The sequence below is a fragment of the Uloborus diversus genome, chromosome 5, assembly GCF_026930045.1.
Source record: "Uloborus diversus isolate 005 chromosome 5, Udiv.v.3.1, whole genome shotgun sequence".
NCBI lineage: Eukaryota > Metazoa > Arthropoda > Arachnida > Araneae > Uloboridae > Uloborus > Uloborus diversus.
The window spans coordinates 35,480,237-35,768,594 of record NC_072735.1 but is presented as its reverse complement, the minus strand read 5'-3'; the positions used below and the strand labels follow the sequence as shown (position 1 = coordinate 35,768,594).

General features: G+C 32.8%; 3 protein-coding genes across 3 annotated transcripts; 1 reads left to right on the top strand and 2 right to left on the bottom strand.

Annotated features, from left to right (window-relative positions):
* Positions 1-12,481: 12,481 nt before the first annotated feature.
* LOC129222568 (coiled-coil-helix-coiled-coil-helix domain-containing protein 5-like) lies at positions 12,482-35,740 on the bottom strand. Its single transcript, XM_054857082.1, has 3 exons — positions 35,606-35,740; positions 23,409-23,552; positions 12,482-12,920 (listed from the first exon to the last, which is right to left on the bottom strand). Coding segments are annotated over exons 1-3 (306 nt in total). The 5' UTR covers positions 35,608-35,740; the 3' UTR covers positions 12,482-12,760.
* A 37,832-nt stretch (positions 35,741-73,572) lies between these two features.
* Positions 73,573-227,409, top strand: LOC129222567 (repetitive organellar protein-like). The gene is made up of 26 exons (XM_054857081.1): positions 73,573-73,698; positions 154,083-154,138; positions 159,126-159,190; positions 161,497-161,622; positions 162,800-162,876; positions 165,293-165,350; positions 170,127-170,234; positions 171,133-171,363; positions 172,073-172,150; positions 175,096-175,188; positions 180,468-181,772; positions 183,560-183,814; positions 185,354-185,594; positions 190,875-190,950; positions 193,147-193,817; positions 195,405-195,553; positions 199,946-200,036; positions 202,734-206,973; positions 207,851-207,963; positions 209,745-209,900; positions 211,330-211,755; positions 215,949-216,115; positions 219,385-219,528; positions 223,503-223,592; positions 225,937-225,985; positions 226,958-227,409. The coding sequence occupies exons 1-26, from the start codon at positions 73,646-73,648 to the stop codon at positions 227,077-227,079; spliced, it is 9,240 nt and encodes a 3,079-aa protein (XP_054713056.1). The 5' UTR covers positions 73,573-73,645; the 3' UTR covers positions 227,080-227,409.
* A 13,520-nt stretch (positions 227,410-240,929) lies between these two features.
* Positions 240,930-242,279, bottom strand: LOC129222536 (transcription factor AP-4-like). Its single transcript, XM_054857049.1, has one exon. It carries the CDS (start codon positions 242,151-242,153, stop codon positions 240,930-240,932), a length of 1,224 nt encoding a protein of 407 aa, XP_054713024.1. The 5' UTR covers positions 242,154-242,279.
* Positions 242,280-288,358: the final 46,079 nt, after the last annotated feature.

Below are 288,358 nucleotides of genomic sequence, written 5' to 3'. Positions count from 1 at the left end.
CTGGGCGTCGTAATAATAGTACAATTTTTAAAAAAGGTCGACTTTGTGATTTGTTTATGGTTAAGGGCGGTGCATAACTGATGTCACACCTTTCAACATTTTCGAACCCCCCCCCCCCCCCCCCTTTGTCAGAATGTTTTGCACTTCACATTACAGTGAAATTTCTCTGGAGCGACCACTCTCGGTTCTTAAAAAAAGTGGTCGTTAATGGAGGTTGGTCGCTCTCAGAGATCATTTTCGAACATGCAAATACAGCACCAATAGCTGTTTCTTCTTCTTCCTGCGGTGTATCAATCAAGAACATTATGATAAGAATACATTTAAATTAAAAAAAAAAACTTTTTTTTTTAAATTTTTTTCAGAATAGGGAGGTATCAACCTATCAAATATTTCTATTTTAACTATTGCACATTGTTGACAGGCTTACAAAACACAAAAATTCACCATGGCCGGATTTTTAAAACCAACGATTGATTTTTTATGAATTTTTTAAAGAGCGATGCGCAAAAAAGAGGTGTGGCCTACAACGTCAGCAGCTGACGTCATTTCCATGTTCTTATCGGAGCTCCATTTCCATGCCGTGTTGCGCCTACCAGGAGGTGAATAGCACTGTCTTTTTCCGCTTTTTAAAAGCATTTAATCAGCATTTTTTTCATCATGGAGCTAGGATTCACGAAAGGTCAATCCAATAACCTTCCTCAAGTAACGTCATTCATGGTGTTTGACTTTTTTCGAAAGGACGAGAGATTTAATATCCTAGAAGTACGGGGAGTGAAACAACAAAGTTTCACCATTGTTATTCTATATTCTTTAAAATTGCACGTACATATCCGTCTATGTTTGCAGTTCATATTATTCGCATTAGTTTCCCTTATTAAGATTGACCATTTCCATTTGTGTGTCGATGGTTTTTTATCTGAATATATAAATTACAATGTAAGAGCGCTATTCCAGTTCTTACTTGGCGGCTTTTAATGAGGCGCGCATTTTGTAACAACCCTACTGCGAGTGATTCCAGTGGTAAGTTTTAGAGCAGTTTTCGCATGAAAGTTTTTCGCTTTGTTGGCGATAAAAGTTGATCTGGTTTTTTTTTTTTTTTTGTAGAAAATTGTTTTAATTCCATTAATACATGTTTATTATTCTTGAGTTTTTGTGCAACTTAGCAAAAAAAGGAAAAATATATTTTTTTTGCACTTTTGATAAAAATAATAAATTTGAAAATGGTGTTCATTTCATAAAATAAGTACCTTTTTGCATGTGAGAAATGTCTTGTAAATATAGAAGGGTAAAAGAATATAGAAGGGGGTAAATATAGAATCTAGGTGATAAACTGAAAATGTATTTTTAAATTATCAATTTGTATTAGTTAAAATTTGAAGATAGTTTGAATGTTAAAAAGAAAGTATTAACAGTTTTTGCATTGTTATTAAAATGCTAATAGTAATGCATCTATTACTTTCCATTTAAGTTTATTGTGCAGGGTTTAAATTCCTTTGTTTACTTGCATTTTATAAAAAATATCTCAAATGCTTATTAAACATTTATTTATGAACAGTTGTGAACTACAAACTGTATTTCTCACTTGACATAGTTTTCTAATTAAAATGCAGTGCAATATTTTCAGATTTTAATTAATAAACACACTTGAAAACACTTCTTTCGAAGATCCTGCTGGGATGGAGCAATAACAAATCGCTTGTGAGGAGTTTTTTTAGATGTAAATACGCATCCAGGAACGAAGCAATACTTGTAATTGATTCTACTAGCCATGACAAAGAAAATCAAATTATAAACAATCGCAGAATGCATTAAACCCTACAAACAGCAAAGGATTTTCACTACCCTTTTATGCGCGCTGTTAGAAGGCTGTTGTTTTCTCGCGCCTTCCCCAAAAGATCGCCAAGCACTTCTTTGTCCAATTTTAAAGAATAACAATGGTGAAACTTTGTTGTTTCACTCGCCGTACTTCTAGGACATTAAATCTCTCGTCCTTTCGAAAAAAGTCAAACCCATGAATGACGTTACTTGAGGAAGGTTATTGGATTGACCTTTCGTGAATCCTAGCTCCATGATGAAAAAAATGCTGATTAAATGCTTTTAAAAAGCGGAAAAAGGCAGTGCTATTCACCTCCTGGTAGGCGCAACACGGCATGGAAATGGAGCTCCGATAAGAACATGGAAATGACGTCAGCTGCTGACGTTTTAGGCCACACCTCTTTTTTACGCATCGCTCTTTAAAAAATTCATAAAAAATCAATCGTTGGTTTTAAAAATCCGGCCATGGTGAATTTTTGTGTTTTGTAAGCCTGTCAACAATGCGCAATAGTTAAAATAGGAATATTTGATAGGTTGATACTTCCCTATTCTTGAACTATTCAAATATGCTAAAAATAGGTTTTGTCCACTGTAATGAACTAGGAATGCTCGGTTCTACCCAATGGTTCAACCTCCCTTCTCCTGTAAGCAATCAAGAAATTCCAAGAAACAACCTTTTAAAGATGTTCTATTCTTATCAACCGCCCTCAATGACAGGCGCCCGCTTGACTTGCCTGGAGATGTGCGTGTACCACCTTAGCTTCACAAGGGTCCGAAAAACAACACACCCTTTTTATGAAGTTTTGGAGGTTCCAAACAGAGAGGGCAAGAAGGGAACATGTTTGAACCCATAGGAGAATAGGTTCTAATCCCTTATTCTGGTTTTCTTCCACCCTCGTTAACATGGCACCGCTCTTGGCTAACATTACACCGCTCTTCAAGAAAGGGTCTAAAGGGAGTGCGGGAAACTATAGACATATGAGTCTAACTTCGTCGGTTTGCAAAATTTTTGAAACATTGATAAAAATTAAGATAGTAAATTTTCTAGAGACTAATACAGTCGACGCTCGATATAACGACCATCTCCATCCCAGAGAAAAAGGTCTTTATAACTAGTGGTCGTTATAAGAGGTATAATTTAAAAAATATATACACAGTAATCATGCATGCCCCGTTGTTCCAAAAAAAATGGTACTTTTCAAGGTTGGCAAAAACCCGGGTTTTTTTTTAAAAAGCCCATGGGCCCAGGGTTTTTTTAAATAAAACCCAAAAAAACCCCAACTAAAGCTGGGTTTTTTAAAAAAGAAATTGGGTTTTTTCGTCCCATTTAGGCAAAATGTGGGGTACTTGTGGCATATTGTAGTGTAAGTATACAGACAAAGTGCAAAAATTGTCTTGGGGTAAAAAAAAGTTGGAAAACTAGTTAAAACTCAGCGTTTTCTGAAGAAAAGTATAAAGACGAAACCCAAGAATAGTGAAGTTTCAGAGTTTTTAGTTTCCATGATTACCAACAGTTAAGGCAAGTTACTTCTTGAGTGATAAAATCTATTGTTCGCTTTTAATTGCTACATTTTTTTTTGCATTTTACTTTATTGTATTTCATTTTGTTATGCAAAACTACTGTGGAACTTCAAGTAGTTTAAATCCCTTTTTACTGAATTCCAGCTTCATCAAGACATTTCTTTGAATTTTATGTTGCCCGTTTTTCTATTTCTGTACACAGAGTAAGAAATATTAAACTTTTTCGTAAAATAATATAAATACTGTACATCCTATTCTGTTTTCTGTCCGACCGTATGTAAAGCCTATTAATTTCTAAAAAATATACCTTGTTTATTCGAGATTTGTGACGTGTTGGTTTGCAGAAAATAATTCACATGAAAGCCTTTTAGCTAGAGTAGTTTCCTCTGTACAATCTACAAATATTGAGGAAATCAGACGTGACAGGACTTAGTCAAGAAAATTTGAGTTATTTATTGACCAGTTTAAGAAAAAGTTAAATATATTTATTTAAAATCTTTGAAGTATTTTTTTAATGCGTTAAGAGTTAAGAAATACCATTAAAGTTCGAAGATCATTTTTTTTACATTGTCTGTGATGAAGAACAAATAAAAAAGAAGTTTAAATTGTAAAAGTATTTAAATTAATTAATTTTTTTAAAAACTTCTCAAAATTTTAAAAAAAAACCCAAAGGTGGGCTAAATAATGGGTTTTTTTAAATGGGTTTTTTCAAAAAAACCCATTGGGTCCAATCCGGCCAACCCTGGTACTTTTTCAAACATTCCAGTTAAATGCCCAAATTATTTTTATCGTAGGAATTTTTAGAAAAAACGTGTACAAAATACTATGACAGAACATTAAAGACAGCTACCACTACTGCTACCACTACATTTTCTGAAGATAAAACCAGAAACAGATGTTTGCCTTTTTAGCAGACGTGATTTTTGCGAAACATTATTTTTCGTTTCAGATATAAGTGATAAATTTTTTTTTCCTTTTTTCTTTTCAAAAAAAAAAAAACATTTAAAAGTCCCTCGAAAACCGCAAATCTTAAAAACCGCTAGATTCAAACATCAAACTACCAACACATCTGTCAACTCCCTTTTGTTAGGAATCTGGAAATTTCTCCATCCCCCCCCCCCAGTATTTATTTGTGCTAGCTGCGGTGAATGGTAATCCCACACCCCGCACCCCCTCTCAAAGTTGGATTTGACATTGAAAACTTCAGGCAGATGCCTGTAAACCATAATCAAGGCCATTTCAAGCTACAAATTTGTTTTATTGGGAAGAGCACCACAAATAGCGTCCGCTGAATTCGGTTGTTGTATTGGATTAGACGATACAGAACGGTCGTTATAACGAAGGCAAATTAACGTAGTGTTCATAGAAACAAAGTTGGGACTTTTACCACTGGTCGTTATAATGGGACGATCTTTATAATGTGTGATCGTTATAATGAGCGTCGACTGTAATCTATTGACTAGTTTTCAGTACTGTTTCAGGAAAGGTAAATCTTGTGCAACTAATTTGTTACATTTCTATGATAAAGTTACCATGGCTTTGGACAATAAGAAGCCTGTAGATGTTGCTTACATTGATTTTCAAAAAGCTTTCGATAAGGTACCGCATGTTGCTCTACTTAGCAAATTAGCTGATATAGGAATAGGAGGGAAAACTTTCATTTGGGTAAAAAACTGGTTGACCGGAAAGAAACAAAGGGTAGTTGTAAGGGGAAATTATTGTAATTGGAGTGAGGTTTTAAGCGGGGTTCCTCAAGGATCAGTGTTAGGGCCTGTTTTGTTCATTGTTTTTATGAACGATATTCACAAAAATAATTCAGGGAACATGAATTGTTTTGCTGATGATATCAAAGTTATGGGGACTGTAGAAAATGAAGAACAAGCAAAACAGCTGCAAGAGGATCTAGATCATATTACGGAGTGGGCCGATAAATGGGATATGGCTGTTAATGTTGGGAAATGTCAAGTGCTACATTTAGGGCATGGAAATAAGTGTACAAGTTATTATTTGCAAGGTTCAGTCATTAGTCAGGCAGACAAAGTTACTGATCTGGGGGTCTTAATAAGTCAGGATTTAAAGTTTAGTCAACAGTGCAGCATTGTTAGTAACAAGGCCAATAAGATGCTTGGGTTTATCAAAAGATCTATTTCAAACAAATCTACAGAAGTTCTTCTGCCCTTATATAGAAGTTTGGTAAGACCTCATTTGGAGTATGCTGTTCAGTTTTGGTCTCCTTATCTTAAGAAAGACATTAACGTATTGGAAAGGGTTCAAAGACGGGCTACAAGGCTAATAAATGGACTTTTTCACTTAGACTATGATTCCAGGCTTAGAAGGCTAAAAATGTACAGTCTTGAGCAAAGAAGAGACCGAGGGGACATGATTCACTTGTTTAAATTTATTAAAATGAAAGATGTTACGGGGCTGAAGTTTAGCACTGAAAACAGGACAAGGGGTCATTGTTTTAAGCTATTTAAATCTCAGGCTAACATGGATGTTAGGAAAAATTATTATTTTAGCAGGGTAGTGGAACCTTGGAACAGCTTACCGGAAGAGGTGGTAATGAGTAAGGGAGCAGATAGTTTTAAGAGGGCCATTGATCTTCACTGGGGATTGTAAATTGACTAATACCAGTCTAGCTGGGCCCAGAGCCTGTTGCTGGTCGTCACTTTTGTATTTGTATTTATGAGAAAACCAGAAAACTGATCGGTTTACAAGTTAAATGTTCTATTGCTTTTCTTTGGTTGTCACTCTCTTTTTGAGTTTTCTCTAACAAACATTTCTATATTTGTTAATGCTGAGGTTCACAATTTTCCGATTGTTGTGAGAGGTTTCAATGGTCTTTCCCAGAGGTATTTTAACATTAGTCATATACGGGGAAAAAATGATGCCTCAGAAAAGTGGTCGTTAATAGAGGTGGTCGCTCATAGAAGTTTCACTGTACCCCCTTTTCCCTTTGTCACATATCACACTGTTTTTCATAAACGTTCCTATTAAAAAAAAGGCTTGTTCTCACGTTCTCCCCATTGTATGCTCCTCTTGTCATGTCTTTCCTCTCCCTTGTCACAAACTGTAACTATTTCGTGAACCCCACCTTAAAGCGGAACTTTATTTGTGGACAGCCCCTATTTTGTGGCAACCGTATGCAAATATATATTTCCCTACTCTTTGTTTTCGTACGCAAAGTAAAAACATTTCTCAAGCTGCAATTGGTGCCAAACATTTGACGCCAATAGATGAAGAGAGTCCGCCAATTTAACAATTATCGAAATCTTCCCGAATGAAATGATACTGCAAAAGTCAGATTATGCGTAATACTTCTGCATGAACAATGATTCTTTCAATAAGTTTAATATTATTGAGTAAGTTGCCTTCACCTCTGCCGTTAGAACTGTTAAATTCCAAACAGTCAAATGAACGAATCCTACTTGCTACATTAAAAATTTTCCATTCAAAAACACTGGACGCAGCAATAATAGTGTAATTTTTTAAAAAATCGTGTTTGTGATTTGTTTACGGTTTAGGGGAAAACTGACAAATGCACTTTTCAAACTTTTGTCCCAAAGTTTCCCACTTCACCATAACCCCTCTTCCCTTTGCCACATATCACACTGTTTGTCATAAACGTTCTTATCCAAAAAAAAAAAAAAGCTTGATGCCCCATTGTATCTCTTGTCAGTTATTTCCTGCACCTTGTCACGAACGGTTACAATTTAATGAACTCCACCTCAAAGAGGGACTTCATTCGTAGTCAGCTCCTTGCAAATATACATTTCTGTACTCTTTTTTTACGAATGCAAAAGAAAAATATTTCTCACCCTGGCATTGGTGCCAAAATGGATAAAGTTGTCCAAAACAGTTTTATAATGAACAATGTGAAGAAGTCATATTAGACTCAAAGCAAAGTTTCCAAGGTTTCCTGTTTTATGTAATCTGTGATAATTTGATTACAAAACTAAAATTCAGAATGTCAGCCTATGATGGCATATTAAGGAAATTTTCTTGCTTGTTTGAATACGACAAGCAAAATATTCGAGAAAGTGCAAAAGATCTCCAAAAATCTTACTCCTGTGATTTGGAGGAATCTTTTCCTGATGAATTTATTCATATCAGTTGAATCATCGGAAAAGAAAGTTCAATCACCAAAAGTAAAAAAAAAAACCCCATAAACTTGGTAAATGGATACTTTTGTCAATGTAGATACAGCCCTGAAATTGTTTTTGACTTTGCCAATCTCCAATTGTAGTGGAGAACGATCATTTTCGCTATTGAAGAAAACTAAGTGTCCTTTGCGTACTCTCATTTCTGATAGTAAATTATCTTCATTAGCTCTATTATCAACAGAAGGAAGTTTGACCGCAAAACTTGATTATAAGGACATTATACATGAATTAACTACAAGAAAACAAAGGAGAAAACAAAGGAACGCAGAAAGCACATTATGACTTACCTTAACAGTCATAGTTTCTCCATCTGCGACTGTAAAAAAATTCCTTACATAAAAATCAGGAATTTATTTTAGAATTTTCTTTCTATCAAAATAATGTCCAAAAACTATCTTCATTTTTTTTTTGTGTTGGCACCATATTTGTCAGTGCCCTGGGGCACCTAGGTGTGTAAATTGGTCCCTGGTCCCTGTAAGTGGTCTGTCCAACAAAGGAGCTAACTAAATGGTTACACTACCTGGGCATAGGCGGATTTACGGGGGTGCCCAGGGGGTGCGCCGCACCCCCAAAATTTTTGGTTGGATTTTGAAAAAAAAAATAGTTAAGTGTATTGCACTCAGAAACGCAGTTGGGGGAAAAAAATTCATAGCTGCTATACTAGTAAACTTACTTGAATCCAGTCTATCACTGCACGTCACTAGTGCAAGAAAAACATAACTGTGCTCATATTAAGAATTAAAGTAATTTTATCCATTTCGAAAAAAAAACTAATAAATAATTTCATGCAAATAAAGAAATTTCTCAAACAATTTATTGTTCAGTGCTGTGTTATTGTATAGAATAATTGCATGTTCTGTAATTGGGTATTTATTCGTATATCAATACAAATTCTTCTATTTTAAAAGAACAATGGCTAATAAAGTCCAAAAAAAAACATATCTATTGCAAGAAACTTGATCAATAAAATCTACACCGAAATCAACCGAAAACCAACAATTTTAAGGTAAATAATTTTTGGAGGAGGACTTCCTGACATTTTGCTGCAGTTGTGCATTCAGGGGGGGAAGGGGCACAAGACTGGTGACCCCTCCCCATAAAATGCTGAGTAGATGTTTTTGAAAAATATTCTTTATTATTGAAAAGAAGAAAAGATCTCATTTTGGGAAACGCAGTTATTTTACGAAAAAAAAAAGAATGTTGGGAAAAAAAATCTTAATTTCTCTTTCAAAAAGAAATATTGACACATAAATTTTTTCAACAGCTTCAGATTATTGGCAGCGAATTGTGTGCCTTCTCGCACAATCCTCTTTCTTTCATATCGTCCCCTCCCTTTTTTTTTTTTGATTTTTTTCTATTTCGTTTTCATTTTTTCTATTAGTCCTCAAAATGTTTCTTCTCCAAAGCCATTTTCTCCACTTAAAGTTATTACAGAGTACCTCAAATTTTTCGTTTCTTGGGCTTCACTTTCGCAAAATTTCCAAGGAAGATCTTCTAATCACCTAAATACATCGAAAATCGTTTAAAATTGAGTTTTTGGAGCTTCAGTTTTGAAAAAACTGCAGTGTCCCCTAACGTTATCAAATATGGTCTTACACTCATGTGTTTAAGACTCTAGTTTTGGAAAATATTCGAACAAGGGCCTCTGACCCCCCCCTCTCTATTATCATCAAAGAGTGTTAATATTTTGGTTTTGAAAACTACTATTTCGAAAAATTTAAGTGGGAGAACTTTTTTTTTTAATACCATGGATTATTGCAGAAGAACTTCATTTTTAGGACTTCAATTTCGAAAATTTTCCGAATTCGAAGTATTTTTGTAACTTTAATTATGAAAAGTTAAAGAGGTAGCGTGGGGGAGGGGAGGGGGGTTACGTATTTCTATCTGCTTTTTCAAAAAATTGATTGGAGACAGTCTATGAGTCTCATTCATAACCCAAACTATAAATATGGACTATAATCACATTTATAAGACTAAAATTTCTAAAAATAGCCTTGGAGCCACACGTACCTTTTCTTGCCTCTAAAAATATCACCAAGATCTGTAAAACTGCGTTTTCAAAACTACTATTTCAAATTTTTTCTGGGGCGTGAATCCCATTCCAAACCAGTAGCTAGATTCACCCACTGCTTCAAATATCGACTTTCGTTTAAGACTTTTTCTGCAGTTTGAAATGTTAAGAATTGCCCACCCCCTAATCTTACTAAATATGGTTTACATTGCGTTTTTTAGACTTGAAAGTGTGTTCCGCCCTAAAATTATTTTCTGATTTCGCCACTGCCTTGCTATTCCGGGACCCCCCCCCCCCTCCTCAGATCCCTGTTATTGTTGCACCCCCAAATATTTCGGCCTAAATCCGCCTATGTACCTGGGGAATTTTTTGGAGCTCGTAAGCTCAAAAAAGAAGTCACTAGTGAGCAAAATCATCACCAAGAGCCCATTGTTGCCCCCTTGGCACAAAGCTGTACCATTTTACGGTACTAGAGGACAGTCACTGAATCCATTCTTTCCCCTGACATTACCCTAGATGTCTACAATTGCGTCTTTAAGACAAATTTTGAAAAATGCCTCGGGGAAGGCTCCGAAACTTCTCCTAACATTGCCAAAGATCGTCTAAAATTTTGAAACTTCTATTCGAAAAGTTTCAGGAAAGGAAAGGAGATTCAAACCCCCAGGTGAAATTTCCTTTCTGGAAGGAAAATGCAGGTTCCCTCAAGGGAGGAGCGATCGCCCATCCCTTGTATCCATCCTTAGCCACACCCCAACATCTAGTCAGCAATCTTATATCTACAATTTTCACACAAGGTTTTAACCACTTTCTACACTCCTGTTTGTGAAAATTGCAACACCATGAAGGAAGCATCATAGTTGAATGAAATTTTATACACAGTTGAGTGGTAATGGTATAAATAAATGATTACATTTTCAAACCAAACAAACAAGGGGGGCGTAGTTCAATAGGGGGTGCAGTTTTTCACGTTAGCATGGAGCGGTTCTAAAGCTGAATCTGGCCCTGACGTCAAATAGCAATAAATCTGAATAGATAGAGATCAGTCATTTAGAGCTTTCTCAAAACTCCCGGCAAATAAGGACCACAAAAGCAAACAGGTAGGAAATCTTCTGTTTCTGTACGAGTGAAACACATGATAATAAGACAAGCATGCTCCAAAAAAAACAAACATCATGAGATATTTTTTCATGCATTTAGCATTGCTCATAGCATTTAGATGGGAATTCAAGTTACGATGCAGTTCTCAAACTATTCAACATTTTTTACAAAAAGAGAAAAGTTTCATTATGTGAAACTAATGTCATAACAAACTCTAAAAAGCTCATAACAGACCGAGGATTGAGCGTGCCAAAAATGCGTTGTTATGGTTAAAAAGTAGGATAATGTAATCGTTTCTGATGAGAAAAAGTTTTATTAAGATGCACAAGATGGTTTTCGCTACTTCTGATACTATCCCTGTGAAGGAAAAAAAGCATACGTTTGAGGCGGCTGAGTAATTGTTTGGGGAAGTTTCGCAACAGATAGAAACTATAACAATATATTTTGTGCAGGGCAGAATGAGTTCTGAGAGTAATATTGATGTACTGAGCAATATTTTTCAAACCAAAAACCCCGTCAATTAAGAGTTTAAACAATTTGTTCTAACAGAATAATGCCTAATGACTTCACAATGGTTTCTCAAACCTCAAAATCCTTGCTTGATGCTTATTTCCTGAAATTACTGTACTGGCCATACAAAAGGCTTAACCTAAATTTAATGGAAGCTTTTTGAGGCATTTGGCACCCGAAGTATGAAAAAATTGTATTCAATATTGAAACAAGCAAGAACTCCTTTTCTCCATCAAAAGAGCCAGGTTAAAAATTTCCAAGAACATTCTTCAACTTCCACGACATCAAGACTAATAAAAGTGGTTGAGAAATAAATGGATATTATAGATTACTAGGGGTTTTCAGGGAAAAACTCTTTATCCTTATAATTTTTTCCAGTTTTAAAAATGACATTTTTTAAAATTAATAACAGAAAAACATTTATATTCTGCATTCCTATAAGGATTTTGGAATAAAAAGGCATTTTGTGTATAGATTTCAACAAATTATTTCAGAAATAATTTATTTTCTGTGCATTTTTTTTTTTTTTTTTTTGTCCTTATAATTCTAACCACCACTGTACTTGCAGCTTTGATTAAGGGCTAAGAGAAGATGTAAAAAAAAAAAAAAAAAACATATTAGTCATCTTTAAAATCTTTAAACAAGATAAGTACTCCATCATTTGCTATTGCATCGCTAACATTTTGTAAAACAGAAAATTAATATATCAGCTAAAAGTTGATTTGCAAAAAAAGAATTTAAAATATTTTTCCAATAATCAAACACAGTTGAACTCTGTTAATAGGAAATGTCAAAAACCCACGAATTTGTTTGTATTAGTTGTCATTCGTAAAAACTATGAATAAGAAATATCGTAAGACATTAAAGAAATGCTAACCTATATTCAAAAAAAGAATTACTATTTATTATTGTTAAAAAACAAATTGTACTCTTAATTCAGAAAAAAATATTTCTAAATATTGAATGTTTGTGGGAAAAACTGGAAAAAGAAGATGACAATTAGCAATAGGCAAAAGACTAACATTTTCTTCTTTATGCGCAATGTCTCTTCCACAGCCTCACAACATGATAAAAAATACCCAACAAAAGGAAAACAGTATTCAATCACGTTCATATTTTTGTTGAAAAGGTCTGAAATTTTTGTTCATTTTAATGCACGCATTATGCATTACATTGTTATTGTAATGGAATAGTAAACCAAACTAAAAGAAACAAAATGTTTGCTTTAGCCGTGATTTTGTATTAAACGTGGTCATTTTAAAGTTCAGTTGTAATTTGAAATTACTTCATGCTGTATTACTATAAAGCAATAAAACAGAATGGGAAAAAAACTGAAACATTACACAAAAGATTTCATGAAAAAAAGGGTTTAATTATTTTTTATTAACAAAATAAATGTGTCCATATATACAAGTGAAATATACTTTCCATAAGCACTCCATAATAAATATGACTAATGTATACAATTCAAAACATTTTGTCCATATCACCAGCCTTCAATATTCCAACACTAAAGTTAACAATTTGTAAAATAAACAATTTGTCTAGGAAAGAGGGCAAAGCTACCCAAATGAAGGATATCTAAATGTTGAAATAAATTAAAACTGACCCATACAATTGTTAAATCCTAAGTCCACAGATCTCAAGAAGCAGATGCATCATTTGCTACATTTTCAACACAATTCAGGAAGGCATTAAAGCCTGAACTGCAGCGTGAGACATCTTCTGGGTAAGCTTTTTGACACCTTTCGTAGTTACGAAAAAGGGTGTTGCACCTCGTTTTTACCTTCAACATCACAGGACTGCAAAAGAAATAAATCAAAGTAAATATGAGAAATTACTTATGCTGCTGAGTTATAACAAAAACAAAGTTTTAGAACATTAGAAAACATTTGCACTGGCATATTTAATTAACTTAGAACATACAGCAAAACTCCATTACAACAAATACCAATACAACAAAATATCTGTTGCAATGAAATAAATTTTTAGTGTGACTTAATTTTCATTACATTACTTTAATTCTACTACAGTGAAATTCCCATTAAAACAAACTAAACTTACAATCCCTTGAATTTTATTGCAACAGTATTTTATTGTTAAAATAATAGATTTAGCATAAATACATCAAAAGAAAAAAATGAACGAATACAAGATTATTACCCAGAAATGTCTTTTGAGATGCAAACTATTTAATACAGGGCAAATATACAAAATATCTAAATTATCTAGTAAAACTTGGAAAAAAAAAATAGTTTTGTGTTTTTTGCATTGTAAACTGCTTAAGAAATTATAAGACAGATATTTAATTTTAACACAGGCAAAAGCATTGCTGTACTGAAATAAAATTAAGGATGAATCAGGGCCGTATGCAAGTTGGTGTTTTATAGGGTTCAAATCCCCTCCAAAATTTTTTATCCAAAGAAATGCTTTCCATTATTTATTTTGGTGAGAAAAAAAATATTTTCGTTATTATTATTATTTCAATTTCATTTGCAAAATGAAATTAGCATGACTGAAAAATTGTATAAAATCATTTTATGTTTTTTGATAGTTATTGAGAAATTCAATTTATTATGTATCAATATAGCGTTTTGTAAGAACATCCCCTCCCTCCATTTAGATAATCAATTGTGGCAAAAATCAATAGAATACACATGAAAGCAAATGTGGTAGACCATATAAATGTTTCAAAAAAAGTGTTTGCAGGGTGGCGACAGGAACTGTGAAAAAAAGTTCCCTGATTAAGTTCACCAAATTTCCCTGATTTACGTTACCAATGATAATGGTTTTCTTTCTTTGCTCTACTTGAAATCCATTGTATATCTGTATAAAATGCAGTATTTTTAACGTTTTAAGCTGTGTAAAGTTGTTGAACTAAAGATATATTTTCAAAAGATGTTACTTTTTTTTAAATAAAATGGTTAAAAAAATATATCAAGTCAATCTTTTTGGGTACCTACAAAACAGTACATTAAATTTTTCTACAATGGAACGATTATAGAAAATTTAAAAAAAAAAAAACTTCACTTCCAGAAACCACTTAGCATGAGAATTTTAAGAAACTATTAAAATTACTCTTAAAAACGTATGTGTATTTAAGATAGAACTAAAAAGTAATTAAAGTCATTTTGAACTAAGTTTTCAAACAGTATAATAATTGTTGCAAGAATAACAAGTAATAGTGCAAGAATAGAATATTTATGCAAATCAGATGAAACCATTTGACATCTATTCATAGGGAGCTTTTCTCTAATCAAGAACATAGGTTTTAATGAATGAATACAGCATTTTAACAATAAAAAAAAATTACTTAAGTACACAAGTTAACTCTATTTAAAATCATTTCAGTATGTAATGAAAAAAAAATCTTAGATTGCTTTCGTAACAAAAAACTTTGAAATGCAAGAAAAAAAAAAGAAAAAAAAGCAATTAGTTAATTTTAAAACATATAAAAGAATACAACTTGGTTATAAAATTAAAGAATCACTTAAGTCTGAAGAAAAGAAAACCTTTATAATCTGCGGTGGCAACAAATAGTATAACGGCAAAAAACAAAGTTTTTTTTATTGAAAGTTCAGTTTTAGCAATTAAATTGAAAATGCAAAGAAGTGATAATTTTTAAGCTTTTATAGTATTAATTCAAAAACCAAAGATTTCTTCTTGAGATCGTGATTACAGTACGCTAATCACTTCAAGACAACGGAATAAAGGCAAAGAAGCTAAGGCATTAATGAAGGCTTCCTCTTTGCCTGTATAGTTGTTTATTTTATGTAGCATTGAAAGCGTAAAAGGAAATTTCAAGCTAGGTAAAATAAACAACCTAACAGACACAGAAGCAATCTTAGGAAGTTCATCCTTTGGTTAATAAGTAAGATTCAATACTTTGACGTTGAGGAAAAAAGATGCACAAATATGCGGCAGTGTATAATCACACCTCATTAATTTTACTTTTTTTTTAACAGATCATTGGCAGAAAATGCGTAGGGAATTAGAGTACTTAATTTTGTAAAGCAAAAAAAAAAAAAAAAAAATTTCTTCATAAAATAAGTTTTCCCTGATTTTTTGTTACTTTTTCAAAATTCCCTGATATTTCCCTGATTAATAAAGTTCCCTGACTTTTCCCTGATCTCCCTGATTTGTCGCCACCCTGGTTTGGTAACCTCCCCCCCCCTCCGCAACAGAAGTCAGGTTATGGCTCTGAGACGACTATATCCACATGCAAGCAAAAGTAATACATAAAATGACTTATAATTTTTTTTCCAATCGTAGAAAATACAAATGTAGATGAATTTAGTTTTAAAAACATTGTTTTCTGCAGTAGAAATTCAAGGTAATATCCAGTTTTCAGGAAAAAATATTTAACCCCGCTATATCAATGGGTTAAACTTGGAAAAATTACATCTCACAAAAGACATCTAAAATGCAATGCCTAAAAAATTTATAACAAAATTTAAAAAAAAAATACTAAGCACTTTTCATAATGCACTCAAAGCAGGGTTGGATTCGTGACTGTTCAAAACTGGTTTAGGACAGGACATGTAGTTTTTACCGTCTAAAACTGTCCGAACTGTCAGAAACTGTCCAAAACTGTGCTAAAGCTAGAGGGGTGTAATCTAACTCGTATTTACTGCTATATTTGTAATGCACAAATATAGATATTAATGAGTATTTGAGAATATTTTTCTTCAAACTTAATTTAAAAGATATTTTACTTTAAAAAAATGCCAAAAACTATTACATAAAAACTTCCTTATGTAACAGTTGGTAGAGTTATGACAGGAAATTCACAATACTACCAACAGGGGTAGAAGTGATCGACTTGTCACATATAGGACATTTTCCACAAAAAATAAAGGACAAATATAGGACACATTATATGAATAGTTTCGCTATGAAAAAAGAAAAAAAGAAATACATACATATTATTTATTTATTCTTATCAATGATTTTGTTTAAAAAAACCTTCAAACAAAATTATAACTTACACCTGAAATGACTTTCCTGTAGTTGAAAGAATAATTTTTGAAAAAAGTGTACTTTTTAGACAAAAAAAAAAAAGAAAAAAAAGAACAAAGTGAAATTTATTGATAATTAACACAGCAACTCACAATTTTTGCAGGGATAGAAGTGTCACAAACATAGCTTATATAAATAAATATAAACCGTCTTTGTGTTGAGAACTAACAGGAGATAACCAATGCTTTGTAGCACAAATATACAGATATTTTGTTCTATAAAATTCCACAAAAAGAAAAGATTGCAAACAGACTATTATTCCGATCAGAAAATGCACTGAACACAAAAATATACCCGCAAAAACAAAACCAAAAAAAAAAAAAAAAAAAAAAAAACCACGAAAACAACGAAAACAAAACCAAAAAAAAAAAAAAAAAAAACCACACTGGAAAACAAAACAATGCTGTTGCCAAACGCAAAATTCTAAAACCAACTTCAGAATTCGTTCTCGAAACTCCACCCACTACAGTGATGTCATATTGCTGTAGTAGCCAATGAGAAAAGATGCCTGTTGCAGGATTAAGTAAGTTGGTGTTTTTTAATTTGAAATTCGTTTGCACACGTACTTTTGACGAAAAATCCGAAGTCAGATAGTTTATTTACTGTTGTTTTAAAGAAATAAATTGGATAAAAAACAGGAATATAGGAATTATAGGACATTTTCCAAAAATATAGGAAATATAGGATGATTTTCATACTTTTTTTGAAAATATAGGAAATATAGGATATATAGGACCACTTCGACCCCTGTACCAAGGACAACTAATTTCGAGGGGCATTCCAAGGTATTTGGCTGTTACGGACTCTACACTTCATAAGGATGTTTTAGCCTCCTACTCATGATTAGTGCAAATAGTAAAATTAAACTTTTTGTAAATGATTAGTCCTATGTGTAGTTATGTCATAACATTGAAAAAAGTTTAGATTTGTGTTGAATTTCTAAAGATATAGGAAGATATATAGCATGTTACGGACTCTACACTAAAAAGACATGGAAATTTTTGCTTAAACTATCTTCAAATTTTCTGTGAAAGTAATAACTACTCTTACCTAATGAAGGTTTTTCCACTAAGTCTCAGTTTATCTATAATACATTTAAGCACCAAAATATTTTTTAAAAAGGTAAAAAATATTTTTTACAGAATTATTTACTGAAGAACTGCACGATTATGAACATGTTACGGACTCTACATATTTGTCACGTTCGAGTATTGTTTGAATTATTGTTTATAGAGTGTAAACAACAACAATACTACCTCATTGTTCAATAGTTACAATGATAGAATCAACTGTTATGACTATTTCTTCATCATATAAGTGAAAGGTGCCCACCTGAGGGGGGGGGGGTATGCCGCAGACTGTGCCATTGAAGTTTTTTTTAGGGGGGTGTTTTGAGGGTTATTTTTCTCATTTTTGGGGAGAGATTTTTGATATTATGAGGGAGGGGGGTTTTGGGATATTTAGGGGAGGTGCACCCAAGCTCTAGGGGTGGGAGGGGGGGCAGATTGATGGTGGCCTCTTGTTGGAACAGACCAAGTGATATGTTGATTTCTTCAGTCTTGAATTTGATATTAGAAAAGATAGATTTTAATGCAAATTTCACTAACAATTCAACTTTTATAGTAGAACCTTGGTTATCTGAAGTGATCAATTCCCGACCATCTTCAGTAAGTCGAAATTTCTGGATAACTTTTTTTTTTTTTTGGGGGGGGGGGGGGGACATGTTAGGAAGAAGATGTTTTTATGCCAATACTTTTTAAATTGCTTTTTTAAAGTTAAGTTAAATTTTCTGTTAATTCAATTTAAAAAGGCAACATTTTTTGCTTCAGGAATCACATATATTTTTAAGCAACAAAATTTTGTTCATTTCCGGTTTAAATAATTGCATTTAATTAATTCAATGTATGATCAGTCTCAGTCATGTATGGCACGAAAGATCTTATATTTTTGTTTAATGGCCCTAATATTAATGTACTACATGGCATCTGACTTCCTTACTTTGTTCCTTTATTTTAAAGTGAAAGTGATTTTTTTCTAATTTTTTGTACAATATATACTCGTATTTTATACTGGAAATTTTTCAAATGTCACACTGGAAATATACTGAAATTCGGGATCACCAGATCAGTCAACATCCCATAAGATAATAGGATAAATTGGGGACTCGTTAGACCGGCCTTGATAATTTTAATATCTTTTTTTTTTTTTTTTTAATTTACGACCAACAAAAAGTAGCGCCTATAGCTCTACAATTCCTATAATGAAATCATATTGTACAGTTATTTTGAACAAATTTCAGAAACTGTTATTTTGGCAGTGCTACTTTTAATTGATTAACTCTCATAACTAAGCAACTTTATTTTTTTAAATGGTTTTCATGAAGAATGAAGCAATAAATTGAATTCCTCTCCTAAAATAAGTTTTTTTAGTTCTAAAGTATTAGCAGTTTATTTTTTGTTGTAGGGAAAAAATCAGGACAACTTTTTTTAGACCAAGTACCTGGGGTATGTTGCTTCACTTTTAGAAAACACACAAAAACTTTTAGAACAATTAAAAAAGCAATACTCCAGTATTAGCAATAGTGAAGTTGCTAAAAACACAAATTGTGCTGATTGTTGAAAAAGTAACAGATGTTGGTAAATTTTAATTATATTGATCTTTAAACTTTGGTTTTTGATTATAATCATAAAACATTTGTTTGGTACAAATGTTGGATAATATTTAACATTAAAATTGTAATAGAAGTTGGTTTTGTAATGTGGGGATCCCGGGACTGTGGCAGGTTGGTTCACTTCACAAAGTTCTCTTAAAGTATTAATGGGGAAAAAGGTAATGAATTGAAAATTTTCTGGGGTGGTGAGAAATATTTAACTCATGGTAGAAAATAAAACTACGAATTGAAATTTATGATGAGATAAAAAAAAAGAAGAAAAGTAGAGAGCCAGACCAATGTGCTCTGACTACCCCTATACACTTACTTGTTCAGTCAAAATTCTTCTGAAAGTCCAAGTTTTTTTTAATGTATAAGTTGTAATTTCCTTTAAAGGGCTACTTTTTTTTTTTTTTCTTGTGCAGGCTGTTCAAACATTTTGGTAAAGAAAGAGCTGTGTTGAAACGGTTGCCAAATGTAGAGTCCGTAACGTTTTGTAGAGTCCGTAACCAAATTTAGAAAATTAATTAAAAATACCGAATTTAAATAATCATGAAACTTATTTTAGAATATTGTAACACCATAGGTGAAATTAGAAAACATTCAGTTTAGTGATATAAAATGCATAAATGAAAATTTTAACAAAACTTTTCTTCTAATTATTGTTACGGACTCTACAATCACCATTTTCACAACTTATAATTTTTTAACGAATGCACTTTTTCATTAAAATTATTATATGTAGTAGAGATAATCCTTTACTTTATTTGTCCCAAGCACCAGTTTTGGCTTGAAATTCGGTTCAAGTCACTACTGAAGAAAAATTCAATGTAGAGTCCGTAACGTTAAAAGTTGTATTTTTGAGGTTTTGATTGCGGTTACATGATTAATATGAAGTAAATGAAGAAAAAAATATGACATGTGTGTCCTTTGGAATGTGCTTTTTTAATATATATAAAAATTTTAACCTTTTAACAAGTTTTGTTACAGACACCCCTATGTCACAAATACCTTGGAATGCCCCAGGAATGTTATTACAGTCGAACCCCGATTTAAGTAATTCATCGGACCAAAACTTTTATATGTTAAATCGAGGTCACTCGTAATATCGGGGTGTGAAAAAAAATTAAAAACTACACGCGTCTTAACTAAAACCTCTAATGGGAAATTGTGTAAAAATATCCATAGTTAGTAAGTGTTTATTTTTTATTCAGCACTTCACCACTTATTAGGTTATTTAAAATTTTAAACTTCTGAGTAATAGATGTTTGACAATTTCCTTGATACTTGACTTGAAATAGTTCTCTCTCAACTTTGTGGAAATAAGATACTGTGTCATTTGCAGCCTGCTACATGAGATATGTTTTTACAGTCCAAGCCATGTAAACTACATTTGAAACACTGAACATTTGAAAGAGCAACAGTTTGAATGGGAGTTTCATTATTGCTTTCTGCATCAGAATCAATATTTGTTGGTTGCCACCTCTCCCGTCAAAAATTGCTGATTAAAAGAAAAGTCTTTTTCTGCTTCTTTCCTAACTAAAAAAAAAAAAAAAAAAAAAACCCAGCTGTAAGAATGATTCGTTAATTCGGAGTTTATTATTCGGTAAATAGGGAGACTGCCATCATTTTAGTTGGGGGAAAAAGAAAAATTTGGTAAATCGCGAAACTCGTTAAATTGAGGTTTGATAAATCGGGGTCGGACTGTAAATGTGCAATATTTATGAGCAAAAAAAAAAAGCTTAAATTTTTTTAAAACTGTTTTTGCAAATAAGTTTTACACAATGTTTTAACCAAAATTATTTTTAAAATCATAATTAAAGAACAAGACATTGTTGATTAAACACTCTTTTTCTTGTTCATATTTTTAATATAATATATTCTGTAACTATAAAAAACTGATTTTTATTGCATTTAAGTCAATTAATGCACTATATGTTGAACTTTCTTCTGCACACATGCATAAATAACGAAAAATTTGGTTTACGGAAAAAAAACTTTCTGCATACAAATTGAATTTTTTAATTAAGAATTTTATTTCTGCGTAACTAGATTAAAATCGGCTGCATAAGTAAGTTACTTATATCGTCACCTCCTAGCAAACCAAGACATCTTATTCCAGGAATAACACTAAGATATCCTACTGTTGCTCTGAGGCGGCGATATATTTATACTTGAATGTTCACATTGAATAAATATATTAAATTGTCAAAAAAAAAAAAAAAAAAAAGGCACATTTTCTTCTGTTTTTGAAGTTTTCTCACAAAATATAGTTTCTCAAAAATAGTTTTGGACACTTTCGAGCACAAGGTTTTTGAAAAGGATGGTAAAAAACTTGCCGATGCGGCTTTCATTTGCACACATGCATAAACATAGAGAAATTTGGTTACTATATATTAACAAAAAAAAAAAAAAAAAAAACTCATGCATACAAATTGAAATTTTAATCAATAATTCAACTTCTATGTAACTTGATTAAAATCAGCTGCATAAATAAATTGAATGTTTTCATTGAATAAATGCTCAATATAAAACATTACTTTGATACATTTTATTCTGTTTTTGATGTTTTCTCACAGAATACAATTATTTCAAAAATATAGTTTTGGTGGACGCAAAGGGTTTTGGACAGGACGGTAAAACCAGGGTTTTTACCGTAGTGCAAGGTTGGTAAAAAAACCGTTGTTTTTTCAAAAAAAAAACGGGTTTTTTTGGTTTAAACCTCTGGTTTTCCTTGGTTTAAATACTACTAGCGAGAAAAACAATTAATTTTCGGAAGGTAATTAAGGTTCCATGTAATTAACAGTTATTCAATAGTCACATTATACCTAATTTCTTGATCAATTAAAGAGATAAAAACAAAATCTTGTAACTAAATTAAATAATTAAAATAGCTTTCTGCAGGGAAATATTGATTAACATATTAGTATGCATGTATATATAGACTCTTTATGATACGAAATACTTCAAGAAGTGGTTGTGATGCGGGTTAAGATAAAATATAATGAAGATATAAAAATAAAAAAAAAACCTTATAAAACCAACATAATATGAATTATCGAATAAAGGTAAAAGTTATATTTTTAACTTGCCCTTCCATCTCACGACCACAGTTTTTACGCTTAGCTCTTAATCCTTTTCTGGCTTTATTTTTGATTTCATCAAATGAAAGCCAGATTAGGTCTTTTACTCTACCAGAATTAGACATTCTTTTTAAAACAATATGAGTAAGTAACTTTTGTAAACTGCACAGGTTAACTAAGGCAAAGCAAATACCAAAATCCCAATTTCAATTAACAAAAGGGGGGAAAAACTAAGAATTAGCTGCACGCAATAGTCATAAAGCAGCATAGGTGTATAGCCAATCAAAATCTTTTGAGAACACAGAATCCAAAAAAAAAAAAAAAAACATAAATGGAGAGTGTAGTTCATATGTGAAGATTTATATATTTCTCATATCTTCCTACATTATAATATAAGGAACTATTATGTATCATAATACGAAGCATAAACTTTTTTTTTTAAATTTGATTCAAAAAATATTATTTGTGTTCACCTGCAGAACAAATCTTAATTTCTAGGTGCAAACAATTAAGTTAGACTGTTGATTACCTTACAAGCCAAAGTTAAAATTCCAGGAAAGTGCAAATAAATGGGCAAAAATGTCACACCCCTGCAACAGGAGTGAGCAATATAATGGATTGCATCTACAATAAAAGATTCAATACTTAGTAAATCTTAACTAATCATGCAAATTAAGCATAATGATAGAAGTTGACTGAAATCTGCTTTATGGCACATATATGAAATAAAAAATATATTAATATTTTTTTTCGATTAAAGCTTGTAATACATTTTGAAGAAGCAACTTTGCAATTTTAGTATTTATCTCTGCTAGGAACTTAGCATAAATGGAATTTTACATTTTTCAATATGTGTGGGAAAATCAAAGTAATGTATCAATGTGAGTACATCAATGTGGGGTAAAATGGATTTTTTTTTTAGCTTTAAAAAAAAAAAAAACATTTTTTAAAAAAACCGCATGGTTTTTTTAAAAAAACCAATTGGTTTAAACCATGGTTAAACAATTTAAAAATAGACTCTTATCCCATGATTAAATCCCAGTCGAATTATCAGCGGGTCTTTTTACATTTTTTTCTTAAAATGATTGTGTTATTGTTTACTTCTAGAGATTTTTTATATTCAATGTTAGCAAATGCAATGTTTTTTCTTACAATTTAAATGTATGTGTGAGTGTTACTTATATTTTTTAGCTATTGTATACGCTAAGTATCGTTTTTTCCTATTATCCCCGGTTACTGTGCCACCCTATTTCGCGGATAATCGGGAGTTTACTATAGCTAAAATGGTGTAATTGATGTAGCAGAGTTGCATTCCTTCACAACCAAATTGCAGAAAATTATGCAACATTCAAAAAAAAAAAAAAAAAAAATTGTTTTTACAAACAAAAAAGTTAATTAGGAATATTTTTAACTAAAATATGATATCACATTAGGTTTGTTAAAATCAAAAATTAGAAAGCTGAAAATAAAAGTAAAAAAAAGCAGCAACATGCTAAAAATCTAACAATAGAGATAGAGAGAGAAAATTATCAACTTACTGAGTTTCAGAACACCGAGCAAGCTCATGCCGCTGGTAGGAACAAGCCGTGTACCATTGATTTGGATACCTGTCCACACACTGAGTGTACCTTTCCATCAAACTACTGCAATGACTGTTTACAATTTTCATAGCTTTTCCTTCCCTGAAATTGAAAATTGAAGAATAAATGCAGAGCCAAAGTGAAAAAATAACAAAAAAATCAGTTTGTAATTAATCAACAAAATGAAAAACTTTTAAATCAGTGGTTGAAAGTAGTGCACTACAAGCTATTTTTTAGTAGTTTGTAGTGAGTAGTTCAATACAAAAATATAGTACTTTGTAGCGATTTCTGGAAGCTACTTTCAAATAAATTTTTTAAAAAATCAAGGTTCAAACAAATTTGACTGGTGCAAATTTTACACAAGCAAGGTTGCTAACCTTGGGGAAACAATTTGAGGAGCATCTGTGCTGATTTTGAGGAGCATTTTGAAATTTTGCAGAGCAGCTCAGTATTTTGTATAAAATTCGATAAAAAAAACTAAAACTACCAGGGGGTCTGGCCAGAGGATATTTGGGTCCGTTAACGGACCCTTCACAAAAATCCGATCAACCAAAACGGACCTTTCACAAAATCCCGATCAACCAAAACGGACCCTTCACAAAATTCTGAAAAAAAAAGATCGGATCTTTCAAATTGTTTTCGAAAGAGCAAATCTGAAAGCAAAATAACGCATATTTTCGTGTATAAAACAGATAATCATAATAATAAGTCAAATTAGAGGGATCAGCTTATACAAAATCTGCTAATTTTACAAAAAAAAAAAAAAAAAAAAAAAACAGCCCTCTTGGGATGCTCCTGCAAGCAATAAATAATAGCTACTGCCAAATAAATAAAATGCTTGTTATTTGTTTCTTTGAAAGAAATTAACAGCTGAAAATAAGTTTGGTCTTAAATAATTTTGTTTGTGTTTGTTTTATCACAGCTAACTAGCAGCAGTGTTGTTGTAAACTTTTCTGAAAAGGTGTTGGTAAGCACTTTTCTCCCCACTCATGATTTAATAAACAATAATAATAATAATATATATCTGTGAAATGAACTTACAACAGCAAAGGGATAGTAAGGGTAAGGAAAAAATATGATTGCTTCAGATAGGGTTACCAACTTCAAAATTATCACCACTTAGCATCTGGCGTTGAACCTTTATAATGACTTGATTAGAAAATATTCTCATCATTTTACCATCTTGTCAATATTTGCGTTTTTACGGTGGTGCGGTGCAATCTTTAACTGTTATTTTGGGAGAAAATTATATGGGTTTGATTTTTCGATTCTAACAAGGATGATTAACTTTAAATAAACTCTTTTAACTATCGTTTTTTCTTTAGATTAGAGACGTACCGAGTACTCGGTAACTACTCGGTACTCGGCATACTCGGCCAATTTGCCGAGTACTCGGTACTCGGCCAAATTTTGATCAGATACTCGGCCAATACCGAGTAGTTGCAAAAAATTGAATATTGTCCAAGACAGATATTAAAATTTATAAAAAAGCGCAAGCATATTTAATATTCTGCAATCATTTTACAAGTCAATTTTAAATTTTGAGAATAATGAAGTTTTTAATGCTTTAATGGAATAAATCTTTATTTTAATGTCCCCAAAGTTAATTAAACTTATTTATTAAAAATTGTGCAAAAAAGGTAAGTATAGAAAATATGAAATTTTTACATAAAAAATAGATTTTTGCTACAAACAAAAATTAGTTATAAGAAATATAAAAATTCCTTTGCTTAAAAAAAGGGAAATAAAACAACGTTAAAAGCATAGTGCAGGAACATTGCAGACACGTGTTTTGGCGTTACAAGAAATTCCTTTTTCAATGCACAAGATGTGAGCTTGTAGATTTAAAGGCATCCGACAAAAGTCGGACTTTTTTGTCGAATGTCTTAACATTCTTTAGCTCACATTTTATGCACTGATAAAGACGTTCCTTCTAACGCAGAAACACATGTGTGCAGTGTTCCTGCACATTTGCTTTATTTGCTTTCAGAAATTATTTATGTTTGGCGAACTAGAACTAAAATAGATTGGTATAGTTTGTCTTAATTCCAACTTGATCAATCATACCTTTTATTTATTTATTTTTAATTTTAAAAATATTTTTTTTTGTAAAATTTTTGACCTAAACAAAATTTTTTAAATAATACGAAATTAAATTTCAGCAGGAATTTAGTTTTAAAAACTTTTATATGGACAAAGAGGTCTATACTACTATTCCAATAAGTTCAAAATTGATCACGTGTGTGACAGTGGTTCCATAATTGGTACTTGTTAACTCGGCCGAGTAGTGAAATGCCGAGTACTCGGTACTCGGCCAAAGTGCTACTCGGTACGTCTCTACTTTAGATGTCTACATTTTGAAAAATGCAATCTTTTAACATCCGATATGAGAATCATATTTTGTTCTTTTTTCAAGCTAACTTCTCTTTATTAGGATGCAAATAGTTGAAAAGTCTCTTTATTTTTCTTAGAACTCTCATTTCAAGTTTTTAAAGCAAAGTTCCTTTTTTTTTTTGCTTCAACTGTGTCCACAGATATTAATGAAATGTTTATCATAGGACTCTAAAATGCAATTTTAAAATAATTTTATCAAACATATTTCTTTTACAAGCCGTTTTTATACTTTTGATGCCTTCAGATTGAGAATTGCGATCTCTTTGATTCCGCTATGGGAATCCGATTTTTCAAATTTTTGATGATTAGCACACTTTAAGAGGTAAACAAATAAAATCTCTTTTTATTTTTGTTAAAATCACGGAATTTTATAAGTTTTAAACGAAATTCTGCTTTTTAAGTTTTTCTGTGCTTTTTTTCCCAAAATTATTTGATTTTTCACAAAATTAATTCATTTTTCACAAAATTATTTGATTTTTCACAAAAAACGGACTTTGTGAAAAATCCTGGACAGACCTCTGACTACTTATCTAAAATTGTTTTAGAGCTTTGATAATCATTTGAAGCACTAAGAAGCGGAGCAAGATAACTTTTTTGTGGAGCTGGGGAGTTTCGATATTTTTGCGGAGCAACTCAGGAAGATAGGGAGCAGTTGGCAACCCTGCACAAGTACATCAGTCGATACAATGAGAAATAAGATTTGTAAAAATACCAGCTGACCTTGACGCCATACGTTTTATCTTTTTGACGCCATTGGTTTGTTTTGCCATTGTAATTTTCATATTTCACCAATATTTGTATTGAATAGAATTTGTTTTGACTTATAAAAAGCAAAGAATATGAATTAGCAATAACTCCTTTGTTTTTCTGGCTGCTGAGAATGTACCATGGAAGAAAGTTTTAGATTTAAAAGAGATTATAGTTGCAAAACTGTAAAAGCACTTATTTTCGCAAAAAATAAGATATCAATGATTTTGCTAGTTGAAAATTTTGTGAATTTCATATGAACAGACCGAAAGTTAAAATACAAAAAAATTTTGTGAAGTTTAAATTTTTGTGTTTATGGCGGGCATTCAAAAACCACAAAAATTAAAGTCTCGGGAAAACAAGGGCTTTTACAGTATTGGTCAAATAAAGTTACTGTAAATGTTATAGAAGAGAATGATATTGAGTTGCCCTCGCAGACCAACAATAAATGCGAGCATTACAGTGTTATATTAGTGTAATAACGAACATTTTTGAAAAAAGAAAGAAAAAAATAAATAATTCTTTGTAATATTACATGTTTCGATCAGTTAATGTATTAATCTAAACTTTTTTTCATTCAATCCTGTATGTGTATTAGGGTTGTAGGGTAGCTGTTGGCCCCGCTTAATCGAATATCATCATCATCGGTTAAGAAATATTTTTCCATTAAGCGGAGTTTTTAATAAAGCGGAGAAATCTTATCTTTCTAAATTGACAACATTTGTCTTAAAGGTGATAATTATAAATCAATACCTATTTAAAGAAAATAACTAATTGTATTTGTAAAAACTTTTAGAAATAAGCTACGTAAACAATAAAATAGTTTACTATTTTTTTCACATATTACAGCACGTATGAAAATTATAAAAAAAAAGGAACTTTTAACTTGAGTTGCAAAATGTTTGTCTCAACACCTTATTTCAGAACAATATTTTTTGAAAAAATTCTGTGAGTGTGGATTACTTGCTTCAAGGTCTTTTGAAAACACTTTTCCGAAGTCCTTTTCTCCCTTCTCATCTGCCATGTTTTAGCATTTAATGTTTTTCAATTTATTACCGTTGAAAATGTGTATCATTCTTTGTGTTTTTAAATTTAATTGCCGACTGCAATGATTGTTTTTTGTAATGGCAATGACAAAAGAAATTAGATAGAATGGAGAAAATATTTTTTATGAAAAATAGAAGTTTTTTCAAGCCTGTTGAAGGCAAAAAAATATTGTCTAAAATTTTTACCTCAACAATTGTTTTCACTTAACTTATTTCTAATTTATTCAAAAAATTTTGAACAAAAATATTTGCGAAAGCTGATAAATATTGTTCAATTATCCGGGGAAATTATTTGATTAAGCGGGGATCTTTAACATTGAAAATGGGGAAATATTCAGTTCCGGGAGGTTTTATTTGTATAAGCGAGGTATTCGTTTATCCGTTACACGATTAAGCAGGGCTGAAGGTACTCATTAATTGAAACCTATTAATATTTATATTTATGTTATAAATACCAATTGATTAAATTACATTTTTTTAGCTTTAGCATACTTTTAGACAGTTTAAGAAACTTTTGGATGTTAAAACCCACCTGTTCTGTCTTCAACTAGTTTCGAACTGTCTAAAATCCAACCCTTATACAAACTAAACCTTGGCCCTAGATTCCTCCTATCAGTGCGCACAACTATCAACTGGGTACACCACAGTAATGTTTAAAACAACTTTTATTTAATACAATTATGATATCATACCATTCAAGCCTTGGTATGGTAATTTTTTGCAGCAGTCTAATTTTAGTATGGTAATAACAGGTATGGTAATCTTTCTTTTTGATGATTCATGATTTCAAGACTTACTTTCTACCATGGTTACTATAGAAAAATTTCCCAATGATATTTACAAGTATATAGAAACCCTAATGTTGCCACCTACGAAAATTTTAGTTTGCAACACAGTCAAGTCCCGACTTATGTAAGGGATATGTTCCAAGACCCCTCGCGTAAGTCGAAATTTCGCGTTGTGGAAAAGGATATGTGTAAAAACTTTTATAAACATAACCAATCATTTTAAACACTTGTAAAAACCACCTTAAACAGCTTAAAACCTTTTCTTAACTATACATTACTGTTTCTCACATAAAGAACTTAATTTTTATTTGTATTAAAAAAAAAAAAAGTTTTATTCAACATAAAATACTGCTATGATACACAAAATCAATGATCAATGGGAAAGAAAGACATAAAATAAACCAGTATGGTACATACAGTATCCCAGTAGCAGAAACTTTCTGGTCAGTCTGCGACACTATTTTGGGCAGTTGAAAATAATCTGCAGCATTATAATTATTTTTAATTTAAGTTTTCATAAAATACACAAGTCCCTTGTAAAGCTCAAGATTCAGAAATTTTCCAACTGACCAGTGGCCACTAGACCCGAAAAACTTAGTGGACACCACTGTCGCAGCCTAGTTTTGAAGTATAAAAGAGAAGGGAGAGAGGCAGTCTTCACTACTTTCATAAAAATAAATAGAATTTTCACACTATGGAGGAAAACAACTATTCAACGCATATTTATTAAAATATGGAAAATTTAAGTTCAAATAAGTTTTTGAATTTTTTTTTTTTTCAAAAAAAGTATAAATAAATAGAGTAAATGAGAAGTTGGCTGGAAACTGCATTTTGGATAAAAGTTTTAGTCGATAGCAAAGCTCCAAAGAAATGATCAAATATAATTGTGTAGATAATAATTCACATTTGTCATGAAACTAATTTCAATAAGAACATGATTTATTGAACATTTTATGTTATTTTCAATAGTTTGCATTGAGGTAAACATCCAATTATTTTTTTGAAAACTTAGTAAGTAATAGTCTCGTCTATTTCCATCTTGCGAATGGCCAAACATGCCGTCTACGTGAACAATTCATGAGTATAAATAGATTTTTGAATTTGTTACATCATAAAAGTAGTAAATTCAAAATCCTTAAAAGCTACAATTTAGATGAAATAGTCAATTTTTAGCATATTCAAGATAATAATTCAGAATTATCCGAAAAAAACAGCACATTTTGCATAATTTTCAATAGTTTGCATTGCAATAAACATCTTATTCCGTTTATGAAAATGTGGGCACTTAGAGTCTTCCGTTCTTGCGTACCAACATCTTGGAAATGACCAAACATGGCGGCTACGCCAAAAATTAGGAGATAAAATTTGTTGCAAAAAAAAAAAAAAATTAAAAATAAAAATCCTCATAAGACAACATTTTAGTTGAAAAGTTTTTAGCACTTTTGCTTACAAAGCAATGAGAATAATGTAAAATTTTAAATATAAAATTTTTCATTTCTCCAGAAATTTTTTTTAAAAAATCCAAAAAAAAAAAAGGCCAGACGATTTACAGCACATTTTTCGTTATTTTCATTAGTATGCAGTTAAAACATCCAATTCTGCTTTGTTTTTAAAAACTTAGGCACTTAAGCATCTTGTCTACTTCGATCTTGTGAAGGACCAAATATGGCGACTATATTTCTAGTTGAAACTCGGAAAGCAGTGCCTTTCCGGCCAAAAAACAATCTCCAAACGATCTTTGTCAAGTTAAATTTAATTTTTTTTTGAGCAATCACGATTGCTTATTGCTTTCATTTGACTGTTTTGATGTCCTATCATTTTTCCCACCGCCACTCTCTGCACCATCACCGTGGACAGGCGGGCTCCTCACGCTGCTGCTCCTATAGCGAATGCCGTCTCCAGTTTGCATCCATGTCCTACACACACGCGCATACATACACAACTACACACACACACACACATACATACACCTACACATACACCCACAAACACATGCCTACACACACATACACATACCCACATACTCATGCCTGCACACAAACACATATGCCTACAAACAAACACACATACCCCCCCCCCCACACACACACCCCTACATACACGCACTCGTGATTGCGAAAAACATAATTTGAATTCAAAATGTCAAAATTCAAATTAATTTTTTTAATTTTTCTTTTATTTATTTTCTTTCTTTCTTTTTGTTCTTTTGTGAAATTATCTGCAGGCACCGAAAAATCTGCGACGCACGTCTCGCAATTTCTGCTACCGGGTACAGTATGCAGTATGAAAAACAAATGCCCAACAAACGATTAGTTGTACTGAACAGTAGATCCAGTAATGATATTTGAAACTTAAAAAAAAGTGAAAATGATGATGATTTATGCTAGGTGATCAAACCATTTTTCTAATACAGTCGACTCTCGATATCTCGACTTCGCTGAACTCGAATTTCCGCTTATGTCGAAGTTTTTGGATGGTCCCAAACTTCTGCTAATGTTCTTAATGGGTTTTTTTTCGTTAACTCGAAGTTCACTCCGCTTATCTCGAAGTTTGAGACAGACATCTCTTAACATTTATTGTCCTGATTATCAGTAGCGAAACCAACTTGACCGTAAAATGACGGAGAAAATTCTGCTATTTTCACCACCTGCTCCCTTTTGTTAGGGCTTTGAAGACGGGGGCGTAATTGACAGGTCGCCACCTCTTTTGACGAGAGAAAGAGCTAAAATGCACTCGTTCATGCGTTGCTTGTTCACGCTTCGATAAGTTCTTTTCAGTGGCTCTGTTAAAACGAAAGGGAGTAGTAGTTGTTAGTACAAAAGGGAGATAGACCAGACGTTGATAAGGGATTAGCAAGAAAGAGAGCACGTGTAATACCCCCTGGGTGAGGGCTAAACCAGTTAGTGACCCACCAATTGAACTTGGAACTGCTCACTTGAAGCTTCGCTGATCTCAGCTTTTTAGCACTCATAGCATTTAGTAAATGATTGCATGCTCAGCGTTTTGAAAAATGAGTAAGAGAAAGCTAAAAATTTTAACTATTGAAGAAAAGGTCGATTTAATTAAAGATGTAGAGAATAATCCTACCGTTAAGAAAAAGGACTTGGCCCTGAAATATGGCATACCGCCAAATACATTATCGACAATAATGTCGAACAAAGAAAAAATATTAGAACATTACGAAACAAAGGGCGGTTCTGCAAATCTTAATCGTAAAAAAATCAAGGAGTGCACATACACCGACATTGAAACGGCACTCTTGAAATGGTTTAAGAATTATGAGCATAAGCGGACTGAAATCCCTGTGAGTGGAATTCTCCTTCGTGAAAAAACACTTGATTTTGGCAAACTCCTTGGACACATGGACTTTGTAGCAAGCAGTGGATGGCTCGAGAGGTTTAAAGCTCGTCATAATATAGTTTTTCGGAATTTACATGGAGAAGCTAAAGACGTCCCGGAAAGTCTTTGTGAAGAATGGAGAATAAGACTTCCCACCCTACTGTTTGGTTACAAAGCATCAGACGTCTTTAATATTGATGAAACCGGATTATTCTACAAATGTGTTCCCCAAAAAACTTTAATGTTCAAAGGAGAGTCCTGAGCTGGAGGAAAAATGAGCAAAGATCGCTTAACTGTTCTTGTTGGTGCCAATGCTGATGGATCAGAAAAATTACCCCTCTTAGTTATTGGTAAATCGAAAAACCCACGTTGCTTTAAAAACGTCAAATCTTTGCCGGTAAATTACAAAAGCAATAAGAAATCCTGGATGACCAGCGAGCTGTTTGAAGAATACGTGAGAAAACTTGATTTGAGTTTTCATAAAAAATCTCGAGAAGTTTTGCTGTTTGTGGACAATTGTCCAGCACATCCAAAGTTAAAAAATTTAAAGTCAATTAAGCTTGAATTCTTCCCACCAAATACAACGGCAAAACTTCAGCCAGCTGATCAGGGAGTAATTCGTAATTTAAAAGTGCATTATAGGAAACAAGTAATTAGAAAGCTCATCAACGATATTGAAAATAATAAAGAGCATACAAGTTCCATATCGGTATTAGATGCTCTTCGAATGGTTTTTAGTGCCTGGCAAAATGATGTTTCCCAAGACACAATTGCTCATTGTTTTCAGAAATGCGGATTCTTTCCTTCAAGTGCTCCTAATATTGTTGATGAGGTTAACGAATGTTTGGACAACGAGTTCAGAGACGTGTTTCAAGAACAATCATTGGAACTTTCTGACTTCGTAAACGTTGACTCCGAGCTCATTACCTGCGATGAACTTTGCGATGAAGATATTATTGCAGAAGTAACAGCTAAAGAAGATGGTACGGACAATGAAGAGAAAATTGAAATTTCTGAACATAATGATTTGCCAACAAATGCAGATGTTAGTAATGCACTATCGATTATTCATCGTTCTATTGAAAGTCGGGAAAATGTTCCACAGGATATATTCAATGCCATGAGTAAAATTAATGATTTCATACATAGCAGAAATATTAATTCAAAAAAACAAGCAAGTATAAAGCAATATTTATTAAATGTGAAGTAAGAAATACATTTTTTTATTAGTAATATTATTTTTGCTTATGTTCTTCAAGTTTTACACACTTTTGTATTTTTTTTTTTTTTTTTGGGAAACTAATACAAGTTTTCTCTCCTATCTGAGCATTTATGTGTGGTTTTGTTTAATTACTTTTACAATTGTTTCAAAAGGGAAATAATAGTTAGTTTTCGGTATCTCGAACTTCGGCTATGTCGAATCTTTTTCTTGGTCCCTCGTACTTCGAGATATCGAGAGTCGACTGTATATATTTTTAAATACAGTTGCTTCATTGGTTCTCATATAGTTTCCATCTATGGCATTACCCCTCTTCCTGGTTTCTTTAATTTACCATAAAGAGCAGCTTCCATTTTCATAATTTTTGTATTTTGCTTAGATACTATTACTCGGTGAACTTTTATGGATTTCCTTTTCTTGACTATTAATTGTATGTAAGGAAGATTCACTCATACCATCACACCTAATTGTTGTGCTACCCTTCGAAGCATTTTTCCGTTCAGCTTCAGCTTTTCCAGAAACTTTAAATTTTTTTTTAATTGTCAGAAACTTTCTCTTTTTCTTTCTATCTTCACCAACTTTAGATGAAACAACGCTCTTAGGTGTCGTTATATTTCATTAACTTTCGCATTTAGAATAAAAAAAAATTAATGGAAAATGAGAAGTAGTTATTTGTATAAGCGATAAAAGACTAGTACTGTGTGGGTACTTCTGCTTTCAGTGATGCTAAAGGGATGAAGGTCCATTCACGAAAAAAACTTGCACACTGCGGTTCCCTTCCGAAAATTTTCATGTTGCGGGCGAGGAATTCGCGCTAGCTCAAAAATTCTTGACCGTTGACAAAATCGCGTTATAGCCATTTCGCGTAAGTCAGATTGCTTTGTAGCAGGAGTTGACTGTAGGGGCATTTCACGGTATTTTAGACATTTGTGTTGAGTCCGTAACGAGACCTTTTTCTGCCATACCATTTTTATTTACCGTTGATTTGCAAATCATTTTAATTTAAGGTGGTTTGTTGGTAGGAAAATCTCAAAATAAAATAATATGCAAATCATACAGTAAATAAAAAAGTTATAGCAAAAAAAGGTCACATTATGGACTCTACATAAATGTCAAAAATACCGTAAAATGACCCTGTATAGCAATAAAAAATTTTATTCACCAGAAATAAAAATACTGTGCCAAGTACCTTTAATAAAAAAGCACCTTCGGTATTTTCAGAAAATCATAGCCTTTCATAAACAGTATAAGATAGAAGATATACGCAAGGAAAAAAAACCTAAATTTGAAATTAACTACAGTAGAAACAAATTAAATAGTTACCCAATTCATTCTTCAGCTGCAAAACAATCCACTTCATTTAAAAATAATTAACTGAGTAAAAGGAACACTTATTATTTGGTGGTAATAACAAATGCATTTTAAGAAAAAATTAGCACATTCAGAATTTTTTAAGAATTAGATATACAAACCTAGGAACTCACGTTTTGAGTCCTTATTATTAATATCGGGCTGTTCATGCCCACTTGGAAGTGATAAGAATCACTGAAAATATACAATTATCTTAATTTAAAGCTAAAATTATTATGACAAGAATTACAATAATTTATCCTCAAACTTTTTTTAAGGTTTAACTTAAAAGTGCTAAAATGAAATTTTGATTAGAAAAGCATAAAAATGCATTTAGATTTTACTTCTTAAACCATATTAGTGTATGTTACAAATATAGAAAATAAAAAGCAACATGTTAAAGGCATGTTTTAAATTAAGTTACATAAATTTATTTTACAATGCAAAATACAGGTAAACAAATATTTTTAAAGTTTAAACTGACTTTCATAAAATAGCACTACAGAAAATTCAAATTCATAACCGCATGCAATTTTTTAAACGACACTTAAATGCAAGCAGTATCTTAAAGAAAAACTTAAGCAATAATGACTTAATGTAAAATAAATTAAAATAGCTGATAGGTGGTTTAAAAGGAAAATGAAGATAGCAAAATTAAAATACACAACCAACATCTGAAAGAAATGAGATTCAAAACATATATAAGTGCAAAGAAAAACTATATGTAGCATAAACATAATCAAGTTAAGGCAAAATATGAAATTGATCAAATCAATTTTTTTTGTGACTTTGAATAAAATTAAACACAATAGACAAAAACCGAAGTAAAAAGCACAAGGGGGGAAAAAAAAGTTTTGTACATATATATGGTAAGTAATTTAAAAAATTCAAAACGAAATTATTCGAACTACAGTTTACAAACATTTTCCAATTCAAAAGTACGGTTTTACAGATTTCACACAAACAGAAAAATCATTTGTTTACACAAGCATAATTTTTCAATACATGAAAAACTCCTGCAAAAAGTTTCAAAATAAGAGAAAGGCAGAGACAAACAAGATGATTAAGAAATAAGAATTTCATTAAAATTTTTTATTCATATGAGAAAAAAAAAACATACACGCACAGAACTTTTTCATTTGATCATAAGCATAAGAAAGGGGAATTGCAATTTTTAACATCTTCAATAAAATTAGATATTTTGTTTGAAACCCATTAGACTTCCCACATTAATATGATTTAATTTCAGAGTTACAATAACTTCAAACTCACATATTTCTCGGTTGACGGAAGGAAAATGATTTCCACAATCTGTCAAACGCAAAAAACGTCACGCAGGACCAGCAAGCAAAAAAGCTCCAGAAATGAGAACAGTTGTTTTTCGGTTTTTGTACGAAATGCGGAAAATCCGGAAAATAACCACGATGCCACCGCGTAAAAAAAAGGACATTAAAGTGTAAGTGTTAGTGTTGACGAAAATCAACAAAATCGTGAGCGAATATCTGCAGTTTATTCGAACCCTTGCACAAATATAATTTCTTTTCATAAAGACTTGAAGAATATAAAATTTACTCATGTTGAAGATGAAAATATTTCATTTATAGAGTTCTTAAAAATTGTTTATTGACATGTGTAACCGCCAGGTCAACCGTCAACCGTCAAGTTGTCAAAGCGGAAATTTTGAATTTTAATATTTTCGAGATAGTTTTTCTGTTTTCACCTCTTCAAGAACTACGTTCTCTTTAATGGTATTTACAGAAATAGAAGAGTAAAAGATTCTCCACTTTGTAAGTAAATCAGATTATTTCAATTCTAAGCATGTTCGTATAAATGACTACATTGAAATATTAGGAATGAAGTATGGGCGGTGCCAGCAGATAGCAGACTTATGTTTTCATAACTAATTTGAAATTTTCTTTTTAGCATTTGTTCCCCCCCCCCAAAATTGACTTTCTGTGTGCTTTGGAAAAAAGCATCAAAAGTAATTTACTTATGTATTTTTCATCAAGAGGAAAACTTGGTAGATCACTGATCCATGATGATCTAAATGTTCAGATTCGATACAAATAGAATAAAACTAAAGGTCTTCTCAGCTTTATAAGAAATAGAAACTAACACTTGTACGCTTTTAAAAATTATGTTACCTAAGAACAAATTTTATTGTAAAGCAATAAATGTTACGTTTTACAACCTCCCATTGTAAGTGACTTTAGGTCTCAATTTGAATACTGATTACGGGTACTCAACAACAGTGGAAACTTTTAATTATTCAGGCAGACCTTACAGCTCAAGAAAATTGAATATTGTAAAAAATTTATAACAAATTAACAAAAAGATCAGATTTAAATATAGGTGAATTCCAGCTAATATGAAACCAAGAGGTCAGAAAATCAATTTAAACAAATCCCTAAGAGTTATATATCATTGAAAAGCTTATAACCGCTAGAACAAGAATCTAGTGTTGCTTTTTTCTTATATTAGGTTTATTTAGTGGAGGAAGAGATGGTAAAATGTCTATTTTTTGTGTTTTTTAGCAAGTAAAATGATCATTTTTGTACCTTATTAGTAATGCAAATTATGATTCTAAATTTAAATGGAGTAAATTTAATATTGATATAAAAACTATAAAAGTAAAATAAAACCATGTTTGGGCTTGTTTTGAACATAAATAGTCTAATTAGGGGCATAATTATAACACCATGTATTAAATGTAACGTCCATTACAAAAAGGTAAATAAATTCTCCTCACATTGTGAAACATTTTTTAAAAAGTTTTGTTCTTAATTATTTTCTTTATTTTTAGGTTGAAGAAACTATAATTCCCAAAATTTATATGATTATAATAAAAACCATGCAGAAACAGGCATGTAACGGACGTTACATAAGTTTGTAACGGACGTTACAACTTGAATGTAACATCTGTTACACATTTTTAAATGCAATTATAAAAATGTATTCAACACATCAAACAATTCATAAAGTCCATTGTTGCCAACACGTAGCCAGGGTTGGACTGGGTCCTGAAAAAGGCACATGCCAATGGGGGGGGGGGGGTAATAGACAATCATTTTTGGAGAGCGAATGGCTAATGACAAATTAACATAAAACGAAATATATATATATATATCAGGGGTCTGTCCAGGATTTTTCACAGGGTCCGTTTTTTGTGAAAAATCAAATAATTTTGTGAAAAATGAATTAATTTTGTGAAAAATCAAATAAATTCGCAAAAAAAAAAAAAAAATTGTTAAAACGAAATTTTAGAATTTAGAGATGGCACAAACTGCATCAATTAAACTTAAAGTTGAGTGTTTTTCTCTTCTATGTTGAGAAAATCATTCTGAGGTGTTTCTCTGATATTTGGCGGGGGGGGGGGGCATCGCTCTCTTAAGTATCAATATTTATCTACCATTCTACATTATGTTAAATTATACTAAAAATATTTCTGTGCATTATTTAAAAAAATTGTAACAAAAAATAAATAAAATAAAATTTAAAATAGGGTTCAGTATTTAACTTTTTGACCCAAGACACTCTTAAAAAGCACAGAATTTCGTTTAACACTAGAAAGACGGAAGCGGTCATTTTGACCGCAAACGATTTTCAAATGCTCATATTTGCTGCGTTTAATTTTCAAACTCTTTTTCCTTCATTGACTTTTCCTAACTATTTATTAAGATTTTACAACAGTAACTTTTTTCCTTTTAGGATTATTATTATAGTCGCTATAAATGTTTATACCTAGAAAGACTGACTACGGTCATTTTGACCGCTAAGTGAACCTTTCTTAATGCATCCTTTTTCTTCTTTTTTCGCTTATCAGTTGTGTGTACTATGGACTATTGTTAATTGCCAGGGTGAGTAATGTTCTTTTGAGCTTGAGTGTACCTGTTGGTCAGGTTTAATTTCTTTGAACTGTTAGGAAAATGCGAAACACCTGCTGGTTGCATGGTTTCAGTTTTCTGCTATCTGCACAGGGGGCAAAGTTGGGAAAGGTAAATTTGAAAAGCATGTGACTGGACACGTGAAATTACTTTGGGTCTAAAAAGAAGTAAATATAAACAGGTAAATTACAAAAATGTTTGCTGGAATTGTTTTGTTCACCAAAACATGTGCTTTGCTTGAAGCATTGACGTTTATTTTCTACGGTGATAATGAAATGCTCAGTCACATAATTATCTTCATGATGTCAAGATGAACCGTTGACAGGAAAAACTTATAGGAACTCCTGAAACTGTTGCAGATTTATATCTAAAACAGATTATGGTTTGAATGAACAGTCTCACTTATCTGAAGAGAAATATATTTCTAGCGATGAGAATAGTTTGCTTTCATGAGATTATTGCGAATATTTTTCGGAGCCTAGATTTGCAGAAAAGGATTGTTCTTCTGAGTTAGAATGAGAAGAAACCTCGCTAATAAAAACTGATGCTCAAAATTTAAAAAGTAGTGAAAGAAAGAGTGAAAAGGGTCCGACGCCGAAAAAAAGGAGACAATTTTAAAAACAGAACTCCTATTTCTTCAGTTTCCGCCTAGTCATCCCCACTGATCAATTTTGCTGCATATAAAAAAGTAAGTACCTCAGGAAAAATATTAAAATAGTGTGAAATTAAATTATGCGGAACTAAAACTACGAGCATTTGTTCTAACTTCCAAACAAAAAACTGTTAATGACTAATATACAGGTGACGTGATAACATAAGTATTTCGAAATACTGTAAAAGATAGTAATGTACGGTATCTTGCGATATTAAGATATTTTTTAAATCAAACACATGCATGATTGATTATAGTACTTGTTAGTTATTACATGTTAAGAAAATTTGATCTTTTTTGTACAAATTTCCTCTTTCTCAATGCCAATTGTGTAAAGCATGTGTATTTCACTTGATCGAACGTAAAATAAAAAAAGCTATCTGAGACTTATTTGCAGACTATATTAGGATTAAATTGTAAAATTAAACTCTGATATTATGAAACAAATCCTTTCAATGGCTGAAAATCCCGAAAGGAGGAAATTTCTATTATTTTAAGTATGGCGGTCAAAGTGACCGCTGCTCGTCTTTCTAGGTATACGCAAAACGCCGTCTTTCTAGTGTTAAAACTTATAAATTCTGTGATTTTAACAAAAATAAAAAGATATTTTAATTGTTTACCTCTTAACAAAGCGTAATAATCATCAAAAATTCGAAAAATCGGATTCCCATAGCGGATGCAAAGAGTTCGCAATTCTCCAAGTGAAGGCACCAAAAGTATAAAAACGGCTTGTAAAAGAAATATTTTTGATAAAATTATTTTTAAATTGTATTTTAGAGTCCTATGATAAACATTTCATTAATATTTGTGGACACAGTTGAGGCAAAAAAAAAAAAAAAAAAAAAAAATTAAAAAAAAATAAAATAAAATAAACCATCTATTCAGCATTTTAATTTTTGACCCATAACAGAAAATGGAATTATGCTTTAAAAACTTGAAAAGAGAGTTCTAACAGAAATAAAGAGACTTTTCATTTATTTGCATCCTAATAAAACGAAGCTAGCTTGAAAAAAGAACAAAATATGATTTTCATATCGGATGTTAAAAGATTGCATTTTTCAAAATGTAGACATCTAAAGAAAAAAAACCGGTAATTAAAAGAGTTTATTTAAAGTTAATCATCCTTGTTGCATCAAAAAATCAAAACTCATATAATTTTCTCCCAAAATAACAATTGAACATCCACTGCACCACAAAACGCAAATATTGACAAGCTGGTAAAATGATGAGAATATTTTCTAATCAAGTCATTATAAAGGTTCAACGACAGACGCTAAGTGGTGATAATTTTGAAGTTGGTAACCCTTTCTGAAGCAATCATATTTTTCCCCCACCCATATCCTCCCTTTCCCCTATCCCTTTGCAGTTCTAAGTTCATTTCGCAGATATATATTATTATTGTTTATTAAATCATGAGGAGAGAAAAGTGCTTACCAATGCCTTTTCAGAAAAGTTTACAACAATATCGCTGCTAATTAGATGTGATAAAACAAACAACCATTATATTTATTAGGCAGTAGCAATTATTTATCCCTCGCAGGAGCATCCCAAGAGCGCCGATTTTTTTTTTTTTTTTCAAAATTAACCGATTTTGTATAAGCTGATCCCTCTAATTTGACTTACAAAAAGGTTCCAAAAGTTATTGGTTTATACACAGAAATACGCGTTATTTTGCTTTCAGATTTGCTCTTTCAATAAACAATTTGTGAAAGATCCGATCTTGTTTATCAGAATTTTGTGAAGGGTCCGTTTTGTTTGATCAGGATTTTGTGAAAGGTCCGTTTTGGTTGATCCGATTTTTGTGAAGGGTCCGTTAACGGACCCAAATATCCTCTGGCCAGACCCCTGTATATATATATATATATATATATATATATATATATATATATATATATATTTGAGGTACGCCTATTTTTTAAATCCAGGTTAAATGATGAATTAGACTATTTTTTTTAATATTGGTTGTCAATGCTTACAAACTCTGGTGACAAGGCTTGAAGAGTAATGAAACTTAGTACCATCCATGAATCTAATCACATTGACTCAAGTTTGAAGGTTAGGAGATTGTTCCGTCCCTTCAAAGATGGAGAAACTCAGAACTACTGACCAGCAGGGACAGATTAAGAGGGGGTCCATGTCCCCCTCCCTCCAAACCTTATGAGCTTTGGAATTTTTTTCGGATAGGAAAAAATATGTTTAAAAAAATGACGAAAACTTAAAAAAAATAGTGAATCTTATCAGATGTGTTTTACTTTAAATAAATTTTACTCCTAGTCAGGGCAGAATTATTTCCTTTCCCTTGAAACAGAAAAATTTATCTTCATTTTTAAAATGTTCAGACATTTTTTCATGATATCAATTTAGAGGCTCATTCAACTCAACTTCTGACCGGATGTAGTAACTTGGGCTATAAATGGGGAGGGGGGGGGGGGTAGATCAATGGTTCAGATTGTGCCATTGATTTTTTTTTGGGGGGGGGGAGGGTATTAGTTATCTATTTTCGGTTTGAGCTCTCTTGGGAGGAGGGACACCTGTGAGAATTGAGCTAATTTGAGAATGCCGCTCCTCCAAATGATCCGGCTAAATCCGCCAGTCTGCCAAACATCGGAAAAATTTACATTATAAGAATTATATTAATAACAGTTGTTTTGAATGGTAAGATATATCCTGTCCAAGTCCAAGAAATAATTGAGGGTACAGACCGGGAACTTTTCTGCATTGGTCTGAAAAGAGCTTCAAATGAGCAGAAAAAAAAAACAAGATGCAGAATGGTATAAGGTAAATCAAGTTTTCCGGAAAAATCAGCGCTCCAGTGAGGCTAGTTTCAGCTCAAGGCTTATTTTCATTTATTGTGAATAAAATACAAATATGTTTTTGAATTCATGAAGTGTAAACTCCTTTTTAGTGAAGTAAATGTCACAAAAATATTGTGCGCAAAAGTGTTTGTCGAAAGTATTTTTTTTAATATCATAATTAAGTTATAGATTTAACTTTTTACAATTATTGTATGAAATGATTGACTATGACTGTGTGATTTTATTATATGGTCTATAAGAAGTTAAGGTATCACCTTTCAACTATTAATTTATCATTCAGTACATGCATACAACATGTCCGTGTCATACAGTGTAACATCCGTTACAGCCCGTAACGTCCGTTACAGAGATTTTAAAAATTTTTATCACAAAAGAGAATAACTGAATTTTAATACCAAGGTTCTGATAAATTAGAGGCATGTTTTGTGATGTTAAATCAAAAAGGTTTGAACAAATTTACATAATAGATTCACAGACTTTTTAATCTGATCATGCCATAGCACAAATGATGTTCCACATTATGTAACGTCCGTTACAGTTAAATATTATTTATTTTTTGCAGCTTAAATACAAAAATAAATTTTGAAACCTGGTCAAAGTAATCTTCAGTCTTGGTTTTATCAAGAAAAAATAACTTGCTCCTATTTGGAAGCATTTATACGCACCTCATAATCTTTTTATAATTGATTTTGTGTGTGAATGTAACGTCTGTTACAACGGAATTCACCTATAGGCAAAAAATACAGTTCCTCAAACCTTCATCTATAAAAAGCTACAAGAGAAAACGCATAACTTTAAGCACAGAGACATAGCAAATTTAACTTTTTACCGTTTCATGTTATTGTTGTTCTTTTTCATACATATTCAGACACGTGATTGGGGGGGGGGGGAATCGACTCCCCCTGGCTTGGAAAATGACTATTTTTGCATAACTAGATTTAACTTTTGTTATTTTACTTTAAAACTGCATTTATTTTTGTTACATATAAAAATTAGTGTTGGTGAAAGGAACCCATACAAGGTTCTTTTCACAGGGGTAAGAGTTTCCTTAAAATTCCTAAAATTTTAAATTTTGTTCTAAAATTTTGAGGTTTTGTCCTAATATTCCTAAAATGTTCATTATTTTATTCCCTGTTTGCGCAGAAAAATAAAATTCAACCTAAAAATGGAACTTTGCATGATGATGTCGCCTATATTTAGGATAAAATAAACTTCGTAGATTAAAATTTTGACTCTTGAAGTCACTACTCTTCTGCAAAAAATATGTAAGAATACAAATACAAATACAAATGTGACGACCAGCAACAGGCTCTGGGCCCAGCTAGGCTAGTCCTAGTCAATTAATTAGTCCCCAATGAAGATCAATGGCCCTCTTAAAGCTATCCACTCCCTTGCTCATTACCGCCTCTTCCGGTAAGCTATTCCAAGTGCCCACGACCCTGCTAAAGTAGTAGTTTTTCCTGATTTCCAAGTTAGCCTGAGATTTAAATAGGTTAAAACAATGACCCCTTGTCCTGCTTTCCCCGCAAAAATTTAATCCATTTACATCTTTCATTTTGATAAATTTAAATAACTGAATCATGTCCCCTCTGACTCTCCTTTGCTCCAGGCTATACATGTTAAGCCTATTAAGTCTGGTATCATAATCTAAATCTGAGAGTCCCCTTACTAATTTAGTTATCCTTCTTTGAACCCTTTCCAATACAAAAATATCTTTCTTCAGATAAGGCGACCAAAACTGAACTGTACTCCAAATGAGGTCTTACTAAACTCCTATATAAAGGCAGAAGAACTTTCTTAGATTTGTTTGAAATAGATCTATTGATGAACCCAAGCATTTTGTTGGCTTTGTTACTAGCAATACTGCACTGTTGACTAAACTTGAAGTCCTGATTTATAAAGATACCCAGATCCATAACATTTTCTGCCTGATTTATGACTGAACCCTGTAAACGATATCTCATACGCTTATTTCCATGACCTAAGTGTAGCACTTGACATTTCCCTACATTAACTGCCATACACCATTTATCTGCCCACTTAGTAATATGATCTAAATCCTCTTGCAGCTGTTTTACTTGTTCTTCATTTTCGACAATCCCCATAACTTTTACATCGTCAGCAAAACAATTCATGCTTCCAGAAATATTTTCATTGATGTCATTCATAAATATAATAAACAAAAGAGGCCCTAAAACTGATCCCTGAGGAACCCCATTTAAAACATCACTCCAATTAGAATGATTTCCTCTCACAACTACTCTTTGCTTCCTACCAGTAAGCCAATTCCTAACTCAAAGTAAAGTTTTTCCTCCTATTCCAATGTCAGCTAACTTGCTGAGAAGAGCAACATGCGGTACCTTGTCAAAAGCTTTTTAAAAATCAATATAAACAACATCCACACATTTTTTGTTATCTAAAGCTGAGGTAACCTTGTCGTAGAAATGCAATAAATTAGTAGTACAGGATTTACCTTTCCTAAAACCATACTGCAAATTAGTCAACAGACTATTAGTCTCTAAGAACTTCATGATCTTAATTTTGATCAATGTTTCGAAAATCTTACAAATCACCGAAGTCAAACTTACAGGTCTATAATTCCCAGCAATACCTTTAGACCCCTTTTTGAAGAGTGGTGTTATGTTAGCCAGCTTCCAGTCCTCTGGCACCGTCCTCGAGTTATAAGAAGCATTGAAAATATTCAAAATAACATCCATTAATTCCTCTGCACATTCAACTAAAGTTTTTGGATAAATATTATCTGGTCCCGGAGCTTTAGTTGCTTTAATCTTTTTCAAATGAAATAAAACCTACTCCCTGGAAAATACAAAATCCTCAAGCTGTATAATAGCTTGTGTCTTGTTAGTGTCAACTGTTGAGATACAGTTGTCGTTAAACACACTGGAAAAAAAGTTATTTAGAACATTTGCAATATCCCTATCGTTTTGGATTAAATTTCCATACTCATCAACCAAAGGCCCAATTTGACTGTTTCGAGCTTTCCCAGAATTAGCGTAAGCAAAAAACCTCTTAGGGTTCCCATCAATGTCATCTGCCAGCCTTTGCTCCAATTCCCTTTTCTGAATCCATACCAAGTACTTAAAATTTCGCCTTGCCTTACCATACTGGAGCCTCTCCGCACTCTGACCAGTTTCTTTAAACTTACGAAAAGTGGCTTGCTTATAATTAAGAGCTTCCTTAGTCTCCCTGGAGAACCACATGGGCCAAATTTTGGTACTAACACCTTTTCTCCTAAATGGAACATAGTCCCCAACCGTTTTAGCAAGTTTATCCTTAAATTCCGTCCACTGCTGATCTACGTCGCTATTTTCCAATCCTGACGAAAATCTTCTTTCAATCTCTGCCTAAGTGCAACAAAATCAGTGTTTCTGAAATTGGGCACAAACCTAAAATTATCATCTTTGCACACTTCAAATTTAACCCGGAATCTAATGCTGTTATGATCACTATCTCCAATATGCTCCCCTACACACAACCCCTGAACAAAACTACCTATCTCACAAAAAACTAGATCCAAAATCGCCTCCTCTCGAGTTCCCTGCGTTACAACTTGATCTAAGAAACAGTCACCAATTACTTTTAAAAATTCCTCTTCTTTGCCATTACCAGGATAAAAATTATTCCAATTAATACCCGGAAAATTGAAATCCCCCATAATGATAACGGATCCCTTACTGGACATGTCACTAATAATACTGTACATCTGTTTATCTTGTAATAAAATTAAAAAAAAAAAAAAAATAGCTGTGCAGCAAATGTTGCAGAAAAAGAATTAGGGGAAAGGAGTAGGGTCTTATATTTTTGATTTTTTCCCCACTTTAAAAATAATGAAAAGTAGCTAATTGAAATAAAATAATTACAATGTGTTGAGTTGGAACACAAATATAAGCACTTGGTTTAAAAATATATTAATAGAAAAATTCAAATGGGCTGTCACCAGGTCGGAAGTAAAATTTGTTTTTATAGTTACCTTGTGTTGTGGCCAAAGCATTAACTTGTTCTAGTTAGAGTAGTAGTTTGCTTTGTGTTTCTGTTCAGTGAAGTTGGATTATTTCTTTTCTGACACACATATTTTTTAAAGTTAGTCACTAACTTTTTGTTTTAAATATGTAAATAGTAATTTGTTTTATTAAAATGCCATGGAAAACGTAATTCTCTTACTTGTGGTTAAAAAAAGCAGACAGAAATATATGCAAGATCAGCACAGGGTGCTGTGCAGAAAAGGATGACTTTTAACCATTTTGTTCTGTTTGTTCATTATCAAGGATTTTCACAGGTATTGTCTCATGCTGATGTGGCGAGACATAAAAGGTTCCCAAGTAGCTTGAAAAATCATAGAATATCAGTTTAATTAAAAGTGTCAACCTTCCTATTTATGCCAGAAAAAGTATATTGCTTTTATGGTTTTATCTATCTGAAAATTTTGTGTAGATATATTTTATGTGTTGATAGATTTGTAGTCAAGATTTGTTGTACACACATTTTTAATCATCATTCATGCATGAATACTTTTAATATTGGTAATTCACTATAATATGAACAAGATTTCAATCAAAATGCTGATTAAAAATGATAAGCATAAATACGTTTTTATAAAAATTTCAATGCATGGTATTAGAACACGTTTTTTGCATAGTAATTTGGTCAGGGCCAAATAGAAAACTATGTATTTGGCCAAAGCTGAATATTCGGCAGATGAGCCGAATATTGATTTTATCACTAATGCTAATTCTGGGACAGCTCCTGTCTGTCAAGTAGGCTCACTGGTAAAAGAAAATGGTACCATAATAGAAAAGGGTGGCAATAATGCTGATTTACTTGACTTTTTTTCAAGTGTTTTTAACTAAAACTATTTCTTCAGTTGATATAAGTCAGATGCAAGCTAGTTCACAGCTTAAGGATTTTGTTTTCTAGGGTATCACATTATTTGAAACAAATTAAAACATCTAAGACTCCAGGACACTGATAATTTTTATCCAAAAATCTTAGTTCAGTGTGCAGACGAATTAGTACTTAAAAAGTTTCAATGCTTCGTGTAACTCTGGGAAATTGCCAGAAGACTAGAAGCTGGCAAACATTATATCGCTCTTTACAAAATTGTCAAAAGGGAAGTCAGAAAACTATAGAGCCGTAAACTTAACTTGGTAGTTTGTAAAATTTTTGAAACTCTACCATTGAAATTTTAAGGGGGAGGGAGAGATGTTTTTTGTGGTATTTTTCTTGAAGTTTTCACTCTTGGAGGGAGTGGGGTACAGGGCTGCTATTTTGTTCACTTTTTTGTAAAAAGCCCGGAACGCAGGGTTCGCTGATATATATCACGATATATATATGATATTTATTTTGAAAATACAGTGAAACCTGTGTAAGTTGACCACTTGCGGTGCAGTACTTTGGTGGTCAACTTAGACAGGTGGTCAACTTATAGGGGGTAGTAATGAAAACTTTTTTTTTGTCATTTCTTGTCTCATGCATTCATTTTTTAAAGAGTTGGAATACTTTAAACTCACTTTCATTGTTTAACATTACTTTAAAACAATAAGAGAACATGTTAAAATATTTTTAGAGACTATTTACCAGAATGACGTGTAAAGTATCATACAAATTTAAAATTGTTCAAAATATGATTTTAAAAAAAAATCTCATTGCTTATGAAAAACTGCTTAATTGAAATTAACAATTCCAAAAAATTCATAAGTTAAAAGTGACTCAAATTCTTCATTTGATTTTTTCTTGTACATTTGTGTCCATGGTAATCTACTTATCAACATAATAACTCCTTATTAAAGTTATGCACATTTTCTGGGACTTAATATTAGCCCAACGTTTTTCGATGGAAACAAATATTCATTGATTTTTTTCTTAAATGTCTAGTTGCTTATTTGAGGCATAACTGATTCAATTTTTAGTACAATCTAATTCTTTTGCCAAGTGGTCAACTTACAAAGGGTTTTATACAATACTCCAAACCAAAGTGGGTGTATATTAGTGGTCAAGATAGACAGGTGGTCAAGATAGAGAGGTGGTCAAGTTACAGAGGCTTTCACTCATTATGTAAGATAGGACTAATTCCGTTCCTGACAAGAGTGGTCAACATAGACAGGTGGTCAACTTACAAAGGTGGTCAACTTTACAGGTTTTACTGTATCATGATATTTGGATATTTTCAATATTTATTTTTTCAACTACATTATTTTCAACTTAAAAATTAAATTACAATTATTCATTTAGTACTAAAAATAACCAAAAAGTTATGAACTATATTTTTATGATATACTAATACATCATCATTAATATAACAAAGTAATATAATATTCCTTTTTATTATTCATAAAATACAAATACAAATACAAAAGCGACGACCAGCAACAGGCTCTGGGCCCAGCTAGACTGGTCCTAGTCAATTTACAATCCCCAGTGAAGATCAATGGCCCTCTTAAAACTATCTACTCCCTTGCTCATTATCACCTCTCCCGGTAAACTGTTCCAAGGTTCCACTACCCTGCTATAATAATAATGTTTCCTAATATCCATGTTAGCCTGAGATTTAAATAGCTTAAAACAATGACCCCTTGTCCTGTTTTCAGTGCTTAACTTCAGCCCCGTAACATCTTTCATTTTAATAAATTTAAACAACTGAATCATGTCCCCTCGGTCTCTTCTTTGCTTAAGACTGTACATTTTTAACCTTCTAAGCCTGGAATCATAGTCTAAGTGAGAAAGTCCATTTATTAGCCTTGTAGCTCGCCTTTGAACCCTTTCCAATACATTAATGTCTTTCTTAAGATAAGGAGACCAAAACTTAACAGCATACTCCAAATGAGGTCTTACCAAACTTCTATATAAGGGCAGAAGAACTTCTTTAGATTTGTTTGAAATAGATCTATTGATAAACCCAAGCATCTTATTGGCCTTGTTACTAGCAATGCTGCACTGTTGGCTAAACTTTAAATCCTGACTTATTAAGACCCCCAGATCAGTAACTTTGTCTGCCTGACTAATGACTGAACCTTGCAAATAATAATTTGTACACTTATTTCCATGCCCTAAATGTAGCACTTGACATTTCCCAACATTAACAGCCATACCCCATTTATCAGCCCACTCCGTAATATGATCTAGATCCTCTTGCAGCTGTTTTGCTTGTTCTTCATTATCTACAGTCCCCATAACTTTGACATCATCAGCAAAACAATTCATGTTCTCAGAAATATTTTTGTGAATATCGTTCATAAAAACAATAAACAAAACAGGCCCTAACACTGATCCTTGAGGAACCCCGCTTAAAACCTCACTCTAATTAGAGTAATTTCCCCTTACATCTACCCTTTGTTTCCTTCCGGTCAGCCAGTTTTTTTACCCAAATGAAAGTTTTCCCTCCTATTCCTATATCAGCTAATTTGCTAAGTAGAGCAACATGCGGTACCTTATCGAAAGCTTTTTGAAAATCAATGTAAACAACATCTACAGGCTTCTTATTGTCCAAAGCCATGGTAACTTTGTCATAGAAATGTAATAAATTAGTTGCACAAGATTTGCCTTTCATGAAACCGTACTGAAAACTAGTCAATAAATAGATTATTAGTCTCTAGAAAATTTACTATTTCAATTTTTATCAATGTTTCAAAAGTTTTGCAAACCACCGAAGTTAGACTGACAGGTCTATAATTTCCCACACTCCCTTTAGACCCTTTCTTGAAGAGCGGCCCTTTCTTGAAGACCCTTTCTTGAATAATTTGTAATGTAACAGTTTTAATTCATATTAAAAGTGCCTCAATATTAAACGTTGGTCAGAAGAAAAAAAATGTCTTATGACTGTTTACCAGCTAATGCATATTTTGTATTTTTGAATCATATAACTGTAAAAGTAACTAACAGAAGGAAAATGAGTACAACAGCTAAAAGGCTAAATGAACTCCATTAAAACTGCTCTACTTAGCAAATTAGCTGATATAGGAATAGGAGGGAAAACTTTCATTTGGGTATAAAACTGGCTGACCGGAAGGAAACAAAGGGTAGTTGTAAGGGGAAATTACTATAATTGGAGTGAGGTTTTAAGCGGAGTTCCTCAAGGATCAGTGTTAGGGCCTGTTTTGTTCATTGTTTTTATGAACGATATTCACAAAAATATTTCTGGGAACATGAATTGTTTTGCTGATGATGTCAAAGTTATGGGGACTGTAGATAATGAAGAACAAGCAAAACAGCTGCAAGAGGATCTAGATCATATTACGGAGTGGGCTGATGAATGGGGTATGGCTGTTAATGTTGGGAAATGTCAAGTGCTACATTTAGGGCATGGAAATAAGTGTACAAGTTATTATTTGCAAGGTTCAGTCATTAGTCAGGCAGACAAAGTTACTGATCTGGGGGTCTTAATAAGTCAGGATTTAAAGTTTAGTCAACAGTGCAGCATTGCTAGTAACAAGGCCAATAAGATGCTTGGGTTTATCAATAGATCTATTTCAAACAAATCGAAAGAAGTTCTTCTGCCCTTATATAGAAGTTTGGTAAGACCTCATTTGGAGTATGCTGTTCAGTTTTGGTCTCCTTATCTTAAGAAAGACATTAATGTATTGGAAAGGGTTCAAAGGCGAGCTACAAGGCTAATAAATGGACTTTCTCACTTAGACTATGATTCCAGGCTTAGAAGGTTAAAAATGTACAGTCTTGAGCAAAGAAGAGACCGAGGGGACATGATTCAGTTGTTTAAATTTATTAAAAGGAAAGATGTTACGGGACTGAAGTTTAGCACTGAAAACAGGACAAGGGGTCATTGTTTTAAGCTATTTAAATCTCAGGCTAACATGGATATTAGGAAAAATTATTATTATAGCAGGGTAGTGGAACCTTGGAACAGTTTACCGGAAGAGGTGGTAATGAGCAAGGGAGTAGATAGTTTTAAGAGGGCCATTGATCTTCACTGGGGATTGTAAATTGACTAGGACCAGTCTAGCTGGGCCCAGAGCCTGTTGCTGGTCGTCGCTTTTGTATTTGTATTTGTAAAACTGATTAAAAATGTAAAAAGAAATAACAGATATAAATAATGAAAGAAACCTTAATTTTAAGTCTACATATTGCAATAATAACATGAGAAAATAAAGAATGATTTGAGGATGCATTTACTGTTTTGAATACTTGAGTTTGTGCTGATTGAAAATATCGGATATTTTCGAAAATATCATGATATTTTCAAACCCTGGGCGGAAGAAACTGGACAAAATGGACGAAATGAAAAGTAAACTGATTATACATACATAAACTTATTGTTTGGTGTAATAATATTAGTATTTTATTCTATTACATTTTCTATTATGAATTAATCACTTAATTAAAATAGAATCATTAGCTTTAGAATTTCATAAGTTTTTTAATTACATATTGGTGCAGCTAATTTTAGATCATAATTTACTTAAAAGTAATGAAATATAACAATGTGAGAATATGCTATTGGACATGATTACACTATTACGTATATACAATAGTAGAAAATAAACTCAATGGGAAAGTCAAATGAAATGCTTGGATACATACATACAAAACAATATACTAAAAAAAAATTAGATTTATTGACTAAAAAAAAAACTTATGTTTTTTGAGTTTTTATTGATGTCACCCCACAGTAAAATATTTGTACTCGCGTATTTTATGGATATGTTAATGTCATACAAATTAAGAAAAACTACTACTTTAGTAGGTTTGTGGGTACTCAGAACAGTGTACCGGAAGAAGCTATAAAATAGGCAGGGTAGATGGCTTTAAAAGGACCATTAATCTTCATTGGGGACTAATAAATTGACTAGGAACAGCCTAGTCAGAGCCTGTTGCTGATCATCACATTTGTATTTGTATTGCAAAAACAGGTTTCACTTCATGCCAACATTTCTTTTATTAATATCAAGTACTTTTTCTTCTTTTTTTTTAATATGAATTAATAATGTTTTGAAATTACAACCTTTAAAAACTTTTTATTTCTACTTTTTAATTTTATTATGCACTTATTATGGGCAATAAACCTCCACATCACAGATAAACATCATAAAATTTACAGCTGATTTGCTTGATTTATAAATGCTATTACATGCATTATAATTTATTCTGACACTCATTTGATTTATTAACACACTTACATAAACTTCAACTGATCTTACTTTTTTTAAATTTTCACTTTAAACATTTTACCGAGATTTATGTATGCTATTTTTATATTAAAATATTACTTGAATAAAAAAAAATCTATATGACTATTTATTATTTTAAAACTTCAAATTTTTAACTAAAAACTTTCATTTTACTGATGAAGTGGACAAAATGACGTTTTGTCTGGGACAGTTTTTTCCAAGTTTTTTCTGGGGCGGACAAAATAGGATAACCCTGGTGGGGTACCATCCATTGTGGGGGATGGCTCCCAAGCATTCATGTCTTTTTAAAAGCATTAATTTGCTCAGTTAAGTTAACATTAATAATCTGGTATTAGTTTAATTTGATGTTATGTCTTTGAAACATACTGCAGTCATGTTTCCCGTTTTTTTAAGTAAAATTGTTTATCTATTTTTTAAAAATTTCATTTAAAGTTGATTCAAATATAATGTTAAAATTATTTTTTGTTTTGATGTAATTGTAAAATGATAGCTCATTATTTATTTGAATACTTTTTAAGACTTAATGTTTCAATACAATATACGAGTAGCTTAAAATGTGATTAGTTTTAAAAATTGTTTTCAAATGAAAAATAGAACGTCGTTCATTTATGACTTCGTTTTAACATAATTGTAAAATACAAACGTGTTTACTTATTTAATTAATTTTCAAGACTTAAATGTTTTCATGTAAAATACTATGAATAAAACTCAGTGTATTTTTTAATGTATGATTATGGGTTCCTTTTTATGTTTTCAAAGGAAAAAGTAGAACTTTTAATGCTATTAGAATAATACAAAACAATAATAAATAAACCAAATAATTTAATTAAACCAAAATACTAATCGAAGCACCCACTTCCTAATATCAACGTGGATCAACGAACGATGATGTCATTTGCTATTCCAGTTATATAGAGGTTCTGGCTTTCCTATCTTGAAGGCCACGGATAAGACCGTATTTCTCGTTGCTTGATGTTTTCCGCCTGGGATGCTGGTCAGCATAGCCGCTTGCCAATATGAAGGTCTCGAGTTTGAACCTGCTGATCTCATTTTGCATTTTCAACTCTCATTTATTCTACCGTAAAATTTACAGTAAAATAGGGTTTTACGGTAAAAGTTACTGGCAACATGGATGCCAGTAACTTTTACTGTAAAATTTCAGGAGTTTTTTTTTTAACAGCTATTAATGCTATGTATCATATAAGTTTCCTTTTTAGCCTACTTTCCCAATAAAAATCAGAGAAAGAAGAAAAAAGCATGAAAGAAGGCTTAATGATCATTAAAAATATCGTACAAAATAATGTCAAACAAAACAAAAAATGTCAAAAAACAAAAAAATGTCAAAAATTAATAATTAAATAAAGATCAAAAAATCAAAAATCGGAAAGTAGGGTATTGAGATGGGGGAAAATGTCTGTCTGGCTGTCTGCCCCCTTAATAACTTTTGAGAGAATACTCTGATTTGAACAATTTTTTTTTTGTTCAAACGATCTCAGTGAGGACACCTCATTCCTACATTTCATTTTTTGATTTGATCATTTTTTCGTTTAATTTTGAATAGTTCAAAAAATCTTCACATTAGCCCCTACGGCTAATTCAAGGCAAATATAAATCCACGCTTTGAGACAAACTTGCTTCAAACAAACTTTGTAGGAAATAGCTTTTTACGAAGAACATGTATAGAAATTGTGTTTTTGATTTGAACAATTTTCCATTCATATTTGGACAGTTCAAATCCTTTAACATTAGCGCCTAAAGGGAAATTAAATTCAATATAGATCCTGCACTTAAAGGCGGATTTCCTTCAAACAAATTTTGTTAGAAATAGCTCTTGATGACTAACTCCCGACTCCTACTCCTAGAATTTTGGGGGAGGCGACTCCGTTCTTATCACCGGAAATTAATCGAACTTAGAATTCCTGACTTTGAATCTGACTCCGTAACTTCGGCAACAATTTAGACACGGAAAGGAAATGACTGACTCTGCGACTAATTTAATTAGGAAAATTTAAAGTCTTCTACTCCAACGCCGCAAATATTGACAGAGTGGCGGACTGTAAGGAAAAATGACCGATTTCAATTCTAAGTCTTTGAATTAAAAACCTTCAACTCCCGAATCTGACTCTTTTTCCTCAAAATGAGACTGATTCGAGACTCTGACTCCGCAGCCATGGTTTTTACTTTGAAATAATTGTTGTTTATATGATTTGTTTTTATTTTCACGCTAAAGTTTATGTATTTCATGTTTGACGGATGAATTCAGAGTCTTTTATTTTTCTACAAAGATCTGCGCAAACATTTTTTTTTTTTTTGATAATGAAAATTACTTTGTTAAGTTGACATTTTATTGTTTTTAGCTTGTTTTGAAAGTACATTTTCTCATTTTTTAAAATTATTTTTTGGCAACAAGGTAAAAACTAGCGATTTTTTTTTTTTTGTAATAGTGTATTTATTTTAATGAGATTATTATTTTTTTCTTTTTGAAATCGATTAATATTTTTTTTTAATGGATAAAAATGTATTAGCTGCTTTGTTTAAAATGTGCTACCACTTAATTTGTTCTTTTAGATATTGATTATTTTTTTTACGCATCTTTTCTTTAGATAAGCGAGACATATTTTATTTTTAGGAATTTGGTTGAGATTTTAAAAAGTCATCTGCAAAATAATTTGCAATTGTTGCTAATTTTTAAAATATTGATCAGATACTAGAAAGTCGATATTGGTTTGGGGAAAAGTAGGCTCGTTTAGTTCTGGACGGAACTTCTTGTTAGTCTTAGCTATATATCTGTGAATGTAACTTGAATTTATCTATATTTCTTAAGGAAGGTTCTTAACTAAAGATCTGTGATGCAACTCGTAAAAAATATTAGATGCTTACATTTTTTTTTTTTTAAATATACGACAGGAAAATTTTTCAAACGTGGGACTCATAGGGGTGAGGTCGAAACCAGGGGGAAAAAATCACTTTTGATGATTTTGTAACTATTTTATTTTCCATAACTATCCCAACTTGCTACAAATGTTCATGTTTTTAAACTTTTCAAACCTCAAAAGAATTTTAACGGTCAATACTTCTCATGGGCGGAAACCAGGGAGGGGGCCATGACCCACTCCGAGAAAATTTCAAGAATAGTTAAAATCCCCTTTTTTGAGCGAAAATGCAAAAAAAAAATTCCCTTATAATACATACTAAGTCTAACAATAAGGAAAACAATGAGAAGGGGTCCATGGCCACCCTGATAAAGTTTCAAAAATAGCTAAAAACCTTTTTTAGAGCTAAATATAAAAAAATCCTTTTATTCCTCGAATTCTATCAAGAATATAAAAACAACGCTGGGGAGCCATAAAACCACACTGAGGAAGTTTCAAGTATAGTTTTTTAAACCCTCTTTCCTTGCTTAAATTGAAAAAGAAAAAAAAAAAAAAAAAACTTCATTGTAATTCATGTGAAGTCTAACAAGAATGGAAACAATACCAGAGGTAGGGCATTACCACCCCACGGAAATTTCAAAAATATCAAGTGGTTGATAATATTTGGGTTCATTTAGCGTAATGGGCTCGTCTTGATAAATGTGTTTGCTTCCCCCATGGAAGAAAGAAAAGGGATACGTGTTAGTAAATGTCCGATAAAAAGTTATACATTTAATGATCGTGCATTAAGTTAAAGTTAGATTTAAGTTTTAACCAGATTTTATGCAGTGTTATGTAATTATTCTTCATTCCCTTTTCAATATGGGACCCTCCAAGCCACTCCTCTTGTTAATATTACCAAAGATCGTCTACAAACCACGTTTTAAAAAATAACTTATAAAAGTTTCCATGGGAGGGTCTCCCACCTCTCATTTTCGTCAACATCGTTCAAGATCGGCTACAATTTGTTTTAGCGCTTAAGTTTCTAAATGTTTCCGGGGGAGATTGAAAGTCTTCAAGAATTACGTTTCTGGAGCTTCAATTTCGAAAAATTGCTGGTCCTCAAAAAGTTACTCATGAATCATGGATTGCTTACATTTGCAATTTAAAAAATTCAATTTTGAAAAAAATTTGGGAGTGAACCTCAGAGTCTCTTCAACCCCTAACCTAGATAGTCTAGAATGCGTTTTTAAGTCTAGAAATCAGTAAAATTTCCTGGGATAGACCTTTTGATCTCTCCTTCCCTTAACACCACCAAAAATCGTCTAAAACAGCCTTTTTAGAGTTACAATTTCGGGGGGAACACTCCAAACCTCTTCTCTCCCCTACCATTACCAAAGATAATTAGAATGCATCTTTAAGACTGCAAATTAGAAAAACTTCTTGGTGTGGGACTTCGAATTCCTCCTCCACATATCATCACGAAAAGATCGTATTAAACTGCGTTTTTGTCTCTACAATGGCAAAAAAAAAAAAAAAAAAAAAACGCTGGAGAAATCCTGAACCTTTCTCTTAATATTATTGGAGATAATGTTTGCGTTTTTAAGGTTTCAATTTCGAATAATGGGTGGGGAGGGCGCACCCGAGCAGAGCCTGATTACCGCAGGGCATGGGGGGCACACGCCCCTCCTCTTAGATTTCTGGGGGGGGGGCGAAATCCCCTTAATTTATCATGCTGTTTAAAAATAATGATTTCACTCAGAATTTAGTCATTGATATTTTTGCAAATACTGAGACAAGAAAAAAATATCTTATTTGTTGATAAAAATTCCCCTTAAAAACTTGATCTCTTTGCAAATCCTAAAACCACTTCAAGTTTAGTCTGTATTTACTATTAAAAGCTATATCATAGATAACTTCGATATTTACGGTTTACTGCAACGGGCAAAGTTTAGCCACATGGAATATAATTATCGTATAAGAGAGTGTTGTACCTTGGGACACTTTTCATATTTTAATTTTTAATGTCAATTATTTGAATCAAATTTAAAATCTAAACGTCACATCAAAATACCTCAACATACTTCTATGCAATATATTTTTTAAAATTCAGACAGTTTGAAAATAAAATATTGCTAGCCATTTTTTTAAAGTAAAAGTTTCATGCTGCCCCGAGGCACAACATCCTATTGTACCTTGGAACACATCCTTTCGTACTATGGGAAAGTCTATATGATTCAGGAAACAGCCAAATACTTGAACCAATTTTGCACCAGAAAAAAAAAAAATCTTTTTCATGGTAGTGAATTAAGTCGTGAATTATTTTCTTACATTAAATTCGTTTCAAAGATTGCATAAGAATAGAACATTATTCCATGTTCATAAACGTATTTTAATTATTAAGAACCATGCATATATTGTACCTTGGAACGTGTCCTAAGGTACAAAATATTTGGTTGTGCCAAGGTACAACCACCATGTAGTTTAAGAAATCCAAAATGCTGGTCAATCTAGAAGCACTATCATTATTTTCTCATAAGCAAAATATTTAAAGTACTTCTCATTTATAACAAAATAAAATTCAGTTGATTAAATTTACAAATATAAAGACAGAAAATGAAATAAAAATGAAGAAAATATTTACTTAGGAATCATGAAATTTTCTTTCTCTCATCAAATGGTCAATTTACTCATTTGATGCTGATTTTTACTATGGCACCATTTAGTGGTGAAAGTTGCTATTAGAGATTACAAAAACCTGGCTGCTAAAAATAGATTCTTAGAAATTAGCAGTGTCCCAAGATACAAACGTCCCAAGGTACAACACTCTCCCCTATACTATATCTCTTCTACTCTTTAAATGTATATTACTATATTGTGATATGAGGTACTACCAAATTTAACATGGTTGGGTTAATACGCAAGTGTCGAAATATTTTAGAACTTCATTGTATAGAATAGGCGGGAATAGGGGGTGGCACAAAGTTAATTTCATGTCCACTGTCATCAAAAATCTTCGTCGGGACCTAGTGTGCCCTGAATTAGAACTGTGACCCATGCCGAATATCAGAATGATCGGGCTCTGCACCCGAGCCCTTAATATTGCGAAAGACAGTTAAAATGCATTTCTAAGATTACAAATCCGAAAAAATTCCTTAGATGGGCCCTCAAATCTTTTATCTCGTCATCAAAGATCGTTTAAAACTAGAGTTACTATTTCAAAAATTAAACAGAGGAGCGCCACCAATGCTCTTCTCCCCAAACATTACCAAATAGCGTCTAAAATGCGTTTTAAAGACTACAAATTAAAAAATTTTCCGGGGGAGAAACCCCCGGGCCCCCTTTACTTCGTAGTTAATCTTATACTTACGATAGGTTCATATCGGCTTCCTCTTAAATCAGAAGTCCTATACAGTCGCAGGGATCAAAGTCGTCCTATATTTCCTATAAATCCTATATTTTTCAAAAAAGGTCAAAAACCATCCTATATTTCCTATAAATCCTATATTTCCAATAAAAATCCTATTTTTTTGGTACCCCAGAGGAATTTTACACCTTATGCATAACGAGTTATATCACTTTTCATTGAAAGTTATGCCCTGCATCATCAAAAAAGAAGCTCTTAAAGGGAAAACTGGTGAAAATTTACTTGAGTTAGATCTAATAAAAGATTTGAAATTTCATGTTGATAAAACGTTGCCCTGATTGCCCCAAATGTACCACGAAAACATTTTTTCAAGTTAAAAAATATTGAAGTGTCCTGCACCAAGGTCGCCCATATGGGAGGGGGGGGGGGCAAGAGGGGTCTCAAGCCTCCCCGCCTTTGAAATTAGAGCTTCCTTGCTTTTAGTACTTTTTTCTTTGCAAAAATGTAAAAACATTTCTTCTCCAGCAATTAATGAATAATTTATTAAAAATGTCAAACTTTAAATGACTCTAAATCTGTACTGAAATCGATTTCTATGGGGAAAATATCCTGCTAAACTATGGAGAAAATATCTGAGCCCCCCCCCCCCCGCTTAAAATTTTGCATATGGGCGCCCTTGTCCTGCACTTAGCCTAAAACTTATAACTTTCTTCAAGAAACTTTTTTTTCTATATATTTTTTAAAAAACATAAAGTAAGATTTTAGAAATTGTAAAGCTGAAAAATATAAATAATAAAGTAGGTACTTAGCATTATAAGTAGGAGATTTTGCTCTCATGCAATATTTAATTCTCTCACATAGTACACTAAAATATGTTTTTTTTTTTTTTCATGTTTCAGTTAAATTTTTCATTTTAAATACATTATTTTTTTTATTATTCATTTGCAAATGTTGATTTAAACAAGTGTTCGCTAATAATTTTTGTAATTGATTTTTTATATAAATTTATAACTTTGTTAAAAAGATGGAAAAATTGAATTTTTTGAAAAAAAAGGGCTTTTGCTGTATACTTTAATATTTTAAAGTTTGGATAAATGTTTTTGTTACACATAGGGCTGTAGGGGCAACTTTTTACCAGCATGAAATTTCGAATTTCAAAAAAAAAAAAAAAAAAAAAAATTCTGGATTCAGCTTAGTACATAAGTGCTGGTTCACAATTTCAGACGCAAGTCGGCACGGTTGGCGTTGTTGAAATTATGTGATTTTTTTTAGTTTTGACATAGAAGGAAAAATATGAGGATGTGCCACTTAACAAAACAATTTTCCTTTTTTTTTTTTTTTTGATATACCCTAATGTACATCAATGACGAAGGTATTCCTAAGAATATAGCAGATAACCCCGTCAATAAGTATTGGAATGACATCTTTAACCTGAAGGATGAAAATCTGCACTATCCTTATTTCACCAAATTTGTTAAGGCTGTCCTGACCTTCTCTTATGGCCAAACTTCCAAGGAGAGAGGCTTAAACAAAGAATTTTGACTAGTCACTAGTAGTGACAAACCAAACATGAATTTAGACGCAATTGTTGCTCTCCGAGTGATAAGACGTAAATCTCCCTGTGGAAAATATTAATGTGAATTTAAAAAATGATCCAGCTATAGTGCCTCGAAAGAGTAGTGTGCCGATCGGCGGGGAAAAAGTGAGGTCAGATCTGAGGAAAATCCAGGTGGCGCTGCACTCGAGTAGTACGTTATGCTCCTCAATCAGACTCGTTTTAAATCAGCGATTGCATGCTGATTTCGCAGTTTAAAAACCCCGTTTTTCGGATTAAACTTATTTCTGCGCAAAAGACAAATTCTGTAATAAGTGCTAATTGTTAGATGGGTGTTCGTTTATTTTTTGAAGCATATAAAATTACCTTATTACCTTATTATAAAACTACCTTGCTTCAATGAAAATAGTAGACTATAAGGGCCCATTCATTAAATACGTAAGGGTCCCAAGGGGGAGGGGGGTTGGAAAAGCCTCTACGTACCCTTACTTGGGGGGAGGGTCAAACTCATTCTTACATGATATTTTCCAAGTCGATATTTCACATTAGACATTGCGCGGTCAAATGATTTGGCAGAGATTATGTTCCATTTGCGTCTGGAAGGTAAGAAACGTGTTAGGATAAGATGTTTTTTTATTTGTTTTACAAAGAATTTATAGTGTAAAATATAATAAAGGAGTCGCATTGCGTACGGCATGTTTATTTGTAATTAATATTACATCAAAAAAAAAAAAGTCGAAAAAACATTCAGTTTAGATTCTTTTCAGTAACTATTTCTTTACGCAAAAGGTTTAATTTAATAATGTAAATTTAATAACGATTCCAGTGATGTAACGATTCAAGATTTGTTATTTTATAATTTTGAAAAACGAAATGGAATCTTACATAAGAATGGGGGGGGGGGTGAAAATTCTTACGTACCCTTACATGGGGGAGGGAGGGTCGAAAATTGCCAAAATCATCCTTACGTAATTAATGAATGGCCCCTAAGTATTCAATAACAGCGCGTCTCTTATTTCTCTACTAATAATAAAGCTGAGTCTCTCTGTATGGATTTCTGTCCGGAATTCTGTCTGGATCCTTGTGACGCGCACAGCGCCTATACCGTTCGGCCGATTTTCATGAAATTTAGTACAAAGTTAGTTTGTAGCATGGGGGTGTGCACCTCGAAGCAAATTTTCGAAAATTCGATTCTGTTCTTTTTTTATTTTTAAATTTTAAAAACAGTTTCCGAAGCAGAATTATCATAAGATGGACGAGTAAATTACGAAATTATCCTGACGTGGAATCGTAACATGGGAAGAGCGAATGAACATAGCCAATTGGCGAGAAATTCATCATCCATTATTTGTAAATATACAGGCTAATCAAATGACCTTTTAATTTTCTCCTTCGGACAAAGTCGTGCGGGTACCGCTAGTTACAAAACAAAACTGCTTCTAAATTCTTGAAGCTAATTAAAATTATCAGGGATTCTCAGTCTGAGTCGAAGAACAGGATAATCTACTTTTACACCTTTGACCAAAATAGTAGCATTGATTTGTAAATTTTCTTCTTCTTCAATAATGATCTTTTTACCGTCAATATTATTTTCCACATAATTTTCATTATATACAAAAACTACAATATTTGGAGATTTTTTAAATTTCATTCAAGCCCAATATTCGTTAGGCAAATTAATATGAACAATTTCATCTATAATAGGTGGTTATTTCAGTTTCATCTGCGGAAAGATCAAGTTTTATTTTTTTCAAACAGGGAACATTTTTCTTAACTGCATAATTCCTGATGGACCTTTGCTTTGGTATTTTTTTAGTAAAGTATGTTGGCAGATTTGGGAAAATTGTCGTAATTGCCTCGTCTTTTAAATAATGTTTTCCCCGGGGAATCAAAACTTCCTCACCATTTATAATATGCTCATTATGCGTTTCAATAAAATGTTTTTCGAAATGCAGAGCACAAATTGAGCAATATTTATCAAAAACTTTATCTAACCTGGGAATTAAAGAATTCCACTTCTTTAGTTTTTCTTCATCTGCTGGAGCTTTAAAAAGCGAAACTTTTTCTTTGCGTGTTTTGTATCCACTTTTGCACCATGGTACGAAACAAGATAAAGCTTTACTTCTTTTAATATTAAACTTTGATGCCTCCATTAAAAGCCTTAAACGCTGTTTCATGAAATATTCACGAAATAAAGGTAAAAAAGAGAAACGCGGAACTAAATTGTAACAAAATCCCGCGTCTACTAATGTAAACACCGCGAAATTGAACGTACACCTCGACCGCACTGCCCTCTAGCGGTTTTCATACATTTTGTCTTCAAGAATCGAAGGGGAAAAAGCGCCGATCGGCACACTATTCTTTCTAGGCACTATAATCCAGCTGTGCAAAGCAGCACACTTGAAATATAAGGAACAGAAAGAAAAAAAACTGAAAGAAATAAGAAGGAAAATTATAAAACCTAAATTGAGTGATGTAACAAAAAAAATCTTCTTGAGATAAACTGAGAGGTTTAACTCAAGGTTGAGATAGAACTAGAGGTTGTAACGAAAGCATTAATTCAGCTCAGGCAATGATAGATGAGGGGAATTGGAAATTAAAAATTAAGACTTGACATTGAGGCGGGGCAAGCTGTAACAGACACTGGTAATAAAAAATTTAAAAGCTTCTCAGAGTCAGCAGTTCTATGTAATTTGTTGCTAAACTATTTTGATTTTGAATTGAAATAAATTGTTATTTCCCATAATATTATCATCGTTTTTACTTATTTATTTTTTGCGTATGAGAAATTTAAATTTTTATAGTACAGGAAAGAATAAATAAGGTATGTCTAACAATTTTTGTATACATTTTTTCATCAATGGCACTGAAAGGTAACTTCTTTATGATGTGTATGCAAAATTTAATCTTTTTTTGATGTCCTATAAATCCTATATTTTTTCAAAATGTGTCCTATATTTTTTTCAAAAAATGTCCTATATGTTGTCAGTTGGTCACTTTGATCCCTGCAGTCGCCTCAGAAAACACAGCACTGATTACAGGAATACCACTTCGAGGCGACGATATATGAACACGTTTGTTAAGAAAAGAGGAAAATTATTGGGAAGTATGTTAAAGTTGCGTCGCCTAGTGAAAATTCCTTAAAAAATGATCTAGTTAAAGATGGGCTATATTGATATTTGTAAAATTCAAATTTTTTTCAAAGCATTGTATTTTTCCAAATGGCCACCTCCGAGAATTCTGTCTGGATCCGTTTCCCTTCCAAATAAGAGTAAGGACTATAAAAACTAGAGTTGGTGCGATTTACATTCACTACGTGCTGCATTGTAAATTTTCAAATCTTATCCCAATTTCTTAAATTAGGAAAAGGGTGTCTGTATATGTATATTGCTAATTTACCTACCGTTTGTAAGACATAATGTCTAACAGCGAGTGCTAACCCTTAAAAATATTTAGACTTGCTCCGAAATCACAAATTAATTTAACCTGCTCCGAAACTGCTCCTGAAACAAATTTTTTGGTTTCTTCTCCTACGCTTAAAATTTTAAGTAACACTTTAGCATCGGTTGAATGGGGGGGAAAGCAATTGCAACTTTTAAAATGTTAGAATGTTTGTTATTTTTTTTAAATTCAAATCTGCCCGACTCTTTCGCTTTCATAGGTTTAAAAACAATTTTATTAGCTGTTGTGATACCATCATTACATTTAAATAATACAGTAAGATTATGATTGTTTATTCCTTCAAAGAGTTTTTTTTTTCTATCTGAAGTTGAAAGCATATATTTCATTACGTAACCGTCTGTCATCATTTAATACGCTCTGGGTATTGTTTAAAAACGGAACATCTTCGACGCGAGTTATAACTCTAAGCTTGTGATTCTTTGTTTGCTGAGCTGGTTGCTTCTCAATTTGGCAAATGTCCTTGTGGGGAAATGGCTTCCTCCCAAAATCTTGCTACTACTTACATCCTTCTGGTTCTCCCCTTCTTTTTTTGTTTTCACGTTTTACTCGGCTGTTTTTAAACTCCTTGAAGAGTTAGTATTATTATCACGTTTCCCCGTTTCCATCTCCCGTTGTTTTGGGGGAAGTTCACTTATAAATAAGTTACCGTACTTTTTAAGTTTCAGGGCAAATCAAAAAAGTTTTATCTCATTGCAACAGAATGATTAATTTTCTCCCGTTTCAATTTGTAAAATTGGTATTTTAAGACAAAAGTAGTGCTTACTTATTAATTAATTTTTAGTCGCGTAACGACCTAAAAAACTAAACGAGTCTTCACCGTGACGAACGTAACTTCAGAGTTGCGTTCCTCGCGGCTACGTTCGTCACACCATATTTTGAAGAAATATTCATTCTTCTGCCACTTCATGAGAAAAATCAGTATTATTCTGCACTAGAAGATCGCCCGTCATGGTATGACGGGTGAAAATTATTTCTACATTTGAACGAAGCAATTCGCAACTCCAATAAACTATAGGGGGGCGGTGCAAACACTGTATAATGACGGATGAAAAAGGTAAAACAAACAAACGCCGTAACTTATGACTTGTTTTAACGCTAAGTGAATGACAATAATTTTTCATCGTATTTGTGGGAAGCTTTCTTTTCTATTCTTCTGAAATTACATTACATCATAAACTGTCTGAAGTCTGTAATTTACCCAAAAGAAAAGACGTGGAGTGGAATGTTTTACCTTTTTCTTTAGTATTGTTAATCTCCGCAAGGTAGCGTATTCGAGCTCTGGAGCTGCGAATTGCCTGTTCGGTGATATTTTGATAGTTGAAATTTTAACCGTAAAATCGAGGAGATAGAGTTAATTGCTTTTGTTTTTTCATTTTCCTAAAATGAAAGCTTTACCAGTAAAACAGTTAAGTTTCCGGATCCAGTTCAGCCTTGTCAAAATAAAGCATGTCTCTGCAAGAAAAATATTATGAAATTATCATGCCGTGGCGCAAGTTTCATTAGAACCAGTAACAGCTCCTAGTTTTTTAAAAATACTTTACTATAGAAAGTACTTGAAGCAAAGCGTGAAATTTTTTGTTTTTCATTCCTCTAGCAATAGTTTTCAAATTAACTTTTTAACGGACTCCTCTAAAATATACTCTCGCCCCCAAGTTATTTGTTTAAATCAAGTTGGATATAAATAAAAGGTTTTATAAAAAATGATAGTAAGTTTTAATAACTTTTCATTTTTTCTCTGAACTGCACAATTCCTCTGTTTTTACATTTTAATATGAACGTATTATCTATTTTATTAGTTCTTTATTTTACTGTGAAATGGATGTAAGAGATGTTATACAAATATTTAAAAAATGTGAATTTTTTAGTATTAGAATGTTGTTAAAGCAAATTTAGTAACAATACCAATTATCCACATACATTAGTATGCGGATGAAAATTGTTATTAGACTGTGAAATTAAATTTGAAAATACTACTTTAGGACCGCTTAGAACCTCACGGAGCCGTACATGCCTTCGAACCAGAGGTTGAAAGTAGCGTGCTACAAGTAGCGACGCTACTGTAGTAGCTACATTTTTTAGTCGTTTGTACTGTAGCGCACAACTTTTTAAAAACAAGTAGTGTAGTGAGTTGTTCGATACAAAAAAAATAGTAGTTTGTAGCGATTTCTGGAAACTACTTTTCAATAAACTTTAAAAAAAAAAAAAAGATTCAAACGAATTTGACTCGCTCGAATTTTACACAAGTACATCAGCGAATGCAATGAGAAAACTCATAAAAATACGAGCTGCAGGGATATCATTTTGACGCCATACGTTCTATCTGTTTGAGCCATTAGTTTGTTTGCTTTCGTAATTTTCATATTTCGCCAACATTTGTATTGAATAGAGCTTGACTTAAAATGGAAAGTATATGAATTAGCGATAACCGCCAATTTAGTAATTCGATTGTTTTTTTTTTCTGTTCTGTGGATGAACGTTTTAAATTTCAAAAAGATGATTGTTCCAATAACTGTAAAAGCACTTATTTTCGCGAAAATGAAATCATCGGTGATTTCACGAGTGAAAATTTCCTGAATTTTATACTTAATTCTTATAGGCCGTGACAATCGCTGAAACGCATGGCAACAAAGGGGGTGCTACAAGAGAACCCCTGTTTCCATTACGTTGCCATTGATATTGGTGGTCGAAATAGTCGAGGTCTAATCAAAAAATAAACAAACGTTGACATTGATTGGTGGATGCTTGAGCTACATCGCTTTAACACAGATAAGTCATAACTTGTCAAGGCCAGTTAACGTCAGCGCCATCTAGTGGGGCTATGCTTTTATATGAAGGTCGAAAGTTAAAAAACAAAAATATTTCGCGAGGCTTACATTTTCGTCTTGAGAAAATAACTGCTTTTACAGTATTCACCAAATAAAGAAGCTACCAGGGCCGTTCCAGGGGGGGGGGACACAATTGTCCCGGGCGCCACGAAATGAGGGGGCGCCATAAGGCGCCCCCTGTTTTCACGAAACACGACGACATTCACACGAAATGAGGGGCGCCTCGCGGCGCCCTCATCGTATAAAGTGCCCCGATTGTATAAAATTAGGGGCGCCTTGCGGCTCCCTCTCATTTCAGGTATCATAGATACTAGAGACGTACCGAGTAGCACTTTGGCCGAGTAGCCGAGTACCAAGTACTCGGCCTTTCACTACTCGGCCGAGTACCGAGTTACCGAGTACTCGGCCTTTCACTACTCGGCTGAGTTACCAAGTACCAATTATGTTTTAAGAAGAACCACCGACACACATGTGATGAATTTTGAACTTATTGGAATAGTAGTATAAACCTCCTTGTCCATATAATAGTTTTTAAAACTAAATTCCTGCTGAAATTTAATTACGCATTATATGAACAATTTTGTTTGTGTCAAAAATTTACAAAAAAAATTATTTTTAAAATTCAAAATAAATAAATAAAAGGTATGATTAATCAAGTTGGAATTAAAACAAATTACAGTGAAATCCCTCTAATGCAGACACTAACAGGACAATTTTTTTTTGTCCACAATAGAGAGGTGTCCGCAGGACAGGGGTTTAATAATGTTATTTGCATTGGAACTGGGGAATTAAAAACTATCTGCATAAGAGGGGTGCCCGTCAGGAGGGGTTTCACTGTATACCAATCAATTATAGTTCTAGTCCGCCAAACATAAATAATTTTTAAAAGCAGATAAAACAAATGTGCAGGAACACTGCAGACACGTGTTTCTGACCCCCCCCCGTTACAAGGAACGTCTTTTTCAGTGCATAACATGTGAGCTAAAGAATGTTAAGACATACGACAAAAAAATCCGACTTTTGTCGGATGCCTTTAAATCCACGAGCTGCCATTTTGTGCACTGAAAAAGAAATTCCTTGTAATGCCAAAACACGTGTATGCAGTGTGCTTTTAACGTTGTTTTATTTCCTTTTATTTTTTAAGCAAAGGTAATTTATATTTTTATAACTAATTTTTGTTTGTAGCAAAAATTAATTTTTAATATAAAAATTCCATATTTTCTATACATACCTTTTTTGCATAATTTTTAATAAATAAGTTTTATTAACTTTGGGGACATTAAAATAAAGATTTATTCCACAAACTTCATTATTCTCAAAATTTAAATTTGACTTATAAATTTTAACTGTAAATGATTGCAGAATATAATGCTTGCTCTTTTTTTTTATATAAATTTTAGTATCTGTCTTGGACATTATTCAATTTTTTGCAACTACTCGGTATTGGCCGAGTATCTGATCAGAATTTGGCCGAGTACCGAGTACTCGGCAAATTGGCCGAGTAGGCCGAGTACCGAGTAGTTACCGAGTACTCGGTACGTCTCTAATAGATACACAGTCAAAAACACACAAAATATAGAATCATTGCAATGATTCTCTATTTTTTTTCCTAGGGCATGAAAATATTTCTCTCTCTGTCTCCAAAACATTAGTTTCTTTGTATCATTGAAGCAGATATAATTCCTGAGAATATAACTGTTTAAAGTCAAACAAAAAAGGCACTTCTCCTTTGTCTAGTTCTCACCAAATTGAATTCTGCCCTTGCGTGCAGCACATTGAAAAAAACAGAAAAAAAAAATTTTTTTGTTCAGATAGGAAAAAGTTAAAAGGTGTCCGGTCAAAACTTTGAAATTTTTTAAGTTTTAAAAACGCAATTTTAGCCTTAAAAACGCGATTAGGCATCATGTTTATTGACGTTATAGGGTAAGGGAGGGAGCTCATAGACTGTTTCCGATCGATTATTTTTTTTAAATAGATTAAAATCAATTCCTTCTCTCCCTGCATATTTTCGAAATTGAAGTTTCAAAAACGCAACTTTATACAAACTTTGAAGATTTTATGGAAGATTTACTGGAGCATTTCCCAGGAAAATTGTTCAAAATTATGGAAAAAAAAATTTAAGCTACAGTCTGAGTAAAAACTTTAAGGCCAGTATAATTGTCTTTGAAAAAAGGGAAATGAAATTAAAGGGCTTTTAATATTATTGTATTATTAATTATTAATGTTCATTGGTAAGAAATAACGCAACAGGCAGGATTTGTAAAGCATGCAATAACCAGAAAAGCAGTGGTTTATTCAAAGTTAGCATTTCAGCTTGAGTAAAAACTTTAAGGCCACTAGTATTTTTAAAAAACTGCAAGTACTTATACTGTAATAAATGTCACCTCAGTTAATAAGATTGTGGAAACCCTTCAACTTGCAGTTTTGTGATTAATTTCTTCAAAGTTTTTGTCCTACTTGTGACGATATCGTAAGGTAAAAAGTTAACTGTTCAAAAAAAAGGGCAGATTGAAGCTTTTTCTTCAACAAGGATAAGTAGGCGTATTATTGCGAAAAAATAGGAAGATCGAAGACTGAAGTCAACATTTTTGTTTGATTTAAACCCAATTAGGATAAAAAGAAACCCTGGGAAAACTTAAAGCTTTGTCCTCGCGTAATGGAAGAAAAGTTTGGAAATTATTACATTATACCAGAAAAGTACTCAACCAGGAAACTTATTCAGACGATAGGTTTAAATGTTTGTCAAAAACGATATAGAACACAATTAGAAGGTGTGGAATTTTTATTAATGCAGCAAAATTGCTTAAACCTCATTTACTGAAAATGTACAATACAGAGCGTTTCAACTTTAGCTAGGAAATCATGACCTGGGATAACCAATGAATACAAATAATTTTTTCTAACGAAAAGAAGTGGAGTTTGAATGGACCAAACGGACGGAAGTACTATTGGCATGATTTACGAAAAGAAAAACAAATATTCTAGTAGCGCCAATTAGATAGAAGCTCTGTCAGAACTTGAGAGTGCTTTGCTTACAATGGTGTGTGCTCAGTTGCGTTTGTTTCAGGTAAAATGAACTCACAATCATATCAAAATGTCCTCCCAAGTCATCTTTTACCAAATACTGAATTTATCGACGTAGAAAATTGAAAATATCAGCAAAACAATGCATCTATCCATCCGAATAACAGTGTAAAAAATAGGTTCCAAGTAAACAATGTTGAAACTTTGAAATGACCAACTAAGTCTCCAGATCTTAACCCAATAGAGAACTTATTGGGTGACTGAACAAGAAGAGTTTATGCAAAGGAGAGACATTTTACTTCATCAATAGAGCTGAAATCTACCATCGAAGATGAATGGTAAAAAAATACATCCCGAATTTTGTCAAAAACTAGTTTCATTCATGAAAACAAGAATATTTGAAGTAATTTGAAGGAATGGCTCCCACACAAGCTTATAAATATTTGAATTTTTGTCCTCATATGCTTTTTTTTCTATGTTGGCCTTAAAGATTTTACTCAGGTTCAAATATTGATCTGTAATATTTCCTGATAATGAAACACTTACAATTAAATTTTTTTGTCCTTTTTACTTGTATTTAAGGTTAATAATTATCACTCATATGACTTTTTGATTCTAAGATTAAGGTGTATCCAATTTCTCAAAATAGTGCAGTGGACTTAAAGTTTTTACTCAGACTGTATGTTTTAGATTCAGGGGCTATTCCACTTAGATTTTTTGCAAGTGTCATTGAAAAAACCCATTGCTTGTGATATTAAAGAACGGCGGCATGAGGACCCTTGCACGAATATTTTCTTAAACTCACGTCTTAAAACGCAATTTGTAAGGTCATATTTTAAAATATTAGGGCCAGTGAATTTTCAAATTAGAGCTTTAAAAACGCAATTCTGAGCGATTTTGGATGTTTTTAGTATTTGTGGGCTCCCCCCTAAAACTTACAAATATTTGATGCATAAGACATCTTAGTTTACAACATATATGAAAGCTGGTATTAAGTTGGTACAAGTAAAACTAAAAAACTCTTGAAAAGAATCATTGGATGAGTCCAGATCGAAATTAAATTTTGATGCAATTTACGTCGATAAATACATTTTCTATTTTATAATCAGCAAATTATTTATTCGTGTTCTTGGTTTGATCAATATGAATAACCAATTCAGTGGTAATTGTTTTTTATCTAGTGGGATAACATTTTACTAGATAAATATTTAGATTTTTAAGATTTCCATTTTTACTTCCTTTTACAAAAAAGGAAGTATTGTATTCGCGGAAAAATTTTCACTCAAAAATCGACCTTAATTTCCATTTTACTCACCCCCGAATGGATATTGAGTTTTTTTTTTTTTTTTCGACTCGACTACACGTGGATTAAGTGCCTAAGAACGTATAGACACGCGAAATATCCATAATGATGATTCCCGAATATTACAACGAATTTTCTCATGAAGTCTGTATGTACGTATGTATGTGCGTATGTATGTCGCATAACTCAAGAACGGTAAGTCCTAGAAAGTTGAAATTTGATACGTAGACTCCTAGTGGGGTCTAGTCGTGCACCTCCCCTTTTGGTTGCATTCGGTTGTTTCTGATGGGGTCTTTTGCCCCTTTTTAGGGGGAAATCATTGTTAATTTCGATGTAAACTCAAGTGGTGTTATAATTTGGTGGACACTTGGCGATATATCGCCAGTTTTTTGGTCGCCAACTTGTCGACAAATTTGGCGATTTTTTTTTTAAAAATCTGGTTTTAATTTGGCCACTGTTGGTGATCTTTAGAGAGTAAACTATTGAATCACATTAAAATTGCTAGTAATTAGGAAATGACATTAAATTGAAGTAAAAGGAAGTCATGTGATGCACTCATCAGCTCGTTTGAAAAGTTTTTGGTTCATATTAACCTTTCACAAATATTAGAAGCATCTTAATTGCTTGTGTTTTAATTAGTATTATGCATATCCCTCTGATTTTTCTGTTCATTAATATGTAAAAGAATCAATTATGTATTATGCACTGATGTTATAACTAACTTAATTTTTCTGTGTGTATAGGGGTGGGGAGCACCAGAAAACCTTGGCCCCAGGCGCCATCAGCTCTTCGGACGGCCCTGGAAGCTACTGTAAATGTTATAGAAGAGGAGAACATTGAACTACCCTAGCCGGCTTACAATTAATACTAGCATTACACTGTTATACAAAAGTGTGATAACGGACATTTAGAAAATGTTTTCGTGGTACGTGTGGGGTATAGGGGCAAAGTTTTATCAAATGAAATATCAAGTCCCCCCCCCCCCCAAAAAAAAAAGATTTTTTTTTTCGATTTGGCCTAGCATACAATTGCTAGTTCACACTTTGAAACGCAAGTCGGCACGGGTTGCTTTTGTTGAAGTTATATGAAACTTTTTTTCACAATTGTTTTGACATGACAGGAAGAATATAAAAGAGTATGCGACTTGAAAAATCGACTTTCATTTTTTGTGGGACATCCTAGTGTGTATGCTCTTTATTTACTTATATTTTTGGAAAGTAGCATAGTAGCGGCTACATTTCAAAAGTAGTTTGTAGTAGCTACATTTTGAAAAAAGTAGTTGTAGTTGTTAACTACATTCGTAAACAAAGTAGTTGTAGTTATAGTTCGCTACAAAAAAAAAAAAAAAAATGTAGTTTTTCGAACCATCTAATAAAACCACGATTCTATGTTTTATTGTGGAAAAAAAAAATGAAAGAAATGTCGGAGTTCGTTGATTTTGTATGGAACACCAGCGTCCAGCCCTTGGCATTCATTAGAATTTTGATGTCGTGAATTCAAATTATGTTTTTCTTAATCACGAATTGCGATAGGACACTACTCTAGAGTTTATTGTTTCTACAAATCGAATGGAATGGAGATAAAGAAGAAATTTGCACCTGACATATTATGACTGGTGACTTTCTAGATTAGGTGATGCGAGGGACATCCATAAAAAGAAATTGGTAATTACGATGCGGTCATTATGTCCAATTTGCACCCCGTACTCTTACATAAAGATTATATTTACAGCGAAAGTCGTAATGGTATTCTTTATTTCTTATCAATCCTAAATGTTGGGAATTAGTAATTTGAAAATTTTGTGCCCATTTAGTTTAAGATTTATTTTTTTAAGTTCTGTGTTGGCAGCATCTGTGTTGGTGCAGTTTAGAATTGAATGAACGTAGCATCGCAGGCGATTTGTAACCATGACGAGGAAAATTGGTCTCTTTAAATAAACATAAAAACAACGGGCTAGCCGTATTCTCGTCGTCTTGGTAACAGGGTAGGAAAAAAATCATCATTTAAAAAAAAAAAAAAATTTTTTTAATTTTTTTATTTAAATAAGATTTATTTGATTTTTTTCTATTATATTTACATAATTTTTGGAAAATGCGTGGAACAGTTTGTTATAAGAAATAAACTTTTTAAATATATGGAATATTCTGCTCAAACAGATAGAATCTACACAAAATATTCTATTTAAATTTGAATGTTATTTTCTTTAACCTAAAGGCATTCTATTTTTTTTTTTTTTTTCGTTTTTGTTATTGGATAATTCAGACTGAATAAAGAGAAATTTCAAAGAAAAAATAAAATATTTAATGCAAATTTTTTATTAAAGGAAAAAAAAAACACAACTCATGCAACATTTTTTATTAAAATGAATTCTGAGGGTTTAATTGTTTGCATAAAAACGTTAGTTTTCATGCTTTGTCCACTCCTAAATTGATACAAAGACTAGAATGAACAAAACATAAAGATGAAAACCGTCTTTCTATTCCAGCAGATGAAGCTACGGCTGTTGTTATTTGGGCATAAACTGGATTTTTGATTCTATGATGCTCTATAACCTCTTATTGCATAAAATCAACTCCACCAGTCATAATGGGTCATTGTATCTGTTACACTTTTATCAATTAATGCTGCTTTTTGAAATGGGCCCCTTCGTTTTTGGAAATAGGCTACAATGCTGACAAGGTTTGTACATATTTCTTTAATAAATTCTAAACCTTGATTATTTGCATCCACACTAATTAAAATTTCATTTCGATTTAAGGCAAAGGGGCTTAACAAAACTCCTGCACAATGGCATGCTTAAATTTCTTGTTCGTATCCTTTTACCTATTTGATTCTTATCCAACACTTTTTCTAAATGTTTACCCAAAATTTTCTATTGACACAGCAATAAATGGAGTAATGTTTTGATCTGATTTTTAGAAGTTAAGTCCAAGCTAAAAAATGATTTAAATCAATGACTTTTTCAAAAAAATCAACTGATTTAAATCCAACGATTTATAAATCAATGATTTTTTTAAAAAAATCAACTGATTTAAATCTGGATTTAAATTTTGATTTAAATCAATTGATTTAAATCATGCCAACCTTGCTTGGTAATCTGAAAAATCAATCAAGAAATATCAATCTCGTTCAATCCTAACCATTGAATTCTCATTTATCGCGCCAGGACAGCGCGAAATCATTCAGCAAACGACGACCCCCGTAGCTTCCCGCCGCTATTGGTCCAACTCTTCGTCTTCCTTCCGTCTAAAAAGGATGGTGACCCCGATGTCGCACGGGGGTTTTGTATGCCAGTTTCACCGCCGCACGCTGTAAACATGTGCGCTTGGGCCTCTATGTGAGCGTCTGCTTTCGGTAGTTATGTGTGCGTCCATTCTTCACTGTTTATATCCATTTCATACTAGATATCACCATGGGGCTAATGTTTCGTTTCAACAATTTCGTCAGTTCAAGAAAATACGCGAGGTAGTATTTTGTCTTTTGTAATTTGTGTAAAATTTCTCTCTTATGTTGCATGATGCGTTATGTATAATTTAGATGGAAAACTTGTTATTGTTGATGTTACTTGAAGAAAACGTGCGAGATTTATGGATACTTTTTCCACTTTAGCATCACGGAACCTATGTGTCTCCTAAATTCAAAATGTTTTTGATGAGTTATGGAATACAATTTATAAATTCTAGAGACGTACTGAGTACTGGATAATTACTTGGTACTCGGCCAATTTACCGAGTACTCGGTTCTCAGCCAAATTTTGATTAGATACTCGGCCAGTACCGAGTAGTTGTAAAAAATGGAATATTATTCAAGACAGATTTTACAATTAATAAAAAAGTGCAAGCATATAACATACTGCTATCGTTTACAAGTCAAATTTAAATTTTGAGAATGATGAAACTTGTTATGCATCAATGGAGTTAATCTTTATTTTAATGTCACCAAAGTTAATAAAACTTATTTATTAAAAATTGGACAAAAAAGGTAAGTATAGGAAATATGAATTTTTTATATTATTAAATGGATTTTTGCTACAAACAAAATGTATTTATAAGAAATATAAAAATACCTTTTCTTAAAAAATAAAACAACATTAAAAGCACAAATGTGCAGGAACACTGCAGACGCGTGTTTTAGGGTTGCAAGGAATGCTTTTTCCAATGTACAAAATGTGAGCTTATGGATTTAAAGACATCCGACAAAAGTAGGATATTTTTGTAGGATGTCTTTGCATTCATTAGCTCACACTTTATGCACTGAAAAAGCGTTCCTTGCAACGCAGAAACACGTGTCTGCAGTGTTCCTGCACATTTGTGCTTTTAACTTTTTATTTACTTTTAAAAATTATTTATGTTTGGCGAATTAGACCTATAATAGATTGGTATAATTTGTTTTAATCCAACTTGATTAATCATAACTTTTATTTATTTGCTTACTTTTAATTTTAAAAAGCAAAATCTTTTTAAATATTGCATAATTAAATTTCAGATGGAATTTTGTTTTAAAAACTATTGTATGGACATGAAGGTCTATATTACTATTCCAATGAGTTCAAAATTCATCACGCGTTTGTCGGTGGTTCTTCTTAAAATATAATTGCCACTCGGTAACTTGGTACCGGCCGAGGAGTGACAGGCCGAGTACACGGTACTCGGCTACACGTTCAAAGTGCTACTCGGTACGTCTCTAATAAATTCCATTTTCCCCATGTTCTTGAGATAAGATAATTTTAATATTAGTTTAAAAAAATAATGATATCGTTTAAAAAATGCATTCTTATTTTGAAAACATCGCAAATGTTTTCATCACATTTTCAATCTGCCATGCTTCTACTTTTATTTACTTTTTAATTGAATGTTAAATGTAGCTAATATCATTAATTACCCAAATACTTCGGGGTGGAATAATAAATTAATCAAATTTTGGAAAATACCCGTAGCTTTGCCTCTCTAATGTACCATTTAGAAATATGTCCTATCCATGTGCACAAAATCTACTTCATCATTTTTCACACAGTTGGCGTTTTTGTCATTTATTGCGTTTTATGTATTAAACAATTCCCTTTCTCTACTGCAAAGCTTACGGTCCTTAAAGGGTTAATTCTCGAACCTTAAAAGAATGGCAAAAACTTTTTTTTCCGATTTAATTTTTTAGTAAGAAATAAAAGAGGATATATATATATATATATATATATATATATATATATATATATATATATATATATATATATATATATATAATAATAGCAATATAAAATTTGAACAAGAAGAAATGTAAAATTGAATCAAAATCCCAATACACCCGGGGGCCTCATCAGGGGGCTACTCCCCGAGGGTAGGGAAAAACTTTGAGATGTTTCGTGAGTGCTGCAGACGAAATGCCTAAAAAACATATACTAAGAAACGAGACTTGATTCAATTTCATTTGAATTGTCCAGGCTTAGGATGCAGTTTATGTTAATGTTTCGTAGTATATGTGTGTGTGTGTTTGAAATATCAGAATAGAGTTTGTTTCGAGGAGAAGGATAGGCAAGTCATAAAATCAATCCACAGCGTCAACGCTAATAAAAATTACTTGAATTCAAGTACATTCATTAAAATATTTAATCTAAAAACTTGTTTAAAAGCCGTATTTCTTCTGCAAAGGTTTGGTGTTTTACGTCTCGAAAATGCAACATTTCTGGGTAACTATTAAACTGTTCTTATCATAATATTGCAGATTAACTACCACTTGAATGTTTAGTTGCCTCAATAATGTTTGTTTAGAAATGGAGTTAGTACTATAGTATGACTTTTCTTTCGTCTCAATTGGGCTTCCGCGCCTGACTTTAGTTGAATTTATTGATAAGAGCACCTACTGGGAAAGCTGCCTTCCTGGAAGATTTCCAAAGGGATCCCCACATTTGTATCTTGAGCATTGAGCCGGAAAAGCACTGTGCATTAATTTGCTATCGGCAGTTCGATTGAGGTTTAACAACGCCAATGTTGCTTAACCTCTTAACCATAACAGCTTTTTCTCGATAATACTAAATATAGTAACATTAATAAATTCATTTTTAAAAAATTAAAAAGTTGGTACTAAACAGGTAGGCTACACGTTTAGAATGATGTAGCAAGTTAGAATAAACAAGTTATATTTTTTTTCCGGAACATACTTCAACTTGAATTTATTTACCAATCATTTTGACGTCTAAAAATCAAATGATATCTAATAAACGCAATTGGTCGAATGAGGGCACATCATTTAGTTCAAGGGAAAGCAATTATTGTCTTAGCAGCATCACTTGCACTTAAATATTAATAGTAATCTTTGTCTCGCAATTCGGCCGTAAAATTTCACCTTGTCTAAAATCTAATTTTGATTAAATATATTTGCTATTTGAGATTTTTGTTTCTTTCCAATCGACAATCATTTATAAATTATTGAGAAGGCCGTGGTCAAAACTGCACATGTAGCTAAAAACAACCGCACAATGGCGTAGTTATGAAATGCAAGCGGTGTAACTGTACTTAATTATTCATTTCTTCTCACCAAAGGATGAGAACAATCAACTTCATTTGAAGCTCAAAAGGAAATGTACGTGTCAGCCTCTGATCTAGCATAAGAGGGAAAGAATGAGCCAGGAAAAAAAAAAGCCTGAGATCTTGAAGAAAATTTTTTTTTTCTCATTCCGTGATGTTTGAAAATAATATTTCGTGTATTTGGTCTCAAAACGCAGCCTTGCTGTTCTAGAATATGTTAAACGTAGTAATTCTTCGTGACAGTGACACTGGAATTAATGATCCCGTACAAAATGACATGCGTTGAAACCCTTTAAACGCCACTCTATGATCCAGACATACAAAATAAAGAAGTTACTACAAAATAATAAGATTAATATGCATTCCTACAAGCAATGGAGGAAGAAATTTTCGAAAAAAAATTTATATCTCATATTTCGGGCATGTTCCCGTTTGGGAACATAGGCGTATTGCATGAAGCTTTTTAACTAAGGGAACTAATAGATTATGCTTTACGGTTTTGGCTATAATTTTATATTCATGCAAAAGTAGTTGATAAATTTATGCTTTTGGTTAGATTTACATGAATTTCAAATAGTAAATAGTTAAAAAAAAGAAAATATTGAAAAGTTAAAATAATTATTTATTCAATAACAAACTATATGAAATCGCAAATAACAAAACGTAAAATAATCTTTTAAGTTAACAATTTGTCAGTAAAACCAATGGCTACATAAGACCATGTATAAGAATAAGAGTTCTATAAAAAGCAAATTACCGTACGAAAAATTTTCTTTGATTGCAACCCCACCTAGGCACTTGAGAAGAATCATAAATATCTCCATTTATAAGTACAAAGTTGGCTTTCCTTAATCACTTTAGTCCCAAAACTGAAGGTCGTGGGAGGGAGGGGGCAAGAAAACGGTACAGTTGAACAACTTGAAGATTGAAATTTTATCACCTTGTTTTTATATGCGTCAATAGTGGCTTATATCAGGTATGAGACTCTTACTTTTCATTTTACAAAACCAATAAAGCAGAAAAAAACGCCAGGTTTTGTTTTCTGAAACACGTCAATGTTCCCAATCGAGAACATAGAAGTTTGGCAGCTTACAGAAAGTACTTTTTTGGTGCATTTTTTTCTCTGTCATGTTCGTTCATCAACATGATCTTTATTTATTATTTCTCTGAAATTTCATAAATATTGTTAATCTCCATGAAAATAGACAAAAACAGACGTTTTTGTGAATTTTCATAGGCTACAATTATGATTAGGGGTAAATAATTTTCCTTTCAAAAAATCAAGCCTACTTTTAACAACAAATAGAATATTTTTCAAAGCGTCAAGAGCGAAACTATTTTGATAACATTTTTTAAAATTGATGTTCCAATTTGGGAACATTGGCACTTAAAGGTCTATAAAAACAAATGTTTTCAATGTTATTTGCAAAATTTATGAACTTGCGAAAATTTGGGGGAATTTCATTGTGTGCTAGAAGTAACGTAATAGGGTTGGTTGGTGTAAGTGGGACCCCTTTTGAAAAGTTCGTTTTTGAAACCTTATACAAAAGTTTTAGAACAAACAAATATAAACTTATTGTTTTATTTTATCTGGGACATAATTAATGAACTGAAGTTTATCATTGTTTTCTATAATAATGCTTTAAATATTCTTTACAATTATATTTAAAAAAAAAATCAGATGGGCACACCCCACTTACCCCGTAAAGAGGGGTAAGTGCCCCCCCCCCTTTTATTTAAATTTAAATGAAACATATCTAAAAAGGAGGTGTTACTTGATCAAGTATGTAAATTTTTAGTATGAATGACTTTTTTTGTAAACGTATCTATTCACGAGTTATTTACTTTCTTTTAAATCTGTACGACAGAAAATTTTTTGAACATAAAACTATATGTGAAAAATTAATTTATTCGGATGAATCTTCCTAATTGAGCAAATAATTCCTTCTAGAAAGAAAATCTCTTCGTAAGCAGCGTTCTTTTTTTCTTCCATCGTTTACGGGAATTCTTAAAATAAGATATGAAGCTGTTGAATCACAGTACAGTTATTCCCCTGGCAAAAAAAAAAAAAAAAAAAAAAAAAAATCTCTACACATTGGCATCTGTTTAGCTACAGTTTAATTCAAAAAGTACAGAAAAAAACTAAACTTCAAGTTATTTGCGTTTTTTTTTTTTTAGCTGACTAATGATTTTCAGTCGAAATATTTTAGTTATTTTCTACTTTATCATGGCAATTGTGTTTTTTGGCTGTTGTCTATTACATTCCGCTTTTCGTTTTTTTGAGCTATTGCCAAACTGTGATTGGTCCATTGAGCAGCTTCTTTTGACTGCAAAAATAAAAAATATTTTCTCTGTCGGTAAATCCAAGCATGCCAAATGCCTATTTCTGCAACAAGTTCAGATATATTACAAGTAATTGTGGAACGCTTTCGCGCGTCATTTAATCTATAGAAAGAAGATTGCGATAGAACTAGTCATTCAGTATTCACCTGATATGATTTCGTTTATTTATTTATGTTACGTATTTATTGTTATCATGCGTTTTGAATTGTTTCTCTGATTCAAAAGGCTTGCCGATGATCAAACCTGTCTTTTCATTCTTTAAAGATTCAAACATTAATCTTAAAACTTATGTATCAAAATTAATCAGAGTGACAAATTTCAACTAACATTAATCTGTATTATTTATTAAATTTTTATTATCTATTCATATTTCACTGACAGAAATGTTATTTAAAAGTGACAAACCTTCAATGTATAAGATAAATATATGAATATTATATGAATCGTGTTAGCATCTTGTAAATACGAACCCAAATACCCTAGAAACAGTGCGTTTAAATAAGCAAGCTAAACGCATTAAATCCAGCGTCCAACGCACCTATTGAACATGGCGCATTGTATTGCAAAAGGCGTATAAAAGAAAAGCATTGGGACCATTATAATACTTCCTATGTTATTTTCATATCAATATGAAGCAGTGAGAAGCAAAAGGATGTAAGTGACTAAATTTAAAAGAAAAAAAAATGGAGATAACCAGTGCAAACGGGTGCCTCTTCTCTGTCTTGGGACAAGAGATAGTATTAGCAAAGAATATCGTTGGTATTAGTATCTCCGGCAGTTGTTGTTACACAGCATGATTTAGAAAATCTTTTCAATGAAAGCCTTACTAGGACCTTATCTTTAAACGCGTTTTACTCAACACTTTAAACTGTCCCCTTACATCCATTTGCTTCTCACTGCCTCATATGTGGATAACATTTTATAAAATTTATGAAACTGAGAATTTTTGCAAATACTATTTCTGAGACACAATACAGTCAGACCCGACATAACGTATTCATCGGGACCGAAACTTTTATGCGTTGAATCGGGGTTATTCGTAACATCGGGGTAAGGAAAAAAATCACATACTTTATCCTTTATCCAAAAACCCAAATAAGTAACTGCACAAAAATATCCGTAATTAGAGAGTGTACACTTTTTATTCAGCATTCCGCGACTTATTACACACTATTTATGGTTAATTTGAAATTTTGAAGTACTGAGTAATACACTATATGACCAAAAGTATTGGGACACTTTCAAAAATTCACATTTTTACGGATTTCTCAAGAAATAAAAGACCAATTCGGCTGTTAAAATAATTCGTTAATTCGGGACTTATTTGGTAAACAGGGGTTTTTGCTTTCATTCTACTCGGAGGAAAAAGAAAAATTCGCGAAATTCGTTAAATAGAGGTTCGTTAAACCGGGGTCCGCTTTACTTCGAAGCTTACGTTTTAAAAATATTACTTTTTTTGAGACTATAATTTTGCAATCTATTCTTATTCTAGAATAACTTGTTTTTCTAGGAAAATAATTTTTGTGACTCTTCTTATTTTAAAATTTCAACTCTGAAATTGGTATTGAAACAAGTTTTACTATCCTTTTTATTGTCATTGAATTAATAAATATACAATCCAATTTTGAAAAAAAAAATTATAAACGTTTGAGTTGAAAAAAATTTTTGCTGAAAATGCATAAGCACTGGAAGAGCAAAAGTGAGTAATGATAAGCAGAATTTAGTTGAGAAACAAAAACGATATTCTTGATCTCAACTCGTGACATAGTTAAACAAACAAAAAAGCTAAAAATATCTCATGATATTTCTTCAGCTGCAATCTACGGCAGAGTACCTTTTTTTGTGAAACGTTGTAGCTTTACCTGGTATGTGATAGTTCTAACAGAGAAGAAAACTAACAAATGAAATTCTTATATTATCATTTACAAACAATTTATTAAAACTGTAGTTCCATATTTCTTAAACCGATGTTTAAAAAGTAATCTGACTATGAATTTTTTTTCTTTGATTGGGGGGGGGGGGGGGGGGGGGAGATCAGACAGAAAAAGCTACTGAATCGTCAAATCAACTGTTCTTCCTCCCAAGCCGCGTTTCAAAGGTGGCTGCCTTGGCCGTTCCATATCTTTCTTTTATCATATTTATTTCACTTACTGTATTTCAGGGCTGTGGAGTCGGAGTCGGACTGATTTTGGGGTAAAGGAGTCGGAGTCGTTAGAAAACATGCCGACTCCGACTCCGGGCTTTTTTTTTTACTTTCATTTTTACTGACTCCCCTTGCATTTTTTAAAAACTGACTACCAATTGGTTCGATTGCATGTATAAAAAGCTACTAACGAGAAAATAACTGCGATTATGGCAATCAGCTAGCTTGAGTGCTTACCGAACTTTCTGTAGCCGTCTCCTAGTTTGCTTGCTTTTTAACTTAACAAATAGCAACTGTCAGCAAACGGTTTTGTTGCCTAACATTTTCAAGTAATTACTTTCAAATAAAAGTAGAAACAGTGTTTTGTTCAATCTCAGTTATAAAATAGTTAAAGGAAAGTAAAAATTTAGTAAGTCGAGGCCCGTAGCTCGGGCGGAAACTTTTGAGAGTGTTCGGCAAATTCAAATAAGTTCTGGCGTGAAAGCACGAATCTAAAAGATCCGATGAAATAATCAAGTGTTTTATTATTATTAATTATTAAGACCATTGTTATATGCTTACTTCTCCCTAAAAATAAGGACAAATAAGTGTAAGTGATTTCTTGGTTACAACACTCAATAAATGCAGTTAATCTTAAAATCTTCATATTAATGTTAATTCTAAAGCAGATTATAAAATTTAAATTAAAAATTTAGCAAAGAAGAAATATAGGTATAGTAAAAGCTATTCGTACAAATTTGTATACCGCCGCATTTTCTGTAAAATTTGCTCCTGACGTGTATGTGCCTTACTTTCGTTGAAATTTTATTAGTGAACTATAATTTAAAATATGTTCGGGAAAATTTTCAGAATTAAAGTATTTATATGTTTTACAAACTCTGAAATTAACTTTGGGTGTACCAGATGGGTGTCACACGGGGCAAACCACCCCCGCTCAAGAACTTAGAGAAAAAGCTTTTTTTCTTTCAAAAATTGAAAGCACATGATTTTATCAATATGTATTTGTTAAACATTAAAAGGGGGCAAATTACAAGTAATCCTTTTAAATTATTGAAAAAAAAATGGTATTTTTAAGTCATCTCACTTTTAAACTTTTAACTATTGGAAAGTTTGATTTTTAAACTGAATTTCTAACGTTGTATGCATCTTGGGTTTAGAATAAAATACAAAATGCGAAATTTTCATGAAAAGGAATTAATATTTCAATCTCTGTTTGTGGTTTTTTTCCCCTTGCTGAATGGGGAGAGGGAATTTAAAAAATACAATACAATAAAATAAAATAAAAAAATCTGGAGTCGGCAATTTTCCTTCCGATTCCGCAGCCCTGCTGGATTTCATACTAAGCTAATACTTCTTGCATATTTCTGATTTTGTTCTAATTTATATAAAATTCTTTTTGAAGAAAAATAAAATTTTAGAGTTAACTAGAGGACCCGACAGACGTTGTTCTGTTCAAACTATGTAAATTGAAAAGTTAAAAAATTTCAATAAACTATCAAGTGTTTGAACCGTTTTGTTGAAAAAAATAAGTAAAAAAAAATGTTTTAAGCTGCTGTGGTGTCAGAATGCGTATATTTATTGCAACTTGATTTATCTCATGCCCACTGAGCAGTTGTTTTATTAACTGTTTTTTCTCCCGTACTTGATGGTTTGTTCCTTCAGCAGTACTCAAAGGATAAAAAGCTTCCTCAGAGATTAAATGTAAAAATCTAACTACCCATCTACAACAAACGGGAAATCCCGCAGCAACATCCCCCATATGAAAAAGAATAAATGAAAAAGAATAAAACAATCGAAAGGATATCGTTTAGAAAAATGATAAAGGTAAAAACAGTTCTCTGAACTACCGAAAATCTCTCATCCTTCCCCTCCCCCCTCCCGATGTAAAATAAACACATTCTTCAACTAAAATGACTAAAAACTCTTTAAAAACGAAAAACAATTCTTTGCAATTTGAAATATTTCGCCAAATAAACAAAAAATACAATAAATTACATTAACAGTAGCTTTAAAATGTAAACAAATGATCACGCAAATCTATTGTTTATAGCCAAAGTCGGCTAGCCACCACGTTACTGTAGCCCAGCCGATCAGTGAGCAAAGTCAACTCCGACTGATTAGCGGTCCGATCTTTTGAACGAAAACTTCTTAAACTTCATATATTGTCTAATATGTTCTTTCCACCAAAGATCTTCCGTTGCACTGATCCTTTCTGTTCAACAGAACTATCCTGTTGTAATTTATCTGGACGAAAATAAATCTTCCATTGCACTGATCCTTTGTGTTCAACAGAACTATCCTGTTGTAATTTATCTGGACGAAAATAAAATTTGTTTCGTCTTTAAATTTGCGTGAACCTTCCAGTACTTTACTTTAAAATATATCACGGGACCTAAAATCGTTACTTTTCAAGAAATGAAGGCTTTACCCTGTCTCTCTCTACGTTTTATCTATTCTCCATTGACATATCACAGTGGGAAATTTCATTAGAAAAAGCAGAACTGGCTTTCTTATTGTCCTATAAACTACTACCTAACGTAACTGATAACCCACGTGAGTTGAACACTAATTTAACTATACGCGAAATTGGTCTTTAAACCTACTCAGTTACGTTAGGAGGCCTCGACTTCAAAAGGTTATTTAAAAATTAAGAGATCGTATATAATTAGTTAGGTATTAAAATAACTCATCGTAAGGTAATAAAAATCAGTGTTTAATTTATATTTGGGTGTTTAGTTTAGTTGGTTTTTGTACAGGAATTGTAAAATAAATTTGATTTATACGTTTGGGTAAAAAATCGTATGTAAGTATGATCCATTATTTTTTACTTTTCAGTTCCTTTTTGTTTTTTGAAGTCGGTTCTTTTTTTTATTTGAAAATAATTTATTTTTTACTTTTTAGTGGTGTAAATATAAAATAAGTACGTAGGGTAGAGTATGTGGTTCACTCTTTACGTACATCTCGAGTGAGAAAGCACAGGAGTCTGAAAACAGCTAAGATGAACAAAATAGAGAAAGAAAAAGAGCACAGCGTCTCGGAGACTTCCGAAGACTGTGAAGAAATGCTTTTTCAAATGCGCAATTATTTACAAAGAAAATTGTCCTCATCATCAGTTTGACTTCATTAAAGTAAGCTTTCCGAAAACAATTCACGAGTCACTAAAAAAACAACCTAAATCGCTTTGACTTTGCCCATAGAATTTGAAGAGTTTTCTTGATTTTTCAAGGATTCCAGCTTCAGATACTGATTTGATGACCATGGGAAGTATATACCTTTTCAAACGAGAAAAAAAAAAAAAATCCAAATTGGTCAATGCGTGTTTGAGTTTACAGGGGACATACATAAAAATATTCTGACGAATTGAGAACGTCCTTTTTGAAGTCAGTTAAAAAAAGAAAAATTCTTAACATTTTATACGATTGGCACTAAAAACTGATCTTTGTTCCTCCACAGGATTTATTTGTGCTTTAATCTAGTTAGAGCCATTTAAATGTCAATGATTTTCCTAACTATCTTATATTTCACAATAATACGTGTCACGTAACTCGTGAAAAAAAATCACATTTCTCTTTACTAGGCCCCGTTATAGATCAATACCACACTAGAAACAGAATATCTACTGTGATGTTGTATATATGAAGATCAAAATACTACAAGAACAATGATACTAAATGAATTTCCTGTTTGCTTCAGAGGAATCTTTGTTCAGAAATTGCGATATTACTACGAATAATTAATGCAGGGGAAATAGTTAGGGAGGAGGGTGCACCTCCAAAGAAAGAGCCCCCCCCCCCCAGGAAGGAAAAATACCCCTCAAAACACCCTCCCTCGCCTATAAGGGGGCACGCCTGACTAATATTATTTTTTTATGGTACTTTCTTGAACACTAAGTAAAGAAAGTACCTTTGTTTTATGGGGGGGCACTTTCTCTAACAATGGATTTTGTATTTAATCGTTTGATATTGAAATTGAATGAAGTTTATTGCTTTTTGCCCATAACTTTTTTCTAAAGAACAAATATGGTGAAGCAAAGGTTTGGGTCTTAAGTTAGATCCCTTCTATGCATTAAACAAAAAAAAAAAAAAAAAAAAAACCATAAAAATCCTTTCTTTAAGTGAGACGCTATGAGTTTACAAACAACAAAGCGCGAGTATGAAATTTATTTTATAATTCCAGTACAAAAATTAACTAAACTAAACACCCAGTTATAAAATAAACACTGATTTTAATTACTATACGATGAGTTATTTTAATACCTAACTAATTATATACGATCCCTTAATTTTTTATAACCTTTTGAAGTCGAGGCCTTCTATGAACTACTACATAACGTAACTGACAACCCACCTGAGTTGAACACTAATTTAACTAAACGCGAAATTAGTCTTTATATCTATCTTCTCCCTCGATTTCTCCAGGATCCCTTATACCCGGACTTGAAGACCATTAGATGACAGGGAGAAGTATACCGTTTCAAATAGAAAAAGAATTTTCCTAATCTGTACAGGCATCCGTAATCGGGGAGCATAGTACATAAAAAAAATCCAACTGAGTCTGCAAATTTATATTATCCTAACTGTGAATTAAACTGACGGCGTCATGAATTATTAAATCTAGAATACTAGTCAAACTTCAGAAATCGGACGCCAGTTACGATATATTTATTAAGGAACATAAATTTAATCTTCGGAGGGAGCGGCGGGGGACATTTTGTCTTAAATTCCCCTTGAATTTAACACTAAATGTATTTCAAAACTGAAATATTAAAAAAAAAAAAACTTTGATGACTAAATTAAGTTATTTATTATCAAAAAAATATAATAAATTAATTAATTCAACTATTTTCGTAGCAAAATGCATTTAATTTACTGATTTGCTACATGAGTAAGAAATACATTAGTAAGACAAAATTAAAATTAGCAGGCGGCGCCGTGAAAATCAAACCCCGATGCGAGAGAATCATATACGTATTGTTATTCAAAACAAGATACCTCCGCCGAAAAAATGCACCGTTCATGCCAAAACCACGTGACCTCCTGTGACGTATCGCGCAGTGACGAAAGCTGGTCTACGTAGCCACAACGTGTGAAATTTAAAGTTTCTTAGATTTCTCCGAGACCCCTCAACAGATCTAGACAAAATTAACATGGGACCATTTGGGAAGCATACCCTTCCAAACAGAAAAAGAATTTTTCAAATCGGCCCAGTATTCTTGAAGTAATACGAAAACACACATAAAAAGCCGCAAGCCGAAATCATAACCTCCTTTTTTGAAGTCGGTTAATAAAGAGCTGAATTTGTACAGTATTTTTTAAAAAGTTGCATTATTCAACATAAAATACTGTTACGATGCACAAAATCAATGATCATTGGGAAAGAGAGACATAAAAATAAAACAGTACGGTACGTACTTACAGTATGTAATAATAACAAAGCACTGCACTGTAAGAGTACTATACAGTAGATACAATAAGTTACATTTACGAGTATAATTTAAAAATTGAAGATGATATTTTAACCTGCGCAATCTGATCGTCATTCTAATATATTTTTAATACAGTAACTTCGCATTTACTTTTATAACATTTACATCTATGGTAAAACCCTTCTGGGACCCCCCGGACTTATACGGATTGCCTTCTCTTGACTTTTCATTATACATATGCAAGATTCACCCATCCCTAATTGTCGTGCTACCTTCGACACACTTTCTAGTTGTTCAAGCGAATCAAGAATCTTTACCTTTTCTTAAATTATCACTAACTTTCGCTTTTTGTTTCCATATTTCATCACCTTTCATTGTTGAGAACGAGAAATTCGCTTTAGCTCTAAATTTCCTTGCTCTTGAAAAACTCACGTTATAGCCATTTCGCGTAAGTCGGATCGCGTTGTAGCGGGAGTAGACTGTGAACCTAAATTACGAGAAATCTTTTTTGAGACAAACTCAGAAAGTCACAGTCAAATGCTAAATGACAAATCAATTTCGTTAACCCGTGTATAATTTATTGCGCACTTTTATTTTGCGTATACAAATAGCACTTTTATGTCATGTCAAACTAAAACTCGTGCTTCTGATATTCTAATTATATTCTGTTTGTTTCTGAATTTTTTTAAAGCTAATTATATAACATTTCGCCCTCATTTAAAGCAAAATAAGGGAAATTACCTTTAGCTGATGACTTGTGTTTAATTTTCTTCTATGAGTTCAAATATTTTTTTCCGTGGATTCTCACCGTCTACGCTGAGGTGTAAGCATTCCTCAAGAATAATGGTTATTTTGAAATAAAGTAGTTTAAGTGCGTGAATTTTTACGATGTTGAATTTTTTACTTTCTTTAGAAGGAAAATTGGAACATTTATTTTTCCTTTATTTGTTCCTGTAATAATTTTGCATTCCCGTTAAAAAGAAATGAATTCTGTAAAAGATGTTTCTCTGCTGGCGTAGTGTGAATGCTGGAAAGACAACAAATGTTAAAAAGCCTCTTAAAGACAGCCAATAGTAGGTTTTTTCTACTAATAGCCGTTGCATAACAACAGAAATTTTAATTTAATTCGATTAGTTTTCAATCATACGTGTTTCAAGTTTATACGAGTTCAAGTAATTGAAAATTAAATGATCAAAAATATTTTAGTGGGAAATTACAGTGATCTCTCGCTTATACGCGACCTCTGTTATACGCGTTTTTCACTTATGCGCGTTTTTCTCACGGGCCCGGCCAGCGGTATAGGAAAACAATGTTAACTCTTGTTCATTTGTACGCGAAACTTAAAATGCCTTATTCACTTATGCGCGATAAAATTTTTTCAAGCTTTAGTTAAATCGCTTATTCACGCTTTGTTTATCGGAGAATTTGTACCCTTCTTGTTCTGTCTCTTGAAATACATTCACACACGCCTTCATTCCATTGTTGGATTCTTCCAAGAACGCGTTCTTTTTTGCACAAGTGTGTGATTGGGGATGGAATTAATCTTGTGATTGACATTGAGAGGGAAGAAGGAGGTACATACGAAAAGTACTAAAAGCCCTGTTCAAACGGTAAGCATTGAGGTAGCCTATCGAGGCTCTTTTGCATCCTCGTAGACTATAGCACTGTTCAGGCGACACTTTTTAGGTTTTGGGGAATTCGCTTTTCGCTTACGTACTGTACACTGTAGAAAAAATATAAAATACAACTCTAAATTTTACATTTTTGTTAAATTACAGTGCATAAACGGAAATTTTGTGCGCATTTATTCATTAGTATTAGTAGTGTGCTATTAGTATTGCTATAACTGATGTTAACTTATTGCGTTTAGGATTATTTTTGGGGTTTTCACTTATGCGCGAAAATTTCGTTGTCCCCTTTGCTCGCGTATAAGTGAGAGGTAACTGTACTTGCTTACTTGAAGTCATTGCTGTTTATCTTAATATATGAAAATCTTCTGTGCGGACCTTTGTCACCATAAGGCTTTTAAACGGCTGGACCGATTTTGTTCAAATTTTTTGTGTGTAATGAAGTTGTGGCAAGCATGGTTTCGAAGCGCGATAGATTGAATCGGAAACGTTTTTCTCAATTAATTAATTAATTTAAACATTGGATGGTTATATCTCCCAAATGATTAGTATTTATTTTAACCTATTGTTGAGCGAGAATTGAAATAAATATTTAACCCGTTGCCAAAGAACAATAAGAAAGCCAGCTCTGCTTTCGGTTCCCATGTCTATGGTTTGAGCGTTCAGTAAACCCAAAGTCAACCCACCTCAATCTTTTATTCCTCTTTCTTTGTGGCTAAATTCCGAAATTCTTCTGTTCATTGATAATAAGACGGCAATTGGAAATTATCGTAAGCCATTCCATTTATAGTGGCTATCTTAAAAGAAATGTAAAAAATAGAAAAATCCAAGATGAGAAATTTCGGTCAGCTGGAACAGTTTGCAAAAGGATTTTTATTGAGTAGGATTTTAGAAAAAGTTACTGGAATCGCGCAATCCCGCCGCACCCTAGCGCGAACCCTGCCTAAGAGTATATATATAGAAATTTCGATTGTCCTACTTTGCATTTAAACTACGCAATTAAAAAAAGTTGTTTTCCTGGCAAGCTTTTCTATTATTCTAACTTCTTTGTTTTAGTTTTTTCCTCTAACCTTGAACTGCATTCAGGTATTTTAACTTGTAATATGTCTCAACTACGAATAGCTTAACTTCTAGAAATACTTACCTGTTAATGTTAGCATTCTTCGAAACACATGAGTTCATTGGTATTCATCAAATATGCAGAATTTTGCATGACACACTAAATACCTTTCTTTCTTTTTTTTGCTTTCGCAGATGCTACTTTGTTCTTTTCTAGAAGAAAAAAATCAAGGTTAGTTTGATACTGGAACCATTTCATAAGTTTGATCTTTCCTTTTTAAATAATCCGCTAGTACAGGGGCAGTACGAACATTATTGATATGATCAGTCGCCATCTCATAGTGCAATTCTATTATTGGCTTCGAATGCTCAGTAAAATATAAGAATGATAACTTTTCATTTAATTAATTAAAAGCTCTCTTTCTTTAAAGATAATTTCTTTCTCCCATTTTCCACACACATACAGTAAGTAATTTAAATTGATTAATTATATAAAATCCAATTATTCGAATGTTGTCTTGCCCCAATTGATTTGGATCAGGGTTGGCAAGGTTTCTTTCGGACACTATAGTAAAAACCATAGATTTTACCGTCCTGTCCGAAACTGTTATTAACAAATTAGGTAAAAGTTCATCTCGGTTAAAGCAATGCCCCCCCCCCCGCTCCACAAATATTTCAAAAACAGTTTCCCCGTTGTAAAATTTTTCATTTAAAATCTTTAAGGGCTCCTTAATTAAATTTCAAATAAAATTTAATTTAAAAATGATTATCTTCCCAAGATCCATATTGATTTTCTAATAAATGCAAATACAGTTGGCTCTCTGTTTAACGACTTTAAAGGGACCACAAAAAATCGTCCTTAAATAGAATGCTTTTAAAACTAAAACGGACCATCTGAGACCGGGAAAAGCCGTCGTTAAACAGAGAGCCAACTGTATATTCACAAAAATATCAATGGTTCTATTTATTTACACGACTAGGTAACTACTCGGTAATTCTGTACTCGGACTTAGTAGTAAGTGGTCGAGTAGTCAGTGCTCGGTCAAAGTGCTACTCTTTACGACACTAATCCTGGCAACGGTAAATGCAAAAATCCACTAATACATACCAGTTTGGGTAAAGCTGTATGGAGCCTTGTATGAAAGGACATCGTGAACAGACGGTTTGCAGGTTCATTATTATTATTTTGCTATTCTCATTTGTTAAACATACTGCTTCTCACGCTGGAAAAAAATCAAAGACTTATGTGCCTAGAAAACATCATAGGTTTTAAAGGTGAAATCCTACTGATTGATCCACAAATCGTACTCTCCAAACACCAATTTTTTTTGCATTTTAAAATACAATTTAAGTTTTATATTATTTTTCTCCATCTAACATGATCTGTATTTTTCGTTTATTTCTATGATTGTATTTTACCGTAAAATTAAATCGAAATGTTTTTTTCTTTTCTTTAAACTAACTTTATTTCTGCTACTCTTGAACATACGAAATCCAAGCGTCGTACACTAGTCCCGTCCGAGTTCGGGGATGAAAAGGTCTGCATTTCAAAAGAAATATAATATGTTTCCACTTTACCGCCATCTGTTGTTTGAAATAAAACTTCTTCGAATGTGGCTTGGTGTACTCAAATGAATATGGCTAAAGAATGAGGATGAAATTATAGTTGTTGTATGATCAAGGTTTAGATTAAGCCAGTGGTGCCAAACCTTTTTCTGCCTGAGGCTGAGGGCTGCACTTCATATTAAAATCATTTTCGCTGGCCAGAACACAAATAAAATTTCAAAATATTTCATTATTTTATTATAATATGGAAAAACATGGAAAAAGAAAGAAAATTAAAATCAATTATTGTCGTTATCATTACTTGCGATTCTTATTTTATTAAAGCATCTGTATTTCAGAAACCGATTTCTGACTGTTTGGCACCAAATTTGTGACATTTTCACTGATTGTGCTTTTCGGTTTGTAACATGGAACAAAACAACTGGCCATATGGATCAGCTTCGCGGATCGAATGTGGGCAGCGGGCCGTAGGTTTGGCACCAGTGGGTTAAACTTATACCGAAAAAGAAAAAAATAATAATAATGAGAAATGTGTTCTTTATTTTTCCAAATAACGTTTGGAGAATTTATGTTAAAGTTATAAAAATATTGGCATTGATATTTTTTGAATGCGAGTTTATTTCATCCCCGATGTTATCAACAAGCTTTTTTTTTTTTAGATCTAGCTGGGTTTCCTCGAGTATAATCAGCAATTTATTTTTAACCCTCGACACACAAAGGAAGGGGATTATAAGTTTGACGTGTTTGTTATCTGTGTGTCTGTCTGTGGCACTCTAGCACCTAAACGGATGGACCAAGTTTGGAAGAAAAAAAATATTTGTTCGAAAGGTTGCATCTTTGGATGACATTAATTAACGAAGATATTAATTTCAAATCTCTAAAAGGTTTTTCGTGATTCTTGTACCGAAACATAGTTAAAAAAAATTTAATTTTATTACCAAAATAAAGAATTTTTTTTCCGCTTCTGATAAAATAACTTTGGAACTTCCATGTTTCATAGAATTCGAATTATAGCGTTTTTTAAAGCAGATTTTAATAACGGCTAGGCCTTTATTCACGTGATTGATAACCGAATGCATTGTGGGCCGACAAGGAAATAAAAACGCAATGATTTAAAATTTTTATCTGTTGCCAGTTTCTATTTAATAGCAAATAAAATACTTGACAAAGGCTTTTAAAATTATTTTAAATTTTCTCTCTTGTTTCTACAGTTGCGACTGAGTCGGTTTTTTTTTTTTAAATTTTTTATTAATTTTATCGTTGCTTGTTGTTCAGCATGGTCTGAAATAGAGGCGGACGAAAATCTTAAGCATTAGGCAACATAATCCGAGTAATGGGGTTTAGTGTTATAATTGGTCATGCTAAATAAAAGAGTTATCAACCCCCCCCCCCCACACACACACACATCCTGTTATCACGGAAAATAATTTTGAAATTCTTTAAAAAAAAAAAAGAATGCTAACCTCAATTTCAAGTACAAAATAGTAGTGTTAGGCCATAGATCTGTACAAGTAAAATTCCTATGCATTGACATGAAAGGGACAGTAGAACCTCGCTTATCCGGCTACCGTTTATCCGAATCTCTCTCTTAAATAATTATTCGCTTAGTTATAAAGTATGGCAACGAGAACGGAAAAAAATAACGAATATTCATTTTTCATTTTGATTAAATGTGCAATTTCTGCATAGGTCACTGCAAAATAAATTATAGTAATCTATCATACAACATGGCGTACTTGAGGCGTCAGTCCGACACCATTATGGCTGAAATAAAAATTATAAAACCAAGAAGCGACCCTATGTAATTTTGTTACAAAGCATCGTTTTTTGCTGTAATAAAAGATAAAACAATATCGTTGCCAATTCGTGTGAGTAAAGATGCGAATTAAATATTTTGCTCTCTGCAGGGCAACAGTGAATGGCATTTCATCATTTGTGATGTCATCGGCAGAAGCGTAAACCATAAAAGCGCACCGATTAAAGTATTTTTTTTTTAAATATTAAACTTAAACAAGTTATTTAAAAAATGGTCAGATCCTATGTTTTTAAGCATGCTCTTTCAGAAAAAAATACTCTTAAAATTTTGAAAACGACCCCATTCATTAATATCTACTTGACTCATTAAAGCATAAAGCGAAATTTTCTTAGTCGCCTGTTAAATTCTTTTATTCAGATTTAGTGAAGTAAAATTACGCTGCATTTAAAAGAATTAGTTTGCTTAGAAATGAAAGGATACTCACTTGACTAAAATTTAAGAGCATATTAATAACATGTTTCCTAAATTTTAGATATGTGTTAACAAATTTTCTCTAGATTTAAAGCATCTCTATCTCCAGTGCACCCGGATCCCAGCGGGTGCTATCTCCAGTGTTTCATCTACTCCTCGAAAATATAAGAGAGAGTAAGTTAATTATGCCCCTCATCCTTATCCCCAGTTTCGTCTAATTTTCAATGAGTTTGAAGGAAGGAAAATTTGAATTTTTTCTATTGTGAAAATTGTATAATTGAGTCTGTAACATCTTTGATGTTCAATAGATGGCGCTGCTTCTTTAGTTTTCTTCTCAATGTGGAACATATGTAATTGATGCTAACTAAAAACAGATGTGAGAAAACATAAGAAAAGATTTTGGCAGAGTTCCCTCTTGACGTTCAGCAGAGTATTTTATTTCATTTGGTATTTTTAGTTCGCTCACCGTGCAAAGGGGCCTCTAGCATTCTGCAATAACAATGAAACCGGGATTTCTTCTTGGAAGTTGATTATATACTTAGTGCGATATATTCAGTTTGTGCTTTTTTCAGAAAGATGATGCTCTGTATTGGGCCTCACGAGAACTACGGAGAAATGCATTCATATTTCAAAAAAATGTGGAAAATAATAATTAAAAATAATACAAAGTTTTCACGAATGGGGTCGTTTCCAAAATTTTAAAAGTATTTTTTTCTGAAAGAGCATGTTTAAAAACATAGAATCTGACCATTTTTCAAATAATTTTAAGTTTAATATTTTTAAAAAAATACTTAAATCGGTGCTCTTTCATCGTGTAACGCTTCTGCCGATGACATCACAAATGATGAAATGCCATTCAGTGTTGCCATTCACGATCCAAAATATTTAATTCGCATCTTTACTTACGTGTATTGGCAACGATATGGTTGATAGCAAGCGTAGAGCGCAATTGTAATTCGTTTCTTGATTATCATAACGTGGAGATGCGGTAGAAAGATGCGCCATAGTGCATCATTTGTGACGTCATAAAGACCACGCCTTGTTTGAAGAATCGGACATTTTAAAAAATTAATTAAAAAATAACTGTTGGGAAAATGAAAGTATTTTCCGAGTCCATATTATTATTATTATTATTATTATTATTTTGCTTATTCTATCAATTTCAGTGACAAAAAGTACTACTTTTGACTGAAGGAAACAACCCCATTTCGTCCCCCCAACCACACACACACACATTTTGTTGTAGTAAAAACACATAAGGTGAGGTGGGGTAAGTGCGTACCCGAATCTTCGAATATCACATCTTTAATAAGGATGGAGGTCTTGAAAAACCTTGAACATTTACTAAATTTTTAAGTTTCATTTTCAGGTCGTTTTTAAGGTTTTCAAGAAAATACTATGTCAAACAAAATGAGGCACTTCACAGGGTCACACTTGCCTCACTTGTCGGAGGTAGGTGCGACCCGTGAGCATTTTCCATCACTCCAACGCAGCCGTGGTTTTTATCAGGGCTGCGGAGTCGGAGAGAAAATGCCTGACTCTGACTATGGGAATTTTAAAACTTTTTACTTCGACTCCTTTACACTAAAATCTCCGACTTCGCAAGCACTAACAGAATTGCGGACATTGAGAGGGAAAATGTCCGATTCCGACTCTTGAAACTTATAACTTCGACTCAGAAGCACTGGTTTTTATTATGAAACAATGATTATTGATATGATTTGTTTTTATTTTCATTCAAACGTTTTTAATTTATTTATTCTATTTCTGGCAACGGGGGCATAAAAACGAATTTCCCCCCTTTATGTTTTAACAGAAAAGAACTGTGCAGAATGTTATTATGTACATTTTTGTATGATGAACATTATTTGTTTGAGTGGTCCTTTATTATTATCTTTTCCTGCAGGGAAAAATAAAATACGAGGCACTTTATTTTTACCAGGAAGAAAAAGCTTAACAAACGATTTTTTTTAATGTATTTTTTTGATGAGCTTTTTATTATTCTTTCTTTCTTTTTTTTTTTCGAAATCGATTATATATTAACTGCATTGTTTAAAAGGTATAACTACTTTATTTGTTCGTTTATTTATTTTCTCTGTATCTATTTCATCCAATGAGCCTAGGCATGTTCACATAATTTTCAGTCTTAGCTAATTTAGAGAATATTGATTAGATACTGGAAATTCGATGTTTGTGTAATAGGAAAGTAGGCTCGTTTTCGTCTGGACGGAACTTCTTGTTTAATTTAAAAACCTGCGAGTGTTGTTATTGCGAAGCATACCCTCTAATCTACGTCGGTATGTCAGTTGGATTATGTGTACCCATTATTTTCATTTGGAATTTATGGGCGGAATTCTTAGAGGGTTTTCATTGCAATGTGTTAGCCGAAATAATTCACAGCATGAGCAAAATAATTACTCCCATTTAGCTCGCCAGTTAATCAAATACCTTAAATACGCCAGGGAAACATATTTGAGCCACACTGTCACTTGTTTATTAACCACACACGCGCTATACATAATTCAAATCCAACTTCATGTCGTTCCAGATGGTTATATTTAAACCTTTATTCGCACCTGCAAAAAATATATAAATAATTGGTTCAAGCAGTATTTTGATTCCTCGACGTCTGGACTATTCCGCACCATCGGGATGACTCACTACTCTCAAATAAAGGATGCGAGACGGGGGTGCGGGGAGAGTCCACCCCATCAGCCTGGCACGGTCTGAATCACGATCCGTAATCCGTCATTCTGCTTTTACATCACCTGGTTTGTTTAAAAACAGAGATGTAAAGCAGCCAATGGTATATGTCATTGTGGTGTTGTTGGAAATGTGGCAGTTGGTCTGAGGTAGTAATGAGGATATTGAAATCGGATAGTCACCAATACGTGATTGATAACCTTCAGGCAAAGATTGTATATTGAATGTGCTCAATTCTTGATGTACCGAATATCGTTTGTAGCGATAATTGAGTTTGAAAAAAACTATTGGTACCCTTTGACCGAATCAACAAAGGTACTGCCTCAGGTGCATCAGTTTGAGAGCTGCAGCATCACTTGCGAAAATTATGATCATATTAACTTTATTAGTTTTAATTTGATGGATTAGTCTTTCAGCAGAGCCGCAGAGAGCCAAGGCGGGCCCCTTGTCAATTCTATCACCGGGCCCCTATCGCCCCCCAAAAAAGAATAAGAAAAGAAAAGGAGGAAAAGAAGAAAAAAGGGGGGAAAAGAAGAAAAATGGGGAAAAAAGAAAAAAATCAAAATTGCTTACTAGAAAACAATTAACTCTATTTTAAGTGCCATAAGAGAAAACATCAATAGAGTTGATTTCACTTAATATTTATGTTTTCTTTTATTCCAAGGAGTCCCCGCCCTACCTTTTTCTTCTTTTTTTTATTTCCTTCTTTTCTTCCCCCTTTTTTGCGTCAGTGTTGCCGACCCCCCCCCCCCAAGCCTGGCCCCTAGTTTTCGGCTTAGGCTGATATGGCCTCTCGTCGGGCTTGCTACTCAGTGGTGTTCAACCTTTTTTTATCTGCGAGCCACACCTCATGTTAAGAGCAAATATAAAATTGAATTATATTATTTTTACGTTTTCTAGATAGCATGAGAAAACAAGAAAAATGAAAGAAAATTACAAATCGAAATTTGTTGCCATCATTATTACATGCTTATTTTATTGATACGAACTTTCTTCTGTTTTTTTAGAATCCAATTAATAAGTGCTTGGCTTTCAGCAATTAATCATAACACCAAATGAAGATGACTAGTAGTTTTAGAAGGTTTCAGAATATACTTTTCGTTTCGTAACATTGAACGCAACGACGGGTCACATGTATCAGCTTTGGCGGGTCGTAGGCCGGGCACCATTGGTGTACTTAAATGATGCTCCATCGTTTGAACGATTTGTCAAAACTAGACAGTGCTGATGTTATTGAATTTAAAAAATGTAATGTACACAATGTTTGATGCGATAGGTTATTTTTTATTTTACTGCTCTTAAAAATCAGTAAAATGAAATACAAAATATCGAATTTATCAAAAAGCAAAGGTGTACTCTAATTTTCGGGGGGAAAAGAAACAGAAGCTACAATCCGTGTACCGCCGTATACCCTTTAATACAGTACTGATACCAACTAAAAACTTTTATCTTAAGCTCGATATAATAAGTAAATTTTTTAATTTGTTGCGAATTGTGAGAAATGAAGGATTTTCCCCTTGGAATGACTCACTTCCGTTTTTAGGAGAGAAGAAGAGCATTTCGTTTGCTTTGCGTAAAATGATCTCCGCCAACAGCTATAAGGATTCTTTTCTCTCTGTTTCGTTTCGCTTTTCAATGGAAACGATTTGGTTTCAGGTTTTATCTGAAAATATTAAAAAAGATGATGCAAACTTAAATTTGAAAATAAAAATTTAAAAGATTAACAGAGAGAAGGAATAATGAAAACCGAAAATAAAATTTAGCAATTACTTCAATGAAATGAATGAAAAATGCTCTCAGGGGCCGTTCACTAATTACGTAAGGGTCTCGAGGGGGAGGGAGATTGGAAAAATATCTACATACCCTTTCTTTGTGAGTGGGGGGGGGGGGGGTCTAACCCATTCTTGCGTAATATTTTCCATGTAGATATTTTATATTAGAAATCGCTCGGTCAAGTGGTTTGTCAGGGATCATATTTCATTTGCGTCTGGAAAGTAAAAAAGCGTATATTAGAAATGAAGTGTAAACATTAATAGAAGAATCACACTACATGTCTGTATGGCATGTTTTTAAAGCACTTTTACTATACTTGGCTTGATTGTCACGGAAAAATCTGAGGCCTACTTTTGCTTATATTTCAGCTTCTAGACCACTTAGAGACTTCGGGATACATTAAGGTACATATTATGGTACAACTTAACGCTGAAAGAGAAATTCTAAAATGAAATTACTATTTCGGTTAGGATGGAAAACAGCAAATTTCATGTAATTTTCTCATTAAATGATTAACTATAAAACCCATTGTCATAAATATTCGTTGCCTTACAACAGTAATACTAATAGTAATTAATCATTATGAAAATTTTGAATGATGGCTTCTTTGGAGCAAGCATTAATGTTTCACTTTAAAAATTCATTTGGCCAGTAAAAAAAAAAAAAAAAAATTTTTCACGTGAAATGTTTTTAATTTGATTATTACAAAGTTTTGATCAAATGAATGAGTGAATAAAAGAATGAATAAATTTATTAATTGAATGATATACGAAACTTAATAAATGAGTAAATAAAATAGTGATTTAATAGGAAAATAAATGAATTAATGAAGAAATAATTGTTATTAAATGAAGGAATGTAATGAATGAATTAATAAATGAATATGTAAGTGATTTAACAAATGATTGAATAAGTAAACGAAATGAGCTATTTGACTTTGTTCCGTCCAGTTTGCCCCACATGCACTTGACTAATTGCGCTAAACGTTTAAAATTAACTAAATATTAAAGAAATAAATACTGCTCCGAATATTAGTAAGTCCAAATAAGTTTAAATGTTAATAACACTTCGCTCCGCTATTTCTCATTGCCCCACATTCCCCTACTGAACAAACATTTAGAAGAGTCCTTCAAACGCAGGAAAAATTGTTGGGCCAAGTGTATAGATTGTTTAACAGGCATTTACTTGAAGGATATTCATGTTTTTAAGCTGTTATCTTAATTAATTTCTAAAGTTGAAATGAAAATCTCATTCGGTTTTGAGAGTGTACCTTCTCGTATACTGAGTCGTTTCTACATTAATTATAGAAGCTTTGTTTTGGTCAAAGAGCAATAGAAATCTCATTTTTATTAATTATTATTGCTTCATAAATGAGCCTGCTCTGGAAACTTGTCATATCAACAATAACATCGCACATTTAATTTTCTTCTACATTACCTTTACATTCATTTTTATCATTTTTCTCAGCCCTCCACCTTTACTACTTTCTTTCCGGTTCCTATGTAATAAGCAATCCAGAGCAATTCTAGATAGCACCTTATCTCCTGCTTTGACACACCGTATCACATCTAAGAAAACTTATCTTACTGTTATTCCCGGGATTAGATGTCTTACTGTTGCTCTGAGGCGACGATGTGTGATAAAGAAAAAGTAGTTTTTGAGTGGAAAAATAGAATTATTGGTTACATTACAACTTTTTCTTCTTTTTAACAGCTCTATCTCTTGCATTAATGTTGGCAAATTTCAAATAATAATACAGTTCACAATTTTTAATTGATAGATGTCCTTCATTCATCTTAACAAACTATGCAAAAGTGTCATCTAAAATTTATGGTTCAATTGAATTTGTAGATGAAAAATTCCTTTTCTATAGTATTGAAGTTTTAACAGTATGTTGTTGCCACATTTTATACAGTGGCTCCCAAAAGTGTTCGTACACTTTGAAATTTTTTAGTAAAACCAAAATAACTCGAAACTGAATTCGAATATTAAGTCCAATATTTTTTCACATCATTCCTATGTCATTCTAAATACAACCCATTGGTTTTTTCAAAATATTAACGGATCTACTTTTTGAAATGGGTCAGAAAACGAAGAGACAGAGAAATAACACGCCACAAAAGTCATCGTACACCCAAAATATTTTCGAATAAATTCATGATTAAAATTATCATATGCCGTTTTATTATTATTTTTGCATTGTGTTGACCCTTATAAGTCATTTGGCTTTAATTTTTTGTTTATTTATTTCTTAATATTGTGCTTATTGCTATAAAATCGCTGGTATTCGTAAAAAACCGCAAACACCATTCAAAATTCGAATTTGTTTCCCACAGTTGCGGTAAATTGGTTTGAAATTACTCTAAATTAGTTAATTTATTTGATTGTATAGTAGATTGCTTGATAAAATGCTTTAAACAAAGGAATCGGATCGAAAACAAGGTAAGAAAAGGTCAACCGGCAAAGTTGACAAAACGTGATCAGAGATTTAAAGTTGAAAAAATTATAAAAAATACACATTTGAGTGCTGTAAAAGTTTCTACAGAGTTAAAAGAAAAATTTTACGTTTAATTTTCACCTAAAATTTTTCGCCAAGTTCTCTGATTAGCTGGGTTAAATGGGGCCTCTTCCCGCAGAAATTTTCTTGTTCGCACTGAAAACACAAAGCTTACGCTTTTCGTCGCAAAATCAAGGATAAATAAGCTAAAAACGTTTTAGAATTACGTCTTGTTTACAGATAAAAATGAATTCAGCATTTTTGGTTAAATTGTTGCATAATTGTAAATAGAAGAAAAAATTAGGAACTTAATCTTAAGAACTTAGTTGGATCAGTTAATCACGACGGTGGGAGGTGTTCTAGTGTGAGGGTGCATATCAGCATCAGGACTTCGTAGTTTGGAATTTTTTGATGAAATAATGAATCATATTGTTCCTTTAAATATTTTTAAAAACCAATTTTTAACTCTTAACCAAAAATTTGGGTATTGGAAACAACTTTGTTTTTTTATCAAGATAACGATATGAAGCACTCGGTTTTCAACGTTTGCGTCTAGTGCCTCAAAAATCGTCCTAAAATTCAGAAAAAAAACCCCCTCAATCTATAGATTTGAACTTAATGTAACGTATTTAGAGATATCTATAGGCTAGATTACGAAAATACGGCTTTAAAACGAAAATAGAGCTAGAAACAGTAAGACTCGAAGTGTGGTTGAACACTTACTCAGAAATTACGCAAAAAAAAAAATAAAAGAAAAAAGAATGAAATCTATTCCCAGACGTTTCAAAGGTGTTATGAGTACTATATGATATTCTACTAATTAATAACTTAATAAAAAGTTAGATCATTCAATAATAAATAGACATTTTATAAAGTGTACGAAGACTTTTGTGACATAGAATTTCCGGCACTTTTTGGTTTTTGATTTTTTTAAAAATTAAGTTTTAATATTTTTAAAAAACTTTTCATGTAGTTTTGGTAAAAATTAATCATAGATCTTATAATTAAATACCGATTCCGAAATATTAATTCTAACCAATGGATTGGGGCTTATTTCGTTGAAAGTCGTAGGTGTACGAAGACTTTTGGGAGCCACTGTATATAAAAAAAAAGCATTTTGTCTCTTCTGTATAAGTATTTGTTCAAAAATAATAAGAAAAAAAAAAATCCATCAAACTCAGTGCATATTATCTTACTACTATTATATATGCAAATGTTTGTCTGTATGGATGGATGTTTGTTACTCTTTCATGCAAAAACTACGGAATGGATTTTAATGAGACTTTACAATATTATAGCTTACGCATCAGAATAACACTTAGGGTAGTTTTCGTCCCGTTATGGGGGCAAAAAAACCCCATAGGGGGTAATAGAACACGATTTTCATACAAATTCTATGATATGGGGGTGAAAAAATGCTTGCACATACTAACTTGATATGTCCATCGAAAGCTCTGATTTTTCTTCTGAAGATGGCACCTGTTTGAAATTTCTAAGTAGAATAAAAAACGAGTTATAAGCTTTTTAGTTCCATGTTCGAAGGCTTTCCTCAACTCAATATAGTATTTAGTGTATCATATCAACTCCCCGTCGATAGCGACAATAAATTGTTGTGTCGTTGAATATTTTTGCTTTTCGTCTGACTGTTCAAGGCTTTTCTCAAATTAAATCTTAAATAACATTTTCGCATAAGATTGGCAAACAATAAATTGATTTGGCTGATTATTTTCCATTTTAATGTAACTTTGATGCAATTAATGGGTTTATTTATTTATTTGTGTTGATTGGACAAAAATTCATCATCAAAGCGACTAGCAGGAATCTCGCCAAATCTTTTTGCGGACAGATTTCAAAAGCTAAAGCAGATTTTTTTCAACTATCGCTGTTTTTGAAGCTAAAGACTACGTAATTACTGTTTCTCGGTTTTCACCATGTAACCAAAATATCGCCATTAAAAGAATCTTTAAAACTTTTGTCAAAATGTAAATAATCCGCCAAATAAATTAAGCAAATCCATAAGCAGCACAAAAACTTCCATTAGTTTGTCTTTCCGCGCAATTTCAAACAATCGCCAAATTTTACTTCGTATTTTGGAAAATTTTCGGATGAAAATGTTTACTGTCCAGCTCCAGCTTAGACTACAATGTGTCAATTAAAAAAGTAATAACAATAATAGATTAAATCTTTTTCAACATGTGAAGTTTAATTTCATATTTTTTCCTTAAAATTTATGTATGCTCAAATGTCGTTTTTTCGTTTCTAAAAGAAAAGTATTTTGTTCTTCATACTTATTGCCATTTTACTTTAGTGTGTAAGAACAAGTTCGATTTTTAATCATGTCAAAGCGGTATGTTTTGAGTTCTTTCAGTTAAAGCAGAAAAACGAAGGAAAGTAGCGATTGTTTCTCATAATAATTACTGACCCATGCAGGCAACGCCGGGTATTTTTGCTAGTAATGTACAGTCGGACCTTGATATACGGTCACACCTCGGGACTTCACGAAATTGACCTTATAACCGATTCATATATATTCATTGATAAATAAACATTTAATTCACTAAATCACTTCAAAATTTAATACGTTCAAAACTATCAGTTAATTAGGTTATTATAGTTAAATTAATTTGAACCAATTTAAATTTTTGGAATCAGTAAGAAATTTTGAAATTATTTTTTAAAACTTTCATTTTGAGTAAAGTTGCATTCAAATATCCCCAAGCAAACAACTGATGTGCAACTTACCGATACTATACTACTACTATACACGATATAAATACAACTATACACGACTAATGTGTTTTTTCTTTAATTTATACAAAATAGTTTCTAATTATTTTCTGAAATTTTCTTCAGCTTCTCGTGACTGGTAAAAGAGTGCAATATGTACACGCTGAGTGCCCGCATTACTGCTTCATATTTTAGTATCACTGTGGTAATGCTCATTTGCTACTGCATTCTGTGCACTACCTGCTACGTTACTAGGAACGAGCTGATGTGTGCATCACATGACTTCCTTTTACTCCAATTTAATGTCATTTCCCCATTATTCGCTATTTTAATGTGATTCAATATTTATTCTCTAAATATCACCAACAATGGCCAAATTGAAACCAAAAAAAAAAAAAAAAAAACTCCGCCAAATTTGTCGCCAAGTTGGCGACAAAACTTGGCGACCAAAAGACTGGCGATATATCGCCAAGTGTCCGACAAATTATAACGCCACTTGAGTTTACATCGAAATTAACAATGATTTCCCCCCAAAAAGGTGCAAAAGACCCCCTTAGGAACATCCGAAAGCAACCAAAAGGGGAGGTGCACAACTAGACCCCACTACGAGTCTATGTACCAAATTTCAACTTTCTAGGACATACCATTTTTGAGTTATGCGAGATACATACGCACATACGCACATACGCACATACACACATACGCACATACATACAGACGTCACGAGAAAAGTCGTTGTAATTACCTCGGTGATGGTCAAAATGGATATTTCGCGTGTCTATACATTCTTAGGCACTTTTCCGCATGTGGTCGAATCGAAAAAAAAAACTCAACATTCATTTGGGGGTGAGCAAAATGGAAATTAAGGGCGATTTTTGAGTGAAAATTTTTTCGCGAATACAATACTTCCTTTTTTGTAAAAGGAAGTAAAAAAGACTTTTCACTTCTTAAAGATCGTATATCGCGGTAAATTCTTGGAAGGGAATCTGTTAGGCACTGAAATCATTCAAAGAAATCTGACAAAAGTGACCTTATAAGCAGTTAATGTATTATGACCTGACCATATATCCGATAATACATGACATAGAATTCCTATTCAGTGAACCGGGACTTTAGAAAATTGACCTTATAAGCGGGTGACCCTATATCGAGGTCTGACTGTATATAGGATTTAAGTTAAAATCAGAGCTCAGCACTAAAGATATTGTTAATAATATTCTACAATGTTCCTGGGTTAACAAGGCAATTATATAAACCAGTATTTCAACAAAATAGATGCATCTTCTATAATCATGAAATCTTATTTAAATAGCCATCAATTTCTTTGTTAAATAAAAAAAATGGAAAGGTAAGTAAGAAAGAAGTAAAACAATATAAATTAGTAAATAAAATGCCAAACAAAATACTAAACAAATAACAGCACCAATAATTTTGACAAGAAATAAATCGTGGAAGATGCTATAGCAATTATTAGCTTTGAAATTTATTGTTAGATAAAATTAATATTTTTAAATCTTAAACCCTTTTTGAGATTCATATTTTTCTGTAGTGTTTACATTGATGAATCAATAAAATTGCAAAATATTCAAATTAAATTTATTAATAACTAGTGGTACCCGCACGGCTTTGCCCGTAGTAGAAAAATTGAAAGGTCATTTGGTTCGCCTGTATATTTACAAACTAGAAAGTCGCCCGTCAAGGTATGACTGATGAAAATTGCTTCTACTCTTCTACATTTGAACGAAGCAGTTGCCTGTTTGATGATATTTTGATAGTTGAAATTTTAACCCTAACACCAGTGGATTAAACTCTTAAACTCCAGTAGATTAGCGTTAATTGTTTTCGTTTCTTCATTCCCCTAAAATGACACAGTCTTATCAGTAAAACTGTTAAGTTACCGGATCGAGTTCACCCTTGTCACAATAAAGCCTTTCCCTGCATGTTAAATATTACTAAAACATATTATCAAATTATCATGCCGTAGCGCGAGTTTTATTGTTGAAACGCGCGAGTTATTCAATCATCGGCTTTATTTATCTGAGGACAATGGATGATGAATTTCTCGCCAATTTGCTATGTTAATTTGCTCGTTCATGTTATGATAATTTACTCGTCCATGTTATGATAACTTGCTCGGTTAAATGTTCTTAAAAGTTTAATAGAAAAAGAACAAAATCGAATTTTGGAAAAATTGCTTGGTGGTGCACACTCCCATGCTACAAACTAATTTTGTGCCAAATTTCATGAAAAACGGCCAAACATGTAGGCGCTATGCGCTTCATAGAGGTCCAAACAGACTCTCAGCTTTATTATTAGTTAAGAAAGATGAATTGATAAAAATTTGCAATAAGCTGTGATGTACTTATCAGGATTGAAACTTTTTTCGAAAAGTAGCAATCCGCTTTCGGCAGGAAAATTTTGAAAGTTATTGGGGACATTATTTCGAATGTTCATTAAAATTTTATTTAGCAGAATGCATGCAAGTATTAAAGAATTGATTATATATTTTTGAGTAAACTAGTATGATATAATTGCAGAAAATGGATCCACGCACTCCTTTTTAACACGCTTTTATTAGCTTCACCTGTATGTATGTATGTATGTATGTATGTATGTATCTTGTAATGGAATCTTGCAACACAAATTTCGCCCACTTCCTGCGATCGGATTCTTTTGAAATTTGGCACGCGACATCAGACCCGATGACAATGCAATATTCTATAATCAAATTAATTAATTAACTCTTTTAATTGTGAGTTTCCTCCAATTTTAATCAATATTTTGGCATAAATCCAACAATGTGAAAAAGGAAAAATTAAAAAAAATACATTAAAAAATGCTTGCAAAAATTATTTAAAAATATCTATAAAAACCTTTAATTTTTCTGCATCAGATAAAATTTGTTCCAATGTTCCAAGGTGATTAGAACATGAAATATAATTGTTTTTAACTAATTTCATGCCAAAATTTAGGTGAGCCTTCAGTTGGAAATTCATTGCTGATCAGACCATTGTTGAACAAAACTTTTATTCAAATGCATCTCAAATTTTCAAAGTAATATAAATATGATTTCCGCAAACATACATCGATGACTCACAATAGCTTTCCATCGGCGTGCCCTTGTCTTAACTTTAAGATATTGCCTCGCACTCGTTTTATAAATAATTTCAATTCAACTTTTACGAAAAGAAGTAATTGCAATTTTGCCTGATAATTCTCCAACATAAGACTAAAAAACAGAAAAATAAAATAATAGTTAAAAAACTAAAAAAAAACACGCTTTCGTAGTAAAATGAACTAAAAAGTGAAAAATAATCTTTGGATGATAGTAGTTGACCAATTACTTAATTTTAATGTAATACAAAAAAGCGTGGGGTGCTTCTTATCAGTTGTCCTGAATTTCTGCCATTTGTTGTCCAAGCAAAAATGTGAATAGACAGCAAGCACCCCACGCTTTTTTGTATTACATTAAAATTAAGTAATTGGTCAAATACTATCATCAAAAGATTATTTTTCACTTTTTAGTTCATTTTACTACGAAAGCGTGTTTTTTTAGTTTTTTAAACTATTATTTTATTCTTTTCTTCCCAACTTTCATAACATCCTGTTTTGTGATTTTCATGAAAGAAAACAACCGAACATATTTGAAAAACTTATTATTTTTCAGTTTCATATTGCTAAAACTAGAACTGTATAGCTTTAGTTTTATTGTCAGATAGCCAGTCATTAATTTTGAGAAAATTTTGTTATTTCTGACACACTGCTTGATATCTAATAATTTGAAAAAAGCGTATCATTGACTGAGATTAAATCAGACTATAAGCTAGTGATCGAATAAATTATTAATGGTTAATGACCAGTGTTCGCCGATATATATCATGATATATATATATCACGATATATCACTCGTTTGGAAAAAGAGTGCCACAATACGAAATTTTTAATCTTTTTTTTTTCCTTGTCTTCAAATGACATTATCTTCTTTGGAAAATAACAACAGATTTTTTGTTTGAATATTAACCACTGGAGAGCACAGCAAACTTACTTTTCATTATGCAAACTGCCTGAAGAGCAACTTCAAACGCTATAAAATTGCATTTCTTCGTATTGTGGCAAATGTGTGTTGTTCCAAATGAGCGATATATCCTATATTTATTTTGAAATTATCATGATATTTTGATATTTTCGATATTAATTTTTTCGACTACCGTATTTTCAACATGAAAAATATATTAATCATGGTAATATTGTTCATTTATTGTTAAAAATAACTAAAAAGTTATGTACTATATTTTTATGATGTATAAATACATCATTAATACAGCAAAATAATATAATATTCCTTTTCTAATTGTATTTTATTTTCATAAAATTATAAGTAATGTAACAATTTTTATTCATATTAAAAGTGCCCAATTATTAAACATTGCTCAGAAAAAAAAGAAAATGACTTATGACTGCTCACCGACTAATACATATTATTTATTTCTGAATCATATAACTTCAAAAGTAGCTAACAAAAGAAATATGAGTATAACGACTAATGCTAAATTAACTCCATTAAAATTGATAGAAATGTAAAATGAAATATTAGATACAAATGAAAGAAACCGTAATTTTAAGTCTACATATTGTACTTATGAGAAAAGTAAGAGTGATTTGAGGATGCATTTACTATTTTGAAGACTTCAGTTTGTGCTAATTGAAAATACCGAATACGTATCAAAATATCCCATATAATATCAAAATATCAGATATTTTCGATGTTATCATGATATATACGAACAATGTTAATGACGCAAGTTAAAGAAAGCAGTGCTTTGCAAAAATGATGAACGCTCAGAATTTCTTTCAGAAAAGGTTCCTGAAGGCTTCTTTGACATGAAACTGCCGAATTTATCTTTCAAACTTGCGAAACTGGGGGTACATATTTTTAGAAAATCTAGCGTGTCGTGAAACTTAAACTGTTTCTTCCACATTAGTGTTAAAAAAAAAAGTGTGGGGCGATTTTTCTTTTTTCTTTTTTTTTTCCTGCCTGAAAATTTTCGGTTTCCCCCATTTCGTTTTAATTTTCTGCTTGTAATCAACATTACTGAGTGTTCCTCCGATGCGCTTGATGCCACCGAACAGAGAGAAATAGGTGCCTTTAAAAGCGTCGCCCGCATCCATCTGTTCTTCGGTATCCGCACGTGTGTCGAAAGAACTGTGTCTCTTTTATCCTCTTGGATGTGGGCTGCTCTCTGGATGCTGAAGCGAGATCAACCATCAGCATCTGCTCCTGACTCCCCTTCCTCCCACTCTTCTTTCTTCCAAAGGTTGGGAGGGGGGAGGACGTTGTGACGTCATTGTTCCGGAAACCAAGCTTTTGCCCGTATCGGGCGCTGAAACGGGATTGCCACATTTGGCGACGGTTTTTTTTTTTTCAACAACGTTACGCGTTTACGCACAGTGAAACGCAGGTATCGACTCGAAATGAAAATTGATAAAATAAGTTTCAAATTTGTGAAGTCGAAAAATGAAAACGCATATGAACTGTTGTATTATTTTATCAGCTTTTTCTATCTCTTCTATGATCTATTATTAATTTCAAGAGGCTATTAAAATAGCTCCAAATTTACGTCAAGAGTCCTAATAATCTCCTTTGGAATAAGGACAAGTTTCTAAAGCAAGACTTTAATCCCTAAAAATACCCTTTTAACTATTGTTAAAAATACTCATTCGTATAAAAAGTACAGTTCTTGAAAATCTCCATTATAATAAGGCTTCAACCCTAAAATAGAGCAAAGTTCCTGAAAAAGCAAAAGCAAAATAAGGACTACAGAATCCGCTGATCAAACTTGTTTTGACTACTTAACACCCTTTTGAGTAGAAGCTTTTTTAACAACTTTCACCTTGTGCAGAAAATACGGGCTTTTTCGATTGAAATGTGCAAGGTTTTCCCCCTCTCCTTCCCATTAAATTATTTTTCGAAAATTTGTCTCAAATTTTGAATAGAAAGAGTAAAATGAATTATAATAGCTTTGAGATGCACACCACCAACGTTTTAAAGTAATCGTGTGTCAGATTTTAAGTCCTTAATAATTGTCTTGAACTTGTCTGTCGCCAAATTGTCCTTAATGGAAGGGGATTTTAGAGACTTGTCTTGATCGTTTTAAGCTATTGGCATTTTTGTAATTTTAATTTTGACGCTTTTTAAGAATTATAGTTTCAATAAGGTCATCTGGATATCGCAAACACAGACGAACGTTCTTTTCTTTCTTTATAGTATTATAGATGGCAGTTTTGAAAGTACAAGTGCATTTTAGAAACGAAAATAGAAATTCTTACTTTTAATTATGAAGATTAAATAGTAAACATCAGAAACAAAAAGTGCTTGTTTAGTTTACATTTGTGGTAGTGAGAAGAAAAAGGGATGTAAGCGGCAAAATAAAAAATTTGGAGAAACCAGTTCAAATACACTGCTCAAAACAATTAGGGGAGCACATGGTTTTAACAGAATTGCGCAAAGATGTCTACCAATAAGTAACTTAAAATGAATCCTCCATAAATTACAGCCTGCCAATAAACGGAAGAAGAAAACTTTATATGCAAATCAAAGTTCATGACGTCACAAACCAGAAAAAGAAGATAAGGCCAGAAATCGGGATGTTGCAGACACGTCTGTTTTATTGCCGTAACTGTGAGATTTGATTGCGCAGTCTTTCTGTTTTTGAGGCAAGCTTAAGAGAATGTCTGAACAACGTGATTTACCTGAATCCATGGCATGGCGTGTCATAGGCCGACTGGAATCAGGCCAAACACAACGGAGTGTCGCGGACGCTGTTGGAGTCGCCAGAAGTGTTGTTGCAAGACTGTGGAATCGATTCCAAGAAACAGGAAATGTCAGACGTCGACCAGGGCAAGGTCGGCCACGCGCCACTACAGCAACTGATGACCGGTATATACGGTTAACAGCCCGTCGAAACAGAACAGAGAATGCTACTCAGCTGCAAAGACAGTTGTTCTTGGCAACAGGACGAAGGGTGTCCAGCCAAACAGTACGTAATAGGCTTCATGGGGGAGGGCTCTATGCACGTAGGCCAATGGTCTGCATTCCGTTGACCCCACGCCACCGTGCGGCCCGAAGAAGATGGGCTGCTGAACATCGATATTGGCAGCAACATGATTGGAGCCAAGTGCTGTTTACAGACGAGTCCCGATTCAGTCTGGAGTGTGACACTCGACGCGTTCTGGTATGGCGGGAGAGGGGCACCCGAAATAACCCCGCATTCGCTCGTGAAAGGTCACAATACAGACGAGCTGGTTGGATGGTATGGGGTGGAATCAGCATAGGCGGACGTACGGACCTGCATATCATTCGGAATGGCACTTTGACGGGCCGCAGGTATGCAGACGAGATACTGCGATCTCATGTCATCCCTTACGCTGGAGCCATTGGCGATTCCTTTATTTTCCAGGATGATAATGCCAGACCACATAGAGCTCGTCTGGTGGAGAACATGCTTGAAGCTGAAACAATACAACGTATGGAATGGCCAGCGTGCTCTCATGACCTGAATCCAATTGAGCATGTTTGGGACATGCTCGGACGACGCATTGCTGTGCGGCCAAGGCCGCCTGTGACTGTCCCAGACTTGGAGATTGCACTTCTTGAGGAATGGAACAATATTCCCCAAAGTCTGATCGGTAACCTCATCGCATCCATGGCAAACAGGTGTGCAGCAGTCTTAGCTGTTCGAGGAGACCACACGGCCTATTAAAACTCATGCATCATGTCAATTCAGAGCCTTTTTTTTATCGTTTACATGCAACCAAATTGTTGCCCTAAATCATCTTTTCATGTTTTTCCCATATTTTCAAATAATTAAAGCTTAATTTCACATTGTTTTATTTTTTTTCTCGGTATTACACATGGATACGCGTGTACTACCCATTTTATGCCAATACGCGGCTGTATCGCACGGTTTTCTTGATTTTTTTGCTTGCTCCCCTAATTGTTTTGAGCAGTGTAGTAGGGGAATTTTTCATCTGTCTTGAGGCAAGAGATAGTACTAGTAGTTCTGGTAGGTGCTCACTCTCCGAGGGCACTCTGTTCCTGTCATGCAGTGACTAAACCAGTAGGAACCCCCAACCCTGGTAGGTGCTGCTGTACAGCATGATTTTGAAAAAAAAAAAAAAAATCTATAAAAATAACACTCAAGGTAGGTAGGTTTTTCAAACTCATTTTACTCAAAACTTGAAAATGTCCACTTACATCCCTTTGCTTCTCACTGCCTCATTTGTTTTATCTAGTTTCTTTTGAATTTTTCTTAAGCCAAACATTTTGATTCGTATCGCTCGTAACTCAGGTTTTGTGGAGTTATTTTCAGCTCGTTGCCGCTGGTTATATTTAGCTCCAACTTTTATAATACTTTTCGGTGAAATGACATTTTGTAATCACTTTGTAATCTCACTATGTTTTCTGCGAAAGCATCTTCATTAAAACTCTTTGTTGCCCTAAAATAGTTAAAAATTGAGCTGGAGCTTATAGGCCAGTGCCAATAATGCTTGAGACCAAAAAAATTTAGAACAGGATAAAACCAGTTCGAAAGGTAAGAAAATCTAATAACATTAATAGGAAACATAAATTACGGGCGAGCTGAGTTCGGGAAGGGGGGTGTAGGGGGGTTTAAGGGGGGAAAACGGTTTATCACGATTTCCGGAAAAACTAAGAGTCCTATCGAAAAAAGCTAAATTGCAAAGTTGTTGGTAATAAAAAGATCTACAACTTTTGCATTTGCACTTTTTTTCTATAACCTCAAAATATATGCGAAAAATTCAAAAAACCGACTTTTTGGTTTTTTATTTTTATCTCCCACAAAAAAAAAATTTTTTTTTCACTAAATTTAATGAAAAGTTACCTTATTATGTCCCAAATACACTGTAATTTTTTGGATTTAAAATATTTATTTTTTCTCCTTATTTTGATTCAGTAGTAAAAAACCATCAGAATTTTCAATCAAAAATTCTCACGTCAAAATATCTGATTTTTTTAAAAAACCGGAGCAAGTTTTTTTCGTTGGAATCTCTACTTTTTGATGGTATAAAAAACAATACACAATACTATGGAAACTTTTCGCAAAAAATGAAGAAGATCAAAAAAACTCGAATTTGAAAAAAAAAATCATCACTATGTAAAATTTTAAGCTATTTATTAAATTAACAGCAAACACAATAATTAACAGCAAACACAATTGGAAAACTGATTATTTTTCATAATATTCAAGGTTACACAGTTCGAAATTGCGGAAATTACTCATTTATCCCATCCTACAGTGTAGCTTGCTATTCGTAACTCCAAAAAACTATAGGGGACACTGCAGTCACCGTCTAATGGTGGATGAGAAGGATATAAAACTAATGCATGCTGTAGCTTGATTTTTAATTATTTTAATATATTTTTATTTTCAGTTTGTGTCAATGTAACATGAAAAATTTCATTTTTCGAGTAATTAAAGTGTACATTTTAATAAGGAGCTTAAAATTTTTACATAGTTATGACTTTTTTTTTTTTTTTTTTTTTCAAATACGAGTTTTTTGATTTTCTTCATTTTTTACGAAAAATTTCTATAGTATGGTATATTGTTTTTTGTACCATCAAAAAGTAGAGATTCCAACGAAAAAAACTTGCTCCGATTTTTTAAAAAAATCAGATATTTTGACGTGAGATTTTTTGATTGAAAATTCTGACGGTTTTTTACTACTGAATCAAAATAAGGAGAAAAAATAAATATTTTAAATCCAAAAAATTACAGTGTATTTGGGACATAATAAGGTAACTTTTAATTAAATTTAGTGAAAAAAAATTTTTTTTTTGTGGGAGATAAAAATAAAAAACCAAAAAGTCGGTTTTTTGATTTTTTCGCATATATTTTGAGGTTACAGAAAAAAAGTGCAAATGCAAAAGTTGTAGATCTTTTTATTACCAACAACTTTGCAATTTAGTTTTTTTCGATAAGACTCTTAGTTTTTCTGGAAATCGTGATAAACCGTTTCCCCCCCTTAAACCCCCCTACACCCCCCTTCCCGAACTCAGCTCGCCCGTAATTTATTTTTCCTATTAATGTTATTAGATTTTCTTACCTTTCTAACTGGTTTTATCCTGTTCTAAATTTTTTCGACTTTTTACCATTTTCAAAGCTATTGGCACTGGTCTATTAGTCGAATACGCAGAAATTCGGAGAATTGGATATTTTAATATCGGATATTATATTGGATATTTTATTTAAAATAGTTTCTATTCGGAAATAATAGTTTTTTTGATCAAATAAATGAATAAATAAAAGAATGTATGAAAAATAAAAAGGAAATGAAATAAGAAACGCATAGATAAATAAATAATTTAGGTAATAAATGAGAAAAAATAAATCAGTAAATAAATAAATCATTGAGTAATTGAATGAATAAGAAAATAAGTGAAAGAATGAATAAATAAGAGAATTATTAAATGAAGTAATGTAAATAACATAATGAAAAATGAATACGTAAATGATTTGCTAAAAGATTGAATAAGTGACATGAACTAGTTCACTTTGCTCCGCATGCACTTAACACTTAACTAACTGTACAAAGCATTTAAAATACAAATGAGTTTAATATTAAACAAATAAATACTGCACTGAATATTATTAAGTCTCAATTAATATTTAAAATGTTCATTTTAAGAACTTTATCATTTAATTATAACAAAAATAATTTTTGACAAACAACAAATAATTTCAGTACGAGTATCAGAAATTGAGAATTGCTTGCATTATTATATTCTTTTGATTTTCAGAGGAAATTTTTTTCTTGACTTAAATAGACTACGTGTGTTACTACATAGTTAAAATGCTACCTGTTCTAGTATCCTTGTTTACTAGATAGGTGGCGCTAAAAGCAGAGTAAATATTTACCATTTCATTTTCCCCACATTCCCCTACTAATTGGAGTTACATGGAACGCGTTAGTAAAACTTCACGTAAACAATATATTAGACGTCAGAGGTATAGATAAATGGTACATAAATGTTACGTGCTTATTACGTAAAAAATGGAAGTGCACAAAATTTTGTTAACATTGTTGGAACTTGATGTAGAGTCACCGAAATTTTTTGTTGTAACTTTGAGTCTGTTGTTGTGTACAACGTTGGCCTTCGACGTTTAGAGTATTATTTCGGAAAAATGATTTTTGTCCTATTCCTTGTGATGGATAAAAAATAGGTGAAATTTAGAAACTATTATCAACACTCAATAAACTTTCAGTTTCGAAACTGCGTCTCAAGCAAATAATTTTGAATAAAGTTAACATGTTTTAAAATTCGAAAAAAAAAAGTTTTTAAAACTAATTACTAGACAAGGCTTGCCTAAGTACAGTCTCGTTAAATGATAAATATAACACTTCCGTTCTTTAATTTACCTGCATAAAAAATGAACTGCTGAAAAAACAAGGTTCTAAAAATGGATGATAAGAGAAAAAAGTTATCTTCGGAGAACATTTATTGCGTAAGAGTTGTTGGGGAAAAATTAACACTTTTGGCGAACATCTATCGGTTGGCGACCGCTTTGCAAAACACCCAGATTGCGAAGGGGCTCGAAACATCGGTAACCATGGTGAGGGTGCGCACTGGGCTTGAGAGCACAAACAACAGAGCATCCATTCGTGCTTAGTTATCCAGCAGGTGATCTGGAGAAATGAATTTAGATATTTTTTTTTCCTGCGCTCATATTTACCTCAAGTTCATGGCTTGATTTGTTATGTATATTTGATAGAAGTAGTTTTTTTCACCTTAGCTTTCTTTTTCATCAGAAGCACGTAAAAAGAGAGTAGGTACCTTGAAACAAATCAAGTACGACAATGAGTTATTTTTGAACTGTTTTGTAATTTCGACATTCGAAACGATCGAAGAATATTTTTGGTCCCATCGAACTTATTTGATCGATTGTGGAAGCAAAATGCAAAAGGTATAATGTGATCTTGACTTGCAAAATCATCCTTGAAAACAATGTGATGGCTTTCAAAGTTGCAAGAAATATGGCAGCATCGTTTGAAATTCTCCGCCAATGCAAAAATGCTGTCAGAAATAATTTTTTCATAATTTCGATGCTACTTGTTTGACCTCAAGTTCACCGAACGAGATGTTCGACCTCTAAAGTGTGGGATCGATCGGCAGCTATCTGATTTCACAGCCGTGGTGTCACCAATGGACTTCAAAATGAATTGCCGCCAGTTTTGTTTATTTTACTCAATATTATACGAGTTTTTAGTACATTTAAACTGATTTTCCACACACAATGACACATGTTGATGGCAAACATTGCTGTGATTCTCTTGGAAACGTTCGGACGTTCTTCTACCATATGTGTCCCTGAGGTGTGTAAAATGTATGATCCATAGTCCTGGCCCCACGTGCCCTTTTCTTAAATTCCGGTCAAACATCTGATCGCAGGAGGTCGACTCGTAGTCCCCCATGGCTGAATGCTACAGCCGATTTGGTAGCAAGGCTAGGGGGACAAGGGCGCAGTTTAGACTGAACACGCAAGGGCTGCTTCCTTTTAAAAGGTGAGCACATTTAATGCAAATCTTTTTCACCTAGATCAGGTTTTTATTTTATTTTTATGACCACAGAAGTTCTAAAAATTGTTTGTGATTTGTCCAAAAATGGGTGCACATAGAATTACTTTGCATATTTTTTTTCCCCCCATAATCATCGGAGTTACTCTTCTCAGCTAACATTTTTTTTTTCGAATTTATTCCGCGTGTAACATCATATTCTGTCTACTCATTATATTTAATATCCATGCATGCATGTATGTATGTATGTATGTGTATTTGTATAGACTAGCATTAGAAAATTTTAGAAAAATTACTGGTCTTACGACCTAATATGTATGAAGATATACTAGTCCACAGATTATGTGAATGGTTCACTTTTTTTTAGTTTAAGGCATCAAATTGCTTCATTGTAAACTTATTGGCACTTTTGCTTACATGTTTTAGAAAAATGTTTCATAATTTGGCTGTTTAATTTTAATTTAATGTTTAAAATATGAAAATTTGCTTCTAAAAAATTTACCGGAAAATTTGCCTAATGAACCAACTCAGTAATTTATTCAACATCATTAATGCCGTAGAATAAATGAGTTAACTAAAATAAATAATAATTAAAAGAAACTTTTTAAAACACTAAACAAATGACGAATTTTAAACGATTTTTATTTGAATTGGTTGAATTGCTGATGTGAATGAATGATGAATTAATTATTTAAAACACACTACTAGTGGCCACAGTCAAGTATATTTTTAAACTGTGTCTATATAATATTAATTGCCTCTCTTGAAACTCAACACTGAGCGCATTATAACCGAACTCTTCCAAAATCATCCCATTTTCTAAACATGCCAGAATTTCAATTTGTTCAATTTTTTATCCATTTTTTCCCAAACCTCAAATCTGATCCAGTTGTGAGCGCTCCAAAATATGAAAATTTCAGCAGTAGCCATCTGACATTCTCCCATCCGAAGAATTCGCATTACTTACTTAAATTCGAATCACTAATGAATAAAACTGATTTAATGTGATTGACATTAAGTACCAACAAAAAATCACATTATTATTGTTCATTTCTTTCTTTAAAGTATAATAGTAAACTTGAAGTGACCACTTCTGGTATTTTACCACAGTAGAAATAGTCACAGATGACAATAAAACGAAAAACAATTTTGAAGATGTAAAAACTGAAAGTAATGTCAAAAGATGAAGAAAGAAATTAATTAATAAATAAAATCGGAGAAAGAAAGAGAACTATTATGTAATCGTTCAAAAGAACATTTTTAACACGTCATTTTGAACCCTTCATTTTGAGGCGGCTCCTTAAAACGGGTCACTTAGACCCGTTCATTCCTGAACAACTCATCCCTACCTCTTGTACTCGTTCGTAGTCGAGCTCAGCGATCGACATCACTGTTAATGCTCAAATAAAGTAATTAATAAAGTTAGCCAGAATGATATGGTTCGATTGACCGTGACTGACCACTTCTCTCGTGAACAGAAGTGCCCCGATGGGAGGTCACTGACCTCCCAAAAATTTCCTTATTCGTCAAATTTTGCCTGTCGATTTGGCGAATTTGGAGATAATGTTGCTTTTTTTTAAATGCCTTATGTCTCTAATTATTATGTTTAAGTATGTGGTTATGCTCATATTTTATCATTCGGTGTTTAATTCGGAAAATTGAGAAATTCCACTCTCCCTTAAATTTGCGTTCGGAGCGCCCCTGCTCGTGAAATACCGAGTTTTATTTGGTGATCCGATTCGGCTTTTGTAGATCTCTCGACCTGTGGACTTCCAATGCTTTCGAACGCCGCATACATTCGATGTAATAATCCCAAATTGACAACATACATTGTGAAATAAAATTGCTGCAACTATGCATAATAAGACACTTATTTAATTTTTCTTATTTTATTAATTGGTTCTAACTTAATATCTATGTTCATTAATCTTGAAATGCTGTGTTTTGATGCCTACCGAATACGTTTTTATCGCTTAATAAAAAAGTTTTCTCTGGTATGTTTAAAATTAGTTTTTCTCCAAACTACTTACCGATGAAGGGTTATGTGTATCTCAAAGTCGTTGTACAAAACAGAAATACTTCCTTTAAGGAGAGTAACTTAGTAAATGTGTATCCCAATACCTTTATTAGTATGTTAAGTTTTTTTTTAATTATTTAACATTATTTTCATGCTGAAAAATAATTATGCATTTATTTATTTATTTATTTCAAATACAGTAAACCCTCATTAATCCAGACCCTATTAAACCAGTCTTCTCTTTAAGTACATATACTGTATAAATAAGAGGCGATTATCATAACAATGCATTATTTTTACAACTCGTATTTTGTATTTTTGTAATTTTCTCTAGTGCAGTTTTATATTTCATGCTTTTGAATGAAAAATAAAATTTTTACTCTGTAGAAGAGTTTGTTTTTGCCCCTCGGCTCAAATTTTGATTGTTTTGTTTTATCCGTACTTTTATTTACTCAGACGACCTGGATGTCCTATTAGTCGGATTAATGATGTTCTACTGTATATAGTGATTGCAATACCGGTATACCGAATACTGGTATTTAGAGCAATTTTGCAATTTTGTGATACCGGTATTTACTGAGGTAAAATACCAATATTTTCGGCATTAGCTGAAAATAATAAATAGTTTCAGTTAAAAAAATTTCTTATTAAATATCTACTTATATTTTAAATACTGTGCATTTCTTTTTCTATGATGCAGAAACAAAAACCAATCTAATAGGTGCAAAATATTGGCTTCAAAATCACAAGCTAACAGAATATCATTAAACAAAAATACCTGAAAGATTTCAAAATGATATTTTCATTCCTAGATATTAGGGGGGGGGGGGTGAGATGAATCGCATTTTTGTGCGTTTTTGGTCACCATGTTTTCGTTTTTTCTATTTCCTTGATCACTCACTTTTCCTTTTGTAAAAGTTAAATTCGAATGTAATTTCTAATGTATTTGTTCTATGAATAATTTATTCCAAACAATCAATTGCAGTAATACTTTATAATAATTTTGTTAAATATTTTTCTCCACTGTACTGAATTTTGGCAAAAAACTTTCACTTGTTAGTAAAACAAATGGGAATTTGTTATCACCGGTATTGGTTTGTTGTCCTGTCTCGCTTTATACTTGGCAACATAATATTTAGAAATTACACACACATATATATATAGCACCTTGACAATTTGCATGGAGGTTCAGCATAATCATTTGAAATATATTTTCAGATACTTAAATAATTATAGTTGTAAAGAATTTTGAAAAGAACACGAAAACGAATAAGGGAAAAACTAACAAGATCAAATGTAGTCAAGTTTATCGTAAATTTCAACAAACCCAAAGGGCTGAAAATAAAAATCAAACACAAACCTCTCCTGCTCAAGAGAAAATGATGTTAATATTGGAAAAGTATCGTCTCTCGGAAAGAAATTAAAACAAGCTACAAATGTTAAAAAATATATATAATAATAGTACACACAATACAAAAGAAATACACACACAAAAAGATTTTTCCATAAATAACAAGCAAGAGACCGAATTATTTGAAGATGAAGGACTTCTAGACAATATGAGGAGGTGTATCGCTAATTGTAAACAGTACTATCGACCTGCGAGAACTCAGAAAGTGTATTTTCAACTGTAGGAAAGTTGAGCTCTAAATAAGTTCCAGGCTTAGAGACAATTCGATAGATTCATTATGTTTTTTACTATTACTGATTTTTTATTAGGACATTTGTTCCTTCATTTTATATTTGTTCCCAATGCGTTTTCATCAATAATACAATTTTAACAAAATTATGACAACGACATGTGGCAACGAAACAATATGTTTTCAAGCATTTTTGAGAAATTTCAAAACCGGTATTAGTACAGCTATTCTGGTATGACGTTTTAAAAATATCGAATACCGGTATTGAATTTTTGGTCCGGTATTGCAATCCTTAACTGTATAGTATACGACAATTTTTGTAAAAATTCCTGTTACTCAAATTAACGCAGCATAGATCCTTGATCTGTAGCGACCGGTGAATGAACAGCTCTTTCTTTTTTCCTTTGTATTAAAAAAAAAGTTTCAAAGGAAAAAAAAAATCTCTTGGATAAATTGACTGTAAACTTCTTCCTATGAATTTTTCCAAAAAGCAAACGTCTAAAAAATATTGTGTTTGCCTACTATTTGGTACTTTTTTTTTCAATCCCCCTCACCCACCTCCCACAAAAAAAAAAAAAATGATGCAGAATCAAACTTGTTTTTATAGACTAAATAATTGTCATTTTTTGCACTTGAATTTCACTTATCAGACAGTTTTACTCTTTATTTTGTGTACAGTACGCTTTCATTATGTCAGTCTTGAAAAATGTATAACAGTTAACAATTTCATTCTCCTTTTATTTTGGCGGTTTCTTCCTTTGATTTTGGGGAGGGGGAAATTTAGTTTTTTTCAGTAACCCTATTTTTTTCTCAACTAGTTGGCCTCTTAAACATGAAAAACCTTACCAACTGAAGTTTTTACTTAATTTCCACTGAAGCAAATATTGATTTATAAATAATAATAATAATTAATAATAAATATTCAGAACTTGATTATATCTCAATCGTAATCTAAGCTCTTGTGTTTAAATAGTTCAAACTCTGAATTTTTAGTTTCAACTTCCCCTATATACCATATTGTTCTGCATTTTTATCCATTACACAAAGCTTCTTTCGCCATTAAATGATTTTTATTTTTCAAATATCAGGGGCCATCCTATATGCCATCCTCCTACATTGTTGGCGCACCCCCCCCCCCCTCAGTGCTACTAAGTACCCCCCAAAATGAGTCCCCCCCAAATTTGATCAAAACCCCTCCCAAATTACCCTTATTAAAAATTTTAATGGCACAGTCTGTGCCATAGACCCCTCCCCGTGTGGGCACCCATGCAAATATGAATTCTGTAGCATTTTGAAACTGATATAGAACAAAAGGAACTAATGGCTAATGGCGTAATTTTTTGTCTCGTGCGATTCACCTCTCTTGGTGCCCAACTTTTCCGCTGCATTCAATTATGTTGTGGATGTTTTTGAGGGCACATCTTTCTTGCGAAAAATACTTCAATTAGCGTCAGAAATTTGGCTGGCTGCCATTTTAAATTGCGCCAACAGTTTTGTAGCCGCTTTCAAAGTTGCGCAGTTGTGGATCTTGGGTATGTTAGTTAACAGAAAAGAGATCAAAACCAAACAACAACTTCGGAATGATATTTTTTTGTTGTATTATCCGGTACTTTTGTACATACTATTGTATGATATCACCTGGCAGAAATACATATCTATCGAAACCAATCACCACTGGAATGCCTTGAAGTCCTACCCTTTTTCAAGAAACCTGCAAAATGCTTCTTTCATTAATTTTGCGATTAGAAATACATTTCTCTCTTTGATGTCATGCAATTCAGTTGCTGAGGGAAAACGATTGCTTCTCTTGAGTTCTTGATCAAATGAAAACTCAATACAGTGTTTCATCTACTATGACATCTGTATTTCACGAACTTCACGCTTTCTTATGTCATGTCGTTTGTTATGTCTTCTGAATCACTTATCATGGCAATCGAACATCCTGTCAGTTATACTTCCATTTTTAGAATGCAGTTTAGCAGACGAAATTTTGCGGTTTCTTATTTTGGTTAGTTTTAAAAGATTTTATTTTGTTGCAGTTTATTTTTTGTTCAGTCCGAGTCCGAGGAAAATATTTTACATTCCTAGAATACCCACAGCTTGTTAGTTTGGAAAATGCGCTTTTGGTAGTTTTATTGAAGTAATTTTTCTTTTGCTACTCTAGTGGTTTGTGGAACATCATATTGATTTTTTCTTTAAGTCTTTTAATTTCCAATTTTGAAGAATAAACGAGACTAACTTTTCTGTTTAGAAGTGTCCGATCTAAAAACGATTTCACTGCATGAAACCTTTCGCAAGTGACCCCGAATGGGTCACTTTATGAAATAGAAGTTAATTCCTCCATATAACTACACATATGACCTCGAAAAAAATAGGAATTTAATCGGTAGTTCAATATATTTATTGTGCTAGAACCATAACTTTTAATTGCAAAATTGCTAATTAGTATTATGAGTAATAGCAGATTCAAAATCGTAATGCTATCCTATAAGCAAACAGTAGGAGAAAGTGGGGTAAAACCGGGACCCTAAGGTTTGCAGGCTACCAGAAATCACAGTTTTTACCATAAAGGAACAAAATTGTGCAGAAGTATGCACTACTTATCTGTTAATGCAACCACAGTTGCAAAATCATAAGTGCTTTTTTTTTAATTAATTTTTTGTAAAAAAAAGTCATTTTACCCTGTTTTGCCCCACTAGTGGGGTAAAACCGGGTAAAAATGTTATTGCTATGGAAACTTTTGAAAAATTTCAAAAGTTTCCACAAAATTCAAGTTTTATTTAGTGACATATGTTAGCTATTGTTATAACATACTAGAATAAGTATAAAAGGACACATGTTGATGAGTTGACAGTAAATTTAACTGTCTTTACCTTTAATATTTTGCTGTAATATAAGGCTTATTGACACCAGTCGCAAGTAAAATAGTTATCTTCTTCGGCCTCAGAGCAGCTTTCATGGGCTCAACGACGACATTGGATGCATTGGATCCATCCCTCACCACCCATGGAGTCCGAATAAAGCTCATTGCAGTAAATTCAGGCAATATTGTCATTCTCTTCATCTCTCATTTGCTCCTTTCGTTTTTCTTTTTTTGAACGCTTTTTATTTTCTGTCTATTCCTTTTTGGCATCTTTATAATGTTGTCTTTTCTTGAATTCGTTTACCTTACCTTCAGGTTTTTTTTGAGCAATCACATTGCTTATTGTTCTCATTTGACTGTTTTGAATTCCTATGATTTTATTTCCCCCCCGTCTTCCTCTGCAGCACCACCGTCGACCGGCCTCTCGATGCTGCTCCTCTAGCGAAAAGCGTCCATATCCTACACATACGCATACATACACACCTACAAACACATACACACACACTTACACACACACATCTACAGACATGCATACACACACACATATATACGCTCACACACGCCTATACACACACACACATACCCACACACTCGTGATTGCGAAAAACATAATTTGAATTCAAAAAGTCAACATTCAAATTTTTTTTTTTTTTTTCCCTTCTGTCCATTTTTGGTCTTATTTCCATCATTTTTCTTTTTCCTTTCTTCTAATGATGCCTGAAGATGAATCTTGTATGGGGAGCCCGTCAAAATGACAGTTTTTCCTTTTTCTCTTGTCCTCTTTCGGCTACGTCTTTCTCTCAGTGTTTGAGGGTTGTACCCGGTTTTGCCCCGCACGTACAGCTTTCGTACAAAATGCCGTCATATGACTATACAGAACGCTACAGACAATTACTTAGAATGATAATAAGGGTAATTAAATGTTGTGTACAAAGAGAGCTACATACCTTTGCTGTTGAAGAAACAGGAACGTAGTATAATCGGTCCAGTTTTGTTCACACATTTTAAGCAAAAACCACTCAAACAGAATTTTCTTCACAGAAACGAAAGAAGCGAGTCTATTGCGTTCTAATTTAATGGCCACTGCTTTTTCATCAAGTTGGAAGGTAATAGCTCTCTTTTCCATACGATTGCAGCGCTCACAAGGGCTAAAAGGTTGTACCCGATTTGCTTCCGACTTCCCGGTTTTACCCCACTTTCCCCTAGTTATGAAACTGAAAGTGAAATACTAATGGCGTTTTCTTATGCGTTTCTTAATTTCGCAAGCATCAATGTCATTGTAAACTGCGCGATTGAAATACTTTTTTTTTTTTTTTTTTTAAGCTGGTTACTTGATATTATCAATTTTCTGGTGTTATCTCTTCAAATCGCATCACTTATTCCTTCCGAATCTTCATAAACTCAACATTACAATGATACGTTTCAGAATAACGCATAATGGCTCGAAAAATTGTTCTCAACCCGTAGTACATTTCTGCGGACTAACCAGGGGAACATTAAAAAACTTGATGATTTTGAATTAAAGTAATTCCAATTATAATGAAAACAAAGTGCCAATTTCAGTTTCGTGCCTTTTTCGCTATAAAAGAAGCAAAAAATGTCTGTCTTCTCTTTCCTGTTTGTTCGGAATTCGCCAAAATAAAGAAATTTATTAGATAAACTAAAATATTAATAAAATGAAATCAAATCATTAAGTCTGAAATTTAAAACAGAAGCAAGTTTATTCTGTCAACAGTATAATAGTCTTTCAATGTAAAAGAATATTCTGACAATGATTTTATCTTTAGTTTTTCTTTCCTTAATAACTTTCTTTTTCGATGGATAAAATGTAATTGGTTTAAAATTTAGATGTTTTTGTACAAGCTAGCTCGTTTTAAGAGGCTTCACTTTTATTGAGTACTAGTGATACCCGTACGGCTTTGCCCGTAATAGAAAAATCAAAAGGTCTTTTGGTTCGCCTGTATATTTGCAAATAATGTATGGTGAATTTTCTTGCCAGTTGGCTTGTACCCATCTTACGGTTCCACGTTATGATAATTTCGTATCTCGTCAATTGGCTTGTGCCCATGTTACGGTTCTACGTTATGATAATTTCGTAATTTACTCGTCCATTTTATGATATTTTTTTTCTTAAAATTGGAATAGAAAAAGAACCACATCGAATTTTCTAAAAATCGCTTCGAGGTGCACACCCCCATGCTACATACTAACTTTGTGCCAAATTTCATGAAAATCGGCCCTAACGGTCTTAGGCGCTATGCGCGTCACAGACATCCTACAGACATCCTCCGGACAGAGAGACTTTCAGCTTTATTATTAGTAAAGAAAAGCAATACACGCAGTTCGAAACATTCCAAAGTGAGAGGAATGGAAAAGTTTTTGTATTAAGGGGGGGGGGGGGAATCTCTATCTATACAATTTTATCGGAGTGGTGAATTTTCAGAGACAGTAACTTCCTTTTCCCGACTTCAATTCGACTCATCTGGCCGAACCCATTTGCGATTAGTGTGTTTACCGAGATAGCTGAAAGAGTGGACTGACTCATAACAAAAGAGCTGTCTCTTTCTCGAGTTTCTGCCGTCCCTCATATCTATGTCAAAGCGAAGGTCTTGCATAAGTGTCTCATTGCAGGGTCGTGTGAGGGACAGGACGTGTCCTCTTCGGCTTTTTCCATTTATAAAACTGAAAAAAAAGAGCCATAACTGCAGTAATCTCGCACTTATAAGTCTCCTCTTTTATGCATTTCTCTCAGTTGTAAGAGGCTGTCCACAAATGACGTCACGCTTTGCGAGGGGGGGGGGGTGAAATTGCAACAGTTTGTGACAAAGGGGTGGGATGGAGGGAGGAGGTAACAAAAATGTTGATCGTTCTTGCATAAATAGCGTGAAATTAGAAGTTGGTCAAGGTGATAAATTGATCTGTATTTTTTTTTTTTTCATACTAAACGCAAAAGACCATTAGTTAGTGACAAAAATATTGACTAATATTTATCATTAGAATTGTTATAGAAGTTGTTTTCGTAATTCGGTCCGTTGCATGTTGGTCTACTTCACAAAGTTCTATTAAAAATTAATATAAAAAAAGTTAATGAATTGAACATTTCCAAAAATATCTGGAAAGATGAGAAGTGCTCATGGTTGAAAATCTAACTGCTCATTTAATTTTTTGATGAGATAAAAATGAAAAGTAGAGAAGCGGACCAACGTGCCCCCGACTCACCCTATTTTGAAATGCCCATCTTTGGCTTTATGAAAATAGATAGAGTTGAATACTCAATGAGGTGTTGGAGAATCAAAAGGGCTTGTTTAGCTTCTTGGTTCGGCGAACACCTTGTAAGTTGAACTGCTAACACTTATGTTTTCTGTCTCCCCCGCCCCCTTTTTTTTTTAACAATTCATTCCAGACAAAGTAAAATATTGTTACACGTTCGGTGCAGCTTCAAACTTTCTTCAAATGACGACACAGGTCTTGAGAAAAACACTGGAGATTTATTTACTATTTACAAGAAATATCGTTGACAACTTCTAAATTAACCATAGCAATTAGGCAAATATCGATTAACACCGTAAACTCAACGGTAACACACGTATTCACATAAAAATGCACAAAAACACAGCCCAAAAGGCTTCACAAAACAGAGCTAATACACTCTCAGCGCAACGGCTCAGTCGAGACTGACTTTTTATCACGCGTCACGGCTATTTATAAACATCGAAAGAGAGCTTCCCAAATATTCCAGAAAATCCTACATCGTTCTACCATTTTCTCATTTCTTTCCATTCACAAATTTTATCATTTAGAAATGAGGGGACCGTATACTTCAGCCGAATGTTAGGGGGTTGTTTATGCATTACATGAAACTATTTACAGGTTACGTTACTAAGACAATTTTAGATTAAAGATAACGCCAAATTTAGCTAGATTACAACAAATTAATCACAAAAATAACTACTATTTACAGAATTTGTAACAATATATTGATAGTAAAATTATCATATTCCGTGCTACTTAATAATCCAATTTTGGCATCTTATGAAGAACGCTTCGAAAAATATATGCAAACATTCAATGCCCCTCCAAAATGTTAGTGCCGTTCGGATTAATTCATTATGACTGCCCGCAATTAAGGAAATTACATTGTGCCGAGGTGCGCGTTATTATTTTTGGGTGTTGTGCTCTTTTGTTGGCACAATGTTTAATAATTTCTGCAGAAACGTTTTTGAATATTTAATGGTTATTTGTTTTTACATGTCTTTCTTTTTTCTTTTTTTTTTGCATTGTTTCATTCAGAAACATTACTTTGTTATTGGAGCTTTTCCTGCTACTTTTCTGTTTTAACCTCATCAAAACGGAAGCGTTTGACTGTAAGGTGTGACTGTATTTTAATATTTGTTAGTGAATGCGCTACATGATGCGTAAGGGCGCATAAGTCTGTGGAGGAAGTTTTTAGTTTGGTAATGAGTAAAACTGGGATTTCTATGATATTTTTTAATCCTCTTTCTCTTTTACGGCATTTTTTGATATTTTCCTAGAAGGCTTGCAGTTCAAATTGTAACTCTCTTTGAAAAATTTCTCTCTCATAAAATCTAACAGATCGTAAGTCAGAAAGTTAAGTAAGGTTTAGGAGAAGAGCTTCTAAACCTTTGGAAAAAAGTGTCTACCTTAATAAGAGAAGCTACGACATTTTGAAATTGAAGAAGAATTTTCAGTCATTGAGTCATTTGTTGTTGGCCTCCTAAATACCTGCTGATTGGGGTTTTTTACTGGTAAGTGAAATAAAGCACACCTTTTGTGTGGGAAAAGTTACTAAGCTATTCGCCTTTTATTTTTCCAGAAAGTGGTAAAGAGTGGTAAAGGTAAATATTTTGACACTCTTTTATTTGTACATTTTCTTTATCTTTACTAATAATAAAGCTGAAAGTCTCTCTGTCTGTTAGGATCTCTGTCAGAATCTCTGTGACGCGCATAGCGCCTAGACCGTTCGGTCGATTTTCATGAAATTCGGCACAGAATTAGTTTGTAGAATGGGGGTATGCACCTCGAAGCGATTTTTCGAAAATTCGATGTAGTTCTTTTTCTATTCCAATTTTAAGAACAAAATTATCATGAGATGGACGAGTAAATTACGAAATTATCATAACGTGGAACCGTAACATGGGAACAAGTCAATTGATGAGAAAATTCACCATACATTATTTGTAAATATAAAGGCGAACCTTTTAATTTTCTATTACGGGCAAAGCCGTGCGGGTACCACTAGTATATAATAATCGAGTTTCTCAAACGCTACACCCGATTTCCTGCAATTGTACGATAGGTCTCCTTGCATTTTCTCTGCTTCGCCTTTTTATGTATGAGCCCTCCCATGAAATAGCACTGCATTTTTGATAAAATGGCTGATAGCATCTCATTTTTCCAATAAAATGACTCCCATTGATCATTTTATGGACACGCATAATTTATTTCTGAAGTTTTCCCGAAAAAGAAAACGGCTCTGAGAGAGCTACCGTGGAAAAGGCAGATCGATACTGAATCACTCTCCCAATTATTTAACCTTGTAACTCAAATATAAGTTTTAATTTAGAAAAGGAGAAAATCGGGTTAGTGCTCGTGTTAATCTTTGCTCTTCATCGAGAAGCTGAAAAAAAGAACTTAAACATTGCTCGTCAACTGATACCACGTGGGATATTGTATATCACGCGAACAGACTGTGACGTCACTGAACTGAGGGAAAGAGAATGAACAGACCACTAGAATCTTTTTTGACAGTTATCTACCAGTGGACGAGTCATGCGGACGCGCCAAATTACTGCTGTGGATTGCTTCCCTTCATCTGATGTAAGGTCAATTTTGTTGTAATACTTTTACAGGGTGTAACTGTCCAGACCAGTTTGATTGTAACCATATTTGGATGCATTTAAATTAATAGTGGAGCAGACTATCCATTTTCCAAATATTGTTAAATAGCACCATTTTTTCAATTCTTTTTTACAATACATTCTCATTGCCACTCACTCAAGCAGCAATTTTTGGTGGATGATGAATTTAGAGTCATCTTTGCCCCACACACCCATCCCAAGAAATTCTGTAATTTATTTTTTGTGGACGAATCTTTTAGAAAGATTCACACGTAAGGTTTATCCAAAAAACCTTACGTGTGAATTAAAGGGGTTTAGCCCCCCCCCCTTTTTTTAAAAAAAGGGGGGGGGGCTAAATAATAGTAGAAGCTTGTACTTTTTTTGTGAGTTGAAATATTTACTCTTGAGTGTACTGTTTTTGTGAAAAATGCTGTAGAGTTTGTTGTGAAATTTTTTAAATTGTTTTCGTTGCGAAAAACTGTTTGCTGAATGGACATTAGATCAGAAAAGTAGAGGAATCAGAACCCCGGTTAGAAAAAAAAAAAGGTGTTTAATAAATACAATATAAGTTAATGATTAGTAGCTTTGAAGTGAATTTTAGAATAATGCGGTACTACTTTGCTTCGTGGTTTTTCCCTTTTGGAAGAATTTAAATTTACCAAGAACTTAACAGCCTTTCATCAGATTTCTCATTTTTTACTTCCTCTTACATAGTAAAGGAAGTACTATTGTATTCGAGAAAAAAATTTCACCCCAAAATCGGCCTTAATTTCCATTTTGCTCGTCCCCGAATGAATATTGAGCTTTTTTTTCAACCCGACTACACGTGGATATATATGTCTAAGAACGTAGAGACACCCGAAATATCCATTTTGACAATACCCGAGTTAATTACAACGAGTTTTCTCGTGACACCCGTATGTACGAATGTATGTGCGTATGTATCTCAATATGTATAACTCAAAAACGGTATGTCCTAGAAAGGTGAAATTTGGTACGTAGACTCCTAGTGGGATCTAATAGTGCCACCTCCCTGTTTGCTTGCATTCGGATGTTCCAAAAGGGTTCTTTTACTCATTTTGGTTTAAAATCATTGTGAATTTCAATGCAAAATCAAATGATGTTATAATTTAACAAACACTTAGCGCTATATCGCCAAGCTTTTGGTCCCCAAGGTTTGTCACCAACTTGTTGACAAATTTGATTTTTTAATCTGGTTTTATTGTGGCCACTGTTGGCGATAGTTAGAGAGTTAACCATTGAATCGCATTAAAATTGCCAATATTGGGAAAATCAATCTGTATAATGCGTTTTTTTGCTTCGGTTCGCAACAAACTTTGGGTGAAAATATTTAAAGTGTGTTTTTGCTTACTCCATGGCACTAAAGTGGCGTAAAAAGTGGCGTAATTTTTCCGTTGTTTTAAATAAATCCGAAAGTTCCAACGCTCATGTCGGTAAGTTTATTCATATTGACCCTCGCGGCCTTTTTATATTGCATCTCTCAAGTTCTTTAAAATAAAATCTTTAATTTTTTCATTTTCTTGCTTTTGATGACAAAACGAATCTTTTAGCTTCCGTTGTGGGAATCGGATTTTTTTCATTTTCGATGAATAGGGAAAAGTTGTCGAAAACGAGACGCTAAAATATTGTAGAGTGAAAAAAAAAAAAAAAAAAAAAAAAAAAAAAAAAAAAACTACGTGTTTACTATTTAGAAACAGGTCCTAGCCTCGGTACGCAAAATTCTTTCTTCAAAATATTAATAATTATTATAATAAAGAGGATGACATAAAATACATTTTTCTAGAAAATGAACTAACTCTATTTTTAGACAGCCAGTTGGGTACAATAAGGCACTTGTATAAAACAATAAGAATATCTAAGATTAAGATTTAATTCGCAAATTTATCAAGAACTCTTATTTGGTGAAAAAAAAGCGGAATTAAAATGACCAATTATGAGCATAAGTGTTTGCAATGTTCTAAGTAGGCAATATAATTATGTTATAGAAGCGTCAATGTAGTTGACGTCGCCTTCTCTCCACTTGTAGAGGCTATATGTGCGACCTCCAAAAGAAGCAAGCGTCATCTTTCTCCTCATCAGATGATGTCACTTGTTCTTGCATTTTTCTTTTTCTTGACTTTTTAATCTTTAGCAAAAATAGTATTGTAATGTGTTTGACGTTGCACCAGTTCCTTTTATTGAATGTTATGGTCTCCTCTGCAACGGATTTTCAATTTTTTTGCGCATTTCTGTTATCTCTTAATCCGTGATTCAAATTATCATGTCAAAATTTTGTTAGCATTCCTTGAGCACTCACGAATGAAATGTAATCTTGCAAAAGCAGTCATAATTTGAAGTATGTAAGCGAAATCAACAATGAAATGTACCCTCTGCATCGAAAATATTTCGTGGTGATTTTGACCTTTAAATGAAGAACCCACACTTGTCCGAGCATCGAAAATAATTAGGGAAGGAAACTGACTGTATCTATTGAATATTAGAAGGGGATGGGGGGGGGGGAGAGAGAAACTACACTATACCAAACCAAAGTAAAATGAATACAATAGAACCTCATTAATCCAGACTAATTAAGTAATCCAGGTCGTCCGAACGAATAAAAGTACAGATTATACGAAATAACCTATTAATTGAGCCGAAATACATAAACTACTGTACATTCACAGTAAAAATTAAACTTTGAATTTAAGAGAATGAATTACGAAACTTCATAAGAGGAAATTTAAAAAGTACGACATACAAAAATATATTAAACTTATCTAAATCATCTTTATCATTAATCTATCTCGTCTTATGTTTATGCAGTATGTATGTTTATGCAGTATGTATATTTAAATGGCTGTCAAGATTAAGAGAAGTACGGTTCAGTAGTGTGCGGATTAACGAAGGTTTATTGTACGATATCGTAAAGAGATCACATACAAGAATAAAATTTCACAAATAATTGCAATGCTGCGTAATTATGTTAATTAAGAGAAGTTAGAACTTCTATCAATTTTCCAAAATATTTTATTTTACGGAATGAACCACCCAAAAGCCAGTTAAAATTCGTTTTTCCCTCCTTTACTTTAAATTGCTTTTTTTTTTTTTTTTTTTGGCGTTATATTTATTCTAAAAGTCAGTGTGTTTAATCGAACTGCAAAAAAAATCACATTGGTAAATTTTAAAAATGATATAATTCAAAACCTTTTTAGAAAGTTTTCCGTGTTGTATCTGGGTTTTGCAAAAGTTAGCGAAAAATAATTTTTTTGTGAAACATATGTTTCATACGCACATGAATATTTCATATTTTGTTTCGCACAAATCAAAAATATCAAAATATTTAAGGTTATATCTTTCCAATGCGGAAAATACTCCCCCCCCCTCCTCCTGTAACATAGGTGAATGATTTGCTTTTTATATAATTCTACTCATTGCACATTTATTTCTCAAGCAATCAATATATTTCTTCTGTGTGTCTATACATAAATTGAATTGTTTTACTGGCTGTGTGGTAGCATAACACTACATTTTTACTAACCCTAAACTCTCAGCTGTCAAATTGTTCTTTTTTCATGGCTGCCAATTTACAGCAAAAATGGTGACAAATTCAAATTTTGCATTACTTTTGGGACACCCTTTATTTTTAACTAGCAAAATTTCCCTCTCAAACAGTGACGACAGATATTAAAATACTTTTAAGAAATTAAATCGAGAAAGATGGATTTCAAAAGCGTAACCATGGAAATACAAAATAAAATAAGTTTAAGGAATTAAAATGCAAAAGAAAATGGTTTAACAGATTGAATGGAAATGAGATTTTTTAAACTTTATTCAGAAAGGCTTGTAACTATTTTTCTTTTTGAGATAGACGCTTAGTTTTTCGACCATAGGTCGAGATGGATCTGAAGTAAAAAATATCGCTTTTTCCAATGGTGTCAAAAAGAAAACTGAGACAATTCCTTGACTTTTTAATGAAGATATGAAGATTTAAATTTTAATGAAGATTTAATGAAGATAAGATAGATTTAATAAAGAAAGTTGTGCCTAAATTTCAGCCTAAAAAAATTCGAGCTGAAAACGCAAATAACTCCCGCCACAATTAAGTTAAAGCATTGAAACAAATTGCGTAGGACGCGGAAAATTCTACCCTTTCTAACGATAGATAATATTAAATATGTGCAAGTAACTTTTCACCCCCATATTCCGGAATTTATGTGAAAATTGGGCCTGAATTGGAATGAAAAAAGAACTACTCGTCGAATTTTTTTCGAACCGGTCTGCAAACCTTTCCGGGGCTAAAAGAAAGATACTGTGAAAATTCCAAAGAAATCGGCCTGGTAGTTATCGAGCTTTGCGCGTTTAAACAAACAAATGCTTTTTGGTGACTTCATTTTATAGTATGTAGAGATTTTGGAACACTTTTCGTGGACAATGTCTTTTTTTTATAACAAAGTGCCGTTTTCAATTCTTTTACAGTCGAACTCGCTTACAGTACGAAGGGACCGCGATATTTGCTCGTTATAACCGACTGCTCGTAAACAACGGGTTCGTGAAAAAAATCATAAATATTCATACATGTGCTTGCTTTGTTAATTTCTATATAGCATCAAAGAAGTTGGTTATTTGCTTTGAACTGCCTTATTGTCTCTTTCTTGTTATTGTTTTTAAGGAACTTGCGATCCGAAAAACATCGCCATTTGCATCCGTGGCTTCAAAATACTGGGAAGTTTTTTTTTTGCGTTTTTAGAAGGGGGGGGGGGCAAGTACGTCGAGGGCTGTTTAAAACTTCAATTCTTATCGTAGTATTTTTGAGCAATCACGATTGCTAATTGTTTTCACTTGCCCGTCCTTGACGTTCCTGTTCCTTTTTCAACCTCGTCCTCTGCAGGCCAAGGTCTTGAGCAATGTTCCCCGGAATCCGCTTCTCCGCGTCCATGTCCTACACACACACACACGCGCGCGTGCGCACGATCATACACATTCCCCCTCCCCCGCCCCCCATACACAGTCACAAACACGCGCCTTTACCCACACGCCAACGCGCATTCACACAGGTCTAAGCCCACACACCCACACAGACACACAAGCCTACACATACGCAACTATACACACGTAACCGCCCAAGAGGAGGGGCAGGCTTCGGGGGACAGAAGCCGTTTCTAGAAACAATAACTCAGGGTTCGTACGGGTCATGGAAATCCTGGAAAGTCATGGAAAAAAATAACAGAATTTCAGACCTAAAAAAGTCATGGAAAATTGAAATTTTCATTGAAAGTCATGGAAATTTATTTCAAGTCATGGAAAAATTTCCTGGACAAAGAGAAAGGAACAGTAGCTAAAGGAGCATTAGAAATCTTGAGTGATTTAACAGTATAGCACATAAAAGCTATTAAAAGTGGAAAATTGAACGATCCAAAAATCAAATCTGAATTTTGAAATCTCATTGCCTGGACATCACTTCTGTTGCTGCCGCTTGCCATTTTTTGGGATGTGATTTTACTGCCTGGACATCACTTATTTTGAATTTTCTGTTATTTTCAACACTTCTTATATTTTATATTCTGTAGTAGCAAAATTTCACGTTCTTAGTTTTGCCACGCCCACGCAAAAAAAAGCAATTCAATTGCGCATGCAAGTACGATTCCATCACTCGTAAGGACTTTATTATTAAATTTATCAGAGTTTATCTTAATTTGTTGAATGTTTTAGAAAATCAAGATCTTAAGTCAGGAGATAGAATTCAGAAAAAGAGGAATTCTAATGCTCTAAAACAGTAGTGCCCAACATACGGCACGCAAAACTAATCCATGCGACCCACTGCTACGTTCAATGTCGGGAATTAAAGGTGTTCTGGAATTTCTGAACCTATTAATTTATATGTATTTGAAAATATGCAAATTTGTGAACAAAACAAATATATTTTTGAATCAGAAGATTGATTCATTACTGAATGGAAACATAAAGAACTAAACTAAGTTGCTTTACTTCAAAGAACCAAAATATTGACAAGTTACGTGGATGATTAAAGGCACTGTTGACACTAAAAGGTAACTTTTGAAGCAAATTTATTGAAGCTTAGTGATGACTCATTCCACCTTTGTCCCATTCAATATCATTCTTCCTGTTTTTAAAAAAATATCAGACATTTAAGCATCATCATATTTAATTCACGGCATTTTTAGTTTTTCTTAAATTTATATGATGAAGACAAATAAGAATAGTTTAGTTTTTTAAGTGAGCACTTATATTTTTTCCATTACGAGTAAGTGCTTCAATGAGGCTGTGGCATTCATATAGACGTTTTGCTAATGCTCATTTCCAAATATTACCAAGTTTGAGATTAAATAGTGCTATTCTCTTCGTATAACGAGGTCATGAAAATTTTCATTGAAGTCATGAAAAAGTCTTGGAAAAGTCATGGAATTTTTTCATCCAAATAGAGTATGAACCCTGATAACTGCAGTGAGTAGGGTCCTGTCGCAACTGTGATTGTGAAAAACATAATTTGAATTCAAAATTTCAGAATTCAATTTTTTTTTCTCTCTCTCTCATTTGCATTAGCTTGATTTTGAGCTACAATATCCTCGGAAGTGTATCTCGGAAATGATAACATTCGCTTCAACAAATATATAATTTTTAAATGCTCCTCTCCTCCACATATTTCAAAAAAAAGAAAAAAAAAGGGCCGTGTCTTCACTTGTTCTAGGGATTTATGTCTTATCTCTAATTTTCGGTTTATTCAAAATGTTAGAGGAATTTTTCCAAAAATAAAATAATCAACAGAATTTTTTTTAATTACAAAAATATTCCACGCTTTAAGCGGGGTTGGCTCTTTAAAAGCGAGTTATAATCCCATGGACTTGACATTTTACCAAACAAATATTTTTGATTTCCTCACTAAATCCGAGTCGAGTTCTCGTGAAAACAGGGCTCGATATAAGCGAGTTCGACTGACGAGTTCAATCAACTTAAAAATTAAATTTGAGACACGCCACTTTAAACACCCCCGTCTTGAGTATATTAGCAACTTTAATACCTGCCCAGTGTGGTGACTTTTTTGCGTACCCGTCAGAAAATTCAAGAATTTATTGCTTAGTCCTCAATAAACGGCTTCTAGTGCTTTTTTATCTCTGAAACTGCGGATCAATACCTCGTATAGTTTGGAGCAGCCGCTTTATTTTAACTAACCTCGAAATAGCCAATCTTGTCACTGACTTGGCAAATAATAAGCAGTCTCAGCATAACACAATTGGAGCACACTTGGCACTAGAGCAAGCCACACTTTCCAGCGTGCTTTCGGCATTTAAATTGCGTGTTGCCCTTGACTACAGTGTGTACCCAAGGTTGATATGATAATGAAAGTTACCGAATATTAGTTGCTCTTTATTTTCCGGGCGGTTTTGATGGACTGCGAAACATTTTCTATTACCTGTTCGAGAGGATAGTTTTTGCAAGCATGAGTCCGCTTGCATCACATTTTCCACTCTCAGCAAGGTAATTTGCCAAGTCTTTTAAATGCACTTTTTACCTCGAAATAATTTGAGATACAGTGAAACCTGTGTAAGTTGACCACTCGCGGTGCAGTACTTTAGCGGTCAACTTAAACAGGTAGTCAACTTATAAAGGGTGGTAATTTTTTTTTTTTTTTTTTTTGTCATTTCTTGCACCATGTATTCATTTTTTAAAGGAATTCACCCATAATCTTTCTATTCAACTCACTTTCATTGTTTAACGTTATTGAAAGTAAAACAATAATTAAAAATACTATTCAAATAATTTTGTTATTTTTTCCTTGTTTTTAACTATATTAGACACTGTAGTTTTAGAAATTCCATATATGCCAGCTAAATTTTTCGGGCTTTCTCCATTTTCAATTAATTTTAATATTATATACTTTTTATTAATCTCAAGTTCAACAGTTCAACTAACTTTCTTTTTGAAGCCTTTTATGTAAAACTTATAGCACAAAGAGCAACAAATTCGACTCTCCCAGTTCATAAAGTTAAAATAAAAATTTACTATCTCTTAATCCCTTGCACGAGAAACATTTAACTTTACTCATTAGCAAGCGCAGATCAGCGTACCCGCAGTGCGAGGGGCCCGCGTCCTTAAAAGGGCTAATGGCCCTAGAAATTGAGGGAAAAAAACTAGCACTAAGACTTATTCACTTTACAAATAGACACTTTTGGCCACTAGGGAGGGTCCTACATATTTTGTTGCAGGGGGGCCCAAAATATATAGATCCGTGCCTGCTCTTTTTAGCACAATTCCTGTGTTGCCCCAACGTATTGCAACTGAAAGAAAAGACTAACTTTTCTACTGACACCTATTTTCATTGAACAGAATACAAAAAGCTATCTCAAGTAGAACAAGAAATGAAAAACAAGTTGAGAATAAGGAGCAGCATAAGCTTTATGCTGCAATTTAGTTAGTAAAATGCTAGTCTGTCATCAAAGCATCAAAAACATTCTTAGAAAGCTATCAAAATAATAATAAATAAATAATAAAATAAAATAATTTGATGAAAAAAAGTTTAAAAAAATAAACCAAGTGGTCAACTTACAAAGGGTGTTTTACAATACTCCAAACCAAATTTGGCGTACATTAGTGGTCAAGATAGACAGGTGGTCAAGATAGAGAGGTGGTCAAGTTACAGAGGTTTTCCTTCATTATATGAGATAGGACTAATTCCGTTCCAGACAAAAGTGGTCAGCATAGACAGGTGGTCAACTTACAAGGGTGGTCAACTTTACAGGTTTTACTGTAATACATAGAAAGCACAAAAGTATTATTGACTGGATTAAAAATAATGTTTTGGAAACTATTACACAATTGACTCACGAAATTAAAGAAAAATATATACCAGGTTTTTCGAGCAATGATGAATTGCTATTTATCCTACCTCTTGACTGCTTGTTGATGTTCCTTTGATTTTCCAGCTTACCATCACGACAAAAATAGTCTAGCACAGGTGTTCCCAAACGTTTTCGAGCACCCTTTGAAGAATTAGAATTTTCTCACGGCACTCTTGCCTATCTCTGTTGTATTATACGAGAACATTTCGCGGTTGTTTGTAGAATTTATTTACTGAGACTAATTTTCGTCGTCATAGTTACAAATAGTTTATGTTCATTCAAGGCTAAACTCAAGGCAGATTTTACATTTAAAAACGGGAGGTTTTTTTTTTTTTTTTGAGCAATCACGATTGCTTATTGTTCGCACTTGACAGTTTTGAATTCCTGTGATTTTATTTTCCCCCCGCCTCCCTCTGCAGCACCACGGTCGGCCGGCCTCACGATGCTGCTCCTCTAGCGAAAATCGTGTCCAGGTTGAGTCACTTACTTGTCTACCTTTACACACACACACACACACACACAGACACACACACACATCTACACACACAAACACATACACACAACTACCCACACACAAGCACACATGCGTACACACTACACATCCCCCCCCCCACACTTAAACATACCCCCCACACACACACAAACACCCACGCCTACATACACACACTCATGATTGCGAAAAACATAATTTGAATTGAAGATGTCAAAGTTCTTTTTTTGCGTGTGTGTATGTGTGTAAAATCACGTATTTCGAACGGTTTGTTTTTTTATTTCTACTCAGCAAGAATTTCACGTTCGGTTCCGATTTGGCCGACATGATCTTGTTCCAGTTAGAAAAAAAAAGATAATTGGGTATCGAACTATAGAGCCACAGGTACTGCACTGGGGGGGGGGGGGTTGAAACTGCTGCCCGCCCTCAGATCGTTACAATGCTAAAAAATGTGTGCACTCGTGAAAACGTTCATCCAAGAATCTCTTAAGTGTTAACCACTCAAATATACAGCTGCGAGCGATTTTCTGATAGGAATGTAAGAAAAATCCTTGACATTCATCTTCCCAACGTGGATAGTTTTCTAGCCGATCAGACCAATTAGTAGAAAATGTCAAATTCTTGCTGAGTAGTTTTCAAATAATCACCATTTCGAATATTCTCCTCCAACACACATTATGACCCTCATCGCGCCATTGCTACTACAGCCGCTTATATGAATCATGTTTGTTCAATGCAGTTTTGATTCTATAAAGCGGCTAATTCAATAAAGCTGGGTTTTGTTTTGTTTTTGACCATTTGATTCATTGAAGCGATTTATTCAATTAACCTCTGATTCAATTAACCGGCGTCCGCTGCAAATGGCACATATACTGCTATCTGTCGATACCACTTCCACCACCATCGTATGCCCTACTATTCGCAACTCCAGAGCTCGAATACGATACCTTGCGGAGATTAACAATACTAAAGAAAAAGGTAAAACATTCCATTCCACGTGTTTTCTTTGGGGTAAATTACAGGTTTCAGACAGTTTGTGATGTATTGTAATTTCAGAAGAATAGAAAAGAAAGTTTCGCCCAAACACGATGAGAAATTACTGCCATTCACTAAGCGTCAACGCAAGTTATAAGTTACGGCATTTGTTTGTTTTACCTTTTTCATCCGCCATTAGACAGTGGCTGCAGCGCCCCCTATAGTTTATTGGAGTTCTGAATAGATCACACACCGCTCCTTCCAAATAAGGGAGGTGTACCTCAGAACTAGAATAACACGTAAGTCCAAAAATTGCGATTTTCCGTTTATTTATGCATTGTATGTAGAATTCTATTCCGCATCGAACCATTCGAGCTTAATTTACCTGTGTTAAAAGAGCGCGGAGTCCAATCATTTGCGCGTACCAAGCGTAACCCACGTTAGTCTGGCTGTGAGTGCTAAATAGAAATATTAAATTTATAATGTTGAAATTCAATTTTTTAAGCAGTTGAAAGAAATCAATTTGTGGTTACATATTCAAAACACTTGCAGAATTTGTAGTCTGTCGAAGAGATTTTTTTATTATTGATATTGTTATTTGTTATTGATTTGCCATTTCCGTTCAATACTACTTAACTGAATAAAATAAAAAATAATAAACTTTTGGAACAACATAGTAACACAAATGATAACGCAGTACTAAAGAAAAATTAATAGAGCTCATATAATTTCTCTGTCTTGTTCCACCATCTTGAGTCAATACTGATACAAAAATATTAGCTTGTTTCTTGTGTTTCTGCCTAAAATGACGTTTGGGAAGAACCAAGACTCTATCTTCAGTTCTTCTGTTTATTTATTAAGAAGCTTTTTCCGAGTTCATTTCCTTTTGCGATAAACAAACCAAGAAAAGCAAAGATCCAACTTCTCCATGCAGCAGTTTTTTTTTTTTTCTGCTCTCCCACACTTCTCGGAAGGAACGATCTCATTTTCCTTTCCGGGGCATGTTGTTTTTGGGGCTGTTGAGAAACGGAACTGATTTTCCGGGGGAGGGGAGGGGCTGAGAAATAAAATAAATTTAAGTTCATAAGTCCTCTTGCTTTTCATAAGTAAGTCTCTTCCTCCTATTACAAACGCGAAAATTTGTATGTATGGATGTTTGTTACTCTTTCACGCAAGAACTACTGAATGGCTTTTAATAAATGGAACTTTTCAATAACATAGTTTATAGGTCAGAATTCCACACAGGCTATAGTTTATATAAATATTGTGTGAACTGTCGAAAATATATTACGTTAAGTGTCAAGTAGGTTTAAATTTTTTTTTTTTTTTTGCCGTATGCGGTGCTATTCTGGCGTGCGCTATCCTTAAATAATTTTATCACTTTTGGTTTTATGTTAATTGCTTTGCGCATGTTAGTTAAATTTTTCATTCTACGCGGGAGCAGGATTTTCCTTTTGTATTTCAGAGTTCGTACGGGCGTAGCCTACGGTACGGGTCATGGAAATCCCGGAAAGTCATGGGGGAAAAAAATAAACAAATTTCAGGCCTGGAAAAGCCATGGAAAATTGAAATTTTCACTGAAAGTCATGGAAATTTATTTCAAGTCATGGAAAAACGTCCTGGACAAAGAGAAAGTAACTGTAACAAAAAGAGCATTAGGAGGGGTTAGACACGTTTTTTTTCCATACGAACTAAGCTTCAATTCTTCAAGAGCCAAGTTCATCTTTTTCTTTTTCTAGAAGTCAAAAACTGGGAAATAGTGCGTCTGAGTTTACTTTCTTCGCAATTTTTTATAACATATGAAGCGCATGGCTGGTAAAGTCATAGGGAAAATTCACTCACACGTATGAAAATATGGTAAATGCGGAGTAGTTATTTGTATATACACAAACAAAACTGTTCAGACTAGTAAAGTGTTTGAATTTCTGCTGTGCCAGTGATGACAAAGGGACGAAGATCCATTCACGTAAATACAAAATATTTTTGGCAGCCAATAACAAAGCCGATACTTTCATACCACGAATCCTTTCTGAAAACTTTCGTGTTGCGAATGAGAAATTCGCGTTAGGTCAAAAAATTATTTACTGGTGAAAAACCGCGTTATATATAGCCATTTCGCGTAAGTCGAATTGCGTTGTAGCGGGAGTCGAGTGTACACTAATATTTTTTCCATTACGAGTAAGTGCTTCAATGAGGTAGTGGCATTCATGCAAGTCTTGCTAATGCTCAATAAGTTTGATATTAAATAGTACTATAATCTTCGTCCAACAAAGTCATGAAAATTTCTATTGAAGACATGAAAAAGTCTTGGAAAAGTCACGGGTTTTTTTCATACAAATAGAGTATGAACACTGGTATTTGCAATGTAGATTTCAATTTAAAACGTTTTTACTTTCTTCTATATCTAATATATAAAAGAAAGTATTGGATTCGTGCGAATTTCGAATTTTGACTGATTCGAACGTTTTGAGGTGTACTGAGTCCATTTCGACTATTTATGGAAAATGTCTGTCTGTCTGTGTGTATGTGTGTGTGTGTCACGTCTGTGTGTGACCAGTTTTTTGTGGCCGTTCTACAGCAAAAACTACCGCATGAAATCAAACGAAATTTGGTACACATATGTGCCGCTATGTGATCTTGTGACCATTGGTTTTTGGCGCGAATTCCTCCAAGGGGGGTGGAGCAATGGGACGTTTTTTGAGTTACGCGTACTTCCTATTCCTCAGGAAGTACTGGCAGAATCAAACAAAATTTAGCCCATATGTTGCCATTAAAAGGAACAGGTGCTGATTCAATTTTGGTGTCAATAACTCAAACGGGGGTTGAGCTATAGAACGTTTTTTGTCGTCAATTGTGATTGCTGTATCTCAAGAAATAATGAACGGAATGAAAGAAAAATTTATCGGCAAGTAGCCCTTAGTGGGTATAAGAGCTGATTTTATTTTCGGGTCAACAGCTAAAAAGGGGGTAGCGCAATCACCCGTTCTTTTTTTCCATTGTGAGTGCCCTATCTCAAGAAGTAATGCTACGTTCTGGTTGAAATTTGGAATATATGTGAATCCATATGTAAACAGGCTTCGGTTCAATTTTGACGCCAATCGCTCCGAGAGGTGTTGATTTATTTATTTATTTATTTATTTTTTTTAATTTATTTTTATTTTTATTTTTTTGAGCAATCACGATTGCTTATTGCTTTCATTTGACCGTCCTTGACGTTGTGGTTCCTTTTTCAGCTTGGACCAGGGCTGCAGCACCACCGTCCACCGGCGGCGTCGCGGCTGGCCCTGAACACCGTCCACCGGAATCCATTTTTGCTGGGCGGTGGCGTCCATGTCCTACACATGCATGCTCATACACATTCCCCTACGCGCGCACGCCTTTACACACATACACACGCCTACGTGCACACACGTAAGCCTACACACACAACTATACACACGTAACCACCCAGGAGGAGGTACATGCTTGGGGGGGGAGCCATTTCTAGAAACAATAACTCTAATCAGTAGGGTCTTGTCGCAACTCGTGATTGCGAAAAACATAATTTGAATTCAAAGTTTCGGAATTCAAATAAGAGTTAATTGGGGGAAGTGGGTCACAGATCTTTTTTATTTTTTTTTATTTATTTATTTATTTTGAGCAATCACGATTGCTTATTGCTTTCATTTGACCGTCCTTGACGTTGTGGTTCCTTTTTCAGCTTGGACCAGGGCTGCAGCACCACCGTCCACCGGCGGCGTCGCGGCTGGCCCTGAACACCGTCCACCGGAATCCATTTTTGCTGGGCGGTGGCGTCCATGTCCTACACATGCATGCTCATACACATTCCCCTACGCGCGCACGCCTTTACACACATACACACGCCTACGTGCACACACGTAAGCCTACACACACAACTATACACACGTAACCACCCAGGAGGAGGTACATGCTTGGGGGGGGAGCCATTTCTAGAAACAATAACTCTAATCAGTAGGGTCTTGTCGCAACTCGTGATTGCGAAAAACATAATTTGAATTCAAAGTTTCGGAATTCAAATAAGAGTTAATTGGGGGAAGTGGGTCACAGATCTTTTTTATTTTTTTTTATTTATTTATTTATTTATTTTTTTTTTGAGCAATCACGATTGCTTATTGTTCTCAATTGACAGTCCTTGACGTTGTGGTTCCTTTTTCAGTTTGGACCAGCATCACCATCGCTCACCGGCGCGGCGGCGGCACGGCTGCTCTGGTCCTGAGCACTGTCACCCAGAATCCCCCGGTCCTACATCCGCATGCTCATACACTCTCGTCTACACACGTGCGCCCTTACACACATACAGAGGCCTACGTGCACAAACTTAAGCCTGCACACACACAACTATACACACATAACCACCGAGGAGGAGGGAAGCGCTTGGGGGGGGGAGTCATTTCTAGAAACAATAACTCTAATGAGTAGGGTCTTGTCGCAACTCGTGATTGCGAAAAACATAATTTGAATTCAAAGTTTCAGAATTCAAATTAGAGTTGATTGGAGGAAGAGGGTCACAGGTTTTTTTTTTTTTTTTTGCTAATAAAAATAGCTTTATTAATGCAACAATAAGAAAGATAAATCGTAATAGATTGTCGTCTGCGTATTTCTCGTGATTTTAATTGTATGGAAATGATCGGAAATATTATCTCAATGATTTAAAATTTTTAACCATCTTATGTTTGTTAACAAATAAAATATTTGTAATTAATTCAAGCAAGGCTTTTAAAATACTTTCAATTTTCGCTCTTTGCTTTGCTTTTGCAATAATTCAGATATTGGAATGGTCGTCAAGTTTTTGCATGTGTAATTTTGTTTTTGTTGGGAATATTGCTTCCTTATCAAGCATGGGGAGGGATCAGAAAAAAAAAAAAATATATATATATATATATATATATATATATATATATATATATATATATATATATATATATATATATATATATATATATATATATATATATATATATAATGTGTATATATATATATATGTATAAAAATATAATGTATATATATATATATATATATATTAGGGCTCGACCGATGGCATTTCTTGGCTGATGGGCCGATGCCGATTGTTGGCCGATTGTTCAAGGATGGCCGATGGCCGATTGTTTTCCTCCAAATGGCCGATTGCCGATGGCCGATGCCGTTGGCCGATGGCAAAAAAAAAAAAATCAAACAGAAATAAATTGATAAGAGTGTCAGGGATTTAAAGGATCATTGATTCATTTCACTTTACTTCCTTTCTACAAATAAAGAATTGTTATCACACACACACAAAAAAAAAATCAGATTTCGACCTAAATTTCTATTTTACGATTACCCAATCTATACTTTACGAGTTTTTTCGCCACATCTGTACATGCATATGTACCTAAGAACATATAGATGACTGAAATATCCATTTTGAAAGCTTCCTCAGCTAATTATCGCAAATTCTCTTGTGCTGTCGTCATGCGCGTAAAATTGCGTCACTCAAAAACGTTATGAAATAGTAAATTGAAAACTCATACGTAAGTAGTATGTTCTAAAAGTTCTAGGACAAGTTTTATAAATCCTTACCCTGAATAGTTCACATTACCGAAGCACATCTATCTACAAAATAGTCAGCTTGAACGACTATGCACTTCTGCCAACGTTCATGTAGCTTTTTTAAGTACTTCTGGAAGACATTTTTCGCAACCTCCTGTAAGGCCTCTTGCGCTGTTGCTTTAACTTCATCGTGGGAAAGAAGACGATTTTCATGTTGAGGATGCACGGTTTGATTGGTCAATACCCTGATATGACAAACCAATAAAATAACGTTTCGTCGGAGTTAGCTCCATGTGACTTTTACCTGTTCCCAGCAAAAAACATTTGCATGGACGCTGCTTTCATCCGCCAGGAGAAGATAAAGCTGCATCATAGAAGGTAGCAAAAATGGCTTCTAGGCATGTTCCCAAAAGTTATATGAACACTGGCAGAAGTACATAGTCTTTCAAGGTGACCTTTTGAAAGTGGATGTGCTTCGGTAATGTAAACTATTCTGGGTAAGGTTTTATACAGCTTGTCTCCGAACTTTTGGATCGTACTACGTACAATCTGCATAGTAGTTATGCTTCTCCTTTTTTTGACTGCTGTATGATGAAAGAGAAAGAACAACAGCCAAAAAAGAAAAAAAAAAGAAAGAAAAAAAAAGGAAGAAAAACAAAGAGACTGTTTAATAACCAATTGATTTTTTTTTTTTTTTAAATTGAACATTCAACTAAGATTTCAGTAATATTGTAATAATGTATGGATTTAGGTACATTAAACATAGTTAAAAAACGTTAAATTATGTTGTTTAATCATTAAAAAAAATAAGAATAAAACTATGAAACCGTCAACAAATTGCGCAATTAAAGTGGAAAAATTGCACGTAGACATTTTTTAGTCATCAAATTAACCAAAAAAAAAAAAAATGTTACAGATAAATTACAATATCAAATCAAAATAGGAATATTTTTATACTTATTTAAAATTTATGAATAGAAAAGTTTGCATTTTTCATGAAAGCTATAACAGTGACATAAATTTTGCTGAAAAAAGAAATAGCCATGAAAAGAGCGAGGTTCTTTAAACGCCGCTACAATAAACAAACTCAGTAATTACACCAAGTTAATAACTGAATACATATACTACTTGATCTGATGTTTGCACACGTAATATTGAGCAATTTGATTGTTTAATCTTTTATGAAGCTTTTCAAACAAGTTCAAATTAAATTTTTCAATTTAACAATTTTCTGAAATTTAAAAAATTGCATAATAGAAAATCCTTGAAACTTTTCTATAAAAAACGAAAATATCTTATTCATTGATTTTATATAAATACATAAAAATAACTACTTACAACAGAAAAAAAAAATCGATTGCTATTTTAATGATGCAAAAAAGATGGCGCATTACGAAATATAGGTGAAACAAGTATGAGAAATACGCAAAATGACATTTCTTGACTAAAATAAATAATCGCTAAATATTTAAGAAATGCTTGAAACGACGAGGGAGGGTTGGGGGGGGGGGGGGGTGTCACCCACTGATTTTGGAGTAACTCACACTTCGGCCTCATTTTTACTTCCTTTTACAAAAAAAAGGAAGTATTGTATTCGCGAAAAAAATTTCACTAAAAAATCAGCCTTAATTTCCATTTTGCTAACCCCTAAATGAATGTTGAGTTTTTTTTTTTTTTTTTTTTTTTTTTTTTTGAACCCGACCACACGCGGATAAGTGCCTAAGAACGTATAGAACCCGAAATATCCATTTTGACTATCACCGAGTTAATCACAACGAATTTTCTCGTGACGTCCGTATGTATGTATGTATGTGCGTATGTATGTCGCATAACTCAAGAACGGTATGTCCTAGAAAGATGAAATGTGGTACGTAGGGTCCTGGTGGGGTCTAGTTGTGCACCCTCCCCTTTTGGTTGCAATCGGGTGTTTTTAGAGGGGGCTTTTGCCCCTTTTGGGGGGGGGGGGAATCATTGTTAATTTCGATGCAAACTCAAGTGGGTGTTATAATTTGCCGGACACTTGACGATAATTTGCCAGTCTTTTGGTCGCCAAGTTTTGTTACCAACTTGGCGACAAATTTAGCGCTTTAAAATATATATATATATTTTTTTTTTTTTTAATCTGGTTTCAATTTGACCACTGTTAGTGATATTTAGAGAGTTAACTATTGAATCACATTAAAATTGCCAATAATGGGGAAATAACATTAAGTTGGTGTAAAAAGAAGTCATGTGATGCACACTATAGCTCGTTTTAGTACAGAACCGCTACCACCAACGCCTCGGAATAGTTTCTGAATCTACTTCAGCACTTCCGAAGAAAAAATTCAAGTCCCTTTGATTTCCGAATTATGTCACTATTCAAAACGTCTTTAATCAATTTCTTACATTAATGCTCTAATGTCTTCCTAAACAATATATAAAGTTTGAAAAAAAAAAAAAAAAACTCTAATTTTATGAATGGTATTAGATTTTAAACAACTCAGAAATACAACTAGAGTTTAATTTCAGAAATTGAGGGAGTGGGAGGAGGGGCACGCAAGTGTTCTCGGAAATTAAAAAATAGTCATAAAAAATAGAGTTAAAAATAATCATAAACATTGAGCAAAAAAACCCTTTCAAAACTTGCATCCGAGTTTGTTTTGACGTGCAGTGGCGGACATAAAATATAGCAAATGTTGCAATTGCGCGAAAGGCCTCATAACCGCAAGGACACCATAGGAGTTACAAAAATGCTTCTGATAAATGTTTACAACTTCTATGATAGAGAAATAGGGCCCCAAAATGTATTTCGACGGGTTCTCAAACTTGTAACTCCGCCGAAGCGATACAGAAAAGACTGCATTACTGTGATTCATATTACAAATATCGAAAAATTAAAAATTACCGTCGGTTCAACGGGAATCTAATAAAATGACACAAAAACGGTTTCGCCATCTCATATTTGTTTCCATGGTCTCTAAATCGGTAATATATCACCAAATGATCGTCAGTCTGAGACGCTATATTAGTTTTGCATTGAAATAAGTAATTAATAGCCACAAAAAATGAGTAAACAGGCTTTTCAGAACACGCGATCGAAACAAAAAGGGGAAGTGCACAACTGGAACGTACGCACACCCCACATGCGAAAATGTATCCTTCTACAGCTTACCATTTTTGAGTTATAACTTATGAGAGATACATACGTACATCCAGCTGCAAGAAACAAAGCAATAATTAACTTGTTTGGTACCTAAGAATGCAGTATTAAAATCTCTTTCAGGGGTGACTGATAGGGGTGTCATACAGGAATTTAAGTAAACAATTTTTAATGAAACTATAACTTCCTTTACTTTGTATTAAAAAGTAAAACAGCAAAGGTCCTTTTTTTTTTTTTTTTCAAAAACATCGGCCAATTCCATCGGCTTTTCGATGTTTTTTAAGGCCGATGGGCCGATGCTTCCTGCAAGTTAGCATCGGCCGCCGATGCCGATGGCTAAATTGTTGAACCATCGGCGCCGATGCATCGGCCATGCCGATGCATCGGTCGAGTCCTAATATATATATATATATATATATAATATATATATATATATATATATATATATTATATATATATATAATATATATATATAAGAAGAAAGTTTCGTGATGGGCACAACATACTAGTTTTTTTCCCCTAGGTGAAGTGGAATCATCTTTTTATCTAAATTGCGTTGCGTATTTTGCGTTTAATTCCTTTTTCTACTGGGACAGGATTTTCCATTTGTTCTAGATTTTATGTGTTTTTAAATACGTTCATTTTCTTTGGAAGGAAAGGGAGAAGCGGGGGGTTTCTGTTCAAAACGTTTTAGCTTAAAAGATCAGATCCTAATTAAGTAGGTGATTCCACGGGTAACTGGTTGACATTCACAGGGCAAAACAATAAGTATTTTGAAACATAAACTACAAAATATTAACTTTAAAAAAGATATTTCCTCCTCACTTATTGTACTTTTTAAGCTGAAATTTATGGATTAATTGAATTTCCAAAATACATATTGGGCGATTTAGAAAAATTGTTAAAAGCTTGGTAACTGACTGACATTAATGCAACCTGCGTGAAAAGTAATACTTATTCAATAAGAGATTTTTCTGAAAGCAAAAGGAATTTTTATTAAATTCAAATCAGGGTCAAAGAACAATGAATAAACTTTCGGCCTATGGCATTTGAGTTGGAAAATATTGCTAGATAAAATTATTTTAGTTGCGAATGGGTGAAGTGGATAAAATTAATCTCGCATTTATTCACAACTCCAACGAACTATAGGGGGCACTGTAGCCACTTTCTAATGGCGGACGAAAAAGGTAAAACAAACGCACGTGGTAACGAAGAAATTGCTAATAAGCCTAGTAAATTTTGTTCGTATGCGTGATTTTTTCGTTTTATTCTTTCTAAATTAATTTTCAAAGTCTTGTTGATATTCTGACCCACGTAGAAAGAAATGAGAATTCAAGAAGCATTACTAAACGTTAGAAATTAATGCAAATTGCGCAGTTCGTAGTTCTAAGCAGCCGTTTCCACTATGTTGAGTTCGATATTTATCAATTCTTGATAAAACTAAACAATATTGTGGCCTGACTAGAATAACAATTAATGCTAGAGAATTTAATGTGACATTACGAATTATTATCAAAAGAAGATGATACTTCTTTGCCTTGCTTGGCTAGCGCTTATTGTTTTTGCATTTGTAGCTGAGTTATTTCTCTCAAATTCCCGAATCAGTTAATTTAAAAATTTTCTGTTTCGAATGTTTTAATTTCTGTTTCTGAACTATAATTTAATTAAGTCATGCTATGCAAATCATCAACAAAATTCTCAGAGATATATGGTGATAGTTTTTTTTTTCAGTTGATCTACCATTATTTCTTTTTACTTACCGAATTCTGTAATCTTTCTACCATTTTATTCCACTCATGATAAAAAATAAAATTGGTTTTAACTAACATGCGGAATCTCGCCAAAAGTACTTTGATTACACAATACTAAAACTATAACCCTAAACTAATTTGGCGAAACCTTTCAGCTGAAAATAAAAGCAATAAAGTAAATTCTTTCTCGGTTAAACGTTTTTCATTTCGTTCTACGATAATATATTCAAGAAAATATTTTGCATACTATCTATTCCAACGAAATGCTGATGTAAAATATGGCTAGTTAAATTAAGATTAAAAAAAAACCATATTCATACAAATTCACACAAAACAATAAAAAAATTTACCTGGTATAACGTTATCCAAGTGTGTTAGTCCAGAGTTTTCTTGTTTTCACCATTTCTCAATCAACTTACTTTTTAAAAGGAAATAAGGAAAACTAACATATTTTGAGATGCTCGAGAATACTATTAAGGGACGAAACAATTGTTGTAGCTGAAAGCAATCTAAGACACATCGATTGCGTTAATAAATACTCAGAACAAACTGCCTGTGTTTACGTCAACAGACACACGTGGAACGCAAGTGTGGCAATGTTTTAGTTTTTTTTGGCAGTTTTGTAAATCACCGCAAGGTAGCGTATTCGAGCAAACGTAAAGTGGAGAATAGAGACTCGGTTTCCATTTCTCTCATCTAAACATTGCGCCTTCGCGCCTAATGAAATGAAATGAGGTGAATTCGGATTCGGAGCTGAATTCAAAACCTATTAAGTACGTTAAGTCGGATTAATTCGTTTTGTAATTATTAATATTTATCTAAAGCCTTCTCGGTTTAATTGAATCAATTAACCAACGTTTTGAAGCACAAGTAGTGTATTGTTTATCATGTCAAATCAAGTACTGGCTCATTTTTCCTCAATTAATTTGTTGTTAAATTAGACCATTTTTCAGGGTTGTTCTTTTTAAAGAAGACCATGTGATTCTTTTTAATGTTTTTTTTTTTTTTTTGGAAAAACTAAATCGTCGCCCCCCAACCCCAAATGTTTCATAATGCTTATATTGTTGGAAAATGTAAAATCTAATGGATGCAAAGTTCAGCAAAGCTTCGTTTAGATTACAGGTGATTAAATTTGCAAACTTATTATTTTTTTATAGAATGCAAGTTTTCTAAGCAGTTTCTTTCTTTCTTTTTATTTTTTTAATTGATGCATCATTTCTAATCAATGTAACTTTTACTAAAAGGTTCATAAGTAAGTATAAGGTAAACCTCTTTTACACTTCAAAGCCCAAAAAACATATTTCAGCCAGAATATTTTACTACATAATTTGCTTGATTATGAGGTTTATCTGACATGCATCATAGAATGAATCCAGTGTATTTTGATCAAAATTTTGTAGACTATTTAAATGAAAAGAGAAAAAAAGTCCAAGCGCACTTAAGAGTAAGCCAGGGGTGTTTGTGATCCGAAACTTTTGGGCTGACAACACATTCTAAAACTCGAAAATCATTTTAAAAAAAACTTAAAATTATATGTTTTTGACTTGAGTCTACTATTGCCTTTGGAGTGGGAGTAAAATGAATCAAAAACCTGACACTTAGCTCTACTATTTTTGGCATCCACGATAGACAATACAGTCAGAGCAAGAACAAATCGATGTATCAAATTTTGAAAACAGAAATTATCTGTGCCTATAGCTCTTTGTTTGTTTAATTTGGCCATAATAAAAGTCCACTATGTGGAAGAATCAATAAATGTTCTTTATATTGAAATACGTTAAAAGAATAATATTATTATTTTGATTTGTACTGTTAACAGTTAGGAACACATTGGGATTAGAAAAGGCTTTAGAACTTGTCTTTTTATTCAAGGCTTTTAATTAAAATGTTTTTTTTTTATCTATTATTATTAAAGAAATTGTGTTCTGTCATGCATTCAACTTAAACCAGGAGTAATGGATCTTATTCATGGTGTGGCAACGGTCCTATCAGCTGTCTATCTGCGAGTGATTTGGCCAGCTACATAGTGTTAGTAGTGCTAAAAAAACTCGTTTTATTTAAGGATAACTGGACTTCATGCACATCCTGAACATGCTTAGGGCTTATACAGACTTATGATTGCATGAAAAATGACAAGAAAAAGGGAAAAGTAACACAAGAATTCGAGTTTTAACCATGTTTCTGATGAGGAACCAAAGAGGCTTAAACGCATGAAAATATGATAATAAAGAGAGTATTTCGTATTAAACGAATTGTTTATCATTCTTTTACAAAATTTCTTAGTTAAAAACTTAAAAAAATCTCTCATTTTTAAATAGAAAGAAAAGTTTTTAAGCCGCATAAATGCAAGTGTTATTATACGCTGTAGCACCAGATTTTCGTCTGCTACAGTTCCCACAATGCACTGCAGTGCTGGTTTTGACCCGCAGTGACGTTAGATGACTACTGTCCATTAATGTCTACAATAAAACACATAATTATTTTCTTAAAGTCTATTCCACCTATTTATAGAAAGTGTTCTCACTGATACATTAGGTAAATTATTACATGATCAGTAACTTTTTAAAAAAGATCTTCAGTGATCCATTTGTAGGACTGCGAAATACTTTCTATATGCTTAAGAATGCATGATTTAAATTCACTTTTATTTATATTTATTTATCGTAAAAATCTATAATAATGAAAAAATTATTTTACAAGATTTTATTCTTGGTTATTTATAATTAACCATGTCTTAACGCTCACAGTAAATTATTTGATTATATATCTATTCCAAGGTCCATTTATGTATAGTATTTTTCAATCGTTAGAGATTTTGATACAATATTTCCACTATGAAAACTACTTGTAAGAAAATAAAATTAAAAGATTGTACTTATTTAATTAATCATCAAGAAAATTGATACAAATGTGAATATTAAACATTCATTGACAATGAAATGATTAAATCTTCATGACTTTTCATCTGTCCGATAAACTAATTGACAGTAATGGAAAGCAGCTGTTAATCTACATCACATGACTTTAATTTCAGAATGTTTAAATTTTTCCTTCCATTACATGCTGAATACGAACTGCATCAAAAATTTCAAGCTTGTGTGACTGCCAGAAGTAATCTATTGATTTTTAATGATCCTGTCATTGACAAAATTCAAGAACATCGACCGGCATTAGTTCATAAACTATCAGTATGAATGGAACACAATTTTCTAATATAGCTCACTACTGCATGGGATCTTAGTCACTAAAAATTCAGGCTTCTAGCTTTATCCACGGCAATGTTACTGGGGGTGATCAAAAGTGCCGTAAGTTGCTTCGAAAAGGATGATATGGCTCTGCTTTTGTTTAACTCGACTTGGCTGGCTTTTGCTCAACTTGGTGGGGGCACTGCCATTTCCTCCCCCCTCCCCCCAGATGATTATATTGCTATAAGGAACTTTCCACGACTTTTTACTAGATTCATGCCCAAACTTGAAAATGTAGATTTTTTTGCAAGCGACAAATGTTGACATTGTCGCCAATTTTGTTATTTCTGCAATTAATAATATTGAAAAAAGAGCAATTTGGAAAAAACATGCTGATTTTATTTTGGTACTCTACTTGCTGGCAACTTAACATTTTTGTTGTTGGTAATAGCTCGGCAGAAGTACAGCTGTTTTTTACCAAAAAAAAAAGTTTTGCACACAGTTTTAGATTTTGTCTAGGTTCGTTCTCTCACAAAATTTCTGGTGCTGTTAATGCAGCAACAGGTTCCCCCTGTTTCAATTAAGTCAAATCAGGGTTGGCAAGTTTCTGCCAAGGCAGTTAAAACCACTGGTAGAAACCGGTTAATACCGGCATGGCAAAAACCAGTTTCTGCCACATTTGCGGCAGAAACTGGCAAAAACTCGCAAAATGACAAAACATTAATTATTGACACACAGTAGAAAATACATGGTAAAAATAATTAGTTGTTAACTAAAGCACAATCAATTGTTACATTGCAACAAATGTTACATTGTTTGGACCCCGCAGTTGCCTCTTAGCAAAGGTGGTTTCAAAAACCCAAACAGTTTTTTCAATTTAATGTGCACAAATGAAGAACTTAAGAATATTCTTGCAACAGAAGAGCTAGCAGGCAATGCATCAAGGAACAAGCAATGTTTGTGAAACTTTCATCTATTGTATATTTTTTCGAACTGGTCCACCATGTAGTAACTGCGAAAGTGGTAAAAATTTGACTGGAAAAATAAGTTTCGATAAATGAAGCCAATTTGTTTTGCAAAACTGTGACATTAGGTACATACAAAATCTAGATTAATATTGGCAAGTAAAATTCTGACGCTTTCTTCTTGAAGCACATGATAATTTCAATCACAAGCAATTTAGGTGAAGCATATAAAGCGAGCAAATTACTATCAGTAATGCCTGTTTAGTTTTGTATGTCACTCCTCTTGCCTAAGAACCTATATGATTTTTGTTTTTTGTTAGTTAAATGCAAATATTACAAGCATCTGCAGTTGAAAAGTTCCCTTTCTAAACTAAATCAAGGGAATTAGCATAGGAGCAAGGGATTTAGCATTTTATTTTTTACAATGATGAAATGAAGTTTGATATCTCAGTTTATTCAAACGAATATCATTCAGTAATTACTTTAAAAGTTAAGTAAAGTTAAAGTTCTTAAAGACACTTTTAAGTTATTGCCAGTTTCTGCCGGTTATAGCCAGTTTCTGCCACTGGCAAGGCAAAAACTAGTTTCTGCCGGCAGAAAGCCAAACCTGAGTCAAATAATAGTGTTATTGATACCTTAACAATTACCCTCTAGAAATTATTACTGTCAGAACTGCATAGTTAGTTAAATCACTTTTGTGTTTTTTCTTACTACCAGTTTATTTTCATTCCTTCTCTGATACTACCAAATTAGGTCTTTCTGCCATTACGGTTCCTTGAGTAGGCGTTGCTTTTTGCAACGGATTTATAACCATCCAATGAGCACGCTATTTCACATCTAACAACTCTGACAGTGGATATTGCCTCTTAATAGTTTTAATTATTAAATAACTTTTACCTTTCTTTATAGACGTGGCCTAACCTGCGATCTTCTAGTAAAATGTAATTAAGCTTAAAGCTTAATTTCTTAGGCTATTGTCTGCTATATTATTTAACTTTTAAGTATAATATCCTAATTGAGACTGTGTTCAAAAGAGCTTAGCTGCTCTGGTAACATCGACGCCTGCGTATGGCAGGTGCACATCCAAATGAAGTCTAGTTCTGTTTATTTCCTCTTTAAAAAATCTCCTGTCATTTAATTACTATTGAAATGTTAACAGGTGTGTAATTGATATCATAGTAAATATGCTGTATATAAAAATGCTAGTACTACATTAATCAAGCCCAGATTTTGCAATCATTTGAATTTTGTTCTTTATTAACCTTTTTTTTAAAGTTTTATTTCCTATACTTGTGTATATATATTTTATGTGTGTGTTCAATATAATATGAATATATATATTTTTTTCTTTTCTTCTGCAGTTCCTATCCTGTTCATTTAACAGATGTGATGGACATAGGACAGTCATCTCAATCTGGTATGTTTCTTAAAGAAAATTATTTGTTTAATTTTTTATTTTTGGTTAGAAATGTGAGTAAAGTGACCATACATCCCGTTTTCTGGTTGGCTATCTCGTTCCCAAACTCAGCTTCAGGACATGTTCTGTTTTTCTGGATGTTTCTAGAGAAATAAGTCAACCTTTAGTAATGAAGCAAAAATATTGAGATCTGGCCACTGACTATAATTGGAATAATACGAACTTTTGCTGCATTAATTTTGAGTGCATTTAATATTTGTTCATTATTATGGGTACCCTTCCCCCCAAAAGTGAAAAATTTCTTGCCCCCCCCCCCCAAACAACCCTTGAAACAACCCTTAAACATTTCAATGATGTAGTCTACACCATGGCCCCCCCTCCCCCTCTAGTTAGGCCCTCCTGCTATTACTACCGCCCTCATATGAACAAATCTGAAATATGATGAATAAAATATGCTATTGTGAATGTCAGTTTGTAGGAGGATTGAATCTTTGTTGCTTTGTGAAATGTAATATATTTATGTACAGGGTGCAGCAAAAATGACTCCCATTTTTCCTCCAGTTTCTCTGGCATTAATTCTATTAGTCAATATTGTAGCCTTAAGTAGTTTGTGGTTGACTATTTTAATTTCTACCTTGGAATGTAATAGAGGAAATCAAAGTTTTTGATATTTTGGTTCTTTTCTGTTAAAAATTTGGCACCGTGTTTACTTTCTAAAAATTAGTTTTACTTACTAAATATTACTAGAAATTTTTAGTTTGCACTAGCGACAGCGTTACATCAGGGGTCCCCAACACTCAGGGGTAGAAGTTATGCTAAAATTTCAAATTTTGTCCTAAAATTCCTAAAGTTTTCATTATTTTTTTTCCCTACTTGCGTAGAAAAATTCAAACAAAAAATGAAACATTTCATGACAAGATGCCTGTGTTTTTGGATAAAATAATCTTCATAGACCCTAAGAAATTTTCTCTAAAAAAGAGAGAGAAAAACCTACGTTGTGCTGCTGCTTTTTTTTTTTTTTTTTGAGAAAGAGGGGGCGGGGGGGGGGATGCAGTTAACCATTGCATATGCTTAATATAAAGCTGTTTGTTTTATCCATACTTTGCACCTCTTGCAATCATTCCTTTTCTGCAAAAAAGATGTAAAAATAAAAATAAAGAAAAAAGAACAGCTGTATAGCAAATCTTGCAGAAAAGAGTTAGGGAAAAGGACAATACCTTATCTTTATGATTTTTCCCCCTTGCAAAGAAATAAAAATATAAACCAAAAGGGTGGGAGTATTCCCTCTTTCTCTCAAATTTCAGTTCTGTGGTAGAGGGGGGGGAGGTATTTTAGAGCTTATTGAAATAAAATAAATACAATGTGATGAGTTAAAACCCAAATATAAACACTTGGTTCAAAAAATAGATTTAGAGCAAAATTTAAATTTGTTGTCCCCAGGTGGGAAGTAAAATTTATTTTTACAGTGCTTATCTTGTGTTGTGTCTGAGCATTAGCTTGTTCTTCAGTTCAAAGAATCAGTTTGCTTTGTGTTTCTGTTCCATGAAGTTGGATTATTTCTTGCACATATAGTTTTTTAATTTAGTCACTAACCTTTTGCCTTAAAAATGTAAACAGTGATTCATTTTATTGAAATGCCAGGGAGAACGAAATTCTCTTCCTTGTGGTTGGAAAAAGACTGAAATGTATGCAAGGTCAGCAAATGATGCCCTGCAGAAAAGGACAAATTTAAAGCACTTTGTTCTGTTGGTACATTATCTTTCCAATATTGATAGTCAAGGATTTTCACAGGTATTGTCTCAAGTGCTAATGCAGCGAGACATAAGAGATTGACAAGTAGCTTGAAAAATCAAGCTGTATTTTTAATTCTTTGTACTTCATCTTCTACTGAAAACAAATTTATTATGATGAAGCAATCCAAAGCTTTTGTTTCAAATTAACTCCAAAATAAAATTCTAAAGGCGAAGGTTTTCTTATTTTTAGTTGCCGTAAGAAACAACTATTCATTTGCATCTTTAAATTATTTATCTTTAATTTACAGGGATATTTTTTATGATTCTGAGATAGCAAAATGCATCAAATTATCTGATAAAAATTAAGTTACATAGTAAATTTTGGACTTGTACCCTTATTTTAAATCCCTCCTTATTAAAGCTATTTCTTCCTCATTCTTTGTAATTCACTTTGATGAAACAACAAGGCAAGTAAAGAAGCAATTGGACATACATTTTTCCTACTGATATATATTTTTATTCTTAATGTGGCGCTGTTCTAAAGAATAAAAGATTGAATGCATTCTATTGTAGTTTTCAAGATTGAATTTGAAACGTTTTATCATCCACTTCAAAATTAAGCTTATTGATAAAGTTTGGTACTAGATTAATGGATATACCAAAGATAAGGGTTTGATGATTGAGTGCATGAAAAAAAGGTTAAGAAACAAAAAAATGCTGGTTTATTGTCACAATAAAAATATTATATGCCATGATCAAAAAATATAGTGGTGTGTACATAAATTATAGCCATTACTTGAATAATAACTGTTAGGCCTTGCTGATCAGCAAAAAGATTAAAATGATAATTTACATATCAGAATTAAAATATGATGAGCATTCAAAAATTATTATACTACATTTAGCTTTAAACTATTGCTGCACAGGTGATCTACTTACAGATGATATGGAATGTTACAAAAATAAATCAAACATACAACCTCTAATGTCCAGACGCACGTGGATCGACGACACTTTCACTTTTCTAACTCAAATCTTATTTTCACAAAAAAAACACAAATTGCCCCGCACACGATTTGGTGAACGGTTGTAGATTTTTCTTGAATGCGTTTTGTTACTGGATAGTTAAATACTTTCTGGATGCATCAGGATTTCCATTCATGAACATCGTGCTCATAAGATGCACATGAGCCGGCAAGGGAACTTAGACAGTTCTTTATCTTTCCATGCGGCGTCTGCAACACTCAGACTATCAAATCAGGAATCCGGAATCACAAGGAACGTATTGTGCGGTCGCCATCCTACTTGAATTAGCGGAAAAGTTCCAGAGAGGACACCCAGCGTAGACTTTATTGGTGCATGAATAAGCAAGCAGAGGCACCAAGGTTAATTTGTTGATTCAAAAAGAAGAGGGCTCCACGGAAGATCTCTCTGCAGCATCGGCGGTTGTTGAGGTATCGTTGTAACACTTCCAAAATTCTTTTACATCATTGCAGCTGAGACTGTTCCACACAAGTTGTGTGCGTGACCCCCGAACACTAAAAAGAGCCCGGGGAGTCGAGGAGACTTCTTAACAAAACTACATTCTTGTAGAAAATTCCACGAACTACTGCCGAGTCGGAAAAACTGAGACCACGCCGGAATCTCATGGTTAACTGAGTGGTTGCAGTTACAGGTGGTCGAAACCGCGAGGTAGAAAAAGCTGCTTGGTTGGATAGAGTTATCATATGCGTGGAGGATGAAAATGCAGTTGGGGACAGGTGTGGCAAATCATGATTGTCACACTTATAAATTACATTTCAGTAAAAAAAAAAAAAAACTTGATTCATGTTGTCCTAAAAATGTTCTAAAATTTTAACAAAATTGTGTCCTAAATTTTTTGAAATCACCACTCCGAGTGCCCACCAAGCGTTTCATGTGTTGTGTGTGGTTTCCCGCTGCTTGCGAATGGGATTTAAAGAAAAACATTTTTAACAAAAAGTCATGCTAAAGTTTTTAAATTTTTAATCATTAATTATTCAAAGTTAAAAATTGCGAACAACGCAAATAAAAGCACACTTTTCAGAATTTGTTTCTATACGCACAGAAGTGCTCTAGGTGCAGAAATTTTGTTTATCCAGAGTGCCATTGTCCTAAAATCCATTATATTAAATAAGAATTTATTGATGAAAAAAACAATTGAGAGAAACATATTAGAAAATAAAATAGCCCCTTAGCCCCTTGTTTTATTGCGCCTCACTATATCACTCATTCTCAAAAATCGCTCTTTTCTTCTGTCTCACAAAACATTAAAGCCAAAAAAAAAAAACCTCTTGTTTTAAGTTTGAAAATATTTATGAAAACATTTGATGGTATCACTCAGAAAAGGTCTCCTCTTTATTTTGTCAATTTGTCAATGAACAAAACAAAGTCCCCCCCCCCCCCCCCCGGTGCAACAGCACTGCATAAATCGATAAAATCTGTATAACGAGAAATTTTTTTTGGACATCAATGGTACATTTTATTTGACTTTAAAACGTATGTATCTCAAAAATTCGAGTAGGGAAAGAAGAAAGCTTACTGATTGTTACTACGAACTCCACATGTCAGTTAAAGATAAGGGGGAAATAAACAAATGGAGAAATTTATTAATTTCAGAACAAAACAACCAAGTTGTTTTCGATTATATGTTGCGACTTGTCTTGTAAAACCTTTCATTTTATGTAATTTGCAAATAAATTAGAAATGGAGTTTTGTGAAAGAAAATTATCTTTTAACTTCAATGCTTTAAGAGTAATTGCGATAAAAAAACTTTCTTGTATGTATCGAACTTTTTAGATATTGAATTCTTTTCCAGCAAGTTGCTACTTCGATATATGGAGGTTCGACTGTAAATGTGCAAAGAAATGCATTAAAATGTAAATTTGACTTGTTAAATTTTACCCTGATCTGAGAGGACCACTAGCTCTACTGACTGTTCGGGCCTCAACAATCCCTTCAGACCAGCAGCTGACTTTTTGTTTTCATTATCACCTCGTGTTTAGTAGTCTTATTAGTGAGCAGACGAGTAGGACCACCTTCACCAGCATGAATAGAATAGCCTGTAAAATTGCATAGCATTTTACTTGTTGAAATTTGTTATATTTAAAATTTACTGATAACATTTGTGCAACAATAGTGAATTTTCTTCTGTTTTTGTTTATTTTGCAAAGTTTTCTACTTTTAACAATTCCGAAAGTCATATATGTCACTTTCTTTTTTTGTTTGTGGTTTAGGCCTTTTGAGAGATGCTGAAGCTAATGCGGGAACACGAACACGCACAGTCCGGGAATATGAACAGGTAATGCTTCAAATCACTCTCACCAGGTTTTATAAAAATGTTTGCTAAGTAGTTTTACTTTTTTAAATTTTTTTTATTCAGCATTAAAAGTATTCCTTTCTTGGTGTATAATTTAGATAGGCATTTGTAGAAAGATTTGTAATGAGAACCTCCACTTTCTACCCAACTTTCGATTTATTTTCAGTCAAATGACGATTCATCAGGGTTGTCAAAAACCCGGGTTTTTTTTAAAAAGCCCATGGACCCAGGTTTTTTTTGGGTTTTTTAAACAAAACCAAAAAAACCCCAACTAAAGCTGGGTTTTTTAAAGAAATGTGGGTTTTTTTTTGTCTTTTTTTAGGGAAAATGTGGGCACTTGTAGCATATTGTAGCGTAAGTATATGGACAAAGTACATAAATTGTCTTGGGGTAAAAGATGGAAAATTCAGCATTTTTTTTTTCTGAAGAAAAGTATAAAAGACACGAAACCCAAGAATGGTGAAGTTTCAGAATTTTTAGTTTCCATGATTATCAACAGTTACGGCAAAGTTACTTCTCGAGCGATAAAATCTATTGTTCGTTTGTTTGTTTTTAATTACCGCATTTTTTTTTTTAATTTTACTTTATTGTATTTCATTTTCTTATGCAAAACTACTGTAGAACCTCAAGTAGTTTAAATCCTTTTTTACTGAATTACAGCTTAATCAAGACATTTCTTTGAATTTTATGTTGCCTGTATTTCTATTTCTGTGTACAGAGTAAGAAATAGTAAACTTTTTCATAAAATAATGAAAATACTATACATCCTGTTCTGTTTTCTGTCCGACCATTTGTAAAACCTGTTAATTTCTAAAAATACACCTTGTTTATTCGAGATTTGTGACGTGTTGGTTTGCAGAAAATAATTCAAGTGAAAGCCTTTTAGCTAGAATTTCCTCTGTGCAGTCTACAAATATTGGGAAATTCAGACATGACAGAACTTAGTCAAGATAATTTGAGTTATTTATTTCCCAGTTAAAGAAAAAAGTAAAATATATTTATTTAAAATCTTTGAAGTATTTTTTTAATGCCATTAGGAGTTAAGAAATACTATTAAAGTTCAAAATTTATTTTTTTACTTCCATTGTCTGTGGTCAAGAACAAATAAAAAAGAAGTTTAAATTGTGAAAGCATCTAAATTAATTTTTTTAAAACTTCTTAGAAAATTTTAAAAAACACAAAAGTAGGCTAAATAATGGGTTTTTTCAAAAAAAAAAAAAAACATCGGGTCCAACCCAATTGGGTCCAATCCGGCCAACCCTGCTATTCATTACTTTACTGTTTGGAGCTGCAGTGTGATACACTGCTGTGTTGGAGTGGAAATTTTGAAAAGTAAGTCACCGGTCCAATTGACCAGTAACTACAAAGTTTCACTAGTCGGAACACACTTTTAGTGGTCCATTGTTGTTTCCCAATTTTAAAATCTGAATGACTGGGAAAAATAAAAAACAGTAAGCATCAATCTGTCTACCAATACTGGTCAGAACAAAATCTTATCTGTGTTGTATTTTGGGAGGAAGGCAATGCCGTAGCAGAAACAATATGTCATATTGCTGAAGAAATTTCTTTATCTGAGTTTTCTCACAAAGAACTCTTCCTAAACATTTTAACTGAAAGTGTGAACTTTCTCCCAACATTTTCTAAAAATGATGATTCTCAAAAGTTTTGAAAGGAAAACAGGAACAAAACTTCAATGGTCTCATGGACCACTAAAATTTACATTTTCCTGGTTCAATGAATGTTTTTGTGATCTTGAATCAGTGGACCACTGTTAATTGCAAGCCCTGATGCTGTGTAAAAGACTTAAATAAATTAAATGCCATTTTTATGCATGTGCTAAAGGTGCTTGAATAGTCGGCTAGTTTCTGTTCTTAAAATATAAAGTATGAGAGGAGATTCAATGATTGAGAAAGAATTATTTTATGGGATTAAATTTAGTATTCAAATAGAGACCCTATAGAAATATGAGCTGTATCGCTTAGTTTTTTTTTTTTTTTTTCAAACAAATATTTTGCCCTTTCTGTCTACTTCTTTTTTTTCTTTAATTTTTTGGATCAATGAAGTGAAACAAACGTGCAATAAAACTAAGCAGAATTTAATGCAACATTGCGTGAATCTCTGATAAAATATTTAGATGAAAAGTTATTAGGAAGCAATTTTAATCCTACTTCCTTTATTGGAGTTGTTAGTTTGTAAGACTTAAAAGTAACCAACAAAGTATCATCAGTTATTTGCTTTTAAAATGTCAGCTTTCTAAAATTGACCAAAGGCATTTGTTTTTATTTCAGACAATTACTGAACTTAAAAAGGAAAATTTTGATTTGAAATTAAGTGTATATTTATTGGAACAAGAAAAAAATAAATATTGGCGGAAAGATTGCACTGCTCAGAAAAAAGATAAGGGTGTTGAAGTGGTGAGTACATGATTCATTTTTAACTGAATTTTAAGACAAAAGTGAATTTCTAGTTTATAGCTTACAATAATGATTTTTTTTTTTTTTGTATTAGTTGAAGATGGAAGTAAATTGCAAGAAGCATAATTTGTTAGTAAATATCTTGTATGTTTGAAACTTACTTTTTATGTGTACCCTAATGCACAAGAACCATGCTTTTCAAGGTTGGAAAGGTTTTGGACAATATGGGGGTAGAAACCCTGCTTTTTACCGTCCTGTTCAAAACCGTTATGTCTTAAAGAGTCCAAAGTTATTTTCAGTGAAATTATATTTTATGAGCAAAAACCAAAAACAGAGTAAATTCTTATAAAAGTAACTATTTTATTAATTAAAAGACTTAATGACTGTTTTGAAGAGTGACTATGATTTTCACCTGAATTGAAACAAAAACGACTATTTTGTAAAAAACTGCTACTATTTCAGCCTAGAAGTGACTAAAATGTAAGAAAAAAAACTTCAGCTTTAAGTATCATCAGCCGAACTTTTCTAATTTCAAACTCATTCTAGTCTGCCAAATTATGCGAAAAGTCGCCTAATAGGCTAGCATGACCTTATTTAATTTTTTCCTAGCTGATAGTCTATCACTATTGACATTGATATCTCGGTTCTTATACCTAACAGAGTGTGGTTTGAAATCAATCGATGAACAAGGCAATCTTAAAAACAACTATCACATGTATTTCTGCCACATATAGGTACAATCTTAAAAACCACATTTTTGGATTTCCTCCTTTTTGCTTTCTGAACACTCATCCCTGCATTTTCTAATGAAAGTTTTGTTTCAAAACCATTTTAAGTTAACACCCTCTTGTGGCAAAATTTTGAACTATTTTTTTTTCTTCACTAAAACAAAGTCTCATCTCTTTATTATGTTCTACACAAAATTGATCAAGCTGCTGGGTAACTTTATTGTAATTTAATATAATTATGGACAATCTGTACATTTATACATTGTGTGTATATCCCATACCATTTCCATTTCTAGTTTTCTAGTCATCCCCTTACATTATGATGTTTTATTTAGTAATTTACTTGTTAGCTTTTCCTTTATTTTACTTGTTTTTGCTTTTGTGGGAATATTTTTCTATGTAAATAGCAACTTTAAATAACATTTTAATTCGCTTACTTATGATTTTAGCTTATTGAAGTGAACCTTGAGACAGAAAATTTACGAGAAGAATTAAGTTGCAAAAATAAAAGTTTAGAAGATGCATTGTAAGTAAATTTACACAATTTTTTGTTTCTTGAATTTTTTGTTTTTTCCTTTGTTGTTATTTTTCATTTTTTCCGATTTTGTATGTTTGCAAGATTGCCACATAATCCCTTTGTTTAATGATATTTTTATTTTAACTATAAGTGAAATATCAACATTGAAAAAATATTGAGCCCTAAAAATCAACTTCAAAGTTGCATCCCTACTATATACTAATGCAGGGATGCAGAAAATATTTTTACTGCCATTATTTCCCCTAATCCATGTGAAAATTTTATAATATGTGTTAAAGTGTATTATAATCCTGTACTTAAAGGGCCCAATACAGGCTGATTTTAATACTGTTTTCCGGTACCTTCACAAAAATCTTATTTCAAATTCGGTACTTTCACAAAAATCACAAGACTAATTTTGAAAATCGCCACAGTATCAAAATAATATAAAAAAAATTGCACTTACCCAATCTTTTTGAATCAGTTTTGGGGGCCCGTTTTTCTGATCATTTCCTGAATTGTACACAGTACAAAGCCTTTTGAGCTGAGATACAATGGTATTTTTCCTCTTACAATGGTATTTTACCTCTTAGGATTTTAGCTCCCCCCTTTAGGTGTGCCCTCCCATCCATCCCCCCCCCACATACACAAAAAAAAAAAAAAAAACTGTTAGAAATAATAGTAGGTGACATTTGCAGTTTTCAAACTAATGCTTAAGTTGCTCTGGTTTTCTTTAACAAAAAATAGAATGTGCCTTTAAAAAATCGCAAAGTCAATGCTGATAAAAGAAAAAAAACTTTCACAAAAATAGAATATTGATGCAATACTTTCACAAAAATAGGTAGTGAAGAAAAAATCCTGGATTGACCCCTGTCTTATTATTATAGCTACATAATTTGTCTAGGTCTATGTATTTAAAAAGTTAACTAAGTAAATACTTCTAAGTTTCATGTCTTCAATCTAATGTATATTAATAGATGTAAGTAAGAAGAGATTAGTAGATGCAGACCCTCCCCCAGGCTTGTGCGGGAAGGCGCCGCGCCCAACTTGCCGTTTTATCGGTAAAACAGTGCCCTGATTGCCTTTCTGTTCATGAACTGGCACCTTTTTGATTTAAGATTCTTACTAGGAAAATGAGGGGAGACAGGGTCCCCTCCTCTAATTTTCCTACAATGTCTTTCTTCCAAGTGATAGTAGCGAATATCTGCCCCTCTCCTCCCAACTTGGATTACCATTGACTGAGCTGACTATGAGAAAAGCATGGCTTCCATTATAAGTTATGGGATAAAAAGTATCCTGGGCATTGTAGAGACTAAACAATGTTCTTCCAAGGACCTTTCACTTTGGGATCACTATTGACTGATTGACTACTGATAAGCCACTGCTGAATTCCCAGAATTACTTCCTTACCCCTTTGCCTCAAGCATCCTTACTCCTTACCTTGCATCAACTCTAATTCAATAAGGGAGGGGGGGAGCTGTTAACACTAGTTTCCAGCAAAGAATACTGGCTATCATCCTACCTCTTCATCGCTTCATGACAAGGGAAGTGTTTCTTTGTCCAATTGATATATGTTTTAAGATTATTCTAACTCTTCTCTTCAAGCCAGATAAACATTAAGTTAGCCCTGCATTTTATAATCTTTGATTCAAGTTTTTAATAGTGCTTTTACATTTTGAATTAGAATAAGTAAGTGCAGTGGAGCCCCACAAATCCACGGATCTCGAATCCTCCATCATCCGAAATCTGCGTCTGAAATTTTCAGGCAGCATAAAGTTAAAGAAAAATTTTTGAATTTGAATAAGTCATGGCAATTATTGATATTAGTAATTTTGTCACAGCCCTAAAATGTTCTGCTTTACATATTGGGTCATTATTATAAGCATCCTTAAGTAATTTTATTTTCTAAAATCTTCCAAATATTAAGAGGATCACTCCAAGTGTGTGTGGCAAAATGATTATCATACAAGTCCGCTATTTTTGAAACATAAAATATAATGAATGTTTAACAAAATGGTAAATAAATTAGTGATGTCCATTGTCCAAGTAATAGAACTACAATGTAAATAAATTATTTTATTTAGGAAACATGAGGGCTTGGTGGACAAGTTGATGTTTCTAAAGAAATTGTTGAATTGAGCTAGAATGTGTTGAACATGTCATCTTGCCATGGATGATAACAGAGCCTTAGTGCAAGAGAGTGGTTTTGATGGAAAGAAGTGCTTGCAAAGGAAATTAAACTTTAGCACAGCACAAATGGGGATACAAGGGGGGGGGGGAGAATTTGCCCCCTCCCCTAAAATTTTTTTGATTCTAAAGTGACTGGCCTTTCTTGCTAACTAGGGTGGAATAATGTTTGTTTATCCAGCAGCAATAATGATTATTTTTATTATGTGTCTCACTTTGACATTTTTTGACATTTCAGGGAACGAATTGAGAAACTTCAGCAAGAACTTCAACAGCAGCAAACCGAAATAGCTGAGGTATACTTACAAATGAAATATTTACCTTAGTGTTATAAATTTAAAATATTGTACCAGCATTGAGATGGCACAAATAGCAATAAGAGTTGCAGATAAAATTGTTTTCACATTTAAAAATGCACTTATAAATTTAAAAAAAAAACACCTAGCACAAGTTTTTGTTACATGTCTTTTGCTCTATAAGCTTTTTTTTTTTTTTTTTTTTTTTAATTTCTTTATTTATTCCATTGAAAAAAAATTCTTATAATGCCAAAACATGTATCTGCTATTTTTTGTAATAATTTTAGCATTGTTGCAGTGCTTTTAAGCACTGTTCTTGTTTTACATTTAGGAAAACATTGTGATTTAACATTATAAAATAGGATTTCAATTAACTGAAACTTTTTTTTACCGAAATCTTGTTTAACCAATGTCCATTTTGTTGTTTTCATTTGGAGTAAGAAACAAAGTCAGATTGCAGCAATGCCTACTACACTCACCAAACTCTAGATTCATATCTCTAAATTCTGCTTTGTTTTTTGAAATCCGCTAAAATTTTTGGCAACAATGTAACAATATAATGCTATAAAGCAAACAAAATATTTCTAGTTTTTAAAATCCTACTGTATTTGCAGTGGTACCCCCCCCCTTTAAGGGCAAGGGTGCACCCCCTTCAAATTGTGAAGACTCCCCCCAAATGAGAAAAATATCCCTCAAAACACCCCCCTAAAAATTTCAACGGCGCAGTCTGTGCCACAACACTCCCTCCCCCCCCCCCAGGTGGGCACCCCTGGTATTTGAAAATAAGTCTTTGGGTTATTTTGGAATTATTTTTAACTTTGTAGTTATGTTTGAAACTGAAGAAGAAAACATTAAGCAGTTGCATTATTAATAACAAAAAAAACTAAGTTTACTATACTATATCTTTCTAAATTTACATTAATTTTTTTCTGATTTCTGTGTCATTTGTTGAATGCATTTTTTTTTTTTAACGAAGAGTAACATATTTCATAAACATCACATTAGTAACTATTTATATGATGTGCATTTTTAAATCCAAGTTTCTACAATTTCCTGACAGCTCTTAAAGTACTCTTTTATCAATTTACCTCTTTTATTGATTTGTCTGGTCCCGCTCGTTTCTGATAATCAAGGTTCTACTGTATTTGCTACTTTAAAAAATCTGTAATTTACATTGAAATATGTTTTTAATAATCAAACCTTCATATTGTTAAGACTAGAAAATCGCCCATTAATAACAGTGTGAAACGATAGAAGTTTGGATGCAGTTATTGTTTTATTACTCTTCGATATAATTTCATGATCAAATTATGCATACAGTCTAAGGGGCCATTCATTAATTACGTAAGGATGATTTTGGCAATTTTGGACCTCCCCCTACCCCTATGTTAGGGTACGTAAAATTTTTCAAACCCCCTCCACCCATTCTATTCTTACGTAAGATACAATTTCATTTTTCAAAGTAATAAAATTAAGAATCTTACATCACTGGAATCCTTATTAAATTCACTATCATTAAATTACTTTTAAAAACCTTTTTGTACAAATAATATTTATAAAAATTATTTATAAAAATGTTGGAATCAAGACTGAATGTTTTTTTAACATTTTTTTGAATATGATGCAATAGTAATTTAAAATAATACATGCCATACATAGTGCAATTCTTTTATTATCTTTTACACTGTTCATTCTTTGCAAAACAAGTAAAAAACAGCTCATCTTAATATGCTTTTTACCTTCCGGGCGTAAATGAAATATACCTGCAATAGATCATGTGATTTTTAATATAAAATATCGACTTGAAATATATTACGCAAGAATGAGTTTACCCCCCCCCTCCCCACACACATACAAACAAATTAAGGGTATGCACAGATTTTTCCAATCCCCCTCCCCTCGGGACCCTTACGTAATTAATGAATGGCCCCTAACCACAAAATGTACCGAAGACAAGCGGCGGAATTTTAGAAACGACCCCATTGCTTCTACATTTCAAAGAAGCAATTGCCTGTTTGGTGATATTTTGATGGTTAAAATTTTAACCCTAACTCCAGTGGATTAACCCTAAACTCTAGTAGATAGTGTTCATTGTTGTCCATTTTTTCGTTTCTTCATTCCTCTGAAATGACACAGTGTTACCAGTAAACCAGTTAAGTTACCGGATCCAGTTCACAGGGGGACAGATCAGGGAAATCAGGGAAAAGTCAGGGAACTTGATTAATCAGGGAAAAGTCAGGGAAATATCATGGAATTTTGAAAAAAAAAAACAAAAAAATCAGGGAAAATTGATTTTATGAACAAAAAAAATTTTTTTTCTTTACAAAATTAAGTACTCTTAATTCCCCACGCATTTTCGGTCAAAAAGAAACAGTAAAATTAATGAGGTGCGATTATACACTGCCTCATATTTGTGCATCTTTTTTCCTCAACGTCAAAGTATTGAATCTTACTTATTAACCATAGGATTTACTTCCTAAGATTGATTTTGTGTCTGTTAGGTTGTTTATTTTACGTAGCTTGAAATTTCCTTTAACGCTTTCAATGCCTGCTACATAAAATAAACAACCATACAGGCAAAGACGAAGCCTTCATTAATGCCTTAGCTCCTTTGCCTTTATTCCATTGTCTCGAAGTAATTAGCGTACTGTAATCACAATTTCAAGAAGAAATCTTTGGTTTTTGAATTAATAATATAAAATCTTAAAAGTTATAAATTCTTTCCATTTTTAATTTAATTGCTAAAATTGAACTTTCAATAAAAAAAACTTTGTTTTTTGCCGTTATACTATTTGTTGTCACCACAGATTATAAAGGTTTTCTTCAGACTTAAGTGATTCTTTAATTTTATAACCAAGTTGTATTCTTCTTTTATATGTTTTGAAATTGACTAATTACTTTTTTTTTTATTTATTTTTCTTGCTTTTCAAAGTTGTTTGTTACAAAAGCAATCTAAGTTTTTTTCGTTACATACTGAAATCATTTGAAATAGAGTTAACTTGTGTACTTAAGCAAATATCTTAATTTTTTTATTGTTAAAATGCTGTATTCATTCATTACAACCTATGTACTTGATTAGAGAAAAGCTCTGTATGAATGGATGTCAAATGGTTTCATCTGTTTGGCATAAATATGTCAATTAGTTATATAAGAATAACTACATTACTTCTGTTCTTTCACTATTACTTATTATTCTTGCAACAATTATTATAATGTTTGAAAATTTAGTTCAAAATAATATTAATTACTTTTTAGTTCTATCATAAATACACGTATGTTTTTAAGGGTAATTTTAATAGTTTCTTAAAATTCTTATGCTACGTTGTTTCTAGAAGTAAACCACTGGAAGTAAAGTATTTTTTTCTTCTTTTTTTTTTTTTTTTAATTTTCTGTAATCTTTCCATGTAGAAAATTTTAATATACTATAGCTTTTTTTTCCCAAAACAATTGACTTGATATGTTTTTGTAAAACCATTTTATTAAAAAAGTAGCATCTTTTAAAAATATATCTTTAGTTAAACAACTTTACACAACTTAAAACGTTTAAAATACTGCATTTTATACAAACATACAATGGATTTCAAGTGGAGAAAAGAAAGGAAACCATTATCATTGATAACGTAAATCAGGGAAATTTGGTGAACTTAATCAGGGAAAAGTCAGGGAACTTTTTTTCACTGTTCCTGTCGCCACCCTGAGTTCAGCTTTGTGAAAACTATTTTACACTCAACTCACTACTTTATTTATTAAGTAGTGCGCTACACTACAAACTACTAAAAAATGTAGCTACTGCAGTACTGTCACTACTTGTAGTGCACTACTTCCAAGCACTGATTAGTCGTAACACTTACTATAAATCAGCAAAACAGAATGAAATAAAATGCTAAATTGAAAAGTTAGGTTAAGTTAAAAAGACTAAAAAACTTCCAAGTAAAATAAAAAACTGGGGCCCTTGTAGCTATAGAGAAAAATCCTTTTGACCTCTTAGCAACGGAGGACTCCTGCATAGATTTAGGAACTTTTTTTTTTTTTAAACTTTGAACTGCATTTTTCTGCTTTAAATTTGAGAACTTTCTTTGGGAAGGAAAAAAGATCTTTCCAGTTCAGAAACAGTCTGCAGTCCTCGAAAAACCAGGGCGAAGTTGGCAGCTAGGCTGTAGACAAATATTTCCTTTTTTAAAAAGCAATTATAACTGTGCACTTACTACTACACTTTATATGTAACTTTTAAAAAATAATTATAGGGATAATATTTTGAGGTTTGAGACAAAACACAAAGAACAAATAAAATCTCAAATAAATCAAAAAAAAATTTTTTAACTTCAAGTAAACCAGCAATTTAATTTAATATGTCCTTCTTTACTTGCTCCGCCAAGAAAGGGAAGGTTGATAAAGAAAATGTTTAGAAAATTCATTCCTTAACTTTACAGTTTCATTAACTAATAATCATTTATGCACAATTAACATTTTGACAAAAAATAAAAAGATTTACATTTCAAGAAAAGAAAAGCTCCCTTTTTTCCAACATTACATCCATCCATCCATCTAATCCATTATGCCATGTTCAATCCAATCAACACTGCAATATGTGATTTGATTTTCCTTTAAAAAAGGGAGAGCTAACTATTTTTAGGCTATCTCTGAGATCTTGAATAATGTTTCATATGTATTTGTCTAAAGAGATCTGATAAAGCCTTTTTTTTTTTTTTTTAAATTGCATTGGCTGAAAAAAAAAATTTCTTTGTCTTTAATGTAGAAAAAAAATCTGTTTTTCAGCTTCCATCAAAAGAGCACTATGTCTTGCTTCAAGATGAAAATTCTCTTTTGCAGAAAGAAATTGAAAGTTTACAAAATTCTCTTATAGCAAAAAATCAAGAATTAGAGGTACAAAATTTTGATAGTATTGTTGTACTGTTCGAATAATTTGGGTTATAATTTATTCTTAAGTATTGAATAAAAATGAAAAAAATATTTAAAAGTTTGAAAGAGAAATGGTGTAAAAAAACTGGTTACTTAAGGTTTTTGAAGCTGATTGAAGCTCACTTTGATATGATAGCATTAGCATATCTAACCCTAATATTTTTAAAACATGAAAATGCGTACAATTTTTTCAATTCAGTGACATAATGAAGAATTTCCAATCTTCTATCATGTATATACTATTATTATCATTTTGGATTATCATTAATGTGACATGTTATAATGTCAAATACAGAAATTATTTATTACTAATAAACTTAATTTTCTTGCTAGCAAAAAAAGCAATTTTCATTATGTGTGGCAGTGTTCCCACGCATTATGGAAACCTCGAGTTGTCAGGAAAAATGAAAATGACCTAAAATGGTCTGGATAAATTAGAAATCATTGAAATTTCCGGTTCAGATTGGAATTTCCTTATAAATCATTTAATTTGAGCCGTGAAACTACTGCATCAGTTGTGTCAAAATGCATTTATTGCAGCACTACTTTAAGAAATATTCCAAAGGAAAAGTGTTGTGACTTCTTACAGACAGTTACACAAACCCTTTACAAGTGCTGAGAAATTTCGGTTTGATTCCTCCAATTCTACCTTAAATATTATCCTCTGTTGGGACAAAGTTGATTTTATTATTGCTATTATTCCATTGGATAGCCTAAAAACTGCAGTATATTACTTATTAAAATGTTTTCAGATTATTTTTTTAAATTTAAGTCTAATTATTCATGTATATTATAGTGACATTAATTAACTTGTATTCTGTAAGGAAATACATTAATGTTATGTATTTGTTTCTTTAATAAGGAGGCAGCTCATCAAATAGAAGAATTATCAGCTCAAAATATACATTTAGAAGAAAAAGTAAAGAAGAGCCGCATTGCAATTAGAGGCTTTATTAGTAAGCATGCCAAAGAATTAGAATTGTTCCCTCAGGAAATAAGACCAGTTGTTCAATCTGCTGTGGAATCTGCCAAAAATAATGACTATTATAATCTTGTTGCTGCCATTAAAAGTTTGAAGTCTTCTCTGTGTGAAGTAAGCTTTATTTATTTATTTATAAATTTTTTGCTCACAAAATAATTTTTAATCATCAGCTACCACCATTTTAGCAATCCAAATTTCTTGATATGAAGTGTATTTGAAAATTTTTGCATTTATGATTTCCATTTAATTTCCATTTGATTCACATATGTTTCAGTTTTGAATAGTTTTTGTAACATTTACGCATGTATGTACATATTGGCTACTCCAAAACCCATTTTTTAAATCATCCCTGAGTAAAGTATGAGTACCACTTAGTTACTTTTTAAACACAATATGCTACTCATAGAGACATATTAATAAGATCAATTATAGAGCAAATAATAAGATCAATATTTGAAGATCTTCTGGTGTAGTTAAATTCAACATTTGAACCAAAAGACCAGAACCAATTAATATTTGATTTAAATAAATTGGCAAATGAAAACAATTAATATTAATTAGGACAGATTAATTATCTGAGCTCTGTTGAAAAAAATACTTATAATCAACAAGTTTAAATGCTTTGAACTAGAGTAATATTAAAATGCATTTAAAATATTACTAGGCTTTTAAAAAAAAATTGGATTTGATTCTCTGTTTTATGACTTTTAACATATTTCTACTCTTTTTCAATTGCATGTTTAAAATTTGCTGTATTTCCAATCAAAAAATTTCCTTTTTTTTTCATCAGTTTGTTTCTTTTTTCTCCCCTCTTATTCAGATGATGACAATTCCATTAAAAGAATGTGTAAACAATTCAGAAGACAAAGAAAATAAAGATATGAATTCTGAAAATATGGTAACTATAACTATTTGTCTTTATGCATGTCTTTGCTAGATATTCATGTTTTGGACAGTAAATACAACTTTCTAATTTTTGAAATAGTTCAAATAGTGTTTAATCTGTTAGAAAACTTAAGTGCTGCATTTAATGATTATTGCTAAGATCATTTAAATTAAATTGCATCATCCCAAATGGTATTTTTATTTTTCATTCACACATTCATTTTAGTTCATATTTATCTGTATGACTTATTTTTTTATGTCTGTTCTTGCATTATCAAGTTTTGCTTTAGGATTAATACATAAAATTTTATTCTTTTCCTATATATTTTCTGATAGAAATTTTTTGAATCTCCATGTTCAATTTGTTAATGAAAAATGTTATTGTGAATGAAACTAGATTGTGTTGAGCGGTTTTAAAAGTGGCAATACTCCTGAAAGTATGTATGTAACTGCAGAGTGTGATAGAAAATATAAAAAGAATATTATATCTGAAGTTTTTTTTTTTTTTTTTTTTAATACGATTTTCTTCACTAAATCTTATAAAACTTGCTGAAATATTATTTGCATAAATTAAAAAAAATAAATAAATAAAATGACTTAATTTACTGGAATTGGCCATAATTTTTAACACAAAATAGGAAATAGAATAGTATGATCAATGTATATTTATGAAACAAAATTTTTAACTTAAAAGTTTTAAAAGTGGATCCAATTTTTAAAATTTGAACTCAAAAGTTTCTTTGTAAAAACTGAAACTTTTCATAAATAGACATATTATGTAATTAGAAGTAATGATGAAGACTACTTTTACTTAGGAACACTTTTTATCAAGATGTGAACCATTTTATTTGAATGGTACCAAAAAATTGCATTTTCAATATTTGTTCTGAAAGAAAGAGTGCAAACCCAATCTAATATTCAGAAAAATAGATATTTAAAAGTATTAATGAGTAAATATTGATTATATTTTTTTTTTCAAGGCTGATCTAAAGGAAATTTTATAATTTATCCTGGTTTTTGAAAAAGTGTAGTTATTATTCATAAATCATGTGAAATGCGAGCCCCCCCCCCTTTTCAATTTCTGTGAAACTACTCTTATATAAATACAGTATTAGCAATTTTCCTGACAGATGTAGTTACTATTTAACCCTAGCGTCAATGACCAAAATTTTCCCTTACTCTCAATAACCGGGTACCCATGTTGAATTTCAAAGATTTAGAGCAGGAAAATATTTTTTTCTTTGACATCTCTTCTATTTAATTGAAACGTTTTCTTCCACCTTCATCTTGGGAAATGTGTGTAGCTTGTATTTACCAAAACACTAAACGGCTTATTGTTTTTCCAACATTTTATATTTACGTTACATGCTAATATTTATACCAGTGATGTTCAACTTACGGCCTGCGAAGCTCCTATATATGGCCCGTTGCATCGAAATATATTATCTGTAATTTTTATCCTCACTGTCATTTGCTCAACCTTTGCTGTCATGCTGACTGACATTCGTATGTATACTCAAAAGAAAAAGACATCATATATTTTCCAACTGAAATATTGTCTACATATCGAGAGATACGAAGTTCGTAATTCTGTATCACTGACGATGTAACAATATGTTTGTACATCAACAAAAAGAAAAAAAGCCGTAATATTGTTTTCCACTTCATATCATAACAAAAGCAACTGTGGAGCAACCAAAGTCACAACTATTTTGTTTTATTACGAAACAAAACCTGATGTTGACACCATTAATCAAATGTTTCGATAATTTCGAAGCATTTGATTGAATGATGATAAAAAATGGGTGCAATACCCTCTGAAATATAAAAATATATTAATCCATATTATGAGTATACTTAATTTCAGTTAAAATCTTAATTATATCTGTAAATGTAATTGGAATAAGCGTTAATAATGCAAAAAGTTTCTTTGCGTCTAAGATCTGCAGTGTGACTGGTATGTAATATATAATGTTTTCAAGTATTTTTTTTTTACAATGTGAAAAATTTTTTGGACATGAGAAGTGAGTCCAATATTTTGGTTTTACACCATGAATATAACTTAAAACATTAAAAAACGAACCTTTATCAAAAAAAAAATCGTTTGAGGATTTTTTAGATTTTTGTGGCGGGGGGGGGGGGGGGACTGGCTTGGAGTGTCCCAACTTGCCACAAATGTTCATGCTTTTGATCTATACACTTCTCTAATCCTTCAGAAGAATAATAATGGTGAATACAATGCTGTTTTTGCTATGAAATATAAATAATTGCTATGTAACTGACGAAAACAAAATAAAATTAGGGCGCGCGATATCCAAGGAGGGAGTGATTAGGACTTGACCGATGCATCAGCGCCGATGGTTCAACAATTTTTGCCATTGCCATCGGCGGCCGATGCTATCTCAAAGGAAACATTGGCGCATTGGCCTTAAAAAAAAAAAAAAAAAAAGCCAGTGGAATTGGCTGATTGATTTTGTGATTCTTTAAAGGCCCATTTTATTTATTTTGGGGGGGGGGGACAAAATTAAAAACCTAAGAGGTAGAAAAAATACCATTTTATCTCAGCTCAATAGGCTTTGCACTGTGTACAATTGAGAAAGTCATTTAAAAAACTGCTCCCCAAAATTGATGCTAAAAGATAGCATATATGCAATTTGGTAAAAAACAGCTAAAAATAAGTTAAAACACTACGAAAACCTTGTTACCTAAGTGATTGTTTGTATAAATCATCTTAGTATTTTATTTTGTGAGTAAACTGTGTTTTAAACAGAAAAACATGTTTTTCATTGTAAACTTTCAATTTTTTAATATTGTTTTCTAACTGTGCCTATTTTCAAAGTTAGTTTTATGAAGCTGCTTTTATTACTTGATTTTTGTGAAACTACCGATTTTAAAAATAACATACTTTTACTGCTGTCATATTTCTCATGTTTAATGAATAGTCTTCATGAATTTTAGTGCCTAAGTGGAGAAACTTTCAAATCTGGAGAAATATTTGGACAGTTAAAAAGGCATAGAAGTGATCCTTATGTTCCCCTAAGTAATTTGCAAGTAAGAAAGGAGAACTAATTTCTAAGCATGTATTTATGTGATAATTATAAAAATGTGATATTTTTAACATGTTCTATGACAAAAAAAAAGTTTTTAAAAGAATTTAATGTTCTTTTTCCCCTCCCCAATTGTATGTTTGTTTGGTTTGTGTCAATTGCTTATTTGTTTCTACATAGCTATTGGTGGTGTGGTATTACAGGGTTTCTACAGGTCCTGTGTGTCATGAAAGTTTGAAAATTAGTCAAACATCCATTAAAGTGTAAAGTGTCAGATCATTCTTTTTTTTTTTTTTTAACTTTGGTTTTTTTTTCTTTGCCTTTCTCTGTATCTCTCTCTCTCTCTCTCTCTCTTTTTTTACACAATGCAGATAGCATAAGACTAATTTTCGCTATTACAGTAACCTCTCGCCCCCCAGAAGCAGGTTTTTTCTTTTTTTCAGCCCTCTGTGTCCCAGATTAAAAATAAAGAAATAGTCTGCCAGATTAATCTTATGTACTGCTTTTATATTAAAATTGATTATTCTTATTGGAAACTTTTTTTTCAAACCAATACTGTAGTACTTAAAATGCAAGCTTTGAAATCATTTGAAAATTTTTACCTGGTCATGAAAAGGCCATGAATTTTACTTGGGAATTTCTGTAGATACTCTGTAACTGCCTTCCCCTCACTTTTCATTTAAAAAATAAAATTTATGAAATGTTAAGTTGCTTTTGTAAATCTGTGCATGTATTTGTATCTATTCTTGTTGAAGTAAGCTGAATGTCATCATAGTGAAATAAAACTTCTTATTTTTTTTTTAAGTTGTCAAAGATATCCTCTTTAAATGTGTTACCAATAAAGTAATTAGTATTATTTTGTGATGTTTTCCTTTCATCTTACTTGTTATTCATGTTTACAATTCTGTATGCTTCCAAATTGTTTTTGAAGAATTGCTGACAAAAATATAAGAGTACAAAAATCTACAAATAGATGAGAAGTAATTTATTCCTCTGAGCAATGTATTTTTAAAAGTTCTTAGCTGTATAAAGGGTGGAATAGATTTCTTCTTTTTTTAATGAGTCAAACTAACTTAAAATTGAACTTTTTATTTTTATCCAAGTCAGATTCTAGATTTTAAAAGAGAAAAAGCTTTTGGAGAGGCTGAAATAACACTTAACAAAACAAGTAGCTAAAATCATGATTCTGCATTAAAAAATATTTTTTGACTAATGAAATTGCTATGCATAACCTAGAAAATCATGGATTTTAACCATAATCAAAATTTAAAATTTGTTTTGGAAAGTCATGATTTTCAGCAAAGAATTCTCAGAAGTCATGGAAACTGCCAATCTGCCTATATAACATGGATTCTCAGATCTAAAACATACATTCTTTCCAAATTTTGTGGCTTAGGTGTAAAATTCTATACATTGAACAGGGGTGGGGGGGGTGGGGGCATTTGTAATGAAATCTGATTGTATCGGCTTCTGTAAAATTCATTTGTTTGTGTTTGCTATGATTCCACTAGTTGGACATTAATAATTTTGTGTTTATTGTTGTTTTTAACTTTTCTTTTTCAACATATTGTTTTGTTGCAGACTTGTATGCTCAAAATTAAGCAAATAAGCGATAAAAACAAGAAAAAGTCGAGAATTTTTAATTCGTAAATACAGTGGAAAACGTTACACACGAAGCTGAAAGGACCGAAAAAAAAAATCATGCTAAACGAATTTTTTGTTAAAAGATTTATCTTAAAATGCACAGTATAAAGTCTAGATCGCTGTAACAGTTTGCATGAACCTATTTTTCATGTTTAGCATTTTCCTGTTAAACGTATTTCACTGTACATCTCTTTGGAAGGCTTTTTTTTATGTATCACTTACTTAGTCATTGTTGCATTAATTATTTTTTTAATGCACGTTTTTTCCCCCTGAAAAAATTGCATCCTATGAGTTTTGAGAAATTACTTATAGAAAATTACAGAAAGACACGGGTTTGAAAATTCTATGTAGCAGATACTCTGTACACTCATAATGCTTGTAGCTATGCAACCACCAATTTAAATATTAAAAATTTCAAGGTTTTTTTTTTGAGCAATCACGATTGCTTATTGTTCTCATTTGACCGTTTTTGGTGTCCGTGCCTTTTTCAACTTGGTCCAGAAGCCTTTGCAGCACCACCGCCCACCGTCCTCTGCTCGCAACGCGGCTGCTCCGGTTTTGAGATTTTGAGCTATCCGCTTCTCCTGGTTGGAGGCGTCCATGTCCTACACACACGCACGTTCACACACACGCACGACTTCACACACATACACTCACACACACCTACGTGCATACACACAGGTCTACGCACACACACAACTATGCACAAGCAACCGCCCAGGAGGAGCGGCAGACTTGGGGGGTACAGGAGACGTTTCTAGAAACAATAACTCCAATGAGATCCTGTCTCAGTTTGTGATTGCGAAAAACATAATTTGAATTCAAAATTTCAGAATTCAAAATATTTTTTTTTTTGTGCTTACTAATCAAAGTTAAAAATGTTTGTAAAAAATCAACATATTTTCAGTCAAGTAAATTAGCATCAATTACATTCAATTCAGTAAGGATCTTCTGAAAAAATACTATTTTCTGCTTTTTGTTCTCTTTGTTTCATTTTTCATTTTCTTCTCCCTTCCTTTCTTTACTGCACCCCCCTTTTTTTCCTATCATTTATAGAAGACTTCTTAAATTGAATTTGTTTATGTTATCAAGTTTGAATTCTTGTTATTTCCCACTCTGTGTTCTAATTTTCAGTAAGCATTGATTTCATCTTGGAGTTTTTACAAGCTGTGGTTCTGAAGTTGTAAATGAAATTTTTAAACAAAATTTAGTAAATATTTTATACGAATTTCATTTCTTCTTTCTAGTTTTTATTTATTTTTAAATTTTGTGTTATTTATTTTTATTTTTTTTTTCAATTCTTTCATTTACTACTTTTTTCTTTTTTTTTTTAACCTCAAGTTCATTTTTTCATGAGTATAGTTTTCCTTACAAATTCAAATATATCCTTTCAAGCTTTAAATATAAAGTGGAAGCTCCATTATATGATCTCGAAATGCAGCCGATGGAATAGGTATAGGCATTATTCAGTCTTTTTTTTTGAATTAGAAACACAGTGGAAACTAAGAGTTAATCTCCTGATCAATACATAAAAGAAGGCAGCAAAACTTATTCTGTTAAATTAATTCACTGCATTTTTTTTTTTTTTTTTTCATTGTACATCATATTGTCAAGATGTGTGGCGCACAAACTATTAGAAATATTCACACACAAAGCGGGAAAATAGAGGACAGAAGAAATCGGGAGTTTTATAAAACTTGAATTATTTGAAAACTGAAAATTGATGTCTTACATAATCCTAAATAATACCCGCCCTTGAGTATGATCCACATCCTTTATTACGAAAATTCTTACATAGCATTTACTCAATTTGCACGTAATTGGCCATAATTCACCATTAGAGGAATCCCTAGGGAAATTATTTCTCTTTTTTAACACTCAATCAACTTCATTAATGTCTATCATTGAAAAGCTTACATGTATTGTAATTACTCACCACCAAGTCATTGAAATGGTAGTCCCAGCTGTTGTGAAAATAGAGGAAAACAGCACTGTTACCTATATGCAGTAGGAATAACATGAAAATATAATTTGAAGTCCTTAGTTGAGACTCACACACCAATTTAAGAACCTTATGAGAAATGGTAGTTGAGAATTTACTGTTGTTAATTTTTGACAATGAATGGCAGGTCTCAAAAGTTAAGTGATTAGATGTTTTGAATGTGATAAGTTTTAAGCTAGGGGTGCAAATCTTTGAATGTAATAAAATATTCAGAGGTACATGATTTCCTTTTCCATCTTATCTAATTAAAAACTGAGCGTATGTATCTAAATAGTCATCTGTGTCCAAGTTTCTTCTCCCGAACGATAGTGAATTGACCATCAAACCAGGTATCGATGGATTCGTAATCTTCCTGTCTTTTATGTTTGGCTACTTAACATAAACCTTTGATAATAATTAGCAGAGATATCAATTAAAAACAATTATGACACTTAGATTTTGACATAAAATCCCTATTTTCCAAAGGCTTTTCTCCATTCAAATTATTATTCAATGCTTCATCTCAACTTTCTGCAACGATGCTTTTGTTAAAATTTATTTTGAGTGAAGAAAATCACAGAGACGAAAGATCTGTTACCATGTTCGTTTCTCGAATATAAACAAGTAAAATTCTTGCTTTTGTTCCAAGGGCTTTTCCTGTAATCGGGGGATTTAAAATGTTTACTTCTTGGTTATTTTTCCGCAATCTGCCGCAAAATTTTACATTTTTTTTCTTTGTTTAAGATTGAGTGTTGAACACGCGTCACTTGACGTTACTTTTATTTTCAAGGTAGACTGTGCAAAGCCGAGCGATGCAGCTAATCTCAAATAAAAATGGAATGCCCAAGCTATTAATATACTATTCTTTATCATTTACTTAGCTAATTACTAAGCCTATACGTTCTTGCAACCATTTGCTAAAAGTATGACTTCTGTCATCACACATTCGGATTGGGAAGCAATAGTTTTAAAGTACTCATTACTTCACATTCTGGATAACAGAAACAGCGTGACTCTGCAACTTAAATTCTTTAGGAGGTCTGCAAATTATATTTTACTTTTGTTTTTTTTAATATCATTCTGCATGAATCTATTAACTTCTGTGAATTTTTGGGACTAATGTCCAAATTTTAATGGAGATTTCAATAACTGTCGTTCTCTTTTCTGATGCGAAATTTTGCTGTGTATTTCCCTTTTATTTATACCTGACTGTTGAACACGCTTCACTTGATATAACTTTTTTTTGCAAGGTAGACCATGAAAAAGCTGGGCAACACATCTAGAAAGATAATAAAACAATGATCTTAAGTCTGGAAAATCCTAAAATTTGTTCCAAGCCTGGTTTTAAGACCATTGGCTAATGATTTTAGCCTTTTTTTTTAAATGATGTTAACATTAACTTATTTGATGCTTATAATTAAATGGAAAATGAACACCATTTTGATGTATGTTCCTGAATATGTGCCCAATATTAATGTGCATAACCAGAAACTACCCAATGTATCTATGTGACATTTTCAGTATATTTTTTAAAGATATTTTTAATGCAATAGTGTAGGTTCATTATTGTCATTATAATTACTTTTGTGTGTATGTTTTAAGTTTATTTAAATTCTAGAGAACCCATGTTCATTAGAACCTATGCTAAATCATTACAGGAATTTAAAGATTTGACTGGAGAAATTGATGTTAGAGCTGAAAAGGGCTCACAGAGTTTAGAATTGATTCATCAAGAATACAGTGCAAGAGAAAAAATGTTAAGCAATAGTGTCATTTCATCTATGAAAAGCTTTTCCATACATCAGCTGGAAAATACTTCTCTAATTCCACCTCAGATTAGAACAGAAAAGGCTGCTAAAGAAAGTTTCGATTTGTCACATTGTTTAAGCAATAGTGCCATTTCATCTGCAAAATGCTATTCTGTGCATCAGTTAGAAAATGTTTCTGCCATAACTTCACCACAGATTGGAACAAAAAAGGCTTTTACTACCAAAGAAAGTTTTAATTTGTCTGAACATTCAAACGTTAGTGCTATTTCATCTGCCAAAAGCTTTTCCATCAATCAGCTAGAAAATACCTCTTCCCGAACTTTACCTCAGATTAACACAGAAGAGGCTGTTACTGCTAAAGACAGTTTTGATTTGTCTCATCATTCAAGCAATAGTGCCATTTCATCTGCAAGAAGCCTTTCCGTGCATCAGTCAGAAAATGTTTCTTCCATAACTTCACCTCAGATTGAAACAGAAATGGCTTCTGCTATTAAAGAAAGTCTAGATTTGTCTCATCATTCAAGCAATAGTGCCATTTCATCTGCAGAAAGCTTTTCTGTGCATCAGCTAGAAAATACCTCTTCCCGAACTTTGCCTCAGATTAATACAGAAGAGGCTGTTACTTCTAAAGATAGTTTTGTTTCGTCTTATCATTCAAGCAATAGTGCCATTTCACCTGCAAAAAGCCTTTCTGGGCATCAGTCAGAAAATGTTTCTTCCATAACTTCACCTCAGATTGAAACAGAAAATGCTATTACTACTAAAGACAGTTTTGATTTGTCTCATCATTCAAGCAATAGTGCCATTTCTTGTGCAAAAAGCATTTCCGTGCATGAGTTGGAAAATGCTTCTTCCATAACTTCACCTGCTATTAAAAGTTTTGAATTGTCTCTTCATTCTCATCCTAGCTCTAAAAGAGCTACAAAAATTAATAAAGTTTCCGGTTCTGTGCAATCTTTTGCAGATGAAAGTTCTAACTTAAAAGATTCATGTAAATTTTCAGAACAAAGTTATATTTTAAAAGAAAATGAATATTTGAAATCAGAAGTAAGATTCAAATCAGAAAAAATTGAAGAGTTAAACAGTATGTGCCATGAGTCTGAAATAAAACAGTTGAATTTGCAAGATGAATTAAAGAGGGCATTATCAAAAATCGAACAACTGGAAATTACAATTTCTGATGGGAAACCAAAGGTAATTTTTCAGTATCAAAATTTAATTACTGGTATTTTTCCTCTTTTGAATTTCATTGTCTCACTAGCCCAACCAGAATTTTAATAATACTTCCATCCTTTAGGTCCATCCAAATTTGACTTCTTCTTGTCATAAAAATTATTTGTATCCACTTATTCAAATTGTCATGATTTCATGACTTAAGTTCAAATGCTCATTTTTGTACCTATAGTTTGAAAACTCTTCTTCCATTTGCAGGGACAAAGCTTTAGGTCTTTCCCCTGTGTTCTTTTTACTATAATTGTCTTTTAATTTAACAAAATTGATCACTTCTGTCTTCATTCTTTCCATATTTTTTTTCACACTAGTACGGCTGCTCATCCTCATTGAAGAAAAAGCTTCATTCTGCCCTCTTTCATGATCAGTCAACTTCTTACCTTTCGACATCTTCACAAAGAGAACCAAAACTTCGATGAAATTAATACAAAACTGAAGTTGAAGGGTTTCCACAATCTTGTTAACTGCAGTGATATTTATTCCAGCACATGTACGTAGGTCAGTCAGAAAGTTAGTTGCACTTCTTCGTAAATCTGTTCCGTCTAAGACAATTTTGATGAAATTCTGTGGCAATACTTCTGACAGGTATTTTTATCATGTGACATAGCGGCTTCCACAAGACAAGTTCAGTTTTTCTGATTATCAGTTGCAAACATGTCTTGACAGCTGCAAGTAGCATCCAAATTGGAAATGCGTGCAATGATTCAATTTTGTGTGCAAAAAAGGGAAAATTGCACTGAAATTTATGTGCAGTAGCATAAAGTGTATGGTGAAAATGCAATCTCACGTTAAGGTATAGTGAAATGGTGCAACATGTTTGAGAATGGACGTACAGATATTGACAACGCTGAGCGCAAGGGAAGACCAAGTTTATGTGGGAAATGTGGAATCACCTACCGAAGCCACCCCAACTTTTCACCTCTTGACTTCAATGTTTTTGGTCCCATAAAACAAGAATTTTCAAAGCGATGATGCCATTCGGATGATGAAGTGAAACATGCAACCCAACAATGGTTATTGGACATTAGACGGGATTCCTTTGCAGAAGGCATCAAAAACTTGTGTCATGCCTAAACAAATGCTTAAATAACGGAGGCGGTTGCCTTAAAAAGTAGATTTTGAATGGGACTTACAGATAACAATATAGTTATTATAAAATTTCAATCCTTTTTCTGTTTTCTTGAGCAGCGCAACTAACTTTCTGACTACCCTCGTACATTTAGTTTTTAATGAACACTGGTTGTCTTAAAGTTTTTACTCAGACTGAAATACTAAATTTGAGCATACCACTGTTTTTCTGGTGATTGCTTTACAAATCATATCTGTTGTGTTAATGAACTTTTATAATTAATAAAATTCATTAACGCAAATAATTAAAAGCATTGAAATCCTTTTAATTTAATTTTCCCATTTTCTCAAAAAATTTTACTAGCCTTAAAAAATTTTACTCGGACTGCAGTAGTACACTTATTAATATGGAAAAGAGGCAAAAATTAATTGGGTTGTGTTACCTTGGATGAAAATCAAATGAGCATTAAATAATAGTTGAAAAAATCTTTAAATTTGAATAAAAAAATTTGAAATTTGAATTAGATAATTTCAATTAAAATCTGGTTTTGAAAAATTGAAACCATATTTTCAAAATATGAGTTTATACATTTCATCTTCCAACTTTATTTTCTTGTTCATTGATATGTTTCACATTTTTTCTTTTTGTTATTGATTTTTAATGTAGAGTACTTTACATTTAGGTTACATCTATTGTAAAGCCTATTTCTACACAAACTTCAACACTTGAAGATCAACTAATGCAGTTCAAGGAAAGTTACAAATCAATTGTTGATGCTGCTATGTCAAATGATGTTGATGAATTAAAAGAAGAAGTTCTTAGGCTGGTACTTACTATTGAAGAAAGGGAGAAAGAAATTTCTAAATTGAAACAAATAGTGGAAAACCTAGAACTGGAGTTAGAAAATGCTGTAAATCAAAAGGAAATAGAACCAGATGTATGTATTTACTTACATTTTATAAAGTAACATTATGTTGTATAATACTTCCAAAATCATTCAAGGCTTCTAATTTATGAAAAAATATTTTACTTATTATCTTCAGTTTGATTTACTTTCTTCTTCTTCTAAAAGGTAGAAAAGCTTTTATTGAGCACTTTTCAGCATTTCTTAAAAAGTTGAACATTACATTTACTTAACCTTTAATACAATAAATTCAGTTGTTTGTGCAAAAAAAAAAAGAAAGCAAAGGAATCAGTTTAAGCATTAATTTTAATTGTTTTAATTATTAAATAAATATTATTGAAAAAACTTAAGTCCTAACTGTCAGTTTTGATTCATGTTTCATTTGGATGTGTACAAAAGTATATTTTTCTTGTACATTTTAAAATTCAGTTAATTTTCCAGTTTTTGCCATTTATTACCAGGTTTTTTCATACTTTTGTCAAAAAATACCATTTTGCCCGCAAAATGACAAATTTAAGTGTTATTAAAACTTTCCTAGGGTAGAGACAAAAAAACTATGAATATATACCTAATATGATTAAGGAGCTTAAAACTGTTTCAGCTATACCCTGTAAAGTGCTACAATATGTCCCTGACTATTACGAATATGATGTGAAAAATTACAGGCTTATGGTAGGATGACACGTTATAGTGGCATATGTTTCTTGATTTTAGGCATTCTCCTACTTAAAAACATATGCTTTTTAGTAAAATGTCTGTCAGCAATTATAATAATGCTTTTGTTTGCCAAGAAGACAAGCCAACTCGATTCCAGTCACTCACTTAAGAAGTGATTCCTTTCATCCTCCTAGGAAAAGTTCAGTGAACAAACGATTTTATCTCCATCCTCTATTAATACAGAAATGAACTGCTGAAATAATTTTTAATAAATTAAACACTTGTACTGCTAGAAATTTCTTCCTTTACAAATATTTTCCATCTAAGCAAATTGTTGTTGTATGGATTGCTATAATTTTCCCTAATTTTTAAATCTCTAATATTTAAATTAAACATTTTTACTTTTTATCTTGTATAAGTCTGGCATAGGTTTCACAAATTGAATTTTCGTTGAAAAATAGAAAATTGACGCTTGATACCTGTGAAAAATATATTTTGTAACCAAAAAATGTCTTGAAAAGAAAAATTATTTAGGAGAAATGTGCTGGGATTTATTTTAGCTTTTAAAATTTTAAATGTCTCTTAAATTTTTTATTTATTATGTAATATTTTAATGATAAATTATGTAGTTTTTTTTATCCTCCCTCAAACTGGATGCAAATTATCCAAACACATATAAGGGAATAAGATGTTATTGAACATAGACAAACTGAAAATTGCTTGAAATATCTGAGCTTTAATACAACAATCATATTTTTTAACTCTTTTGTTAGATTTTTTATATGCATGTTGTTTAATGCTTGTTCTTTTTATGTATGTTAGTGACATATTCATTCCTTTTTATCTAAATTTTAAACTACATGATTATCTGAAAAAATCTTGAGAGTTTTCAATTGTCTTTATTTCTGATTTTAGGGGGATTCGAATGAAAAGAATGACCTCTCTGAGCGCTTAGCTTTGTCCTGTTCAGTTAATAAGGAACTTATGAAACATTTACATAGTTTGGAAGCATTCATGGATGATTTACTACATAATAGAAATTTGGATATGAGCAGTGTAGATAATATAAGTGAAACATCGGATCTCTTCCTGCAGCTGTCTAAACGTCTTGATGAGAGCTTAAAATTTTCTCAAGTTTTATCTGACCATCTCTCCAGTATGTGTCTTTGTTTATTTCTTAAAATGAATATGGCTACTGAGAGAAATTTATTTTTAGAAAATTGGTATTATAGTGAAAATGGTATGAATGTTTGAAATAATTTGCAGTCTTGAGCTCCTATGTATTTACTCAAACCTAACTGTCCGCTATTTTGGTTCAAAAGATAGATTACCTCACTAAGACTTGACCAGTGCTTGCAGATTCGGACTGATTTTGGAGTAAAGGAGTCTGAGTTGAAGGCTCTAAAAATTCCTGGAGTCGGTCATTTTTCTCTCTGACTCCGCAGCCCTGATAACATACATGGCAAAAATAGCAACTTAAATATGGCAAAGGAAAAGAAACCTTCATTCTTACAAATTTAAGAGTTTGTTATTATTAAATGAGTAAATGTGGCAGGTTATTATGTGACTTATAGTTCACATTATTTTATTTCGAAAAGTTTTATAATTTTTTATTTGTAATTTTCTGTAGCGATTAAAAGGTGAATGTAAGTTTAGCACAATATCTTAACAGGGTTGCTTTGCTACAAGGAAGCCTGAAGAAACAAGGAAAAATACAGTTCACTCATGTGATGATTTTCTCTAATTATAAGCTTAATCCTTAATTTAATTAAGATTTAATTTGATTTAGAGAGCATGAGATTAGTCACCAATATTTTAAACTTTTGCATTTTGCATCTTTTAACTTCCAAGTAATGGATAAGTCTTTTTTTTTTAAATAAAAAGTTAAATCTAGATATTTAGCGACCATGCTAGGGTTTCAGTTTTAATGAATTCTTCTTTATCTCCGCTTATTTGTATGTTTTTTTTCCTGTGATGAAACTATCAGGATATTCATGTTCTAAAAATATCAGTGTTTGTTTGTAATGCTGCATATTCATATAGGGAAAACACAAGAAGTTTTTCACCCAGAATTGAGTGTCGACCCTGCTTAAGAACTACTGACTACATATTATAGTGACAACTTTACTCTTCACCTTTTGTAGTTCAAGCTCCACAAAACCATTGCAACTGTTTGAAAAATTCTTTCACTGTATGAAAGGTGCCTTCTTACTGAGTGACATAGGCTATAATTCAAAAAAAATTCGATAAATAGTTCTTTTTTTAATTCCAATTTAGGCCCAAATTTCATGTGTAAATTGCCTATTATTGGCTATTGCAGGGGTGAAAAATTACTTGCACATATTAATATTATGTATGGTTGAATAGGGAGAATTTTCCGTGTGCTAAGCAATTTGTTTCAATGCCCTAACTTCACTACGACAAAAGTAATTTGCGTTTTCAGCTCGAACTTTTTTTAGGCTTAGCTGAAATTTCGGCACTACTTTCTTCTTGAAATCTATCAATAAAAAGTGAAGGAATTGTCCCACAGTTTTTTTTTTTTTTTTTTTTTTTTTTTTTGACTCCATTGGAAAAAGCGACATTTTTTACTCCAGAAATATTTCGACCTGTGGTCGAAAACTAATCTATCTCAAAAGGAAAAAAAGTTACAAGCCGTTAAAAAACAAGTTCGAATAAATCTCATCTCTATTAAAATTACTGATGTTTTGTTTTGCATTGCCTTGGTTACGTCTTTTAGCTTCGTTTCAGTTTAGTTTCTTAAAGATTCACAAGCTTGCCGCCATGCAATTATAGGCAGTGCAGAAATGTTTTCGCCAATTCTGCATATTTTACGATCTACGTTATAATAATTCCCGCGGAAAATGTAGAAATTGCGAGAAGATTTTGAGAACTAGGAATCTTAGCAATTTTCCCATTTGTCGCCAAATTTGTGGACGCTAAAGATCAAGAGCTAATGTACTTCGGCCATGGCCTTGCTTATAGTGACAGAAGCAAACGATTATAGCCCATAATATTGACGATAGCACCAAACCCCCAGTTATCGAAATATCTTCAAAATTACTAATGAAAAGAAGTCAGTGCATCGTAAAAGGGGGGGATGGAAGTTGTATTTGTACATGCTTTTACATTTAATTCTAAATAAGAACATTACTATGATTTAGCTTTCAAAACTTGATGATATCCAAACAAAATATCAATGTGAAAAGTAGCCAAGTTCGATTGGAATGAGATTCTGGGTAAACGGTGTCACCGACAAGATTCAGATCTCAACGGATAGTTTGTTCCATAGCAGTTCCTGATGGAAATTGGACTGCCCCGTGTTCTTCAATTCATTTTGAAAACAATTTTTTACTTTCTTTGATCCAGGATTTAAATTTGGCAAGTTACTGTATAAAATGAGTAGTCAAATGTTTTGGAAATTGTTTATTGACGACCAAAACTTGCCGCAAGTTTAAAATCCGGAATCAAAGAAAATAAAAAAATTGTTTTCTGAATGAATTGAAAAATGTGGGACAATCCAACTTCTGCGAGGAACAACTATGGAACTTGGTACCCGTTTAGGTCTGAACTATTTTATCGGTGACACCATCTACCCAGGGCCTCATTTTGATCGAATTTGGCTCCTTTTCACATTTATGATTTGTTGGGATTTTATTTTACAGTGATCCACAGCGTATGGTAATGTCCACATCCACATTTTAAAATATAATGGAGAAAATAATGCCTTTTAGTTCGGAGCAATTCCATGTGTAACGGAAAGATAGTTTTTTTTTTTTTTTTAAGGTTTAAGCGATTACAGTGAAATTATTTTCATTTCAGCTGACTTTTTTTTTCTGCACTTCATTGTTAAAATATGAAAAACAAGACAGAGAAAAAAAAAATTCTATTCCTTTTTCCTCCATGTTTGGGCTATTTTCTGCTAAGCGATGAAATGACTTTTCTGAACCAAGTGTTTGGACTTCTTAGAACAGAACGATATTTTTGTGAAATTGTGTATTAATTCAATCTTTTAACTGACAAATACTTTCGTGATAGAGAAGTAACAATAATAAACTTAATTTAAATAATTTTTCATGCATTAGGTTGACAAATTCAAGTTTATGCATATTGACAGAATGACTGCGGTGGATTGACTTTTAAAGTCCATTTCTTTACTATAAAAATGTCCATATTTTTAATTAAGTTGAAATTGTAGCCTTTAACTTATATGACACTACTGTTGTTGTTTACGTGTCCATAGTTAATAACTATGGAAGGATTAAGGACCATTTCCTCGAGATTTTGGACTTTTTTATTTATTCACAGATAAGACAACATGAGAAAGATTTTCAGCATAAAGAAAGGAAATACACCACTCGGAGCATCCAAGGTTATCGAACCCACGTTTACTGGCATTTGAAGCAAAGTTTCTGCCACAAAGGCCCCCAACGCATAATGAGTGATATAGTTTACAAAATCATTCCAATAAATTAATGAAAAAAGAAATTCTTTCATAAAAATTGTCATTTTCGTGGAATTGCTCTTCACTGAAATTAGAAGCACAGTGAAAACTCGTTTTTACGTACATAAAACACGCTTTATCATAAAATTTTCGATTGTTTTTGGTAGGAATATATGTGTAGTTTCAGCTGATTCAACTAGAGTGAGTATTTTGATAAAGATTTTTTTCTTCGGTAATAATTTGCCTTTGTTGCAATTGTAACAGATGTTTCAATAAAATACCTTTTTATCAGGAGCGGCACGCATTTTCATTCTGTTCTTTAAGTACTGAGTATTTCAACAAAATTATTTATTCTTTGGGTTTAGGAGATTTTCACTTGATTCAGCAATCAGGATTGCTCATAGTGGTCACATTGCTCAGTGTCTTACCTTTGTCGAAACCTACTCTCCTTGCAAACGGTAGATAGCCAGCAATGTGATCATTATCATGTTTTTGCTTGTGCAAATGCAGTGTTTATTTTTATTGATTACTTTTTGTTCTGCTTATAAATATTTTGAGACAATAAATCTAAGTTTAGTGATATTTCTATTTCTTTGCTTCTTTTATTGGCAGTATCTTTCGGATTGGAGAGTTAAGTTATTATCATATAACTTTGAACGCTTTTCTACTGCGATTTTAAATGATTCTAAGCGTATTTAAATTAGATGCTATTTTCTTTGAAAGAGAGAATTTTGACGGACAGGTGTAATCTTTATATCAGGAATTTTTTATTATTATTATTCATGGACTAAGTTTGGAGCTTAGAAAAAATTTTATTTGCACATTTTAACTAACGAAACAGAATCTTTCTTTTTATTTCGGAGTGGAAAGGGAAATTTACACTTGCTCTAAGAGTTTTTTTATTTAATTTTATAGCACAAGCAGAGCCATGTGGTTACTGCTTGTTAAATATAAATGTCTTCCCTGGTTCTTCTTAAATTTTCTTTCTTTTAAAATGGTTAATGCCTTGTTTACCTATAGCGTAGTTCTTCAAGCTTAAAATATGTTCATATTATGACATATTATGTATATGATCACATACACATATTGTGCGCAATGATTACTGGGGTTAAACCCTCAGAAAAATTGATGGGAGCCTCACTGGTTATTCGCAGTCATATTTTCTATGCATTTTTTTTCATTTTATTTTATTTATTTACTAGCAGTACCCACACGGCTTTGTCCGTAGTAGAGAAGTAAAAGGTCATTTGGTTCACCTATATATTTACAAATAATGGATGATGAATTTCTCACTTATGTGCCATGTTAATTTACTCGTCCATATTATGGTAATTTGCTCGTCCATGTTATGGTAATTTGCTTGTCCATGTTATGGTAATTCACTCGGTAAAATGGGCTTAAAATAGGAATAACAAAAGAGCAAAATCGAATTTTTTAAAAATCATTTCAAGGTGCTCATTTCTTTGCTACAAACTAATTTTACGCCAAATTTCATGAAAATCGGCCAAACCGAGTAGGCGCTCTGCGCATAAAAGACAGAGATCCAGACATAGACTTAGCTTTATTATTAGTAAAGAATTTTGTCAAATAACACAGGCTTTCTAATGTGTAATTAGTATTTTATTTATTTTTTTATTTGATTTTCAAGAAAATGTGCCATGGAACCTTGCATAGTTTGTCAACCACTGGCTTATGACACAAAAAGTCTTTTAAATACTGATGACAATTATTGTTGCAGTTTATAATTTTATTTTTCTTATGTTCTGGTCCTTTTTAATCATTTACATGTTTTTATTCTTTAAAATTATAGCCTTGCATGAATGAAAACGGTACATTCCAGTTTACTAATAATATTAATAACTTTGTTCTGTTACGATGTTGCAAATAATTTATTATTAGAATAATTTATTTCATTTTAACTGCAGTAATTGTGTAATTTGCAGATCGAAATTAATGTTTTATAAGCTCTTTTACTTATGATAGTGTTTTTTACAGTTTGTGAGGGAAGCAAACCTCTAGGATCCGAAGTTTCAATCAGTAGAGATGACATCAGCATGTCTGATACAAAAAGGTCTGAATCTGTTTTTCTTTATTATCTCTCATTGATTTTCTCATTGACTCTCTCTTATTTTAGGCTGAAATAAAATTCATTTCTTTCCAATGTTTCCTATTTAATCAGGGACGTTTGTGATCCAAAATTTTAGAAAATTTTGGGTTGCCCTTTCTGAAAGTTGTGGTCAGGTAATACATTCTGAAACTGAAAAATTATTTTTAAAAAAGGAAGAAAAACCACAAAAATGTTGCTGTTTTTTTAAATTTCTTTATGCATACTTAGTGATGTGGATCGGGTAAATACCCAGCGGGTAGGTAAATATTTTTTGGGTATTTACCCAAGGCCTGGGTAAATACCCAAAAACTGGGTATTTTATAAAAAATGCAAAAAAGTGAATGAGAATTTTCTTTAAAAATCTAAATATGAAATAATTGGTAAAACTGATATATACATATGTATTACACAGTTTATAATATTTTTTATTGAAAGACTTGATGAAATCATGAAAGAAACATATCGTGAACCAAAGAATCTTTCTTTTCAATGTCATAATTGGAGAAGTATAAGCAATTCATTATGAACTTCAGGATTTCAAAATTACAATCTAGGTTAGTCATATCCAAAATGAAAAAAAAGGATGCATGAGGGATGTTTGGAAGAATAAACTGAGAAGTTATTAAGACACTATGGTGTTATTTTTTTTATTGATATTTAAGTGATAACATGGAAAATATAGAAACAGTTTTCACATTAATAAGCAAAAAAAAAAAAAAAGCAAAATTTTCTTTTCTGTTGCCTTGCTCATTTGCATTTGTTAAGCTGTAGGGTGGGAAGGTAAATATTTTTTTGGGTATTTATCCGAAGGCAGGGTAAATCCCTTAGTAATTGCGCATTTTGCAAAAACTTTTTAGGTAGTGTTAAAAGGTGACTATTTTCTTTTTTAAACATAAACCCTAAAATAAAAGATTAAAAATTTTAAATGAATTTTAAATGTTTATGTATATTATGTGTGTGCGTGTGTGTGTGTGTATATATATATATATATATATATATATATATATATATATATATATATATATATATATATATATATATATATATACCTGAACAATTGAACTAAGTTTGGAGGAAATTTCTGCATAAGATATACGTAAATAAATAGTAATAATAAATTGAGCGACATTTCGTTACATTTTGATGTCATGTAGAAACATATTATTGGGTTATAAAAGACTAGGACCTTAAAAAATTGATGTTTGCTTTTTTTTTTGCAAGCAGTTAAGCTTTTTTTCTTTTGTAGAATGGCTTTTTATATCTGAAATTTGGCTATCAACGTTGATTAGGCATATCCAACACATTTAATGTGAATATCATATTAGATTGCTAAGCTGTTTCACACAATAATTCTTTAAATATGTGATCAAAATACAATTTTTGGGCAAAAACTTATTATTTTGTATATGATTGGTTGCATATATACATAATGGAATACATACAGAAAAGTATTTTAGTTGAATATAAATTTTTGAAATAAATACCCGGGTATTTACCCATTTTGGGTATTTACCCGGGTATATACCCTGGGTATTTACCCCTAAAAATAAATACCCGGGTATTTTACATCACTATGCATACTAGAAGAGTTTTTATGGAAGAGGGGTGAAGGTAAAACTTCCTCATAGTTTCCGATAATTTCACACTGTCTTCAAAAATTTTACTTGAGTTCACTATCATCCTTGTATTTAACTTACAGGAGTTGTTAGCTTCCCCTAGGGCCTTTGTATCAATATGTAATGCTCATTGGGCCAGTCAAAATGTTTGTTCTTGTAGTTCTGGCATTATTTCAAGTCCAGCAATGCTCTTTTTAATATCCTTTCAGCATTTTTATATTTTATTTTTATTGAATACTAAGAATTTTTTAATTTTTTTTTTTTAAACTGGTTCATGTTTATTTTGGTATGTAATCAGCTTTAAATAGTATGCTAACAATAATTATTATGCTTTCTCAAACAAAAGTATTCTTTTTGTCATGTTTGAAAACATTGTTTTGAAATCAAAATTGGTCATGGTTTTTTCTTTTTAATTTTTACCTAAAAATGTACTTGTTTTTACATTTCAAAACACAATTTAATTATTAACTACTGTAGTTAATTTTGATAATTTTAACTTATGTTGTAAGACATTAAAAAAATAAAATTGTGTTTTGCATTTCAGCTATCAACATTTAGATTTATCTGCATTGAACTTGAGCAAACTTGATTCAATCAATGAAGGTAGGAGAAAATTTACATCAAGTAATCAAGCGGCAATTAGTAAATTTGTTGGAACAGGCAAGAGGTGGTCTTATTCATCTCAACACAAATCCACCCTTCTTGGGAACTCTGATAATGTTGTTGTGCTAGGGACAAGTAATAATGAAGACTTAATATTATTTTTAAATGAAAATGGTGATCCTGCAGATGTTCTCATACGAAACAGTAATGAAAATTGTAAGGTAGGAAGTTACCCCATGCCACAACATGGCGACCAGCATCGCAGGCAATGTTGGATGAATGAAAGTGTTGCTGGTTTTGACTGGAATCATGAAACCTTGACTTATCAAACACAAAACTTGAATGAAATGCAAGCCAAAACATTGAAGCAAGGTCACCTATGGTATGGTCATTGCATGTCATCTGATTCTGACATCTGGTCAGAACCTGATCGCGATATTTCAATGCAGAGAATTGGTATTGATGTCAAAAATTCACCTATAGCGACAAAGTCTCCTCGAAAGTTAAGGTTCAAAGATAAAAGAACAACGGATGAGCTCAGCTCTGAAAAAAATTCATCTAATTTTGGTGCTTACAAGACTCAGTCTTGGTCAAGGCGTAGACGAAGTAGCGGTAAATTATACAGCTTGTTCTTTTCGTGCTTTCCTTTACTCTTGCCTGTTCTGCATGCAAAATAGGCTTATTATTAATTTTCCTTTTTAAAAGGAATTTCTTACTATTTATTAGTCAATGAATGAATTTGTTTGCTATTTGCCAATTTTTAAATGAAGTAATATGTTTTTTAGCTATGTGTTTTGATTTAGTAATACTTTATCTTTTTTGCTTTGTTGCTTTCATTACTCTGTATTGTTTTATCATTTTCAACTTATAACTTACTAAATATTTTTGCCTTAGTAGTAGTTTGATCGGAATCATTTGTAATGATACTACTTTTTGTATAAATATTTTTACTTAACCCTTGTGCTGCTACCATAGGCTATGCATTCAGTTACCTAAATTCAACTAAGTCAGAAATCACTATGGTTTTGCATGATTTTTATAAGTTTTGCATGATTTGTATATGGCTTGTGCTGCACATTTGCAAACCTTTATTATCATTATTAATTTTATTGTTTTTCACCATGAAAATATTGATATACAAGTAAATAAATCACTTAACAAAGTAAAATTAAATTATTGTGATGGTCAGTTTTTTTTTTTTTTTAATTGTATTTATATTTTGAGTGATTGTTCAATTTTTGAAAAATGAAAATTCCTTCATTGCTCTATTGTATGCAGGTCTGAATTTAGACCAAATAGAACCCTAAGCTGTTTCAGGTAGGAGGCCCCTTTTGTAGTCTGGACAACTTTGGAGGAGAGTGATGCAGTGACTCTTTTGAAGTGTGATATAAAGTATCCCCAATTTTTAAGGGGTGCGAAAAGTTTCCCCCAAGAGAAAAATTTATGTAAAATCCTGTATTTTTGAGAGGTTGTCAGGAGGTAATTAGGACCATATAAATACCAGGAAAAAATATTCAAACAAAAACTAATTGTCCATTCTTTCTCAAATTAAGATCAATCAAGACAAAAATGGCTTCTGATTTGACAAGTTTTTCACATTAATCAACAGAGAAGAGCAAGGAAGGAGAAAAGATAACTTGTCCTCACTCACATCAGCTTTCAGTATTGTCAGTTTTTGATCGTCTCCCCAACCCACAATAAACACAATATTGAATTAAATATAGAATAAAAGAAATAGTGTAAACAATTAGAAAATAGGTAACAAGAGAGTCCTGGCTGTTCAGACAATTAATGGTCTTATACACTTGATAAGAAATAAAATTGAAGCACTTTCCAAAGAGTTTTTAAAGACAAATTTTATTATTTTCAAGGACTCTAGAACAATTAAAGTTATTTATAGCATTTTGTTTACGGGTTCTAGTGTCTGGCAATTAGATATTTGAATGTATGCTTTCACAGAATTGTTTTCACTGTGTAAGAGACACTTGTTTTAAGTTACAAAGTAGGTATAACTAAAGATTTCTCATAATATTTTTTTTTTCACTCACAAGCAGTGCAGTAAAAGAATGTAGGTTGTGCAATATTTGTTACTCATGCTAAACAGATTAACAGTATTCAGTAAAAGTAGTTTTATAGATTTTATAAATTGAATTAATACTAATGATTTATTGCTTTTTTGTTGTAACACTTATTGACTAGGATCTGCATCTAAACGTCTATTTTCAAAAGAAGTTTCAAGCAGGAGAGATTGTAAATTAGAAAAGCATCTTTCTTTGTTAACTGAAAAAATAGCAAAATTTACCATGGTGTCCAATCAACTAGAAAAAATGAAGGACATAGAAACTGAAGTAAGTATGACAGATAACTTGTGCATTATAAAAGATTTACGCACAAATTTTTGTATAATAGTTTGGCGTAATCTCTCATTTTATTGAGCAATCACAAATTGCTTATTATCCATTGAACAAAGTTGATGTTGCTCTGATTTTTCACAATTACCATATTACCATTTTCAATATTTATTTAGAGAGCAAAATTTTCATCATCACAGTTGCAAATCCTCTGCTGTTTGGTTGTATTCATATTTTTCAGTGCTTAACATAAGTAGACTTAACATTAAAATAGGCATTTTAATGATCCGATTTTTTTAAAATTACGTTTTTTCAGGAAAAAAGCACCAATATAGATGAACTCAAACTTCATCGAAATACAAAATTTCTAATTACTATCATTTAAGATTGATAAGAAATAAAAATGTTATGCACTGAAAATAATCTTTATGATACGTTGTATTGGTGAATATCGGCCATAAAATATCTACCTTTTATTACCACATCCTCCTTACCATTTCGATTTTTTATGGATATGATATTATTACCTATTGTAGAAAATCAACAGTCATAATATGATGGGTGCAAATTTCTTGGCCAATTTCATTCCATTTGTAGAAACATGAAACCCAACAAGTAGGGTCCTATCGCAATTTGTGATTGCAAAAAACATAATTTGAATCAATCTCAAAATTCAAATAAATGTTTTTTAAATTTCAGACTGAATGAACAAACAGAATTAACTTGCTAAAACAATTACATTTTCCAAAAAATAAATTAATTGGATAATTTTTTATTAGCTCTTTAAAATCAAGCAGTTATGTCCCATAAAAATTCAATTTTACAATTTGTTTTGCATCACAACATGTTTTTCTAAAATGTGTCATTTCAATCAAAAAAAAATGTTTGGTGTTAAATGTTATTTATTTTTGAAATTACATTAATTCATTTTTAAAATTATTTTTTGTCAACAAAGGAAAAACAGACTTTTTTTTTCTTTTTGAAAGCGACTGAAGATTTTTTTAAATGAAACAAAATATATTTACTGCATTGTTTAAAAGGTGCTGTTTCTTTATTTGGTGGTTTATTTATTTTTACGTATCTAATTCTTTAGATGAGCGTAGCATATTTTATTCCTAGAAATTGGCTTAAAATATTTTTGAAATTATATATAATTTGCAATTTTTGCTTAATTCTGAGAATTTTGATCAGATGCTAGAAAGTCGATTGGTATATGGGAAAATAGACTCGTTTAGTTCTGTACGGAACTTCTTGTTCATGCTTTTTACATGATGCTTAAATTTTTTCAGTCATGGCAGTCATAGGAGTGAGTCCTGTACTCTGGTTTTATGGCAGAAAATTGTGAAGCAAAACCCTAGAGAAAAAAATTGGTTCGGATGATTTAAAAAATATTTTAGGGAGGAATATTGCCAAGAGTCTCACAACTTGGTCTAAATATTCAGGCTTTTGAACTTTGCACCTCTCTAGCCCCTCGGAACAGTGTTAATGGCTAATATAATGTAGCCGTCCCCTCCAAATAAAAATAATTGCTATGAAACTTGAATACTAAAAATAACTGGGGAGCACAATTTGGAAACAAGTGGGATGTGATGGGGGAAACAATGGTCATATTTGGATTCAGGGGGTCATTTTACGTAAGAATCAACAAGAATTATATCAGGAGCATTATAAAGGGATTTTTTGACTGTGAAGTGTAACTTGCCATTAGCCACCTGGCGGCCAAGCATCTTACTTCGCAGGGGTTAAAAATGATATTGCCTGACATGCACAGTGCATGTAAAAATTCTGAGCGGGCATGAATCTTTTACCCTTATACGCCTGGCCGGGCTTGTAATTTTTTAATCAAATATTTCTTTCTAAAAATTTTGTATTTTATTGAAAAATTACCGCATCCTCACAGGAACCCAAAACTTTATTTCAAGCGGTACCACCAAAACTACAGGGTTCGTACAGGTCGTGGAAATCCTGGAAAGTCATGGAAAAATAATAAACAAATTTCTGACCTGGAAAAATCATGGAAGATTGAAATTTTCATTCTAAGTAATGGAAATTTATTTAAAGTCATGGAAAAATGTCCTGGGCAAAGAGAAAGTAACATAGCTAAAAGAGCATTAGAAATCTTGAGTGATTCAACAGTATTGCACATAAAAGCTATTAAAGCTGAAAATTAAATGATCCCAAAAAGAAATTTGATTTTTAAAATCTCATGCATTCATTCACTTCTGTTGCAGCCGCATATTTTTTTTTTTTTGCAATGTGATTTTACTGCTTGGACATCACTCATTTGGTATTAACCATTATTTTAAACACTTCATGTATTTTATATTCTGTTGTAGCGATCTTGCACTGTATTGATTTTGCCACGCCTACTCAAAAAAAAAAACAAATCAGTTGCATCCGAGTTGGTTTCCATCACCCGTAAAAACTTTATTATTAAATTTATCAAATTTAATTATTAAATTATCTGAATTTGTCGAAGGTTTTAGAAAATTGAGATCTTAATTCAGGCGATAGAACACAGAAATAGGGGAATTTCAATACTCTAAAAAAGAGTAGTGCTCAACATGCGGACTGCAAAACTAATCCCTGCTTCCCTCTGCTACGTTCAATGTCAGGAATCAAACACTGTTCTGGAATTTCTGAACTTATTAATTTGTATGCATTTGAAAATGTGCAAATAAGTGAGCAAGTGCATTTGAATCAGAAGCTTTATTCATCACTTAATGGTTGTTTTAATAATAAATATCTGGTATAGAAACATGAATTTACTAAAGAAGGTTGCTTTACTTTAAAGAACCAAAATACTGTCAAGTTATGTGGATGATTAAACGCACCGTTGGCACTAAAAGGCAAATTTTGAAGCAAATTTATTGAAACTCGGTTAATGACTCATTCAACCTTTGTCCCATTCATTATCCTTCTGCCTGTTTATGAAAAAAAATATTACATTTAAGCATCATTGTATTTTATTCACTGTATTTTTAATTTACTTAAATTGATGTGATGAAGACCATTAAGAATATTCAGTAAGTTACCGCCCTATAGCCAGGGCTTAAGGCAGAAATACATGAAATACACCGCCAGCTCAGTATTTCACATACCATTAAGAATAGTTTAGTTTTTTTAAGAGTGCCCAGATTTTTTTTTTTTTTTTAATCACAAGTAAGTGCTTCCATGAGGTAGTGGCATTTACGTAGAAGTTTTGCTATTGCACATTTCCAAAAATTGGCAAGTTTCATATTAAGTAGTACTAGTTTCTTCGAGTAACAAAGTCATGAAAATTTTTATGAAGTCATGAAAAAGTCTTGGAAATGTCATGGGATTTTTTCATCCAAATAGAGTATGAACCCTGAAACTAAAATCATTAGGAATCATCGGCAAAGTCTGATTTATCTTTTTTAACTTGAGTACAAAAAACTGGGCATGTAAAATTTTTTATTAGGCCATGTATTCTTTAAACAAACATGCCTGGCAGAGCACGTCAAATTTTTGAGATTTTTCTTACCCTGTTACTTTGGCAACTGTATGAAGTACTCAAAGGTAACTTTTTATTTAAAAATCCAACCAGCCTCAATAATTTCATTTTATTTTTTGTAATTTTTTTTAACAAGTTATTTTTGTGCTGTTGTAATCAGTTTGTGAAGTAAAAATGATCCCTGGTTCTTACACTATGTTCCATATCATTAATGTATAATGGGTGTTTGTAATCCGAAAATTTTGGGCTGACAGCTAAAAAATTAATGTACAAAAAAACTTCTAAAATGTTTTGTCTTTTTTTCTCCCAATGATTTTTGTATGCATATTTGAAGAGTTTATTGGGAGGAGGGGAGCTTCCTTAAAGTTTCCAAAAATTTCACCCTGTCTTCATAAAAATTTACTTGAGTCCACTATCACACCTTACACTTTTATAGGTTTCACTCTTCTACCCCGCCTCCTAAAGGGTTAACAAGTGGACATGTTCTTCTTCATACTCTTGAACATGTTCAAAATGTCTGAATGTATCTTAGTGGTGAGGCAGAAAAGTAAGAAAAGCAAATGAATAAAGTTGCAGTTAGGTCTCATATGCTAATATTTTCCTCCATAGCTTATCTTTTTTTAATAAAACTGTAAATACTAAACAAAAAGGCTACTGGTCACTGGTGATTAAACAAAAATTTGAATTTTCATGTCTGATTCCACATGTGTTTGAATAAATTCTTGGACCTTCTAGTTTCTATCCAAATCTGCTGATCCTGGACCTCGAATCAGGCCATTGTTGTAATATGTGAAGCTTCCATTTCTCAAACTTTATGATAGCTAGTCTATTTATATGGCTTACAATTAAGTAAATTATACTATTTGTCTATACATTTAACATATATCTATATTTCATTTGTAACTTTTTTTTAGGAATCTGAGATTGTAAGTGATATTACTGATGAACTGAATGGCTTGTTAACTTCTGTTAATGAAACCCTTGGCAAACTTACTGTGATAAAAGGTAAGTTTTCTATTGTTTTACCCCTGAGCTTTCACTTGTACCTGGGAAACTCATCTGCAAGTTCACAAAGTTTAGCCAGAGGTTGTTGAAATTTTGTATTTATGACTTTTTCAACATCCATTTGTGCACTTTCCTGTTTGATTGCAATTGATTTTGTCTATGAAAGTGTTTGTGCACGAATCTATTGTAACTCAGAAATGGTTTTTCATAGAATGTTAATACTTTGTATTTCAGATTTAGTTATGAACTAGTTGCAGACTTCCCATTGCATTTGTGTTAATTATTGTTCACGGTTGAAAAAGTTGGATTTTTTCAAAGCAGATAGTTTTTGGGTATGAGATGGAGAAATTTGTCTGCTCCCCCTCCCTCCAAATAATTTTTGAGCAAACACTGAACTGAACAAGATTTCTTTTCTCTTTTATTTTCAGTAGATACATGTATTTGCTGATAAATGTAAAATCACAGCATACGTTTTACAACTTGAGTGTCACTGAACAGCTTTTTCATTGCCAAAATTTTTGAAGTGAAACTTTTTATGTGAAAGCTTTGTAATTCTGATTTAGCTACCATTTTGTGTGACAGAAGTGATGTAGTTTTTGTGTGACGAAAAGTCGCACATGCACTCTTCTTGCTTTCTTTCTCGTTGTCCAACAAGCCTCCTCATAGTTTCCGAAAATTTCAGTCTTCTAAAAAATTTTACTTAAGACCACTATCACCCTTGGTTTGTAGATTATTGTCCAATCATCAAAATATTCGTTTTGGTTCAGGAAAAATCATAAATCATCAAAACTTCTGGAAATATCATGGAATTATTTTGTGGTTGTTGTAGCTTTATTAGTAATATTGTTTCTATAATATTTGTACTAAATACATAGTGTAAATAACAAGTTATTGGCCCCGAACCAGTAATGAGCAGGCTTGTCAATATCAAGTTTGTAATTGATATTCCATGAACACCACCAGTGGATTCTCAAAATAGCATCTTTCAAGAACATCCCACCACATTGTTTTCTAAACATGAGTTTAATCTATGTTTGGAAAAATGTTTAAAAAAGGAAAAATGAAATTTTCTTTGCATTTAAGTTTTTAAAAGGTTTCTTTCTTAAGGACCTGGCATCGCATACTAATTCCTTACTAATATACATACTAATTCCTTAGCTTTTGCCCCTATCTTATAGGCATATATTGGTCATTAATTAAGATGCTTAAGATCATTTTAAGTTGATGTGTCCATAATTTGTTAAGTAAATTAAGTATTTCAGTTTCAGGCACATGTGACCAAAATTAATTTTTTGACCATTCTTACTCAAAATTATTATTTAGAATTCGTGATGAAACATTAACTTAATTTGACAGACGAAAAAAAAATGTAGCAGTAGAATAGTTCTATTTATTATATTTAAACACTAATTTTTGTTCTGCTGTGCTAGTCATAAAAGTCATATCTCTTATCACTTTTTATTATAATTGAATTAAGGTCACTAGGAGGTTTTTTGTCACATATTTTACCTAAATACAATGTTTTATGGCTATTTGTCAATTGAGAATATTTTTTTTAAAATTCTGAAAAAAATATGTTTGAATCAAATATGTGGATGCGCAAAACTTTTAATGGCAATTTCTAAATTTGAACTTTGCTGCAGGTGCAGATACGACTTTTGCTCTTAGCACGGAAATGTTGTTCAGTCAAACTTTTCAAAAGTGATTTGTTAGTTATCCATTTTTTACTTCGTTTTACGTATTAAAGAAAGTATTGTTTTCAAGAAATTTCATTTTAAAGCGGTATTTCCTAGAAAGTTGAAATGTGGTATGTAGACTCTTAATAGGGTCTAATTGTGCACCTCCCCTTTTGGTTGCATTCGAATGTTCTGAAAGGGATTTTTTGCATCTTTTTGGGTAAAATCTATGTTAATTTCAATGCAAACTCAAGTGATTTTATAATTTGTTGAACACTTGTTAATTTTAATAATGTTCGAATTGGTAATTCGACACTTGGTTATCTTGTAAGAAAAAAAAACTGTTTCAATATGGTTGGATACTTTCTTAAGGTATTTCCTGAAAATAATTGAATTTAGTTAGCATGATCAGTACTAGTTTTAGTGTGACCATACCAAAGCGAATGGGACCATAACTGGTCGAATCAGTGTATTCCAATTTATGTCAAAAAATATGTATAAATCATAGTTTAAAATGAATAAAAATTTTACAGCTATAAAAGTGCAATTTCAAAAATCCTCATGGTGTTAGAATGGTTTTTTCTTGGAACTTGAACTGCAACAGCACAGTTCAACAACATTCCAAACTTAAAAAACCCTTAACCCCATATAACTAGTCATTTACCACATATATGTTTATTTGGGGGGAGGGGAGCTATGCTTTACAGCAAAATCTTACCTTTTTTTTTCATTTCAAGCAATGAGTATGTATTGTTATGAAATAAATAAAATAAAATTTATTCTTGTTTTTGTTAAATAAGGAGTTAAAAATATATTTTTGTAGTTGCCATTGTTTTAAGTAAGTTCAAAAATCATTGCATTCTAAGTAATGCAGACCTCAGATAGTAATTAAAGTCTCAAAATTTGCATTTATCATACTTCAAAAATGAATTCATTTTTATTTTAATGTAAAATTTCAAAGTTAGCTATGATAATTTCTTAAAAGTGTAAATTCTGCTAATTTTTCTCTTTCTTGTTTCAGAAATCTCTAAGAAAGGTAGTCCTTATGTGTGTGAGAAATGTTCAATAGTTGAGTTACTTCTTGATTTAGAAAGAACTCGCAAAAGAATACATGCGTCAAACTTATTGGAAAATATTAATGAAACAAAGATTGAACAGCTAACTCAGGTACTTTTGTCTGAAGTAGATGATCTGAAGAAGCAGCTGGAAGAACCTCATGCTATTTTGTCATCTGGTGCAGAGAATTCAGAATCCAGTCATGTTACAGATAAAGTTTTCCAAAAGAATAGGTTGCTGATAAATGAAAAGGTGGATAGTCCAAACGCAAGGGACTATATAAACAAAGTGAATGATCAATATAATTTTGTAAGCCAAGAGTTAAAAGAATGGCAAAGTAAATATGAGATGTTAAATAAAGATTTTGAGCATATCAATGACAAATATAACTCAAAGGAACAAATGTTCAATGATTTGAAAAATGAATGCAAAGCTTGTTGCAAAGAATTGGAGCAATCCAAAAAAGAAAAATTATTGTTAGAAAAAGAATTGGAAGGAATGAAAAATGAAAACGAAAATCTTCAACTGGAGTTAGTAAAAGTTGAGGGTGAAAAAACGTTATTCAAAAAACAGTTGCAATCCCAAAAAGTCCAAATAGAACTCTTGGAGAACCAATTACAAAGTAACAAAGATGAATATTCATCAACTGTCAAAGAGAGGGAAAAACTAATAAAAAATAAGGAGGATATTGAAAGAGAGAAGGGAGAATTGAAAATACAAAATAAATTGTTATTGAACCAAATTAAAGAACTCAATGAAAAATATGATAATATTTTTAAACAGCTTAGGGAATTGGAACACCAAAAGGAATTCCTCAATAAAAAACTGTCATCTGATGGAGAAAGCAGTGAATCTGTGAAAAAGCAGTTTGAAAAGCTGAATGAGAAAAGCAAATCATTAGCCATTAGCTTGCGAGATAGTGAAAACAGAAGAGCAGTGCTTGAAGAAGAGTTCAAAAATGTTGTAGATCAGTTAAGTATTGTTGAAAAGCAATTAATAGAATCAAACAACAAGTGTGTATCTGTTGAAAATTCAAGGAAAGACCTAGAAGATAAGAATACATTAGTCAAAGCGCAAATAGAAAAAGTAAAAAATCAAAATGCATTTTTGGAAGAAGAATTACACTATAGAGAAGATCAGAAAATTATGTTAGAAGGTGAGCTTAAAAGGCTAAAAAATACTGGATTGGTTATGGAAAAAGAAAGAGAAGAGTTGGTAAAAGAGAATGAAATCGTAAGGAAGCAGCTTGAAAGTGTTAAATTTATAAATGAATCAAAAGAGAGAGAACTCTCAGAGATGAGTCTCAAAGTAAAATCATATGAGGAAGAATTAGCAGATATGCAAAAGAAAATAGGCTTAATTGAGCAGGAAAAAGTTCTCATCAATGAAAAAGTGGAAACCTTGAAAAAAGAAAAGGAATGTCTTGAAGCAGAAAAGGAATTAGTATCACAAGAACTGAAAAATGTCAAAGACAATAACAGTTATTTGGAACATAAATTAAGAATGTACAATGATGAAAAAGTCGAACTGGTAAAAGATTTGGATGAAAAAAGAGAAGTATTAAATAATGAAAGGAATGCAGCATCTGAATTAAAGCTTAAAATTGGCAATCTTGAAAATTGTGTTGGTAATTTAAAACAAGAAAACAATAACTTAAATCAAGAGAAACAAGAACTGGCTAGGAAAAATAGTGATAATACTTTACAGCTAAAGGAAGTTCAGAAGGAAAATAACCACTTGAAAAACCTTATTCATAACATGGAACAAAAGAATTCTGAAATAGATAAACTTTGTACTCAATTACAAGCAGAGTTGCATAATACTAAAGAGCAGCTTATGGAGCTCGATTTAAAATGCTCTGAATATGAAACAAAACTCACTTTAGAATCTAAAAATAACAAAGATTATGTATCAAAATTAAAGATGTTTGAAAGCAACTTGTTTGATAAGAAGAAGCGTGTTACTGAATTAACTGTTGAAAACGGTGATCTCTTAAAACGTTTTGAAATCCAAAAAGATAAACTGGCAATTTTAGAGAAAGAAAGGTATGATGTGTCCGAACAACTCCATGAAAAGGAAAAGGAACTGTCTTCACTACATATTGTATATAATGATCTTGAAAGCAAGTATGCTACATTATTAAAAGAGAAAAATGTAGTTGAGGAAAAATTAAAGTCATTAACTGCTTCAAGTAAGGAACTGCGAAAAGATCTTCAAGCAAAGGGTGACCACGTGCAAAAATTAGAATCAAAATGCATAAATTACGAGAATGAATTGTTGTCATCTTCAAATACTAAGAATAACTTTATTCAGAAATTGCAGGCTATCAAGAAAGAATTATTTTCTGATTCGCAAGTCGTGAATGAAATATTCGGCTTCAATATAACAGAAACCATCTCTGAGAAAAAAAGTGATAATCTTGATGATCCAAGCCTGAGTAAGGAGGAGACGATTGATAAACTCTGTTATGATATTGTACTGGAGCACCATGATTTTTTGAAAAGTCTTGCCGCTAACGTACGACATTTGAGAAGTAATTCTTTAACATTGGAAGAAAGTAAAGCTAAAGAGGAACAACTGAAGTTAGAACTCTGTTCCCTTCAAATGCGACTACAATTTTTGAAAAGTGATCTAGATAGCCTAAACAAACAAAAAAGTGAAATGAAAAATGTTATTGATGAACAAATGAAAACCATATCTAAAAAGGAAAAGATGCTAATGCTAAAAGACTCTGAGATACATTCACTACGCCATCAACTACTTGGAGTCAACAATGAAGTTCAAAAGGAGGGGCAACAATTGATGCAGCTAAATATTCAGGAAATTGAAAAGGGTAGATTAAAAGAGCACAGTGAACGCTTGCAGTCTGTTATCAATGAACTCCAGAAAAGTTTGTGTGATAAGGAAAAGTTATTAACAAAGTGTGATGCTGAAATTCATTCTTTGAAACTTCAGCTGATTGACTTTCAAAATGAAAGTAAAAAAGCTGGTTTCCAACTAAATGCAAAAGATGATGAAATAACATGCTTGCAAGAAAGGATATTTAACCTTCAGACACAAGTGAATAATTTATTATCTGAGAAAATTGATTTGGATGTACAAATGGATAATGAAATAAATAGACCTGCCACAGATGCAGTAACCAGCACCACTGACCTTCTTGATACCAGCATGCGTGCATGTGTTTCAGAAAAACAAACTCGAAGAAAGTCACCTAACTCTTCTATGGAGTCTTCTAAGTGTGATATGACTTCTGATGAATCTTTAATCTTGCCAGAAAGCCAAGTAAGAGATGTTGAACCATTTGTGAGGAAAATAAATGCTTTGCAAGTAAAACTATCCATGGCTACCAAACGCATTGAAATATTGGAACAAGAGAAAAATGACTTGAGAGAAAATCTCTTAGCAGAAGTTCATACAAGAAAAAAATCAAGTTTGAACACTCAAGGAAATACCAATGAGAAAATTATAGAACTTGAAACAAAACTGGAGAAGAAAGTTAGTTTTATTAAAGAGCTTAAAAATGATTTGTACAAAACATCTGACTCTCTTGTAAAGACACAGGAGGAGTTGCGTGATTTACGCGAAAAAGTATCAGCATTAGACAACTCAAAATCTGATCTTCAATTTTGTAAAGATTTTTCATCAAATTCATTAGGCATTGAAGCCAATATCAGCAGTTTAAGAAAACACAAATGGGAACTTATTCGGACTATTTTTGATATGCAAAAAAAGCTTTATGAAAAGAAAGGTATTCATTTAAACCATTTTGAAAATTTCAAGAAGCATATTGAAAATCTTCATTCTTCACAAATTTCTGCAAAATTATCAAAATCCGAGAGTGAGCCTATTTTGAGCTCTCATGCTGACTTGGCATCAAAAAGTATGTTTTTGAACAGTCAGAAATTTTTAAATTGTGTGCTTGTTGGACTAGAAATCGATATTGAATGTCTAGAGAATCTTAAAATTTTTCTGAAAAGGTTTTTTGTGCCATATATTCTGCAGAATACTGAAATGGCTGATCAAAATAAAGTTAAGTCAGGTCATGCCATCTCTATTATGAAATCCTTTTTAGAAAATACCCCAAGTTTTAATCATGTAGTTGAAGAAAGAAACACTACGCTCTTAGAAAGTTGTACAAGTTCTCCTGATTTTGTCTTAGTGGAAAGCAAGAAAGTGAGAAAATGTGATATAGTGCCAAATGAGTAAGTTTTAACTTTTTAATCTTTTTTTTTCACCCTTCCTTAATGACAAAGACTAGTTCACCATTGTCAATTAATAGTTAGAAATTTTTTTTAATTAATTTAAAATGATTACGCATTAAAAATGATTACGCATTTAAACAGTAGGTACGTTAAAGAAGTCAGTAATTTTTCCTTATCAATCAGTTAGTTGTTATTGTTACAATTGTTAGTATTATTGTGTTTTTTTTTTTTTTTAAATGTAACTTCAGAATTTTAATGTTACCTATACATTTGGTAATCAAGAACATTTTAGCACACAAACTTAGCAGATTTCTGCATACAAGTGTTTCGAGGTTTCAGGATGTCTTTTCATCCAAAAGCTCACTATTTGTATTGAAAAAGAGGATCCCTGAAACCTTGAAACAGGTGTATGCAGTAATCAGCTACTTTTGTGCATTAAAGCGTTGTTGATTACCATTTACTTTTCCACACAAAGGTACTTATTTATTTCTTATCTATACAGTTGTTTCAAACTTATGAGAGTAAGACCCTTGTATCAATCAGAATAAACTTGTTAACTATTGTTTAGATGCTATTGCAGCAACCCTAACTGCGCCACACTTCTTGTGGTGTATGAAGCATCTAAGCTGCTCCTCTTCCTTCATTTTCTGACAAACCAATTAGAAGCATTGTTGCAAATTGTATAAAAATGTCACGCAGAAATTAACTTTTACCAAATAGATGAATTATCTTAAGATTGTTGGGGGAGGGGCTGTAAGAAGGTCAACTCATATTGTAATAGATAATATCCATTAATAGTTTTAAATTACTGCTCTAGTTGTGATTATTTTAGAAAAACACTCTTATTTTCTCTTATACTTCAAATATCAATTTCCAGATGGAGCAAAATGGCTTGGAATTTATCTCAGAAACTAGATCATGTTGAGAGTATTTTAAAATCTTTGGACTCTGAGTATTTACGTATGAAGAAAATGGAACTCACTTTGGAAGGTATAATTTCTTGATTTCAGAACTTTTTGGTGTTTTATGTTCCAAAATGTGGTTTTGATATTATGTTTTTTTTCCCCATAATTTAGCTTAGTTTCTGTATGTTATGTGCAAAGAATATTTTGTGCGAAGTTTGCATATCAACTAATTTAAAACACTGCAAAATTGATTATTCTGATTCAAAGGTTTAAATACTAGTTTTCACAGGATATCTTAGCCATTAAAAGAGGTTCTTAAATTCTTGTTCTTTTAACTAGAAAATCGCCAGTCAAAGTGTGCCGGGTGAAAATTGCTTCCACATTTGAACGAAGCAATTGCCTGTTTGGTGATAATTTGATAGTTGATATTTTAACCCTAACTCCAGTAGATAGTATTAATTGCTAACCGCTTTTTCATTTCTTCATTCTCCTAAAATGAGTCTTATCAGTGAAACAGTTAAGTTACTGAACCCAGTTCAGCCTTATCAAAATAAAGACTTTCCCTGCATGTCAAACATTACCAAGGAATATTATCAAATTATCATGCTACGGCATGAGTTCCATTGTTGATGACGTCAGAGCCTTATTTGATTAGTGAATTTGCCATTATATATATGAGGATTATTTAGAAAAATTCAGTCTTGGGTGAGCAAGTATTTTTGATTGTGTGAAGAATTATGTTTTTTACTGTATACATTGATAATAAAAATTATTTCCAAATCTAGCAATTAACCAACCATGAGAGATTTTCTTTTTTCATTGTTCATCAATACAAAAAAAAAAAATCTAATTATATAAAAATTAATTCTTTTATTGCAAAATAAATACATTAAATTGTTAACAACTTGCTCAAATAATGGTTGATTGTTTCCAAGTTCTTGTCCTTTCAAAGAAATTTTTTTGTACCTAATCTGATTATATTTGCTAAGCTGAAACTCAATCTCTTCTATTTTCACCTCTTTGTAGACTGGGCACTATTATCTGTGCTAAACTAATCAATACCAGTGCCAAAGAGACTTAATTAGCCACCTTTTTGCTCTTGACAAGATACCTTATCTATTCAGCATGAAACTCTGGAAATATCCGATCCCAGTGTAGTTATCCAAGTTTTTATTAATTTGATTTTCGATGATTTTTCAAAATTTAATGTAAAAGATTGACCTACCTACAGGCTACATCCGGCCTGCAAACAGATTTTATCCAACTTGCAAGAAGCTTACAAACTGAAAAGGGGGGGGGGTACATTTTTTAATTTATAATATGTTTTCTTTTAAAAAATTTTGAAGATAACCAAGCCCATAATTTCTCAAAAAACATTACAGAGCCTTTAAAAAATCGGTGGGGGAGGGGGAGGAGTAAGGCTAACTAGATGATCTGAACTGAAATATTGTTGGATTATTGGCCCACCTCCCCTCCAAAAACTTAATGTGTCCTCCCTTGAATAAAAAAGGCTGGAGTCCTCTGTTTTAAATACAAAAATGAATTAAATTGTTTTAAACAAAAATAAAAAATAATCTAGGGAAAGAAAAATCAATTTCTGTAACTTATCATTTCACTTTGGTTAGCCACTTTATGAGGGTTAAATGTGACCTATTTGTTTTGTATGATGCAAACTAGAACCAATCTTCTAAGAAAACTCAAACTAACATTTTCTTGGCTCATGAAGAAAAGCTTTCTGGAACTCTGGGTTTATTTATAAACACAGAATTTATTTCTTCAGTTAATTTTAGATATGATGTTTTGCACATGCTGCATTTTCAATCCGAATAATTTCCTCTTTCTTCTGTTTTTCTATCATTAATTTAGGAAAATCCATTAGTGATCAAATTGAATCATTATCTCAGAAAATATTCAATGAAAACAAAGCTCTACTTCAAAGCACAAAACTATTTCATTTCAATGCATCTTTGAAGACCTCAGGCATTTTCAACAGAACAGTTGTTAGAATTTCAAGTAAACAAGGTACAAGTTGTTCTTTTAATTGTTTATTTGTTGAAATCATTCAATATTGCATGACCTATTATATTTAATAAAATAATTTAAATTATTTTTATTTTTGAAAAAATCTAGTTTTAGCTGCTTTAATGATCACTTAGTTGATTTTATAGTAGCAAATTTTTACTCATGATATCTCTGTTACATGTTGTATCTTTTCAAGTAACTTTTTTGCTGAACTAAACTATTGTTTTGTAAATTGCCTTCTACGATCTTTTGTAAATATTGCTGGGATATGTCTGTTCAACAATTCCTAAACCAATCTTTTTTTCCAAATATAATGAGTATCACATACAAATAACACATTTTACTGTTTTTTTTTTTTTTTTTTTGCTTTTATGGCTAATTTTTATGCAATTTTTAGTTAGATAAACCAGGGCTTAATACTTTCTGATTTTTATTGAAGCGAAATTTTTGTGAAGATAACACAAAAATAGCATATTCAGTACATTCATAAAAAAAAATTAAAATTGTCGTTTTCACAAAAATTTATTTTTAATGAGTATTTATTTATTGCTTATGGCTTGAAGCAAAATTTCCATGTTTAAATTGAATTTTGAACTGATTAATACAAAAATTATGTGTATGATTTTTTGTCTTATATTAACTCAAGGGGTTTTTTGCATCCCCGTTTTTAAGCCCTTCCCCCTGAAATAAATATGTTTAAAATAAAAACTTATTGTTCTGTTTTAAACTTACTGTTGTAGAATCTCCTTTTTTTCTCTTCTAACTGCGTATTTATTTTTCTATATACACACACATATTTAGAATTATTTTTACAATTTGTATAACATTTTTTTTCAACTTTATATAATTAAAAAAATATAAGTTTGAGGAACTTTAATCTTCTTAAAATGTTTCTGTTAAACTTGCTAGTGTGCAGAAAACATAGTCTAAATTTTCATTTTTTGTAAATAAAAGGTTTTTTTTTTCTGGTGTATTCAAAAACTAAATAAAAGTGTTTGAAAATGTTCTAGAATATATTTTAATATGAATTTAATATGGGGCAAAGTGAAATGGTGAAGTATTTACTCTGTTTTAAACGCCACCTATCTGGTAATATTTTAACTGTAGTAACACATGAAGTCTATTCCAGTAAGGAAAAAGTACTCCTTCGTTTAATAAGTCGCTTATTTATTCATTCACATATTTTGTTATTCATTCACTATTTTATTAACTTCTTTATTTTATCTCATAATAATTTATTTATTTATTCATTCATTCTTTAATCGGGTACGTTTTCTTAACTATTTCACTTTGCCCCACAGTCTCCTAATATTATTTTTGTCAAGTTGTCAAATCTGAACTTATGTTTACAGTAAGCTAATACAATCAGACTAATATTTTATAACATAAAAATTCTGACCATGGTTTACTTGTTTTCTTTCCATTTCAGACTTGAGTGATCATGAATCTTTATTAAGTGAGGAAACAATAACTTTAAGCAGAAGCGGAAGTCTTAGTCCTGTAAGCTTTGAAGAAAACCTGCCTATTAAAATTCAATCAGTTGGTGCTGCTGCTTCTAACAAAGACAAAACATGTGAAAAATCAAATTCAAAAGAAGTGATTGTTGACTCGTATTCATCAAAATTACAGACTGCAGGCAGTTCCCAAGATTCTGTTTGCCCGCGATCACATTATTCATCTCCTGATCTAGGAATAGAATCTGACCCAAATCATGACAGTTCAGCACCAGAACAAATGGAGAAACATGAGTTGTGCAAAGATACTAAAGCTGAGATAAAAATTAGACCTAAACTTGTAGGACGCCAGCCAAAAAAATCTATGTACACAAGTACTGAAACTAGCAGAAGGAGTTCAGGTATTTATATTATTTTCCCCTACAAATGCATTCACACTTCTGCATGTTAAAAAATATGTGCTTGCGAAATTCGATGAAAACCCCATGTCATGGGGACCTAAATATGAGGGCTGCAGAGTCAGAGGGAAAATGGACCGACTCCGACTCTTAAATTTTAAAACTTCTGACTCTGACTCTGGCTTTTTTTTTTTTTACAAAAACCCCAAACAGAGATTGAAATATAATTCCTTTTTATGAACGTCCGAAACGTCCCGTTTTACTGTAAACCTAAGCTGCATACAACCTTATAAATTCAATTTGAAAATCAAATTTTATAATAGTTTCAATTTTTAAAGAGATCTCAAAAGCCCCATTTTTTTTTAATGAAAAGGATTAAATTTGCTTCCCTTATAATGTTTAACAAATAGATGTGCTGATCAAATTTTGTTCTTTCAATTTTTAAAAGCTGTAACTAGAGAGAGAAAAAGCTTTCGTGCAATAAAGAAACCTTTCTTGAGAAGGGGCAGTCAGCCCCAGCGGACACCTATCGAGGGAGGGGGGTGACAACCCAAGTTAATTTAAGAATTTATAAAAACATATAAATCAGTGGCGGCTAGTGCCTTGAAAAAGTGAGACGGCCAGATCATGTGTGCACTACTCGCACTACCCCCCCCCCCCTAGTTTTTGGGGGAAAAATATATGTTTTTAATACTTAAACTTTCTTAAAATAATTATTTGTGTTAAATGAATAAAATTCATTGAATTGAGCAAAAGCTTTTTTAATTTTTATAACCAAGTTAAACATTTTTCATATGGCCAATACTCAACTTTTTTATTCATCTGCATCCAAGCTCTCAATAACAATCAACTTTTAATTATGCTCACTAGATTTTTGAAAAATGTCTTCTTTTTTTTTACATAATTTAAACACTTAAGATTTTTTACGCTAAATAGTTTGGTAGAAAATTTTGTAAATTATGCATCTGATAGTTCTGATGCAAAACATACTTCATGAAATGAACTAAAGAAATATTTCTTCCAACGTGAACCTATTTTTTCCAACCGGTATACAAATGCAGATAGATTAATGTAGAAATAATGTAAATAATTTAATATGATAACATAAAAGTAATGTGGTGTGAGCTTTTGGAAACACTTTTGAGATCTGATTCTGTATGAGACATTATGGAACGCCACTGAAATATAAGTTCGTTGCTTGAGGCACCTGGGGCCCTGCCATTTATCCTCTGGTGTGGTGTGTTGATAGTTCCCCTGTTGGGGACATGGTTTTATTTTGGCGCAGAAGATGGTTGCGTGAATGTCCGAGAGATGTGGCTTCCTCTAATAGGAGTACCATAATGGTTAGCCGAAGGCTCTTCAAAGTAAATTTCAACTAAAGTTCTTTTTTTAAATAAGTTTAAGGTTTTTTTATTTTATTTTTTTTCTATTCCTGCATATTTATTAAGTTTTATACTTTTTTCCCCCCTTTGGGGGATTTCTAGGCTATTAATTATGGAATGATATAGGTTTGGGTTTTCTTGTTTTGAAATTTTGCAATATGAAATCTGTAATTGAGCAATTTCAAAGTATTTAATCAAGGCTTCACTTGATACGTGTTTCTATCAGGCTCTGTCATTTCAATAAAAGTTGTGTGAAATCAATCAATCAAACAAAAAACCTGGTCAGACTCCAGTGACATCTGTTGAAGTTTGTGGTAACTATTATGTATATACAACTCAGGTTTTATTTTTAAAGTGAGAATTCAAAATTGAGTTCTGAAATGTTAAAGTTTATTTAAAGGCGGAGTTTTTCCTCCTGTGAAGAAAAGTGTCTGAAAAGATATTTCAGGCAAAAAGTGAATAAATATGGAACTTCATTTTCAAAAAGAAAAAAATAATAAGTTTTAAAGCTGAGGAAGATGTTTCTCTCCAACTCATTAAACTAATGTAAAATTATTTTAATCAAAAAAGTTTGATAACTTATTCTAATTTTTGCAATGAAACATTTTCAAAATTATTTGAGTAATGTAACTTTAAAGCCTCAATAAACATAATTAGGAGTTAGTTACGTTGAATATTGATCATTTCTTAATGTATGCACTTTCAAACAAGCTCAAAAAAGTTTGCTGTTTGGAAATATATGTTAGTAAATGTTTGGTTAACTGGTTTGGTATAAAACTGATAGTTAGTATGTCCTTATGATCAAAATGCATTACAATTCATATCATAAAGGAATGTGTTGAATGTTAAAAAAGAAGACATTTAAATCATTCATTATAATTTAAATCATTAGTTTAAAAAAAATGTTTTAAATTGAACCAGTAATGAATTCATCACGGAAAACATGCCAATAAAAATTTCAAAAAATCAAAAGACGGCAACTTTTTGTAAAAGATTTTTATAAACCTACTTTTCAGTATTTAGAAAAACGGTTAAAAAAATTCTCTCAAAATTTTGTTGGAATTAAACTTTTGCTTGGTAAAAAAATAAATGAAACAAAATAATAATAATAATAACTATAATAAATAAATCAATACCCGTTAAAAATATAAATGGTATTCAAATGCTTAAGCATTATGAGGAAATTTAATGAAAAAAAGAATGTTGTTGTGTTGTAAAAATTAATGGAAGAATTAACAGATGTGAAACATTTGGCATGTTTTAAAATTTGTTACCAAAATAGTCAAACATTCCGACAACAATGCTGTTGAAGTTTAAAATTTAGTGTACACATTTTAAGCAAAGCAAGTTATTCAACGAGACTCGTTAAATTGAAAAATAGTCAGCCAAGTAAATATAGCAATTAATTTAAAAACAATGAAAGTTCAATCAAAATGCTAGAAGAGCATACAATGGCGGTAGCAATTTTAGCAATAGAAAAAGTTTTCGACAAGTGGGCATGCTCCACGTCCTGATAATTTCCCCCCAGATTTTAATGTGAATATTAAAAGGCAGGAAATGAAATGTTGCCAAATTTTGAAGCCAAAGGATTACGTCTAGATATATTTTTTATTTTGGCTATTATTTTTCATTTTATTTGTTGTCGCCATGTTTGGTCTTTTGGTTTCAATAAAATAGAGCTTTTATTGTTGTCTAATATTGTTTCTTAGCGAATTATTTTACCTTTTACTGAAACTTTTATTGTCATTTTGTAGCTTGTTTCATTTACTGGGAAAATTCTTTTAACTTTCAATAAATATGTATGCAATAAAAAAAAATGTAAGAAAGCTTTGGATCCTTTTTGATGACCTAATTAATTTATTTGGTAAAACTATATATATACATTATTTTGTCTTTTTTGTGGATTTTTAATTAACACAAAGCAAAATTATATCCACCATATAAAAAAGGAACGTTTAAATAATATGAAAATCTTGTTAAAATATTTTGCCAAATTAATTTTAAATTCTCCATTATCATGTTACATAATCAGCTGAATGAATAAACCAAGCCATAAATTAAAAGTCTCTATAAATTTGTAAAATTAGAAAAGAGAAGCAAACATAATGGCGATGTAAGCCTAATTTTTCAAATTTTGCCGGTGACGATGTAAATGTAATTTTTCAGTTTTCGCCAAGGTAGAGAGAAAACATATCACCAAGCGAAGTGACATACCTATAACAAAAAAATATCGTAAGAGAAAATGTATTGGATTCTTACCGATATTGTCAGAATAAAACTATTATTGTCGAAATCTTAACGGTTGCACCATTAAGTACCTCCTTTAAATGTGCAATAAAGCTATAGTATATCTTATAAACAACAAGTGTTCCTTCCTAGACATTTTTTTTTCAATTCAGAGGAAGGGTAATGTTGGAACCCTTCTTTCAAAGTTTATACATTATATATCTCAAAAGTTTTAATCGTAATGCCGAAAAGTGCAAATGGTATTTATTCACTTTTGTTGAATAAGACTTCAGAGATGAGTTTTTACTTCAAAGATTGAACAACACATCACTTTTTACTTCAGAAATAATTTGTTTGCTAATGTAAACAAAGTTTCTCCGGCGAGCAAGTCAGTGCCTTTGATCTTTGGAGAAATGACTGAGTCGGATAAGACACCTATCCTGTGAAGCCTTGATTTAATTTAAGGTTATACAACACTTAAATGCACTGCATTCACTCTTGTTAAAAATTAAATGTTGTAACATTGCAGATTCATTCTATTAATAACCAAAGAATATATATTTTTATATCCCATTTTTTCATTATTAGATACTGAAGCCTTTGTTGGCGGAGACACACTACATGCAATAGGAATTCTACAAGAATATGAATTATTAAAGAGAGAAGTTCAAGAAAGTTTAATTGGAATTAAGAGTGTTTTATCTAGAACTGGAGATGGCTTGCATCAGATTGCAAAATATACTTCACCAAGAAAAGTAGGGGTTATTTACCATATGATTCACTCATTTAGATTAATTTTTAAAAATTTATGTGTGCCTGTTAAAATATTTCAAGTTTTCTCTGTTATCATTTTCCCTTTACTTTTTTCTTACATGGGGCAGCATACATGCACATAGCAAATACTTGCATTAAATATAAGATAAAAATTATTTCTATAGCAGCAGATGGTATCTACACAAGGCTGCAGAGCTTTAAATGCAGTATATCAAACTGAGGAGGTGAAACTAGTGATAAAGAAAATAAACTTAACATTCTCAAAGTAAAATAAGTTAAATTTGAGTTAAAGGAATCATTCCACAGAGAAATATAATGTGACTGTATTCCTTTTCATTTAAAAAATACAGTTGGCTCTCCGTTTAACAACGCTCTATTTAACGACTTTCTCTATTTAACGACGACTTTTCACAGTCCCAGATGGTCCACAGTAGTGTTAAAAGCATTCTATTTAAGGACAATTTTTTGTGGTCCCTTGAAAGTCGTTAAACAGAGAGCCAACTGTATATTGTAAATAATATATTTACTCATAATAGAGAAATATTAATTGATCTATGTAATGACAGTAGAAGATCTTATCACAGCCAAATGGCAATAAAGAGAAATTAAAACTTCACTTACTGACCATCTTCAAACAAATGTTTCATTAATTGTGCAATATCTTATGCATATATATATGTATATACATATATTTAATGGAAACATCCCACTCTTTCAAATTTTAAGACTTGTCACATAATATAAAAACCCAGTGATAAAGGTGTGATATTGCATATCACATTTTTCTGGATAAGGATTGTGTTCCCCATCTTTTTCTGTCAATTGAATCGTTTTCCCCCATTTTGTTTTGTTTTCTGGTGCATTCCCTTTTTCCTCCAGGTTCCCCTTTAAATTCCGCCCATTTTGATGTGTCAGTTATGTGTTTTCATCATTTTTCCACATTTCTAGCTTTGCATCCATGTTTTTCATTTGTGGTCGAAAATCCGTTACTTCTTCATGTACTTGCATCGCCATTAGAATTCTTTGCATCTTTTCCATAGCGTCCTTTCGTTGTTTAGGCGCCAAACATGCTGATTGGTTCCCGCACATTGGGGTGTCCGATTCAATCGCTCATTCACCGACTATTTTTTCCACTCCACTACACTCTGCCTGTTGCTCTCCTAAGGAATGAACGCACATCGGTAGCATGTGAAATTTAACGGGATGGTTCAAATATCTGCGATCCGAAATGGCGATCAGCGAAGCTGACGACTTAGCACCCGATCCGACTTAAATTTAAAGTAGCTATGTAATTCTACCTTATTTAGTATTTTTGTCATATTAACCAAGAAGAGACGTGTAAAACGTTTCAACATTGATGTAACTCAATACCGTGCATCTGATGATGACTTCCCAGTCGTGCCTCTTCAATTTGCCCGCCTCGTTGTATAAGTTAATAATCTCCTACAATATTAATAAACAGATAGCACTTGTCATGCAGCGGCGAGTTTGTATGATGTCCGATAACTGCTAGCTGTCTAATGCAAAACTATGCCTGAGTAGTCGTAGCGAAGCAACGCCCGGACCAAGGAGAATCATTTTCATAAAATCATTACCCACGCTAGCACATTCAGATATCTCCTGCCATGATTCCTCTTTTTATTTTCCTGCTTCTGAACAGTCCATCGCGTATTTGCCTCCAAGTTACGTCCTGAACTAATTTTGCAATCCAGCTCCAATTTCAATATGTTCGTGAACTTTTCAACTTTTGTAATATTGTTTCCTTATGTAAATCTCTTTTTTTGTCCCCAGGGTGATCACCGAGTTTGCAAAGCGATGTTGTCATTCCTGTGAATAGTAACGACTTTCTTCAATAAATGTTAGAATAGCCTACAATAATACTTAACATGGGGTAAATCATATCATTTATTTTAATCGTTGGGCATTCAAGGCAGTTGTTGGCCTTATGTTATTGCAGCGGCGATGCTTCCACTTCCGCAGCCTATAATGTAAATCCTTTATCTTTTGATGAATTCTATTTAATCTTCTAAAATTAGCACGACGCACCATGACAAAAGGACATGTAGACAAGGGTGTGCATGGGAGGGGGAGGGACACCTGTTGGCCCAAGCCTGAAGGGGCCCTGAGATTTGTGAAATGAGGAGTAAAATTTATGTAGGGACATGGAGGTAATGTGGAGGGGGCTTGTAAAAGACATTTTTGACAGGAGACAAAATTTCTTTGCATGCCCCTGATTGTAGGTTATAATTGCAACTTTTTGAAATTTAAAACTTTTCCCCGCCATTCCAGGAATAAACTTGTTTTCTGAGAATTAAAATATGATTTTTTTTTTAATCTGATCTAACTTATAAAACAAACTTTTCATGTGTTGTAAAGATTTGTATTATTATTTTACTATTTAATATTTGTGCATGTGCAGTTTCATTAAAACTAAGACAGCAAAAGAGATATTTCCAAATTATTAATATTTTTCACTATTTTTTTTAATGGAAAGTAAATTTGTGATGTGTAAAAGACCTTCAGACAAAAATTAATTCTGTATTGCTATAGGTTAAAAAAATTCCAGAACATACAAATTTCTTCTTTAAAAACTAATAAACTGAACTTCTATGCAAAATTATGATCAAACAAGTCTGTTATATATTATGAAATGTAAAAAGTGTTGAAGTTTATGGTTAATACAAAACTAGTAATGTCCGAGTGATAAAATTACATTGCAAACAAAAACGAGGGAGATTTATATTGAACAGGTACAATCGGATTTCAAAATGCGTTAAATCAGGACAGAAGCATCCAAAGCAGCCATAATGCGTAAATTTTACATATAATCCTTAAAAGTTGACATGTATACAAGAGCATATCTTTTTATTGCAAGGAAAGTTTTTCTATCTTGAAAGTTTGATTGTTAATATTGAATCCGCATAATTTCCCCTCATGTCTCAACTTCCCCCCATCCTAGATTGCCGGATCAGACTTATTCTGCACCTTTATAAGATACTTTTAGCACCCACATAAACTTCAAATTTTAAATACAGTTGTCTATAAAGTATTGTGAAAACTAAAACATAGCCTGAAATTTCAGCCCTGTGATCTGAGTATCATGTTTCACAGTTGCTTCCACAAAATGGTTGATATAATACTTTCTTTTGCATCTACGTGATTATTTTCCCTGGTTTTAAAGTTATATATAGTAAATGCTCCTTTTTTTCATTATGTATTCCTAAATACCAATTTTTTTGTTTTCTTTTAGAACTTAGAGTATAGCACATTTAGAGCCATTAAAGATACTTGTGCAAATATAGAAGTCTGTCTCAAAGAAGCTTATAAGCTTGTCAATAACTTTTGGATTGCGCCCTGTCCAAATAGTGAAGAATGGAATTCATTAATTCAACAAGTAAGACTCAATTATTTTTTTTTAATAGTTTTTCACTAAAAATAATGTGCCAGGACTTTTAATAGATGGTGATGTTAATCATCAGTATTTTTCATTAAAAGGTTTGATATTTTATTTCTATATAAACTTTACAAAATGCGTATTACATTTAATTGCGATATTTTGATCATTTTTCAATTTAATTTGCTGGCATAGTAGCTAATTTTTGTGTTTGATGAAAGACAGCTTTTTTATTTGCAAACTGCCTGTAAACATCCTTTATTGACATATTTGTTTGACTTTTTGCATCTTTGACAGGAATTCTGTTTTTATTGAAAGTGTTTAACAAGGATGCCCAAATTCATTTAGATGAATATATGCTCATTTGGTTTATACTCAGTAAATATGTACCTACGGAATATTAGTAAAAAAAATTTTTTCAGTGCTTGCTATACCGACGTACAGGCATTTTGCTCTGTTTTGCGACTTTAACAACAGTATTTGCAAAGGTTTACCTGTATTTTCATTATCAGCTGCAAATAAATATTTTTTAGTTAGTGAAATTTAATTTGACTTGTTTGATATCTATTATTTTTAAAGCATTCTTTAATTTTATATATTTTTATGATGTATGTGCATATTGCACCTTTCTTGAAAATTTCCTAATACCCGTTTTTTGGTATCTCGTTTAAAAAAATTCTGAATACCAGAATTGTATTGTTGGTTTGGTACTTTCAATCACTAATATCAATAGAATTTTTTAAATATTGGTTTTGGGTTTTAAAATTCAGTGAAAACATTTTTCTGAATTCGTGAGAAAAAACATAATACACATTGTGTAGATGTACCCGGTACACATGAAAATGAAAAAAATAGTACACTGGTGTGCAAAAATTAAGGACGAAGTCGAAAAATTAGCATATCAGCTGAATGAAGAGGCAGAGCAGACAGAAAAACCAGTCAGGAGATTAAGTAAGGTGATGTACGGTAGCACATGCACAGATATGCAGGCAGACGTAATGGGGGAGTGTCTGAGTAGTATAAAGCATGTTGTTGGTGGAAGATCAGTATTTCTGGCAAAGAGATTGCACGCCGTATAGCAGTTAAAATCACACCGAGTTGCTGCCTCAGCGAGAAATGGCAAATAACCAATCTGTTAGACGACATCTGGATGCTTTTACCCGAGGTCGAATCATTGGGAAGGTGGAGGAAGGCCGCAGTTTGACAAGTGTGGCTGCAGAGTTCGGAATTGCTCACAGCATCGTTTCACGACTTTGGAGACAATTTCAAACTACAGGAACAGCTATCCGGGGGTTCAATAGTGGTCCTCCACTAGGAACAACACCCGCAGATAACCGGTATATTGTCCTACAGGCGGCAGACAGCGGGAGAAATCGCTAGACACATCATTACACAGGCGACTGGACGACCGATATCGCGTTTTACCGTGGCCAGAAGACTGCACGATGGTGGTCTGTTTGCATGACGCCCTATACGGTGTGTACCTCTAACGCCTGCCCATTGGAGAAGGCGTTCCTGTGGTGCCGGGAACACCGGAATTGGAGAGACAATGAATGGGGACGAGTACTCTTTACAGATGAGAGCAGATTCAGTCTGAGTAGTGATTCTCATCGCATACTCATCTGGAGAGAGCGGGGAAGCCGCAATCATCCCTCGAACATCATTGAAAGGGGCAGGTATGGAGGTTGCGGTGTTCTCGTTTGGGAAGGCATCATGCTTGGTAGTCGTACAGACCTTCACATCTTCGACGCAGGTTCAGTCAACGGGACCCGTTATTGTAACGAGATTCTTCTTCCATATGTGCGTCTTTTTAGAGGCGCTATGGGTCTGCAGTTTCTTTTCATGGACGACAATGCACCATGTCATCGCACAGTAGCTGCCGAACAGCTCTTAGAGAGTGAGGATATTGAACGTATGGATTGGCCGGCACGATTCTCCGGATCTCAATCCCATCGAGCATGTATGGGATTTTCTAGGCAGACGCTTGGCAGCTCGTACCTTATCACCAGTAACGATTCGGGAGCCTCGATTGGCGCTGCAAGACGAATGGACAGCAATGCCTCAACAACTTAGTGACACCCTCATTCTCAGCAAGGGCAGACGCTGTGAAACCTGCCTAGCAGTGGGGGGAGATCATATCCCCTACTCAAGACCGGATGTTTCTTGCTGGACACCCATCACAGGGATGTTTCGGCCTTCAGTCGCATTGTGCTCTATGCTACTTTTTCAATAAAGCTTCTTTTTATCCTTATCTCTTTTAGTAAGTGTTGCTTACATTACACATGTCCTTACGTATTGGGGATCTTACGGTATTAAATGTGTTGATTTGGAAAGCTTTTGTAAAAAGTTATATTGAAAAAACCGTTCTGTCCTTAATTTTTGCACACCAGTGTATCTTTAGTTAATATAATAATTTGTAACCATCTTAATTTTAGTTATCTTCTATGAAAGCCCTTTTTTTATGTTTAACTGTATTGTTTTGACAGGTTGTCTAAACATCATAAAATTTCCTGGTGAGAATTTATCTGGTTTTCTTCTGTACAATATGCAAATGTAGGGCAGCCATCTTAAGTCCTTCAGTTGTGCAGCTTTCCACTAAGTTGTTCTGCTTCAATGAAAATTACAAAATAAACCTCTTTCGGCTATTTGGGTCTCTTCAGCCAATAAACACAAAGTAGACAACACAGTTTTAGTTCAAAAATGCAGTCTCGTGTTGATGCGCCTAACTTTCTAGTAAATGTTTTTTCTGTATGATGTTTAAATATCAACCTAACGAGAAGTGTATGGAAAATATTGTATAAGTTTATTATGTAATAAATATAAATTTCTTATGTAATAAATTTAAAAAGTTTTAAAAAAAATTTAAATGAATTTTCCTTTTTTTGTAAGTTTTGTATTTTCAATGTTTAACTTTATTTACTTTTGCTCTTGATTTTTTTGATGTAGCTTTTAAAAAGAATGACTATGTCCTAATTAATATACATGAAATACACAGCCAGCTCAGTCATTCCAGCCGAGGACTGCAGTTTTGTGCTTATTGGCACTCATCAGCCCGGCATAGGAAGTGACTAAGCTGGAGATGGAAAAGCTCTTAAGGAAGCCAAGAGTGCCAAACAAACTGGTAACTAATATCGAATTAACTCTGACCAGACAAGTGACCGAAACAATGGTTCTGTGCAACTCGAAGATTGAAGGCAAGGCTGAAAATACCTCCCACCAGCTCAGTCACTTCCTATGCCAGTCTGATGAGTTCTAATAAGCACGAAACTGCAGTTCTCGGCTGGAATGACTGAGCTGGCGGTATATTTCATGTATTTCTGCCTTAGCCCTGGCTTTAGGGCGGTAACTTACTGAAAATGTCCTAATATGTTTGAAATGCCGAATAGTTTTTGCGTTTCTGTTTAACATCCAGGAAAATGCCAAGACTAAATTCTATTCTAAAATTAACCTAAGATTTTACTTTTAAATGTATCTGTCCACTTTAGTAATTTACCACATTTTCGTTTGGCTCCATTCTATTCTATCTTCAACAAAGACAAAAACTAAAAAAATATCCTATGTTTAAACTACAAATTTCAAATATTCTGTGTACCGTATTATAATTTCCAATTGAACTGTTGAAAAGTAAGAAATAATGAGAAAGAGTGTAGTGTGTAATTCATGCCAAACTTCTTCATTTGCTTTGAGTAGGATATTCTGTGGTGATATGCATTTTTATAAGATGCCACAAGCCCCTGTGTGGTTGCACAGTTCGCACATGTGTAGTGTCCCCTACTGGTTAACTAATAAAAACACCCCTTAGAGCAGTTTCAAAACCTAATAATGCAACTGGAAACAAGTTTTCATGTATGGTATGAAATAGTTATAACATCGATTATTTTTTTGAATTGATTTGAAGTTAATAATTCTATTCATTAAAGGTAATCTAGCAACCTGTTGTCCTTTATAACTTACCATTCGGACATGTTTTTCAGAATCAAGAGAAATGTGATAAAATTTTGATGCTGAAAAACTCTTTGCAGAAACAAGAAGAGGAATTTAAAGTTGCAATGAATAAGTTACAGGTTTGTCAATTGTTCTCTTTATTCAAAAGAAGTCTTATTTTGGCATATAATGTTTCAGCATGCAATAAGCTTTAGATATTTATTTTCAAAAGAAAAAAAATGGTGTAAAAAAGAATTTATTTCTTTAATTTTAATGGGTGGAATGAAAAAAAACCTTGATAATTTTAAACTAATATTAGTTCAGTTGTTCTTTTCTGTTATAGGATAATTTTTAAGTTATTTTTATTTATTTTTTAAATGCCTCAATACCTGTTGCTGCATATGTGTCAGGGTTTGAAAAAAACCCCCAGGTTTTTGCTAGAAAGCCCAGTCCATCTGAGTTTTTCATCATATACCCAGATGGGCTTTTTCAAGAATCATTTTAATAACAATGTTTATTGAAATATTGTACTAAACTACTGCTTTTACTTTTTATATATCTCTTTAATTTAAAGTCGTGCATTTCTTTTTACTCAAATTTAATGTAAAAAATGGCTAAATTAAAGAAAAAATATATATGATTTCTTGAAGTTTATTTACATGAAATATTCTCAAAATTCATTTTTTTTTTTTTTTCTAAAACATGACCATTTGAGAGGAAGTCACCCAATATTCAAAAACAAATTTCGTGAGTAATATTTTGAAAAAAAAAAAAAAAAACTCCTTGTAATCCAAAGATACATTATGTGATTAATATATTTTTGAATATATTTTTTGCAGTTTACTCAAACCTATGACCAAGTTTTAAGATAAAGGGGGCAGCATAAGCAAGTAGAATATCAAGTATTTTAAAATTCATTTTCTCGAGAAGGTGGAAATCAAAAATTTACACAGGTTAAGAATTACTAATTCTTAAGCGACATGATAAATCTTGCATATAGTAAAACAGAAACATGTTATAAATATTCTGGTATATTTACAGTTTAAGGAGTATGGTAATCTCACATTTTCACCAGGCAACCTTGCATTAAGCTGCAGTTAAAAAAGAGTCCCTGTTCAAATCATTTTTCCCAATAATGTAAAAAGTTGGAAAAAAAAACTTTAAAAATTGATTTAAATATTTATTGCATATTTTGGTCTCCCAAGTATTTTTGTGGAAACCATATATGAGGCAGTGAGAAGCAAAGGGATGTCTGCACATTTTCAAGTAAAATTTCGTTCAAAGATCACGTCCTAGATTGACTTTCATTGAATTTTTTTTTCTAAATCATGCTGTACAGCAGCACCTACCAGGGCTAATAGTACTGTCTGCCACTTACATCCCTATGCTTCTCACTGCCTCATATGCAGTTTTAATTTCTCTTTCTTACTAAATTGTCCAGAAAGGAAGATAAATTTCGTTTGATCATTACAGTTATGAAATTTATTTTGTTTCTGAAGTAAATGTTTTCAATGTGCTGTAAAATTTGAAAAAAATTCACTGTTACGAGATAGTGAGTGTTTTCAAGTGGAAAAAAAAACAGGAGTGTTTTTTTTTTTTTTTTTGATCTGGTCCTGCTTTGGCGAACCCAGATGTCTGTGCAACATATAATCATTGCTAACAATATCGTACAGTGAGATTTATTTTTTAAGTCTAATGAAAAATTTTAGTTTTTGGAGTTGTACAATGTTTAGTTCACCAACATTGTACATTTCATGCATAATACATCATTACAGTAGACCCTCGTTTTATGCGGGTTTATTTTACGCAGATGAGTTTCGGTTTTACGCGGATGCGACAATGCAAACAGATAAATTTTTCTCCTGTTTCAAGATGCAAACTCTTTAAAGATTGCAGATTACACGTAATAAACTGCATTTTGGCCTGCTAATAATTGAGCTTGGCCCACTGGAGACATTTTATACAATTGGTTCCAGAGCTCTTTCCAGAAGTAAAGTTGTTAAATTCACACAGTTCGATGACACAGAACCAAAAACGTTAACATTGAACATTTTGAGTCATTCCTTGATTTCTGATTTATTAGTGAAAGAAGATTCTATCATGAAAGAAAGATTCTATCATGGAAATGATCATGGATGCATTAATGCTCTACAAAGAACCACAGAGAAAAATTCTTGACTGCTAAAAGTCTATCATAGCCAGCTGCTTTTCATAAACTTACTAAATTACTTTGTGTTTTTTTTATGCATGTTGTGCATAGAAATCGATATAAGTACATATTAAACTTATTGTACAACTAGTCATCTCTAGAATGAAGTATTTTTTTATCTACGGAACCTAACCCCTATTTTAACACAAATATTAAGTCTTTTTACGCGGTTTTGATTTACGCGGCATTTCCGAGGAATGTAACCCCCGTGTAAAATGAGGGTCTACTGTATTTCAAATGCATTGCTAATTGAAATCTTTGCTTTTCTTTTTTAGCAAGCTCAACTCGTTAAAGAACAAATGGAAAAAAAGATTTCTAAAAAATGTGAGTTCTGTGTTAAATTTTGTTTGAATATTGTTATAGACTTTGTGTCTATTAAATTTACATGAGTCACAATTTTTCTTTTTGAAAAATACTTACTGTAATAGTAAGTACCAATAGTTGGTATGATTAAGGTCCTTGACAATGTCTATAAATATGTTAAGAAAAAGAAAATAATTAACTCCATGTAGTCAATCAGAAAATGATGTATTTCCTGATTCTAGAGAACTTTTCATTTCCTATAATCCCAAACACTGCAGTTGATGGATTTATTCTAGTGTAACATTTGGCATTGCAATGCAATTACTCCCGAACTGTTAACATTGCTCCAAAGCTTGGTTAGATTTTCCAGCAATGATTGATTGAATAAATTTTTGAGTGCTAACTTGATGTTGACAGAAAATAGATAGTCAATTAATTCCTGGTTTATCCAGCTTTCAAACTTTAATTTCTAGTTTCGAGTTAGTGGTGAAAATGGCCATAAGTGGACAGTCACACTATCTTTAGTATGTATACGTATCTACTAGAGGTGGGGAATCTCTTTTTACGACTGGAGACCACTTAAGTTGATAAACCAGTGAATGCAACTTTTTGTAGGGTTTTATTCCATTATACACTTAGAATTAATAGAAAGAGACATACAAGTGGCTCTTGCCACCAATTACTGTGGAAAGAGCATGTTATGCACTAAAGTTTGTGAACATGATCCGAATGGCCCAGGCATGATGGTGTGGGCAGGCATTGTTTCACAATGGCAGAACTCAGCTTCAGATGGTTGAGAATCGTAAAAATCAAATCGTGAAAATCACGAAAATCCCCAAAATTTCGGCTTCCTAAACTGGTTTTCCCCCTTAATGTCAAACAACATTAACTACAAAACTTTTTTAAGTAAAGAAAAAAAAAAAGTACCTATTGTTTATTTGTTGATTAAAAAAAAATGCCAGTACTTCTTTTAATTCTGTATTTTCTTTTTAGTGGTGAAAACCAAGAAAATCCTCAGGAAAGCTGAATTCAAATTGCTTGAAAGTGAATGCCAAAATCGTGTACCATTGCCTAACTTTCCATCAGAATCATCCCATTGCCAAGAAAATCAATAAAATTCTCTGTGCCAAAATACAATAAGGGAAAAGAAAATATTTTTCCACTAAGAGCCACTTTGAACACAGTTTGGAAACTATTTTGCAAATTTGAATAACATTTTGAAACTATACTTTTTTTAGTTTTGTATTTAAATACAAAAATTGTAATACCGTTTTTTACAGATGCATTTGCTTGGCAACCTTTTTATACATTGTCCATTTATCATCAAGTTGTATTTGTTTCAGACATACATGTACATAATCATGAGAAAGTTCCAGTGTAGTATATGGTGTATGAAAGAATGTAAATGAAATCTCTCAGAGATGAGAATAAATTAAATTTATGTATTTTGTGCTTTTTCTTCTGCTCCATTGAATTCCAATATATAGACTGACTCTGATAAAACAATGCTAGGTCTTGAACAAGTCATTCATGTTTGTGTTGTAAGAAGAGAAGTTTTAGATTGGCATATTTGAGATGGAACAAAATTTAAGTAATCGGTCATGAGTGAAATTAGCAACCAGAAAAGCTAGCCTTTTATTTAGTTTGTGTTATGCAATTATAGGAAACCCACTTATTCTGATTACTTAATATGAAAAATACAAAAAATGTTTGTTCATAATAAAAACTTTTTAAAAGCTTGGTTTGCATTAAAAAGTAAGAAATAAGATATGATTTCTTGATTGCAACACTTGGAAATTGCTGGGGGTGTTTTTAATACTAAAGAAGCCAATAAATTTTTTATTAAAAAATAAGCGGTATACAACTTTTTGTACAGATAGCTTTTACTACACTGCTTATATTTCCTCTTCTCTCAAATGTTTTTAAGGTGTTTTCGTTTTGAAATTATTTCAGGTGAACCTTTTTGAAATTTAAAACATATTTACCAGTTACTTATTCTTATTTAGGAAAAAAAAATGAGTGTTGACTTTTGTTTTAATATATTGTATTGCATATAAAGAAAAAATATTTTGTATTTGCTATTATCTGCTCTAAATATTGCAAGTTTGTATGCTCGGATTTAAAAGCAATTTTTAACAAGTATGAGAAGAAAAAAAAAGCTTTTAAGAAAGCTTTTGAACTGATGACTTGACTGAAGTTAAAGAAAGCTTGAAAACCAGCATTATTTCAAAGTTTTTAAATGCTCAAAATCCGAATACTTAGCTTAGATGCAGCCTTGAAATTAATTTGTTACATTTATTAACAAAACTATCTTTAATTACTATTCGTTATTTTTGGCGACTATAAATAAAGTGCAAACATTAGGACAGCGAAAATAAACATACTTTTGTTCTAAAACAAAGTGAGACAAATTGCCATAATTCATTTCTCAAGCACTCTAGTATAAAGTTCAGTATTCAATCGTTTTGTTTACTTAAAAATTATTTTGGACAAGCTCCCTTTTTATTTAAAAAAAGTGTTCTGAGAATTTTGCAACTTTCACTTTGCCTCATTTCAGTGGTGCAGCGAGGGGGGGGGGGGTGTTATGGAGTGAAAACACCCACCAGAGGCATTGGTTTTAACACAAATGCAAATTCTAATACATTAGTATATGCATGTGAAAGGGCTGTTTTGATTTCAAAAAAAAAAAAAACTTTCAAAAGGTATTTTTGATTAAAAAAAAAAACCTCCAAAAGGTACTTCTGGCTGCACTAATGCCTCAGCTCATCAGAAATCAACTAATCAGAGACAGACTAGATGTATGTGATAATATGATTTAGTTTATATTCAAAACTTAAAACTTTATTTGTGAGCCCAGTTAAACCAATTTTTTTTTTTTTTTAACAAAATGCTTAAAGTTTATTGAATCAACTGAATTTGCTTTTCTGCTGTGCTGAGCACAAAAGTCATCTTTGCAGCTGAGCTCAAAATGAGAAACTGCTTTTTAGTTTTATGGCTCCATATATTTGATTAAAATTTTACTGTTTCAGAATTTTTCAAAAAATATTTCCCATTCACATATGACTGTAAAAGGTAGTGTCTCCATATCTTTAAAAAAAATGTAACAAAAAAGAAATTGAAATTCTGTTTGAGGCAGGCCTGTGTCCAAGAGACCCCATACAACCTTGAGATTTTGTACAAATGAGCCCCAGGAGTTTGCACCAGGGTTTTTTTTTTTTTTTTTGTTGACGATCCTTGGCGTTGTGGTTCCTTTTTCAGCTAAGACCAGGGCTGCAGCACCACCGCTCACTGGCTCCTCTTGTCCTGAGCACTGTCCCTCGAATTCCGCTTCATGTGGACGGTGGCGTCCATGTCCTACATGCACGCTCACACACACACTACGCACACACACACGAGCTTACACATGCACGCACGCTTGCACACACACACACAACTATACACACGTAACCGCCCAGGAAGAGGAGCAGGCTTGGGGGACAGGAGCTGTTTCTAGAAACAATAACTTCAATGATTAGGGTCCTGTTGTGATTGCGAAAAACATAATTTGAATTCAAAATTTCAGAATTCAAATTTATTTTCTTTTTTTTGAATTTAGATTTTTTTTTTTTTTTGTAATTATTTTAAGGTAAAATTTTACATTAATTGCCTGTTGGGAAGGTGAAACAATTCCAACACCCCTTCCCATTCGATGTTGTTCAAAAGAGGCATATTTTCAGCATAAGTTAAAGCTTGTTCCAATTTTCTCAATTAGAACAGCAGATATAAAGGTTTCTATTTTAGCAAAAAATTTTAGGCTGGACTTTATTCAAGCACGGAGACAAAGAATGAAAGATATTACAAGAGACCACGAATTTGAAAACTACTTTTCAAACTTTCAAAACTAGTTTTGCAATGCTCAGGACCCCCTTAGCACCTACAGTTGTGCAAGTTGATACTAGTTAGTTTGGAACAAGGAAAAGGGGTGCTCTTAAAAGCTTTTTTATTTTGCATATCAGTTATCAGGGTTCATACGCTCCTGGAAAACTCAGAGGAAATTTGCAATTTTGCCCCAATTTTTTTTTTCCCCAAAGTTTTTCTCAGGGAATTTTGTACTATCAGATCTAATCTTTGTTTTTGTCAATGTTTCCTGAACATTTTTAAAATTTTGAGGTAAAATGACGCTGGTAATAAAAAAGTGGCAACGCAAAAAAAAACTTCCGCAGTCGCCATTTTTGCCCCTCAATAGTTCCCAAGAAAAAAATTCCTCAGGGGAACAGGAATTTTGCACAAGCTCAACAGGAGAGAAGACAGTTTACTCAGGGCTGTTGATAAGTCAAATCTGAGGGGGTGTGGCGGCCCCTTAATTGTTTCAAACGCATATTCCATATGCAAAGAGAGAAAGAAGATTCAGCTTCTGGTTTAGCAGGGATAATCATATTAAAGGATAATATTCAATCAGAAATGGGGGGGGGGGTAGGATCGGAGAGCTACCACCTGGAATTTTTTCAAAATTGAAGATATAAAAACTCAGTTTTAGACTATATTTTAAGTTTGGGAGAAAGAGGAGAGGAGGTTCAGGAAAGCCTCTACCGATATTTTTTCCAAATTTAAGTTCCCAAAACAGAACTGTAGCTAATGATTATGTTTAGGAAAAAGAGGGGTCCGGCAGTTATCCCTCAAGAATTTTTCAAGATTATTTGAAAAACACAGTTTTAGATGACCTATGGTGATTTTAGGGGAGGAAAAGACTCTGGGTTATCCCTCGATATTTTTCCAAAATTTAAAACTCCAAGCACGCAATTGTGAATTGCTTCTGATTGTGACGTGTAAAAAGGGGGTCCAGGATTTTTTTTTTTTTTGAAAAATTTGAAAATTGTAGTTTGAAAAATGCAGTTTTAGATGAACTATGGTAATATTAAAGGAAAGAGAGATGCAGGGGCCATCCCCCTGAAATTTTTTGAAATTGAAGTCCTAAAATGCGGATGTAGGCTTTTTTTGTTAAAATGTGCACCGCCAGTTTCTTGAAATAAAGATCCGTAAACCTAATTTAAACCAACCTTCATTTAAAGTGTGGGGGGGGGTGAAGAGGCTCACGCACAGAAATGTTTTGTTATTGAAGCACTAAAAAGCGGGTTTTAAGACGTTTATCGATGGTATTGGCTAGAGAGAGGGGGGAGCATTCTCTCAAAAAAATTTCAATCTGTAGAAAACGCAGTTTTAGAAGATTTCTGGTAATGTTAATAGGTGGAGAGATTCGGAATCCTCCCCTGGCAAATTTTCAAAATTGAAATTCAATCAAAGCAATCGTAGGCAATATTCAATACTGTTGCAACTCAATTTGCAGCAGGATTCACCAATAGAGACTAGTGTAGTCTGCCAAGTTGTTTATTTTACGTAGCTTGAATTTTCCTCTTATGTGATTCAGGCTGTAAAATAAAAAACCATACTGTCATAGTAGAAGCAGTCTCCTTTTGCAACCACCATTGACTCCTTTGTCTTTAAGTAATTAGTGTACTCTGATCACGATTTCAAGAAATCATTTTTTAGATTAATTTTGCATAAGATTCAGAAGAAACAAAATGTGGGATTTTTAAAAACTTTTTTTTCTTCTTTTTTAAATTAACGTTAGTAGTTTTGAAAAAAATTTCTGCAGAGCCAAAAATTTTCTGCAAACGCCGTTTGTGCGTTTCTCTATATTATGCAAGACTGCTCATCCCGAGAAATTGATTCAAAAAATTGAATATTTTCACATCATAAATGAAAGCAAATTGGAGTTTTCTTGTTCCAGACAAGCAGGAAAATTATGCGTGAAAAATTTTTTTTATTTCTGATTACTCATTTTGGAGAGGGTCTAGACCCCTCCTCTTCTGGCAACGCCACTGCAAAGGATCCATTCTAGCCGTTACTTGAAATTTTAAACGTTGGATCATGAAATTCATCTAATCTTTTCTATGTCACAGTGTAATGATTTCATTGGCTGCTGCAACATCATTAGGTTTTTATAATAGAGTTAGATAATATAATGTTTCAAAACTTTTACTAATAAATTATATGCAGTAAAAAGATACATAACAGCTTCTCACCTAAATTATGCTCCGTTTTCATGGACAACAAATTTTTATTGTTTTTCAATTTGAGTTAATAAATTTAAAGATTTCATTCATATCTGTAAGAGGCTCTACGTTTTTGGTCCTTAATTTGTAACTTGTGTTACATTACCTTACTTTCAATGCATGATTGTTTGGCTTATTTTTTAAAAAACTATTTACAAACCAATACTAGCTTACGCAGTAAGTTACTGCCCTTAAGGCAGGGCCAAGGCAGAACTACCTGCAATACACAGACATCTTGGTTATGCCAGTTAGAGATTGCAGTGTCGTCCTTGTTATGAACTTATTGTCTGGAATCGACAATAACCGAGCTGGAGGCATATTTTATTGAAGCTAAAAATGCCAAGAAATTGGAGCTTGATTATTTTTTGTCTATTCTAGACTAATTCCATAACAAGGACAAAACTGCAGTCTCTTATTGGCATAACCGAGATGTCGGTATATATTGAATGTGGTAATTGCTTCTTTACAGAATATATGCAATATGGCTCTACTCGCATTGCTATATAATGTATGATTTCTGCCCCCACATTTTTTTGAAAATCATCACAGTAAGAAAATTTTTTCTTAGAAAAATATCATTTTGGCAACTATACTTTCCTCTACAGATACTATTGTTTTAGTTACATTAACATATCTTTAAAAAATAATAAGAAATAAAAATAATGTTAAAAAAAAATTGTCCATGAAATCTTTGGACTGCCACAAAACTAAATTGAAATAAGTAAACATAGTCCATATGAAATAAATTATCAAAATACAAAAGACTAGTTAACTGTAGGGGTGCAAAATATGTACAAATGCTCAAATTAGATTCTGCGAAAATTTCCGCATTTTCTCAAAAAGGAGTTCATTTGACAATTCATTATTGCCTAAAAGGAGTGACAAAAGGAGGTGAGATGTCATGCAGTGACATCTCATCAAGTTTTAAAAATTTTAAACTTAAAAAAAATTGATTTTTTTTTCCCCAAAACCAATCGACCTTTTAATTTTCTGACTGTCTTTTTATGCAAGAAATTTGACAACTGACATTATACATGTTTATGCTGAATTGCCAAGTCTCTCACACATTGAATAGGGAAGTTGCAACCTATTAAATGTTCATATTTTGGCTATTGCATATTGTTAATTGACCCTCAAAACTAAAAAATTCACCATCGCCGAATTTTAAAACACCGTGGTTGATTTTTAATGAATTTTTAAAAATCCACGCGCAAAAGTGCGCTCTTCTGAAACGTCACGAGCCTACGTCACAGGGCGCGAATGGGCAGCCTTCCGCCGAAGATCCCTTGTTTTCGCTAGGGACATTTTGAGCGCGCTGATATTTTTATTTTTTAGAAATTCAATAATCCTTTTGAACACACTATGGAGGCCGGATTCGTTAAAGCACAATCTAAATAATCTTCCTCAAATAATATCAATGGTGAAATTCGAATATTTCCGAGAGGATGAGAGGTTTAATGTTCCAGAAACGCGAGGAGATAAGCCTTTTACGTTTCATCTTCGAAGTCGATGCACGTTCTTCGATTTCTCCCATGACATGGAAACCGGTTCGCTAGCGTTTCTCTCCTATCGGACGTCACTTCCTATGCCATCTGACGTCACAGGCGCTTGAACTTTAAAAATTAATTTAAAAAAAACTACTTGTCGTATCGCAAAAATTTTTTCACCTATGATGTTCATACATGTTACTCTATCATATAAAAATAAAATTGAAAAATCGAAAACTTCCCTATTGCTTAAATATATATATATGAAGCAAATACAGTTAGGGAAATTTTGGGGTCTAAATTTGATCTGAAGGAAAGTTCAAGCTTTAAAAATTTTCTGCACTCGTGATTTAGAAGTAAAGAGCAAGAACTTTAATGAGATAAGTATTCGATACACATAATCGGCAGCTAACAACACGCCAGTAAAATGTATCTACTCACAACAGCATAGATCTATATTATCTAGCTATGGTGATTATAAAAATATTTTTAAAAAAATCCAACAAGAATGTCTGGTTGAGTAAATATTCAATATTTAAATAATTAGGCCCAAGACGGTTCCTCACACCAATGAAATTTCTATCCTGTAATTAGGGCTGCAGAGTGAGGAAAAATGACAGACACCAGTAAATTTTAGCGCTTTCGACTCCAGACTCCTTTACCCCAAAATCAGTCAGACTCCGGGTTGACAAATGCGGGCAGAGATGAAGACTTGGAGGGAAAATGACCAAGTCCAACTCTGATTTTTTAAACCACCAACTCCTGACTTTGCAGCCCTGTGTCTGATTTACTTATAAAAAAAATGAAAGGTGTGGGGAGGGGTTGTTTGCATCCAAAAATTTGGCATCCATATTTAATTCTCCTCATAAAAATCTTGAACTAAGTAACATTATGAATTCAGGAAAACTGTTTTAACTATATTTTTAGGATTTGGACCGGTACAGTACGGAAAAGTTTCAAGGTAATATGAGGCTGAAATACATGAATACATTTAAACTTCATACACTAATCACACTACCTTCTTTATTTTAATCTACTTAAAATACAAAACATTCAAGCAAAAGTTTGAACAGAATTTCAGCAAGTTAAGTTAGAAAAGAAACATTTCCATTCAATAATTTCAAAAGTAAGTTTTCGGAGATTGTAGTTATGTTTCATGTTAAATAAAAATAAATAAAAATGCTTGAAATTTTTAATCAAAACTAAATAACAATCATAAAATATACCTGCAACTTCAAACTTACTTCATGCAGCTATGAATCAGTACATTGGAGGAGATGGGGCTCGTTGGACCGGCCTCAATAATTTTAATACTATTCTTTTTTATTTTAATTTATGACCGAAAAATAGCACCTATAATCCAACAAATCCTATAACAAAATCATGCGGTACAGTGGTGTTGAACAAATTTTACTTTAGAAAAAGTTTATAGCTATTTTTCAGTGCTGAGTAATTTTCACAAGTCTGCAACTTTTTTTTCTCCAGTGATTTTAAAAAAGATTAGAGTAATAAAATTGAACCCTTCTCTTAAAGTAAGATTTTTTTAGTTTCTAATTATTTGTAGTTTCTTCATTTTTTGTCAAAAAGAAAAAAAATTATAACAGCATTTCTTCAGACCAAGATTATGGGGTACGTTGGTCCACTTTTAGAAAACCCGCAAGCTTCAGGAGAATTAGAAAATAGGTACAGTCGAGCCCGCTTAATGGAATATCGGATAATAGAATATCCCGCTTAATGTAATAAAATTCCCATGTACTACACCGTTGATGTGTGTTATTTTTATCCCGGATAATGGAATATCCCGCTTATTAGAATAATTTTCCCTGGCAAATTGTCTATTCCATTAAGCGGGCTCGACTATATTATAATAGTCACCCGGGAGAATTATGGATCACCCTCTTTCTGAGGTAAATAATGGTCACCAACTTTTTACTGTTAAAAAATGTTTTTGCAAAATAACTAAATTGTGCTAAGTCATCCTTGTACATTCAAGTTTACTATACCAAGGTCGAAAACCAATGCAATAACGAAGTATAAATAAGAGAGAAAAAAGAGTCCCCCCCCCACCCCAACGTCTTCAAAAAAGATTGCCTCGGAATATCATGATTTTTTTCAAGATTCGTGAGGGTGAAACACTGTTGAAGGAATAATTTCATTGGTGCTCTGTTTTAATAGCTAATGGTCTAAGCTTTTCAAACCTACATACATTTTTTCTTCATTTTAAAAAAAGTAACATAAAAGTATGCTGATTTATACCCGTTTACTGGGGTAATTCTGGGTCACCGGGGTAATTCTGGGTTGGAATATTTTCTGATATTTTAGATGTTTTTCTTATTTATTTATATGTAAATAATATCAGTATTAACTTCAACTTATCCTTTTCTGTGCCAAACTCTCTTAAAAATATTTTAATGCTCCAAGTGCAACATTAGATAATATATAATCTTCAATTGCTGCTGAAGTATACCTTTTTGGCTAGCAAATAAATTTCAGCTTTGAAGATAATCTATGTCAGCATGCAATTATGGCACACATCAAGAACCAAAATAAGCAACAAATTAACACAAATCCTTAAAGTCCCAAATAAGGAGACAAATTCGAAAGTTATAACAAATCACACTCTCTTGTCTATCTTGTAAGTGCAAGAGAAATCAAATTCATAAATGTAGTCAATGAGAAAAACCTTGCTTGCAAAAAAATAAAAGTACCTCAACAAGCCGATATAGACAGCCCCTAAATGCAAAATGTGCTTATTTTGGAACCGTTTATGACAACAACAAAAAGAGGAAAAAATTAGCAATAACGGAATTGCAAAAACAATCCTATTTTCAAAATGTTAAAAAAGATGGTGCTATAACCGAATTCAATCTATACTTAAACATCAGATATACTTTGTTGTATATGATGATAGCGACATACATGGGCGCCGACTTGGAAAAATTATTGGGGGGGGGGGGGGGGGGCGGATGTCACGGGGGTCTAGGAAGTATGTTAAAGTAGGGAGCCCCCTCCCCCCGAGAAAAATTCAGATTTTTGTACCTTGAAAAGGCTAACTTACATATTTTCTAGTGTGTATAATTTATACAAACAAACAATATGTGACATGGCGTTTTCAAAGTAAAACAATCTAAAAATTGGTACACAAATTTTCTGCTTCAATTAGATTATATCACTTGTCTTATGTGAGGGACAATTTTACAGTTCCATTTTGTGGGGAGCCGTGCAGTGCTATAGCTAGGCTACGGCACTATACAAGGTAGTGCACTTGACTTGTATGAAAGGCACTCCCAATGGCACCGATTTATAACAAATATTAGGGGGAGGGTGCCATAATGGGGGCCATGCCAGGGGAAATTTTCTAAATTTGAAGTTAAAAAAAATAGTGAGTTTTAAAGTTTTTTAAGCATTTTAAAGTCATATGATCAACATTAGAATCCCAAAAACTCGACTCTCGGTAAATCGACACTCTGAGAAACTCGACAAGCCGACACATTTTTTGGCTTTGAAAAAAAATAACACGCATGGTATTTTCGTAAAAAGCTAATTTAATTTACAGTAATAATTATGCTTTTAGTATATTACAAAGCAGTGAATATATAGCTCTGAAAAGATTGAAATGATATTTAAATAAATCTAAACTATCATTAAAGAAAAAAACATAAAAGATTGCTGTCGCACTTTGATTACTATAAGTGAAATAACTAATTTAAGCTTGCTTTGAATAAGGCTCAGAGTTCATTAAAAATAATGTCTCAAAATTAATGCTTTAATAAAGTTTAAAAAGTTAATACAGAGAGATTACTTTATTAACTCTTATAGTTGAAGAAAACTATCACACCTTTCATTTAATGTACAAATCTAACCCTGATATATTTTTTCCAGATCAGCAACACTTAGAGAAGAGAACACCCTAAATTTCGCGCCCTGGGACAAATTCTACGAGTGCTCTCAGCACCATAACACTATCATTATTCACACTGCTCGCTTTCAACTAACGTGCTTACTACCGCAATAGTTATTTGTTTTTATTCATTACTGAATGTATTTTACAATGTAACTATCTTCAAACAAAGAAAGTAAAAAATATCAGCATAATTTTGCAATTTTAAAAACCATAATAGGACAAATAATGTTCTATAATTATTGAGGGGGCTAGGGCCCCCTCCAGCCCCATGGAGTCGGCGCCACTGGCGACGTATTTTACAATCAGGGTTGGCTTTCTGCCGGCAGAAACTAGTTTTTGCCATGCCAGTGGCAGAAACTGGTTATGACCGGTAAAAACCGGCAGAAACTGGGAAAAACTTAAAAATGTCTTTGATAATTCAAGTAATTACAAGTGATATTTGTTTAAGTAAACTTAAAATGAAACTTCATTTCGTCATTGGAAAAAATAAAATCCTATGCTAGTGACATTGATTTAGTTCGGAAAGGGAACTTTTTAACCGCAGATGCTCATAATATTTGGATTAATCTAACAATGGATTATAAACCATATGGGTGGTTAAGGAAGAGGAGTAACATACAGAATTAAACAGGCATTACTAATTGTAATTTGCTCGCTTATATGCTTCATCTAAATTGCTTCTAATTGAAATTATCATGTGCTTCAAAAAAAAAAGTGCCAGAATTTTATTTGCCTATATTAACCAAGATTTTGTACCTAATGTCACAGCTTTGCAAAACAAATTAGATCCATTTCTCGAAATTTATTTCTCCAATCAAACTACTTTAGTTACTGCATAGTGGACCTGTTTTAAAAAATATGCAATGGAAAAAAGTCACGAACATTGCTTGTTCGTTGATGCATTGCCTGCTAGCTTTTCCGTTGCAAGAATATTCTAAAGATTCTCATTTGTGCATATTAAATTGAGAAACTGTTTAGCTTTTAGAAACCATCTTTTCTAAGAGGCAACTGCAGGGTCCAAATAATGTAACATTTGATTTTGAGTTGTAATAATATTTTAATTATATAAATTGTGCTTTAGTTAACAATTAATTTTTTTTTCCATACATTTTCTGATGTATGTCAATAATTACTCTTTTTATCGTTTTGTGAATTTTTGCCAGTTTCTGGCAGAAAGAGGTTTTGCCATGCCGGTTTTAACCAGTTTCTACCAGTGGTTTTAACCGCCTCCGCAGAAACTTGCCAACCCTGTCTACAATGGGAAAGTAACTTAAATTTTGATCAAAGAAAAAGCCGAAATCAATTCTCTTGAACAAGGTAATGGAAACTGTAGTTTGTTCAAGCGAGACGTTTCTGGAAATAATTTGAAATAAGAGCATTTCTTTCAGTCTAATTAGTTGAAATTGAAAAAAAAAAAAAATCCTTGCAGTTAATAAACATGATTGATGAAGGTAACATACAAATATTAAAGAAATTTCTGCAACGAATCGTGGGCTTAGAGCAAAGAGCAATAACCAACTGTAGCCGACTATTAAGAGTAACATCTAATTATTTCTTTTATAATGTGTTATTTCTTAAACATAAAACTTTTTGTCATTAAAAAATCTATTTGTGGGCTGAGAAATGATAATTTAGGATAGTTAATTACTTTTGACATAGATTACTTTTAAAAAAGGGGATGATCCATATTTACCCCACATGTGACCCATGATTGCACCAATCCAGGATAATTCCTGGTCACTCATTTAATTTAAATGAAATAAATACTGTAATTTTAAGTGAAGGGATTATTTAAATAATTTCTAAATTGTGTAAGCTTACTCCATGCCAAATTACATCATTTCATCTTTTATACTTAAGAAAATATTAAGATATTACAGTAGAATACCTTTATAACGCCGACCTGTATAATGCAATTCTCTATAAACCGCACAACTTTTCAGAAGTAAACAATAAGTTTTGAAGTTCAAAAAATCCCCGTTTTTCCTTGCAAACATAAAAATTGTTAGGAAAATTTAATTTTTAATCAGTTTTTCATCTTTTCATCTCAATTCAAAGCTTTTAAATGAAAATTAGCATTCACAGTAAAATGAAAACATCAGATGGTTCTTGAAAATGCAGCTGTTATGCAAACCATGAAGCTAGCAGAAGTGTAGGATGTTTCACTTTCTTGTAATAAAGAAACATATTTATTTGTGAATGATTCATTGTATAATTAGTGCTTTAATACTCACTAAAGATAAAAGTCATTCTGAAGTGCTAATATATAGATATATTTTGAATATTAGTTCAAAAAATTGTGAAATGACCTATATAACGCCAAAACCTATATAACGCAAAAACTCTGGTCCTAAGGTGTGCGTTATAATGGTCTTCTACTGTATAGTATTTTGACCCATAATTGCCCCGTCTGACCCTATTAGCAACAGTGAAGTTAACCCAAGTTGTGCTGATTCTTGAGAAAATGTAAATGGTTCAGGTACAAATAAATGCAAAAGTACAAGTTGAGCAATTTAATGTGTTATATTAACCTTTTAACTTTTTTTTTTTCATGCTTAACACAAAAAAAACGTAAGTTTGTTGCAATATTGGCTAATATTTATCACTAAAACCGTAAAAGGAAGTTTTCGTAATGCAAACCAATAACCAATGTACCTCACACTCGGGGCAAATTGGTATGCGCTTCATACTTCTGTTAACAAATAAATGAATTGAACATTTTAAAAATATGGGATGATGAGAAATGTTTAATTAATCTCATGATGGAAAACAAAACGGCTCATTTAATTTTGTGAGCTGGTAAACTTTTACTTATTTGTACCAGAACCATTTAAATTTTTCTCAAGAATCAACACAACTTAGGTTAACTTCACTGTTGCTAATAGGGTCAGACGGGGCAATTATGAGTCAAAATAGAAAAGCAGACCCAATAAGCTCCTTATCTCACCCTCCTCCTCAGATTTTCAGTACTAAAATAAAAACAACATGCTTCTGTGTTTTGTCACAACAAAATATTTCCAACATAATTAAGAGCTAAACTGTTTCACATTATTACAAAATTTCAATTTTAACATAAATTATATGAATACTTCTTCAGAACTAAAATGCATTTTTGAGAACATTAAAAGGTTCTTTATACAAAAAAAAAATAATCAAAATTAACATTTAAAATAATTCTTCATAGATAAATTTAAAATGCATTGTAAAACACCAGGATGTTTCAACATTATGTAAAAAAAACTACACCTAAATTGAGCAACAAGATTTGCATTAAAAAAACAATAACCAAATAACTTCTGTACAATTTTCAACAAGGAAAATAAAAACACATAAAAGGAATATTTGAACACATTTCATAGGACAGAACTGTTTAGTTCTTCTTTGAAAAAAAAGTCACCTTCACACTTTAAAAGGAATGTTTTTTCATCATGAAATGAAATATAAAACAATGAATGGTAATAATGAATTTGAAATGCAATGCATTACGTACGATTGACAACAATAACACCAGGTCTAGATGGTTGTAAAGTGGGTGTACTTTGGATAACTTGTTGGCGGTACTCATTATTAAGCACACGAGTGTTTGTTTGTTCATCGGCATCAGGATATACAACACTTTCATCGCTGCATTGAACAATACTGGATAATGTTGGGGAAGGATCATCCTGAAAAACATGATCTCCTTCTACATGTCGAATAGCTTCCACAATTGTCTCAAGATTCGGTCTAGACGAACAATGTTTGTATGACTTCGATGGTAATACACTGTCAGATTCAGTAACGGCAGGAACTGCACCTAAAGTTATAGGAGCTAAGGAAATGACATTAGATGTCACAACAGGAATGGATGTTTCGCCAACACATGGAAGCAACACAGTTGCATTTTTTGTGAAAGCAATAGGAACATTTATAAGAACATTCGAATTCGTATCGCGAACTGACATCTGATATGAACTGTCACAGTCAGCACTGCTATTATACGTGACAGGGGCATTTAAATCGTTGTTCAAAACCATATCCGTAGCAGTAGGAGTTTCTTTTTTTATGCTTTCTAACACATTTGTATAATTTTCGCACTCATTGCCAGCCAAGTTCGTTTCAGAACATTTTCCAGACAATAACTGTGACTTCAGGTTCTTAATTTGATCTTCTAAGTTCATGCGCAAGCCTCGCTCTTGTTCCAGAGAAAGTTTAAGTTCAACAAGATTGCGTTTTAAATCATCTGCTCCAATATCATACCTTGGGCTTGGGATGCTAATTCCTTCATCTGCTGAATCGCTACCGTGCTTTTTACGCTTTGGCAAAGGAGAATCCGAACAACTTCCATCACTGTCATGATTGCTTGGGATATTTAACACCCTCCTCTTCAGCTGAGAGTTTTGTTCTAAAAGGCGGGCATTTTCCTGTTCCAAGGAGTATATGTAATCAGCTGTGTTCTGTAAAATGGCAGCTTTACTAAGATTCTCTCCTTCCCTTCTAGGTAGTAAAGTTCGTAATGACTGAAATCCTGCATTGATACTTTGCATCCGCCGCCGCTCATTGCTGTTGGCGATTTCCCGCCGAATTCTTTTTTCCTGTTCTAAAAGGCTTCTTGGTGATACAGGCCGGTTGCCAAGTCTGCATAAACTATCCACAACTTCTTCCTCCCGTCGTCGAAAATCATGGGGAAGCCGTTTTCTTTCATCATTCCGATGATAAAACGCCATAGCTGTCGAATCTTTCGCAATGATTAAAAATCAGAATTAACACTGATATTTTTTTCGTTATCAGAGTAAAATCCGTAGTAGTAGCACGCTATTACACCTCAATTCACGGTCTCGTCTTTTGTGCGGGAAAAGTTCACCAATGGCGGTGTCATATCCCTCCGCGCACGTGCTAAAAAATCTACTCAAAATATTGTCACATCACTGATTAAAGCATATAAGTTTCCTTAAAATTGTTAATAAATATTGCTTTGATTCATTTCGCAGCTTATTTTTAAAATAAACTCATAGTATGAATGGGACTATTTTTCTACTCGTAGTACTAATCCTACAGCTGCTAAATCAGCTGACTACACCTTACCTTGTCCGTTACTCAAGCACCGCGTCCCTAGGAAACAGCCAATCAGAGAGCGCGATGGACGTCATTTCCGCTGCATCTCTCTTTTGGCTTGGAATGAGAGCAATGCCTTTAACACTCCCATACCCGGCGGCTGCAATTAACAAATGCGTCTGTTCGAAAAGATGTTTCCTTGTAAAAAAAACACCTGGATGTGTTTGTGAAAATTTAGAACAAATGACATTCACGTGTTGAAAGTTATGGTCTCCTAAAACTTCATGCATATTTTTTCGGATAAATGATTAAAAATTTAAAATGCCCACCCCAACGATGGGGTGGGGGGGGGAGACCATTAAATAAAAGAAAAATTAAAAATAACGTGATTTTCCCCCCCTGAACGTGCACAAAAGTTTTTGCTGCATTTTTACAAACTGGTATTTTTTTACTATCATGGGGGACCATGAAAATGAAAGAAAAAAATAAAAAATAACGTGATTTTTTTTTTCTTCTTTTTCCTTTGAACGTGCATAAATTTTTTTGCTGTACTATTACAAATTGGTATTTTGTTACAAACTGGTCACAAAAATTTAACAATTATGTGCAAAGTTTAACTGTAAAGAGAAAATCAAAAATTGAAGTGATTATTTCGATTACTTAAAATTTACCACCGAAATTGTAGGGGAAATGTATCTTTGTATGAAAAATTTAAATTTATACAAAAATGATGAAAAATAGGTTACATTTTTTCATTTATATTGCTATTTAAAGACATTTTATTCATTGTAGCAATGACGAATTCGAGAAGGGGGGGGGGGCAAGTCGGCGTCCTTGCAGGCCCAACATTTTGAATTTTGCAGGGGACAAAAGTACAAATGTAAATTGCACCAAAAACCATATTTATTAACATGTAAATACATTAATTTTACGAAAACCGTGGGGGGTGGAGAGAATGATGGGGGCCTTGGGCCCTTTCTCTGCTTTGCCCCGGACGGCAACTTCTGGGGAGCGGCAAATTCACCCTATTTATGTGGGTTTTCTTTTCTTTTTTTTTTTTTTTTGCCGTGAATAAACTCATTATGACACGTAATAATTTTTTTTTTTTTTTTAAAGTGAATTCCTATCATATGAAGTTTCTTATCGAGTGTGGAAATTTAATATTTGCAACTCCAAACTCCAATAAACTATAGGGGGCTCTGCAGCCACTGTCTCATGGCGGATGAAAAAGGTAAAACAAACAAATGCTGTAACTTATAACTTGCTTTGAAGCTTTGTGAATGACAGTAATTTTTTTATAGTGTTTTTAGAAGCTTTCTTTTCTATTCTTCTGAAATATACATTACACCATAAACTGTCTGAAGCCTGTAATTTACCCCAAAGAAAACACGTGTAATGAACTGTTTTACCTTTTTCGGTAGTATTGTTATAATCACCGCAAGGTAGCGTATTCGAGCTCTGGAGTTGCGAATATTTAAATTGCTTTAAAAACTGGAGATAATGTTAATTTGAGAGCTTTAATACAAATTTTGACAAAAGGTTTATTCCCACACAGACGTGCTCATCTATGGGGGATCGTGGCGCAGACTGCGCCATTGAAATATTTAGGGCGTTGTTTTAAGGGGTATTTTTCTCATTTTTGGGAGGGTCTTGCTTTTATGGGGAGAGGGGTCTCCCCGATTTGAGAAGAGTGTGCCCTTGCCCTTGGGGACAAGGGTGCCCCCTGTCCCCAATTTCGCAGACATTTCAAATTTTTTTCCCCCTTTAATTGATTGAAACTGAAAAACTGGGGGGGGGGGGGGGGGATTTCGTGTCGGCAAAACTGGGGGAACACCTAATAAAAAACATTTTTCAAAAATGACCGTGATCAACAATGAATTTCTAAGGATTGATTACCAACATTTTAGCATGAAATTAGTTAAAAAACAATTATAATGCTCATTCTATTGGAACACTGGAACGAATTTTATCTGATGCAGAAAAGTCAGGGGTTTCTATGGATATTTCACTCTAATTTTTGCAAGCATTTTTTCGTCCTCATATTAGAAGATTTATACAAAACTGTTAACTAAAATTGAAATAAACTAATAATTAATAGTTAATTCATTAATTTTACTTTTGAATATTGCATTAACATCGAGTCTGAAGTTGCTGGGTCAAAATTAAGTTGCGAGATAAACAAGATGTACGGAGATTGTGAGTTAATAGTAGGAATTGAAAAACTTGAAGGAAGATGTGCAGTTTCAAGAATTGCCCTAGCTCAGAAAAATTGCAGATCTGGCTAAGTGAAAAAGGTAATACTCAAATAACGGCAGGAGCATAGGCGGATTTACTGGGGTGCCAGGGGGTGCGCAGCACCCCTAACAATTTTGTTTAGATATTGAAAATAATTAAAATTAATAATTTTTCATCCGGACACACAATTTAGAAAATAAATTTTCTCTAATTTACAATCCAAGTTAATTTGCTTGAAGACAAACTAAAAAAAAAAAAAAAACGCAGTTATATAATAAGCAGTTTATTGTGTAACCTGCGTGTGTCACCAAACTTCGCCAGTGCGAGAGAAATTTTGCAACGTATAAAGAAGAAGAGTACTTTTATCCATTTGAAAAAAAAAGATAAATTAATACAATTCTTAAATTATTTAGTATTTAATGTTGTATTATTGAATAATTGTATACTCTGTAACTGAATATTTATGAGTACAAAGTACAATCAGTACAATTTCTTTTACATTGAAACAACCATGGCTAATAAAGTCAAAAAAAAAAAAAAAAACATTGCTGTTGTTATATACTTTATTAAAAATCATTAAAACTGTTTCAAGTTCTTCACATCTTTCAGTAAACTGCTATAAAATGTCCGCTGAAACCACTTAAAAACCAGCATTTTTGAGGTAAATTTTCAAAAGAAAGCCCCCCCCCCCCCACGTCCCACTAGATCCATGTAATTGTTGCACCCCCCAGAATTCGCAGCCTAAATCCGCCTATAAGCAGGAGCATGACAATATTATGAGACTTTTCAAATTTAGTATGAACATACAGTACAAATTCGATTTAACGGGACCCGATTTAACGATTTCCTCAATTTAATGCTACATTTCACTGATCCGGATTTAATTGCATTGGATGTCTATGCTCCTCAATTTAACAATATCCTTGATTTAACGACGACTTTTTCCAGCCCCTTGGCAATCGTTAAATCGGGGTTATACTGTATTTAAATTATTATTCGCAAGGAAGCAGTGTTAAATTTATTTCCGGATTGATCAAGGTCCTTCGTTCCCTCTTAAACACGTATTTTATTTTACTAGTGTTCGCCCAGTGGTCGAAATTCGACCATATTCATAAATGAATAGTTGCGAAAACTTAAAAGAATTAAACTATTTCCGACATTTTTATTTCTACTCTTACTCATGCATATCTGGAAACACAAAATTTTTTTTATGTAAACACACAATACCAAATAGTAATAATTTATTCCAATTTTGCTTTTTGTCTGTTAATCTCAAAATAAATGGATGAAAGGGCAAGGGGATATTTTGGTAATGGGGTCGCTTCCGAAATTTTAAAAGTGTGTGTGTGTGTGTGTGTTTTTTTCTGCAACAGCATGTTTACAAACATAGGTTTCAACCATTTTTCAAATAATTTGAAAAAAAATTAATGTTTTTAACAATTATTTTAATAGGTGCGCAGATTGAAATTCATTTTTTACGCTTCTGCACATGGCATCAAAAGTGATGAAATGCCATTCACTGGTGCCATTAGCGCACGTTGCAATTTATCATAACCTGGAAACGCGGTGGACAGCAAAGCGTAAGCATTTAGCGCGGCAATGGAGTAGCGCGCCAAAGTACATCACTTGTAACGTCATAAAGACCACGATTTAGTTCCAAAATCGAATATTTAAAAAAAATAATTAAAAAAAAAATAACTGTTCAGAAAATAAAAGTTTTTTCTGGTTCTACGTATTTTTTTTTTTTTTTTTGCTTATTCTATCAATTTTAGTGATTAAAAGTAGTACTTTTGACTGAAGAAAAGAACCCCATTGAGAAATTAGTGTAATCGTCAAATTTCTTGGCTTAAATAATTTTATTTTGGATACCATGTTGCTTTGTACTAACCCTATGCAAATAGATATTTCCATACTCTTTGTTTGCGTATGCAAAGGAAAAACATTTTTCGCGCAGGCATTGGGAACAAAAAAATTTGACGCCAATGGATAAAAATCGCCAATTATCCAATTTTCGAAATCTTCCCGTATGAAATGAAGTATCAAAACTCAGTTTATACTTAAAACTTCTGTGTGAACAATATCTTTAAATACACTCCTGTTTGTGAAAATTGCAACACCACGACGGACTTAAGCGAGTGAGCTGAAAATTGCAGGAAATGTAAAGTAGGGCATGATATGCAAATGATTAGAATTGCAGACAGGTAGCGCATGCGTATGCTGAGCAGCGCCCTCTGAACGGCGGATCGAACCGAATATAAATAGACGGCTGTAGCGAGGCGTGTATGATTATCTGTGGTTACATACTAAACGTTAACTGAATCTTTACTATGCCTCTTCGACGAAAGACAGCGAAATTTGAGCAAATTTCGGAGTTTGAACGGGGCAGAATCGCCGGCCTTCGTGAAGCTGCATTGTCTTATCGTGCAGTGCAGCTCGTGTGCAGCGTAACAGCAGCCGAATCATGCGTGTTTGGAAGCAGTGGACGGACGAGGGTCGGACTGCTCGGAAATCCGGGAGTGGACCCCGACATGTGACGTCAGTTCGCGATGACAGACACCTGGTGCGTATGTCGCTGACGGGTCGCACAGCTTCTTCTAGACAATTAACAGCACAGTCGTCAACTGCTACAGGTGTTTCATTGTGTGCTTCATCAATTCGGAGACGTCTGCTGCAGCGTGGGCTGCGCGCAAGGATGCCTTTATACAGGATTTCTCTCACGCAAAACCATCACCGCCTGCGGCTACAATGGGCCAATGTGCATAGGAGCTGGCGTGCTGATTGGCAGCAGGTCGTCATTTCTGACGAATCCCGCTTTAATTTGTGACACCATGATGGCCGAATTCGTGTCAGGCGTTATGCCGGTGAACGGCACATTCCGGAGTGCATTGTTGAACGCCACAGTGGACGAACACCCGGAGTTATGGTCTGGGGTGCCATAGCATATCATAGACGATCACAATTACTACGAATCGAAGGCAATTTAAACAGTACCCGATACAAAACGAAGTTTTACAGCCCCAAGCTATTCCTTTTCTGCAAGGATTGCCAGGGGCTGTATTCCAACAAGATAATGCCCGTCCTAATGTCGCCAGGACTGTCAAATCCTACCTTGATTCGCAGCGGGTGCAGCTTCTTCCCTGGCCTGCATATTCCTCCGATTGAACATGTGTGAGATTTGATTGGGTGGCGTCTCGCTCGTGATCCTCGTCCTGTTGCTTCGACAGACGAACTTTAGTTGCGCATACAAACACTATGGAATACTCTTCCGCAGGCAGATATTCAAACTTTCTTTCACTCCATGCCGAGTCGTGTAGCAGCTCTTATTGCGGCGCGTGGTGGCCACACAAAATACTAATTTCTATCTCTTTTTATTGTTTGCTTGGTTTGAAAATGTAATCATTTATTTATACCATTACCACTCAATTGTGTATTAAATTTCTTTCAACTATGTTGCTTCCTTCATGGTGTTGCAATTTTCACAAACAGGAGTGTATTAATAGGCAAGCCATTTTCTTTCGGTACCGATTTCTCCTCTGTTTGTGAACCGATTTCTTTCATTCTTTTTTTGTTTAGTAGCTCTTGCCGAGTTTCAGTGTCATTAATAAAATTTTTTGAAATCGAAAGCTAATTAACAGAGATATTATTTAAAAATGCATTTTCGTCCTAAATGGCCCTTTCTACGCGAACAGATGGTCCTTTTTTTTCGAATTTGATACGGTTGGAAAGATCTTTAAAAAATACTCCGAACGAAGAAATTGTCAGAGCGCCCAAGGTCCAATAACCTAAATCCACTAGAAAAAAAGTTACAAGCGTTTTTTAGTTAGCGAAACTCAAAAATTTTAATTTTATCTCTTTTCCATTGTTGAAATTCATTGTTGGAAGCTTAAAACGTTAAGTTTTAATTCATTTTTTAAACAGTATTTTCTACAAGAAAAATTAATTTCAATGCTTCGAGCTTGGTATGTTTGGAAAGCTCGCAAAAAATTCCTTGAAACACGTTCAACCCGGTTGAGCCGCTAAGTTGACTAGAAGCAATTATAAGGTAGTGAAAAATTCATTTTTATTTGCTTTTTCCGGCAACATACTTAGCGTGAAGTAATTGCTGGATAATTCGCAACTCCACGGATATATGGTGGTAATTTTCTTTTTAATTGATCTTCCATTATTTCTTTAAACTTATCGAATTCTGTAATCTTTCTACAATTTTAATCCACACATGATAAAAAATAAAAATGTTTTATAACTGACATTCGAAATCTCCATAAGGGTTTCTTAGCTTGCACAAAAACAAAATTATAACCCTAAACAAATTTTTGGTGAAGCTCTTCAGCTGATAATGTAAGCAATAAAGTTAAGTTGGCGCACTATTTTGGCGATGAAAATTCTCAGCGTTAAACATTTTTCATTTTGTTCTGCGAAAATCTATATTCTCGGATTAATAGAAATAAAGCTACTTTGATACAGTTGCAGCAGCTATCTCAAAGCGATAGAAGAAGAAGGAGAAAATATATTCGAGAAAATATTTTGCATACTGTCCTTTCCAACTAAATGCCGCAGTAAAATAAGGTTAGTTAAATTAATTATCTTTAAACTAGGCAGAGATGGAAGCTCTAATTCTTCTGCTAATGTTATCAAATCTTTTTTTTCAAGCTTAAGATTTAAAAAAAAAAACGATATTTTTACAAATTCACACAAAACAATAAAAAGAAAAATTACCTGGTGTAACGTTATCCTCTTTCAAAAAAAGAAAAATGCATCGAACAGACGGGCAATAACGAAAACTAACATTATTTTGAGAAACTCGAGAATACCATTTAGGGACGAAACAATCTGTTGCTGAATGCAATCTGAGATGCATCGAATTCGGGCTATGTTTACCAACAGACACACGTGGAACGCAATGTTTTACCTTTTTCTTTAATTTTGTAAATCACCCCAAGGTAGCGTATTCGATCCCTGGATTTGCGAACAAGCGGTGGCTTGAATCTTTCGTTACAACATAAATTCTTTTTCGTAAACAATGCTAGACTTTAGGTGCTCTTAAACGTAAATATTCTCGTTAGTCTTATTTTCACTATTGTTTTAAAAAAACTGATTTGATTGCTTGCCGTGTTTCATAAATTAATTGATGGATGCGAATTTTTTTTCTCACTACCATTCCATTTGTAGAAACAAGAAACTCAACAAGTATGTGTCCTATCGCAATTCGTGGTTGCGAGGAACATAATTTGAATTCAAGATGTTAAAATAATAATAATAATAATAATAATAATTTAATTTATCTTGAATTTGAATTATGTTTTTTGCAATCACGAATCGCGAAAGCCTGTTTGTTGGGTTTCTTGTTTCCACAAATGGAATGGAACAGAAATGACTAAGAAATTTGCATCCGTCATAAAATTTTGACTTAATTTTCTAAAATAAGTAATTTAACGTGTATCCGTAAAAAAGAGGTGGTGATTAGGATGCGGTAATAAAGATAAAGATTTTATGGCCGATATCCACCAGTACACTTATAATAAAGATTATTTATAGCGTATACCGTCATGTATTTTTATTTCTGATCAATCTTAAATGATGAGAACTAGTTATCTCGAAATTTTGTATGAAGATGAAGTTTTGCTGTTTAAGTTCATCTATATTAGATGTTTTTTTTTTCTGAAAAACGTAATTTTACACGCAGAAACCTTTTTTTCGTTTTTTTTTTTTTTAATTTAAAGTTTGCCTGAGTTAAGCCCTGAAAAAAATATGAATAAAATAAAACCACAGATGATTTGTAACTACGACGATAACAATTTTTCTCCCTAAATAAATATTAAAAACAACCGTCGTCGTGGCAATCTGAAAAACCAGAGCAACATCAAATTTGGTCCAATGAGTATAATAAGCAACTCGTGATTACCTAAGAAATCCCCTGACATTAAACAAAATATTTTTTGAAAAAAAAAAAAATATATATATATATATATATATATATATATATATATATATATATATATATATATATATATAATATATATATATATATATATATATATATATATATATATATATATATATATATATATATATATATATATATATATATATATATATATATATATATATATATATATATATATATATATATATATATATATATATATAATATATATATATGTTTAAAAAATATTATTCGATTTGAATTTAAAAAAAAATCCATTTATTTAATGATGTTCGGGGGATGGAAATTAGAGGTTCTCAAAACAAAACGACAAACCACTTCGATAACCCCCCCCCCCCCACCAGCGCCATTTAAAAATTAATAAAACTTTGAGCTCATAAATAGCACTTGCTAAGTCTTTTCAACCGTTAATATTGCCCCCCTGATAACAAGAGTCAAAATAAATTTAAACCTATTAACATATTTTGTACATTTGCATACGTGCCCTTACAAGCTCACTCGCTGACGTCATAAAATCTACGAAAATCTTGATTTTTCAAAACTTCATAACTTGGTCAGTTTTGGTCGTAGAAGAGTGATTTGTTTTTAGCTGTAAATGTTAGTGTGTCTGGAATGTTTTACTAAATATCATTGCTAGGACTGGGCGACTGTATAAAAAGTTAAATTTTGTAACTTTTTCAAAATGTGATTTTTTGACAAAAATTTCATGAATTTCGAGTCCTATATATATAGTTAATTAAAAAAGAACACAAAAAACACACAGCATATTTTGAGTAAAAGTATTTTTCTTTACCAAAGAAGTAATACTGGAGTCGAGCCTAGAGTGGGTAGAATACATTTTAACTCACTGGTTTCGAATTCAAGGGAACGTATTGTCGCGATTCGTCCACGAATTCTTCTTTGGTCGAATCAATAATAAACATTTTTTTAAAACAATGTGTAGGCTCACCTTTAAGAGTCATTTTGATCCAGGAACCTATTTGCGAAATAACAGAACTCTTTTTCAGCATATTAAAGAAAACCAAAATGAAAGAAATCATATGATAGTTCTTGAAAAAAACCATGATTATTAATGGAAACGGCATGTCGTATCAATATGTTATCTCAACGGTATCATGCAGGGTTGGCCAGATTGGACCCAACTGGGTCGGACTCAATGGGTTTTTTTGAAAAAACCCATTTAAAAAAACCATTATTTAGTCCACTTTTGGGTTTTTTAATTTTCTGAGAAGCTTTTAAAAAAATTAATTTAAATACTTTCACAATTTAAACTTCTTTTTCATTTCTTCTTCACCACAGACATTGGACATAAAAAATGAATTTTTTGAAATAGTATTTCTCAACTCTTAACAGCATTAAAAAAATGTTTCAAAGATTTTAAATAAATATATTTAACTTTTTTCTTTAACTGATAAATAAATGGACTCAAATTATTTTGACTAAGTCCTGTCACGTCTGATTTTCTCAATATTTGCAGATTGTACAGAGGAAACTACTCTAGCTAAAACGCTTTCATGTGAATTATTTTCTGCAAAACCAACTAACAGGTCACAAATCTCGAATAAACAAGGTATATTTTTTAGAAATTAACAGGTTTTACAAACGGTCGGGCAGAAAACAGAACAGGATGTACAGTATTTTCATTATCTTACGAAAAAGTTTAATATTTCTTAATTTGTACACAGAAACAGAAAAACTGGCAACATAAAATTGTGAGAAATATCTTGATTAAGCTGGAATTCAGTAAAAAGGGAGTAAAAACTACTTGAGGATCTACAGTAGTTTTGCATAACAAAATGAAATACAGGAAAGTAAAAATGCAAAAAAAAAAAAAGTAGTAGCAATTAAAAACGAACAATAGATTTTTCTCACTCGAGAAGTAACTTTGCCCTAACTGTTGGTAATCATGAAAACTAAAAAATCTGAAACTTCACCATTCTTGGGTTTTGTCGTCTTTTATACTTTTCTTCAGAAAACGCTGAATTTTAACTAGTTTTCCAGCTTTTTTACCCCAAGACAATTTTTGCGCTTTGTCCATATACTTACGCTATAATATGCTACAAGTACCCCACATTTTCCCTAAAAAAAGACAAAAAAACCCACATTTCTTTAAAAAAACCCAGTTTTAGTTCGGTTTTTTTGGGTTTTATTTAAAAAAACCCAAAAAACCCTGGGTCCATGGGCTTTTTAAAAAAACCCGGGTTTTTGCCAACCCTGGTATCATGGCTTTAAGAATAAATCAACCACTGCTTTGAAATTCACACAAAAATAATTTCTGAATTTTTCAATTCAACTTATATGTTACGAAGCTATGATTTTCTTAATCAAATGATATATTTATAGTTAAAATATAAATCAATTTATAAAAACTCAATGAGATAGGGGCACTTGCGCAATTACATATCGCACGACCCCGCAACGCGGAAGGGCCCGGAAAATTTTTGAGCTTTGTTTTTATTCAATTTTATAAATAATTTCCGTAAATCAAACTTAGTTTGAAAAGCTTACATTGGTTCTAGGGCCCCCTAGAACCCCAGAACTTTTCGTAGTGGACCCCCGATTGAGATATCAGGAGCCCCAGGCGAGACATTTTTTCGGGGCCCTCTTGTAGCCAAACATTACATTTTTTCCATTTGCTGAAACAGTTTAAACCAATTTGAGACTCCCAAATAGCAGGGGCCCTAGACCACGGCCTGTTCAGAAACCGGCCTATGAGTGAAAAAAATAAAATAATAGTTTAAAAAACTAAAAAAAACACGCTTTCGTCGCAAAATGAACTAAAAAGTGAAAAATAATCTTTGAATGATAGTAGTTGACCAATCACTTAATTTTAATGTAGTACAAAAAAGCGTGGGGTGCTGTCTATTTACATTTTTGCTCGGACAACAAATGGAAGAAATACAAGATAACTGATAAGAAGACTCCCACGCTTTTTTATATTACATTAAAATTAAGTGATTGGTCAACTACTATCATCCAAAGATTATTTTTCACTTTTTAGTTTATTTTGCTACGAAAGCGTGTTTTTTTAGTTTTTTGAACTATTATTTTATTTTTCTGTTTTTTAGTCTTATGTTGGAGAATTATCAGGTAAAATTGCACACTCAACCCTGTTTTTATGAGGTCTTTTTTTTTTTTTTTTTTTTTGTGCGGAAAATTTGAATCAGATTGGGACTTAATTGATGAAATTATTTATAAAACGAGTGCGAGGTAATAATCGAGTTAAGGCAAGTGGCCCGATCGGGAGCTACTGTGAGTCATCGATGTATGTTTGCGGAAATCATATTTATATTACTTTGAAATTTTAGATGCATTTGAATAAAAGTTTTGTTCAACAATGGTCTGATCAACAATGAATTTCCAATTGAAGGCTCACCTAAATTTTGGCATGAAATTAGTTAAAAACAATTGTATTTCATGTTCTAATCACCTTGGAACATTGGAACAAATTTTGTCTGATGCAGAAAAATTAAAGGTTTTTTGTAGATATTTTTAAATAATTTTAGTGAGCATTTTTTAATGTATTTTTAAAATTTTTTCCTTTTTCACATTGTTGGATTTATGCCAAAATATTGATTAAAATTGGAGGAAACTAACAATTAAAAGAGTTAATTAATTAATTTGATTATAGAATATTGCATTGTCATCGAGTCTGAGGTCGCATGCCAAATTTCAAAAGAATCCGATCGCAGGAAGTGGGCGAAGTTTGAGCTGAAAGATTCCGTTACAAAATAAATACATACATACATACATACATACAGGTGAAGCTAATAAAAGCGTGTTAAATAAAAGCGTGTTAAAAAGGAGGCGCACGGCTCACTTTCTATGTGCGAAAACCAAACCTTGACACGGTACGGAGCAAAAAGTGGAGATAAGGGAAAATTCCTGAAAAAGAAGAAAAAAATCCTGACCGTAACCGTAAGGGATACTGAAAAAGACAGTCAAAAGAAGTTTTTGTGTAAGATCGGAATTGCGTGTGTGGGGGGGGGGGGGGAGGCGAGGGGCTCGGAAGAGGCCCGAAAACTTTTGAGCTTTGTTTGTATTCAATTTATTAATTTGTTCCATAAATTAAACTTTGTTTGAAAAGCTTATATTGGTTTTGGCGCCTCCCTAGGTCTATAATATCTAGATCGTCTAAAATTGAATTTTTGGAGTAACAGTAAAAAAAATTCCGGGGAGAGCCCTGAAAACCTTCTCTTCTTATTATTTTTGAATATGGTCCACGCTTGCTTTTCTAGGGCTTTTATTTAGAAAAATTTTCGGGCCCTCCGTCATTCCAATATCACCGAAAATCGCCTTGAATTTGAGTCTTTAAAACTTTGATTTAAATAAAATCCCGGGAGAGCCCCGAAATCTTATCTTTCTTTTCAGGTCATCAATGGCAATTCAATTTCAGAAGTTCAATTTTGAAAATTTTCCGGGGGATAGCCTGCGATCCCCCGTTTCTTTAAAATTATCGAAGATCATCTAAAATTGGCGTTTTTGGTAGCTTCAATATCAAAAAAATTCCTGAAGTCTTTATCTTTCACCCCATTCTCTTTATATAACATCCTAAAAACGCATTAGTGTACCACTTTTGAGCTGTTAAGGCAAGGGATGAGGAGGTTTGGAACTCAGCCTCGAAATTTTCCGAAATCGAAGTGCCAAAAATGTAACTTAAAGATGGCAAACAATCGCATTTTAAATACTTCAGTTTCAAAAAATTACAAAGACGGTCCCAAAACTTTCCCTCTTTTTATTATTGCGTTTTTGGAACTTCAATTTCAAAATTCTAGAGCAGAGTCCCCAATTTAATCTTTTCTTCTAACGTCATCAAAGGTGGCCTACACGAGCATTTTCAGGAGTTCCATATAGAAATTTTTTTTGCCCCCCCCCAATTTAATTTCTTCTTCTAACGTCTTTAAAAGTGGCCTACAACTGCATTTTTAGAAGTTCCATTGATAAAAATTCCTCGGGAAGTGCCCCCAACACCATTTTATTAAATTAACAAAGATTTGTCCAAAATTTTATTTTTGGAACGTTAATATGATGAGATTTTCGGAAAAATCCCTCAGTCCTCCCCCAAAGGTGGTACACAATCACGTGGGTAAAAACTTGCGTAAAATTTACTTGTAAGACACCCAAACCTTCCATCCTCCTAACATCACTAAAGAACGTATAAAATGGCAATTTTTTTGGAAAATTCAAAAAATTCCTTTAGGCAGAGTTCCGAATCTCATCCTTTCAACTAATGTCTTCAAGGGGGGCCTATTGCATTCTTAGAAGTTCAATTTTGAAAAAATTCCGGGGATAACCCCCGAGCGCAGTTGTTTTAACGTCATCAAAGATCTTCTAAAGTTGCGTTTTCGAACTTCAGTAATAATTCCAGGAAGAGAGTCATTGACCCTTTCCATTATGTTACAAAAAAGACTTACAATCACGCTTTTAAAATTTCCAATTCGAAAAATTTAAGACGAAAAGCCCTGAACCTTCATTATTCCAAATAAAGTCTAAAATTCCGTTTGCTAAACTAAAATTTTAGAAACTTCCCCGATCCCATATATTTGTACTAAGTATTATATTTACAATTAAATTCATACTGCTTTTTTTTTCTCCTCATTGTGGCGAGCTCTCCAGATTTCGGCCGCTAATGATCCCTTTGTAAACTAAAAACTCAATATGCCCCCCTTCTCTCCCCCCCCCTCTCTCTCTCTCTCTCTCTCTATATATATATATATATATATATATATATGTGTGTGTGTGTGTGTGTGTGTGTGTGTGTTTGTGTTTTTATGTGTGTTTGAAAATAAATTGCGAGCCGGAGAAAGTTGAAAAATTGTACTACAAATATAGATTAATATGATTTTTAGTAGAGGGAGCCCAAACAGGGCGTGCACAGAAATTTTGAGACCCGTCAGAAATGACTTTTCCCGGCCCCCTTCCGTATTGTTTATCCCTATATTTCACCCCTAGTGTTAAAAATATTGGACCCCCTTCAGGCTCGGGCCTGGGCCAACAAGTGTTCCTTCTCTCCTCCCCCCCCACTGTGCACGCCCCTGGGCCCAAAGCCAGATTTTGCAGGTGGGCCGAAAAGTTGAAGTTACGCTACGCGTAACGGTTTATTTAATAACATTGCCTCCGTGTTATATAATCATAATGACAATGTTCCTAATTAAAACTGCTCATTGTATAGCATCTCAGTGAGATTATATTGGGTTTGTATTTCACTGGTTTGAAACGATAAAGTTGTTTTCCGTCTACATTCAAAATGTACATATTAGTGCAGCATAATATTCATGTACTTAGAAGTAGATTTATTGACCTAACGGAATCCTTAAGGAAAAAAAAACATTTAAAAATAAAGTCATGACAACAAAATTATGAAACATCGAATATGGGTGGGGGGGCTATTCAATTTCGCGGGCCCCTCCAAAAGATTTTTCTGCATCCGCCCCTGGTGAAACCACAGAAATAGCGATTCATAAGATTTTAGAATAATTCAAAACAATTTTAAAGCGTTTTCCAACTCATAAAAACTTCAATTTCCTTGTGTGCGTGTTTCTTTGTGTGTGTGCCTTTGTGTCTATGAGCTTTATATCAAGTAAAATTTAAATGGATGTTGAAATTTCATTTCCTGCATATTAATTTATTATTGCAAGAACAAAATAATTTTGTGATATTACAAAAAATGCATCATTGTTTTGTAGAACAGCGTTTCTTTCCCAGAAAGGTTAACAACCTCCTAAATTTGAAGTGTTTTCGTATTCTCTATTACGCAAGAAATACAATTCTTGTTAGTATTTCGGACTTTGTTCAGAATAATTCCACTAGATGGCAATACATGTTCTACAAAAAGCGGAAACTTGTTCTATAAATTTATTGTGACAAATTTAATGCTATCTATTGTGAATGAGGATTTTGATCTTTTCAAACTTACACTTACATTTGAAATGTTATCGTTATCCTAATATTTGTCTGCGCAACTCCCACATTAAATTCCTCTGAACTCCTGGATGACGATGTATAGCGAAGAATTTATGAAAAAGAATTGCGATATAAAACAAATAACCATAAAATTCCCAAACGTTGTTCCTTTGTGCACCATCCGTATGTATTTATTTTAATTATAGTTGCAAATCAGGCCAGGGCCGAAGCCAGGGGCGGACTGGGTCTCGCACGAGGGCGCCAACCTCGGCCTCCAGAGGGTGGAAAGAAAACAAAAAGGTACAGGAAAAAAACACAAAAGTGAAAAAAAAAGAAAGAAAGAAAGAAAGAAGAAGAAAAAAAAAAGAAACGATGCACACAGGTTCACATGTTTAAAAAAAAAAGAAAAAAAAATTGGCGAAGTGAAGTCCCAGAAGTCGGAAAGGTTTATGTGCGGAAAAAAAAGTTGCTTCAAAAAATAAAAGAACAAGGTAAATTTAAAAAACAATTAAATAAACATGAAAAAAAAATTAAAAAAGGTGTTCGAGCTTGAGGGCGCATCGGCCCGCCCGTCTCCGTACGCACCTGGTCGAAGCTTTAAGTTTTGATCCCCCTTCATCCGGCAAAACATCGGCTGCCCCTCTCCCCAAATTACGATTAATTGAAACTGATGATAATGATTGTTATTTGTTTTTAACTGCTTCAATATTATTCAGTATTTCTAATGTAATTACGTAGTAAATGTTATGGAACAAATTAGAAAAGGTCTATATTCCTTTTGAGCAATCACGAATTCCTTCCTCACTTGAAATTAATTGATGTTTATTTGATTTTTCGCATTACCTTGTGACGACAATAATAAGTCTAGATCGTTGTTTTTAATAGTAGAATTTATTTAGGGAGACGAATTTTCGTCGTCATGGTTACAAATCGTTTGCTGTTTTTGTTCATTTTTTTTTTCATCAGGGCACAACTTAGCTGATTTTACATTCTAAAACGTTTTTTTTTTATTTTCTTTGTGTGTGTGTGTGTCTGTATGTGTGCAAAATCACGTTTTTTCAAGGAAAACACCTGCATATAGAAGAAATTAAGTAACAAAATTTCATTTAAGTACAGAATTTAGTTTAAAAAAGGGGTTGTTTCCTTCAGTCAAAAGTAGTACTTTTTGTCACTGAAATTGGTAGAATAAGCAAAAAAAAAAAAAAAAAAAAAACATGGACTCAGAAAATATTTTTATTTTCCAAACAGATATTTTTTAATTATTTTTTTTAAATGTCCGATTCTTCAAACAAGGCGTGGTCTTTATGACGTCACAAATGATGCACTATGGCGCATCTTTCTACCGCATTTCCACGTTATGATAATCAAGAAGCGAATTACAATTGCGCTTTACGCTTGCTATCAACCATTTCGTTGCCAATACACGTGAGTAAAAATGCGAATTAAATATTTTGGCAACACTGAATGGCATTTCATCATTTGTGATGTCCGGTAGAAGCGTTAAACAATGAAAGAGCACCGATTTAAGTAATTTTTGAAAAATATTTAACTTAAAGAAATTATTTGAAAAACGGTCAGATTCTATGTTTTTAAGCATGCTCTTTCAGAAAAAAAAATACTTTTAAAATTTTGGAAACGACCCCATTCCCAGCATTTAAGACTGATAAGAAATAAACGTACTATTACGGTATGCGCTGCAAATATAATCTGAATGATAAGTGTACGGGTGGAAAATTGGCCAAATAACTATCTTTATTACCGCCTTCTAATTACCATTTCTTTTTAATGGATATGTCTCGCATTACATGACCTAGAAAATCACCAGTCAAAAAAGACAGGAACGAATTTCTTTTCCATTTCCATTCCATTCCATTTGTAGAAACAAGAAACCCAACGAATGGGGTCCTGCAGCAAATGTACCGTTTATTTCAAAAAACAGTCAAGGGAAAAACTCTTAAAATTTCAAAAAAAAAAAAAAAAAACATTTTAATCTAAGTATAAAAAAAATTCTATAGGGATTGCAATGTTTTAAACTAAAAAGGATACATGTTTAGGTTGTAATCATCATTGAATAATTTAATATGGTAAAAAAGAGGTTTTGCTAAAATTAGCAATTTTGTTGCTTGACTGGTTTTAGAAAAAGCAATCACGAATTGCTTATTGTTTTCATTTGACCTTTGAATGACGTTCCTATGATGTTATCCCCCCCCCCCGTCTTCCTCTGCAGCACCACCATCGATCGGCCCCTCCCGATGCTCCGCCTCTAGCGAAAACCGTCTCCAGGTTGCGTCCATATCTTACATACACTCGCCTACATACACGCACGCCTACATACACGCACGCCTACACAAACACGCCTACATACGCGCACGTACACAGGCATTCACGCCTACACACACACGAGTACATACTCATACACACACGCGCACGTACATACACACACATACGCCTACATACACGCACACACGCCTACATACACGCACACACGCCTACATACACACACAAGATCGTGATTGCAAAAAACATAATTTGAATTCGAGATGACAAATTTTCAAAATTTTTTAATTATTTTCTTTTTTTCCCACCTTTCTTTTTTTTTTTTTTTTAATGTTAAAGTTTGGCTCTTTTTGGGATTAATTTGACTGAACTGGTGAATTTAGACTGCTACGAGTGAACTTGAAATCTTTTTGCATCACCAATTAAATGCACCAAAATAGACTGAAGCAGTATGTTACCGCCCTTAAATCAGGGCTAAAGCAGAACTACACGCAATATACCGAGAGCTTGGTAATCACACCCAGAGACTGCAGTTTCGTCCTTGTTATGGCCTCATGAGTCTAGACTAGTGAATTACAGAGCTAAAGGCAGATGACATCTCTTTGAGGCTGATAGTGCCAACAAACTGGTTACGTCAGCTGCCAGCTTGGTTTTTCACAATTATCTGTGGCTAATTGGGTTTTAAAAAAAATGGCTAGTTAAGTGTTTTATTTAGTCTCCAAAGTAAGACTTTTAGTAGACTGGTGGCAAGTGATAATTTTCAGGTCTGGCTATGGAGCCCAGCAAATGTAGAACCGGTAGAGATTACATGTTCTTCACTTAACAACTGTAGTTAATAGTTTTTGAAATAAGTTTTTTTTTTTTTTTAATTTTTTTTTCGTAGCAGCTCGCTTTATTATGGGCTACGAGCTTCAACGTTCGAGTGGACTGAAGTTGTTTCGAAAATCGAAAGTTTCGAATTGTGAATGAAAATGGTGCTTTGTGTTAAATGTGTATTTTCCTTGCGGAGGGGGGGGGGTAGAGAAAAGAAATGTGTGTCATAAAGACACACGATAGAAGTGAAACTTTTATCTTTTCTTTTTTTTTTTTTTTTTGCATTCTAAACTGTCACTTACCCGCACATTTTCTCTCACACCACGCTATTGCTCTTTCTGCGCCTGATTTAGGCATTTTCACAACAAAATTGCATATTTTAATACAGAAAAAAAAAATAATAGTTTAAAAAACTAAAAAAACACGCTTTCGTAGCAAAATGAACTAAAAAGAGAAAAATAATCTTTGGATGATAGTAGTTGACCAATCACTTAATTTTAATGTAATACAAAAAAGCGTGGGGTGCTGTCTATTTACATTTTTGCTTGGACAACAAGTGGAAGAAATTCAAGACAACTGATAAGAAGCCCTCCACGCTTTTTTGTATTACATTAAAATTAAGTGATTGTTCAACTACTATGATCCAAAGATTATTTTTCTCTTTTTAGTTCATTTTGCTAGCGTGTTTTTTTAGTTTCTTAAACTTTTTTTTTATTTTTCTGTTTTTTAGTCTTATGTTGGAGAATTATCGGGCAAAGTTTTTTTTTTTTTTGTGCGGTATATGAAAATTTGAATCAGATTGGGACTTAATTGACGAAATTATTTATAAAACGAGTGCGAGGTAATATCTTATAGTTAAGACAAGAGCACCCCAATGGGAAGTTATTGTGAGTCATCGATGTATGTTTGCGGAAATCATATTTATATTACTTTGAAAATTTGAGATGCATTTGAATAAAACTTTTGTTCAACAATGATCTGATCAGCAATGAATTTCCAATTGAAGGCTCACCTAAATTTTATCATGAAATTAGTTAAAAACAATTATATTTCATGTTCTAATTACCTTGGAACATTGGAACAAATTTTGTCTGATGCAGAAAAATTAAAGGTTTTTCTAGATATTTTTAAATAATTTTTGCGAGCATTTTTTAATGTATTTTTTTAATTTTTACTTTTCCACATTGTTGGATTTATGCCAAGTTGGCGGAAACTAACAATTAAAAGAGTTAATTAATTAATTTGATTATAGAATATTGCATTGTCATCGGGTCTGAGGTCGCGTGCCAAATTTCAAAAGAATCCGATCGCAGGAAGTGGGCGAAATTTGAGCTGCAAGATTCCGTTACAAGATACATACATACATACATACATACAGGTGAAGCTAATAAAAGCGTGTTAATAATATATCACACACAACAAGAAAAAGAAACGATACTCGAAATCCGCTTTTTAATTATTGCCAAAAACAATGAAACATATTAGTAAGTATAAAGTCAATTTTGTTTAAAAAAGTTAACGAACTAATTTCAAGGTTGAACTTGAGCAACGTGGATGACTTGAGTAGCTTAATTTCAGCCTTGAAATTAATTCGTTAAATTTTTAAACAAAACTATAAAAAAACTCATTTTTTATTGTTTTGACAATGATTAAAAAGAGGAAGCATCTGGTGTAAAAGGATTAAGTTTTAAAGGATTTTTTTTCTGGTGTTAAGTTTTACATTATTTCTTTTTTTTTTTTTACAATTTTGGCGCTTTATTGTGAGAAGATGGTTTCATGTTCAGTTTTCGAAGTAATGTCCATCGTTGGCCACTACCTTTTCCCATCCTTCTGGTAATTTTCGGATGCCTATTCGAAAAAAACGATGCGTCTTTTGATGCAATCCACGAATTGATCCAATTTTGGACTTCTCCAAAAAAAAGCAGAAGTGCTGATCCTCAAGAGCATGTGTCATCGCGGAAAACAAATAGTAGTCGTAAAGGGTAACGCCTGGGCTATTTTGCGGGTGGGGTAGGATTGCCCATTTCAGGGTATCGAGGTCTGTTTGACAGACGGTGCAGCATGTGGCCGATCTTTATCATGTTGTGAAATTACCTTGCTGTTGTTCTCCTTATATTGTGGCTGTTTTTATCGCAGTGCTCGGTTCAAACGCATTAATTGAGTTCGGTAAAGTTGTTTGGGGGGCACCAGTCTTCGTTCAATATAGACTGCAACTCGGCATCTTCAAACTTTTGTGGCTATCCATCGTGCTCTTTGTCATTGGTATCAACATCACTACTTCTAAAACGTCTATATCAAAACTCACATGTGGTAATCGATGAAGCATGTTTCCGGTAAGCTTCTTGTAGCATTCGATTGCCTTCAGCCGCACTTTTCTTCAAATGGAAGCAGAAAAGTAAACTTTTCTGCAAATTGTTTTTTGTTGGAACAAAAGTTGACATATTCAGAGCACACAAAAACTATGTTGTTTCTACTTCAACGAAATGTCACATACTGAAAATGAAAGCCTAACGATGAGGTTGTTTAAGGAAGTTAGTTGCAACATTGTCCGTTTCGATTTTGTACCAGGGACGCCACCTCTTGAAAATCCTTTAAAACTCATTTGTATACCAGATAGATAGTACTATTTAAACTTTATAATTACTACTATTTTCATTGCTTTTGGCAACAATTAGAGAACAACTACGTCACTTAAGCACTCACAAAAACCTTGCGGATTAGAATGTCAAAGCCGCATAAAATGTTTTACTTCAAAAAAACTTACGACCGAGCAATTAGGCCTCAGCCTATGCAAATTGTATCATAGGCTCTGCCCTGTTGCCTTACCTAAGATTGCGGTAGTTTAACGACCTTGATGAAGCTTGGGATCAAAGTAGACAAAGCGATTTTCCCCCCACGGTAAAATAGGAAAAAAATATCTTTTGGGGCGAGAAACATTAAAACAACAGTTCTGCTCTTAAGACTGTGGAATGTGAGAATTACTGCATAAAAGCGAAGCGCGAGAGAGATGGAACGTGAGTCGAGTGTGGGCGAAAGAGGGGAGGGTCGCGTGATGGCGCGGAATTAATTACAGACGATCGTCGCCGCTGGAGCATGCGTTGGTGCTGCGGGATCTAATTATTTCATTGCTCCGGGCGCCGATTTAATTAATCTGCCGGACGCTTCCATATTGAGTGGACGGACAGATGAAGACGGGACCGATAACTGCTGGTCATTATTTTACGCCCCGTTTATTCCCGCCCCTCTTCGCTGGCGACCACCCCCTCATTCCGAAGAATGGAGGGGAGGATCAAAAATTGAGGGCCTTGATGTTTAACAAAAATTCAGACAAAGTGACACCACTCCTTTGACTGAGAAATCTTACTAACAAGTTGAAGACAAAGCTTCTTAATTGATAATTTGAATCGAGGAAGGACTCGAAAATATGAATTAATTGAAAAGTTTCATATGAACAAAATTCGTACTTGCTTCAATTCAGCCCTGAAATTATTTTGTTAGCTTTATCAGCAATTAACTTTCTAATTACTGTTTCATCTTTTTACTTTCTTCTATATCTAATATATAGAAGAAAGTATTGGATTCGTGCAAATTTTCGAATTTCGAATTTTGACGGATTCGAACGTTTTGAGGTGTGCTGAGTCCATTTCGACTATTTTTGGAAAATGTCTGTCTGTCTGTGTGTATGTGTGTACGTGCGTGTGTGTATGTGTGTATGTGTGTCACGTCTGTGTGTGACCAGTTTTTTGTGGCCGCTCTACAGCAAAAACTACCGCATGAAATCGAACGAAATTCGGTACACATATGTGCCCCTATGTGAACTTGTGTCCATTGGTTTTTGGCGCGAATTCATCCAAGGGGGGTGGAGCAATGGGACGTTTTTTGAGTTACGCGTGATTGCTATTCCTCAGGAAGTAACTGGCGGAATCAAACAAAATTTGGTCCATATGTTGCCAGTAACAGGAACAGGTGCTGATTCAATTTTGGTGTCAATAACTCAAACGGAGATTGAGCTACAGAACGTTTTTTGTCGTCAATTGTGACTGCTGTATCTCAAGAAATAATGAACGGAAAGAAAGAAAAATTTATCGGCAAGTAGCCCTTAGTGGGTATAAAAGCTGATTTTATTTTGGTGTCAACAGCTAAAAAGGGGGTAGCGCAATCGCCCGTTCTTTTTTTCCATTGTGAGTGCCCTATCTCAAGAAGTAATGCTACGTTCTGGTTGAAATTTGGAATATATGTGAATCCATATGTAAACAGGCTTTGGTTCAATTTTGGCGCCAATCGCGCCAAGAGGTGCTGATTTATTTTTATTATCATTATTTTTTAAGCGAATAAAAATAGCTTTATTAATGCGACAATAAGAAAGATAAATCGTAATAGATTGTCGTCTGCGTATTTCTCGTGATTTTAATTGTATGGAAATGATCGGAAATATTATCTCAATGATTTAAAATTTTTAACTGTTGCCATCTTATATTTGTTAACAAATAAAATATTTGTAATTAATTCAAGCAAGGCTTTTAAAATAACTTTCAATTTTCGCTCTTTGCTTTGCTTTTGCAATAATTCAGACATTGGGATGGTCGTCAAGTTTTTGCATGTGTAATTTTGTTTTTGTTAGGAATATTGCTTCCTCGTCAAGCATGGGGAGGGATCAGAAAAAGGAAAAATATAGAAGAAAGTTTCGTGATGGCCACAACATACTAGTTGTTTATGGTAACGATTATGTAGCTTGTCCCTATTGGTCCCATCCCATCCATAGAGTAAAAAAATTAACATAATAGAGATGACACGCCATACTAAGAAGTATACTGCAGTGAGAAACTGAAGAAGGAAGTTGGACCCGTGTATTGTATGATCTTTAGCTTCACGCTAAAGATCTTTGGATACATTGATTCAAAAACATTGCATTATTGAATCTCATGGTAGTTAATTTTAACTAAGGAAATGTTGCAAGTTTATAAAGCTTGTTTGGGAAATTACATTAAAACTTGAATTAAAATGTTAACGAATCCCAACTCCAACACTTAAGACCAATCTTTCGAAGCGACCACTTCTGCATAACTTCGCCCATTTCTTGCCAAAGTATCTCATAACTGCGACTACAATTCATCCATGGGCGCCCATACAGGGTGCAGGAGGGCAACTGGAACCCCCCATAGAAAGGAGAACTTCCTTGCCTTTAGTACTTTTTTCTTTTCAAAAATGTAAAAACATTTCTTTTCCAGCCATTAATGAATAAGTTATTTAAAAGTCAAATTTCACTATCTCTAATCTGTACTGAAATCGGTTTCCATGGGGAAAATATCCTGCTAAACCATGGGGAATGTATCTAAGCTCCCCCTTAAAGTTTTGCATATGGGCGCCCATGATTTCATTTCCTTTTTTTACGATAGGCATGTCATCTACACTATTAAAACCTGTGCCTGTCTGTGTGTGTGTGTTTCTGTAACCCTATCTCCTCCGGACTGGCAATGTCTATCAGGTCAATATTGATGGCACACTGGAAATAGAACATGAAGTGGAAGGCATTCCGACTTGCCTCAACCCTCTCCATCCAAAGGGACCGGAAATTCAGTCCTGACTGAGGATATCCTGAAGATATCCAGGGATGTAATGACACCCCTGGAAGTCCCGAAGGTATCCAGGAGCAAAAGAATCAATTGTCACCCACCGTAGGCGGAATAGGGAAGTATCAACCTATCAAATATTCCAATTTTAACTATTGCACATTGTTGACAGGCTTACAAAACACAAAAATTCACCATGGCCGGATTTTTAAAACCAACGATTGATTTTTTATGAATTTTTTAAAGAGCGATGCGCAAAAAAGAGGTGTGGCCTAAAACGTCAGCAACTGACGTCATTTCCCTGTTCCGATCAGAGCTCCATTTCCATGCCGTGTTGCGCCTACCAGGAAGTGAATAGCATTGTCGTTTTCAGCCTTTTTAAAGCCTTTAACCAGCATTTTTTCCATCATGGAGCTAGGATTCACGAAAGGTCAATCCAATAACCTTCCTCAAGTAAAGTCATTCATGGTGTTTGACTTTTTTCGAAAGGACGAGAGATTTAATGTCCTAGAAGTACGGGGAGTGAAACAACAAAGTTTCACCATTGTTAGTCTTTAAAATTGTACGTACATATCCGTCTATATTTGCAGTTCATATTATTCGCATTAGTTTCCCTTATCAAGATTGATCATTTCCATTTGTGTGTCGATGGTTTTTTTATCTGAATATATAAATTACAATGTAAGAGCGCTATTCCAGTTCTTACTTGGCGGCTTTTAATGAGGCGCGCATTTTGTAACAACCCTACTGCAAGTGATTCCAGTACTAAGTTTTAGAGTAATTTTTGCATGAAAATTTTTCGCTTTGTTGGCAATAAAAGTTGATCTGCTTTTTTTTTGTGGATAATTGTTTTAAATCCATTAATACATGTTAATTATCCTTGAGTTTTTGTGCAACTTAGCAAAAAAAGGAAAAATATATTTTTTTGCTCTTTTGATAAAAATAATAAATTTGAAAATGGTGTTCATTTCATAAAATAAGTACCTTTTTGGAAAGGTCTTGTATATATAGAAACGCTTCTGGTGATAAACTGAAAATGTATTTTTAAATTATCAATTTGTAGTAGTTAAAATTTGAAGATAGCTTGAATGTTAAAAAGAAAGTATTAATAGTTTTTGCATTGTTATTAAAATGGAAATAGTAATGCATCTATTACTTTCTATTTAAGTTTATTGTGCAGGGTTTAAATTCCTTTGTTTACTTGCATTTTTTTAAAAATCTCATATGCTTATTAAATATTTATTTATGAACAGTTGTGAACATATATTTCAAACTGTATTTCTCACTTGACATAGTTTTTAATTAAAATGAAGTGCAAATTTTCATTTTCAAATTTTAATTAATAAACACACTTGAAAACACTTCTTTCGAAGATCCTGCTGGGACGGAACAATAACAAATCGCTTGTGAGGAGTTTTTTTAGATGTAGATACGCATCCAGGAACGAAGCAATACTTGTAATTGATTCTACTAGCCATGACAAAGAAAATCAAATTAAAAACAATCGCAGAATGCATTAAACCCTAGAGACAGCAAAGGATTCACTAGCCTTTTATGCGCGCTGCTGTTAGAAGGCTCTTGTTTTCCCGCGCCTTCCCCCAAAGATCGCCAAGCACTTCTTTGTCCTAGCCAACCCGGCCAACCCCGCCGCCTCGCAGCGGGGCAGTGACGTCAGTCAAAGGACTTGCAAGCAAATGACGTCACTCACGCGTGAACTTTAAAAAATTATTTAAAAAAAAAGTATTAGTCGTATCGTAAAAATTTTTTCGCAGATGATGTTCATGTATGTTACTCTATCATATAAAAATAAAATTAGAAAATCGAATACTTCCCTATTGAGCAACCGCAAGTGGTAAACGGGAATTGGCGAGTGAAGGAAGTAGGGGCAGAGTCCCTTAGTGTCTTTTTAACCGACTGCAAAAAAGGAGGTTATGATTTCGTTTTGCATCTTTTTATGAATGTTTTCGTATTTCTCCAGGAATACTGGACCAATTTGAAAAATTCTTTTTTTGTTTGGAAGGGTATACTTTTCAGATGGTCTCATGTTAATTTTGTTTGTATCTGATGAGGGGTCCCGAAGAAATCTAAGAAACTTTAAATTTCATACGTTGTGGCTACGTAGACCAGCTTTCGTCAGCTGCGTGATACGTCATAGGTCACGTGGTTTTGGCGTGAACGGTGCATTTTTTCGACGGAGGAATCTTGTCTTGAACAATATTTAATGCTCACGCATCAGGATGTTTGATTTTCACGGTGCCGCCTGTTCATTTTAATTTAAGTCTTACTAATGTATTTATTACTCATGTAGCAAATCAGTAAATCAAATGTATTTTGCTACGAAAATAGTTGAATTGATTTACTTAATAAAAATTTTTTTTTGCTAATAAATAACTTTATTTAGCCATTAAAAACCTTTTTTTTTTTTTAAATATTTCAGTTTTGAAACATATTTAGTGTTCAATTCAAGATGAACTGAAGACACCCCCCCCCCTCCGCCGACGATTAAATTTATATTCCTTAATTAATATATCGTAACTGGTGTCCGATTTCTGAAGTTTGGCAAGTATTCTAGATTTAATATTTCATGACGCCGTAACTTTAATTTACAGTTATTCGGCAATACTATGTAATTAACAGACTTCGGTGGAATTTTTTTATGTACTATGCTCCCCGATTACTTGAAGACGCCTGGACCGATTTTTCTGTTTGAAACGGTATACTTCTCCCGGTCGTCTAGTGGTCTTCAAGTCCGGGTATGATCCTGGAAAAATCGAGGGAACTCTTCAAATTTCTTACTCGCGCTTTGTTGTTTGTAAATTCATAGCGTCTCACTTAGCGAAACGATTTTTAAGGGTTTTTTTGTTTAATGGATAGAAGTGATCTTAGGTTCCAAACCTTTGCTTCACTATATTTGTTCTTTTGAAAAAGGTTATGGGCAAAAAACAAAACTTCATTTAACTTCAATATTAAACAATTAAATATGAAATTCATTGTTAAAGAAAATGCCATAAAACAAAGGTATTTTCTTTACTCAGTGTTAAAAAAAGTACCATAAGACATTAATAATCAAGAATGCCCTTGGAGGGGGTTGTTTTGAGGGGTATTTTTCCTTTTTAGGGGAACTTTTACTTTGGGGGAGTACCCTCCCCCGTAAATACTTCCCTTGTATTAATCATTAGTAGTCATATCCCACATTTTGAATCAAGACTCCTCTGAAGCGAACAGGAAATTCATTTAGTATCATTGCTCTAGTAGTTATTTTGATTTTCATACATACAACATCACAGTAGATACTCTGTTTCTAGTGTGGTGTTGATCTATAACGGGAAAAATAAAGAGAACTGTGACTTTTTTCGCGAGTTACGTGATACGTATTATTGTGAAATATAAAACAGTTAGGTAAATCATTGACATTTAAACGGTTCTAACTAAATTAGCGCACAAATCAATTATGGAGGGGAACAAAGATCAGTTTTTAGTGCCAATCGTATAAAATGTTACGCGCATTAGGTTTTTTTTCTTTTTTTAACCGACTTAAAGAAAAAAACGTTCTCAACTGGTCGGAATCTTTTTATATACATCACATGTAAACTCAAACACGCATAGACCAATTTGGAATTTTTTTTTTTTTTTTTTTTTTCTTGTTTGAAAAAGTATATACTTCCCAGGTGATCCCATGGTTATCAGGTCATATCTGAAGATGGGATCCTTGAACAAGCAAGAAAACTCTTCAAATTCTATGTTCAAAGTTAAAGCGATTTCTGTTGTTTTTTTTAGTGAATCGTGATTTTTTTTCGAAAAGCATACTTTGATAAAGCCAAACTGATGATGAAGATAATTTTCTTTGTAAATAATTACGCATTTGAAAAAAGCCTTTCTTCACAGTCTTCGGAAGTCACCGAGACGCTATGCACTATTTCATTCTCTATTTTGCTCATCTTAGCTGTTTTCAGACTCCTGTGCTTGAGCCTCCGGGGGCTACTTGAACCTATGAGAAAAAGTGTTTAAAATTCATCCCGGTCCTATATAACTCAATGTATAGACTTAAAAAACTTTCTCCATGACAGGTAGCAGTACTAGGTAGAGGCTGGAACATGAAACAAAGTTTCTGTTATTCCCGCCTTTTTCTGATTGAAGTTATGATTGCAAGTTGTCTAAACAGTTGTTTTTTGTGTCTAAAAATTTCACATGGAAGTTCATGGAAACATCTGATATCATCAAGGTCAAGATAGTTTTATGTTTGTATTCTATTTCTAAATTAAATAACAGTGTTTTATGGCTATACATATATAATTAACACAGTATCTAATATAAGTTAGTAAAAGTGCACTGATTGCCTTAAAATGGGGCTACTTGAACCCAGCGTTCAAACAGCCCCAAACCACATTTCATCACTAAATTATGTTAAGTAAAGTTTGTAATCTTTTAAAATAACGAGGTTAGTTACTATTTATACCCATTTTTTTTTTTTTTTTTTTTTTTTTTTTTGCAGATCTGGGGATAAAAAGGGTCCGAAAGTAAAAGAGAACCTTTTGAAGTAGGAAATAATGCGGATTATTAAGAGGAAAAATTACAATTGTGTCTAGTTTCAACTAATTCCGGAGAAGTATCTTAGAGAGTGGCATCGGCTCATTTTGACTTAAGTATATGAACTTTAAAAAGGATATTAAAAGATCGTTCACAAAACATGTCTGGGCATCCTGTAGTATTTAGTAGCTAGGAAGAGCAGGTATTAAATAATATCAGAAAAAAAAAATCCACTGAAGACCTTAATTTGAGGAGTTTTCATTCTATCTAATGTTTAAAGAATGTGCATTTCAATAGGTTTTAACTGTAGTTAGCTTATGTTTTTATTTGAGAAATTATGTTTGCCTAAAAATGTGTTTTTATGCATGTGTTGATTTCATATTAATTTATATAAATGCACTGCTCAAAACAATTAGGGGAGCAAGGAAAGAAGGGAAGAAAACCATGCGAGACAACCACATATCGGCATACAATGGATACACTGTTATAACCAGGGATTCCTGACAAGTGAATATATTCCCTCTAAGGTGAAAGCTGGTGCCCTAAGGTGCAATCCTGGCCAGGAAATAGAGCAGAGAAGCCAAAACAACATGCAATCACCGAACGACTCGCTGCACATGCGCTTTTGATTAGACATGCATTCAACCACTTCAATATGGCGGACAAATGATGGTTGCATCTATGTGTCTTTCACATTGAATGAAGTACACTATTGGATTAAAACACAACATTTCTAGGATTAATTATCCGAAATAACAAGTAAGTACAGCTTTTGATCACTTTGTAGCTTTTCGGGCTTTCAAACACAGTTAAAAGTGTTTAAGAGTGCATTTATTGCTTTTCAATTACCGTTACTATCGTTTAGTTTCAGTTTACTGTTACTGTTGTGAAATTTCCATCATTCAAAACGCTACCAAAAATATCTATCATTATTTTCTTGAGTACTCAATAAGCAGCATTTAATCACCAAAATAACCAGATAAGATTATCAATAATCAACAAGTGAGGACCAGAATAAAAATGATTCTTCGTAGGATATAACAGAATAGCACGTGGAAACATAAACAGCAAAAAAAAAAAAAAAAAAAGAAAGAAAATCATTCTCCGTCTGGTCTTTTTTTTTTTTCTTTTTCATTCAAGTGTTTGAATCATTTCCTTTTAGCGGTATAGCGTTAGAAGTTTCTTTTGGTTTTTTAACTATGGAAAAACTTCAAGTGCATTTTATTTTGTTACTCTTGATTAACGTTTATGAAACGATTTTGTTTTCCCGTAACTGTAATGTCCCAGAATATTTTTGGCTCTTCATGTAAATAATCCATAAGTACCTCTATACTTCATTTTCGGCACGGGTCATGTTTTAATGTATTTTCTTTTCCACATTATTTAAATAATTACTCGTCTTTAAATTATAACATATTTGTGACAGCTCTTTGATACCAAGTGAAGGGGTAGATATTTATTGTTTTATTAATTTTTAACGTTACTTTGTAAAAAAAAGCTCATCAGAACGCCGAAGTTTTTCACAAGTTTTTAACGGCCCCCGAGTTATTATTATTATTTATTTTATGAATTTTTAAGAAAACGATTAAGATTTCACTGGTCCGCAAAGTTTTTCATTTGCTTTTACCGGCCCATGGGTCAAAAGGTTGAGAAACACTGATTTAGAGCACGATCAGATGAATTAAAGCAATGAGCACTTCTTAACTATGTTGAAAACTCTGAAACATGATCAAATGCTGTAATTACAGGTTTTAATCATTTACAGTACTGAGTTCAATGTGAAAAATGTCCAAAACGTAGAATATTATGAATCAAAAGAAAACTATTTAAAAAAAAATACACAACTGTATTTAAAAACGCACACAATACGGGGGAGGGAGGGGGAGGAAGATCTACGGTAAGGGTGCCATTTCTCTCTCCGAAGGTTCCTTTTTTTTCCACCCCTGCTGCCTATTTTTTAAAAGGTGCCTGTTTTTCACCCTATTTAGAGGTGCCAATTCGGCTCCGTATTGGGTGCCGCTGGTGAACAAGCGTTTCTACCCTGAAAGGCGCCGAATGCATCCTCTAGTTTTAACAGTGTAGTACACGCGTATCAAAGCGCAATACAGAAAAATAAGTAAAAAAATTTGGAATTTGGATTTAATTCTTTGAAAATATAGAAAAATCATGAAAAGATGATTTTGGGCAACAATTTGGTTACATGTAAACGATAAAAAAGGTACTGTTCAGACATGATGCATGAGTTTTAATAGGGCGTGTGGTCTTCTTGAACAGCTAAAACTGCTGCACACTTGTTTGCCATGGATACGAAGAGGTTATCGATCTGACTTTGGGGAATTCTGTTCCACTCCTCAAGAAGGGCAATCTTCAAGTCTCGAACAGTAACAGGTGGCCTTTGTCGCGCAGCAATGCGTCTTTCGAGCACGTCCCAAACATGGTCGATTGAATTTAGGTCAGGAGTGCACGCTTTCCACTCCACACGCTGTATTGTTTCAGCTTCAAGTATGTTTTCCACCAGACGATCTCTATGCGGTCGGCCATTATCATCCTGGAAAACAAAGGAATCTCCAATGGCTCCAGCGAAAGGGATGACATGAGGTCTCAGTATCTCGTCTGCATACCTTCGGTCGGTCAAAGTGCATTTCCGAATGATATGTATGTCCGTACGTCTGCCTATGCTGATTCTACCCCATACCATCCAACCAGCTCGTCTGTATTGTGAACTTTCACGAACGAATGCGGGGTCATTTCGAGTTCCTCTGTCCCTCCATACCAGAACACGTCGGGTGTCACACTCCAGACTGAATCAGGACTCGTCTGCAAACAGCACTTGACTCCAATCATGTTGGTCCCAATCTCGATGTTCAGCATCCCGTCTTTTTTGGGCCGTACGGTGGTGTGGGGTCAGTGGAATGCAGATCATTGGCCTACGTGCATAGAGCCCTCCCTCATGAAGCCGATTACATCCTGTTTGGCTGGACACCCTTCGTCCTGTTGCCATGAGCAACTGTCTTTGCAGCTGCGTAGCATTCTCTGTTTTGTTTCGACGGGCTGTTGACTGTATATACCGTATATACCGGTCATCAGTTGCTGTAGTGGCGCTTGGTCGACCTTGCCCTGGCCGACATCTAACATTTCCTACTTCCTGAAATCCATTCCACAACATTGTAACAACACTTCTGGCGACTCCAATAGCGTCCGTGACACTATACGTTGTGTTTGCTCGAATTCCAGTCTGCCTATAACACGCCGTGCCATGGATTCCGGTATATCACGTTGTTGAGACATTCTCAAGTAACCTTGTCTCATATTTAAAAAAAAAAGAAAAAAAAAATACTGCTCAATCGAATTTCACTGTTGTGACTGTAAAACAGACGCTTCTGAAACATCTCGATTTCTTCCCTTATGTCCTTTTTCTGGTTTTTGACGTCATGAACTTTAATTTACGTATTAAATTTTCTTCTTCCGTTTCGACACGGTGGCGACAGATCAGGGAAATCAGGGAGATCAGGGAAAAGTCAGGGAACTTTATTACTCAGGGGAAAATCAGGAAAATATTAGGGAATTTTGAAAAAATAACAAAAATTCAGGGAAAATTCAGCAAATGAAGAAAAAAAAATTTTTTCCTTGCACAAATGAAGTACTTTGATTCCTTACGAATTTTCCACCAATTATTTGTTTTAAAAAAATAAAATTAATGGGATGCGATTATACAGTGCCGCATATTTGTGCATCTTTTTTCCTCAAGGTTAAAGTATTCAATCTTAGGATGAGCTTCCTAAGATTGCTTCTGTGTCTGTAAAGTTGTTTATTTTACCTTGCTTGAAATTTCCTTCCAAGCATTCCAAGCTACGTAAAATAAACAACCCTACAGGCAAAAAGGAAACCGTCATTAATGATTTTGCTCCCTTGCCTTTACTCATTGTCTTGAAGTAATTAGCATACTGTTATCACGATTTCAAGAACAAATCTTTGTTTTTTAAATTAATGCTGAAAAAATCTTAAAAGTTATCACTTGGCGTTTTTAATGTAATTGCTAAAATTGAATTTTGACTGAAAATCAATTTTTTTTTTTTTTTTTTTTGCCATGGGATTAATCGCTGTCAATTCAGATTACACGAAAGGTTGTTTTTTTCACAGACTTTAAAACTTGATTATTTTAAAACCATATACATTTTGAAATTAATAATTGTTTTTGAATTTCAATGTTGTTTGTTACTAAAAACTAATTTAAGGTTTCTTTTTCCGACAACTAATGAAATCATTTGAAATTGAGTTGTGTACATAAGTAAATATTTTTATTATTTTTTAATAGTTAATGCTGTATTCATTCATTAAAACCTAAGTTCTTGAGTAGCGAATAGCTCAATATGACAGGTTGTTGAAAGATTTCAATTTGTTTTACATAAATGTGTCTATTCTGCTGTTTGCAAGTAAAGGGCGGTAACTGCACATTTGTTTTTTTTTTTTTTGCATTTTTGTCATCTAAATTGTACATACTTGCTTATTTGGTTTCCGCTGAAAAGGAGGCGCGAAAAAAACGTCTAATTCCTACATTTTCCTAGTGTTAGTATTGAGTCCACCACACATTTCTTCAAATATCTCGAAAACTAATTTCTGCAGATACTACCATTTACCTGCACACGGCAGTATTATTGACGTAAGTAAAACTACATTACTTTTGTACTTTAACTATCATTTGTTATTCTTGCAGCAACAATTATACTGCTTGAAAATTCAGTTCAAGATTATTTCCATTTAAATGTTTTAGTTTTATCATGATCAGATATTTCTTTAAGAGTGGTTTTAATAATTTCTTAGAATTCTTATGTTAACTGGTTCCTAGAAGTAAAGTATTTGTTTTCGATTTCTTACAATATTTCTCTGTCGATAATTTAATACACTATTTTTACGAAAAAAAAAAGAATCCTCTTTTTAACCGACTTCAAAAAGGAGGCGGTTATCAGTTCATACCGTATGTATGTTTTTTTTTTGTTTGTCCACTCATAGCGTCTCACCTAGTGAACCGATTTTGATGATTCTTTTTTTAATGGATAGAGGATGGCTCAACTTAGGTCCCATTACTTTGTTTGACCATATTTGTTCTTTAGATAAAAAGTTATGGGCAAAAAACAGTAAATTTCCCTATTAAATGATTAAAATCATATTGTAGCGAAGTTCGCTCTTTTCATCCGTGGATAACGGTGGCTCAGTGGTAGAATTCTCGTCTTCCACACGAGCAACCCGGGTTCAAATCCCGACTAGGACAAAGTGAATTTTACTAAAATTTCGTTTCTACTGTTTCCGATATTTTCTCGAATGTTCTATTAATTTCTGTATCTTTTCAAGTGCTGGAAACTTCCAGCACTTTTTCAAGTTGTATATAAGGAGATGTAACGTTCATTCGTGGTTCTGAATAAAGATCTCGAGTTGAGACTAACGAGTATTCGCTTCATTTGGCTTTCACATTGTCTTCGCTATCTTCATCTACGCGACAATATGAAACTCATTGTTATAAAAGTTTGGTGCCATATAACTGTAACATTAATAGTAATTGTAATGATAATTTTGAATAAAGGCTTTTCTAAAGCAATACAGTGATATAGAGCCGAACTTCTTATTTTTACTGAAATATCTACATTTACACTAAAAAGAATGAAATAAAAAAAATTTGAAAAAAAATAGAACCGACTTCAAAATTGCTCTAAAAAGTGAAAAATAATTTTATTCTTTAAACACCTTCGATAATACTTTTAAACATAATTTTTGAAGTTGGCGCAAAAACAAAAAGTAAAATCCATTGTAACCATGCTTCGTTCATATTTTTATCAAAAAGTCATCCAAACTTAGGAACGAAACATTTATATCGTTACTCAAATATGCTGTCATCAATGCGTAATGCATGTGGTAGTGAAGAAACTGGAGCTGGTTAAATTTATACTTGTAGTTGAGTTATGGCTGTGAATGATTTTATCGATCGTTTTTGCGCCAACTTCAAAAATTATGTTTAAAAGTATTATCGAAGTTGTTTAAAAAAAAAAATTATTTTTCACTTTTTAGAGCAATTTTGAAGTCGGTTCTATTTTTTTTTCAAAATTTTTTCAAAATATATTTTTCATTAACAGCTTAAACCGTTCTAAACACAGCATTTTATTTAATATGCAATGCTTTTCAGGTAGGGCAAAGAAAGGAAACCATTATCATTGATAACGTAAATCAGGGAAATTTTGTGAACTTAATCAGGGAAATCAGGGAAAAGTCAGGGAATTCTTTTTCCCAGTTCCTGTCGCCACCCTGTTCCAGGTAGACTTTAAATTATGGATGATTCTTTTTATGTTGCTTATTACATCTTTGCGTAATTTTGCTATAACCATGTGCTCCCCTAATTGTTTTGAGCAGTGTAATTTGCAATTTATATGAATAGTTTGCTCACTAGAATGTACGTTTTAAGTTTATTTTTCAAAATCATTGGTCCTTCTTGATAGCACCACCTGTTTTACAGCTTTTTCTAATGGATTTGCTGAGTGGGAGCAAAGAGCCCCAGCACGGGGCAACTTGAACCCAATTTTTAAAAATTGAAAACAAATATAAAGAGTTAAAATTTTTATTTAAAAAAGGCTTTAGGTGGTAGCAGAACGTCTGAAAAGTGGTAAAAACAAGGTTATCAGTTCACATTAGGGGTTTAACAAAGCATTCAGTGTAAAACTCGCAAAAAGTATGCAATTTCGGATCAAGTAGCCCTATTTTACAGTATTGTATTACATAATCCCGTCAAGAACGACTTTTGTCCACTTCGACCTTAAGAGCGCTGCTGTTACTGTGCGTCGTATGAAAATTACGACGTATTAGTATGACATTAGTAAAATGTTGCCTTAACCGCTCCTTGTACCGCTCAGAGCCCGATCATTCTGATATTGTACACGGGGCACATTTCTATTTCAGGGCCCCCCTAGGGCCAGACTAAGATTTTGACACTAGTCATGAAATTCATTTCGTGCCCCCCCCCCCCATTCTCGCTTATTCTATATAATGAAGCCATAAAATATTTCGATACATGCGTATTAACCCAACCATGCTAAATTTGGTGGTACCTCATATCATAATAGAGTATTATACATTTAAAAAGTGTAAGAGATATTGTATACGACAGTCATATAAGATGTGGTTAAACTTTGCCCGTTGCATAAAATCGTAAATATCAAAGTTATGTATTATATAACTTTTAATAGTAAATACAGACTATACTTGGAGTGGTTTTAGGATTTGCAAAGAAATCAAGTTTTTAAGGGAAATTTTATCAACAAATAAGAGATTTTTTGCTTGTCTTAGCATTTGCACAAATATCAATGATATCATTGTACTCTAGATTCTAGATTCTTCATTATTTATGTTTAATTATCATGATAAATTAAGGGGCTTTTGGGCCCCCCTGAAATCTAAGAGGAGGGGCCAGTGCCCCTCATGCCCCTGCGGTAATCAGGCTCTGTTACCGCTTGTTCTCCTAGTAGAGGATGGAGGAGGGGGTTCCATCTTGCATAAAAAGTCTCAGAAGAGCACTGTGTTGGCTACAGTTGAGGAATTACACATGTTTGCAGGACTTGCAGGTATCGTTGTGCAGACCGAATATGCGTTATTCGCAATTAAAAAAAAAAACCTATTAATTAATAACGAGGATTAAACAGAAATGAATGTTCATTAATTTTGCTCAAGATTAAAGTTATATCATCATTGAGAGCTGAATTTAACTTTGTAGGATATTGTTGATCAAATATAAAATTATTATTCAACAAATTTGGGCACTAAACCTATACTATTTTACTCTATTGCAAGCTATAGCATTTGATCTATTTCAACTTCTGCTTAACATTTTAAACGTCGATAATTCGTCCCGATCAACGGTTTCATTGGAATGAATCTTTCACTTCAATTGTCACCTACTTTCTGTGCTCGGAATCTTTTAAAAGTTGGTACGTGACCTCATGCATCGTGACAATCTAGTATTCTATAATCGGATTAATTATATCTAACCCTAATAATAATTTTTTTTTCAATATATAAAGCAAAATTTTCACCTAAATCCTCCAAATATATGAGTGAACAGACATCAGTCCATCAATCAAAACTTTTTGCTTTATTAATATTAGAGATAATTCAGACCTTTTGTCTTGTTAAACTGAAAGTCGTCTGCTTTTATTTTCTCAGTTTTTAGGTAGTGAATTCGCAACTCCAACAAACTATAGGGGGCACTGCAGTCACCGTCTAATGGCGGATGAAAAAGGTAAAACAAACGCATGCCGTAGCGTAGAAAATGCTCATAAACCTGGTAAATTTTGTTCGTATGCGTGATTTTTTCGCTTTATTCTTTTCAAATTAATTGTTAAAGTCTTGTGGATATTCTGGCCCACGTAGAAAGAAATGAGAATTCAAGAAGCATTACTAAACGTCAAAAATCAATGCAAATTACGTAGTTCGTAGTTCTAAGCAGCCATTTCCACGATGTTGAATTCGATATTTATCAATTCTTGATAAAACTAAATAATAATTGTGGCCTGACAAGAATTATATTTATTAATACAATTAAATTATTAATGCTAGATAATTTAATTATATGACATTACGAATTATTATCAAAAGAAGATGATACTTTGCCTTGCTTGGCTAGCGCTTATTGTTTTGCATTTGTAGCTGAGTTATTTTTCTCAGGTAGCTGAGTTATTTTTCTCAGGTATTTTTCTAATTTCGGCGTTATGATTTAATTATGTCATACCATGCAAATCATCAACAACATTCCCACTGATATATGGTGGTAGTTATTGATCTAACATTATTTCTTTAAACTTATCGAATTCTGTAATCTTTCTACCATTTTATTCCACTCATGATAAAAAAATAAATATGGTTTAACTGACATGCGAAATCTCGCCAAATGTTCTTTGCTCGCACAATACTAGAATTATAACCCTAAACTATAATCCCACTATTTCGGCGAGGAAAATTCTCAGCGTTAAACATTTTTCATTTCGTTCTACGATAATATATTCAAGAAAATATTTTGCATACTGACCACTCCAACTAAATGCTGCAGTAAAATTAGGTTGGTTAAATTAATTATTTTTAAACTAGGCGGAGATGAAAGCCATAATTCTTCTGCTAAGGTTATCAAATCCTTCTTTCGAACTTAAGATTTAAAAAAAAACCCATATTCTTCCAAATCCACACAAAACAATTTAAAAAAAAAACTTACCTGGTATACCGCTATCCTCTTTCAAAAAAAAAAAAGAAAAAAAAAAAAAAGCATCGAACAGAGCAAATGCGAAGTTTGTTAACCCTGAATTTTCTTGTGTTTACGCTTTCGCCACTTACGACAATCATCACAATTTTTAGAGGGAAATAATGAAAACTAACATTATTTTGAGAAGATCGAGAATACCATTAAACGAAATAATTTCTGTTGCTGAAAGCAATCTATGACACATCGAATGCGAAATACTCCTAACAAACTGCTTGTGTTTACGTCAACAGACACACATGGAACGCAATGTGGTAATGTTTTAGTTTTTTCGGCAGTTTTGTAAATCACCACAAGGTAGCGTATTCAAGCGCTGGAGTTGCGAATGACAGTAATAACAATTCGCAACTCCAACAAACTATAGGGAACACTACAGCCACCGTCTAATGGCGGATGAACAAGGTAAAACAAAGGCACGCCGTAGCGAAGAAAATGCTAATAAGTCTAGTAATTTTTAACCGACTTCAAAAAGGAGGCGGTTATCAATTCATACCGTATGTATGTTTTTTTTTTTTTGTTTGTCCACTCATAGCGTCTCACCTAGTGAAGCGATTTTGATGATTCTTTTTTTAATGGATAGGGGATGGCTCAACTTAGGTCCCATTACTTTGTTTGACCATATTTGTTCATTAGAAAAAAAGTTATGGGCAAAAAACAGTAAATTTTATGCAATTTCCCTATTAAATGATTTTGTAGCGAAGTTCGCACTTCTCATCCGTGGATAACGGTGGCTCAGCGGTAGTATTCTCGCCTCCCACACGAGCGACCCGGGTTCAAATCCCGACTAGGACAAAGTGAATTTTACTAAAATTTCGTTTCTACTGTTTCCCATATTTTCTCGAATGTTCTATTAATTTCTGTATCTTTCCAAGTCTGGAAAGTTCCAGCACTTTCTCAAGTTGTATATAAGGAGATGTAACGTTCATTCGTGGTTCTGAATAAAGTTCTCGAGTTGAGACTAAAGAGTATTCGCTTCATTTGGCTTTCACATTGTCTTCGCTATCTTCATCTACGCGACAATAGGAAACTCACTGTTATAAAAGTTTGGTGCCATATAACAGTAACATTAATAGTAATTGTAATGATAATTTTGAATGAAGGCTTCTCTGAAGCAAGCATTAAATTTCTTCAAGGGATATTTCGATAATGGGGAATCTGGCGCTGTCGTCTCATTTTTGGCGTAAATAATTTTATTTTAGTAACCCTGCTGATTTATAGTAACCCTATGTGAATTATCAAAATCTTTCTTTCTTCAGTGCTATTGCTCCATAGTAGGGGTAAACCTAACCTGGAAGCGAGGTGATGCAGTGATTAGGATCTGCTTAGCCTTCACAATGCTACCATTAGGTTTGACTCAACTACTCTGTAGTATTTTTATCGTTATCATCTATGCCGATAACAGATGATCGGGGCTATGTAAGAAAATACAGGATTGCATCATGAGCAACTTAGATGCTGTGGAATGTAAATTAGTTCGGAAAAACGTAATACTTAAATGGTTATAATTAAATTAACTACGCATGATTTCCAGAGAGGAACAAAGATAAGTTTTTAGTGCCAATCGCTTAAAGTTTAACGCGTGTCAATAGTTTTTTTTTTAGTATGGAGCATTTTTAAGAAAAAAATGTGAAGTTTCGTGATGGTAACTTCTTATTATTTCTGAAATACCTACATTTACACTAAAAAGAATGAAATAAAAAAAATTTTGAAAAAAAAAATAGAACCAACTTCAAAATTGCTCTAAAAAGTGAAAAATAATTTTATTCTTTAAACACCATCGATAATGCTTTTAAACATAATTTTTGAAGTTGGCGCAAAAACGATAGATAAAATCATTCACAGCCATAACTCAAATACAACTGTAAATTTAACCAGGACCAGTTTTTTCACTATCACATACATTATGCATTGATGACAGCATATTTGAATACCGATATAAATGTTTCGTTCGTAATTTTGGATGCTTTTCTGAAAAAAAAATATGAACAAAGCATGGTTACACTGGATTTTACGTTTTGTTTTTGCGCCAACTTCAAAAATTATGTTTAAAAGCATTATCGATGGTGTTTAAAGAATAAAATTATTTTTCACTTTTTAGAGCAATTTTGAAGTTGGTTCTATTTTTTTTTCAAAATTTTTTTTGTTTGTATGCATGACTTTTTTTGTTTTATTATTTTTAAATTAATTTTTAAAGTCTTGTGGATATTCGGGCCCACGTAGAAAGAAATGAGGATTCAAGAAGCATTACTAAACGTTAGAAAGTAATGCAAAACATGTACTTTGTTGTTCTAAAGCAGCCATTTCCACGACGTTGAATTCAATATTTATCAATTCTTGATGGAACTACATTTTCATTGTGGCCGAACACTATAAATATTTCATGTAACAAAACCTTTGTTTATCAGTATTATCAAAAGAAGAAGATGATACTTTGTCTTGTTTGTCTAGCGCTAATTGTTTTACGTTTGTAGCTGAGTTATTCGCAACTCCAGAGCGCGAATACGCTACCTTGCGGAGATTAACAATACTGAAGAAAAAGGTAAAACATTCCGTTCCACGTGTTTTATTTGATGTAAATTACAGTCTTCTGACAGTTTGTGGTGTAATGTAATTTCAGAAGAATGGAAGAAAAAGCTTCTTACAAACAGGATAAAAAATTACTGTCATTCATCAAGCGTCAAAGTAAGTAATAAGTTACGGCATTTGTTTGTTTTATCTTTTTCATCCGCCAGTAGACAGTGGCTGCAACGCCCCTAAAGTTAGTTGGAGTTGCGATTTTCTCAAATTGCCGAATCCGTTAATTTTAATTTTTTCTGTTTCTTATGTTTCCAATTTCTGAATTATGATTTTATTCTGTCATGCATCATCAATAAAATTCTCACGGATACATGGTGGTAGTTTTTTTTCTAATTGATCTTCCATTATTTCTTTAAACTTATCGAATTCTATAATCTTTCTATCATTTTATTCCACACATGATAAAAAATAAAAATGGTTTACAACTGACATGAGAAATCTCGCCAAGGGTTATTAGCTCGCACAATACTAAAACTATAACCCTAAACTATAATCCCAGTATTTTGGCAGTGAAAATTCTCAGCTTTAAACATTTTTCATTTCGTTCTACGATAATTCGGAACTCCAGCGCTCGAATACGCTACCTTGCGGGGATTTACAAAACTGCCGATGGAACTAAAACATTGCCACGTTGCGTTCCACGTGTGTCTGTTGACGTAAACACAGGCAGTTTGTTCTGAATATTTATTAACGCAATCGATGTGTCTTAGTTTGCTTTCAGCTACAGAAATTAATTCGTCCCTTAGTAGTATTCTCGAGCTTCTCAAAATAATGTTAGTTTTCCTTATTTCTTTCAAAAAAGTATTAAATGGTGGAAGCGTAAACAAGAAAACTCATATTTTACAGCAGCATTTAGTTGGAATGGACAGTATGCAAAATATTTTCTTGAATTTATTATCGTAGAACAAAATGAAAAATGTTAAACCGAGAAAGAATTGACTTTATTCCTTTTATTCACAGCTGAAAGGTTTCGCCAAATTTGTTTAGCGTTATAGTTTTAGTATTGTGCGAGCAAAGTAGCCTTGGCGAGATTTCGCGTTTTTAGTTAAACCATTTTCAATTTTTATCATGAGTGGAATAAAATGATAGTAAGATTACAGAATTCGATAAGTAAAAAGAAATAATGGTCAATCAACTGAAAAGAAAACTACCACCATATATAAACTGTGAGTACACATTTTATTTATTTTGTTCTGAGTGAATTTGAATAAATATAAGTTTTTTAATTCGATGAAAAAAAAAAAAAAAACGAACTTAACAACATTGACTGGACACTTTTCTTTAACCTAATTCCACATAAATGATTTAAATAACCTTTGTTACTACAGTATCCTACTGAAATAGACAGTATGCAAATAAATTTTCTTGAAAATATTTATCGCAGAACAGATTGAAAAATCCAGAAAGAACGTTAAGAATTTGAACAATAAAAAATAAAAGTTCGCCAAAAATCTGTTTATAGGGTTATGGTTTTAAAATTGTGTGAAAGAATAATGTATCTTGACAAGATTTCGCATATCAGGTAAATCATTTCCATGACGAATGAATTAAATGCATGATTTCTATGGATATCCAATCATATAGTCATAGAAATAAATTATCTAGTGTTAAACGTTACTCTTGACAGTCTGCCACGTATGTGCACTATGTGACAAAAATGTCAACAAATGCCGGAAATGTCACGAAACTGAACTGAATATGTACTAATGTATAGAAAAAACGGTACAAAATGAAAATGCCGTTCGAAGCGAACCAAAAATTTATGAATTCCGAATTCAACATCGTGAAAATGGCTGCTTCAGAACAACTTACTGTGTGCTCTGCATTAATTGTTTACTTTCGTAATACTTTTTGGTTTCTAATCTCTTTCTATATGGGTCAGAATAACCAAAAGACTTTGAAAAATCTTTTCAAATGAATAAAGCGAAAAAATCATACATAACAAAAATCACAACACTTTTAGCATTTTCTTCGTTACCACATGCGTTTGTTTTAGTTTTTAAGTCGGCCATTAGACAGTGACTGCAGTGCCCCCTATAGTTCGTTGGAGTTGTGAATATATTCAAGAAAATATTTTGCAAACTGTCCATTCCAACTAAATGCTGCAATAAAATTAAGTTAGTTAAATTAATTATTTTTAAACTAGGCGGAGATGAAAGCCCTAATTCTTTTGCTAATGTTATCAAATCTTTCTTTCGAGTTAGAATTTAAAAAGAACCCATATTCTTACAAATTCACACAAAACAATAAAAACAAATTATCCGGTATAACGTTATCCTCTTTCAAAAAAAAAAAAAAAAAAAAACGTCAAACAGACGAGAATTTCATGCTAATGCAAAGTTTGTTAATCCAGAGTTTTCTTGTGTTTACGCTTTCGCCATTTACGACAATTATCTCACTTTTTAGAGGGAAATAATGAAAACTAACCATAGACTAATAATAAGAATAGACCGAGCTATGGCAACCCTTTTGCTGCTCATAAACCAAACCATGTGACTGGTGGATATCCTAGCAACAGCGGGCGTTGATCGTAGCAGACGATCAACGCCAACGAGAAATAAAATAAATAGAATTGATGGAACACGGAAGAATGATCTTTTATGGAGTCCGATTTGTAAATTTGTTACTCTAAGCTGTAAATATTTTGTTAATATAGTTAGTTTTTCGTTTAGATAGTATTGTGCATTTTCTTTAGTCAATTTCAATAACTCTCTAAGCATTAAAAGATGCAAGCGACCAAGAAGAATTGGTAAACGGTAAGATTTTTACCTACAATTTCAGTTTAAGATACCGATTAGTACATTTTTGCGTTAACGCAAAACGTTTACGCCATTTCGTTCACGCCAACGCTGACAGCTCCAAATGAAATCAAAGTTACTGAAAACTGATCAAAAACTATTACTAATGTCAAAATAATGCATAACTAAAAGAAAAACAGTTCAATCTCTGCACCTGGAATTTTTTTTTAATGAAAACACATTGTCTTAAAATACATGTCGAGTGCCAAACTATAGATAATGCTGCCATCTAGCAACCATGCTGCCAAAGTCTTCGCCAAGTCCTTCCACCAGTCACATGATACATCTATGAACCAATTTTCTTCATCAGCAAGAATGAGAAAGCTTGGTCTACTCTTATTATTAGTCTATGAAACTAACATTATTTTGAGAAGCTCGAGAATACCATTAAGGGACGAAACAATTTCTGTTGCTTAAAGCAATCTAAGACACATCGAATGCGTTAATAAATATTCATAACAAACTGCCTATGTTTACCAAAAGACACATGTAGAACGCAATGTTTTACCTTTTTCTTTAATTTTATAAATAACCGCAAGGTAGCGTATTCGAGCGCTGGAGCTGCGAATTAACAGTAATAACTAAAAAAATGGCAACAGATTTTTCATTTAATGATTTTCCTCACGCTACAAATTTTAATAAAAGTACTAGCTGCGTCACCCGGCTTTGCACGGTCTACCTCGAAAATAAAACTTATGTCAAGTGACGCGCGTTCAACAATCAGGTTTGAAAGAAAAAAAAAACACACACACACACAGATTGCGGGAAAAATAACCAAAAAGGAAACATTTAAAATCCCCTGATTACAGGAAAAGATTCAACCCAGAATTTTATTTGTTCTTATTCGAGGTAAAAAATGGCAACAGATCTCTTGTCTCAATGATTTTCTTCACGGCTATAAATTTTAATAAAAGCATTGTTGCGGAAAGTTGAGATGAAGCAGTGAATAATAATTTGAATGGAGGAAAGCCTTCGAAAAATAGGGATTTTATGTCGAAATCTAAGAGTCACAATTAATTCGAAACTCCAATACACTATACGGGGCGCTGAAGCCACTGTCTAATGGCGGATGAAAAAGGTAAAACAAACAAATGCCGTAACTTATAACTTGCTTTGACGCTTAGTGAATGACAGTAATTTTTCGTCGTCTATGTGTGGGAAGCTTTCTTTTCTATTTTTCTGAAATTACATTACACTACAAACTGTCTCAAGCCTGTAATTTACCCCAAAGAAAGCAAGTGGAATGGAATGTTTTACCTTTTTCTTTAGTATTATTAATTACCGCAAGGAAGCGTGTTCGATCTCTAGAGTTGCGAATAGTTTTTAATTGATATCTCCGCTAATTATTACTTTAAGATTATGTTAAATAGCCAAACATAAAGACGGGAAGATTACGAAAGCATCGATACCTAGTTCGATGGTCAGTTCACTGTCGTTCGGGAGAAGTAACTTGGACTTAGTACATACATAGTTACAGGCATTATTACATACATAGTTACATACGATCAGTTTTTAATTATATAAGATGAGGATTAGCGAACTTAAAACTTGAGTCAATCTACTAGTTAATCCCTAGGCAACAATTTGTGGACACTCCCTTGGGCGGTCTAACGCAATCCTGGCGATCTGGCGATGGGGTTCTCTCTGATCGGGCAAAAGCGAAAGATGAAAGGCGGCGATTGGCGAACCATTCTCACCGCCTTCTGAGTATCGGATAATGACGATGATGAGAATGTAGTTTCCACTCCAATTGGCGATATGAAAATTCGATTGCAGCTGCACCCCATGTCCGGCAGCGAATTTAAAATCCATACTCATTTACGTTCGAATTTCTCACCCCGCCCGCCCCTCGCCAGTCCATTTTCGGACACGTACTAGTGTTTCCGCAACCAGTGACCGTGAGGGATGGGAAGTTTCTGTTTGTTGTTCCAGGGATTTTGAAAAGGGTGAAGTTTCAGCTTTTGATAAAACTGTGGAATATTCACGGAGGACCATTGAATGGACTAGAAGATAAACTGAGACCTATTCTGAAACTGTCCTCTTGGTGTTGTATCCATAAATTTATAATTCGTTCGTTTGCAGTATAATACAATGGTAACATTTGCAAGTCCAATGAATAGATGTCTCACTTTGGCATAATTTCAGCTGTGAAGTCATTCCCATGTCAAAACTATTATTAGGAAACAAACAACAAATGTGCATTGGAAATTTTCAAAACTACAGTACAACATTTCAGCTATGTTAGTACATGATTTTGCTAACTTATTTTGAATATTTTGCTAACTCCATGCACATAGCTTAGCATGAGTTTACATATTATCTCCAAGTAGCGAAAATAACCTATATACAACTAATTTTATATTTTCACGTTTTGTGTGAAGCAAGACCACTTTTCTAAATTGATCGTTTGTTAGCTAAAACCATGGATCCTCCTGATGTGTTGGAATGCTTTGGGATTCCAAGCGTCAAAAATTTTAAGAAGAAATAACCCCTAGTTAACTGGTGTTTATCTAAGCATACATTATAGTTAGGAGTGCCTTCCCCTTCAAGGGCGATGGCGCTTCCCATCAAATGCTATGTAGCACTCCCAGAACGAGATCATCCCGAAATAAGACAAAAGCCTTCTCAAATCCTCCCCTAAAGATTTCAATGGTGCAGTCTCCGCCATGCCCCCTCCCGCCATGAACCCCCTTCGGGGGTACCCCTGCGTTAGTGGATAAGTGTTTATTAATTTAAAAAAAAAAAAAAATGCAACTGCAGATAACATCAACGAAATTCGCAGTTTCGCAATTTCGTATAAAAAGATTGCAAAAGCAGCCAAACTTTATGAAATGTATTGCGAGGGTAGATGAACCATGAGGTTTGAAAAAATAAAAAATTATTAAACAAAACCCCAAAAAACAAAAAACCTGACTGCGTAAAAACCGAAAAAACTAAAAAGAAA

What these genes read in the sequence shown, in the direction of transcription:
- LOC129222568 (XM_054857082.1), bottom strand. An exon ending in GCTCGGTGTTCTGAAACTCA is followed by an intron (nt 12,921 to 23,408) that starts GTAAGTTGATAA and finishes TTTCTTTTGCAG; the next exon opens with TCCTGTGATGTTGAAGGTAA.
- LOC129222567 (XM_054857081.1), top strand. Translation starts at nt 73,646, where the DNA reads ATGGGGCTAATGTTTCGTTTCAACAATTTCGTCAGTTCAAGAAAATAC. An exon ending in TTTCTGATGGGAAACCAAAG is followed by an intron (nt 181,773 to 183,559) that starts GTAATTTTTCAG and finishes CTTTACATTTAG; the next exon opens with GTTACATCTATTGTAAAGCC. An exon ending in TAGAATTTCAAGTAAACAAG is followed by an intron (nt 209,901 to 211,329) that starts GTACAAGTTGTT and finishes TTTCCATTTCAG; the next exon opens with ACTTGAGTGATCATGAATCT.
- LOC129222536 (XM_054857049.1), bottom strand. Translation starts at nt 242,153, where the DNA reads ATGGCGTTTTATCATCGGAATGATGAAAGAAAACGGCTTCCCCATGAT.